This window comes from Rhipicephalus microplus, chromosome 9 (assembly GCF_043290135.1).
Source record: "Rhipicephalus microplus isolate Deutch F79 chromosome 9, USDA_Rmic, whole genome shotgun sequence".
Classification (NCBI taxonomy): domain Eukaryota; kingdom Metazoa; phylum Arthropoda; class Arachnida; order Ixodida; family Ixodidae; genus Rhipicephalus; species Rhipicephalus microplus.
The window spans coordinates 106,920,352-107,208,709 of NC_134708.1; the positions used below are offsets into that span (position 1 = coordinate 106,920,352).

Below are 288,358 nucleotides of genomic sequence, written 5' to 3' on the forward strand. Positions count from 1 at the left end.
TGTTGTATGTGGATGTAAAATATGAAAATGCACTCTTTGACCAGCCCTAGCCATATCTTTGCAAGTACTAATCAGCAGATGAATTACAGCTTTGTATGAGAACTGTTTGTGTTAGCATCACAAAATTTACATTGAAACCATAAACAAAACAAGGATCGCATCTCTCGCTAGGGGCGCCGTATTTCATTTTGGTTATGCCAGGTCTTACTCCAAAGGAGGGAACTGCTAGCTTTAGTTCGTATAACATTTCAGTTATTTGATAGCAAAATCATTAGACCTTGCGGCAATAATGCAACCTTTTCTTCCTCGCAACTGCATCTTGGTTATTCGTCACAATCCGAATGGCAATGGCGCATGAAGTCTGGTGGGGTTTTGAAAACAAATACTTTTGTTGCTATTAGTGCCGCATGCACGTTTTTTTGTGTACCTTTTGTTGTGTTCATGCTGCAACTAAATTTATCAATATACAATATTAACAAGTCTGCATTGCCAAATGCATTTAATACATGGTTTCAGCTAAACAACTATACAAGGTCTTCAGATTGAAGCTTTCTGCACTGACGTTATGATGACTTCAAATCTCTCTCCGCTTTCTCCTTTAGCCACAAGGCCTTCTTTTCACTGAAAAAGTTGGAAAAGATAAGTATCTCAACACACATTCAACACTGCAATCAACACTGCAAGTCATCATCGATTGACTGTGCAAGATCAGAGGGTCAAAAAAAGTACAAAAGAAAGGTTACACTAGTGAGTGTGCTCGTGTAGCGACCAATGCGCATCCTTGCCTGTGCACAAGAAACACTTCTCAACACGAAAGACCCATGAAGTGGCTGTGCTGTGAGCTCACAAGTTAAGCTAAGTTTTTACGGTGGACCTATGTTCTAATATAACACATGAAGTGACAAAGCATATCAACTGTTGCTTGCATCTATTTTCCAAAACGGCAAATCAGCTCAAACGGCCAACATTTTTTATTATACTTCATACATAGCAGACATATTCAACAACTACAAACAGCGAAAAAACTTGACTTCTTGAGGATGGTGATTCAGGGGTCCTAGACATTATGTGCACCTTGAGTGTCTTTATGAAACAAAGAAAGGGCAAAGGCCAAATCATCTTTGCAGCACGTTATCTTAACTGATTATTTTCATAATTTTATGCAACTCGATCAACTTTCACGATCACACTTACCTAAAGAAAGCTACGTAATCTCAATAAACCTCACTGTATTTGATAGCAAGCAAACACGCTACTTGGAAATTTCACTTTTTGCATTTTGGAAGAACAGCGCGCACAAAGTTCACACTGATACCACCAAACATAGCCCTCTGGGTCCTACCTGTACTCCTGCATCCAGTAGTCATGCTGCCAGTACCTAAATTCCTTCACCGTCACCCCCAATGCCTTGGTGCCTACTGTCAGCGCTGATCCTGATGCAAGTCTGTGGAAACAAAACGACTGAACTGTTAAACAGTGTTGTTGCTGTCGAAGACCTGCATGCCTCAAAAATCACAAATTTGCAGCCCTGTGACTGGCCGCCTACTGTCCAATCTATTGGGTGAAACATGGCCACCATGACAGCATCGATTCGAAACCCAACCGTGGCGGCCACATTTTCGGTGGAGGTGAAAACGCTCGAGTCCAGTGTACTGAGCTTTAGGTGCCCGTTGAAAAAACACCAGGTGGTCAAAATTTACAGCGTCCTTCACTTTGGCACACCTCAAAATAATATCATGGTTTTGGAATATTGCGCCCCAACAGTTATTATTTTGACAGTATAAATTGCAACACCAATCGATATTGTACATATATCAAATAAATATACCATGTTATGAATTGTTGACAGAGCTTTAGAAGCCTCAGTGAATCTCTAATAGCACACTATTTGTTTGCTGCACTATGAAGAGGTGAATTTTTCAATTTTCATAACCAATATGCGGACCCAAAAGGCTCTTACCATTATGATCATGTTCCTTCTAATGTCCTATTCGATAACATCACCTTGTGTGCTATATGCTATGCGTGTGAGCAATAGCATGCAAAGGCTGCCGACGACAGAGGTGCACCATCTGCGCCAATTTGGTACAATTCCACATTTTTGAGCCAAGCTGTGCCAAAACCATGAAATTTGCTGAAATTACGCCACAATGCACCAAAATACCCGACCAGCCTCGAAGTTTTCTCAGTTGTGCTAATTTCAGCGAGCAATGGCAGCCACATTGGCTATCTGCTTGTAGCTTGCGTCATTAATCAATCCAAGTCTGCAGGCCCTGCACCCTAAACCATGGTGCAAGAAATATTCCGATTAGGTATCGCGTGTGGCACTAGCCACACGCGATTGACCACATAAAGTAACAAAGTTGCGCGTCATTGGTTCGCTTACTGCTGTGGATACCTATTGGTGAGGCGACGCAACTTGAAAACAAGAAAGCGTTGTGTAACCACCAACACTTCGCGAAAAATGTGACCTTCCTAGTCGGCAAACGTGTCTATGGCATGTTAGCAACTAAAGCTGAAAGCGTATGCCGCATTTCCCATGCGCAAACAGAGATTCAACGTGCTGCGATAATGAGCGTTGCCGGCGACCACGTTGTTTGCCACAGCAACGGCACATAAAACATTTTTCTGTATTGAAGTTTCGTCGTCCCAACGATGAATATCCGATGTCGTCGACGGCCCAACAAGCGCGCACTGTTGCTACTTTATCTGGTCGAACACACCTTTGAAGCAAGACAAGAAGTTGTGCCAACTTTTTCCAACTTGTGCAGAACGCAGCTTAATCCAGCTTCGCCGCAGTACATTAGTGTTTTGCGGAAAAATTCGTTTCCATTTTGAAGGGGCTGTTAGCACTAATCACGGGACACAGCACATTTTGTTCAACTACTAATGGGTCTATACAGGGCATAATTGTGAGTACTAGTAGAACCGATGATGTCTGAAAATGTTACTGGCAATTATTTGGAGCAGTGTATGACATTTTTGAGGCCCTAAAAAAAACTGTGAGCCTGTTTTTACTTTTTCGCCACACTTACGAATCTCTGAATTTCAAGCTCGCCAGCTTGGCAGTTCCACATTTGAATTTGCAGAGTCAGAAACGGCAAATGCAAATGAGGATATTATTACTATTTGCTCAGTGAGGTGGTTCATAATACTAATTTTATTGAAAAAGCCCTTCTCTTATTCACACTGCACAATTTAGGGCAAGTTGAATGATTGTACATATTTTTTTTCTACATGTAACACTTATTTTTTATACTGCTCCAAATTTGAATTTTTGTGCTCCAGAAGAAAAATTTTGCTGCTTCTAAAACTGCTCCGAATTCTATTTTGCCTGTTGCACCCCTGCTGACGAACACAAGTGAAGCAGAGAGGGAACGTGCCGGCCGGCTCGATCGGGCGAAGGAGGATGGAAAGGTACTGGCAAGGGGGGAGTGGACTACATCATTTAGGAGGAACTGCAAAATTTGATCAAATAAGCGCAGTTGCGCACAAGCTGTGTCGATGAACATCATCAGCTGATGGCTCATGCCCCAGTACGCACTGTGTTTTCACCCCTAATATTGCGTTGAAGGGATAGAGCGAACTAAAGCTGCTTTTTCTCGCTGCTGCAGCCATGTTCCCTTACATTGTAGAGTTATGCCAGACTGAATCTTGAGAGAGCCCTGCAACACTTTTTGAAGTATCCATGGAATTGATTCACTAAAGGAGCTTATTGCATCACGAATTCACCGTTGCAAAAATTTTTGGAATCCACCCAGTAAGAGCGGAGTTTCTAAGCTACGTCGTATGCTACGATTGCATTTTCTTTTCTCTCGTCCCGACGAAAGTGCTGGAAACTAAGCAAGGAAGGATGGCGCAGCGACAGAAGATACATCATGCTCGCCTCGCGACCTTGAGCACTTTTTCTCGCTTTTTTTTTTTTTTTTTGAGTACGCAGCTTTTCAGTACAATAGTGTACAGTCGCAGCCTCCCGCAGCAACTTAAGTGACAACCAAGCGCGCCCTGCTGAAATCAGTCAATGGCTGTGATGAGTGATTTTTGAGCCTGTATCGTGTCATTCCTGAAGAAAGGATGAAGCAATGTATAGCCCACTTTGATCATTTATTGTGAATTCCAGGCAGTGCGCTACGCTATAATATTTGGCTCACCGTTTTCTCGGGAGCATCGACTAGCTGTCGCCAGCATTTTCTGACCATGCTCAAAAAGTGTTGTAGGATCTCTTTGAAAAAGTTAGCTGCTAGCCTTACTTTTAGATCATTCTATCTGGCCGCATTCGCTGCTTCATCCCTGCAGCGAAAATGTGGCATTATTTAAAGTGAAGCTTTCTATGCATGATTCGCGAGTGCATACAATGCACTGCAGGAAACGCAATTCACGTATTAGAACTGTTCATGCCTCTGTGCACATATGTATAACAATGGCGCACCACATATGTATCGTAGAACACTACAGTTTACATTGCTATTGCCAAGGTGTGAGAACTATGGCAATTGCAATGCTATGCAACCTAGAGAAACTGTATATATCTGCACTTTATTATGCAGAATGTCTGCAACAAACTCTGGTTTGACAATCAGGTAATCTTCCTGTACAGCACTCACTAAAATTATCAGTACAGCAAGCTGTTTCTCATGAGAGCCTTTGTACTATAGAACATTGGAACTTTTTTTATTCATTTAATTTATTGACCCCAAGGGCCCAAGAGTGGGTGTTACGTAGGGGGAAATACATTACATAGTACAGTGTAATAAGGAAGAAACAGGCATGACAAAAAAAAGCAATAACAAGCAAACATAATGTAAAAAAGGTGAACACAGTTCAATACTAATAGTAAAAGGTCACGTAGTGTATAATAAATGCATTTAAAAAAGATACCTAAAAATATCTGTTAAATAAATTCTTTATCAAACGCATTCTATTTTCATTGGTTATGTTCTATATTTTGTAATTATGCAATATTATACCATGATGATGCACATCTGTTCATACTTTTTTGCATATTACTGTACTAGATTCAATTTGTAGTTCCTTATTAAATGCTTCATTCATGAAATTATTTTTTACGAACTGAGAAACTTCAGCTATAGATATTTTATTCTGATGCAGAGTATTATGTTTGTAATTTAGTTATGAATGCATTTTTTTTGTTATTGGTTTCCAACTGTTTTACTAGGTCTGCCAGTCTATTTCGTAATGGGCCTCCATAATTCATGTACGGAGGATTCTGGTGCGGTCCCCACACCCACTTCTGCATGTGCTTTTGTTTGCAATCCTGCTTCACAGAATTCAAACATAAGCTTCTAAAAAAAAACACACCAGGAAGGACGACAAGTGCCCACAAAATAAATAAATACAGTTGAGCCCTTTTATGAGAGCTACGAATCAGTTGGACATAAAAGACAGAAGCAATGATTGGCGAACTCACTCATATATACATATAGAGAGAGCTGCGAGTCTGAGTCCAAGAGAGTCCACTTGAGCAAAATTTTGCCAGTCTAAGTTCAAGTGAATATTGCCGAGGAACAGTTTCGCGAATCTGAGTGACTTCACTTCTTTGAAATTTTTGGTGAGGCTGAGCCCTAAGCAATAATAATAATAATAATAATAATTTCTTCTGAGTCTGAGTTACCTCAGTTTATATTGCCAACCGGTGGACACAAGTGTGCTGACATTCACACAGAAGTTTATCAGAAAATGAGAATGCTATGAAAGACACTTTACGCAAGGCCCAGTGCATGTCTTTTATTAAAAGGATCAAGTGTATCAATAAACCAGTACGCGAACTAGTAAGAATACATGTGAGAGCTTCCCGTGTCTAGAAAAAATGACCGCACAACAAACACAACTCACCCAAGTAAGCTCCCAAGCCCAGCGCCCACGAGTGAGCCACGAACGCCCATGTTGAGTTTGAAGAAGAAGCCCGACAGTGCTGGACGAAAAAATGGCAAAAAAAACTCATGAATTACAAACACGACGAGATTCACAGCTGGGCCTGCGTGAACACTAGGGTGACTATTAAGGCATTCGCAAACACTCCAAATCGAATTCAAAGGTTAACAAAATTTGAAATTGTTTAAAGTGATTGTATAGGTGCATTCTATCACATGTAACCCACCTAAATGGCTTCATTGCATCGTAGGCTCCCCTAAACATGCGAGTCAAACAGTAATAGCACATTGCGTGGCATGAAATTTACAATTAGGTTTAAAAGTCAGCTGGATGTTGCTCGTTCTTTCTTTGACAAGTGATTCCATAAGCACAAACCTTACAATTGTTGGCTTCATAGTATGATGAGCAGAAGGGGTTGTGATCTGCCTTTCATTTTAGTGTCTCTCTCTACCTCCCCATTGGCTGATTTGAGCATTGCGAACTGCATTGCCACCGCGGCCCCTGCTGGTGACCTGCAGCATTTTACGACTAATGTTTTAAAAGTGCTGTATGGCCTCTTAAACCCTTTAGCGTCGCATGCTCTATTATCTGATGCGTTATTCCAAGGTCGCATGTTCGATCCCTGCCCACAGTAAGTTATCTTTTTGTCCACTTTTCTTCACATTTATATCACGATTACTTCTAATAAATTCCCCTGTACTTTCTTTGGCATGATTGTCTGTTAGATCTTATTATTATTGTGTCTAACAAAGGAGAATGAGCCCTTAAATGTACACTTCTTTTTTTCATGCTAGATGACCACACTTGTCCATGTTGAGACTTTTGTGTCTTGGCTTTCATTTTATAACCATTTTTCATTGTATTGCCATGTATTGAAGCAACCTTCAATATTTTTTCATCTGCATGATTAGTGAAATAAAGGAACCCAACAGAATGGTACCATTTTATTCAGAAAAAATGTTCTACAAAATGAGCCAAAAAGATTTTTTCAGTAATTTTGGCACAACTTTTTTCTTTCTTTCAGTTGTGAAAGAGTTGATGGTAACTACTACTACTAAGATGTCAGCTGAACCTGGTTGTAGTTTACTCTGCTGCACTCTGCTGTCTTCTTATCAGTTAGTATTACTACTGTTACTTCTTGTTCACTCGCACACCATGTGCTTTGTAACTTCTTTTTGAGTTTTTTTTGTTATTCCCTGACTTTTTGGCCTCTAAGCTAGAAGAGGCAACATGCAATGATTCAACACATTTTGCTTCAGTGATGATTGTTGTCAGTACCTTTCTTTGGCCATTTCAATTCATATAAACTACTTCAGAACACGTTTCCAGCTGATAGCAAAACACATTTCTTTGTACACTTTTGGATATTCGTTAAAATATCACTAAAAATGATGTACAATGGTGACGGCTGGGGGTGGTTGGTATGTTATGTTGATTGCTATAGCGCAAACTGAAGACCATAACTCAGAGACAAACTCATACAAGCACTAACTTCCAACTGAGTTTATTCTGCAGACTGCGAAAATATATAGTAGGTGACAAAAGACATGGTACAAAAGGTGAGCAATGCAAAAAAGTTGAGAAATGCAAAGAAAATGTCACTTGGCACAAGCACGAAGTGGTAGTTTTTAATTTTGTTGTTTTTCTTTGGTTTCTGTTATTTGAATTTATTGCATTGCTCTACTTTACATTGCTCATCCTTTGTCACATGCTTTTGTCGTCCATATACGAGGTCTGTTAGAAAAGTATCTGACCTTACTTTTTTTGCGAGCACCTGGTGGATTTGAAACAAGCACGCTTGCATCAGCCAAACTTGAACCTTCCTGCGCATGTGTGAATTTTTTCTCGCCTGCCAACAGTGTCAGTCGCTGAGACGCAGTGTTTGAATGAAGTAGTGCACAGTGCTTATCGGTTTTTCATTATAAAGAAAACGACGGAGCGCCTGGAGCAGTGCTACTGCCTCAAATTTTGTCAGAGGCTGGGCGATAGCCAACTGGAAACCACTGGGAAGATCAAGATGGCTTTCGGTGAGGACGCTACGAGCTGCACACAGGATAAGGAGTGGCACAACCACTTTAAAGACAGCCGCACATCGGCGGAGAGCGAGCCACGCTTGGGTCAGCCATCAACATGCCAAAATGACCAGGTCATTGCCAAAGTGAACTCTGTGGTGATGCGGGACCGCCGTGTGACTACCCGAGAAATTGTGGAAGAGGTGGGCATCAGCACTTTGTCTGCACATTTCATTATGACAGAAGATTTAGCCATGAGGAGAGCTGTGGCAAAATTCGTTCTGAAACTGCTCACGGTGGAGCAAAAGCACCTTTGTGTTGAAGTCTCACAGGACATTCTGGATTTCACAAGCAGTGACCCTAACTTCGTGAACATCATTATCACTGGTGACGAGTCTTGGGTGTACGAGCATGACGCGAAAACCAAATCCCAGTCGTCACAATGGAAGCAATCCATGTTACGAAGGCCAACCAAGTGCGCAGCAATGTCAGAGTGATGATGAATGCTTTATTTGACTCCCGTAGTGTCTTTTTTTGTGTTTTGTCTGAAGGCCTGTACATACTTTCCGTTTTATTTTTGTTGTTTGCCAATTTGTAAACTTAATAAATGTATACCCACTCAGCTAAATCCCTCTATGAGGGTTACAGTATTGATAAATAATTAAATAATAAATAAATTGTAGACCATGAGTACACTCCACATGGACAAACAATCACCAAAAAGCACTACAGGAATGTCTTCCGTCGCCTGCGTGATGCTGTGCGGCGCAAGAGACCCGAGTTATGGTCAACAGAAAACTGGCACATCCATCACGACAAAGCTCCTGCACATTCCTCACACTTGGTTCAGACTTTTTCGCTGAGAAGTCTGACTCTTGTAGTTCAACAGGCTCCTTTCTCTTTTAAGACGGCCCCCTGCGACTTCTGGCTGTTTTCCAAACTCAAGAGGACATTGAAAGGAGAGCAATTTTAGACAAGGCAGGACATTAATGGCTGCAACGACTGCTGAGTTAAACTCCATTCCCAAAGAGGCCTCAGAATTCTTCCAACAATGGCAGCACCGCTGAGAGAAGTGTGTGGAGTTCCAAGGGGACTACTATGAAGGCGATTACGTTTCCAACGCTCTAATTATGCTAGTTTTTTTTTTCTTCTATCGAAGGGCGGATACTTTTCTAACAGGCCCTGTATTTTTATGTTCTGTGCAACGAACCTAGTAGGAAGGTATCATTCATCCTCGTGTCTCCACGTCCTAGTCCTGAGTTTGCACAGTAGCAATCATCATATTTTACAAGCTTAGAATAAATTAAGAACAATTAATTTACATTTTTATTTTGAAGCCTAACATTACTGAAAATCCTGCAGGAAACCTTTCACCACTAAAGTGGTTTGCCTATAAGGAACAACAGAGCATCATTGCAGAAAAAAAACAATCTAGATAACTTTGAGAGCCTCCGATACTTCCCTTAATTATGAAGTGCAAGCTTTTTAAATCCTATTGCTGTGTGTGCCTATTTTATTTTTGATGAAATTAGGTTTCACCAACAAAACTGTCATATATATGTTAATATACACATAAATGTCTTGTGCTAAATAAACATTGAAATCGCTGCTTAGCAGAGACCGCACTGCAATGCTTGAGAAACTTCTGGATTACTTTAGACTATTCTAATTAGTCTGCATACGTGACCTATGCATAAAAGACGATACATTCTGCTGATGATCAGATTACTGATGAATGACGTTTGAGCGTCTTGCTTGTTTACACTTTGAGTATACATCCTTAGCTGGGTACTAGTTTGCCCAATAAAGAGTTTCATCTTTACTGGCTGCATTTTTTTTCATCGTCACAACTATGTGATACTATTCAATCAAAGCACTTGTAAGGATAGAATTCTTGCTCGAGTCTTATGACCACTAAAAAAATACATCAATGTCACAAAGGGACATGTGACACACTAATGTGCTGATCAATTCACACTACTAATAGAACTAGCTAATTAACAAGAACTGGCACAGTGAAGTGTTAAAATGCTACTACTATATTAAAGTGAACTGCGGTTACTATAGCTTCCTGTACAAATGCAGTGAAAAGCAATCCTGCTTACCTCCTGCGGCAACATTCTCGGCGATGCCAAACTTATTTCTGTACGTAAATCCTGCCACAGCAACGGTCCTACGAAAAGAAAAAAAAAGAAAGAAATTAACTACAAGGAGCGAAGCATGCAGGGATGGGTGTCTCAGGTACAGTAACAGTGTCAGCTATTTCTTGAGCTAACTGGCAACTACATTGCCGCAGTCCATCGCCGCAGTTGCTTCTGCTCATGAAACAACACTGGAAAGTTGTAAAAGTATGTTCCTGGTGAGCTTTTGTACTATGTTTTCAAGCAGCCAACAATGTAGCAGTTATTCCTTGACATTGGTGAAGGGCGATAGAATCACCAAATAACGATGAAATACACATGCTTCCCTGCACCCACCTACACGCTCCTGGGAACACTGCTCACCTGAGCCCGTCAACGCTTCTGACCCGTGGTGGCAGTGGCGTCGTCGGCACTTCGAGCGTCGCCAATAGCCAAACTACCACACCATATACCCAAAGTCCACAATTGTTGGCTGACTTAAGCATCTTGCCTGACATTGTTACCATGGCTGCTGCAGGTATCACATGCCTCCCTGCAAGCACACAAGCTATCGCACTGGAATTAAGTTGCATGTTCGGAGAAAAAATAAAGAGAAAGAGCTCAAGGTCATGCCATGTGCAGACAAAGGAACGCACCTTCTTTCCCTTCTGTCATTCCCCTCCCCGCATAGATTTTAGCACACTCGCTGGTGCAAGTAGAGAGAGAAAGCGCTTGAACCGTGACGCAAATCCCTGTAACTCAGCTTGAACTTGACGGATTCAAAAAATTTCTGTGGCTGCCGACTTCATAGACAACCGACTCTTTTGATGAATCAATTAGATCATTACTTGAAAAAGTGCTGCAAGGTCTCTTTAATGACTACCACACAATGATGTCTGGAGTCACATTTCACTAACATGTAGATCGCTGAAAAGGCCGTCATCCTCCAGCCAAGTTTCCAGGCACCTCTGAGAAATTGTAAAAACATTGTATCTTGGAGCTCCCTCTGTAAGGAAGAAATGAAAACGAACATGAAAATGTAAAGTATTCTTCAGCATCACATGTAATCTCATTGCCATTCAATTTTCCTTAATACTGGCACAGTGCCACTGCAGCATTATTGCAGTGTGTGCATTGTAAAAGTGTATCTTCAACCATCAGGCAGTGCTACATCTGAGCACACACGACCTATTTCAATATCCCCAAACTTAATTTGTAATCAAATGAATTTTACATAAGTACGAGTCTAACATTGATATCTTCAAACAAAAGAATTATTCTGATACGCATTCCTCATTAAACTTCAATACAAATGTATTATCAAACAGCCCACAAGGAACAGTCCAAATACTACATCTAAACGAAGAAACTAAAATGATTTCCTTTTTTCCTGCACCTTGGCATGCATCCACAAGTGATTTTTAACAAAGCACAAAAGGTTGTTCTTAAGGACTATACTCTGGCTGCAGAAGCGATGGAACTAAGAAGATACCTTCTTGAGTGCATATTGTTGCGCATAGCTAGTGGGTGTCAATGAAGGCATGTAAAAGAAGGACGCACAAACTGCTTTTTTTTGGCAGATGTGTTGTTCTTTAATACATCTATGCACTCACAAACTATGCTTAACAGCCAAAAGCACTTTCTGCTCCTGGAGATCTTACAAATGCTTCACACACAAACAGTAGATGCCTGTTAGCACCGCAACATATCGGCAGCACCGGGTACTGGCCCGCTTAAAGAATCCATAATACTATTGCGATTGAAGAATAAAAAAATAAAGGCAAGAAAGCTTTTTTGCACACTGCAAAAATTGGTGCAACACTTTCGGTGCTGGGATTGTTAGATGCACTGTGTAGTGCGCACTGATGTGTACGAGTTTCACTTCTGATGACAGCTGCATAACAAGACAGGTTTTTTTTGTAGCTCCCAAACTGGCACTTCTGTGCACCTCACATTCTATTAGTATTTTATGGGGCAGCCCTTCAGCATACTTCTTTTTTGAAGAAAGCAGTGCACACTTTCACAAAGCAAACCACACTGTCTGAACACATAGGACTCTTCACTGTACATCACAAGTGCAATGAAAATAAACCATGCCATCAATGTCCAACAAGCTTCGCAGTGCAGAAAAGCTGCCCTGCAGGGCTTTAAAGCTTGTCTCGATTATGCCATAGTACTGTAGAGATTTTCACAGTGGCAGGGAGTGTGACAGCTCCGATGGCTTTGGGAGAATTTCGTGCAGAAGAAAACACGAAATTCCGGTGAAGGAAAAGTGCATAGCTGTGCAGAAGCGAGCACTTTTGCAGAAGCGAGCAAAAAAAAAAACACTCTTTCATTATGTTACTGAAAAGCGCCAAAGCACTGTTTGCAGTTAGTGAGTCAGTAGAACTTTACTTTTCAGCTGAGGTATTAAAGCAGTACCAATACAAAATTTTGAATGTAAGATAACTAGTAATATGAATTTGCGTGGACACACACACATCATCTCTAAAACATTTATAGATAATATAGCCTAGAACTAGGGGTGTGCGAATATTCGAAAGTTTCGAATATTCGTCGAATATTAAATTCGCACTATTCGTATTCGATTCGAAAAAAGTGTATTCGAAAAGTTCGAATATTCGAATCACTTCGAATATTCGACAATATCGAATATTTGATTGGATTATCATGCGGAAAATAACTCTTCTTTAATATTTCTACTGGGATCAGAGATATTAAAACGTTGCCCAGAGGGGCAATAAGCGTCACAAGTGCACGGAGGCACTATGTCGGCCAGCGACGTTTAACAATCAGTAGCAAAGTTGACGTTCGTGTAAACGTATTGCACGCTTTTCGTATGCCGCCGTAACGTGCTGCACTACCAGACGTTCACTATGCGGGACCTCGTGTGCAGGAACGAAGCTTAACCGTTGTTGCGTTGTCTCATCAAACCATCGCTTGATAACGCACGACAGTGCACGCGCGTGCTAAAGCAGAAACTTCGTCACCGTCGGCAAACGCTTCGGTTAGAAAACATAATAAGTGACAAAAAGAGTTCTAGTGGTAATTTGTACCATGACGTCGCATTTATTTCCTTTTTTGAGGAAGTTCCGCATGTGAGCACTCGCACAGTTATACAGCATGCTCGAAAGTGGTTAGTCCCAACTCGGGATTTTATTTCTAAGTTATGTCGTATTTCCGGCAAGTATGCGTTAAATAACTTGGACTGCATTCTAAACATATTGAATGTTTACAACACTTAAACACTTAAAACGCCGACGGGTACGACTAGTCCTCTTGTTAACCATCTAAAACAGCACCCAACCGCGATGAAGGTGTACCGGATGACTGCAGCAGGTGCGCCAGAGAAAGACCAGTCAATGATATTTGATTTTGTGCACCGTACTGACCCTTTGTCGGAAAAGAAAACTCAAGCACTCAATGCCAAGGTGGCTGCCATGGTAGCGCTTGATTTGCAACCATATAGTTTTGTTGAAGACCGCGGATTTAAGGAACTCATGGCAGAGGCTGTGCCTAACTATCGCCTACCGTCGCGCACCATGCTTTCACGTACCCTTGTTCCGCGCTTGTTTGATGACACACGGAAGAAAGTGAAGGACGAGCTCAGCAGTGCTTTTGAAGGGGGAACATCTGCAGAGACCTTTACCAGCGACATGTGGACATCACGCGCCAACGAGAGTTATGTGAGCTTCACTTGCCACCTTCTCACACAAGATTTAGGATAAAGCGGTTCACGCTTAACACTCACCACATGGTTGTTAGCCACTCCGCCAAAAACATTGTGCAAATGCTTGTCGAGATGTGCGCAGAATGGGAAATACCGGATGGCTGCCGCAAATACATCGTCACAGACAACAGACGCAACATTCGTGCCGCGGTCAGAAGGCTCCCGTGGACTGAGCGTGTGTGTTTCGCCCACACCCTGCAGCTAGCAATTCACGATGCAATCTCCAACACATCGTCAATTGACCATCTGTGCAAGAAAGCGAGGCACATCGTGGGCCACTATAAGCATAGCTCGTCTGCGCAAAAGAGATTATATGAGTACCAGAAGAAGATCGGCAAGGATCCACTTCGTCTGGTGCAAGATGTAGATACGAGGTGGAACAGCCAATACCTAATGATGTCCCGCCTCTTGGACTTGAAGGAGGCTGTCTCTGTTGAGCTGGCAACGTCAAGTAGCAGCATTGATGGTCTCTGATCAGCAGAATGGAAAGAGGCTCTTGAATATCTGGACGCACTGAGGCCCTTATATGATGCAACTGTGATAACTAGTGCGGACAAATACCCATCACTTTCCACTCAGATACCATGCTAAGTTCCCTCAGCAACTTTAGCGGCACAACAGGCTTTCATAAGGAACTGGCAAGGTCTCTCAATACCAGATTACCTTTATATACTGAGGACAAAGAAGCATGCTTGGCTATGTTTTTGGACCCACGCTTCAAGTCAACGGTATTCAGAAACAACAAACAAAAGTTGGTGTGGCTGAAACATTTGGTGCTTCAGGATGTTGTCCTATGCCCTGCTGTGAAAGTCGTGCAGCCAGCAGCAAAAGCGCAGGAGCCACAACAGTGTGTGTAGCCATCCTCTGATGTTTGGAGTACATTTGATAATCTTGCAAATAGTCAAGTAGCAAGTACACCACTGTCTACTTCAGAATGGGAAATTAAAGCGTATTCTGAAGAAGCCCTACTGAAGAAAGACAGTGACCCATGTGACTGGTGGCGGACTGTGGGCACCTTCATATACCCCAGTCTGGCAAAGCTTTGCCCCAAGTACTTGCCCATACCAGCTACTTCAGTTCGAAGCGAGCATGCCTTTTCAGTGGCAGTGGAGGTTTTTTCTGTTCGGAGGGAGCGCCTCCTGCCTGATCATGTGGAGCAACTCATATTCCTCCATGATAACGTGTAGTCATTATGTTTCATGATAACAGCTAGTCATTACTTGCATTGTGTTCCATATAACAGTGTATGTTGTGTTAACAGACAGGCTGTTGTGTATTTTTTTAGATAAATACATCTTCTTAAATTATTGTTACTGTAGAGGCATTTGTCCTTTGATATTCGATTCAATATTCGAACATGAATATTCATATTCGATTCATATTCGAAAAATTTCGTATTCACACACCCCTACAACATATTTAACACCAATCTTAAGGGGGCAAACTGGTCTTTGGAACCAAAAAGTGACAAAAAAATTTATTTTTTAAAAGTGGGAAATTTCGTTCCTGCTAGTATTTTTCAGCTTCTCTGCAAATTTTCACACACGAGAAAGTGGTAATTTTTTTGTAATGTCATTCTAACTGTCCAGATTCTTGGTGCTGTTACCGTGCAGAACCTGCAAAAAAATGAGGAACAGACTTCAAGGCTTCTTTATGATTTGCCGGCAGCTGTGTTAGGAACTCTGCTATGAATTTATGAGGACCGTTATGAGAATTGCAAAACATGTCCACCATGATTGCTGCTTTTTGAAAAAACTGCGTGTTTTCAGTTTTATCCATTTTTCTCAGAGAAGTAAATTTACGACTGTTATAGGCCTCAATATCTCTGCAGCTAAGGCAGGTTAATTCTTTTTGCAATGGAAACCTGTACGTGCATAGAATGCAAGTATGGGAACCGAATTTAGAGCACAAGCCTTTTTAATTATTACTAATGAAAATTGTAACACAAGTCCAAGTGCTTTTGAATATATATAGTTCATTTTACTGTAAAATAATCAAGAAAAGCCTAAAAACAAAAAAACTCTTGCATGCTTTCAATCTATTGTCATTAGTCTATGTTGGCATATCTTAAATATCACTTTAAATTAAGCACTTGTTTTTCTATGGCGGCCTTAAATATTAAAAAATGAACTTAAGTTATCTCAAGAACAAGATGATCGAGTTACAGGAAAACTAATTCAATATTTGAAATCAGAAGAAAAAACTGCATAATCCTGTGCAGTTTGATCAAGATCACTGAAGAAATAAAAAAAAAATTCGGCAGATCCCACGTACCTGGGAATCAATGTTATGCGAAGCATGTGGAGAGAAGGTGACCGTGTTGATTTTTTTTTTTTATTGAGCGACATGTCATGAAAGGACGCTATATATATGTACAAATTTTGCACGCATGGGCATATTTTGAAGAGTTGCAGATGTTTATATAACCAGTTATTTGCACATGCCAAACGATGTCAATTGGAACGTGCATGTTAGCAACACGAGAAGCTGATATGAAGTGCTGATACTCGCAAAGATGCTGGACCTGAACACTGCTACATAAATCACATGAAACCTAACCACAATCGAGGTTAACCCAAAGTAACGGCTGTATCAAATCAGTACATATGTTATGTTTATAAAATTAGGTAGGCAGCACTGGGAACGCTATTGACGTTTCACGAAGATTAGCATCCGTTTGAAAAGTAGTTCCAAGACCTGGGGTAGCTCTCTGGTATCTGGTAGAATGTTTGACTGCCAAGCAGAAGGCTTGGGTTCGATTCCTGCTGGGACCCTGAAATTTATTATTTGCATTTGTCGGAGGTTAACGCTGCCTATGTCAGGTTTTTCTTAACACTGACATTTATTCTATGCCTTCATTGGGTCGACGCTACCGATATTGGGTATTGTCTAAAGCTCACGCATAAAAATTGTCTGTGCATGTTCTCATCTTTCCTGGGTAGATACTAAGTGTCAATCACCCGTAGCACATACCCGCATACCAAAGGCACATACCCGCGCGTGGTTTGTTTGACGACATGCGGGACGGCATTGTGACATAATTCTTGTCTTGACCAGCGCGTCATATTCATCAAACCATCTCACCCTCCCATGCTAATTTTGGTTCTCGCCAAGTTAAGGGGGTGACCACGGAAGCACCCAAATGTAAGCGGCTAGATAGATAGATAGGCTCAATGTCACCAAAGTTTGCTAGAAAATGCTTCGCATTTAAAATGTCTAACATCTGTCTGCCCCCTTAACGTTCACGCCATGCAATTGCATGTGAAATGGACCACCTAGCAACATTAGCTTGGTTTCAATACTAACTAACAATCACCAACAATACGAGTTTATGTAGGCTGCCATGCTCCTTGTGTATGCTCTCTTGTGAGTGCAGTGCCGCGTGCACTGAAAGCACGTCACTGTATTGTGCGCACACATGGCCAGCTGCAATTACACGAAAACCCCACAGGGTCCCACCTCTCTCAGCGTTCTCTGAAACCTAAACTGTGCCTGGGTGCTAGAAAAATGCCTTCAAATATTTAATCCTTTTGCTACCAGTATGAAAGAAGAAAAACAAGCCATAATTACTGAAAAAAAATTTTGCACAAAATTTGTTGACTTTTTTCTGAATGAGACACTACCACTCTTTCAATTCAAAGGGGTTCCCTTATATCACTGATCGCGTAAAGAAAAATAACTCTAGACGGCTTCACCACATGGAAAGACTACAAGAAATGGCAATATAATGCAAACCGAGACACAGATGGCCAAACATGGAATAGTGTGGCCATCTAGTGCCAGGAAAGACGAGTACAATGGGTACTGTCTTCATTTGTTCTGTGTGGGACCAATTTTGTTGATGACAAGCACAGTTGTGATCAATCATTTTGCAACGAAATCTCATGACTATAATCATCAGAGGTAGCAAGAGGGCTCACTGTCATGCACTCAAGCAGACGAAGTTTGCAGATGTTATAACTGAGTCGTTAAGTACTTATTGCAACAACAAAAAAAAACAGTGCAAATTTTGTGTTAGTACGCTTTATGATGAGTGGCTACTACAAGGTTAAAGGGCCAGTAAACAACCCCAAGGTCCAAATGATCCTATGAAGCACGAACAATTCAAGTGCCCGAGAGAAGACATTGCAACAGAAGGCGACAAAAGCTCTGTTGAAATTCCTACGCGACACGGACTTGAACAAGCGGCTGTAACAGCAATGTCACACACTGCCAAAGACAAGACTGGACTATGACTGAGTGTGCACGCGTGTGCTGCCGAATGTGCTGTGTTGATCTCTCTTCCCTCTCTGCTCTCTATCTTTCATCTCCCCCATCCCCCTCCCATGAGTAGGGTAGCGAACTGGCTGCCTACAGGCTGGTTAACCTCCCAGCCGTTCTTTTCCTCCTATTTTCCTTCCTTCCTTCCAAGGTTCAAAAATTGTAATCAAGAGAAATACGCGCACTTTTACTTTGCAAACATGCTGCTGCAAGAATTTTGTGAATAGACGCTATATTAAGGCAGTTACAGAAGTTATGACATCGGTATTAGCTGGTTTCAAATTTTCTTGAGGTCTCGCCATTCTACTTCCTCACATGAAAGGGGACGCGTAGCCTGTCAACGTGACTCCACCCACTTAGGCAACGTAACACCACAGTGCCAGTGCCGATGCTTCTCTGCTGCCTAGTCGTTCGATTTGCAGCTGACAACGAAGCAACGCTGTTTCCCTATGTTGCTCATGTCGAGGGAAAATCATGCACGCACAGGCACTATGCTGAGCTGTAGATGAGCGAGGAATGTGTGCAAGACAACTGCATGGCGAAAACACAGAGGCCATGCAATCAACTTAACTAGGCAAATTTATGACCCTCTTGGTGTCACCTGTGCAACGTATCTGCATACCATCATGTAAGTCAGCACTGCACAGCAAGACACTAGGCGTACTCTTGCCGATGACGTCAGTTTCATATTGAACGTTCTGTACGAAATCGCAAATGACGCAGAATCCTAGTTCATTACACGGCTAAGGGTTTCTGCTAAAACTGGATGGAATCGAAACGAACCCACACAAACCAGTTTCTGTGCTTTGCAGCAGCATATAACAATTTCCGGGAATCATGGTGACTTCAATGTAGCACTTTGGTGTGAGTGGCACAGCTGTACTTACCCGTAGTCTAGAAGCACATTTTGTTGGGATGGTCAGTTCATGTATAGGCTACAAAAACATGGCTGTTCTTGCAGGCCAAATAACAAGGGAATGGGTCAAGGGGTTGCACTCCTCTAGACCTCTTCCTTCCTTATTTCGGCATGTGAAAGGAGCCATATTTTTGCGCCTCTTGTTTCAACATCTTGACTGCACAATAAAGACAAGGACAGAAGGAGGTAAGACGACACCCGCAGTACATTTTGCGCCTTGTGTGTGGACATCTACCAACCTGGCAGAGAATGCAACCAAAGGTGTACCCACCATTGCTTGTTTAGGGTTGAGAAAAGTGCTTCCTTGGTTCTTGCGAATGTAATTGGCCCTGGCTGTTCTGGCGTAGTTCCATCCGCCGGCAAGGGCCCCACAGACCCCGCTGAATAGAGATGCGTTCTGCACCAGCATTAGCTCAGGTCCGAGACCGCGACTGTAAAGAATGAGTGAACCGTCAATCGCTTTCTCTTTAATACATAGTGTGCACGTGCGTCACGCAGCGCCGATTCGTCACTTCTGAAATGCGCCACCGATATGCCCGGGTACCTACTACTGACTCTGTGGCCGACCGCTACCGTGTTGTTTCCTCGTGCATGCGCCGGTTCAGTTTTGCCTAACGATGCAAGTTTGAGCAATTATCAGCTGCTGGTGAGACAAGTTGATATTGTCACGGGTCGTGACGTGGCCGAAAACAGGAGACTTTATGTTGGGATTCAACTGTTTATTTGGGCAAACCTGTGCCCGGTAAACGGAAAGTTCGATTACAGCAGCAGTCTTGCACAGATAGCAGTGAACGGAGCGTCGGCCGTCGATCAACTACTGACAAGCGGCGAAGTGCGTCGGCATTTATACTCTTGCCGTCGAATGTTTTAGCGTTATCGCTGACAGTGGCGTAGGTTCCAGAATAATCTGTACAGTTCGCAGAGTAGGCGTAATCTTATCAAAATGATCTACTACAGTCCGGAAGCTTCTTAAAAACTATAGGCGGTACATGACATCGCCGACAGCAAGGGCTACCATCGGAGTACGGGCTTCTACAAGACAAGGCGCGGAAGACCAAGGCCATGACCGCAACTACAACGACAATGACAACCGCAGCGTCCCAGCCCACGATGGTCATGCATCAACCCAGGGAACCACCAATTTTCCATGGGTCATCGTTCGAAGACCCAGAGTCCTGGCTAGAAACATACGACCGTGTGGCCGCCCTCAACCACTGGGACCATGACGAAAAGCTGCGTCGTGTGTTCTTCTATTTGGAAGACACCGCAAGGACCTGGCTCGAAAATCGGGAGTCCACGCTCCAAACCTGGGATGTTTTCTGCAGCACATTCCTGCAAACATTCGCGAGCGCCGCTCGCAAAGAGAGGGCCGCCGCTTTATTAGAGACCCGAGTTCAGCTACCAAATGAAAATGTCGCCATTTTCACAGAAGAAATGACCCGCCTACTCCGTCACGCTGACCCAGACATGCCTGAGGAGAAAAAAGTTTGTTTCCTCATGCGAGGGGTCAAACAGGAGCTCTTCGCGGGACTGATGAGAAATCCACCGAACACCGTCCAAGAATTTGTAGCTGAAGCGACCACTATCGAAAAGACCCTGGACATGCGCACCCGACAGTATAATCGTCGCCTGACACCAGAATGCGCTGCTGCTTAAGCCAGCAACTCTGAAGACCTGCGTGAAACGATCCGAGCGATCATGCGGGAAGAGCTGCGCAAGCTGTTGCCTTCGGCGCAGCCTCAAGTGGATTCGATCGCCGACATTGTGCGAGAAGAAGTTCGGCAATCGCTTCGAATTCCTCAAGCACTGCTGCCCGAGCCGGAAGCTATGAGCTACGCCGCTGCAGTGCGCCACAACGCTCCTCCCCGTCCACGCCAAAACGCCGCCCCATCGCACTTCCTTCGACAGACGCCACCGCCGCCACCACCCCCACCGTCGTCATACCGTTCGCCAGCGGCCCAGCGCAGTGCGCCGAGGAAGACTGTCGTCTGGCGCACCTCTGACCACCGCCCGCTCTGCTACCACTGCGGCGAGGCCGGACACACATACCGCCATTGCCAGTACCGACAGATGGGACTGCATGGCTTAGCCGTCAATGCACCGCGTCCACAGCCAGGAGAACGTCGCATCGCCGACTACCTGACAGGAACTGAGTGGACACCACGAAGCCCTTCGCGTTCGCCGTCGCCCAGCCGCCGCACGTCACCGCACCACCGGCAGTACTCTGGCCCAACACGGGGCCGGTCTCTTAGCCCGTATCCGGGAAACTAAGGGCAGCAACCGATGGAGGTGCGGTTGCTGTGCGACGAACTACCGAAGATCCTCCTCCGACGACGCCGCCGCCACGAAGCTTTCCGAACACAATGCCAACCAGGCAAAGCCCTGACGGCGATACCTCACTTACCGAAGGTGACCTGACGACGCAACATGGAAGCAGCGGAACAAGCCGACGCAGCCGTGACCCGACGCCACGCCCTAACTGTAATGCAAGACGGCGAACTAGCGACCTCGATGTTCTTATCGACGGCCACAGTGTGACCACTCTCGTCGATACTGGAGCCGACTACTCTGTCATCAGTGGGTCGTTCGCCGCGAAGTTAAAGAAAGTTAGGACAGCTTGGAAAGGCCCTGAAATCCGCACAGCCAGAGGCCATCTCTTAATGCCTGCAGGAATCTGTACAGCGAGAGTCACCATTAACGGCCGTATTTATCCTACAGACTTCGTAGTCCTACAGCGTTGCTCGAGAGATGTCATCCTTGGCATGGACTTCTTATGCCTCCATGGTGCTGTCATCAACCTAAAAACAAAGTCCATAGTGTTATCCACACAAGAAGCACTACCGCCACGCACGCCGTCAGGAAACCATGCCTTGAATGTGCTGGAAGAACAAGTCACCATTCCGCCTCGCTCAAGCGTCATTATTTCAGTCAGCGCTCCTAAATCACCTGACTTGGAAGGCGTCGTTGAAGGCAGTCAGCATCTGTTGGTCACCCAAAATATTTGCGTCGCAAGAAGAATCGCAGAGCTGCGGGGAGGCAAAGCAACGCTTATGCTCACGAATTTCAGCAATGAGTACAAAGGAACAACGGTCGCATACATCAAAGAAATTGTCGAAGCCACCAGCGCTTTCGCCCTCGCCGATTCTGCGGAACCTGCTCAGAGGAACCAAGCCCCTCCCATAGCTTTCGATGTCAATCCCAGACTTCCGAACCATAAGCAAGAACAGCTCAAGGCCCTGCTCCTGCAATACAAAGATTGCTTTTCGTCGTCATCGAAAATTCGGCAAACCCCAATCGCGAAACATCGAATCGTAACCGAAGAAAATGCCAGACCACTCCGTCAGAGTCTGTACAGGGTTTCGACGCGAGAACGTGAGGCCATGAAGAGACAAGTTGATGAAATGCTGCGGGATGACATTATCCAGCCGTTCAAGAGTCCATGGGCATCCCCCGTGGTGTTAGTGAAGAAAAAAGATGGAACCCTACGTTTCTGCGTCGATTATCGCCGCCTGAACAAAATCACAAGAAAGGACGTGTATCCTCTCCCACGAATAGACGACGCACTTGATCGGCTCCATAACGCCAAGTACTTTTCATCAGACCTCGTGACTGGCTATTGGCAAATCAAAGTCGACGAAAGAGACCGAGAGAAGACGGCGTTTATAACACCGGACGGCCTCTTCGAGTTTAAGGTACTCAATACTCAATACTACTCAATACTCAGCGCAAACCGCGCCTGCAGTTTTCGAGAAGCTTCCGGACTGTAGTAGATCATTTCGATAAGATCACGCCTACTCTGTGAACTGTACAGATTATTCTGGAACCTACGCCACTGCCAGCGATAACGCTAGAACATTCGACGGCAAGAGTATAAATGCCGACGCGCTTCGCCGCTTGTCAGTAGTTGATCGACGGCCGACGCTCCGTTCACTGCTATCTGTGCAAGACTGCTGCTGTAATCGAACTTTCCGTATACCGGGCAAAGGTTCGCAGAAATAAACAGCTAAATCCCAACATAAAGTCTCCTGTCTTCGGCCACGTGACGACCCCGTGACAATATAGCAGTCCACGAAGAGGGAGCAGAGCGTCAGGGTGTTCTGTTTGCCTAAAGTTATTACCTAAAATTGAAAACGCACATTGTGATTTTTCGAAAAGCACCGGCATGTTTGGCTGGCGAAGATTAACAAATGCGACTTGAAGAACCGGTGGTATTGGCGTCTTCAGGTGTAACTTCATTACGGGTAAGTGCTTTATCCATGCACGTACCTGCAAACAGAGATAGGTACTGTATATATAAACTTGTCCGCAACCGCTGCGTGCACAATCAGCGTGTCAGGGAGGCGGTTAAAATTTTGAAGGCGATCATGGGAATTCGGGTATTGCATTCAAACAAATTGTAAAATGGATGTGAAATGCTATTTGTTCACTCACAATTTGAAGTATAGCCGTTCGGTTTGAGTTGAGTGGTCAGGTTTTTTAAAAATTGATCGATTGATTCCCTAAAACGGTCTCCATCATCAGCAACAGATGACGAGCCCTCAACAAACCATGCTGCAGCACGCAAACTGCTGTAGGTACCCAGTGATGTACCCAGGCATGGCGGGAGATGGCGACAACGGCAGAAGTGACGTCACATGAACACTATGTATAGGGTACCAAACTTTGTTGAACACAGTTTGTGTGACCACATTGCTCAGGTAGCATATGTAGGACACTATCTGAAATATTAAATGAAGCATAGAGAACTGTGAAAGTTGCATCGTGATAACGGGTTCAATGTGAGCATTCACGTTAGCGTGAAACAAGAAACAATTGAGTGCAGAGTGATTGCTTGTGAAATTTGTTGTAATTTTACTTTTAATAAACACACAAGAATTTTCTTTTGTAATTTAGTTTATATTGTTTTCATGCATCCTTTTGAGTAGCAATCACTGCTTGTATAAGCATACGGTCATCACAGACCTGTAGGCAAAAATTGTTCCCAAGACGAAAGAGGGGGGGGGGGGGGCACTTGCAGAAGGTCTTCACTATTTCTGAAAAATAACTGTTTATTTTTGGTAAAACAACAAACAACTCCCTCAATCAGAATTCTGGGGGGGGGGGGGGGGTCTCCTGGCTACAGGTTTGGGTCTAAAGTTTTGATGGAATCAGGTAGAAAAAGCCGAACACGCGCATTTCATCTTGTGTTTGACACCAAGGTAACACAGGTTACAATACAATACAAGCTGCCATTAATGTATGTATTATGAACAAAAAAATTTTAAATATGATGCAGTTAACTGGCATCAGATAAAGCGCAACTCACTCAAACAGGAATCTCAGAGAAATGAAACACTTGTGATAAACTTAGCCACTAAAAGGCACCTTGTTAACAAAAATGATTCAGGCATGGTGTGCACTTAAACAGAACTTTGACCGCAAGTACCACCTACTCTAATGGCCAGCGCAAATGACAAGTAAAGCTGTGCATTTCCATCAAAGGCCCACCCAAGCTTGACGCTAGAAGAATGCGAGCCCACCCGGCCCGACATACAAAAACAAAAGCCCAAGCCTGGCACCATTCCGGCTCGACATTTGCATGGTTTGTTGTGAAGACATAATAAAGTTTTTCGATAATCAATAATGTGGCATTTTAGTCAACATATCAAATGGAAACATAAGCAAACGACACATCACAGGCACTATACAGACTGATTACAAGTTTTCGTTTAAAAATAATAAACTTTTCAATGATTTGGGCTTCAGTGCAGTGCAACGCCATTACATCGCACACCCCACCAAACTGAAATCCGTTTAATAGTTACACTGGTAGGTAGAAGGGCCAACATCTTTTTCGCAAGCATAGCAAGCCTATATTTAGACATCTTGATCTTTCAACAAAAGTTTAGCACCTCAGATGCAGGACCGGACAATGGTTTCGTGGTTAGATAATCACAAAGCTTACATAGTGTGCTCATTGCTATGAGCAAGAAAGCAATACAGGTCACCTTCAAAGAAAATTACACCTTCAAAGAAAATTACGACCAAGGTGTCAAATGGCTGCACAACGAAGAAGCAAATCGAATTTATTTGGCAGTTTTGAAAAAGTTAATGGTCAAATTAAGGATATAGAAGTTATAGCAGCAAGAATTTTGCAAGGACAAAACTAGTAATCTCCAAGCGGAAAGAAAATGCTATGTAGTGATTAGAATCTTGCAGTCACGCTCATACCAGTGCTCTGTTCACATCACCAGGAATAATAGAGGTAATAAAGCCCTTGGTGCCTGCTCTGTGAGGAACATTTGAAATATTAGTATCAACGAGGTTCGTAGCAAATCTGTAGATAGATTGAAACAGGTGTTGCTGTTACAGCCGTATTTATGATTACACATCAGTTGAATGTGTGCGTGGTTCTTCCGAATGGAAGCAAACCAAAGGGCTATTGGAAAATCTTCACGCATTGCACAAAAGAGGCTTCAGTACCAGAAGCCTAGGACATGTAAGTCATCTGTTTGTTACTTCACCACAGTAACGTCAAAACACTTGTATAGTCCTTGGTAAGCTCAACTCAAATGTTCCCCAGCATATCCTGAAATGATTTCATTGATGCCATCGCCGCGCCTCTGGGTTCTCTTGCCGAGATGCTACCAGTACATGCCAACATATTTGAGCGTACCAATGTATTATTTCCTCAACAGCACCCAGCATTTTGTGGCTGGCATCAGTCGAACTGGCCCAGGTCACGCTGTGGCACTTTATAGTTAAGTTTGCTGATGACTGTACAACTTTCAAGCAAATGATCGTTGATCACTAATGTGTCCTCTGCTTCAATAAAATACTGTTCCATATAACTCGCTCTTTAGCACTTTGAATTTTGTTTAAATGGCGTCTGCTTGTCTCGCCTGTTTAGTTTTAAACAATTGGCTTGTAGAAGCAGAATACCAAGTGGGCATTTCTTGGTATTCTTGGTACCAAGTGGGAATACCAAGTGGGCATACTAAAGGAGGTAATGTTAATGCGAAGCTTAAAGATGGCAAGAATAACAAGCAACAATAAGCAGTCCTTAGATTTACGGTTGTCAGCCCTAGTAAGCCTCTACATTTTTCTTAGTACTTAGATGACTCGTGACACGGGAAAAGGTCTAGTACTTTGTAGCACTGATTGAAGATTGATAATCTTACAAGGAAACGTATAAGTGCGGATATTTACGATGTTTACTTGCGATGGCAATGGCTGACACACTGGTGGGCTGGGACCAGTCTTTATCCACTTCGTAGTCTTTTCTTCCAAGCATAGACCCTCTACCGCTTCATGCCCCAATCCCACAACTGCCTTGTGGCACTACTTGGCGGCATTAAAGCGGCGACCCGGCGCTCGTCACGAAAGCGGAGTGTTGGGCGACATATAGGGCTTCAGTCTTACGACGTGCACAACAGTAGATGGTGGTGGCGTTGAGTGCGCTTCATCAACGACTCGCTGTATCTCGTAGGTGAAGTTAGTGACCTTGCGTAGAACTTTGTATGGTCCGTCATAGCGAAATAAGAGCTTTGCTGAGAGGCCGATGTGACGACAGGGAGTCCACAAGAGCACTAGTGAACCTGGTGCATACGAAACTTCGCGGTGGTGACGATCGTACCGATCTTTCTGAAAGGCTTGAGAAAGTGTGAGTCGTTCTCGGGCAATCTGTCATGCTGCGTCAGCTTGTTCTATGGCACCGCAGACGTATGTGACAGGGGAGCTTGACCCAGCGGGAAGGAGTGTATTGAGAGGCAGAGAGGATTAACGTCCATAAAAAAGGTAGAACGGGGAATAGCCTACGGTGTTATGTCTGGATGAGTTGTAAGCAAATGTGACATAGGTTAACGTTGCGTCTCAGTCGCGGTGGTCTGGAGAAACATACATTGACAACATGTCGGTGATAGTGCGATTCAGACGCTCTGTAAGTCCATTAGTTTATGGATGGTATGCCGTTGTGAACTTGTGGTTCGTGGAACAAGAACATACAAGATCCTGGACAATGCGAGATAAAAAGTATCAGCCTTGGTCAGTAATGAGCTGTCGAGGAGCACCGTGATGCGAAATGATGTCGTGCAGTAGAAAGTCGGCGACATGGGTAGCGCAGGTGGCTGGGAGAGCGCGGGTGATTGCGTGACGTGTCGCGTAGTCGGTCGCCATGGCAACCCATTTGTTCCCGGATGCAGAAGCGGGAAATGGCCCGAGAAGGTCGAGCCCTACGGCAGAATGGTTCAACAGAGATCTCAATAGGGTGAAGGAGGCCAGCTGGAAGCGATGTTGGTCATTTTCGACGTTGACAAAGGCCGCAGCTGACGACATACTTTTATACAGAGCGATATAGACGTGGCCAGAAAAAAGGGCGCCGGATGCGATCATAAGTGCGGGTGACTCCCAGGTGACCAGCGGCAGGTTGATCGTGAAGCTGTCGGAGAACATCTACACGCAAATGGGAAGGCACCACGAGAAGGCGATTAGGACCATTAGGGCGCATGTTGGGGCGGTAGAGAAACCCCTTCATAAAGGAAATACAAGTTCAGAGAAGTGGGTGGAGTAGCGTAACTCAGGCCTTCTATGATGGGAAGTAAATCAGGGTCGCGGCGTTGCTCAGAAGCGATATCATGAAAGTCTGATATTGATAAGACGCAAGCCTCAGTAGCTCTCTCTGTGGCGTTTGGCGGATCCACTGGATACCGTGACAGGCAGTCGGCATCCTGATGGAGTTGACCAGATTTATACACGACCGAGTAGGTGTATTCTTAGAGGCGAAGAGACTAACGACCGAGACGTCCCGTGGGATGCTTGAGCGACGAAAGCCAGCAGAGCGCATATTGATCGGTTACAACAGTAAAACTGCGGCCGAACAGGTACGGGCGAAATTTAGTGACAGCCCAAACAAGAGCAAGACACTCTCTTTCGATGATGGAATAGTTCCTCTCGGCAGGGGACAAAAGGTGGCTGGTGTAGGCGATGCAGTCACGTCCATACTGACGCTGAGCTAAAACAGCACCAGTTCCGTGGCCACTTGCATCAGTACGAACTTCTGTCGGTGCAGTTTAATCAAAGTGGGCTAATATTGGCGTGGTCGTGAGGGCTGCAATGAGCGCCGAAAATGCAGCACGTTGAGGCGAATTCCAAGTAAATGGGACGTCTTTTTTAAGAAGCTCGGTGAGAGGCCGCACAATATCGGCAAAATTCCGGATCAAGCGGCGTAAATATGAGCACAAACCAAGGAAGGTCCGGACATCCTTAGCAGAAGAGTGTACGGGAAATTGAGTCACTGCGCGAATTTTGTCCGGGTCGGGCTGTACCCCAGATGCGTTAATGAGGTGACCAAGTACAGTTATTTCGCGACAGCCGAAACGGCATTTGGAGAAGTTCAGCTGGAGACCAGCGTTGCAGAATACTTGGAGAATACTGGACAGTCGCTCAAGATGGCTCGCGAACGTCGGTGAAAAAACAATTATATCATCCAAGTAGCACAAGCAAGTAGACCATTTGAAGCCGGGCAGAAGGGAATCTATCATGCGCTCAAAGGTAGCCGGCGCATTGCAAAGCCCAAATGGCATTACTTTAAATTGATATAACCCATCGGGGGTTACAAATGCTGTTTTTTCTCAGTCTCACGGGTCAATAGCGATCTGCCAATAAGCAGATCGAAGGTCAATGGACGAGAAAAACTTCGCGCCATGAAGGCAGTCAAGGGCGTCATCTATTCTTGGTAAGGGATAAACGTCCTTTTTAGTGACCTTGTTGAAATGTCTATAATCGACGCAAAACCGCCATGTGTTGTCCTTCTTCTTGACAAGCATGACTGGGGATGCCCACGAACTAAATGAGTGTTCGACGACGCCTTTGGCGAGCATTTTCTCGACCTCTTTCTGGATGACAGAGAGTTCGGCAGCGGAGACGCGTTAAGGGCGGCGATGAATTGGGTTGGCATCGCCGGTGTTGATGTGATGGGTCACAACTGATGTCTGGCCTAAAGGGCGGTTGTCTAGATCGAATATGTTCGCATAGGATGTCAAGAGACGGTGGAGGTCTTGTGCTTCGGAGGGCGAAAGATCTGGCGCTATCATTTTGGCAATGTAAATGCTTGAGAGGTGAGGCGCAGTGAGCAAGTTGACGTGAGGAGTAGGTTGCTCAGCTGATAGTTCATAGATATAACACTCTTTCAACGATGACACGACGCCTAGTTTAATACCAACAGGCAGCACGTGCGCAGAGAAACCAAAGTTCAAAAGAGACAAATAGGTCTGGTTGTGGCGTACTCTCACGATGGTGTGCGGAACACCAATGGAATGCTTTAGCACGTCCGTAATGGGTGAAACGACATATTCACCATCGCTCACAGGCGGATCACACACGAGCTGCACGTAAGTCGCGGCTTGAGGCGGAAGATGCAGGAACTCGGTGGCACAAAGGCGACTTTGAGCATCAGGGGCAACAGCGGCGTCAAAAGGTAGTTCCAACTGAAGAAGGCCCGTCGAGCAGTAGGTAAGAGCGGAGTGTGCAGAGAGAAAGTCGAGACCGAGAACCACGTCATGTGGGCACTGCTCAAGCACGGTGAACAATACGACGGTCTGACGGCCAGCAATACACACGCGAGAGGTGCACATGCCGAGAGCGGTATATGTGCTCCCATCGGCAAGCATTACTGCACCCTAAAGAGGAGGCGTGATCACTTTTTGCAGTTTAATACAGAGAACAGCGCTCATGACTGAAATTTGTGCGCCAGTGTCTATGAGGGCTGTAACGGTTACGTCATCCACCAAAAGGTCCAAAATATTGTGGCGTGTAGGAATCGTCAACAGAGGATTTGCAGATTTGGTCGTTAATGCAGCATCACCTCTGGGAGCTGCATGGTCTAGTTTCCTGAGGTTGAGGACCCAGGTCGAGCAGGGGACTTGGATCGAGGAGTCATCGGCGGGAGAGACCGGTGGCCTTGGGGTGATGGTGGCCGGCTGAACCTCCGGCCCTGAACGTTAGTAGCAGTAGGCTGGGCATCACGCCGAGTATAAAACCAACGAGAGTTGTCTTCAAAGCGGCGCCATGTCCCAGTGTTCCCGGATGAATTGGACGTCCAACTATTGCGACAGTAGCGCGCAATGTGTCCGGCGCGAGAGCAGTGAAAGCAGATCGGTCGATTATCCGGTGTCCTCCATTCAGCAGGGTTCCGGTAGTGGGAAAGGTAGTGTGAAGGGTACACCGGGATCTGGTTAACCGAAGCTGAACTCTCGGTAGTGCGAACAGCGCAAACAGGTGCGATGCCGAGATTTGCTATTTCTTGGCGAACGATGGCTTGGATGAGGAAGGGAGACGGTGGATGCGCTATCTTGAGGACCGTTGGAAGCGATGGCTGCAGGAGCCATTGCTTCGAGTTCGCGGTGAATAATCCGGGTGACATTTTCGGATGATGTAGCTTGCGTGAACCTGGGGCAGCCTTCGCAGGTCGAAGTGGCTGCAGTATTAGGCAGGCGCGCAAACTGGTGGGTTATACGACGGTTCTTGGCGTGCTCGAAGCGCTGACATTCCTTCACCACCGCGTCGACGGTGGCACAATCTTTAACGATCAACAGGTTAAAGGCATCGTCGGTAATTCCTTTTAATATGTAGGCAATTTTGTCAGTTTCGTTCATGTTCTTGTCCACCTTTCGACAGAGGCCCAATACCTCCTGTATATAAGGTACGTACGATTCCGTCGATGTCTGCACGCAACCTTCCAAGACTTTCCTCACAGCCTGCTGCCACCCAAATGGCCTGCTGAACAACTCGACAAGCTTCATTTTGCAAATGTCCCAGCTGGTCAACTCTGACTCATGCATCTCATACCAGGTGAGTGCCGTATCCCGCAAGTAAAATACAACGTTGGCCAGCATCAACGTGGGGTCCCACCTATAGTATTCGCTCACGCGCTCGTACAATGCGACCCAATCTTCAACATTCACGTTGTCCTTGTCTGTGCCCGAGAAGGTTCCGGGGTCTCGTGGAGGCAGGAGTATCAGAGGAGGCAGCTGCTGCTGCTCTTGTGGGTAGGCCTGTCGAGCCATTGCAGGAAAATGAAGGTGGCGACCACTCTGAAGTTCCGTGTCGGTTTGCCGGGAGAGCCAGGTAAACCTACCCCACACCTCTACCAATAATCTTACAAGGAAACGTATAATTGCGGATATTTACGATGTTTACTTGCGATGGCAATGGCTGACACACTGGCGGGCTGAGACTTATCCACTTCGTAGTCTTTTTTTCCGAGCATAGACCCTCTACCGCTTCATGCCCCAATCTCACTACTGCCTTGTGGCAATATGTGGGGTTTAACGTCTCAAAACCACCATATGATTATGAGAGACGACGGAATGGAGGGCTCCGTAAATTTCGACCACCCGGGGCTCTTTAACGTGCACTCAAATTTGTTGCACTGAATAGGTGCTTAGCTTTCATCGATGTACTACTTGAAGTTACTTAGAGGCCCGAGGGCACACTGTCATCTCCAGACTACGTCATACTCCCGTACTGCGTTACTACGAGCTTGTCACACCGTTTCGACCGGGACCGATCCTTGATCTAGATTGAATTTCTCTGTCGCGATTGGCTCGTTTAACGCTAACTGAGGGAAGGGGCGAGAAATTAGACACCTATCTGACTTGATCGCGATTGAAAGTACACAGTGTAAAACCAGAGCTGATAGAGCACCAAGAATTTGTGCCAGCTAGTTCGTGGTATTGGTGTGTACGAAACACACTACTGCAGTGGACCCACTGTCGACATTCCATCGGTCTCTCACACTCGGTGATTTTTCGGCCCGAGTTTAAACAGGAAGACAACCGTTTCAATGTATATGAAACTTACCTGAGATCGAACATAATCTTTACACGGTCCATGCCAGTTTCGTTCGCCATAATTCTGCTTTCTCGAAAATCCTCCGGCCGAAACATCTCGCTCCGGAGGCCCTCAGGGGCGCGGCTAATTTTCGATTCATCTTGAAGTTGCATCGCGATTGCTTGATACGTCGGGTCGACTGCTCAACCGCGAAACTCACAATCGGTGAGCACAACTCCAGCCTAGCGTCGGCCCTACGGTAATGCTGACCACGGAGCAATCCAAGCGGCTCCCGTATAGTACACCAAGAACAGCTTCACGTCAAGACATTCCGTAGTAGTTTCGTGTGGAATTCATACGAACTTCGGCATGACTTCTCCGGCGCAAAAACTCGTGTTCGCAGGCGGCCGTCTGAATAGATTAGCTCTGGTGGGTTTGTTATTATTTTCACGTCTCATTCCTTCTCAGAGTTCATTTCGGTTTGCTCGAAAGTTTGTAGGCGCAGTAGGTACTTTCACTAGACGTCACGTCAATGATGCTATATATGCATGTATTACTTGCGACGACTGTGAAGCTATTCGTTTGTGTCAGCGTGATTGATAGGTGTTGTGTGGCCGAACGCCGAGCCTGGCCGAGCACGCTGAACCGAAATTACACCGAAAGCGTAACTAAAATGTTTACAACAACATGTAAAGTAGAGGTGTAGAAGGAGTACCAAATGTAGCAGCATACACAAATGTCACTTTCAATATAATACCACGAGTATGATGCATGCCAGATGAAAAAGTTGAAAAAAAATAATATACATTCAAGCGCGTGATTGGCGACTGGTATGGGTTCGTGCATGTGTTTGTACGTATGTGATGGGCGTCAAAGAAACTATCAAAGCGTTCACTAATTCATAATTGAGTACTTGGAAAAAAAATAAACATTTAGTTTTCCAAACAAAGCAATTAAAAACGCGGTTGAAGTGAGCTCTTTAGCACGTTGCAAAGCACGGTGCTGGTTGGCTAGTAGCGCCACTCAACAGGCGAAGCACAAAGCGAGCGTTGAACGCAAGTAGCTGTTGTTGGCTCGTGCGCGACTGGCGGTTTCCCCCCTCCGGTGGTAGGGTGGCTAGAATGGGGAGGTGTGATGAGCGGGGCGCCTTTCGCTTGGCGGAGAGGGTCCTTCGGCGCGCCGATGCCGCTAGGGGCGCTGATGGCAGCGGCGCGGGTAGTGAGCGGCGCACTTCGCTGGGTTTGCTTCAGTCGCGCCATAATTTTTTTCGTTAGCAGTCGCACTGTCTTACAAGTATGTCGTCGATCGGTGATTGCGTTGAGTCTCTCTGAAATGTCCGAAGATGTCAACGACAAAAAAGAAGACGCAACGTTGGTGCTTTGTGCCTGGCTGCAACACTGGATATTATAATTCTTCAGGAGAGAAAGTTTCCCTTTTCCGAGCTCCCACGTGTAGTGTGCTGTTCGACAAATGGATTCGTGCTATTCCAAGAGCGGACAAACAGCTTGACGAGAACTCCGCAGTGTGCGAGAAGCACTTCGACCCAAGGTATGTACAAAAAATAGAAGGCACGGTGTTCGCACACCCGAGCAAGAGACCAATTTTGCTTACTTGCGTTCCACGTGTCACATGCTGCATTGCAACATAACCAATTGGCTGTCCTTTTCTCTTTTCTTTTTCACAGATTTGTCGTGCGTACGTTCAAACATAGGATTAATGGTGAAGATGTATACATGCCGCGCGCTGTGCCGACCTTAACAAATGACGCCGTGCCGACGATTTTTCCTAATTTGCCTAAATACTTGACGAAAGCTCTGCCCAAGGAGAGAAAGAGACGGAAAAGCGTGGCTGAAAGTGCTGTTTCGAGTAAAAGAATTAGTGTGAACCACGACAATGTCGAAGAAGGCTCAGCGATTGACCATGACGTGATCGTTTCAGAACAGAACGTCATGTTGACCGAACAGCTGCATTCCTTAAGTGCTATGCTTCACCGTCCTAGCGAGTTGTGGTCGATGCAGAAGTTCGAGCAAACGAATGCATTATGCTACCAGACCGCTAAATTGGACAGAGATTTAACACCTCCTGTTATTCACAACAAGATAGTGTTGTTTGAAGCTGAGGAAGGAGCAGCTGCTCAGTGCAGCATCTTTCTGAACGGGTTCCTATTCAAAAAAAGTGGCTGTCAGACAGTGAGCCAAGCACAGGATCTTCTCAAGTATGCAGACACATTGACACCCTGCGTAGGAATTGGGACAATGGAAGAGTTCCAACCACTGAATTTGGAAAGCAAGGCGAAGCTATCTCAAAATCGTGTCTTCTCCCTTTCTTGCGATGGTTCCTCATCGATTTCGCTACAAGGTATTATGAGATATCGCAGTTGCGCAAACCCTGCCTAAAATATTTTATTTGAGCCTGTAGATACCTGTCCCTGCTTTGGTTAGACTTATCCACCGATTATGGTACACTTTACAGATGGCTCATCTGGACGTTGTACTGCCTGCAGAAAATGCAGAAACCTTCTGAAGGCTCGTCTGCTCCGTCTAAAAAAAAAAAAGACTAAGCGGCCACTTGCAAGAACAGCTGCACAACGACTGAAATGGGCTGTTCGTACGTTGAAGAAAAAGAAAATGAAGCTGCTTACCTTGCAGGATGCCCTGAAGAAGATGCGAGAAAAGACTTCACAAATCATTGCATCTGTGTTAGAGGAAAAGGTACACTGTCCCATTAAGTTGTTATAGATTCATTACTAATAGCTTCTTAATTATTTCAGCTGAAACTTCTTCCAAAAAAGCAACGGGCTGCGGTGCAGGCTTGTTTTGACGCTGCCAAACGAAGGTCCTTGCGCGGATATAACTACAATAAAGAATGGCTCCTTGAGTGCATCATCCTCAGAATGAAAAGTGCACGACTGTATGAGCATCTTAGAGCACACAGAATTCTTGTCCTGCCAAGCCGTGCTTGCCTTCAAAAATACATCAAGGTATGTGATTGCATATGGTGTGCAGTATAGAGATGGTTCCTAATGTTTTTATCTACAGGGATTCGCTGCTGCTTATGGGTTTAATACCAAACTCCTGAGCTGTCTGAAGAAAAAAGTTAAAGACATGGATGAAATGGAGAGGCATGGGGGCATAGTAGTGGATGAAATGAAACTCTCTGCTCATCTGGACTTGCAGTCGTCCAGCAATATTGAAGGCTTTGTCGACCTCGGCAAGTTTACCGATGCCAATGAAAGACACCGCAAAGCTGACCATGGGCTTGTCATAATGTTCCAACCATTTGTGGGGAAATGGACACAAATCATTGGTAATATATTTTTTGCACTGTTAAGGCACATATGCCGAAGCGTTTTGTAATGCTCTATTTCTCTTCAGGTGTGTTTTCATCCAGCGGGAACGTAAAAGCCAGGCTGTTGACAAAACTTTTGGTAGAAGCTACAATTTTGTGTGAGCAAGCCGGCCTCTACGTGGATTACATTTGCTGTGATGGTGCGCCCTGGAACAGATCTATGTGGAACATCCTGGGGATACGCGCCACCCTCAATGACATTCAGTGCAGAGTTGTTCATCCGTGCAACAAACACCGATTTTTGTACTTTATATCGGACTTCCCTCACCTCATGAAGTGCGTGAGAAACACAATGATGAAGCAGGGCTTCAACACCCACAACGGAAGGGCAAGTTGGCTCTAATATTTCTGTGGAATTTTTATGCATAATGCGTACTTCTCAATGCTAATTTGAATCCTTAACAGTTCCTGATGCAATGTGGAAATTTTACAGGCCCACTGGGATCATGTGTCAACCATGTGGAAACTTGACAGCAGTGCCATCACCTTGAAAGTGGCACCAAAGCTGACTCGATCACATATCTTTCCAAATGGATTCGAGAAAATGCGTGTGGACTTAACATTTCATGTTTTCAGTGCCCAAGTGACTCGGTGCTTAGATTTTTACAAAGATCAGATCGAGGAGCAATACACAAATGTTGAGCCAACAAGACTCGTTATTGGTCTCATGGCGGAACTAATCGAGGTGATGACATCCAGGTTTCCAGCAGAAGCTTTACGGTAAGAGTGAAATATTTACCCTGTCGATAATTAGTCCAGACAAAGTTTCTACGCTTCATACATAAACATTATTTCAGGCTTCACAGCCGAAAGGAAGCTGTGCTTGACCAGGCACTAAAGTTCCTCGATTTGTGGGAAGCTCACGCAAGAGGACTTGGCTTTCTAAGCAAAAGTACCGCAGTGGGTTTGCGTGTGACGTTGAAAAGTACGAAGCACCTCCTGGAGTACCTGTGTGAGGAAGTACATTTCAAGTATCTCATGACGGCTCGCCTAAGCCAAGACTGCCTTGAGCGCTGTTTCGGAATCGTGCGGCAGGCAGGTGGTGGCAATGATCACCCAACCCCTGCACAGTTTGTTGTTATCACGAGGTATTTTATTATCAAATTTTACGCCTTATGTTGCATGTCGTATAAACTTGTTACGCATCTGATTATGTTTGACTGCTGTTGTGAGTAAAATATGCATTGTTTATTTATAGATGCCTCAGCTTCTATAGCCTGGCAAAGAGTCCGAAGAGTGGCAATGTAGCTGACGGAGTGGTGGAATCTCTTCTCTCTCTGGAAGAAATGCTGCACGAGGTGGAAGATCACAACGAAGACAACGAAAGACTTTCATCTGACGTGCTAGAAGTGTCTGTAGATCATGCGTCATACACTGTTGAGCGAAGTGACGCCCGCCTTGTGTATTATGTCGCAGGTTATGTCGCAAGAAAGCGTGTACTTCGTAGTAATTGTGATGATTGCAAGAACGCCTGCCTTGCTTCTAAAGAAAATGTGCCAGGAAATCTCCCAGCCCAGGCAAGCAAGCTGTGGGATCTCGGAGGACTTTTGTATCCGTCGAATTCCTTCTATAACCTGATATTATCCCTTGAGAACAAAATCACTCGCTTCTTGAGCACATCACGTCTTCATGCCAAATCGGCCGTTGAGATGATGAAGGGGATAGGCGAGACGCAACAAATTGGTTGCGCAAAGCATGCTGCTTTTTTGACGAAAAGTGTGGTGCGATTTTATTGCCTCACTCGTGTCCACTTTTTTTTGAAAGGGATGAACCAAAAGGAAGACGAAAAGAAAGGGCGGAGAGTAAAGCCATGCGTACTCTAGTGGCAGTGCATGAATGGCATGCGTGGAAATAAAGTTGTGTTTTTGTGAAAAAGTGTCTGCTAAATTTATGCTGCTGGGAACAATTCTCAAGTCACACGCTTAGCGGTATAGGTAAATTTTGGCGCTCTTAATGCGTGACTCATCTGAGTTAATGTATACATTAACTCAGATGAGTTTTAGCTGCCTATAGGCAGCTAAAACTGCTTCGTTTTTCTGCGGCGAGCAGCGCGCTGCGGCGAGCAGCGCGCGCTCATTCGTACATCGCCTGCGAAAGGCTACCCGCGCCGGTGCGTGCAGCGCCCCAAGCGGCATCGGCGCGCCTTGGGGACCGGTTTCTGCGGCCGCTTTTCACACCTCATATTCTAGCCACCCTACCGGTGGCTTTTCTGCGTATTCGCCATTTTGATCAATGCTGTGGCGTTTACCTTTCTTTAGAGGTTAAAGGCGTTGCACGTCCAAAAGCTACAAGACGAGTCCCGCGCAAGAAGGAACCGGCACCAAGGTGAGGCATACCGCGACCCAGGAGCCGAGGCGGCGGTGGCGTAGGAGACGTTTACATAGGCACTGATCGTCGAGCTGGTCCGATGCGGGGCTGTGTACTTTGCGCGGTCTATTATGTTTGTCTCAACCGTGGCCCGTCGTCATCTTCAGTGCTTTAAGGAGGAGCTCAGCCCGCCAGCGGCACAACGATGAGCATCGAGTACCTGCGCGAGTACGGAGACCTCATGGAGCCGGGCGACTACGACGGCACCGCCATGCCTGGCCCCCCGCCACCGGCCCGGGATGAGCGTCAGAGGGACCGCGACAGGTGAATACTTTTCAAAATTACAATCTGCACAAACGTGCGGCACTTCTGAACCGCCGATCTGTGATGTTGTGCTTGGTTGATTCACAGGGGCCGAAGGGGCGAACGCAACCGAGGTCGGGAATACCGCGGTCGAGACCGGGAGCGCGACCGCATGCTGGAGCGGGAGCGGATGTTGGAGCGTGAGCGCATGCTCGAACGCGAGCGTTTGATGGACCGCGAGCGTCTGGTGGACCGGGAGCGTCTGATGGAACGTGAGCGCCTGTTGGATCGCAACTTCTACGATCGTCGTGACTACGATACGGTGAGTAGAGCCTCTCATTCAGCCAGCGTGCCTAGAAACGTGGAAAAGACCATTTGCACAATTGAACTTTCCTGCGAGGCAGTTGGCGCATGGCAAACAGTGGGTTCAAGTGAATTTTGCATGCGCTGTGGCGCGGCAACTGTAAACTCGGGTCTCGCTCGCATAAGTGCGCATAAGAGACAAACCCCAGCAGATGAAACTGGGATGTTGTCTCCTCTAGAACTCTATATGTGCCGCCTTTAGTTAGGCGAGTATGCAACGTAGGGGGCGCACTTGCGGGTTACGAAATAAAGCCCCTAGATCTAGAAAGTAGCGACACTCTCCTCCGCGCGCGCGTTTTCCTCCTCAATTCTCCTCGGATTTCTCCCCTCTCCCGGCCGGCGCGGTGCGCACGGCACGCTGAACCCTCCACTGGCTCGCTGCAGCCGCATTAGATTCAATGCGCGCGCTTGTTTAATCGGCTCCTTGAAGCATTATACGAGAATATGTCCCTTAAGAAAGAGTCGTGACGAAAGTAGGCTTCCCATAGAACATTATGGCAGACATATTTTTCAAGACGATTCGATAAATACGAGCGGAAGCGCTTCGAAAAAATGAGCATACCAGCTGGCGGCTTAGCGGTTTACCTCTCCGTCGCCGCTTCGGCTGTCTGTAACGCGGATGTGTATTAAGCGCATGTAATGTAGGCAGCACATTGTATAGACGAGAACTTGATAAGTGCTGCAGTGTCGCTTTGTAAAATTCATGTTGTGTTGGCGAAAAGCAAGCATAGAAGTCACAGTGCGTGCCTGGCTTCCGTCACGATGAAACGACGAGATATTGCATTCCATTAACTTTGGGACTTACCTCAGTCTGTTAAAAAAAAAAGCAAAACCCACCGCTCAGATGGAAGCTTCTAAGACTATGTTACGCTATAATTAACTCACAGAATTCAGGATGTAAAGTTTATCAGAAGAGAGCCATTACGAAAAGCGCGTACGTGGCTCTTTCTTTATATGAGCATACACGCATAATACATACATATACCAGATACGTAACTTTGCTTCCGTGCGTATGGCTATTTACTTTACGGCTGCTGCCAAGATATCATTGAGCGGTTGTTAATTGACTTATTAAGACGAAAGCCTTAGCTGCCTCATCAAACGCGGAACACACACACACGCACCGGCGCGAATACATAGACAAACGCACGCACACACGTCCGCACAAGCACATACACACGCGCGAATACAGACGTACAGAAACGCGCGAACACACAGGCGCACACATGCACACACATAAACGCACACCCGCACACACACACACATGCGTAGGAATTACACACATTAATTTACAAATTACACACATTAAGAAAACTAACGCACGCGCTAAAACACAAGAAAACTATCTCAGGGCACAGAGAATTACAAAAAAAGCTCAGCGACTCATTCAGACCCAGCTATATCCATATTTATATGTGCTCGCTATTAAACTGAACGGAGAGTCCAGCGATGCAAAGAGCATTAATATCTTCGTACGACTTTATCTAGAGATTTAACGAAATCGGTAACACTAACCTCGCAAAGAACGACGTGTTTAGAAGGGGCGAAGTCCTTTCTCCCGATGTTGTGGATCCACTGCTTTCTGCGCACGGCATTCCTGTTCCTATCTCCTCGGGGGATATAAAATAATCTTACTCCTTTCTCTGACCTGCTGCTGCACTGATACGCGCAACAGCCAGGCATTGCCACGAAAAACGAAGCTCACAATTCTACGCAAAAAAAAAAACAAAAAAAAACACGTTCAGAGCGGCAGGGCTGGCGTGGCGCCTGGAGGGTTCATGGCGTGCGTGATTGACGAAAAGCGCGCGAAGTTTGCTTGCGCGCGCTTTTCGTGACGTCAGGGTCATCTGACTGGGCGGTATCGCCCGCCGCAGCCATTCAGCGCTTGGGATGCGCGGGCTCCGCGAAAGAGGGGGTGAAAAAAGAGGAGGTTGCCGGCGCGCCGAGAGAGTGCCGGCGTGGATAAAGGAGCGTCGCTACTTTCCAACATCTAGGGGCTTTATTACGAAAAGATTCTGGTAAAGTCGAGGAATCGTCTTGGAATTTTGTATAAAAAGCCAGGCTGGGGGGGGGGGGGGGGCATGGGAATTTACTAATGACATTTTTTGGGACCATCACGAAAATAATCGTTTTTTGTAATGAAGGCGTATAAGATGATGCTAATTTTTCTGCAGCCAAAGTAAACGGCTAAGCAGATGCATAAAAAAGAATGGGCAGGACATGACTGTTGCTTTTACAGATAACACAGAATATCTCAGTTCCAAGGCACGAGAATACTCACGCTGATAAATTATTGCTTGTCTGATTTGGCCATCTGGTTTAGCCAAAACACTGGCGAGTATCGGCTCATTAGGCCGAGTCAATCTTATTGAGTGCTGATGCAATAGCAGGCATCCTCAGTTCTACACTCAGTTCATGCAAATGCTTAATTTCTTTCTTCATTTTTTATTTTTTTACCACTTGATAGCTTGTTTCCATTACACTGTCTTTTTTTCCACGGAGGCTTGCACCGGTTAGAGGATATGCCTAGAGTAGTTAGTCATGGAAGGCCCAGAGAAGTTCGGTAATTCGGAAAAGGTAATTGGTGGTGATGATGATGATGATTAAAGGCCTCCCCTTTGAATCGGGGAGACGGCATGCGCCATCTAGCCTACCTTAATAGTTCGAGTTTAAATTCTGTCCCTCAACTCGGATGTCTTTTTAATTTTGCCCAGCCGCTACTCTTGGCTGGGATGTTATTTTATCGACTTCTCTGCTTTTCCTCCACCAATACTCTAGCCGCTGCTTAGTAATACCTACTGCTGACCAGTTAATGCTTCCATCAACCGCGAAGCCCAGCGCCTCAGGAAGTGTGACCTTCCCCCCATTTCTATCCGGCTGAATCTTTTGGCATTCCATGACTATGTGGTCGATTGTTTCTTTATTTATGCCACATCCAACACATGTCTCATCCTGTGACGAATATTTGCTCCTGTAAGTTAGAGTTCTCAAGCAGCCAGCCCGCGCCTCAAAGAGCAACGCACTACCTTTATTGTTGTCATAAAAGTTCTCTTTCCGGATCTCTTGTTTGCTTGCCTTGTAGATTCCCAGCGATTCCTTCTTTTCCATCCTCTCTTTCCACATGAGCGTCTCTGTTTCCCTCACTTGCTTTTTAACTGGCCCCCTTTGCTTATTTGCCCCGGTCAAGTTATATTTAGTCGCCAGCTTTCGCGTCCTCTTCCGCCATTGGGTGTCCACACTTTTCAGGTACAGGTATCTGTGCACTCTGGCTGCCCAGTTCTTCTCATCTAAATGTCTAAGTCGCTCCTCAAACCGTATTTTACTTTGTGCTTCCCTCGCCTCAAATGAAGCCCAACCCATATCGCCTTGTACAGCCTCGTTTGTAGTCTTACTGTGAGCTCCCAGAGCTAACCTGCCGACTGCCTTTTGGTTAACCTCCAGCCCCGACAGGATATCTGACTTTAAACATAATACGGCGTTAGAGAACGTGAGCGCCGGCACCATTACCCCTTTCGAGATGCCTCGTACTACCTCGTACTTATTGTGTCCCCAAAGTGCTCTATGTTTCATTACTGCTGCATTTCGTCTCCCTTTCAGTTTGAGGTGTTCTTCATGAGCATTCAGGTAGCCTTTTCCTTCATTAAGCCAGATCCCCAAGTATTTGTACTTATTTACTAATGGTATGGCTTCCTGTTGTATCCTTATTGGTGCTACATGAGCTTCCTCGTTGAACACCATGACTCCGGACACCTTGTTCAGCGCCATCTGGGTGCACCCTGCATTTAAACCATCTGGTCTCTCTTATTTTCTCCTCACCTGATTCCACAGTCACCGGTTGGCCGCGAGATGGCAGCTCGCGATGTGGCAGCTCGAGATGTGGACTACCGTGGCCTGGACGAGCCACCAGACCGATACCCCCGGAGGAGAGAATACGACGACATAGACCGCGACCGGCCGAGGCGCCGCGATCGTGACCGGGACCGGCCCTACCGTGACCACTCGTGGGACCGGGACCGCGGACGGGACCGAGACCGCGACAGGGATCGAGACCGGGACCGCAGTCGGGACCGTGATCGCATGTTGGATCGCCGCGATGAGATTCCAAACAGCACCATTATGGTTCGGGGCATGCCGGTGGACACAACGGACGCCGATGTGAGTGCTGCATCCCCGTGCGCTCTGCATGCTTGACTTCAGGTACAACACCCGTTGAGCTGGATATGACTCTGGCAAGATTGAGCTTTAGCACTGCTAAGGCAGTTCTTTTGAAGGTAAGGGTAAAGTGAGGGATAGAGAACAATAGCGGGAGCATTTCAACCAACAATTTGTCGAAAACTAACAGCTATTCTGTATTTTACTGAATTGGTTAAATCGTTCTTCCTAGTGCAGCCATACTTGCAAGCAATTCTATCTCTCCCAACAAGCAGCGCCCTTAATGATCAGGTGCTTTTCATTTGCTTTTGATTACCCAAAAAGGTTCAGACTGTTTCACTCATGATGACAATGATGTAGTTTAAAAGCATGCGCTATGCTTTTGAGGTGTATTAAAGTGGGGGTATCATAGTTGGTAATGATTATGAGGCCTCAGTGGCTGCTATTGCTAGGGTACGCTGCATATTCAGTCGCAGCTCGGCATCGAAAGCAGCTCCTGAATTATGTGCAGTTCAGCCACTAGGGGATCTAGCTAATACAAACTGTATGCCCCCTTTGAAGCTTTGCAACTTCGGCAGCTTCGCATGTGTAGCTGTGAAAGGCCCCTGCGATGTAGTTAGTTATGCATTTGCAAAGTATCTTTTCAACATGTCTAGTATGCTGCACAGGTGTAGGTAAACAAGGTTGCATTCGCAAAACTGTGAGTATCTTTTTTCTTCACGGCACAAGGGCACGTTCCGAAAGCCACGCATGGTAGACAGTGATGCGTGGGTAATTACGTCACTAACGTTACGAATGTGTTGCAAATTTCGTTTCTGCAGCACAAGCGACGTCAGTTGGAGTCGGAGTTTGGATGCTTCCTATGCAGATTTCAGCAAGATCGTGAATGGAGTAAACATTCAAAGACCATTGTCTGAAAAATGTAAATGGTGCACACAATTTCTGTGGTCAGTGACGAGTCTTGAGAGAGCAGCAAAGGCATCTGTGCGAAAAGTGGGCTTAGCCCTGTTGCATCGCTTTCAAGACAGAATGCTATTAACATCCGGTATATGCAAGCTTCATTGTCATCCGCGCTTTCCGAGTATAGTAGACTCGCAATGATTCATACTTTCGGTTAATTCAAGCAAAATTCAATTTTTTGGTTGGCGTTTTATTTTTTCAATGTATTTAAAAGCTTCTTAATTCAAACTCCATCATCTGGATAATTAATAATTTTTGCAGGTCTATACCAGAAAATAGCAGCTGCTTTCCCACTGCTATTTAAAAATTTTTGTGCTTATATAATCCTAACAGTCTAAATACAAAAAATAAGCACCTGATGCCTTCAAGGAAAAAAAAGCTTTGCACGAAAACAAATGTTTGAAACAAAGCACATGCATGGTAAACCGTGATGCTTCTCAACTGGTGTGCTTTGTGCTGAGGGCACATATCTACAGCCAAGAAGCAGTTGGTAATTCACGATTTCTTTAAAAGGTTTGATCAGCAGTAAATGGACAGTAAACTTGTGGACTTAACTCCTCTGTTTTCTGTTCACTGCATCCACAAAGGGCTTAAAAAACACTTTAAAAATTTTAAATGTGATAAAATCAATACCTAATCATAATGTGTGATGTCACGTTACCCAGAGTCTTCTATTTGAAAACTTCTAATAATTGTTACTTCTTGATAATTCAAACAGAATTCAGAGGTCCCTTCGAAGTTGAATTAATGAGAGTTGACTGTAGTGGGGCACTTTCAACCCATGTGGTCTATTGAAGCACTCAACATTGTGTTTTACTTCATTAAAAAAAAAAAAAACAAAAAAAAACTTGACATTTGATGTATGCTTGTGTAGCTTAATGAACTTGTATGAGTGTACATGTTTAAGCGGGATTGAAAAATGGGGATTAAGTTCCATGAAATGAAAATGAGTAACAGCTGATTGTAATTCTTTCGCTTCCCAAATCCTCATTTCCTCTACTTCGCACTTCAGGGCTTCATGCTGCTTATTTTCATCACTGTTGTAGATCCCCTCACAATTATTTATGAGTGTAGAAATTTGGGATCACTTATGCCTCTTAATTTAAGTTCATGTGTGTTCCTGCATTTCGCCCCTGTCAAAATGTGACTGCGAATTGAACGCGTGACCTCAAGCTTGGCGATGTTAACACTTCGCCTTCTAAGCTTTGATGATGGGTATTGCTAGGCATAAAAAGAATCTAATATGTAGGGGGGAGGGGTGTCTTTTTTTGCATTTTGGCAATTGAATGTTTTAACGAGCATGGTAAGCAATGGTGCCAGTTTTTCTATTGTGTGAAGATGTGAAGTGCAAAAGTACAGTCGTGTTGGGAAATATAAGCTAAAACTATTGAGAGGACCTGTGCGCAAAGCCTTATTTCTCTGTTCTGAAATAAACGTGCAAATGATGTGCTGCACTCATTTGGGAAGTACGTTTTGTCGCAAATAAGCAGCAACACACGTGAATACATTTTGTTATATTATGAATAAGTGCTTACTAAAGAATGGGACTGAATCCCAATAAAGAAGGGTCTAAAGCAGGTAGACACAATCTCTCTGATACTATTCACCGTGTGTTTAAAGAAGGTTTTTAGGACCCTAGATTGGAAAGAGTTAGTAATAAGAGTTAATGGAGAGTATCTTAGTAACCTGTGATCCGCTGATGACATTGCCTTGACGAGTAACTCTGGGGACGAATTGCAACTCTTGATAACGGAAATAAACCTGGAAAGCACAAAAGGAGGCCTCAAATTAATATGCACAAAACTTAAGTAATGCGGAACAGTCTCTGCAGAAAACAGCACTTCGCGATGAGTCTACTTAGGACAGGTAGTAAACGCGGAGCCAAACCATGAGAGTGAAATAACTAGAAGATTAAGGATGGGGTAGATCACATTTGACAACCATTCTCAAATCTTGAATGGTAATCTGCAACTAACCTTCAAGAGGAACGTATATAACAACAGCATCTTGCCGGTACTTAGCTACTGGGCAGAAACCTGGAGACTTAAAAAGAGGGTTGAGATTAAATTGAGGACGATATAGCGAGCAATGGAAAAAATAATGGTAGGTGTAACCTTAAGAGACAAAAAGAGAGTAGAGTGGATCTGGGAACAAACTGGGGTTAAGGATATCATAGTTGAAATCAAGAAGAAATGGACATGGGCCGGGTATATAGCACTTAGGCAGGATAACCACTGGTCATTAAGGGTAGCTGACTGGATTCCCAGAGAAGGCAAGCAGATTAGGGGGAGACAGAAAGTTAGGTGGGCAGATGAGATTAGGAAGTTTGCAGGTGTAAAGTGGCAGCAGCTAGCACAAGACTGGGTTAACAGGTTAATCATAGGAGAGGCCTTCGTTCTCCAGTGGACGTGGTCAGGCTGATGATGATGAGAATGTACGGTGGGCGGGGGTATGTTATGAATTTCGACTTTGTATGACACAGTGGGGACGACTCTGGAGGGTGTAAGGCTATTGCACAATTTAGCTTTGTGATTGAAAAAGTTCAGCATTAAACGAATGTTGTTGTCTCACAAGAACTGTAAAACTGGGTGACATCTTCACGTTGGCTGCTCCAAACTTGCCCAAAAAAGCCTTTCTGGCTGCTTTAAGCCTGCTGCGAAAGGCACATTTTGCATGCTCCTAGGACTGCTCCCAAACACATGTACCCTGTACCACCCCTGACTATGCCATAATTCTTCCTTTTACCGGTTGGCAAAGTGCCCACTGCGTCCGTAAGGCAACATGTGCACTTCTGCACTTTGTTGATGCTAGTTCTGATTATGACGATTCATTATGGCTGAATGCTTTGTTATGGGTAAAGCTTGAATTCGCCCACTAGTAGCGCAACTCATATACATTGTAGACCACTCATAACATAACCGTTTATAGTGCAGGAGGTATTTACAATGCGGTCTTTTTTGACTCCTGTTACCCTCCCATAGAACCCCATTTACCACTTATTGTGCAGTCCGCCAAGTTGAAAGACCGGTTGTAATATATATAATGCGATTGCCAGAAAGTCTTTGTGACAAATGCGGTGTGCGCTGGGTGCACCACCGGGGAGTGAGGGATGAGGTCATTACGGAGGCCACGTGGAGTGAATGAATGAAGGGAGGACGGAAGAAAGGTAAAGAAAGATCCCGTCCAATGCGTGGGCTCACCGCCTTTGCATCGACGCCGACGGGGCTACAGTGTACGCGTTGCTAGCGTGGCTCAGGTCGCGCGCAGCTGAACAGGGCACGTGCAGTCCCGTCTTTATCAACTGCTCTTAAGTTTCCTTTCAAGAAGAGAGTTGTCATTATCAAGCTTGCTACAGATAACGCGTTTGCCACCTCGTCTGTAAATTTTAAAACTTGTACGTTTTATCACGCGAGCTTTTGCCTTTGCTGCCAGTGAGTGGTCTTACGTAAGCTTGGCGGGTTTTTGTCTTTTTTGATCTCCCGGCTGCAAACGCAAACTTCGTATCGCGTATGCTGTTCTTGGTTCAGTGCTTGAGTGCGATCTTTTTGATGCCCGATCTTCATGTCTTGGACAAACTTTCCGCAACAACATACCGAATGGCAGGCTAGGGCTAATCGGTGTTGGATGCATTTCATTCGTGGTCGTGTGCTATTTATAAGCTGTGGTTTGGTACGGAATCTATGAACTTTGTGGTGGCTGACTTGACAGTAAGGAATACTTATCGTTAATGAAAACGAGGGTGGCACGTGTGACGCTGGAGTGGTGATTTGCAATTGGATTGCCACGCCTCGAAATCGAGTGTACACCCGTGAAATCGAACGATTGCCTTACAGCGCGTGAAAATTCGGATGCAATTCGACATAGTTTCTGTGTAATGCGAATAATCGAGGTAGTCCGAGAAGTAGTCCACGAATTTCTGCGATGGTGCTTTCTTTTGATAAAACCCCCGTCCCTCCCTTTCGTGTTCATTCCGTTGGCAAATCGTATCTTTGGACTTTACATTTAAACATTTGGAAATTTATATGCTTGTAAGCACCATTCATGGCATGCTTTGGCTTTCGGACACCCGAGGCTGAACTCTAAACACATTTTGCGCTAGTGTGGCCCTTGCAAAAGGTTGTTTTGATTCAGTGCGGATATTCATGACTCCCATGACTTGCGTTATAAGCAGTCTAAACCGTATTTTCATGCCAAGAGGATTCCACACATATTCCAAGCAATATTACTTGTGCTAATGGCGCTCCTCGTGATACTTAACATTAAAGTAGTGTTTTTTGTTTTGTTTTTTTTAAATAATTTCAAGCATAGTCGTAGCTTTGTGGTGAAACACCTGCCAGGAAGCCTGAGTTCGATTCCCACTTAAAAGGAACATTTTGTTATTGTTTACTTATTTTCGCCCGTTATGATTTTTCACTCACAGGCAACACTGATTTTTCACTTGCAAACAGTGACATTGACGCCGGTATTTCTGCGAAATGAGCTCCTTAACTCTATCGTGTTAAAATCGCAACTTGAACAGCCACAGGTGCGGCAGTGTGAGAGGCCATTTGCTGCTGCATTCTGAACTCGTCACTGTCCACAGTGCATATACCAAGTGTTGATCTGTCTTCTTGTCTGTGGTGTGCATGATTAAAGGGTACTACACTCAGTTGATATGTGCAATTTGGAGGTAAATTTGTGTTTACCTACAAAATGGCAGCTCTTTGGATTTTATGTACGGGTTGCGGCCAGATTTGGTGCATTTCCCACCAGCAGGCAATGCTTGGGAGAGTCTTGTCACTTGAGCATTCACAACCTGAATATTGCGTCACGTGTGACGGAAAGAGTCAGGTGTGTGTCGTATGATTCAATGTGAGATTAAAAGAGCAATGCTCCCGAGAAAGCTTGTTCTGTAGCACTTATAACACCACATTAGGGAGATTTCGACTACAGTGTGTGATGTACGTGACATCGATGTGCGACACTCTAATAATTTTTAAGGATGATAGTCTTTCTTGGGATACTTAAACGTACAAATTTCGGTCTGCCTGTTGAATGGTTCATTTGAGCCCCTTGTTCAATGCCCACGCATCTTGGTCTGGTGGTTGCATTCATACTTGTTAGCATTTTCAATCAAAAAGCAAATATTATGTGTATTTGAGGCGCAACATCAATACTTTAGTGTTAGGCAGTGTGTCTTTTTATTTATAAAGTGCATAGATACGTAATTCTAAAGACTGAAGTGTTTATTATGCTGCGCTGACAATGCGACACTATGAATGAAAAAGCGGCAGTTTCCTACGCTTTGCTAAAACAGTCAAGGGCTTTGACTAAAAAGAACCCAGTGCTGCCACCTACCAATGTCACTGCGTTCTAAAAAACTTTTGTTTCTTCACATTGCTGCCAGGTGGCGCCTTATCTCACAGGATCTATGATAATACTTGGGGTAGTTCTCTACTGTTTGAGGCCAGGACGGGAGTATTGCGAACCAAGACATATCGGGCCAAATACGAAGGGGTAGACACAGTATGCAGTGCGCGTGGAGAGGAAGAAAAACTGCCGAACACTTGATAATGTTCTGTAAAGGGCTTCACCCTATAGTTCAGGATGATGGCACAGAGTTTTTCAAAGCACTGGGGTTTAGGGACAGGGAGGGCAAAATAGACTTTAAGCGGGTAGACCTAACTAGAAGGAGGTTATCTGATTGGTGGCTAAAGTCAAGGCACGAGTGAAAATTGAACCCTTCACTGCAAAGTACCCGTCCAACTTTACTATTTAAAGGAAAAAAAAAAGATACATCTAGTGGTTAGTTCACTAAGTATTGCGGCTAGGTGGTGTTAGCCGCCGCCCGATCTAAAGGGGGTACAGCCACATCCATCCTTTTCCCAAACAAAAGACTCGTGTTTCGACGTCCTTTGCAGTGAAGCACAGAGATAAGCGGCCAATTTTTAGATACAATGTGGAATCTATCTTATGATATTGCTAGCACTAAGAAAGGTACCAAGTCCTTGCATTTTACGGCTGTTTTAACTCCGAAAGGTTTGCCTGTGACTGTTGTTACCATGTCTTCCATAATCATCGTTTACATTCATGTCATAATCAGAGTACTGAGGAAGCAACTAGGGCATTTAATTTTACAGATATATGAATTACAAAATGCATAATGCTTTTTTGACATAGCAAGAACATTGCTTGCCAATTATTTTGTTAGAGACAGCATTGGGACAATAAAAGTTATGCTGCGGCCTCTAGGATCAGGTCGCTGTGTGATCGTAGACGCACTAGTAATGGCATCATCTGAGCAGACTTGGTGCCCTGCCGCAGTAGCCTAGTGGCTAAGGTACTCTGCTGTTGACCCGCAGGTCGCGTGATTGAATGCCGGCTGCATTTTCGAGGGAAGCGAAAATGTTGTTGGCCCGTGTGCTCAGATTTGGGTGCATGTTGAAGAACCCCAGGCGGTCAAAATTTCTGGAGCTCTCCACTACGGCTTCTATCAATCATATGGTGGTTTTGGGACGTTAAACCCCACATATCAAATCAATCAAATCATGAGCAGATTTAGTAGCCGCAGCACATCAAGTTCTTTTGCATAATACGGATGCTCTGAAATAGTCTATGATACCACGGAGAGGGAAATTTGGCTAAGCATGGAAAGCAAATCTGTAATTTAAATATCTCGGCCTTGGAAATAAAGTTTCTCTCTGGAATAGTCTACAACAGTGGTTCTCGGCCATGAATGTGTCGGGGTCCCCTTGCAGCGAAGGGGAGGGAGGGGTGGTACGTAGGTAAATGAACACAACTGGAGCGTGAAACGGGTGTCTCTTGTTGCTACCAAAAACATTAAACAAATGTGCCACATCACTTCACTTTGAACAGTTCATCAACACGTGGCGCAGTCACGCTTAAAGAAAAATTTGGGTGAGGGTTTCGCGGATCATAAAAATGGCTTCGTGGACCCCCATTTGAGAACCACTGGTCTACAATAAGGTCTCTAAGCTTAAAGAAGCATTGGTATCTAAAATAAGAACAGCGCAGTTTTTCCGTGGAACGTTATCTTGGGTAAAAGCTGCACAAATATCTCATTTCTTGTAAGCATGGGTTGTGGGCTTAATAGGTGGGGTAAATATTGAGCAGTATGTATTGCAGTTTTGAATATGTAAAGAAAAAAACAGTAATGCAGTACATATAAAGTGAGTCATGTCTCTCCCATTAGCATTTCTTGCTGTGTGGCAAACTAATTCTTGTAATACGACGAGTAAATCTGTAAAGTAGGGCTCCAAAATTTTTCTTCGTTAATTAACACTTCTATCATTAGTTACTAACATTCAGGGAGGCTATTGTATTGTCCTTATATGGCCATGAGGGTAGATGAGCTCTCATTGGCCATGGCCGATGGACAACCTGTGCTAATCCATTCTTTTGTGTCTGCAGCTGCGAAATGAAGTGGTTCGCTACGGCCTTGAGCCGAAGGACATCAGACTTATGAAGCGCAAGGACACAGGTGGGCATCCTTCTTTATTTTCATTCATTTTTTGTCTGGAGTGCTACACAATAGTTTTTGTGACCATTTCTTCATCTATGTTTATGTGTTTGAAATCTCTGCATTGTTTTTCTGTAGCATGTTGTTCTGTTGTTTGTATCCTAAACTCACATTGCTTCATAGGTATTTATACATTTATACCTTTATAATGGTTTTGTATATTCGCTTGTACATGGGTAAAAATGATTAATGTGCACCTGATGGTTTGTTAGTGTGATGTTGTTTTTATGATGCATTTTTTTATTTTCCTTAGGCAGAGCTTGGCTTTTGTAGCAAATGATTCTTGAAATGCACGTTTCTGGTTTCAGAGATCATGTTCAAACAAATGTTGACTGACACCAGTGTGGAAGTGCCCTCCAGGGCTCACAGTTTGGTGCAGTTACCGTAATTACTCGAATCTAACGCGCACCTTTTTTCCGGTTAAACGAGCTCATAAATCGCATGCGCGTTAGAATCGAGTACGAACAAAAAAATTACGGTCAATCTATTGCCATTGGCAAATCCAAAATGGCCGCCCCCTACGTGCGTCGACATGGCACGTCGGCCATATCTGCCTATGTGTTTTCATGTGCGGCACTTCGTACGTGTGCTGAGGAGTTCGTCATCTAGTAGTGCATTAGCATTGACGGCGTGGAAGGGCCGACTCCAAATACTCGAGTGCACCACGATGCCGCTTTTAAAAGAAAAGTCATCGCGTGTGCAGAAACGGACGGAAATCGGGCCTCATCGCGGTCGATCGGAGTTCCCGAAACGTGCGTGCGGGACCGGCGGAAACAAAAGCAGAAGATTGTCGACAGCAAAGCTTCATGCAAAGGCTTCAGTGGACCACAGCAGGGTCGGTTTCCGCAAATTAAAGAGCTGCTCGGCGAGTATGTGCTTGAGCAGCGAGCGGCACAGCGGCCCATGACGACAGAACTGCTCCAAGTGTGGGCTATGCAATTAGTCTTAGAAAAAGGTCTAATGCGGAGCCAGTTTAAAGCGAGCAGGTGCTGGCTAACTAACTTTATGAAGAGGAAAGGCTTTTCCCTCCGAAGGGGAACATGCATATGCGAAAACTTTTGCGGAGGAGTACGATGAAAAGCTTCACAGTTTTCAGAGGTTCGTCCTAAACTTGCGGCGCAACAACGGCTACCTGCTTGGGCAAATCGGGAATGCCGATCAGACGCCTCTTTACTTCGATATGCCTGGTACCACAACCGTCGAGAAGAGAGCGAAGCAAGTTCGCGTGCTGACATCGGTCCACGGTAAAACTACAGTGACGACAATGCTGTGTTACACGTCAGATGGGCACAAGCTTCACCCGTACCTCATATTTAAATGGAAGACGCTCCCGAAAGGAGTCGGTTTTTTTTTTTTTTTTTTTTTCCGAGTGGTGTGATCGTGCGGGCCAGCGAGAAAAATGGGTGCACGTTGCAATCGATGTCTTACGTTTTTTTTTTTTTTTTTTCGCGGTGGAAATCGGGTGCGCGTTACAATCGAGGGCGCGGTAGAATCGAGTAAATACGGTAAACCTCGAATTCAGCAAAGTCTCTAATCGCGGAAGTGCACTGTAGCGTAGAGCCCACTGTTTGACGCGCAGTAGTGATCGCATGCTCTCTGTACTGGTTTCGAGGAGGATAGGACTCTGGTTTTGCCCTTAACCACTGTTGAAAAGGCACGGCTGTGCTTCAATGACCACTTTCTGTATGTTGCACAAGGCGGGAGTTTTAAAAATGTGATTGCTAGCATTTTACTTATGGCAACAAGAGCAGCTGCAATCAATTGCCTTCTTTTCCTTTGCAGTAGCAGTAAAACTTCATTACGTTATGGTCACTTCATTACAGTGGGCCTAGAACTCATCATCATGCTGGTGTTAAAACTACATTGCCCTTTATGCTGAGGGAGTTATAAAATGGGTTGTTATAGTATTGTGAAAATAATCTTTATTGCAGTTTGTTATAACGAGGTTCAACTCCAACAATGCTTTGCATTGTGTGCCTAAAATTGTTGTTCAGAGGTACAGGTCGAACAGGTACAGGCAAGAAATCCAGCCTGCAAAGACTCAATGTGTTTTGTCTTTGTTCCCCAATTAGAAACATCCTTGATAGCCTGAACTGGTCCAGTTCAACTTTTTTTTTTCCTCTCTCTCTAGAAACCCTTTAGTAGTCTAAGCAAGTCTGTGACCCCTCATGTACTATAGTATCCATTTCCACTTTTTGTGCTTCTCGAGGTTGACTGGCAGTGACTCTGAGACGACCAAGATGGAATGCCTTTCTCTTTCTAGTTCCCGCATCAGATGTGTTGTTGCTGTGTTTCTGCTTGCTGCTACTTTGTCACTCCGGACATGGCATACCGCTTTTGGAAAGTAAAATAAAATGGGAAGGCATTTTTCCCTCACAACCTTTCCGGAGGGGACTGCGATGTGACTGACTGAATTTTATTTGCAGTCCAGTTTTGTTTTGTACTGAAAGTGCACAAATACAGTTAGATCCCTTTATTAGAGGCATGCTCCAGGCATCGATTCTTGTCTTTTATTTGAGATGTCTTTTATAAGCAGGGGACCTTGTATACATTTTCCTATCTCCCATATTTTACTATAGGCACACTGGTGTCTCTCATACCCGTTTGTCTCTTATATCAGAGTCAGTTTAAAGGGGTTTGACTGTATTTGAACCAAGTGCATAAGTGGATAGGGTAATGGAGTTGGCTTCAAGGCATACACAGCGAAAAAAAATTTTATTTGCACCGTGAAAAGAGCTTTTAACATGGAATCTAGCAGTCTGCATGTGGCTGCAATGCAAGTTGTATCATTATCTCCACAACTGTGCTGGTTTCTGTATTGCATTCTTTCAAGCAGTGTAACTGTTTCTTCCTATAAGGATTCGCTGTATGCCTCGCTGTGTGCCTCAATTCACTGTGTGACTCATTTTACCTTGTCTGCCGCTGCAAATTACATTTAGACGTACGCAGGGCCGTAACTTGATAGCTGCAGCTAGATTACATAACTGCTGATGTGTCTTGAAATTGGAGTTCTTCAATGAACACTTAGTGGGAAGGAAGGCCGCATCTAGACCGCAAAGGCATTTTTTCAAATGAACTTTCCAAAATCAAAAGGGCATTTTCAAAACTTATAAGCTCACGAATTAGCCCAGCAGTATATATCACCCTTTTTCACCTTTTCTTTTTTGCATGCAAGAATAAGAACAATAAAAAAAATTCGAAAATGTTTCGCTGCATTATTGTCTCTTTTTTTTTCTTTTTGTGACATGTTTCATTATTCACTTGACTACCAACTGGCATTCATGTGTTTAGTTGTATAAATAAATTTGCCGATTAGTTTCATGAGCTAGCTGTAAAAGCTGTCTTGCCCTTTTCTTGTATACGTGGTGGATCCAACTATCTGTTTATTCGTATCAGTGGAATGCACTGTCAATTCTAAAAGTTATAGTAGCTGGGCATAATAAGCCTTTATATAAGTATAAACAAACTTGGGTAAAATTGTGCCATTTGCACACTCATCATGTTAACCCATTCACTACCAGCCGAGATTTTGGGTTCTTTGCATCAGGGTGGCATTGCATATTGACGTCTATTCGTGCTAGTTTGTCTGTTACTGCATGAAGTACATGGTTATATTTGACGCTCATACCCACTCTCTATAGACCGCCCTTGTGCCAAGATGCTGGTGCACATTACAGTGGGCATGTAACCAGAATATTTTTAGAAGCTTAGTATAGCTAGTATAACTGGAACATAAATGGCCATGCAGTTAAAAATAATAATCATATGACAGTAAAAAAATGCTTGCGTGATGCATTGATGGTCCATAAAATGCATCACATGTTGGGTCTTTCTGTGTCACTCTCAGGAATGATTGAAAACACAATGTTAAATTTTCGCTTTAATGGCAGGTTGCACCGTGCAGTGCTGACAAATTGAAACAACATTTCAGGGCTAAGTAATGCATGTGCATTTGTTTCCAGCGCCTTAACTTAATGTCATAGCTTCTGGTTGAGACTCGAACGCCCACACCATCACGACCATTGGGTTTAGGTACCAGACTCTTAGCAAGATGACAGTTATCTTGAAGTTATTGTGTCTTAACAGTGCATGTAGGGTATATGCCGTGAAAATTAGTGAATGGGTCAACATAACAGAATACGTACGCCAGATGCCATCAAGTGTCATCCTGTGTTTCTATGAACAAATTGTACACTTGCCTTCCTTTTTTTAGCGGCATGATAAGGCTGGCATGTGAGAGTGACATTCGTGAGCAGCACACAGTTTGTTTGGATAAGAAAAGGCATGCAGCGAAAAAAAAGCATGCACAACTAGGCGTTTCACAATGCAGCCCATCATTGGAAACCAATGTTATATATGCAAAGCTTCGATCAGTTCAACCTGTGCTTCATGGCCGAGCTAGTTGCGGCTATTTGTGCCAATTGTGCACTGGTATGGGATAAGCGTAGCGCATTCTATGCAAGAAATCTGCACTGGCTGAAGCGGACGACAGCACCTAGTGAAATGTACAGCAAAGCTCGGCACCTGCTGAGCTTAGGATTAGCGGAACCAACACGGTCGTGTGATACCTTGTGTGCCAAACTCTAGTTTTTCTAGGGTCACACATACTAAGACCAAGTATTTAGTTCACCTCTGTGTACGTCCATGCTACTTTTATTTCTCGAGTGTGCAATGTTTTAGCTAGCTGGGAAGAAATATGTCAATAGAAAGAAAACCTGTGGGCTGGTTCGCAAATGGCTAACAAACCCGTGATGAAAGCGACGGACAAGCTGGACAGAAAAAGCCGAGCATCCAAGAGCTGCTGCATCGCGCGCAGCTCACTTAAGAACTCTCGTGCCAAGCCTTGCCATCACTCCCGTCAGCGGCACGTGCCGATGGTCATGACGATCGCACTAGCTTCCCGTACGAGCGGAGGATGGACAATGGACTCGGGCGTGGTACCAGCCGACGAAGCACGCACTTTGTCGTTGTTGTGGTGTTCGCCGCAGTGGTGGGGTGGTGTGACGGTGCTTCTCTCACTCACTCACTGTTTTAGCCTCTCTTTTTTTTTTTTCTTTGTTTTAACCACCGAGTGTACTAATGGTTCGCTCCCTTGGCTTCTGTGACCACCCCTTTGTAGGTGCCTCCAGGGGGTTTGCATTTGTGGAGTTTCGCTATCTCTCCGAAGCGGTTCGGTGGAAGGAACTGACAAAGGTGTTGTCCCCTCGTTGCGCCGCTTCGGCCACTTGCCAAGAGTGGCCCCCACCGGCCTTTTCTTCGTTCCCACCACCTCTTCCTCCTTCCTTCAGCAAAGAGCACTCCGTTCCCGGTTTCTCTGTGTCGGTGCCGGGAACAGGATTTCTTTCTGAAAATGCGCGCGCGCGTGCTTGCAGCTTCGACTGTGCCAGTGAAAAGTGCTAGGCTGTGCCTGCCAGGCAGATGTCTTGCAGAGATGCCGACGTGGCGAGGCCCCCCCTCCCCTGGGGACTGTTTTACAGACTTGTGCTGTTCTGTTGTACGAATGCTGCGATTTGAATTGGCTAAGAAGATCAAAGGACCAAAAAGTTCCTTCATTGCTATGCTATAATTTATTTCCGTTCAATGCATCTCAGCGGAAAGTTGATAGAACGGCTGGCTAATATGTACAGGTGCTCCGATAGCAAAACCGAGCACGCGAGCTGTGGCCAAACTATGTGAATGTGAATGCCAGCGCGCTCCATCAGAGAAGCAGTGCCTAATTTTTACACGGAGATGTGCCGCATAATTTTTCTGTGGAAAAGCTTTACTTCTGGAGCACATGCCTGTTATGCTCCTTGTGCGAACGTAAACTAATAGAGCATGCTAACAGTGTCTGAAGACTGTTTTTATACATTTTTATCAACTGAGAAGGGACTTCGGCAGCAACAGTTGCATTAGGCCACACTCTCTTATCTGTCAGTCAGTGCCTTGCACTGATGAACTGTCGTTGAAAATGCATATAGGCATAAGCATTGTATGTGCAGGCGAGCAGCTTGCTTCCTTCTGAATACGTTTCATTGAAACTGCACAGAGGGCAGTGTTTGTCTGATTCAGCTATACTTCTGTGAAAACATTGGTTTAACATTCCAAGGCTCGCACCTGCAAGGCCACATGCAAGACATCTGCGGCACAGGTCACATTCAGAACCAGTTTGGAGCCAGCAGGCAGCTACTTTGCGTTGCATGAAACTTATTATTGATAGCTCAACCAGTAACGAAGTGCTGATCGTTCAGCAATGCCAGCAGTCCTTGACAGACAATACATTTGCACTGATCGCTAAGATTTGGTGGACATCAGTGAGCATTTAGGAGTCAGGCTCAATTTCGCTCTCAGTGGGCCTGCAATCAATGCATTAGAACTTTTTATTCAAAATCTCCTTTGGAAAACACTTTTTAACCTTAAGTTACACGTTATTTTTGAAACCGATAAGAATTTCAAGCGAATGAGCTCATAGCTTTGAAGAAGTTATTCTCACCCTTTTTGTGCATGAGTGCAGTGTTAGCACTCACTGTTTACACATGCTGGCAAGTGGAGTTCATCAGCACAACAATCTGCACCGTCTTAAGAAATGCGAAGACTCTGAAGAAAAAAAAAAAAAACCTGTACATGGCACCAGTGTAAACTGCGAGAACATTGAAGGCCCACCTAGTTATGCTAATTACTTTATGTTTTCGTTATTCATAAATTGACTAATTACTGTTTATATTGATTAGCTTTGTATGTCAGCATAGCAACAGTCAGCCAGTACTTTAGGTCACCTCAGATTGCCAATGTTAGAATGGATATTAGTGTGGACAGGAAAAGTTGGCACAGCTGGGTACATGTTTTATTTAGGCACCTCGAACTTGCGCTATCTGCGAGTTTGCTGCACGAGACTGGCAACGGCAAATAAAAAGTGTTAGGCACGCCAACTGGGCAGCATTCCTGGCACAGTCGAATGGCTACCGAATGATGCATCAAGGCCAGATCAAGCTTCTATTGTCCCAGTGCGAGATTTTCGCACATCTTATGTTGAATATGTGGTTGAGGCTACTTGCTATTGCAGCTGTGTTTTTTTTTACTCTACAGATGAGCCAGGTGAAAGCTTTTCCAAGTAAAAAAAAGTTGGGTGAGTGGGTAGTTGGGTGTCTGTTGGTTTCAGAGAGACTCTTGAAAGGCCTTTGGATGCATCAGGTCGGAGCCTGCCTGCCAAATGCAGTGTCTGTAGTTGAAGAAAGGCACACTGGCCGGAGCCTTCCTTGCCGCCTTGCTGCCATATGTTCACACTATGCCAACATGCTCGTTGTAGCATTTCTCTAGGCAGAAAACTGTATTTTTACAGCTGCTAAGACGTGCTGTTGTTGTACACTCATGCGGAAATCATTGGGTTTTTGTCATTTTGTTCTGAACAGCAGCTTAAACTGGGAAAGAAGCCATGTAGCAAATTCAAATGATTACTGGAAATGCGAAAGCTGTTTCACATTCTGCATTTTTACTCCGCTACCATTTTTGTTCACATTGTCACTGCCATTTAATATTCACTTCTGAGGAGTAATGCTTACGTTGTTTTTTAATTTTTCATTAAGAACCCTAGGAGTGCTTTGAACACTGTAAGATCATTGCGAGGGGGTAGTTACGGCTGTGCTCTCTGTAAAAATGAGAGCAAAATGTTTTTCATATACACAAAGGAGAGAGTGCTTTTGAATTTGCTTAATTAGGTTTATCATCACTTAAATCATGTTGGAAATGTCATGGGTGTACCTGTGAGGTCATAGCATCACAATTGTGATAATTACATTTGTTTCGGCTCCTTTTTGGCTGCTTTGAAAGGGTGTTGGTACAATGGATATTCGTGGGATGTGCTTAAGTATTCGGACTAAGTGGTCTCCTTGGCAACACTGCAAAACAGCCATGGGTATAACTAACAGATCATTTTAAACAAGTTGCGCAGTAACCTTGCTTGTATGAGCCAATTAGCATGAAAGAGTTTTTATTCACTCTGAGTCGGTTGTCATGGACCTGTTAGCACGGGTCAGTATGAGGCAGTTTACCATGAGCCCATTTCTGTGAATGAGTTGGCATGAACTAGATTTTACCTGGAGTCAACATGAACATGTTAGTATGAACTGGTTTGCTGAAACGGTATGAACCAGTTTGGCAGTTATCAGGAGCCAATCAATTTTTACCAGGAGCCGGTAGGCACACGTTAGTATGAGCCAGTTAGTATGAACCAGTTTATCATGAGTCAGTATGAGTCTGCCATGAGACAATATGAACCTGTTTGCATAAGCCAGTTTACGATGAATCATTCAATATGAGTCTGCCATTAACCACTTAGTGTGAACTACTTTTTTATGAATCAGTACGAGCTTGTTTGCCATCAGCCATTTAGTATGAACCGGTTTGCATGAGCCACTTTACCATGAGTCATTTAATATGAGTCTGCCATTAGCCAGTTAGTATGAAGCAGTTTTTCATGAGTCCATGAGCCAGATAGTATGAACCGGTGTGCATGAGCCAGTTCACTAAACCTGTTGCAGTGCATCATTCTACACCTACTGTGTCTCATTCAGTTAGTACCAGTAAAAGAACTAACCTGTAATTCGTGGCATGATCTAGCTACTGTAGAGAGAGATAAAAGAAAGAAAAATGTTAACCAGTGGCAGACTCCGGTTTGCTACCATCTGCTTAGGAAAGGGGTGTGAAAGAGAAAAAGAGTTGGTAACAGTAGGGAAAAAAAATGTGGTTACTGGAGCACTATCCGAGCTTTATAGGAAGCAACATTGCCCGCAAACAGTCACAGTTTGTCTCCAAGTTCGGTTGCTTGCAGGAACCTCAAAAACGCCCTACGAGCAGCTCGTGATGCAGACCGGGTATGCCAGGGCCCCAGGATTTTGTTCTCTGTCAGGGGGTGGTGGTCCCCTGACACTCTACTGAAGATAACTGATTAACAGATCTTGGTGCGAGGGGGGTTCGGATCAGGCAGCACTTGATTATCAAGCTCCACTCATGGCGAAGTTTATCAACATTTCTGTTGGGAATCTTAGTTGTAGCAGACATCTTCTAGGGGATAAGTATCATTGTAATGAAAATCGCGTCATTCGTAAATGGAGGCCATTGGTACTATGAGGCTTTCTGAGCAGAGGACACTTTTTTCCTACACTCGCACTTGAGGAGACCTGAATATAAAGTCTTGGGTTTCACTAATATACTGAACGCAGAAACTCCTTCAATAGCCAGAATGTGCAAAATTGTTCGATGCAAGTATTTTCGTGAAGTGTACAACTGCGGCAGGTGTTTTTCTTTATTCACCCATTGCAGAATGTGAAACGGTCTTGTGGATAATTTGCGATCAGTTTCTTCAACGCCAACATGTATTCTACAGGGCGGGAAAAAATCCTGGGTGTTTCATTGAAGATGACTGAAGTTTCTTGAAGACTGGAGCCAGTGAAGAGTGACTACATTTTATCTTGTGGTGCGTAGGGTGTGGCAGTGACTGTTATTTATTCATAGTACCTCTGAATAAATATGACATCATTCACTGATTGCACCGGTTTGGTTGTGATGCAACTTACTGGTCTCAGCTACTAAAAAAATTTGTTTTCTTATATTTAAGTGCATTTTAAAGTGTACTGCATAATTATGTCATTGGCATAATAATGGCATGCAAGGCCCCCGAGTTCGTTTAGCAGTACATGCTTTAAGTGCACGAATTTCCTTCGGCAGGAGCAGACTTTCCTGCATCCTTGCACTGAGCTGTATCTGCTTCCTTGCACTGAGCTGTATCAAAGCAGTTTGGTGAATTACATTATGAATTGGACTGAGACTGATCCATATGTCTTCTTCACATTGGTGATGGCCCTTCCTAAGGGTTAAACGGCCATCATGAGGCCATTTATAGCTTTTAACCACTCATGCTTGGATAGTGCATTTTTCAAATATGACGTCATCTCCACTAGCCACAGTCCTCAAGAAAACAGTCTTCTCTGTACAAAGCGTGCGCTATTATGGACTTTTTGTACGAATTGCTGTGCAAGCCTTAGCTGTGCCTAGTCTCATTTGAAGGTCAAATGCTACTGGCCGCATAGTGCGAGAAGAACAAGTTTGCTTGAACACTAGTTCCTGAAGTAGCACATATATCAGATTTTTAATCTCAATGCTTGTACATCTTAAACCCTAATTACTGTTCTGGCAAACATCCTGTTTAATGAGAAGCGTTAGGAATATATACCTTTTTTATAACATATTTTTAGATATGGCTCACTTATCAGATGCAACTTTGTTATAAGGAAGTTTGAGTGTAGTGGATTTATCACAGACCACTTCACGACAAGGCTTTACGGAGAGGCCGACTTGCGTGTGGCCCGGATGAAAACGACATGTTTTCATACGCGTCTCTTTCTGTACTGTAAATGTCTGCCAACTCGTTCAGATTACTGCTTATTGCGCAACGAGCTGTTCCCAAATCCACAATGAGGGATGCCATGTTAGCCGTGATCCGCAGTGGCAACTACAGGAATGCGTTTCTGATGTACCCTCAGCATGGTGTTAGAACACCTCTACAAGGTAAAGATTCTGAGCCAAGTGTGCATTGCATGATTGACCGTAAAAAACAAATGCCCTGTGATGTAGGCATTGACTTGTGCTGTAGTGTGTCTAGTGTGAGGTGTGAAATTGGCCAAATATGGCTGCACTTTGAAAAGTACGCCAGAAATGCATTTCTCGTGGTTGTGGTTTACTAGATATCGAGATGGCATCCATGAGTGACAGCCTCGCTGGCATTGTTTCCTTGCAATGCCGGAGCTGTCTTGTAATGTGCTGGAATCGTTGTTCAGCTTGCTAAGCAACATCCAAGAGCTTTATGTTAGCCACGCCTACTTGCTATGGCCACACCAGCTCATGCCTAACAGTTGCGGTAAGCCAAGTTGCTTTGAGATGCTTACCTTATACTGATGAAACTAATAGCTCTAGGTTGTGATAGACGAGCTCTTGGATTTATGGGTAAAGTGTGGAAGCCAGTGAAATTATGTATCAGGTGATTTCAAATTTTGTTGCCTCTGGCCTTTATTGAAAAAGTAAGTTTGCACTAAGTGTATGAGTAGAAAAGTCAATTCCTTTTTTAATGCCAAAATTTAATTGCATTAGTTTCTTGGTCTCTCAAAGCAACACCTAAGGCTTCAATTTGTTGCTGGTGTGGCAGTATTGTTGAAATGCAGTGCACCTGCATTTTGGCTTGTTAGCAGCCTTAGCGAGGCTTGTCTCACAATAGACGAAACAGGGCAGCATGTGTGAGGCTTGTGCACATGACTTTCAAATACATGCTCGACGAAGGTTGAACAAAACCACGCTTTGATTTTGAGCAATGGCGGACTAGGAAGGCAATGATGGCAGTGCTAGTGTTGCAGAAGGCTTCGATTGCTTGTTGTTGCATGCGGGGAAAACAAAAGAGAATGCTCTCCATAAAAAGAAAACAAAAAATCTGCGTGCTGGACTGATCCAAGACGAGTGAGGCGCCAACCTTTCCTACAAGGGGTCCCCCCTCTGACCGGGTGTTCGGTCCACCGCGGCGGCGGCAGCTACTGTTGGGAGTGAAAATGGATGGATAGACGGGACCGTGTGACCCTTCGTGACCTTTGCCAGCTGACCTTTGGCGGTGTCCCGCTCTGTTCTTCCTTGCAGGGTGTCATTCAGCTGGGTGACATTCGTTGCACTCTGCACTACAGCATCCCCAAGGAAGGCTTTGGCAGCTTGGACCGGGGCGGGATGATGGCCCGCACGGACTGGAACTGCAGCAAGGTCAGACTTAACCATTCAATAAATTGTTCAGTTCAATTAAAAAGTCAGTTCGCACAAGCCTACTGAGGTGCTTACAGACTGTTGTTAGAGCTCTTTGAAATAATTTCTGGCTGTTGAATGCTATGGCATTGAACAGGAAAGTATACATTGAAGCTTTACTGAAAAACAAGTTACATCATTTTACAAATTCCTTTATAGTCAGTTACAGCCTAAGAATAAATGTAAGCTCCGCCACAGTGGGGGCCGTCCCACCCAAGCATAATTTCGATAAATATCCCAGTAATTGCAATCACTTATTTACAAGATGTCAGTCAAGACCTTTTACATATTTCAGGCATACGACTTGGCCGTAGAGGCACGGGTTCAATTCGATAGTTTTCGTTTGAAAAACTTTACTTCTTGGCAAGTTTCATCAAAAATTCTGGCTTCTCTGCTCAGCCAAGTGCAACCTTTTATAAAAAAAAAACGACAAACCTTTAGTTTATAATATGTGTAGTATTTGCATAATCAGCGAAGTGCTTATGGCATGAACGGAAATGGCCAATCATTGCTCTGTTGCACTGGTGAATGACAGGCAGGCGGCAGTACTGGGGACGGAGTGCATATTTATTCTTAGGTTGTAATTGACTAATAGTATTTCCTAAGGTGACAAGGAGCCTCTCTGGAGCTGTGGCAGACTGCTGCTTCTGTGCTGTGCCTGAAAGTGTAATAATGACGTGCTTTTTTCTTTTTTCAGTGTGGGGTGAATAACTTCAGGCGCCGAGACAGCTGCTTCAAATGCAGTGCCAGCAGAGAAGGTGAGTCGTAGTTTGCGGTAGTGGCTGTTAGTATTGCTTGTTAAGACTGAATGATTGGTGCAATCAATTGGTCATAATTAAACATAACTGCATTGTCACAGCAGAAAGATGAGGTACACACACCTCTCAGCTGTGTTGAGATTTGTGCTACGTCATGTAAACCATTCATTATGTTTTGTGTTTCCACATTTGATATATTATGTATAATAATTTTAATTGTAGAACCTGAACGAAATCCTTACACAGTTCTTCAATGCTGTTGACACTGAAAATTGACAACATTGTAGATGAAATATTGACTTGCTTATTTTGCATGATAGCCATTGATCTGTAAGGGCATGTTTACCTTGATATGAATTTTGCAGATGCTGAAGCGTCAGGCACGGGTGACGGCTACGATGAGATCAGCTCTGTGCCCACCAACAGTAAGTGGAGTGCTCATTCAACAGCTCTCTGTTTTGGCAAGCTGTGCTTCAGTAGCTGCTCCAATTACCGTATTTACTCTCATAATCCTCGCACTTTTTTTTACCAGAAAACCGATGCAAAGTTGGGGGGTGCGAGAAGTACACGGAGAAAACTTTCCACGAAAACGCAGAAAGCGAAAAAGAAAACGGAGTGGCCGCAAATCGGGATTCTCACATTAGAAACTTACAGCAAGCTTTAAGAAGTACTAATTAGAACTTACCTCAACAATAAAAGCAGAGGTTCAACACAAGGCAAGATTTATTTGTGACACAAAAAGTGGAAGCAAATAGTCCAGAATTAGAATAACATACGCGAAGCTTGTGGGCATTGCGGGCGTAGCAGTAGCGGTCGGCGCTCAACAGGAGCCCTCAAAAAGTAAGCGTAGGACGTCAGTATTGGGCTGATGGCTATTTGACAGAATCGTCTGCAGTTTCCTTTTGAAGAAATAAAGTTTCCCATCAATCCCAGTTTCGGGCACACAGCAGGCCTAACGCGTCTTGGTGGCTTTCAGCTGCCATCACCAGTAGCAAACACTAAACTCGAAGGCTCCGAAGGGCCTACTGGCGGCCCTGTTGCCGTTGTTTAGCGCATGATCTATCACTTGCAACTTGAAGCAGCTGTGTGGCTTCAGTATCGCCCCATAACGTGCCAAGATTACCGACACAACATACAAAATACGCCGCAAGGCGCACTGGCCACTTCGGCTTGGCTTCGCTTGGATTGAATCTCCGTGCAATAGTACGCTTGATGCTTAAGAGATGGCGTGCGCTATCATCAGTGATGATAGCGCACGCAATGATGGTTGCCCAGAGTGACCTGCTGATAAGAATCACCGAGCTCGAAACTGCGTTGGCGATAGAGCAAGAGGAAACGAGGGCTATGGGAGAAAGGCTGAAGTCCACCGAGGAAGCACTAGCCAAGGTGAACAGAGGAGCGGCCTATGGAGAGAACAGTAGGAAACTGGCAACCAGAACGGCGGAGAAGGAAGAGCAAGCAAGTTTGGAAAAAACAGGTTCAGCAGGTTCAATTGTCGCAAGGCCCAGCTTCAGCGAAGTAGTGGTGGGGCTGGGAGGGGACAAAGCAGCCGGCGTCACAGGTGCAAGTAACCCCCAGGTGCAGGACGCTCCAGCTGAAAAGTCACAGCATGTGATAATCGCCGGGGACTCGAATTTAAATCGACGCACACAAGCCATCAAAGAGAGTGTAAGAGGTGACAAGAGGGATGCAGTAGGGACGTTCCCAGGACGCAAGCTGGAAGCAGTCATGAGGCAAGCGAGCGCAAAACTCAAAACTACAGCTGATAGACGAAACTTCGTGATGATTTCAGGTGGTTTAAACGATGTCTTAAATAAAGATACAGCAGGACTTGCAACCACACTGGCAAAAGGCGTCGATGACATGCGCACCACTTCTCAGCTACAGGTAGTGCATGATACGGGAGGTACCGGTGCGTGATAGCAACCTGCAAAAAGTGGTTGTCAACGCAAACCAAGAGATATGGCGGATGAGTCGAGAGAAAGGCTTTGAGGTGGTGGAAATAAACAGAGAGGTGCATAGGTGGGGTGGTTTTCAACGAGACAGAATTCACTTCGATGGGCGGCTAGGTCATGAGGTGGGTTGGCGACTTGCAGGACGCGCAGTAGCTTTTTTGGGCGGCAAGCGGGCCTTTCGGGGTGCAGGATAGCTAGTAATGAGGAAAACAACGAGGGAGACTCTTTGACATGTGGTATGGACAGATACGATTCCAAAATGGCACTAGTACCCAAGATAGGTAGAGTCCGGGACAGAAATAGACGTAGCCACGAGCGCTGAGCCAATTCAGACATAGGATATATTAACATGCAGGGTGGTAGCAACAGGCTGAAGTGGGAAGAGATAGAACAGCTAAGGGAGGAGAGGCAGATGGTATACGGTTTTGTAGAAACACATCTCAGGGACATGGACCAACCTCCTAACAATCCGGACTACGCGTGGGAATATTGTAATAGAACAGAAGGCAGCAGAAAAAGGGGTGGTATTGGGGCATTCATTCATAAAAGTACAGACTGGCAAAGGGTCCAGCAGGAGTGCAAGGAACATTTATGGCTAAAAGGGAAAGTGGCAGGGCAAATGACACTCCTTGGTTTCGTGTACTTGTGGACGGGAGCAAAGGCCAGAGAGGAAAACCAGGCAATGGTAGAGTGTATATCAAATGACATTCAGGAGTTCGGAAGAGAGTGCAAGATAATTATAACAGGAGATATGAATGCGCACATAGAAGATGTAGATGGGTATACCGACCCGACAGGCAAAATGATGATATGTGTGAAAGGCTTGATTTGATCTTTTGCAACAGTACTGAGAAGTGTGAAGGGCAAATAAAATGGGAGGTAGGAAGGCTGCAGTCGGCAATAGATTATGCACTGATGTCACATAGGATGTATGATAAGCTCAGGGGAATGCACATAGATGAAGGTGGCTCCAGAAGTCTGGGTAGTGGTCACAAATGTATCAAGCTAAGTTTTGGAAGAGCAGTGAAAGTGGGAAGGAGACAAGATGAGTAACTACAGGAAAATTTTTATTCAGAAAGGCAAATTGAAATAACCACTAAACAAATTGAGAAAGTAATCACTCAGGATAATAATAAAACAGTGTGGACATACACAAATCTAATTAGACTGTTTGAGCTAGAGCTTGCCAAGGAACGTCACAAGTCATCCCGGAAAAGAAGACACAAACCCAAAAGTTGGTGGGATGAAGAAGTTAAGAGAGCCATAGCAAAACGTCGGGAAGCCTCTAGGGAACACAGACATGCTAAGCAGCGGGGTGAATGGACAAATGATGTTGAAAGAAAATGGGAAATCTTTCTAAGCTGTAGAAGGGATGCATCTCTTTTGATCAATGAAAAGATTAGAAGAAAGGGAGCTCAGTGGCTGGCAGAAGTACATAAAAACGATAGAAAGGCATGTGTGAATTTTTTGAACCATCAAAACTCGCTAAGAAATGAGACGAGCCTAGAGCAGTGATTTACAACTACAGCGCAAGGTGCTAGGCTAAAAGGGGACGAAGCTATTGAATATATAAGAACAAGGGTGACAAAAAATTTCAACAAAGAAGTAGTTTGAGCACCATAATAGACAAGGATGAATCAAGTGGCGCAATGGCTCCATTTTCACAACAAGAGTGAGAAAGGGCTGAGAAAAGGGTTCCTAGTAGTACATCAACAGGCCCAGATGGCATTCCAATTATGCTACAAAAGACATTGGGTCCGAAGTCTAAGCAGGCTTTGAGAGAGGCAGTGAGCAAAATAATAATCAATGGTGAAGTTCCCGATGGATGAAAACTTAGCAGGATGAGCATGATCTATAAAGGAAAGGGGGACAAAGCTGACATAAACTACCGTCTTATAACAGTGACATCAGTGGTATACAGGCTGGCGATGCAGATTATAAAGGAAAGACTGCAGGCATGGATAGAGGATGGGGTGCTGGGGGAACTGCAGAATGGGTTTCGGAAACACGGGAGGTTGGAAAACAATCTGTTCTCACTGACGCAGTGCATCGAAATAGTAGAAAATGAACACAGGTCCCTGTGGCTAGCATTTTTGGATATCAAGGGAGCGTACGACAGCGTGGTTCAAGAGGAATTGGAGGAAATACTGGACACACTAGGCGTGGAAGATGTAGTCACTAATCTTTTAAAGGATATCTATAAAGGTAACAAGGTAATTATAAAGTGGGAAAAACAGGTATCCAAGCCTGCACAGGTGAAATGGGGGGCTTAGGCAGGGGTGTCCACTGTCACCCTTATTATTCATGATGTACCTACAAGGATTAGAGGCCAAATTAGAGGGAAGTGGACTGGGCTTCAACCTGTCTTTTGTCAAACAAGGAAAACTCATTGAACAGGCACTACCAGCATTGATGTACGCAGATGATATAGTGCTAATGGCCGACAACAAGGAAGATTTGCAGAGATTGGTGGACATCTGCGGTAATGAGGGAGATAGGTTAGATTTCAGATTCAGTAAGGAAAAATCGGCGGTCATGATTTTTATTGACAATGAAGGTAGTGAGCTTAGAATACAGGAGGTCACGCTAGAGATACCAGATAAATACAAACATCTGGGCGTATGGATAAGCAATGGGGCCGTGTATCTAAGGGAATACGAAATATACGTGTCGACTAAAGGTAACAGGAATGCAGCGGTAATAAAAAAACAGGGCACTGTGGATTTACAATAGGTATGATGTTGTGAGAGGAATATGGAAAAGGGGTCATGGTTCCTGGCTTGACGTTTGGCAATGCGGGCTTGTGCATGAGATCAGAAGTTCAAGCAAGATTAGAAATTAAGCAACGTGGAATAGGTAGGCTTGCTTTAGGAGCTCACGGGAATACACCAAATCAGGGAGTATAAGGTCATATGGGATGGACATCATTTGAGGGCAGGGAAGCTAGCAGCAAGATAAAATTTGAGAAGCGATTGAGAGAAATGGGGGAGGAGCATTGGGCTAGGAAGGTATTCAGCTACTTGTACATGAAGAATGTCGATACAAAATGGCGGAAGCGAACCAGAAAATTGACTGGTAAATACTTGGAAAACAGTAGGGGGCCAAACCAAAAAGAATTATCGGTTAAGAAAAAGGTGAAGGAAACTGAGACTGATATGTGGAGAATTGGCATGATTAAGAAGTCTACACTAGAAATCTAACAAACTTTTAAGCAGGAAATTGCCAAGGAAAGGATCTATGATAATACTCGGGGTAGTTCTCTACTGTTCGAGGCCAGGACGGGAGTACTGCGAACCAAGTCATATCGGGCCAAATACGAAGGGGTAGACACGGTATGCAGTGCGTGTGGAGAGGAAGAAGAAACTGCCGAACACTTGATAATGTTCTGTAATGGGCTTCACCCTATAGTTCAGGATGATGGCGCAGAGTTTTTCAAAGCACTGATGTTTAGGGACAGTGAGGGCAAAATAAACTTTAAGGGGGTAGAATTAACTAGAAGGAGGTTATCTGATTGGTGGCTAAAGTCAAGGCACGAGTGAAAATTAAAGCCTTCACTGCAAAGTACGAATCCCCAACCTCACTATTTAAGGAAAAAAAAAATCTAGTTTTTGGTTCATTAAGTATTACGGCTTGGTGGCGCTAGCCACCGCCCGATCGAAATGGTACAGCCATATCTATCCATCCATCCAGTGGTTGGAACGAGCAGACTACATTATTGCGGCAGTTTTCGGAGGTGCGATAATTACTCGAGGAAAAAAAACTATCGTATTTTTCTTGGGCGATGGGGGGGGGGGGGGGGTGCGAGAATTGTGCGAGTGCGAGGATTACGCGAGTAAATACGGTAAAAAAGTGCATCTTCATATCTTGGCCATGGCGTTTTGCACCTCAGCAGGGATGAAATGCAGGAACACCTGCGCTCATGAGTCAAGCTGTACTGTAGAGAAAACCAGGTTGCCAGAGTCAAATAAAAGTCCTCCTTTGTGGCTTGCTTCATAATTCGGCTGTGGTTTTCGTATGAAAAACACCAGTAGTTAAAAACACTGAGCACTGCTGCTGTTATGCTTTTAGCATCATGGCAACATTCTGGGGCATGAAGAGTGCTCGTTTTACAAACGGCTTGCACTGAGGTCATTGAATTCACCATATTGAAGGGCCACATTGGTGATATTCTCAGTTTTCTTTGTGTTGATGACACCGAACTTTGTGAATATTTGCCAGGAAATTAAAATTGCATCGTTAAATTAGGAACTTCATAAAATTGTGGTTTTGTTAGATGGAAGTTCAGCTGTATACTCATTATGAGCAGCTGAGTTATTCATTGAGTTATGTGGGCGTGTAAACAGACGATTTCATATCACAGATAATTGTTAGTTAAACGTGGATGTAACGAAATTGACAAATTCTCGGAAAAACTTGTTATAAAGAGGATTTTGTTATATGCAAGCTCGGTATGAAAATTCGGAAAATAAACGCACAAATTAAACAAAAGGGGAACTGAAGGCAGAGCTAATTAAAACACTTATTTAGCGGTAAAAATCTGCGTTATTGTTGCTATAGCAATTATATGAAAACGTTCGGCAGGCTTTTACCGTCACTGCCATGTTCTGTAACAAGTCCCCATTGATAACATGTCCCTGCGCATCGTAACTTTTACGAGTGGGTAAAAGCGCACTAGCGCTGCTGAAGCAGAGATCAGTTGAGCCGGCCCATTTCTATCACCTGGAGGGAGCATACGATAACATTCCCCCACGTCTTAGAACTGTCAACGAATGCTCAAACAGAACGGAACACCCGTCTTGAACAAGCACGAAAAAACGTCAGGCCTGTGTAGAAAACGTAGCACTGTCACAGCGAAAGCTAGAAAAGCAGTCTTTTTGAGAGCCTTCTTTAAACACTCGTTGGGTAACTGCTGCAATCAAACTTGCTTGATGCCCACTACGGCATTAATAATAAAAATTTTAAGGTAGTAGGCCGGCATTCGCTATGCTATTCTTCGTCATTCTTTTGAGAAGCTTGGTATCCGCTAAACAATTACTAGGAATTTTGTGGCTGACGACGATGAGCAATTATGCCTGAAGTGGGCATGCACCACAGTTAATAGCTGAACAAAAACAAGCTTTTGTGATGGGTTGGAGCATTGCACGACCTACTCGTTATGCTATTCGCATTGTGTGACGACTGCTTGCTCTTGCGTTGTTTTAAAACGCTTTATAGGTCATGTTAACGCTATTGCTATGCCAACATCAAGCCTGCCTAAGGCAAGTTTGCCGACAAGTCCCAAGCACCGGCGTGGCTCAGTAGTAGAATAGGGGGCTGGCACCCAGCGGACCTGGGTTTGAGTCCCACTGTGTCATTGGTACTAGGTTTTTTTGCTTTCACGTGATGTGGTTACGGACACCAACGGCGGCGGACAATTACGGTGCTGCACGAGACCCGAGCTGTAAAAATGCTGGAGGGGTGCGGTCGCTCGAGTAGCAACGGTGAACTTTGATTTTAAAGCCGCGATTGCTAGCGCGCGTGCTATTTGGGCAAGTATCAGTTCGCTTTCAATGGGAAGAGACTTTGTAAAAAAAGCGCTTCTCAGTGGAGCGGTCGTATTTGCTCACACTAGCGTTTTGTAGGAGTTCCACAATATCGGATCCAAAACAGTTGCCTGCCAGCCTTATTTCAAATATCATTACAAGTTGTTGCTATCGCATTCATCGCACTGCATTCAACGCGCCATTGTGTTGTTGCCAAAGCTAATTACAACGGCGGCAATTCTGTGAACTCATGGCGTGACGCAAGATAAAGGCGTGTGATGAGTTAACCTCCGAAGATCCGTCGTCACAGTGGTCTCAGAGAGTTTCCATCAGCGCCTAATCTGACATCCCGTCGGTAAGGACGACATGGTGGACTGCATTAAAAAAAAAAAAAAAAGCCCAATGTCGTAGTGGGCCACACCGTGAACGCGCAGTGAAACCGTGCACGTGCGCACAGCATTGAAAATGAAGAGCTAACAACATGCATACCGCGTAAAACTACATGTTCGGTAAAGCACTCCCTAATATACAGCGCGGCTCCACATATGTGCCGCTGACTGAAAGCGTGGCGCTGCCAATGCAAAAGTTTTTTTTTTTTTTTTTTTTTGTTGAACGAAGGGCGACTGCGGCGGCAAGAACGGTGACAACGCCGGCTCATGGGGCACAGGCCTGCCTCGCGCACCTCCGCGCGCAATAACGATCGCTCGCTTATGCCTGGGAGTTTCCAAGGCCATGAGCGTGCAGTCTCTGCCGTCGCCACAGCTTTTTGAAGGCGGGGCACCTGCGGGAGATGCATGCTCATGCCAAAATCATAAAATCGGAGGCTAAATTCCTAGATTGACCGTGGGGAAAATTCGTTATATTGAGGATGTCTCCCGCTGTTACTTTGTTACATAGATGTTGCAAATACATCTGCTCCTATGGAGTTAAAAGGGACACTAAAGTCAAACAACAATTTACATCTGAAACAATTTACATCTAAAAAGACAATATTATCAACAACAGTGCCCTACTTACCGAGAAATTAAAGTAAATGCACAGGAGCACAAGCACCGCAGTAGGACACTTTAAAAATGATCCCGACGACATCAGACGGACTACCTACAATTAATCACTAGTAATCGATCTAACTTCACTAACTAAAGGATGTTCCTTGTATTAAGAGACGCAATAAAATGCTGCTTGTTCGTTTCTGTTTGATTAATGGAAACAAGAATCGCCAGAAGTTACTGCGTGGAATGGTGCGAGTGGTTCAAAAATTCGATTTTCGCGTGGTTACACAGGCCAGGTGGTGTCATCTAGCGAGGCGTAGTTCAAACAAAAGCGTCTACGATCTGGAAGCCAATGTCGGAAAATTGATTAATGGCCGTTGTTGCTGCTGTGGCTTCTGCTGCTTTCAGTCAGCTGCTACTAGCGCAGTAAAGCCGGGGAACGTTGTGCATGGCAACAGGCACGTGAGACGGACCGGTTGGTCCGCTTCTTGACGTGGGTAGTTTGAAGTGCGCTAACTTGATGCGGAGCACTAAAACGTGATTTTATTTTAAAGTAGTCCCTTTCTTCACACAAAAGTAACACCACGAGGTTTCTGGACCACCATTTCAACAATCAACGTTGACTTAATAGTTGACTTTAGTATCCCTTTAAGGCAGGGATTAGAAAAATATTGTTTTAATTGAGGAATTCGTTATAAAGAATTTTGTTAAAGGGACTTGAACTATATAAGTTCTTTGTAACCATAAATCCTGTATGCGGTCTGAGCTGTACTGTGAAACCCTGTTAATACGTAGGTAGCTGCCAGGTACGGCGGCATAATTACGCACTAAACATACTATGCATTAACCACCAGCTACAAATTTGCATCTCCTGTCATGTGCTGTCGTCGCCAACGAAGGCATAAATTAATTGCAGCAGGAAATAAAGCCTAAAGTGCCCACTGCGAAGCCATTTCTTTTCTTTTTGCCAAAGTGCAGGAAAGATTCTGTCTCCCTCACAAAACCATCCGATAGCACGTGGTGGCTAAGCCAAGAAGCATTTCGCAATTTGTGTGGGGTCCGAGATACGCAGCATGGCACAGTGACAGAACGGACATAATCGGCTGTCCGGGATACAGTTTCGTTACACAGTTGTTCGGCGTAAGCAAAAACAGACGCAGTTTATGCGGTACGGTCACAAAAGGCCAAATCGTTTACTGCATGACGTTGCATGCATTGCTCTGCGCACTCTGCACACACCGTGACTGTCAATCTAGTTGCTGTAGAATACACCCATTCCGCTTCAGGCCATATGCACAGATGGGGTGAGTAGTCTCGTGGATTAACGCAGCGTCGACGAGCTTTCTGCAAGTGATGCGCTCTTCGTGATGCTCTAGAAGTCCTGGCAGCAGAAGGAGGTGCGTTTGGGCTGTCGCTGAATAAAAATGTGCAGTATGGCTACAACAGTGCTACACTTGCTGTACCGTGCGTGTGTTGGCACAATGCAACCAGGTTTTTAGGTGCTCGTGAGCCGCAACGCTAAAATTTGCTACCGCGAGCTGTTTCCATTTCTGTAAAGTGGTGCGCGGTTGAGCCTTGTCTTGCACAATGAAGAGGCAGCGATAGGTGGCCCAGCGCACTCAGATAGTCGCTTGCTAAAAACGTGCATTATGCAGTAAATGTGGCGCTACGCAACACGTGTGCCTGACCAGATAGCCGGGATGCTTACTTTGATAGGGCTTTTCATGGGCAATAAGTCATACTGGCGTGTTTGTCGGTGGCCGCCACCTTGCCTTCGTTTTTTTTTTTCTTGATTACCTGCATATTCATCGCTGCAGTCACACGAACGTCTGAATAACCGATCGGCTGATATCCTCACTTATCAACAGGACGGAAAACCGTTTGCAGCACATTGTGGCGTCTGCAAGTTTATGCGCGCAGTACAATTTTCTTGCGCAAAATTTTATTGTGGTACTCAGTTAGGTACGTACCAACAAGCAGTCCGCAAATGCATCAGTCTTTATCAGACTCGGTCAGGGATTTGTGGCAACTATGTTTTCATCGTTAGTACTCCTAAAGTGGGTATGGACTTACGAGGTTTGACTACATGGTTGCTGGTGTAATTCTGAAATGCAGATCGATCTGGAATTGATTTTGTCTGTTGCAGCTCTTCTTCTGCGGAACCTGGATGTACTTACGACAGAGGAGCGCGTCCTGGCTGTGCTAGGCCAGACGACCAACGTCCCTATTAAGAGCCTCAAAGTGGCGCGTGACGCCGCCACAGGTGTGTCACGTGGCTTCTGCTATGTCGAGCTGCACACCGTCGCAGAGGCTGCGCAGCTGGACGATCTGTTGCTCAACCTGGGTGGCCAGTTCTACATTGACGGTCGACAGGGTGAGTGATCCGTGTGCGTTTTTACGTGTCGCTTACTGTGAGCGCTAACCTAGCTTGCTTGAAAGACTTTGTAGGAGCTGCTCTTTTGCCTTAGTGCCTGGTGTGGCGTGCACGATCAGCTACATTCAGAGGAAACCCCTCGTTCAGTCGCATTTTCAGCATCCATGTCGCTTCAATGTTTACATTCAGTGCGCATATGCTGCTCTTTTAAGGAACCCTCTACTGTTTCATGTCATCGGTCATTGGAATGATCCACCACACCATGTTGTGTCTGCAATGAACCACAATGCGCTTTACAAGGGCTGCGGTTTGCTCTGCATCATTTAATAATTATATGGCTCTTTATGTTTAGGTCTGGCACCTTGTAAAAATATTTTATGCTTGTACTGTAGATAAATGTTCTTTTGAAGCTTCAACTTTAATAACAGTGGGCTAATTTTTTTTCATTTTTTTATATTGTATAACTTTTAATACCTGGTTTGGTTCAGCTGTACAATTGCTGACAAATGAGGGAACAGCTTTCTATTCTTACTCCTAGGGTAAACTTTGGTGGCTGCTGTAGAGCTCTCGTTATGCTTCCACGCTGAATTGCCGATTCCGTACGTTGTCTCTTTGTAAGAATGAGTCAATTCTCTTTATCTAATAAGTGATCTTCAATTCGTAATACAGTGCTCGTGGCCTACGCACGCAAGCCAAGGACCACTTCCAGGTAAAATCTTTGCTTTTTACGCTTCTTATTTTGTGGGCACAATACCTAAGGTAGTCAAATGTGCAATCGTTAGCATGCATTGTGGCAGCCAACATTGCGGAAACTCATCACTTCTTTAAAAATTTTGTCAACGTCAATAATGGGTGATGATGGTACAAAAGTATGAGCCTGGGATAAATACAGTGTTGTAATTTGATTATGCCTTTAAAAGGAGGGATATTTTGTCGTAGTCACTATCACAAAAGAAATTTTTTAGCCTGCGCATAGATCGATTTTTGGGAAAAGTTCTTTTTCTTTTCTTGCTTACTTCACATAATTTTGTTTTAAAAAGTTGCATCTCTTCTTGCCTTATCTGATTTTCTTTCTGTTTAGATTGTGTTACGTGTTATGGTACTTTCATTGCTGCTCACAGGTGTGGCTAACTTTTTTTCTTTTTTCAGTGCGGTAACAGCCAATGTTGCGAGTGTTGCATTGGCTGCAGCACAGTGGACAAACCAGGTGAGTTGAAAATACAAAGTTTTCATTGCATATTTTGATGCAACTGCAGTAATGTTTCGTAAATATATGCAGTAGAATGCCGTTACAGTGAGTGGTAATGGGCAGTTTTTTTGTTAATTTTATTCACGTAATCCTCATTACAACAAAGTTGCATCTTACAAGGAAATAAGTTTGTTATATCTGGAAATTTATTATAAAGGTTATTCCAAACACTGTATCTATTGTAAAACTATATTTCATTCACTTTATTATGACCCATGTTTTGTTATATTTGTGTTCGTTATACTTAGGTCTGAGTGTAATTAAAGTTTTAAAAATGCACAATCAAAAGCCTATTGTTAAGATGTGAAAGTGCTGCATTGCTCATTCTAGTATGCTGGATGTTTGAGCATAACCTGATTATCGAAAGATTGTGCTTTTCTAATGTTGGGCCGCATTTGAAATAACAAAGTGGGAGCAATGAAAGAAATTTTATATGCCAGTTTGCATCTTTGTTGCATAGTACTTCAAAAAGAACAAACAATTCTTGGCAGTTGTTACTGCATAGTTTTTGCTTTGAAATCTCGCTCTACAAAGTAGATAGGCGGTGACTTTGTGAAAGTGTTGATTCTAGCAGGTGAGTGTACACTGTGGAGTGCTAATTGGCCGTCTTACGTTTTCAGCCGGCGACTCCTGGCAGTGCAACTACTACTCAGCAGGTAAGACATTGCTTTACATTTGAATGCTGAGGTTGATAATACGTGTTTATTGGCGCTAAAGTAACATGTTACCAGAGGGCGCAAAACAACATTGAGGTTGGCCCATGGCTGTTACGACCAAACTGAGACTACGGAACGGGAATGTGTATGCAAAATAATCGCAATGCATGAATAATGTAAATGTAGAAATAGGACGCCGGCTGTTTCTTGGCCAAGACTTGGCCCTCAGTTCACGGCTTTGACAGCAGATGTGGAAAAAGTTCTTGAACCGGAGATTGTGGGCTCACACCAAACTTGTCTGCAGATTGTCTTCAGCTTTGATTTCCCCTTCAATATTTTCACATTTCAACTCGGACGCAGTTCACTTTGTAACATCTCTAGTCTGTAGCTTTACTTGGCCATCCCGGCTTTACGTGGATGCGAGTTTTCGCTGGTGAATTCCGGCCCTCTGCAACGTTCATTCACTTCACCAAATAAGGCATTCAGCAGTTCCACGAGTCGTACAGACAGGTGCGTGGGCGGTAGTACTGAAGTGACATTTACTTTTCGAAGGAATCGGATTTTCATAAAGGTACACAAATACACGGTAAGAAACTGCGCGAGCAAAACCATTGACAAGTTGAGCTTGTGTGCATTTTCTTGCTGTGTCCTTGTGTAGAATTGACACAGGTTCAGTTTGTCTTGTAAGTATGAGCCATCTTGCCTTTTTGAGGCATTTGCTTCTAAATGTTTTTTTCTCCTCTGTTAATATCTTCTAAACCATAAGGAATACACTGGCCACATCACCATAAGTAACTACGGTACGCTCTTTTCAACAATCTTTAATAATTGTTTTTCTGGGACTGTTTAGATACCGTATTTACTTGCGTAATGAACCCACCTTTTTCTTTTTTTCAAAAAGTTGATGCCAATTAGGGGGAAGGTTCATTACACAGGAGAAAGAAGTCGAGATTTATAACTGCAAAAATTTCGCATGATGGAATTAAAGATCTCTCCGTCTTACCACTGCTGGACTTCAATTAAGTGGCAGGACTTTGGTGCCTCTATTCGAGAACTATGCAACATATTTTTTTTCGTAACCCGTACATGCACTATCTGCACAGCCGCATCGCATGTCCCAGGACATCAACCGCACGCGAGCAGAAGGTGAAAGAGCGTATCGGTAAAGTTCTTTTGCCCTCCGTGTGCATGCAGCACGGCTGTGCAGATAGCGCGTGTGCTGGCCTACGTGCACGGATCGATGCTGAAACTGTCATCCAGCTGCTCGGTTCCCATGCTCCAGCGTATGGTCGATCAATATTAAATTTAAAACTGGCCATGTCGCTAGTTTATCGGCCGATCGTGAACAAAAACGCAGCGTCGGTTGATGGGGCCAAGATGCGCTTTGTTTTTGCTTTGTTTTCACGCCACTGTACTTGCGTGGCACTACAAACTGAAGGTTTCTTTTGCGTTTGAAAGATGGAGCTCTGTCGCAAAGAGGGCGATTCTTAAATGTGGATCGACAACGTCTGCACTCGCACTGTTTGCAACTCTTTAGCATGGTTATTAAACTATGTTCTGACTGATTATTGCATAAGTATTCTGTGATATGATGGTGTGATTTAATGTTGTTTCGATCGTCAACGGCACTGGCTATCACCCAGAAATAAGGTGCATGGATACAACAAAAAACATTTTTTATTTATTTTTCATTATGCGAGTGGGTTCATTACGTGAGTAAATACAGTAACTAGGAAGTAGGGGTGAGAAAATATTCAAACTTTCAAATATCTTAAAGTAGTGTTTCCTGTTCAATTCAATTTCCGATCCGGCTCTAGGTATTCAAATCTAATTACAGTCAGTGTTCGACTTTTCGTACTCTCTGGAGAATGTGAAATCCAGATGAAAACCAGATGTAAATGCTTTGTGTTGCCATACATGAACTCGTAAATGGCGGATGCAGTCTTCCAACAGGAAGTGCGAACATGCATATTGCCAAACAGTATTTTTTTTTCCTTTTTTTAAGCTTTCTGATAAGTAATTAACGTAAAAAAGATTAGTTAGTCTCTGACAGTGCTCAACATTCTGTATACTGATCATGTCAAAAGAGCACAAATGTATCTGTTTCATTGACGTTTAACCAAGTGAGTGCTTCAAGGTGGTAAAATTGGCAACTGTGCAGTTATTTAATAATAAAATAAATCACAACAGGAAAAATCTGAATATATTTAACTTTCTGCTGTTAAAAAGTATGATTTGCTTGCGTGTTGCATCTAAAGCCAAGTGCTCTATTATGAATTGCATGTATATTTTATAAATATTGTGCACAGAAGGGAAACGTACTTTTTAACCTCTTATCCTGTGTTGTTTTTTTAGAATAGTTCTGTCTAAAAAGCGGATTTCTTTTTCAAGTTGAATTAAATATTTTGCTTCTAAACAAGGATGCTCTGATGGCCAAAAAAATTTGTGTATGCTATTAAAGGGACTGTCTACCGTCCTTTATTGATCTCCCGTTTTGTGTCACAATAAAAAGCGTACCATGTGAAGTGTCTAAACTTGTAGCGTTTTCTCAGGAAACACGTAGAAATTTTCAAAACAGAACTTTTCCGTCCCTGTTTTGTCTCCATTGGTGGGATGAATGTCCACAGCACTGGTCGGTGCCGGTGAAAGTTAAAAACTGAAAGGTTTTTGCAGGCTTCGTCAAGTTTTGTTTATTAATAAAATAAATACCTTAGTGGTCGTCCTTAACACGCACACGTTTTTGTTTTCATGAGTGGCGGGGATGCTTTGCTCGCATTTTTTCGCAGTTTACAGGCAGGCATGCAGGCAAGCAAACGCACCACCGAAAGACTGTTTGATGAACGCGTGAGAAAAAAAAGAAATAAATTAGGCTCTGATGCAACCTAAAGCAGCGTTAAGTGCATAAAATACAATTTACAGTTATACGTGTTTGTTTTTAAGCAAACTAAATCTTCCTGCAAGGATTTCTTGTCCTACCCATAAACTATCAAGATTGACAACATTCGCTGTTGGGTGACACTAGTGGTTACTCTTTATCGACTTCGAACATCAAGCTAAAATTTTAATTTCTTTTTTCTGGCACGAAAGCCTGGTTGTTGCTGTCGATGTGATGAACAATCTTTTCATTTGTGCCACAATCGGAAAAATTTTTCCCAGCGGTAGACAGTCCCTTCGAGTCAAATTAGTATAACGGAGTTGATGGTCCTGTGGCCTATAAATGTATCCACAATTAGTGAAATGCCATGGGCAAGAAGTTAAATATAACATCTTGAGTGATCAAAGTGAACTTCAATATCTGCGAAATTAGCACCTAAAGAGATGTACTATGACGAAAGGCTTCTTTTTCATCCCGATGCATGAGTGATTCAACGCACTGCCTTCGCTGGACAACATCTTCTAAACACAAGTTGCAAAGAAAAATTGTGAAATGGTGGTTAATAAAAGTGTAAAATTGCCAAGCAAATGCTACTATTTGTGAATGGGAAGCTGACACACTTTTTTTCAATGGTGAGTTTTCTCTGCCATAAGAATTTCCTGCATGCACAGACGACTGTGAGTACCGTATTTACTCGCGTAATTCTCGCACCCCCTACATTGCCCAGCAAAAATACGACTTTTTTTTTTTCTCGAGTAATTATCACACCCCCGAAAATTGCTGCAATAATGTCGTCTGCTCGTTCCAGCCGTTGATGATGATAGTGCACGCCATCTGGCGCCATCTCTTAAGCATCAAGCGTACTATTATTGCAGGAAGATTCAATCCAAGCCAAAGCGCTTGGTGCGCGTTGCGGCGTGTTATGTATGCTGTGTCGGATAATCTTGTGACGTTACGTGGCGATACTGAAGCTACACGGCTGTTTTCAAATTGAAAGTGATTGATCATGCACTAAACAACGGCAACAGGGCCGCCAATAGGCCCTACGGAGTCGACGAGTTTTGTGTTCGCTACTGGTGACGGCAGCTGAAAGCCACCAAGACGCGTTGGGCCTGCCCTGTGCTTAAGACTGGGATTGATGGTAAACTTTATTTCTTCAGAAGGAAACTGTGGACGATTCTGTTAAATAGCCATCAGCCCAATACTGACATCCTACGCTTATCTTTTGAGGGCTCTTGTTGAGCGACGAACGCTACGCTCGCAAAGCCCACAAGCTTTGCGTATGGTATTTTAATTCTCGACTATTTGATTGCACTTTTTATGTCTGAAATAAATCTTGCCTTGTGTTGAACCACTGCTTTTATTGTTTAGGAAAATTTTAATTAGTACTTCTCAAAGCTTGCTGTTAGTTGCTAGTGTGAGAATCCCGATTTGCGGCCATTTCGTTTTCTTGTTTGCTCTGTACATTTTCGTGGAAAGTTTTCTCCGCGTAATTCTCGCACCCCCCAACTTTGCATCTGTTTTCCACCAAAAAAAGTGTGAGGATTATGCGAGTAAATACGGTAAGTGCAACGCTCAGCAAATGCTGATATTTTATTTTTGTATTAAAGTCAATTTTTGATAGCGCACTTCTTACCAGCATCGGCACTTTCTTGACGTCGGGCTACAGTACTAATCCTGGCGACTTCACGCTGCAGTCTTGCTAGTTGTGGTGACGACAGGTACTGAAACTTTCCAAGATGGCCGCTAGTGTGTCACCAACAGAGCTGCGGATACGGTGCGGGCACAGAAACATGTTGTACTTTGTGTGAGCATATCACGAGAAGTTCTTATAATGTTGTGATGCCAGGGTGCACTAGGAAGAAAAACTAGCTTTTAAATACATACTTTAATTACTTCTTCACAGTGCGCTCGTACTTTACACTACATTTTCAAGGCTCATGATGGCTTTGTTTTTCATTAGACGTGAGAAAAAATGAGAAATGAAGTTTTTGTGTTGGCAATTCTTACGAACTTGCTTGGAAAAGATCCAGTCTTGTAAAAAGCGCTCAGGAGAAGGTATTATCTGAAGTGGGACGAGCCATCCTTGTCCAAATTGTTCAATGGGTTAAAAATGATTTTCTCCCCCTTTCCCTTTTTTTGTGTCCAGTGGACTTTCGAATACAAACATTAAATGTTTGGTAGCTGTTGTAGAAAACGCCGTGATTTTTTGTTTATTTTTTGTTAAAATGATTTGCATTTGAGTTTGTTTGTATGGCTTCACTGCTAGAAATGCTACAAAACAAATGGAACAAGTGGACTTGGTGATGCTGTGCAGCAGCTTTTCTAGTCCCGCTTGTTTGAGCAGTTTCTTGAAGTGACGTTTGTCGTGTATGGTGTTTTGAATGTAGACCTAGCTGTGAACATGGGTGTGCAGGCCTCAGTGAATGTGGCGGCTGCACCAGTGACGTACGGCCCCCATCCCCCCGAAAGTGGCGTCGCGTCTGCTGCTACTACAGCAGGCCAGGTAATCCCCTCGCCCCTTTCTCTCCCTCCCCACCCTGCCTCCCCATACCCATGCAACATGCTGAGACAACACCTGTAGATTTGTAATGAGCTAAATGCATGAGCAGAGGCACGGAACATGCTCAGCAAGAGAAAGTGGGCCCCTTTCTTGCAGCGGTGAATCACTTTACAACCATAGAGTTTCCTATTAATACGATATAGGGAACTTTGGCGCTAGTGTCTATGAGAGCTGTAATGCGCAGCACTTCAGCGAGCATGGCAATGTTGGGTAGTACACAGATTTGTCTAATTTTCGTACTTTCAGCTCCAGTTGACTTTGCATGGTTTGTGGCTGCTTTGTCACGTAGTGAAAATCGGCAGATGTATAGCAGTTGCCTCTCACTACTTTAACCTTTTGTACTTACTGTTTCGAATCTGCTCACAAAGCTTATAACCGTCCGCTCTTTCATTAGAAACAAAATTGAAACATGGCAATAATTGAAGCCACAAGTGCATTAGATGCCTGCAAGCACAAAGACAAGGCAAATCTGTGTACTACTCATCATTCCCATTGTCGCTCAACGATCGCAGCGCCAGAGTCCCCCTCAAGTTAATTTTAGGAAACTCTATAAATGCAACCATCTCAGCTCCCAGATGTCCGTAATATGAAAATGTCACTGTGCCAAGAGCATACCTAGTTGGAATTTGTTTTTTTGTTTTTTCGGAGCAGCTGCTCACTTCTCTTCATATAGATTTGTGCACGTGCTTGTATGGGTGTGCCTACATACCCACAAAAAGGGGCAAAATTTTTGATGTTGGGGTGGAACCACGAAAATCGCTTCCCTGGCGGCTTTTCCAACATTGTGTGGGGGCAGAATAACTGAAAGAATTCAGCAATACGTTGAAGGAATGTAACACAGTAATTCATGAATATGCATGCTTGCTAACGCAACAAAAAAACAATCATTTCTTTAAACAGCATCACAGGGGGCCTGCAAATACAGTTTTCTACAGTTGCCTTCAGTATAGCCGGTAAAACACGGGTGTAGTTGATTTTGTGCGCCTGCTTGTGATCGAAATACAGTCGTATCTCAAGCTCACAGAATTGCATGTGCATGCAGTTGTCTTATAGAACTGCACTTTGGCTTCACGAAATGCTTGCACCAACAGTGTTCGTAGGGGGCTACGTGGGAGAGGGCACTTAGCCGCTTCCGTCCGTATCCATGTTGAAGAAGTCTAGATGGCTCATTCCTTCCTCTCCCTTTTTCGGGGAGACTCCTCTCCGACGTCCAGAAAGCACTTAGCCTCCTTGATGGCCTTTTTGTCTTTTGACTCGAGAGCTGTGACTGATGCCGCTCAAACGAGTCGGGACTCCTGCGCGCAATGACCTCTGTGTGCGACTCGCGTCACAGGGTCGGAGTGCAGAGGCTCGAGAGGTTGGTTTGAGCCATTATTGCTTTATCGTGCGTTGTTGCTCGTGCGGAATTTTATGCCACTTTGTATCTGTGTACAATTACAGTAGACTCTGCATAAACAGAAATATCTTCAGCAATAATTCGCCCAAATGGAACAACTGCCACTGATATGTTTGATTTCATTACTGAATGCTGGACCCCTGTTCATCTCTCAGTTAAACGAAACTGCTGTTGAACGGAACACATTGTCCATGTCTTCTCAACTTCCGTTTAATTGGCGTCTACTGTATTGATGCATATGTTGGTGTACTGACTAGGCATGGGCGAATAATTGAGTGCTTCAAACAGTAAAACAAGTATTACAGCATTTATATTCACTTTAACAAAAATTCAAATTATTGGAAATGAACTAATAAACATGTAATCCACCGCGTCCAAACCCCCCCCCCCCCTTTCTTGTGCCCTGGAAATGTAGTTTCTCTGCAGCATAAAGCTGCTGTGCTGTAAAACTGCCTATCCTGTGGAAATCCACAATGTCACAAAGCCATACTTCAAAGTTAAATGTACATACTACCTGCTTTTCAAATGAGTATTTTTATGTTTAAAAGTGTCTTATACGGGCATATGTGTGTGAAGTATAGAAAATTTCAAAATTTTACATATACTTTCGCTGAACTGCGAACGAATAAATAAAAACATTTGCAAAACCCAGCACATTTCTCAAAACTATTAAAGCTAGTCTGGTCGTGACGAAAATGCTCGCTTCTATTTATAATATGAGATCCATATACAATAGTCCAACATAATCCTGTCTGGTTGGGGCAGACACAGTGGAATAAAGAAATTCCACAGTACAGATAAGTTATAATGCAACCATTTATAGAATTGGACCTGCTATAATGCTGTGTTTCCTTTGCCCTCCTGTGTACCGTATTTACTCGCGTAATTCTGGCACTCGCATAATTCTTGCACCCCGCACATCGCCCAACAAACATAGACTTCTTTTTTTCCTCGAGTAATTATCGCACCCCCGAAAACTACCGAAATAATGTCGTCTGCTCGTTCCAGCCACTGGATAAATGGATGGATATGGCTGCAGCCTTTAGATCGGGCGGTGGCTAGCGCCACCAAGCTGTAACACTTAATGAACCAAAAACTAGATTTATTTTTTTTCCCCCTTAAATAGTGAGGTTGAGGATTCGTACTTCGTAGTGACGGGTTTAATTTTCACTCGTGCCTTGGCTTTAGCCACCAATCAGATAACCTCCTTCTAGTTAATTCTACCCGCTTAAAGTCTATTTTGTCCTCCCTGTCCCTAAACCCTAGTGCTTTGAAAAACTTTGCGCCATCATCCTGAACAATAGGGTGAAGCCCTTTACAGAACATTAAGTGTTCGGCAGTTTCTTCTTCCTCTCCACACGCACTGCATACCGCGTCTACCCTTTCGTATTTGGCTCGATATGTCTTGGTTCGCAATACTCCCGACCTGGCCTCAAACAGTAGAGAACTACCCTAGTATTGTCATAGATCCTTTCCTTCGCAATTTCCTGCTTAAAAGTTCGATAGATCTCTAGTGCGGACTTCTTAATCATGCCAACTCTCCACATATCGGTCTCAGCTTCCTTCACCTTCTTCTTAACCGATAATTCTTTTTGCTTTGGCCCCCTGCTGTTTTCCAAGTATTTACCAGTCAATTTTCTGGTTCGCTTCCTCCATTTTGTGTCGGCATTCTTCATGTACACTGATGATAGCGCGTGCCATCTGGCACCATCTCTTAAGGGGAGATGCGAGTCGAAAAATCGCGTTTTTAGCGAAATTTCTCGTATTTCTGATTTTTATTGCATTGTAATCTTCAAACCTCCTTCTTTCATCTGTGAAAATTTCAAAACTAAATTCGAACTGCAAAATGCAAAAAAATGTGTATGAAGGCATCGCGGTGGCTCAAAATTTCGTGAATTTGCGCCGATATTGGCCATCTTTGACTGCGCGCTGCTCTCCGTCGCAGTGCCGCCCGCCATCGCGATCGGTTGGGAAAGTTGCGTCCGGCCTTCTTCTTACAGCTCCGACGACCGCCAGTTTCGTACGTGGGCAAAAAAAATAAAAAACGAGGCCTTTTTATCACGTGGTTTGAGCGGTTTGAAACGCGCGGCACCCTAAGCCGCATCGCCATTGGCTACCGAGTCATAGTCAGCTGTGTTGGTGGCGGCCATCGGCATTTGGTTCGTCTGCTTTTCTGCGCGTCTACGCATATTTCCGCGATGACAAGCCCGAAAAAGTGCAACGTGAGACCGCAGAAGTTTCGAACGAAGCACAAGTTCAAGGGAAGGCGGCGTAAAGCGCCTCGAACGACGGCGACAAACGAGAACGCGCCTACGTGTGCTAGGCCTGACGGCGGCATCGACGAGTGCGCGAGCGACAGTGGCTGCGATGAAGGGATTGACGCTGCGCTTTCTTTCGTCAGTGCTTCGGAAAAGAAGCTCGGCTTCTTCGAAAAAGACGAAAGACAGCGCGATGAGGTTTGTGCAACGACAGTTTTGTGCGACACCCTCTTGCTGATGGCACTTGTGGCAGGTGCGGCATGCCCTGCTTGCGGTATTCAAAAACTTGTCGTTCGGGAGCCGGCAGAAAAGCGCAAGGGACTTTCGTCGCTCCTCGAACTTCATTGCGAAAACAGCGAATGCTCAGCGACTGTTCTTTCGTGCTCCTATACGTCACTGCTTGTTACGGCGGACGGCAGCAGCCAAGTGAGCCAACGGTACGACAGTGGGAGCTCCCGAGATAGTTTCGCTGTAAATGTGAAGGCGGTGGTGGCTGCACGCGCTGTCGGCATTGGGCATGAGCAATTGTCGAGATTTTGCTCCATTATTGGACTCCCAAAGCCAATGCACCACTGAGGATTTTTTTCAATAGCAAGGAAGGTGCACACCGCTGCCATGGCAGCTGTGAGTGAAAACTTGCGCCGATCCAGAGAGTTGACGAAAGAAGTAGCAGGCGAAACTGATGTGGCTGTTATGTTCGACGGCACTTGGCAGAAGAGGGGCCACAAAAGCCACAACGGGATTGGCGCAGTTATCTCCTTAGATACTGGCCTCTGCTTAGACTTCGAGGTCATATCAAATTACTGCCTGACATGCAGTAGGCACAAGGATATGGGCCCAGACGAGGAAGTGTGGCAGGCATTCCATGGCCCAGTCTGTGAAAAAAATGCAGACTGTTCCTCCCATGCCATGGAAACGGAGGCTGCAATGCGCATTTGGCAGAGAACATTGACTTATGGCACCCCACTGCATTTCATGACATTCTTGAGTGACGGTGACAGCAAAGCATATAGTGCAGTTGCAGAGTCAAAAGTCTATGGTGCTGTAAATATAGAAAAAGAAGACTGCACTAATCATGTGGCCAAGAGACTTGGCACTGTGCTACGGAAGCTGCATGTGCCATTACCACGAGAGCAGAAAATGATAGAGCCAGCCATTCAGAAGCTTCAAACATACTATCAGATTGCCATAACAAGCAACAGGGGGAGTGTACGGGATATGTACACTGCAGTATGGGCTTCGTACTTCCACTCATGCTTTACTGACAATGCTGGCAGCCACAAGTTTTGCCCTGCAGGAACAGAGTCGTGGTGCAAACATCAACGCGCTGAAGCACTTGGTGAACCTGCACCACGCCACACACCTCTCCTGACAAAAGCACGGGGATTGGCTGTTTTGCCCATTTATAAGCGGCTAACGAATGAGAAGCTCCTTGCTCGATGCATCAAAGGGAAAACCCAGAACGCATCGGAATCCCTGAACAGCAAAATTTGGCTACTTTGCCCCAAGACTAAGTTTGTCTCCCGAACGGTTGTTGAGACTGCCGCAGCTACGGCAATCCTGTGGTTCAACAAGGGTCATGCCACTTTCGAGCACATCCTGGAAGAGCTCAACATACTGCCATCTAGAGATCTAGTTACTTTCAGTGATTCCCGCGATGCTAGGTGCATCAAGAGAATGTCCGAGCGTCTGACAGCAGAAGCAAGGGCCCACCGTCGTCGTGGAGTGAAAAGGGCACGGCTAGAAGAGAGTGCTCGCAAGGACCGTGAGGGCACAACCTATGCTGCAGGACAGTTCTAGTAACTTGCAGTGCTTTTCAAAGTTCTGTTGAACATTATGGCCAAAGATTATGCATTTCTAACAACTCTGTGATAAAAAAAAAGGTTTCAAACTTTCAAATGCGTTTTTCTCCTTTTGCAGTTTTGTGTGATCTGTGCTTCTTATACACGCTAGCTCGTATACTTAGAATTCTCATACCTCTATGAAATTTTGCACATAGCATGATGAAGGCCCATAGAGTGCAAGTATCTATTCAGATTGTCAGTGCTGCTTGATTATGTTTTTCAAAAATTACATAACATTGAAAGCCCTTGGCAACTAAAGCCATAGTAAATTTTTCTATTTTATTATGGTATTTCACCTTTTTACACACAAAATTTATATAGTTTTTTGCACTCTACAGTTCCAAAGGATCATAGTCAGCTATATCTGCATGCTTTATCTCAAATTTTTATAGATCAGAATTGTTGCATAACAATGGCCATAATTTTGCAGTATCTGACCTGCAGAAAGAAAACCAAGCAATCTACATGAAAATAAATGACATATTTGAAAAGAGGAGAAAAAAGTCTATTAGCATGCCAATTTGTGTTAAATTCAGACTCTTATTAAAGAAAATCGTTTTTCGAGTAGCATCTCCCCTTAAGCATCAAGCGTACTATTATTGCACGGAGAATCAATTCAAGCCAAGCCAAAGTGGCAAGTGCGCGTTGCGGCATGTTTTGTATGTTGTGTCGGTAATCTTGTCACGTTGTGGGGAGATACTGAAGCTACACGGCTGCTTTCAAGTTGAAAGTGATAGATCATGATCTAAACAACGGCAACAGGGCCGCCGGTAGGCCTTTCAGAGTTTCGTGTTCGCTACTAGTGACAGCAGCTGAAAGCCACCAAGACACGTTGGGCCTGCAGTGTGCCTAAAACTGAGATTGATGGTAAACTTTATTTCTTCTGAAGGAAACTGCAGATGGTTCTGTTAAATAGTTATCAGCCCAATACTGACGTCCTAAGATTGCCTTTTTAGGGCTCCTGTTCAGCAACGAATGCTACTGCCACGCCCGCAACGCCCACAAGCTTTGCCTATGATATTCTAACTCTCGACTATTTGCTTGCACTTTTTGTGTCTGAAATAAATCTTGCCTTGTGTTGAACCCGTGTTTTTATTGTTGAGGTGAGTTTTAATTAGTACTTCTCAAAGCTTGCCGTTAGTTGCTGGTGTGAGAATCCCAATTTGCGGCCACTTCTTTTTTTTTTTTTGCTCTGTACGTTTTCGTAGAAAGTTTTCCCCGCGTAATTCTCGCACCCTCCAACTTTTCATCGATTTTCCGCCAAAAAAAAAATGTGAGGATTTTGCGAGTAAATACGGTTACTGTGTTTCTATGCATACTAATAGCATAGCACCCAAAGATGAAAGACTGGTTACACTGTGGCTGCCAGGCAAATTCCACTGTTATGTGAAGTAGCAAGCGCGCTTTGCATCAAAAATGCATTGACCAGAGGGAGTGCAGCGATGGCAGGGCAGAGGAATAGACATGGAGCAAATGAACACAAAACCGAGGGATTAAAAAAAAGTGTTTACAGCGGCAGCATGCATAGTGGGGGAACAGCGGAATTGTCGAAGCAAAGAAGAAAGCTTTGTGCCCGCTTTCTCACTAGGCTTTGATCATCTGTTGACTGGGCATATTCCATTCTGCGGGGAGGGCGAGCCTCCAACCGCATCAGGGGTGCATTATTGTTGCACACCTGCCAACTCTCCCGAATTGTCTGGGAGACTCGAATTTCGACCTAACCTTCCGATTGCAGGAATGATATCTGGAAGCTCCCAAAAAGTGGCCACTACAGCTGAGAGAGAGACGAAACTTCATTCATAAAAAAGAAAAAAAAAACATCCGGCGAGTTTTTCAGGGATCTGGGCAGATTATCCCCGCCTACGTATCGGCCACGAGCCCTTGAGATCTGGTGGCAGCCTCTGCCACTGCACGGCCCACAGTTAGTCTGTTTTTGAGAGCATGGCTAAGCTGTGCACTCTCCCAGCGCGTTCGGTTCGAGGCTGCATTCCAGTCTGGAGCCCCACCTCTGCCACACTCTCATAGCATGTGTTCCAGGGTTGCCCTGGCCTTGCAAAACTTGCAGCGCGACGCATAAAGCTCTGGGTAGCAGAGATTCATGGTCACCGGGTTTGGAAACGTCCTGGTCTGCAGCTGTCGCCACGTGACCGCCTGCTTTTTGTTCAGTTTTTGGTGTGGTGGCAGAAATTGGCACCTGGCCAATCTGTAATGCTGGGTAATATCTTTAAAACTGGTGAAGCGATCCTCCAACTCCCATTGCTCACCCGACGTCACGGCCGAGGCGGCAGTGGTGATGGTGGTGGTCACTGCGAGCACGATAGCCACTTCTGCTGTTTCCAGGTGTTTTTGCGTACTATGACGCTAGTCTTGCAAGCGTTCTGGTGATCTATTACAGCGGCCGCGAAGCTGCTCCTGTGCACATACCTGGCCGCGTCCACGAACACTGCCTCTCTGCATTTTCTAATACCTCCTCTGTATGTCCTGTGCTCTTTTTTCCCGGCTACACCTGTGGTATTCAGGGTGCATGTTCTTCGTCAAAGGAAGGATGACCAGCCTATTCCTTACGTTGCTTGGTATGTGGAGTTTGACACTGTGTTGAGCGTGGCATCTGATTCCTAAACTGTGTAGTATATGTCTGCCCGTTGAGATTTTGTAAAGGCGCTCGTACTGCGCTATGGTCTCTGCCTCTATGAATTCCTCCAATGTGTTGTGCTGACCCAGATCGAGTAGTTTACTCGTGCTCGTGTTCGTTAGCCCTATCGCCTGTTTGTACGCCTTCCTGATTAAGCTCTCCATCTTTGTCTTTTCCGCTACCTGCTACTTGCGGTGGGATGCTACGTATGTTATTTGGCTCATTACGAAGGCTTAAACTAGCCTTATCAAGTTGCCTTCTTTCATTCCGCTGTGTCAGTTTCCTATGCGTTTTAGTAGTCGGGTGGTCTGAGCTACCGCGCCTTCTAGTCTCCTGACGGTCCCCCCATTGTGGCCATTCGCCGTGATGTGTAAGCCGAGGACGCGTATAATATCTACCCTTGGCACGGGTTGACACAGTTGAGGCTTCTTTTTTTTTTAAATCACGCATGTGCGTCAGCATTTCCTGCTGCGACCATTGCAGTGCTGCGGAAGAGCACTCGCCGCTACACTGTGACTTAGCTGTAACTATACCGTAGAATAGTGATAAGTATATACTGCGCATCTTGGCGGAGGCCAGTGGCCACGGGACGTGCTTGCCACTGTACCTAAAGAAGGCGAGGGTAAGGTACGCTAGGCATTTTGTACTCTAGTCTAGGCTTACGCCGCCAGCCTAGGTGCCAGTTGTGTTGGTTGCATGTTTCCCTGAGTTCAGTTTTGAACGCCAGTGGCAGTGTCGAAAGCAAATATGTAGTACTTGCAAGTGTTTCTCGACTCGTGCCCAGCTGAGTTTCCGTGCTTTGTGTTTTCGCGAAAAGGGGACAAGTACGGATTTTGTACCAGGTGCGGCTGTGATGCAAGCTCTTCGCACAGCAGCGAGGCAGACTTTGGCGCTCATCGCTTCATAACAAAATCTAAACTACGTTTGTGCTGTAGGAGGGCAGGGCAACACTGGAAGTTTCTTCCCAAAGAGCTGCAAAGATGGTGACATTTGCCCGGAATGCGTAGTTACGAGATTTTTTGTAAAGCACAACTTGCCACTAAGCGTTGGCGATCACGCAGGACCGTTGTTTTGGAAAGTGTTCTTAAAGTCTGAGGACATGAAGCGGTAGTGGTGCAGACGTGCAAAACTCCTCCATCGTCAGGGAAATGGTTGCAGATGTCGAACACACAGTGGTGGATGCTCTGGAACACAGAGATTTCGCAATTGCAGTGGACGAAAGCAATGGCAGCGGCTCTCAAATGTGTTAGTAATATCCAATATGCTATCTCCCCCCTCCTTTCGCTGCGGTCTACCGAATTATCATGCTGCTAGGTTGGCAGGTATGTCGTCATTTAAGAGAAATAAATAGTCGTGTTGTTGTAGAGTGCAAGTATCGTGTTTGCGAATGACTCCTCAGTCTAGGTGGCGCTCCACAAATCGCAATCTTTGTGGCTTTATTGCCCACGGTCTGACCAGCTCAGCAGGCGCATGGGCTCAGAGTAAAAAAAAGCTTGTGAGCTCGGCAACCTTGTGCAAGATTAGTTAACATGGCTGATCTCCAAGGTGCAAACAGTTTTTTGGGCTTCATAGCTTGAGTATGATCCCTTCGACGCCCACTCACTATGTTTCGGCAAGCTTTCCTTGAGACTCTGGCGGCTTTAGCCCATTCAAAAGCCACCTATGGCAAACTATCTATAAATGCAACAAATCGACACAGCATAATTTCAAGGCACTCGATACTTTATCGCAACAAAAATTATTTTGTGACAAAGTTATGTGTTTTATACCAGTTAATCCAAATTAAGCTTTTAATAAATGTCTGTTCATCCTGAGGACTATCATGTTGGGTTCTTGCATATGTAGCATCCAGTCTCAGGCTGAATATATTGAGCCACTTGGCGTCGGGATTTGTTGAGGTTGAGAAGAGCTAAAATATGTTTTAGGGCTGCTCCAGGGAAGTGCCATGTCGAACAACTCGTTGACTATGGCAGTGATTTCAGTAAAGTGATGATATGCAGCAGTATGGTGAAAACTGAAAAAGGAAGAAGAGTTTATTAGGCAGCAGGTAACATTTTATCTAAGCATCATTATATCTTGCACCTTTTAGCCTCTAGTCGACAGAACTAGCAAGAACAGGGTATCTACACTGCTTTGTACAAAGAATCTGAAGGGTTAAATACTAAGTAGGCCAGACTGTACATTATTCAACCTAGTCAATACGAAATTATTAGTGCAAATCACTATATATGCTTCAAGCTGCGAGCTTAGTATTCACCCATGCCTAGTACTGATGTATTAACAAAGTCCGTCAGTCAAAGAACTCGTCTCTGCTCCCACTGGCCCAATACCCACCGGGGTTGCTACTCCAACGCGAACCATGGGAGAGGCAACCAGCTCTAAATAAAAGGTTCACGGCAGTTGTGCTGGTGAGTGACTTCCACTCTGCTAGTGCACAGTGTGACCTAAAGAAAGCACAGTTTTGCACACGTGGATCTGCGTGTCTTTGTAATGCCCTCTGTATTTGAGGAAGGAGCACCAGAGGCGTAAGTGAGACGAGACGGGGGGACGACAAGGGCAAAAGGACAGGACGCGTCCTTGCGTCCCTTCGTCAGTGCACGTCATATCTTGAGCGTTATCTTTTTTCTTCGAATGTGTGGCTTATTTTCAGTACAATTGTGTAGGCATACATAGGAAGATAATGGCATTCAATGGCGGCCAAAGCAACTGTGCAGCTGAGGCTGCTCAAATGAGCAAATAGTCATGAACTTTGGGTTTAGGCTGCAGTCATTCTGCTGCATGTCATTATTTGTCGAAAGAAAAGATTTTGATTCCTAGCTAACTTTGAGCATTGTAATATCCAGGCCGTGTGCTGTGATGTATAATAACAATATCGGGGGCCTTACGACCCAAAACTACAATATGATGATGAGATATGGTGTAGCTGAGTGTTTCGGAAATTTCGACCATCTAGTGTTCTCTTAATGTGTGCTGACATCGCACAGCGCATGGGCCTCTAGCGTTTCATCTCCATCGACATGCGACTGCACGCTCTGCTAGTTTTGCTTGAGTGTTCTCAGGAGCCTTGACTGCAGATTGGCAGTGTTTCTTGACCATGCTCGGAAATAATTGCAGGACCTGTTTAAAGCATTTCTTACCTTACAGAGAGGCGCAGTGTATCAGTTGGATTTCTCAAGGCATGTGCGAATGCACCGACTCGCATATGCTTCACACATCACCACACAATCCATAACTGCAATCTCTGCACTTTAGTGCTAAAAAACGGCCCCTACCGGTTTCACGCATTGTTGCAATACCTGTGCAAATGTTGCTGACATACATTGCAGGCATCATAAGTTCATCAGGGCTTAATGCTCAAGATTGTGGATGTCATTTTTACGAGCATGCTTCTGTTGCTAGCGGCATAAAGATGATAGACGCGCTGAATTGCAGACGAAAAAAACGCCAGGCCTGCGCGTAAGGTGCAGCACAATCACAGCGAAAGCTAGAAGAGCGGCCTTTCAGAGCCTTTCTAAACACTCAATGGGTAACTACTGCAAGCACACTTACTTGATACCCACTAGGGCATTATTAATAAAATTTTGTGGTAGAAGGCCAGCATTCGCTATGCTATTTTTCGTCATTTATCTGAGAAGTGTGGTATCCGCTAAACACTTGCAAGGAAATTTATGCCAATTGTTCATGTAGTGGCTGACGATGATGAGGAATTATGCCTACGTCGGTATGTGCCACAGTTAATAGGTTAACAAGAATAAGCTTTTGTAGCATTGGACGACCCGCTCGTTACGCTATTCGCACTGCACGGCGACAGGTTGTTCTTTTGCTGTTTTAAAATGCTTTATAAGTCATATTAGTGCAATTGCTTTTCCGACATCAACCCTGCCAGAAAGTCCCAATCACTGGCGTAGTTCAGTGGTTAAATACTGGGCTGGCACCCAGCGGACCAGGGTTTGAGCCCCACTGTGTCATTAAAGCTAAGTTTTTTTTTCTAATTTCGTGCGATGTGGTTACGGACACCGGCGGCAGCAGCGGTGGGCAACTATGGTGGCGCGTGATCCGAGTTGTGATCTCATAACAGCTTTTGCTGTAAAAAGAGACACGGAAGGCACAAGTAGGACACACACAAGCGCAAACTAACAACTGTTTATTTGACGGAAACATAAAACTATACAGGGTGAAAGGGAAAAAAAGAAAAGTGTGAACCTGCGCATTACCCACTACAAGAGAGCAATCGTCTGCGTAACATCATCAAATTTGCCCTTGTACTATCTCAAATTTCCCTGTAAAAAAAAAATTCATTGTCAGACCAATGTATATATGGCGCTCCAACACACTTGTCTTCGCCAAGGATAAAGATGAGCCAACCCACCTTCTTATTGAAGCTGCACTGGTGACCCTTGTGACAGAGTTCTTCAATCATACGAGTTGCGAAAGTTTCCTTCGGCCCCATCAAAATCCGAACGTGCCATGGGCCGAAATCTTGATGCGAAATCGGGGTCTGCCGATTTTCGCATCATTAATATGTTTACCAAAACTAAACTGATAGGTGCTTGTCCAGTGTTGCATGCAGCGTTGAGCAGCTTGAGGAAAGCACATGCAGGCAGCAGCACCATGGTGATATAGTGTTTTGTATCACTGCTCCCAGACCGCGTGACAATCCGCGAGCCCCTGCAAAATCAGCCACAGGCATGGCTGGGTTTCAGAACGCAGGTATAATTGAAAAACTTGGCCTTGCAGACGATTATGTTTGTAGGGCCTCTTTCTCATTTCTTGGCAAGTGACTGCTCATTCTTAAATTAACACGCACGTGTTGGGATCAAGGATGACTTAGTGTTTTTTTTTACGTCTGTGGTGTAATGCCTCAGCGCGGTGTGAATACCTGTTTTGATAAATTCAGTAGTTGGGTGTTAGCCTGAGGAAACAGTGGATGTCAAACAGTGGCACAATTATAAAGCATTGTAACAAATTGCTAAAAAGACCAGCTGGGTTGACTTAGCCTTGAGAGGACCAACTTAATCGTCAATAAAAATATTTCTGGAAGAGAATACAGTAGGTAAATGTTTATTTAGACTTAACCACTTTATTTAGCAGTTAGAATTTAACTTTCAATCCCCTTGTTTCAGTGCCTCGGTTTTAATACGGCACATTACATGCTAATATGTTTTGGCATAAAGTACCCCTGATTGCCTGTGTGTGTGGTAGCCCACATTGGTGCTCATGGCATTTTACTGCAAGACACAACGCGAAGGGTTTCTATTTTCACCTAGCATAGCCGAAAGGGTCCCTCCGCAGGTGCTACCGCTCGTAATGTTAAGCGCTGCCAAACAGCAACCCTTCTTTGAAGCATTTCAAGGAGTGCTGAACCTCTGCATGGTTCCTTTCTTACCCATCCCCTCAGCTTCCTACATTGCATCATGATAATCGAGCCGACTCAGACCACCACAGGGAAAAACCTCACCTATGTTCCGCCAGTCAACCCAGTCCTGTGCTTGCTGCTGCCACATTACAGCTGCAAGCTGCTTAATCTCATCTGCCTGCCTAATTTGTCTCCTCCTTGTTCATTTGCTTTCTCTTGCTGTCTAATCAGTGTCTCTTAAAGAAGCCCTGCAACACTTTTTCAAGTACCGTATTTTCCGGTTTATAGGTCGCACCCTTGTATAAGTCGCACTCCCCTCAAAATAGCAGTTTTTCTGAAAAAAACGTATATAAGTCGCACCGGTGCATAAGTCGCACCGGTGTAGAAGACGCACTTGCTCATCCGACCACCGACATTTAAGTATCTCGTCGTGACAATGCATTGCAAAAATGCATGCTTGCGACGGCCAACGCTTTTGCACGTTTCTAGCTATCGGCAGTCACGCGTGCGAGCGCTTTTAAACACACATAAAAACAATACTTTCAGAAGTACCTTTATTATTCCGATAGCTTGGTGACGTTTATTCAAAGCCATCGAAGTCGTCTTCCTCCGAGTCGCTCACGAACAATGCAGCTACTTCTGGTTGCAGTACTGCTGGCACATCACTGTCGTCCTCCGACTCGCTCGAATCGGATTCTTCAACGTCGCCATCGGCCGCGCAGGGGATCAAACCGGCCTTGCGAAAGCCCGCCACAATGGTCTTCGCAGAAATTGACTCCCAAGCGTCACTCACCCATTTCGCCACTTCGCCGAACTCCGCGCGTCTCATGCGCCCCGTTTTTGTAAAGCTGTGTTCTCCCTCCGACATCCACGTTTCCCACGAACGTCGCAGAACTGCCTTGAAGCTGCGGTTGACAGAAATGTCAAGCGGCTGAAGCATCTTCGTCATGCCGCCGGGAATAATCACTGGCATACAGTTCTTTGAACTGATCTTTTTCTTGACAATATCGGTGATGTGTGCCCGCATACTGTCCATTACCAGCATTCCTGGCTTCACGTGGAAGAATCCGTCTGGTCGACGGGAAAAACAGCGGTCAAGCCACACACTCATCATTCCCTCGTCCATCCAACCTTTTTCGTTCGCCTGAATCACCACTGTAGGAGGGAAATTATCCTTCGGCAAGGTTTTCCGCTTAAATATTAGCATGGGAGGCAGCTTTGTGCCGTCCGCGCAGCAGGCGAGCACAACGGTGAAGTGGGACTTCTCGTGGCCTGTAGTCCTCACCGTGACAGTTTTCTGGCCTTTTTCGGCGATGCTTCTCCCAAGCGGGATGTCGAATGTCAGCGGCACTTCATCCATGTTAACGATGTGGCTCGCGCTGACATTCTTCTTCGCAACTTCCTCCCTCACGAATGAGCTGAAGTTGTCCAGTTGCGCCTGAAAGTCGTCGGGCAGCTTCTGGCACACTGTCGTCCGGGCTCTCATAACCAGCTGATTCCGTCGCATAAAGCGGAAACACCACGACGGACCACCATTGAATCCCGTAACATTGCTCTCCGCTGCCAGAGCCTTCGCCTTCAGGCGCAGCTGCACTGTTGACAGCCCTCTTCCTTCGGCTCGTTGTTGCAGTACCCACGTGCGCAGGCTACGCTCGAGGTCCGGCCAGCGCGCCTTCTTGCCGCGGTTGGCCTTCTTTGTCGACTTCATCGTCCGGAGGACGCTGTGGGCCTTGCGCCAGTCACGGATTATTTTTTCACTGACGTCGAATTGCCTCCCTGCTTCTCTGTTCCCGTGGTTTTCGGCAAATTCAACAGCGCGCAGCTTGAACTTGGCGTCATAGCTTCGCCGACTTTGCTTTCCAAGCGGCGCCATGGTTCGCGAGGTTCTACGGCGCTACCGGCTCTATGCTACGACGCACAACACAACACACGAGACGCGCGCAGCTACAGCGACACAGCGAGTGCAAGGAAGACGTTATGGCGGACGGAAGTGACGGTAAAGGAAGTGGCTCTGAAATTCAAACTTACTTTTCATAATTTAAAAAATACCTCCACATTTTCTCCCCTCTGATTATTTTTTTGTGCAAAACTACATAGCTGCGTTACCTTTAGGGTGTTAACTTACCGTTAATCTTACTTTCTTTTTAAATGTGGTTTCTGTGCATCGCAGAAGGCCGCGGAGGAAGGAAAAAGGTAGCGGTGAAGCGCCGTAGACGCCATTTTGATGGATGGATGGATGGATGTGGCTGTACCCTTTAGATTGGGCGGCGGCTAGCGCCACCTAGCCGTAATACTTAGTGAACTAATCATTACATTTATCTCTTTTTTTTCTTTAAATAATGAAGTTGAGGATTCGTAATTCACAGTGAAGGGTTTAATTTTCCCTCGTGCCTTGACTTTAGCCACCAATCAGATAACCTCTGCTTGACGTAAACAGCGCCACCCAAGCCGTGGCATCCAACTCGATTTTGAATGTATATAAGTCGCATCGTTGTATAAGACGCACCCACGAAAAATTCTGAAAAAAACCGCGACTTATACACCGAAAAATACGGTAGTCCTGGAATAGATTCACTAAAGAAGCTTATTACTTCACGAGTGCCTAAAAATTTTTAGAATCCATTCCTTACGAGCAGAGTTGCAGGAATTTGCTGGACACTGCAATTGCATTCTCTCTTATTTCATTCCGATGAAAGCACTGGAAGCTAAGCAGGGAGGGATGGCACGAGGAAAGTAAAATGTCATGGGTGCCTCTAACCATGAGCACTTATTATCTTTTTTCTCTTCAAATACACAGCTTTTCGGTGCGATGACGCGCACACACATGGACAATTCGCGGCCTCCTGCGGCGATCCTTGTAACGACAGAGCGCGCCATGCTCAAATCAGCCAGTGGCTGCTACATTGGCTGTGACGAGTGATTTTTGAACTTCTTCCGTAGTTTGTCAAGAGAGGAGAAAGCAATTTTAGGGGCGAAGCTCCTTAGGGCGTGGGCTGTGCGTCCCCTGTATGTAGCCACCTCTAGTTTAGTTCTTGCAGTGTTCACTAGATGGCGGTACCGTCCCCTGTATGTAGCCACCTCTAGTTTAGTTCTTGCAGTGTTCACTAGATGGCGGTACCGTCTCCGGTTTGTAGCCACCTCTCGTTTAGTTCTTGTAGTGTTTACTAGATGGTGGTACTTGTAGCTGATGATGAAAAGATGCAAGATGTTATAAACTAGAAAGCGGTACTTGTAGTTGATGAAAGACGCGAGATCTTATAAAATAGGAATGATGTCACATATGGTGCGTGTCATTGGTTGAAGGCAATCGTTCAATTTAGTGCGGCGACGTACGCTAGGGGGAGCGATGTAATAAAATCGAGTGGGCAAAATGTACAGAGGATTCATGGTTTACCAGGTTTACCTCCGGAGCTTCGCCCACTCATCATCATTCACTTCGTGGATATGGCGGCACTTTTAACTGACATTGAGAATTTATTGTGAATTCTAGGCTATGAGCCACGCTATAATATTTGGCTCGCGGGTTCTCGGGAGCCTCTACTACCAATCGTCAGCGTTTTCTGACCATGCTCAAAAAGTGTTGCAGGTCCCCCTAATGTATTGACAGATATCTTGTCCGCGTGCGATATGCCCTGCCCATGTCCATTTCTTTTTCTTGGTTTCGACTGAGATGTCCTTTGCACCCATTTGTTCCTCGAGCCACTCTGCTTTCTTCTTGTCTTTCAGGATTACACCTTAGTGAAATCATGATGTCTCACAACTATCCCTCAAGAGGAAGTTATATAACAGCGGCGTCTTACTGGTACTTACCTACAAAGCAGAAGCCTGGAGTCTCGCAAAAAGGGCTCAACTTAAAGGACAATGCAGCAAGCAATGGAGAGGAAAGCGATAGGTGTAACCTACTTGTTAGAGTAACTAAATCACTAGACGGAAAACTAGCTTGTTGATTGAGTGCATTCTGGGACGAAAGGCATGTAGACGATGAGACCCAGCTGATTACACACGACACCTCGTAAGTGTCCAATTTTCCTGCATGTTGTCTATGCCTTTCACCTTTCAGGGCCTGGCTTCCTGTGAACGATGCACTCTTGCAGTCTTCAGATAACGCTCTTGCAGATAACGCTGCTGTGGTGACAAGTACAAGGTGTACGAGAATGATTTTCTATAAAGCTTCCAGAAATAATAGGTAGCACATTTAGGCCTGCATTGAACATCATTGCATTGGGTATAGACACCAAAGGTGCCTTCTGCAACTACTCACTTGTGTCGGCCATGAGGCATTAGCCCCTCCTTGTGAGGTGAGGCTGTGTCCAATGCAGGGTCTGGCTTTAAACGCTGACTTTAAATCTTCCTGTGGCCACTGCTATTGATAACTTGACATGTATGTTTCAGTTCCAAAGGTCATCTCTCTTGATAGAGAAACCAGGTTTTTTTTTTTTTTTAGCCACCAGGCTCATTGTAATGTAGCACAGAATGGCCATGTGACTACTGCTTTATACATAGCACTGCCTACAGTAAATGTGTCTTCACATAAATATGTCGGATCTGTGGCAGTTTAAAAGAACATTGCCTGTCAAACAAGCTGCCAAATAGACTTAGTTATACCGATTGTACATCGCTGTCTTAATTGTCGGTGATGCTAGCAGCTGGGGCAATGTGGTACCTCTCACGCACATCAGAGTGCTCGCTGTGCCTTTGATCTTATTACAAGTGGGTTGGTGTTGTAAACCAACATTCTCGTAAAATGAGTCGTACGAATACCAACGTGCCATTTGCTGCACATACGCATGACCGTGCTCACGTGCTGTTTTACAACTACGTTTAAATAGCCAACATCTTCATCGATCAGCAACCTATGGCGGGCAGTCTGGCTCCGAGCTTGCAGAGCTTTTTGATTCGTTCCCATTCGCATCTGACGAGCTTCAATAGTGCTCAGCATGACCATCTTATCATTACTAATCATGCAAAATAATAGAGTTAGTGTGCATTTAAACACCAATGCCGAGAGAGCGCGCACTGCGTGGCACTAATTAGTTTTCTGGCCCCGCCATGGTGGTCTAGTGGCTAAGGTACTCGGCTGCTGACCCGCAGGTCGCGGGATCGAATGCCGGCTGTGGCGGCTGCATTTCCGATGGAGGCGGAAATCTTGTAGACCCGTGTGCTCAGATTTGGGTGCACGTTAAAGAATCACAGGTAGTCGAAATTTAAATAACTCAAGAACAGTGCTATATACATGGTCGCTAAAACAGAGATGGCAAAACATCATTCCTTGAATTTTATAGGAATTGAGTGTGCCTTGTTCGCCAGCTAGCGCGAGGGCTGGCCCCGCGTGGAGCAAGCAGCGGGAACCGCCAATAATCGGCAACATGGCTTTGCCGCCAGGTCTTGTTGTCTGGTGCAAGCCACGCATTGGTCCTCTCTCTCTCTCTCTCTCTCTCTCTCTCTCTGTGCAGAGACACATGTCCGAACAACACTTTGTGGTGTCGCGGCCTGGGGTCACTAAGAGTGGACAAGCTTCTATAACACAGCAAAATGAATTGCGCTTTATTTTAAAACACCCGCGTGTGCGCGTGCGTGCGTGTGCGTGCGTGTGTGTGTGTGTGTAAGACAAAAACAGCACTTCCAGTGTTGCTAGACTACACATTGAGACTGAAACTAGCGACACAACACACTGGCACACGAATGCTAGCACTGGATAACGCTTGCAAGAAAGCAGCGGAGTACTATTTCAGAGGCCCTGACATTGCAGTGAGGTTCACACATGCACACATCCGCTGTCACTGTACATGCTCATCAACGAAGAAAAAATAGCGCCAATGCTCAACATTGTTATGCGAGGACGACGAAGCCAAGCTGTAGCCATGCAGCAATTATGTAACCAAAACTCCAACTTCGTTCCTTGAACAAGTTTTTAGGGGCGAAGCTCCTCTTTGTATAACCTTGTCATGCATCACGCGTAACCAAAAGAAAAAGAGACGAGAAAGAATGCAGTATCTCTCGGACACTATAATAGACAGACGGCGCTGTATCATAGAAGTACATATACAAACTGCAGTTGGGAAGGGATATTTTAGATGGCACTGTACCGCTACTCTCCAATATGCTGCCGCGCGTGCTGTGCCTGGGCACGCGGAGAACGAGTTTCCTCTGTCTCCTGGATCGTCGTGGTATGTGGTGGATCGTTGGTGGGACATGGACGGAGCAGAGCGGCGGGCACGTTGAAGACGTTCGCACTCGGATTCTTTGGCTCGCGTCTTGTCGGTGTTCCCCGCACGCCGTCTGCATTCTCGAATGCGATCGGACGCATGCACGGACAGTTGCACAAACGGACGCTTTGCCCCACTTGTCATCATTCACTCCGTGGATATGCTGTGATTCTTTTTGTTGTATTTCACAATAGTATAATATGGAAATCTGGAACTCTAATATTAAAAAAAATATGCCATGTTATATGCGGGTTTTTACAGTACTTCTTCATGAGCATTCCTTCGTTAAATTTATTATTGCATTTCCTGCAGTAAGTGGCTAATAGTGTGCTTAACATTGATCTCTCAAAGACTGCATTTCAACCTGCTGTAACGTTACATACATGCAGTGAATATTTTCTGCGCAACTTCTTGGCACCCTGTGCAATATCACCAGTATTTTGTGTTTTTATGATTGATGCAATCCGTTTCACCACAATATAGTGTAGCAAGTTAAATTTTAGTATTTCATACATCACATGTTGTAACTACTACAGAGGAGGGAACGACCCACATCCTAAGGAGCATCGCCCCTAAAGGCTCGCTGTGCTAGCGGTACTTGGCCAGGTTGTGGCCCCTAAAATCGCTCTGGCACTGATGCGGTCTTAGAAGCTTCGCCCATTCGCACCAGCATTCAGTAACAATCGCTGCAAGGAGTGTGAAGATGTGGAGATTTTGGGTTTGAAGACTAATAATTTACCCTGTTATATCAGTTTACATGGCAATCTTACTGGATTAAATTTAGGTTTCAAGTGCATGTAATCCTATGGGGTGATATCCTTAAACCCTTGAGGAGAGAACTATTCGCATTCTTGTATTCTACACCACTCTTATCTTTCACAACTCTCTGACCACCATAAAGCCTTCGTAAAGCATTGCAGTTGTGGAGCTGGTGTGCTGCTGTGCAGCGTGACATTGTAAAACAGGCCTAATTATGTTAAATTTGCATTGTGGTGTCATAAAAGGACTTGTAAAACTTGGAGGTTGTCCTAAACTTACTGGATAAATTGGTCAAGTGAACTTCGTTATAAGGAGGTTTATTTATAAAATTTACCATAACAACTGTTAAGGTCTTACTTCCCGAAAGCATATGGTGATGATAGGTGTCATAGTGGAGGGCTCTGGAAATATTTACCACCTGAGAATATTTAGCGCGTGCCTGAATGAAAGCACACAAGGCTCTAGCATTTTGTTGCCGTAGAAATGGGGCCGTGTCAAGCTGGATTCGATTGTGTGACCTCTAGGCCAGTAGTCAAGCTAAAGTGAGGTTTGCCCACATTAGTGTGCAGTGCTATCGAGCAGGAGTCAGCAACTTTTTGTAGTTGAGGGATTGTTGTATCAAGCCAGCATGGCAAGGTGGGTCTTTGCTGGCAAAGCGTAAAAAGTTTGACCATAGTTTGCAAAACTGGAGTAGAAATCATGTTAATTTCCAGCACGTATGTCACAAAGTTGCTATGAAACAGGTTGCTTGCAAAAATCCCAATTTAGGTTGGAAAAGTAGAGCCTTACGAATAGCAAAATTTTGGGTGAGAAGGAAATTTTAATGCTGAAGTGTGAGTGTGAATTGAATCCAACATTTCTTGAATATTCTTCAAATATGTCAAAGTAAATTGCAGAAGAAAAAAAGTTGGAAAAGATTCCTAAGCAGATTCTCATGAGATAGGCGACATGAAAGTGTTTCATGCTGGGATAGGCGACATGAAAGTGTTTCATGCTGGGTTTATGAAGCGCTGGCAGGGTGGTGTGTCATAGTTGCCTTGTCAAGAATGAAGCAATACAGAAACCAAACTGCATTTATATGCGTGATTTCGTGCAAGTAAGGTGTTGCCAACACTTTATACAGGAAAGGCAAAAACTGTATTTCCTCAGCCGCTCCTTCTCTTTCAGCCTCTGTGGAAGCCGAACTGATGTGGCCAACAAGGGTGCATGCACTCCCTTCGAGTAGGGAGTTTCAAAGCTGCCTCTTAGATGTCAGTATATAAAAATATCTGAAATTTCGGATGCTAGAACTCTTTGGCATTCGGTTTTTCGTCTTCCTGCCCAAATTTCAAGTATGGCACTATTGAACTCTCACATGTGCCCCATTTATGATCTCCATGTTGGAACGAGCATTTTCTAGAGTCGATTCGATTGTAGTGTAGCCTAAAAGGCAGCTTTGCCGCAGTATGAGAGTGTGACGAGGTGAAGCATACTGAAAATATTAAAGGGGCGCTGTTACATTTTTTGAGCATGGTCAGAAAACGCTGCCGATCGGTAGTAGAGGCTCTTGACAGCACGCGAGCCAAATATTATAGTGCAGGAAGCGGCCTGGAATTCCCAATAAATTATTAAAGTCAGCTAAAAATTGCTTTCTGTTCTATTGACAAATCACGCAATATGCCCAAAAATCACACGTTGCAAGCCCATCTATCAGTCATTGGCTGATTTGAACATGGCACACTCACTCGCTACAGATATCGCCGTGGGACGCCGCTACTTGCCCACGCATGCGATCATACTGAAAAAGACGCGCATTCGAAGAAAAAAAAAAGAAGGGCTCGAGGTGAAGAGGCGCACGTTTTTGTTTGCCCCTCCCATCCTTCCCTGCTTAGCTTCTAGCGCTTTCGTCGGGACGAGAGAAGATAAAATGCATTTGCAGCATGTGGCAAACTTTTGTAACTCCACTCGCATTGAACAGATTATTAAAATTTTTGAGGTGTTGAATTCGTGAGGGAATAAGCTCTTGGTGAATTCATTCCATGGTTACTTGAAAAGTGTTTCAAGGCCCCTTGAAGGGCCTCAAACGTAGACTGTATTTGTCTTTGAGAAGTTCGAATGGCAAAATTTCCAGTGCGAATTGAATCAAATATCAAACCTTGTTAAAAAATATTCAAAATTTTGAATATTCGCGCACCTCTAGAAAACGTTTCAATAGGAAGTGGCTAGGGTGGGCTCACGTTGTGCTGGGACCAGCATAATGATGCCAAGTGGGCTGTATTGGACCCGCAGGCCGCAGATTGCTGACCCCTACTATAGAGTGCCAAACCCACATATTTCGTGTAACCTTTTACTACTGCCTCTCTCGCTGGAATTGCAATGTGACCATGCTCCTTGTGCAGACCGTGTCGAGCCTGGGCACGGTGGTCGTGGACGGGGTGAGCTACCCCCGCTATCCTGTTCCCGACGTCTCTACCTACCGGTACGACGAGAAGTCTGGCTACTACTATGACCCCTCGACGGGCCTGTACTACGATGCCAACTCGCATTACTACTACAACTCGGAGGCCCAGCAGTACATGTACTGGAACAACGAGAAGCAGACCTACTTGCCAGCACCCACGTCGACGGCCACTGCCGCGGGTGCCAATGCCAACGACCAGGCTGCAGGTGATTGTACGTTCTTTTCTTATTAGCTTGTGTGCCCGTGTACATGGTTGAATTTTTCTCACCATTGGAACTAGTGATCACAACAAAAATGCAACAGGCGTCAAGCTTTGGCTGAATTCAACCTCCTTTTGCTCAGTTTGTATTCATTCTAAGAGACTCACACCAAATTTGGAAACTCAAAGCTTTTGTTGTTTGATAGTTCTACACATGGGGCCACTTCTGACTGATAATTAGGGATGAGTGCTGCGTATAAAATATTTTAATTTAGTTTTAAAGTAAGGTTGTGTGCTCATCTGAGTATTCAGGCGCAATGAACATAGTTTGACGTAGACAGAGGCCCCCTCGTGACATTGCAGGAAGCAGGCAAGTATGATCGGCGTCGGAAAACATTTGCGGGACACCCACAATACTCTGTTTGGCACCCGGGGAAGACTATTGTTCGTCACCCCCTTGCTCTGCCGTCGGGCTGGTGCCAAGGTGGTTTTGGCTGCTTATACCTGGAGCGCTTTTCTTTTTTCTTGATGGGGACACGCTCAAAGCACCCACATTGTTTCATTCTTCACCACCCTGAAACTTTTCTGAAACTTGGTATGCTAAGTCTCAGGTTCTCTGTAGTCAATGCACTTGATTTTCACCTGTCAGAAACTACATAGGTCTTAGAGTAGATGCCATCAAGATCCCCAACGTCATGGCAATCCGTGCAAAAAGAAAATCTGGGTGTCATTGCCACTCACATTGCCTTTCTACAGGGAAAGCTGTTACGATGTCATAACAAAAGTGCCTCACCGCCACCGGTGTCCGTAAGCATTATCACTCACAATAATAACAAAAACCACACGAGAAAAAATATCCAGGATGAAGTGTGTTCAAATCTTGGTCTTCTCTGTGACAGCCCAGTGTTCTACCACAGAGCCATGCCGGTGCTCAAAACTCTGCGTACAAAAACCCTATACAAGTGTTGGGTAGGAAAGCAACAGTGTTTTAGATGGGTAATATAGCATGGTGGAAGATAATAACAACAATTAGGCATCACAAAATGCAATTAGTGTAACCAGATGTCACACAGTATGAATGAACTGCATTACGAGTGGGTCATTAAATGCTTCCAACCCATTACATGGGGCTCGGCCACAATTCGTCGTTGTCAGGCACCGAATCGATTGATGGAGAAGCGGTACCCTGCAAGCGTGCTGTAGTAGCCCCAAGAGAGAATGGGTTCTATCTTTTGCTATGACTGTGCTGCACTTTCCGCGCAAGCCTGGCATTTTTTGCGCTTCCTCGCTGACCAAGCATTTTCTTGCAAAGAGCGCAGTGTTTTTGATATTGTGAAAGAGTCGCTTACTATTATGAGAGAGATCATTTTTGTCTTACGTGTCCCTTTAACTTGCTGTGTGCAGTTTATGTTAGGACTGCATATTGTTAGGGACATATTGTCACTTGGGTTGACTCCACTGCCATGTCTGGTTTGACAGTCAACCTTAGACTACCGGGATGAAAGAATAATTTTGTTCGTTCCGTATTGTGATTGCAGGCTGTTTTGTGCGCTTACTTAGCATGTGCATGTGCTTATGGAGTCTATTCACTTGTAGTCAGTAATTTCGATTTATTTTATTCAATAACGCAGTGTGTCACATTGCATAAAATGTGTTTGAGTACACCGTAAATATCATAATGCAGTGGGATAGCTATAAAGAGGCATCAAAAGGCTTCAACTTCCTTACCACGAAGGGTCCAGTGGTTTGTAGAGAATTGGAAAATTGATGCCTTCATCAATTATCCATCTCTGAACTATACCTGGAGCTAATAAGTGTAGCCAAGTCCTGTGAGAAGCTGGGCATGAATTTCTTTTCGTTTGGTGCACTCATTGTTCAGGTTATTATTTGTAAACATGCAGCTTGGTCCCTACTCAAACATTCCAAAGTGAGATTCACTATGGTAGATAAGTTGAATAGCAACTCCTATTGTACAATAGCAATATGAGTTCTTCTGCACTACCATGCTATCGTGCTTGGTGCCAAAAAATGTCTACATGCTATGCAAACGTAAATTTAAGAGGTTTTTCATGAATATGCAGCGAGTTTCAATAACAAATACTTGTATATGCCTGCTACAGTTTGTGTTCATAAAATGTCAGTGGCACCTGTACATCGCCATATTTGTCCCTGTGACTTGCAACATTTATGTGGGTAACTAGAAGCCCATGTTTGTCATCAAGTTTAAGTGGATTTTAACGCTACATTATTAAAGAACTTGCTTTGCAGAAATTTCAGTGTTGGTGTCTTTGGTTATGAGCAAATGCAGCATTGGCCATGGGCAATGATTTGGAGTAGATGCTATAAAGGTAGGAGCCAGAGGGCATTTGAACTTGAACCTTCCTTGCGGCACAGTGTAGATCTGCACCGAGAAGCGAAGGCACGCTAGCAATTGGGAAGGCGATGGCGTATGTGCACGCACTCACATAAAATATCCACGCGCATGTGAATACCAATATAGCCGTTGCATTCAACTCTCTAGAGCAATACTTAAGAGGCCCCTAATTTTTTTTTCATGCTCCAACACACGAAAGTGTTCTTTGCAAGTTTAGGGCTGATGTGCAAGGTACATGAGGTAGACTTTAGATCTGAAAAAAAAAAAAAAAAAATTTTGCTTAAGGGGGCAGACTGGTCTTAGACATTTTTTGTTTATTTCTTCAGTGATCTTGATAAAACTGCACAGGGTTATACAGTTTTTCTGCTGATTTCAAATATGTAATTAGTTTTCCTGTAACTCACTTTGTTGCTGAGATAACTTAAGTTCACTCCCTATTGTTTAAGGCCACCATAGAAAAAAAGTGCTTAATTAAAAGTAATATTTAGGACATGCCAACATAGACTAACAACTATAGAGTGAAAGTATGGAAGAGGTTTTTGTTTTTAGACCTTTATTGGTTATTTTGCAGCAAAATGAACTATACATTTTCAAAAGCAGTTGGCATTGTGTTACAATTTTGATTAGTAATTAATTAAACAGGCATGTGCTCTAAATTTTGCTCCCATACTTGCATTCTACACACATACAGGTTTCCACTGCAAATAGAAATATTGCTGTACCTGCCCTAGCTGCAGAGATATTGAGGCCTCAAAATTGAATAGTCACAAATTTACTTTTTTGAGAAAAATGGAAAAAACTGAAAACACACAGTTTCTTCAAAAAGCAACGATCATGGTGCGCATGTTTAGCAATCCTCACGAAGGCGCTCATAAATTTGTAGTAGAGCTTTAGAGAAAGGGGCTGGCAAATTATAAAGAAGCCTCAAAGTCGGTTCCTCATTTTTTTTGCAGGTTCTGCATGTTAACAGCACCAAGAATCTGGACAGTTAAAATGACATTACAAAAAAATTACTACTTCTTGGTGCGTGAAAATTTGCAGAGAGATAGAAAAATACTTGCAAAAACCAAATATGTCAATTTTAAAAAATGAATATTTTTGTCACTTTTTGGTCCCAAAGAGCAGTCTGCCCCCTTAAGTTTGCTTAAGCACTTTGTAAACGGTGCATTTTCTGTCCTTTCCTCAGCTTCATTGTATCTTGGCTCTTGTTGGTGTGATCACACCGAGTTAAAAACAGTGTCACTTTTCTTGTATTTTTGTGCGGTCACATTCCTTCAAATGCTTAGTACGCTGCATCTGAAAAGTTTGTCTCTCTGTTTTCAGCTGCCAATGCAGCGGGTGCTGCTGCAGCCGGTGAAGCGGCCGATGCCAATGACAAGAACAAGGGGAAAGCCAAAGACAAAGAGGACAAGGTCAAGATAGCCAAGAAAATAGCCAAGGCAAGTGGCACGCGCTCCTCAATAGATCTCTGCTCACTCGTGGCACTGCCTATTGCGGCCAACATGTCCTCACTTCATTTAATAATGCTGATTCACAAAATTGGACACTGTTGTCATCATTGTCCTTGGTTATTACAGTCGAACTCTGCTACAACGAACGCCACTTCAACGAAATTTCTGCTACAACGAAAAATTCACGATTCCTCGTCAGCAGTCCATAGGAGTCAATGCATAAAAATTGTCGCCACAACGAACACTTTTTCTTTGATTGTCTCACTTTAACAAAATTTTACAATGCAATTCCAGGCTCAGATACCGTAATTACTCGAATCTAATGCGCACCTTTTTTCCGGTTAAGCGAGTTTATAAATCGCAAGCGCGTTAAATCGAGTACCAAAAAAAAAAAAAAATGAATACGGTCATTCTGTTGCCATCGGCACTTCCAAAATGGCAGCCCCCTACGTGTGTCGGCATGGCGCGTCGGCCATTTCTGCCTATGTGTTTCCCATGTGCGGCACTTCGTACGTGTGCTGAGGAGTTCGTCATCTTGTAGTGCATTAGCATCGATGGCATAGAAGGGCCACGACTCGACGAGTGCACCACAATGCCGCTTTTAAAAGAAAAGTCATAGCGTGGGTCGAAACGGGCAGAAATCGAGCCGCATCGTGATCGTTCGGAGTTCCCGAAACGTGCGTGCGGGACTGGCGGAAACAAAAGCAGAATATTGTCGACAGCAAAGATTCACGCAAAGGCTTCAGTGGACCACAGCAGGGTCGGTTTCCACAAATTGAAGAGCTGCTCGGCGAGTATGTCATTAAGCAGTGAGCGGCACAGTGGCCCGTGACGACAGAACTGCTCCAAGTGCAGGCTATGCAGTTAGCCTTAGAAAAAGGGCTAATGCGAAGCAAGTTTAAAGCGAGCAGGTGCTGGCTAACTAACTTTATGAAGAGGAAAGGCTTTTCCCTCTATAGGCGAACGGGCATATGCCGAAAGTTGCCGGAGGAGTACGAAGAAAAGCTTCACAGTCTTCAGAGGTTCGTCCTAAACTTGGGGCACAACGACGGCTACCTGCTTGGGAAAATCGGGAATGCCGATCAGACACCTCTTTAATTCGACAGGCCTGGCACCACAACCGTCGAGGAGAGGGGGCAAAGCAAGTTCGCGTGCTGACATCGGGCCACGGTAAAACTAGAGTGACAGCAATGCTCCGTTGCACGTCAGATGGGCACAAGCTTCCCCCGTACCTCATATTTAATTGGAAGACGCTCCCGAAAGGAGTCGTTTTCCCGAGTGGTGTCATCGTGCGGGCCGAGAAAAATGGGTGCGCGTTGCAATTGATGTCTCAGATTTTTTTCCGTCGTGGAAACCGGGCGCGCGTTACAATCGAGGGTGCGGTAGAATCGAGTAAATACGGTACTTATTGCTATATGCAGTAAACCCAATCTTTAACATTTTGATGCATTCTCAGAGCCTGAAAATGGGTCAACGAAGTCTAAAACAACGCGTTGGCTCCACCAGAAACTGCCACAATACTGCCGCTCTTCAGCAAGCGTGGGTGCCGCCAGTGCTCGATAGCGATGGCAGTGAGACTGCCCTGGCCCTGCTTTTACCACTGGCTTGCTTTTGAGCCGCAGACGATCTGAAGCTGAAGCTCAGTCGCTCAGTTAATGGTTTCTTTCATGCAGCTGCTCAGGGCAACCGTGGAACGATGCTTTTTCCGATTCCGATGCTGATCATTATGTTCGCGCTTGGCCAGTGCGGCAATTAATCTGAGCGGCTGTTCGTCCGCATTATCAACAAAATCAGCTAGCCGCGAGTGACAGATGATAAGAATGGTATAGAATAATGCAGAAGTCGCCTCTCCACTATACCCTGCCTCCGTCTCGGCGTTGTTGAATACTTTTGATGGCGTACAGGTCCTGGTATTAACTTGTTAATGCAACTGTGGGTCGTTTACGAAGGCGGTTTTAGGGATTGTTTCAGCATGCTTTTTACCACGGCCTCGCTATGCGTGGTTGAGAATGACGTTGTGACGCTGCTGGGAAAGAATAGGAAGCAGCGGGCATTTTTTGAATTTTGAGAATAAACATTCCTTTGTTTTGATAGCTCCGATCAGCTATACTTTTTCGATTTCACTACAACGAAATTTTTGCTTCTACAATATTTTTTCTGTGCCCCATCAGTTTTGTTGTAGCGTGGTTCAACTGTACACCTTTAGGGTGCTCCAATTAAGGCGCTGCATAAGAGAAGACCAGTAACTATAATCTTATACGTTGAAGAACACCAGGTGGCTGAAAACAGGGAGGATATTTTTTTATTATTATTGCCGTGTTCTCATGGCCTAGCATCTCACGTGGCAAACCACCCGTCTTGAACAAGCGTGAAACAATGTGGGGAAACCAACTTTACACGTGAATGCAAACACGCATTTAGATAGGTGCTTTCACGGCTTAGCACCCCTCCACAGCAGTGAAACCACCTTTGCAGGGTTACCTGCAGGCTAATACAGTTAAACCTAAATATAATGGAATTGATGAAATCCTACAAAAATGCGTTATAAAATGGATTTCGTTATATGCAGGTTCGGCACAAAAATTTAGAAAATAAACGTATAAATGGAACAAAAGGGGTACTGAAGGCAGAGCTAACCCAAAACACTTACTTTACAGTAAAAAAAAAACTGGAGTATTATTGTGATAGCAATTATATGGACACACTCGGCAGGTTTTTGCCATCGCCGCCATGTTCCTTAACAAGTCCAGATTGATAACATGCCCCCGCGCATAGTAACTTTCACAAGTGGGTAAAAGCGCAAAAGCGCTCACAGAGAACAAATGAGTCTGCCCATCCCTATCGCCCAGAAAGTGCATAAAATAACATCTCCCATGTGTTAACACTGCTGTCGAATGTTCAAAGTAAACCACCCGTCTTGAACAAGCGTGAAACAACGCGGGGAGGGGGGATCACTTGAGTAGCAATAATGAACTTGAATTTTAAGGGTGGTCGCGGTTCTGGCGCGCTAGCTATCTCGGCGAGTACCAGGCGACGGGATGGTGTGAAAAAAGCGCTTCACCCTGGAGCGGCCGTATTTGCTCACACCAGCGTCACCGTGGTCTCTGAGAGTTTCCATCAGCGCCTTATCTGACAACCCCTAGGCGGTAACCACACGGTTTTCCGAAATTAAATAAAGTCAGAGTTTCGCTGCAAGGGCGAAGCAATGACAACTTGGAATGTAACACTGATAACGGCAAGCAGATCGAAGCATGCAGCCCGCTGCTCAAGCACAAATGACGCGCAAAAGCAACATACACTGGACGAGAGTGAACGACGTTTACCGCTTAACACTTAACGCGCTGTTTAAGAAAAAAAAAACGAGGCACGAAATGTAATCACAGCTACGCGGCTCCTGTCAATATAAGTGTGAACTAACAATATAACAATATAAGTGCGAACTAACAAATACCCCATTTGTTACTTCACTGTGTTTGAAAAGCGCACTCTTTTTGCAAACGGCGCCTGTCTATCCAGCAAAGTGAGCTTTGTGTGCCTTGCAACTAAACCCAATCATTCCGGCCAAGGTCGAAGGCACGCGGTTGTCCCCCTCCGCCGGGCAAAGTAGCATGGGTGATAAGCGCGTGCTGGCGCATCGTAACAAGCTGGGCGCCGAGTGCGAGGGGCTTTTTTTTTTTTAATTTTAATATATATATATATATATATATATATGTTATGAGACCACGTCCGGTACGGCAGCAACCAGGTTATTTTTTTAATCCAGACGCACGAGCCAGCGAGCCAGCCTGCGTGACATACGATGATGATCACTGCAATGGTTTGGTCATACAGATGAAGATGAAGTACGTAGTCAGCGCTCACACTATTTTCCCCCCTTCGCGAAAGAGGGCAGCAAGTTAGAAAGGGTTGGGACGCCGAATATATCGTTTCAGTCGAGAGACGTGGGCGATCTCGGTGTGGCGGCGACGGCGATCAGGAGCCGCGTTGACAGGAGCAACGCGATAGTTGACTTCAGATGTTCGTTCCAGGACGGTGTATGGACCGAGATATTGGTGAAGGAATTTTTCGCAGAGCCCAGGTACACGAACAGGTGTCCACAAAAGGACTTCGTCGCCTGGGCGGAACACAACAACTCGACGCTTCGCATCAATGTCGATTTTTCTCTTGTCCTGAATGGTAGCAGTGTTGGCGCGGGCGATTTCACGGCAGCGGGCGACGCGAGCGGCGAACTCTTCCGGGAGAGATGAAGATGGATTGGAAGATGTGGACAAAAAGGTGGTGTCCAGAACAAAAGTCGGTACACGGCCATACACGAGAAAAAAAGGGCTGAAATTTGTCGTACGCTGTATGGCAGTATTATATGTGAACGTGACGAAAGGAAGTATTGTGTCCCAGTTTTTGAGATCCGGTTGCACGTACATAGAGATCATGTCCGACAAAGTTCGGTGAAAACGCTCAGTCAGACCATTAGTTTCTGGGTTATACGCTGATGTGGTCTTGTGGATGGTGTTAGAGGCCTGTAAGACTTCAGCAAGGACATATGAAAGAAATGTCTTGCCACGGTCACTAAGGAGCACACGCGGTGCGCCATGTCGTAAAATAATGGCGCGAAGGAAAAAATCGGCTACTTCAGAGGTAGCACCAGATGAAAGAGCTGCCGTCTCCGCGTAGCGAGTAAGGTGGTCTACGGCAGTAACAATCCAACGGTGACCGGCTGGCGTAAGCGGAAGAGGTCCGTATAAGTCTATGCCGACAAATTCAAAGGGAGTGGACGGGCACGGCAGTGGTTGCAATGGCCCCGCGGGAAGAGGCGTGGTACATTTTCGGTGCTGGCATGACGCGCAGGAAGCGACGTACTTGGCGACAGAAGTGGAGAGGCCAGGCCAAAAGCAGCGAGTCTTGAGGCGGTCGTAGGTCTTGTGGAACCCTAAGTGGCCAGCTGTCGCATCGTCATGAAACGCTTGTAAAACTTCCAGACGAAGTGAGCGAGGAATGACGGGAACCCATTGGTTACCCAGAGGATGGTAAATTTGCCGACATAATGTTCCCTCTTGAAGCTTGAAACGGGCAAGTTGTTGTCTTAGGCGGCTGTTTGGAGCACGCGATAAGCCAGTGAGCCGATCGATGATTGTGCGGCAGTAGGTATCGGCATGTTGGAGCGAAGCGAGATCTGTGGACGAAAGAAGGTCCGCCGAGGCAACTAACTGCTTCGAAGCAGCAGCCGTCTGTTTGGTCACTTCGGTGGGCGGTGATGAACAGATGGAAGGTGATACTTCGTCGCTTTGCAAGAGCGGGCAACGTGACAAAGCGTCGGCATCTTGGTGCTCTCGACCCGACCTATATGTGACGCTGCAGTCATACTCTTGCAATCGTAGTACCCAACGGGCAAGGCGTCCCGACAAATTTTTGAGAGATGATAACCAACACAGAGCATGATGGTCAGTCACTATTGTGAAATGCCGGCCATATAAATAAGGGCGAAACTTTTGTACGGACCACACGATGGCGAGACATTCTTGCTCAGTGATGCTGTAGTTTCGCTCAGCAGGTGACAGAGTACGGCTCGCGTAGGCCACGACTTGTTCTTCGGAAGCATGGTTCCGCTGAAGAAGGACAGCACCGATGCCAAGTCCACTTGCGTCAGTGTGTAGCACAGTAGGTGCTGTAGGGTCGAAATGGCAAAGCACTGGCCGTGATGTGAGGCATTGCTTGAGGGTGTGAAAAGCGGCTTCGCAGTCATCCGACCAGACAAAGGGTGCGCTCGTGGTCAGAAGTTTGTGCAGAGAAGCCGCAATAGTAGCGAAATCACGTACAAAGCGGCGGAAATACGACGCCAAGCTAAGGAAGCTGCGGAGGTCTTTCTGTGTGGATGGTGTAGGAAAGTGCAGTACCGCGGCAACCTTGTCGGGATCGGGCTCACCGCCATGTTTACTGACGACGTGACCTAATACCTTGATGCTGTGACTGGCAAACCGACACTTCTTAGTGTTGAGCTGGAGACCGGCCTTAGCTAAACACGTGAGGACTTCATCTAGCCGTTCCAGTTGCTGTGAGAAGCTGGACGAAAAGATGACAATGTCGTCCAGGTAGCAAAGGCAGGTCTTCCATTTTAATCCCCGCAGTACCGTGTCTATCATCCGTTCGAATGTGGCTGGGGCATTGCACAGGCCAAAAGGCATCACATTGAATTCAAAGAGACCATCTGGCGTAGCAAAAGCAGTCTTCTCTTTATCAGGCTCGTGCATTGGAATCTGCCAATAACCGGAGCGCAGCTCGAAACTTGAAAAGTACTCGGCACCTTGTAAAGTATCAAGAGCGTCGTCAATGCGAGGCATTGGGTAGACATCCTTACGAGTGATTTTGTTGAGTGATCTGTAATCAATGCAAAACCGTACCGAGCCATCCTTTTTTTTTCACTAGTACGACAGGAGAAGACCATGCGCTTGTCGAAGGCCTGATGACGTTGCGCGCGAGCATGTCGTTGACTTGTTCTTCTATAAGCTTGCGTTCAGAAGCCGACACACGGTAAGGGCGGCGGCGAATCACACGGGATCCGTCGGTGTCGATACGATGGGCGGTCACTGTTGTTTGACCCAGACCTTCGGAACAAACGTCAAAGCAAGTTTTATGATTCATTAATAACGCTAGCTAGGCATCAGTTTGCGTTGGGTTGAGATGTTCACATAAAGTGGCCTTGAGAGCAGAAAATGCATCTTCCGCTGGCATACACTTGGAGAATGACGAAGCAGATGAACCAGTGACGACGCAAAGTGCTGCCTCTTCGGTAATGCTGGCAACAGTGGTTCCCTCTGGCAAAAGAAGTGGTTCTGGCGTCGTGTTGCAGGCTGTGATGCTTGCATAACCACGGGAGAACTGCACTAAACAAGATGCGATGGTGATCCCTCGAAAAATGCAGCGCTGGCAAGGAACACCCACAGCGTCACCATCTAGAATGTCTCGTGACTTGATCGTAAGGACACGTTCTTGACCGGGAGGCAGGAGGAAATCCGCAGTTGTCACAAGGTTGGGCGACGAAAGGTCGGCAGCAGAAGAAAGCTCAGTGTCCGTAATACGAATGAGGGGCTGACCACACGAAATTACAGCAGACGCCACTGACAAGAAGTCCCAGCCTAAGATTATCTCATGAGCGCACGAAGACGGCACAGCCAATTGTATGTGATGACGGATTCCATCGATGAGAACACGAGCAGTGCACAAACCGGTCGGGCAAATTGGACTGTCATTAGCGCCGCATAACATGGGACCGGCATAAGGAGTTCGCACTTTACGCAGACGAAAACACAATTCACGATCAATTACCGAAATTGCGGCTCCAGTGTCTATAAGGGCGTCAACAAAAACACCTTCCACACAAACAGGTAGTAAATTAGCTGGACGAGACGGAGGAGTTGTAACGTTCCGACAACAAGCAGTTTCCCCTCCAAAAACTGCACCTTCTAGTTTTCCGAATCCAGAGAGATCGGCGCGGGACGCAGGGGTGATGACGTACGCCGAAACGGTGACGGAGAACAGCGGCGAGACGAACGAGGAGGATGAGGCGCATGAGACCGTGGAGGGGAGGGCGACTGGCGGGAGGTGGATGAATACGGTGCGGGATCGTATTCATCGGGTCTCAGGGCAAAGTCTCTCTCGTAAGCTGGGTAACCACGTCGTTCATCCTGCTGACGGCGGCGGCAGAAACGGGATATATGACCCCTTATGCCACAGTAGAAGCAGATGGGGCGCGGAGGACGCCATGTAGAATAGTCGCGTGGCCTTGGCACTTGCGTTGTCATCGCAGCCACATGGTCGCATCCGATGTCCGCAGGCACGGTTGGAATTGGTGCAGGGGCCCGCGATGCAACTTCTGCGTACGAAGGCACTGGGAAGCGCGCACAGGAGACGGGGCATGTTCAGCGCTTGTCATTGATGCCAGTTCGTCCTTGATTATCTCTCGCAGGTTGGGAGGAGGTGTGCGGACAGTCACAATGGTTGGGTTGCCTGGAATAAGGCCGTGAAGTTCTTCTCTGACAATTGTGCGGATAAGGGCCCGCAATTCATGCTCTTTGGTAAAGCGAGCGTCGCAAGAGGCATGTGGAAGACGCGTGGAATGAAGCACGTCCAGCCGTTGGCATGTAGTGATGACGTCCCGGGCGGTAGTCGGATTCTGGATCACGAGAGCATTGAAAGCCACAGAGTTGATACCCTTCAGTAGATGACGGATGCGATCGGCCTCCGTCATGTCATTTTGTGCTCGGCGACAGAGAGCCAGAATATCTTCAATGTAGGACGTATACGATTCGTCGTCCCCCTGGATGCGGGTTGCGAGCTTCTGTTTTGCTACTACAGAACATCCTGCAGGCGTGCCAAATACCTGACGGAGATGCCCCATGAAGGCCGACCAATTGGAGAAGTCGCTCTCGTGGTTGTAATACCAGGTTTTAGCGACGCCATCGAGGTAAAAAGGAACAAAGCACAGTTTGTGCGCCCCGTCCCAATAATTACAAACGCTGGTTCGATCATAACTGTCGAGCCATTCTTCGACGTCTTCGTTGCGAAGGCCGGAAAATACCGGAGGGTCTCGATGAGAGGTACTCACGGTGTAGTGAAGCCTAGGTGGCTGAGAAGGAGCGGTTGCAGCAGCGGGCGCGTTGGGTTCTGCCATCGCTGTTGCTTGAGGGCACAACCATCGACCATACCGGAGCTCCAGAGGTGACGGGTAGAGCAGGAGGACGTGGGAACCAAAGCACGCTCCACCACTTATGAGACCACGTCCGGTACGGCAGCAACCAGGTTATTTTTTTAATCCAGACACACGAGCCAGCCTGCGTGACATACGATGATGATCACTGCAATGGTTTGGTCATACAGAGGAAGATGAAGTACGTAGTCAGCGCTCACAATATATATATATATACTTACAGTGAATGACAGCTGCGGCGCCGGTAAACAACTAGCCGAGACTGTTTATATAATTGCTATATCGCAATAAAAAAAAAAGCAAAGCTGAATGTCGTCAGGGGCCATACTATGTGCGTGCTGTGAAACTATGCACGCGCGCACGGCGACGAAAATAAGAGCGAATGACACGGATACCTCGGAAAACTATTCGGTTAATTTTACTATTTTTTTTATTTCGGTTTAAGGTGTGGGGGCGGGGCACACGTGCGCCCATGGCAATGAGAGTGCGGGTGGAGGCAACGCCGGCTCGGCTCGTTGCGTGCAGGCCCGCATCGCGCTCGCTCATGCGCGCCGTTCGTCAGTGGCAGGGCAGCCGCGGAAGGTGCATGCTTGTACCAAAATGACAAAATGCGGACCAAATTCCTAGATTGTCCGTGAGGAAAATTCGTTATATTAGATTGTCTCCCGCTGTTATTTTGTTACATAGAGGTCGCAAATACATGTGCTTCTATGGAGCAACAGCGAGGAATATAAAAACTCTGTTATATGGAGGTTCATTATAGGCAGGTTTAACTGTATACATTTATTCATTCATTTCAAATACACTAATAACCGTTGGAATATTCGAGGCATTCATATATTCTCACAAGCCTATGCATTAGACAATGACACAGACCGCATCTTTCATGCACATTGGTCATGTACGGAAGCAGTGAGACATCTGTTGTAGCATTTTGGCAGCCCCTCCTCTATTTTATCAATGCCAGCCAGATGCGCCCAATCCAGCTGTCCACCACCCTCTCCACTAGCCCTTTTCTGCTCTCGCCCATTGTCTAGCCTTCGTACGTGCATTGCGGTCATGGGGAAAAGTGCCCCCCATGCAGTGCTTCATGACGAGAATAATAAAAAGTACTTTTTTTTGTTCAGTTTTGTACAGATCAGTGGCGCAGCGTCTTGTATTCCTCGTTATCGCAACGTTGGCCGTCACACCGGCTCTGAAAGTGATTCGGTGTTCTGAGATAGCGTGCCGTCGTTTGTGGCGTTATGCATGCCACCAATGGAGATGCGTCATGGTGACACCGCTGCATAAGTAATGCTGTGAGGTGGTGGTGGCACCGCTTCCAGCCACAAAAAAGGAGCACGAAAGAACAAATCTGACAGACGTATGGTATGTGAGAGGGACCCACGTCTTTCGTGTCTCCGAGGAAAAGCACTCGGAAGCACGTGTAATGCAGGCAGCCCTGCTCCTCATGTGCCGTCGCATCACGACCATTCTCTGAACTAGGGTGGACGGTTGGCTCCCATTGATGAGTGTGCATTTGCACTGGCATTGAATGAAATAAAGGAGGCGTTGATTTGGGCATTGCCTGCTGTGCATGTAATGAGTAAAATGAACTTTGAATTACCGTAATTACTCGGATCTAACGCGCACCTTTTTTCCGGTTAAGCGAGTTCATAAATCGCATGCGCGTTAGAATCGAGTACGAAAAAAAAAAATACGTTCAATCTGTTGCCATCGGCAAATCCAAAATGGCCGCCCCCTACGTGCGTCGGCATGGCGCGTCAGCCATTTCTGCCTATGTGTTTCCCATGTGCGGCACTTCGTACGTGTGCTGAGAAGTTCGTCATCTAGTAGTGCATTAGCATCGACGGCGTGGAAGGACCGACTCCAAAAACTAGTGCACCACGATGCCGCTTTTAAAAGAAAAGCCATCGCGTGTGCGGAAACGGACGGAAATCGGGCCGCATCGCGGTCGTTCGGAGTTCCCGAAACGTGCGTGCGGGATCGGCGGAAACAAACGCAGAAGATTGTCGACAGCAAAGCTTCACGCAAAGGCTTCAGTGGACCACAGCAGGGTCGGTTTCCGCAAATTAAAGAGCTGCTCGGCGAGTTGTTGCTTGAGCGGCAGAGCGGCTCGTGACGACAGAACTGCTCCAAGTGCGGGCTATGCAATTAGTCTTAGAAAAAGGTCTAATGTGGAGCCAGTTTAAAGCGAGCAGGTGCTGGCTAACTAACTTTATGAAAAGGAAAGGCTTTTCCCTCCGAAGGGGAACATGCATATGCGAAAAGTTTTGCGGAGGAGTACGATGAAAAGCTTCACAGTTTTCAGAGGTTCGTCCTAAACTTGCGGCGCAACAACGGCTACCTGCTTGGGCAAATCGGGAATGCCGATCAGACGCCTCTTTACTTCGACATGCCTGGCACCACAACCGTCGAGAAGAAGGGGGCGAAGCAAGTTCGCGTGCTGACATTGGTCCACGGTAAAACTACAGTGACGGCAATGCTCTGTTACACGTCAGATGGGCACAAGCTTCGCCCGTACCTCATATTAAATGGAAGACGCTCCCGAAAGGAGTCGTTTTTTCGAGTGGTGTGATCGTGCGGGCCAGCGAGAAAAATGGGTGCGCGTTGTATCGATGTCTTACGTTTTTTTTTTTTTTTTTTTTTCGCGGTGGAAATAGGGTGCGCGTTACAATCGAGGGCGCGGTAGAATCGAGTAAATACGGTAGCAGGCAAGCACGAGAATCTACGGGCATCATGCTACACTGTGCAGGCTGAGGCCAGAGAAGCCACCTTTGTACTTGTTATCATGAAATAAGTAATACTATGCATTGTGGCAGGTAATTTTGCAAGTTAGGTCCATGGAGTTCCAACAGTGAACAGAAATGAATGATTGAGTGATACACCAGAAACAAGCATTAACATGCACTCATGTGAGCAATCAGGCTGTTGATTATGTGAATCTATTTATGCTCCAGAACACATTTACTTCCATGCAGTGATAACAAAATCAAACTCAAAGGGTAGTCAGGGATTTGAAATTGTTAAGTAAACTTTTTTCACTTGCAACTCCACGAGCATCGTTTGCAGATTGCCCAAGAGCTCCAGTGCAGTTTCCGAATTCTCATCTGTTGAGAAATACTACTCTTTCATCGTTTTGCATCTGTAGTAAATTCGGTTTCGTTCTGCCACGCATTGTGATCACACTAGGCTGAATTACAGCCCCCAGCAATAAAAACTGGGGGCTGTGATTGACCCTTGTAGATACTGACATGTTTGAATTATTGGGAGTTTTTCCCCATTGCAATACACAGGGTTGTGCCAGGACCGTTTGTTGGGTTATATTAAACATATTTGATAGGACCGAGTTCAAATATAATGAGCTCTTCTTGTAGTTTCAAGCTTGAAAGAGACGAGTCCCCCTGTCGAAACTTCAGCTCCAATAACACCTGTTAACCAATTTTTCATCTCTTGACCCGTAATTGCAGGACATGGAACGTTGGGCCAAGACGCTCAACCAGAAGAAGGAGAACGCCAAGCAGGGCCTGGTGGCCTCCGCACAAAGCTTGGCTGACGAGCGGCAATCGGCGGCGGCCGATGCGGGCTTTGCCATTCTCGAGAAGCACCAGACCGTCACTGTGGACCGCATCGCCTTCGGTGGAAGCCTGCTGCAGCCCTCTGTGCCCGATAGCCCCTTGGTTGCCGGTGAGACAAGACTTTTTTTGGCGCCACTGTTCACAAGAACCATGTGTTGCAAGCATTCGTAAACCTAATGAGACCAGCATTCTGGGCTAGTTGGTAATTCATTGCTGTTATTGTCTGATTTTCCGAACTTGGCGAGGACTTCAAGATAGAAAAATCCAACAGATCATAAAATGGTTAAAACATGAAAATGAAGTTTATTTGGATAAGAGCAGCTTAAATAAAATCCGCGACTATGCCCTGCTTAATAGTGTGCATGGGGACAGGCATGTTTGGTTGTAGCACATGGGCAATAGGTGCCATCGACCGCTGCGGGCAGCACAGTTCGTGGCTCCATGGCACTGAGCACACAAAAACGTGAGGCCAGTCACAAAAAGATGCACGCAGTGTCTTGTCTGTTTGGTGGGATTTAACGACACAGTCTAGGGTTCTTTAGCGTGCACTGACATTGCACAGTATGCGAGCCTCCAGCGTTTCGTCTCCATCGAAACACTACCGTTGTGGCAGCGATTGAATTCGCATGTTTTTGGTCGGTAGCTGAGCACTGTAACTATGGTGGCTAGAAATGTTTGTAGCCCTTGTACCGTAACCACGGGGTACTACTTGGCAACGCAGCAGCAGGAAACATGTGACACGCACGACAGCTCAAAAATACTTAGCACATCACCGATACGACCATGTGGAGAATGACAACTGGAAAAACAAACAAAAAAAGCAAAACGAGAAAGCCTTATTATGATGAAGATATGACTGACTGAAAAAGAAAAGTTGCGTCCCCAAAACAGTTTTGCCAGTCAAGGAAGGTCTAACACAGCCTCCGAAACTGGAAAATTGTGCATGTTTCAAATCTTGGAGGCAACACAGCTAGTTACTGCAAGCCAAACTTGACCAAGCCAACGTGAAATTCAACATGGTGACCTTCAAACTCGAGCAGCATGGCTCAACACAAGTGATTTAGTCTGGAAAACTAAACTTTTGGGCATAAATTTATCTAATATGGGTTGCCAAAATGAATGAGAGAGCCTTGATGGTTCACGTATGAAGTCGGAACTATCCAACAAGTCTGTAAAATATGTAAGTGGCTGTTCTTCAGTATGATTGTGCAACAAAAAAGAGAAATATGTGAATCGCCCCGCCACGGTGGTCTAGTGGCTAAGGTACTCGGCTGCTGACCCGCAGGGCGCGGGTTCGAATCCCGGCTGCGGCGGCTGCATTTCCGATGGAGGCGGAAATGTTGTAGGCCCGTGTGCTCAGATTTGGGTGCGCGTTATAGAACCCCAGGTGGTCGAAATTTCCGGAGCCCTCCACTACGGCGTCTCTCATAATCATATGGTGGTTTTGAGACGTTAAACCCCACATATCAATCAGAAATATGTGAATCACACAGAAGAGTAATAATAACATTTTTTGGGGTTAAATGTCCCAAGAATGCAATATTAGGCAATATTATAATGAACAATCCAGGTGGTATACGAATAACTATTCATTGGGGCTAATTTGTGCCTGAAAAAAATAAAGGAAAATGTAGCAGCATATCTCGTAGGAGAGCGGAAAAACGAATGAATACTTCCAAGAAGTCCTCGAGCAGTGCGCCACTTCTTTTTCATGATATTCCATACTGAGGAAACATGCACCGTCATAGTATTTTCTTGTTTCATCATGAGACCGCTCGTCTCTTGGAAGGCATACGAACTCGCGCGCGTAGTTTGAATACCGCGTCTGTCTTACGTCAATATGATCATGAGGTACTCATCCCAAACAATTTTCTAAACTACTTTATATGAGAAATAACAGTGTGCCCCATGTTTGAATAAAGGCAGTACTTAATGATGTAAGTTACTCAGGTGGCAGGATTGTTCAGATGCTTGACACAATTTTTCTCTTATATCCTGTTTGAAACAAACGCTACATAAATTGCTGGCGTCATCTTTCTGAGTGCTTAGCATTTGAGGGGCCAGGCTTTGTCATGTGTGGCCACCATCTCACGTTGCAAGGTCACGCAGCGGTCTATGCAGGCTGAAGACGAAGCTAACAATTCTCAAAATCAGCACAAGATCAACTAACAAGGTCTAAAATAACATAAACCACAAGAAATAATTATGATGCTTCACCTAAAATTGCGAATAACACTTCTAAAAATTTACATTCAGCTGATATTTGCTGTGCAAAAGAGAGTGCTACTGCCATGGAAGTGCTTGGTTGCTGTAACATTGGCTAGTGAGCAATTCCCAAGAAAATGGCTTGGTTGCCTATGTTACATACTTTTTCAGGTTTCGTGCTAGTGGAGTTGTAATCTTCAAAAAAAAAAATTTAGATTACACTGATCAAAGAATTGGTGCCGGACTGGAGTAGAACATGACTTTCGGCTCTCTCCGCGACACAGCCGGTGTGACTAGCGCAAGGGAGACGCTGGTGCCCGAGTACGGGGGTGGCTCGGATTCGGACTCCGAGGCAGAGTCGAACGACGAGAGCCACCTGCTGGACTGGACCAAGCTGGCGTGCCTGCTCTGCAAGCGGCAGTTCCCCTCCCGTGAAGTCCTCTCCAAGCACGTCCAGCTCTCGGGACTCCACAAGGTGAGAGATTGAGGTGCCCTCCGGCAGTATCCTCACCGTGCTCTTTAAGCAGAGATGCTACACGGGAAAGGAAAAATGCGTCCATCTTTAGCCATTGAACTTTAATGGTTATGAGCCATTTCTCCACATTAACAGTAGAATTGTCTACCTTAAGTTCATAATAATGACATAATTAATGTGAGGTTTCAAATGAGATAACATCAAGTTTTAAATTAGTACTATATGGGAAAAATTCATCCTAATCTCGCCATCAGAAGTACTGAAAACATAATGTCTAAGCTCAAGAAGTTGCTTTGAATATGTATCTTGAAAAAAAAAAACGTGTTTTAAACATAGAAATGAAAGCTCATCTACGTGGCAGGGATGCTCTTTTGAAAATGAATTTTTCCATTATACAAAGCTTGTGAAGCATGGTTGTATTGAGGCTCTGGTGGGCTCCTCATGCAAGCAGCCAGGGGACCATTTCCATGGGACTCTGGACTGTGATCTCTTTTGAGGTCATGTTGAAGTGTAAAGCAGCGCATGGAGACAGGGCACAAAAGGAACTCCTTTTGTTCCTTTTGTGGCCTGTCTCCATGCGCTGATGAATCTTGCTGATGTGAATTCGAAGGCAAGACGCAAAATATTATCATCATCCTGAATTCGTATGAACGAAAAGCAAGTTAAAGCTGATATTGAAGAATAGCAAGAACTTTATTGGCAACCACTTCTTGCTGAAAAAAGTCCATCATGTTTTTTTTTTTAACTTTCCTGCCTTCACCATCTCTCAATAAAGTGCCACAGTTTCCTCGCTCATGATGCTGGCGCGGTGCTTTTATACTTGATATCAAAAGGAGCGAAAGCGACCAAACTCATATGAAGTTGACTCACTTCGCTGCTTAAGAGGGCAGAGCGGTCTTGGGACATTTTTTGTTTATTTATTCAGTGATCTTGATTAAACTGCACAGGATTATGCAGTTTTTTCTGCGGATTTCAAATATTTATTTAGTTTTCCTGTAACTCATCTTGTTCCTGAGATAACTTAAGTTCACCCCCTAAATTTTTAAGGCTGCCATAGAAAAAAAAAGTGCTGAATTAAAACTGATATTTAAGATGTGCCAACATAGACTAATGACTATAGAGTGAAAGTATGCAAGAGTTTTTTTGTTGTTTTTAGGCCTTCCTGGGTATTTTACAGCAAAATGAACTAACCATTTCCGAAAACAGTTGGAATTCTACTACAATTTTGATGAGTAATTATTTAAAAAGGCTTGTGCTCTGAATTCTGCTCCCATACTTGCATTCTGCACACATACAGATTTCCATTGCAAAAAGAATTATTGTTGTACCTGCCCTAGCTGCCGAGAAATTGAGGCCTCAAAATTGAACAGTCGTAAATTTACTTTTTTGGGGAAAAATATAAAAAACTGAAAACACACAGCTTCTTCAAAAACCGACAATCATGGTGTGCAGGTCTTGCAATACTCATAAAGGTGCTCATAAATTCGTAGCAGAGCTTCTAACACAGGTGGGGGCCAATTACAAAGAAGTCTCGAAGTCGGCTCTCCCCATTTTTTTTTTTTTTTTTTTTTTCGCAACTTCTGCATGTTAACAGCACCATGAATCTGGACAGTTAGAATGACATTACAGAAAAATTGCCCTCTTCTTGGTGTGTGAACATTTGCACAGAGATAGAAAAATACTTGCAGAAACCAAATATGTCAATTCTAAAAAATGAATTTGTCACGTTTTGGTCCCAAAGACCAGTCTGCCCCCTTAAGTGGCCGAATAGCCACGCCGCGGAGTCGAAACGAAAAAAGTCTGTCCTGAAGAAATCAAGTGAAAATGCCAGTGCAGCCAGAAAACCATGTCCGCGCCCGTCGAAAACATTCACATTCATTCTGCTCATGGTACACGCCACTGCCACCGCTGCAATCATTGCTTGAGAATTCATTCAATCTTCCCCGTTTCCTGAGCATTGAAGTTCATACTGAGTTCTATTCATGCATGCAAAGCACTTAAAAAAAAACGGTTTACACCTTTACAAACGTTGTTTTGGAAGATACGCCAGCAGAAACAACACGAGTGGACGAAGCGGCGGCGATGAATTCAGCCGGCAGCGCAAAAGTGAGACACGCTAAGGAGGGAGGACTTTCTGCTGCTGCACCTTCTCCTATTTATAGTGTTTGCAGCCATCATAATCCAAACCAGGCTCTCGATCAACACGTCCTTGTCAAGGCCGTGAGTTTTGACAGGCTGCACGGGTAGTTCGCGATAGCGTCAATGCGATCCATCGCACCCGCCGACGCCTTGGCCGCCATGTTGAATTAGTGGCTGGTTGTTTAAATCCCGTGGTTTGAGAGCTAGAGCAGCAGGTCTAGCCAAAGTCGTGGAGCAAAAACGCGATATGCTATCGCGTGGCGAGAAAATTGGTCTTGGACCAATTTTTTTTTTGCATCAGCCTCACAACATGTTTCCCTGGCCACTAAAGCAAGGAAAATTCCGGCTAGTTTTGCCGCATTCATTCCCTTTCAGGCTGAGAGTGAACGGACATTCCTCTCACAGACAAGCCGAGTTGTGCAGCAGGGGTGCAGCGATCAATCGCACGTTCGTATTATCCACGATGGCTGGGGAAACCGTTCATATAAACGCCGAATCACGGCATATTTTATATAATGCAGCTCATCCAAAACAACCTTAAAGTTTGTATCGTCGATATTCTACTGCATTGGCTGATGACAAGGTTGGGACGGGCTTCTTGTCTTGTGTGACCTCTGCTGATGTGCTGCTGTTTTTCTGATTGCAGCAAAACCTGGAAGCCCTGCGATTGTCGAAAGGTTCTGGTGGTGCAGAGGGTCAGGTATGTCTTCTGCAGTTCTTTGCTTTTTAATGGAGCTGTATTCTGAGATAATCACTTTTAAACATATCAATGTGACTGCTTTTGATGTGCACAATGGACTACATGGTAGTATGCAGACGAGTAGTCTCCTAAATTGAGAGGTGCCATATTCTATGTATCACAAAGCTCATCAGATGCTGCATGTGATCGTCTCATAATACAAATGCTGTATTTGATTGCTCAAGCAGTCATGTTAAAATTCTCAGAAGTCACAATGTGTGTTGAGGGCCTTATGCAGGAGCACAGTTATTGACATCAGTTTCCGTTACTCTGAGTAGCCATTGAGAGATTAGTTGTGCTTATCTAGGAAAGGTAAAGATGGCGCCCATGGCCACTGGATAAAAAAAGATGGTCTACCTTTTTGCGTCGCGTCGTCAATGGGTGAATGATTCTTGACTGAGTTGACAGTTGCAGCTGTTTTTTTTTTTCTTTTTTTGGGGGTGTTATTACTACACAGTCATCAAAGATGACAACACTTCGTGTTACAACGTGGTCACCTCAAGATTTATACATGTCTATGTGCTTGTTCAGTGCTTTCTCTTGCTCGCCCCACTCCCTGTGATCATTTGTGAGGGTGGCTTGCCTCGTGTTTTTTGTGCATGAGTATGGCTCTCCGGTGCACGTGTGTGGCAGATGTTCTTTTTTTTTTTTTTTTTCAAATGGCCATGGCAGGTTAACGCCCGCGCAGATCAGGCAAATTCGAAACATCAGGGGGGCCTTTTTTGGGGCCGACAGTTTTCACAGATAAACTGGGGAGACAAATTCCTTTTCTCTAGCTGTCGCTGTGGTGCGTGCTATGCGCTGAACAACTTACTTAGAATGTTCGCGAAACCAAGAAGGATGCAAACGTCAGACGACTGAAGGTGGGACTCGGCGAAGAAGTTATGTGTTTCGAGTGCTTCAAGGGAGTTGTGTAGCGCGATCAGTCGATCTTGAAGACTGGAGTGATGACGTCGTTGCTGCACTGTTAGAAAGACTGTCGCCGGGACGACAATCTGCGCTGTAGTTGGTTTTAGTGTTTCCTGGTCGAGAAATAATTGAAAAGCGTTGAGAGAATTGTGGATACACTGTTGAAGTTTTTGCTCAGTTGATAAAGAATGAGATTGCATTTCTAGCATGATAAGTTTGTTCCCGTAGATTTGAATAATCTGTAAATGATTTCGTGAGTTGTAATTCATAGCTGCTAAGTGAGCATGTTTGTGAAATGCTTATTACGGCCATAACTGAGAAAACTACAAAATGCTCTATTCACGAGCTGATTAGTCACTGTTGCCTGTACCAATGCGTGTGGAAGCTCTTCTTCGGGAACAAGCTCTGGTGCCAGAGCGGGCGCGAGCTGCACTAGGCCAGAGACGCCGCATCATCTTCATTTTTATCCAATGGCTATGGCGCTGCATTCTGCAGCCATCGCAGGAGCTCGGCTTGGAGCCGGAACCATTGCCAGCACATGCAGTTTTGCGAAATGTGCGACGGCTGGGGTATTTGAAACCATATACAGTCGATCCCGGATATATCGAACTCGAAGGGGATCGCTAAATAGTTTGATATATCGAGAATGCGAAATACAAAATAAATATGCATATTTAAGGCCTAAATTGAACTTCAAGCCTCTGAAATCGTTACAAGAGCTAAGATAACGATTCGCTCAAAAACAAGGTGCTAACTGCAAGTTACCGCACTTTAGTCCATAAATTTGTCTTGCTTCTTGAGCGCTGTTAAGTTTCAGTCATCCTTAATATCATTGAAGCTTTTCAAACAAGGGAACTTAGCTTCTTCGGCCACAATGTCGGTTGACGAAGAATGCCGATGCAAGCTGTGTAGCGTGGCAAAAGCTTGGTTGGCGGCCGCAGTGAAGGCGTTGGTACATTCATAACCGCACGGCTACACTTCAGCGGCACCGGCAATGGCAGCGAAAATCTCAGTATCAATGCAGTCAGAAACAGCAACAGTGTCACCTGTACCGATCAAGTCGCTGCTGCCCAAGATGGTGCCCGGAAATGCTGAAAAGTCACAGATTTCACTGAGACACCGTACGTCGTTGTTAGCGGTCATGACGCACCTGAAGTCATCACCTGGCCCGCAAGGCCCCGCCGCGGTGGTCTAGTGGCTAAGGTACTCGGCTGCTGACCCGCAGGTCGCGGGTTCGAATCCCGGCTGCGGCGGCTGCATTTCCGATGGAGGCGGAAATGTTGTAGGCCCGTGTGCTCAGATTTGGGTGCACGTTAAAGAACCCCAGGTGGTCAAAATTTCCGGAGCCCTCCACTACGGCGTCTCTCATAATCATATGTGGTTTTGGGACGTTAAACCCCACATATCAATCAATCCTGGCCCGCAAGGAACGTTTACAACACAGTGTTTTACTTGACGTCGCTCCAAGCGCCAGTCATAATTTTTATTGCTACGTGCGGGTCAACGTTCAGTTAAACTCTCGAATGAGGATTTATCAGGAACGAGGTGAGAAGTGCACAAAAACCACAAGGCGCAAAAGACACAACGCCGAATTCGTCCGAGTTCTCACCATCGACATGATGGCAATATCGTTGTCACTATGGCTTTGTAGCTGGCAGCCGCTGCTTTTAGCGGCTTTAATGCGAAAAGATAAAAAAAGTGTAGCCTTCGAGACTTGTTTTGAAACCGAAAACACTAAATATATGTGACAAGGTAGCACATCTCGAAGGCCATGCTTTTCAGGCTTGCATACCATTATGTGCTAACAAAAAGGAAGGGAATGCGAACCACATGCGAACATTGCACTGAGATCGCCGAGTCACTTCCCGTTCTCACTTCGGTGCCCTCGGCAGTCGGTCTTTTGGAAAACATTATGTCCGCCCGCTAAGACTTGCACATCGCGAATCAAACGTACAGATGTAGCAAGTGCCACGCAACGAACCAGATCAGCGCGATCAAATAACACCCATTTTTTCATCACCTGCGCGGGAAAAAAGATCGGAACTTGTTAGAACACGGTCTAAAATTTTTCAATATTCAATTCAATATTTGCTAGGAAAAATGCATTTTCTGGGCTTCGGCGCGATGCAGCGTTCGATATAGCGGATGTCCCGCTGTGCAGGAGTTCGATACAGTCGAGCCCGCTTACAACAAACCTGAGCGTGACGCGACATCCGTTCACTGTATCCCGAAGTTCGTAGTAAGTGAAACACAGCTTTTAAAAATGTTGTGAGTGAAAACACAAACTTTCTTGCCCCAAAGAGTCCGTGATGCATGTGTTTCGAAGAACAGAATCGATAAGGGCGGTCTCAAGTTCATTTAAAACAGCAGGGTGCCCGCTCGCCGAGGCCCGTGGCATAAGCTGCATGAGGCACTGGCTCCGAAGTTTCGTCGTTATCGCAATCCGATGCCTCCAGATCGCTCTCGCCACATACTTCATTCACTATGTCCTAATCCGTGCACGATTCCGCAGTGTCGGCATCATCGTCGGCCGTAATTAAACCATCGCAACAGATGTACCACCCGCTCTCCCAGGTCGGAGTTGACGACGCGCTGCCACAAATCGCCGCAGCAGTAATCCTGTTCGGGCTCGGCATCGGGCCCGACGTTGACGAAGTCAGCCTCGCAAGAACAGTTTCGCGCGCATGTAGCCGTTACCGCCGCCCACGAAATATTCACCATCTCAACAGCTGAATACCGGGACGCCCGAAGCGCCAAGTTGGCTGCCAGGTGGTCAACAGCTATGAGCAAGCGCTCCGCAACGCGGCACCTAACGCGCTGATTATGCTTAGCCAAGCGGTCACACTTTCGACGTTTTCTTGAGCAGCACGAAAAAGCGTGCTAGTCCTGTCGTCGGCCATCATGATCACACACGCACACCAAGAGCGAGCAAAATGCGCACACGCGACACACATGCCAGAGCGCGAGGAACAGCTCTGGGCCCGTTTCCTGTCATAAAACGAAACTCATTCGAGCCAGCGTGGTGGGCGTCGCGGAGCGGTGGAGACGGGCGAAGGAGTTGTGATCAAGAGAGGTGAGCAGACTTGCGAGAGAAGGGCAAGGAGTTGCGATAAAGAGAGGGGAGGATGCGGTGGAAGGGCGACCTTGAAAACGAAAACACACGGGAAGGAGGCAGGTTGGGTAGCTTGCTTGAAAGGTCCGGGAAACTTGCACATAGAAAAACTTGGAAAGAGTTCATGACCGCCTGAATCGGTGCGCGCGGCAGTGTTCAAAGAATCGGCGGCCGTGGTCGAAAAATCGTTTCGTTGCGCCTGTGGGTTTGCGTGGCATCAAGAACTTCGATATTTCGTGATTCGTTCTACGCAACTTAACAGGCGTCTTTGCGCTCCCGCACACGCGCGGGAGGCATGCTGGGTCGAGTGCGAAGTGAGTGAGAACAAGTCCTAAACACGACACGAACCGCAAATTAGAGCCGGTGGGGTAGCGTGCGCGCGTGCACTAGACGCAGACTATTGGATACATTTGGTGGCCGACGATGTTGGCAAATGGTCTGGTCACTTCAGGCAGGCGACGCCAACGACAGTACCACCTATCAAAACAGGGTAGATGGCCGATCGGTCTTCGAAAGATCGATGGCAGTGTGAAAACACGGGCCTCGTCTGTCGATGCGGGGTGCTCAGAGTAGCAGGTAGCAGGGGAACAAACGACGGAGGGGTGCGTAACAAAAAGCGGTCGGGTAGAACGGTAACTAGAGGGGCGCGGAAGCAGGTCGGCGTTTAACAATAAGAATGTATGGGCACCTCGCCGATGCCTGATCGGTGGTCGAAATTGGTTTCCCGGGAAGTCGGCAGACCGCTGACTCCGTTCGCTGTAACCGATCAACGGGGCTCCGAGACGTTCGTTGTAAGTGCGATTTTGTGCCATTGAACCAATGTATATTTTCACGGTCATGCGGATATTGTTCGATTTAAACAAAAGTTCGTTTTAAGTGGGGCCGTTATGTGTGGGCTCGACTGCATATGGGTGCACCGGTTTCATACTTTTGCACGGGCAGTTCAAGGGGATTTTTCAACTGTTCGATATAGCCAATAATTTGATATATCTGAGTTTGATATATCCAGGATCGACTGTAATGCCTTCGAGTGATGTTGCGTTAATTCAAGCTAGGAGAGACCTCCGAATTTTGTTTGAATTGTCAAGAAGTTTGAATTATCAGAAGTTTTCAGATAAAGGACTCTGGGTGAGGTCACATCATACATATGATTAGGCATTGATTTTATCACTTTTAAAGATATTTTTTGGTGTTTTTAAACCCTAGCTGCATGCAATGAACAGAAAGCAGAGGTGTAAGGTCCACAAGTTTATTAACCGTTTACTGCTGATCAGACCTTTTTAAATGATCAGGATTGCCAACTGCTTCACTGCTATAGGTAGGTAGGTGCCTTGAGCACAAAGCTCTCTACACCAGTTGAGAAGCATCACAGATTACCATGTGTGTGCTTCGTTCCAAACATTTGTTTACTAGAAAAGCCTTTTTTCTTGAAGGCCTGAGGTGCTTATTGTTCATTTTTAGACTGTTATGTTACATAACCACGCAAAGCTTTAAGCAGTAGTGGGAAAGCAGTAGATATTTTCTGGTACGGAACTGCAAAAAGTATGAATTAAGAGACTTTTAAATACATTGAAAGAATAGAGGGCTAACCAAAAAAATTAAATTTTGTTAAGTATGAATTATCAGAGTTTGATATATCGCGAGTCTACTGTATCTGTTTTAATGGAGACTGTGGCAGAGGGGTGAATTTGCGTTTTGAAAAGCTGCGATTTGAAAGACGTTTTGTGGAAGGGGCCAAATTGTCAATCCACACGTTCTGGAGCATTAAGCTGCTAGAAAATTCATGCAGATTTTTAAACAACACTTTGTGATCATCTATGAACTATGATGATAAGTTTTTCATGAGTTGTGAAGCTTTCTTCTTTCTCGATAAAATGTATGAATCTTTTTTGTAACTTTGGGCTAAAAATGGGTGGCTGGCAACCAAATTGTGCTCGGAACCGCACAGCAAACTGTTGCACACATTGGTTGTATACTTCAGTTTATCTACACCTACAGCATCACAAGAGTCAAAGCACAAACACATCAAGAAACATTTGCACTGTCGAAAAAGCTGTGAGAAGCTTTGCTGGCCATTTATTTTCTGGCAAATTTCTGTATTACCTACTTTCAGTTATTGTTCACATTTCGTCACTCGCAGCACTCCGATATTGATGTTTTCTTTATCCTAAGAAGAGGTTTCTTGCTGTTAAGTTTGGCTAATCAGGCAGCAAGGGTGTCATCAACATTGCACAGATAATGCAACAAGCTTTTGTCCACATGACTCTCTTTTATGTTTGTACGTTTCTTATAATGTGACTGAACAGCAACTAGGCCAGGCAGTTGCTAGGCCATAGCATGCGACTACAAGGCGTGAACGCTCGCTGCCTAGAATCGCGATTTGTCCCATTTTGCATGGTCCCATTCTTCCAGCCTATTGTCTGTTGATTAACAGTGGCAAAGTGCTGAAGAGTGCTAGGTGCACAGGAGCGTTGAAGTGCCATGTTGCTGCAGGCATACCGAGACAGGGCCCGAGAACGGCGGTTAAAGTACGGCCAGCCCGAACCTCCGGCTGCTGGCACCTTGCGGGACAAGACGGCCAGGGCAGCACCAGCTATTCAGTGAGTGTCTGTTTGGATGAGTTTGCATTTGGAGGCACTTAGTAGTTGCAAAAAGTGGACTGTCTGTGTGAAGTCAAATGTATTTGCTCCGAGTTGCGTTGGCTATTTGTCATTCTTTAGAGTAGTCGGAGCTAATTAAAAGTAATAATACTTATGCATATATCTCACAGTTGCTGTGAGAGCGGCACTAAAATTATTTTCGGTTGTGGTTGTGCCATGTGTGATGCTGTACGGAAGTGATGTCCTGCAAGGAGTGAATTAAACAACGAAGACATCGAAACAGGTGTCAGATCAATGGTGGTGGTACCAATAGTCCCCATACATTTAATGGTTTTCTTGTATGGCCCACGGTTGTAGGTTTGATGGCGTCCGCCTCTGCCCATCACTGTCTAGGGTGCTCGGCTGCTGACCTGAAGGTCGTGGGATCGAATCCCGGCCAATGCCATCAAATTTCGACGGAGGCAAAATGGTGGAAGACAGTGTACTGTGGGATGTCAGTGCACGTTACAGAACACCAAATGGTCAAAATGTTCGGAGCCCTCTGCTACGGCGTCACTAGTGATCATAGGGTGGTTTTGGGGGCATAAAACACCACATATTGTTATTGATGTAGTCTTAGATATCTTAGTTTATTTTCTAGTCTAGTGACATTAAAGCACTGTTTTGTTTAAAATCATCTAGTTATTTAAAACTAACTAAAAGAACAAGGATGGCCTGGATCCCGTTCGGCAAGCATTCTCGAATCATGAAAGATAATCTGCCACTAACCCTCAAGAGCAAGGTATATAACAGCTGCATCTTGTTAATAGTTACCTACGGAGCAGAAACCTTGGAGGCTTCAGCTTAAATTGAGGACGACGCAGCAAGCGATGGAAATGAAAATGATAGGTGTAACCTTAAGAGACATGAAGAGAGCAGAGTTTGTCAAGGAACAAACCGTCATTAAAAATATTATAGTTGAAATCAAGAAGATGAAATGGAAAACGGGCCGCGCATGTAGCACATAGGCAGGAATATTGCTGGTCATTAAGGGTAACTGACTGGATTCTCAGGGAAGGCAAACACACGAAGGGGAGACAGAAAGTTAAGTGGGCAGATAAGATTAGGAAGTTTGCGGGTATAACATAGCAGCAGGAAGCACAAAACCGGGTTGATTGGTGGATCGTGGGAGGGAGAGGCCTTTGACCTGCAGTGGACGTAGTCAGGCTGATGATGACGATGTTTTTAAAGTTAATTGATCTAAAGGATAATTTGATTTACCCGCATTGGATGTAGTAGGTAGGTTAGACTGTATTTTGGAAGTTGAAAAGAAAGTTGAAATTGTGGATGTCGCCAGCATTTCAAGGTTTTAAATGCAGATGATTTTCCTGAAACCTCGTTCAACGATTTGCTTGCCAAAGTATCGAGGTGTAGATGCACGCGGTTTAATAACAATTGCATTCATCGGTTTCATTGCTCACAAATGATCTCCCGTGTGGCTGTTCCCATCAGGAGCTACGAGGAGCCCACCAAGCAAGGCATTGGTGAGGACAACATCGGCAACAAAATGCTTAAGGCTATGGGCTGGTCGGAGGGACAGGGGCTTGGAAAGACCAACGCTGGCACCACTAACATTGTTGAGGTATGTTCTCTCCCAAGCCGTTCGGGCCGCCGCGTTGCTTTTGTCAGCTGTGATGGTGCTTTTAATTGGGACATAACTGACACAGGAAAACCTCCTCCTTGCTGCCTGATAATGTGCATTTATCTCGCTGAAGATTAGCAGGTGTGTAATGAGACTTCTGCGAGGAAAATGTCACTCTTTGTTTTTGTTTGAGCACGGGCACATCTGGCTGCCGAACATTTTCAGCTATGCTGAGTTCTTCAGATAAGCTTAACGTGTTTAGCCACCATCAGCAGGTCAATGGAATGGTTATTCCATGAATCTTTAGGCAATGGAGAAAAGGTACTATGATAATTCAGGTTGTTGCGTACTCCTACTGCACAGAGCAGAGAAAGCAAAATAGCACTTTGTAGTTTTCTATTTGGTGTGTTGTAGGCTCCTTATGTGCTTGATGTTATTCGTTGAGCAAGTTTTCTGCTCAAGGCCATAAAAGTTGCCAACTTAAGTAAAAAGAAATTAGTGACAAAAAAAAATGAAGGCAACAGGCAGGAACACAAAGCTAGCCAATGCACCCTATAAAAACTATATCACATGCAGAAGCCATTAATCTGTCTGGGAACTGTTGGTACCACTACTATTGATTTTATTCTTGTTTTGATTCCTTATTCATTTGATTAGTATTTGATACTTGCAAGGCCGTACTTTATGAATGACCTCACAAATGTATCAGCCACTGCACACCCGAAAGGACAAGTTGAGTGCCAATCAAGTCGTAAATGTGAGACATGTGCACCAGCATGATTCCTTTGACAGCCAGTAGTTAGCCAGCATAAGCCAGAGTATATTGACTTCACAGAGACGATGCGCTTTTTGCAAGAGTGCTTCCTAATGCAAACTCATTATAACAGACTGTCACTGCATGGCTGGCATTGGTCTGGCTGCATTAGCCAGCTTGTTGGCAGCCAGTGAGAGGTTCCGGCTGGCTGTACTTCGCTCTCAGCCTCTTTCCTGGTATGTCTTCAAAAACGCAGCATAACACGACATCGGGTAGTGGTTGGCATTTTTTGATCAGTGGACAACAGGCCTGAAGTATGGGGCCATGCAAACGAGGACTAACAATTCTTGGCAGTGACCACTCGTTTCGCGTAGTCCTGTGCTGTTGGCGTTGAGTTACACTAGGTGGGAAGTGTTACTGTAAAATCTGGCCAGAAGAACAGATCTTGCCTCTTTGGTTTCTCCTAGCAACCTTGGCAATAGTCTTGATGCCTAATTAGTCGTAACAGAAATTTCTTCAGGAATGAATAGAAAACATTAAAAATTTAAAAAGAAGTGCGGCCAACAATTTAGGCCTGGCCACGACCAGTAAGACGTCACAGTAATCGAAAGTCCAACATAGAATATGCCAGAAAATAACTTTATTCACTCCACGAGTTCTCAATGAACAGAGATTCTCAAAACATTTCAGCATGTGCCCATGGGTGGAACTGATACTGTACCTGCAAAGTCTCCTAATGCAAACGGGAGACTCCCATTTTGAGTATAATCTTTGACTGTATGGCGATGTATGGCAACGGCCATAAATCTCATAAAAAGCAATGCTATCGCCAGACTTGAATAACTAGGCACACAACTTTCAAAATTTTCCTGTTGCTTGAGGACACTTATGTCACTTTCACTGTAGTAGACTGGTGCATGCAAAAAAACTAATTGAGAGGGGCCTTTGTGTGGGGGACACAGATTTGGTCTTGGTCTGAATTACACACATCATGGCAGCCTTGTCAAACAGTCAATTGATGCACCAGGTTGTCACTGTGGCCACAGTAGACTAGTGCACTTTGTGGTGTACACAACAGTACACCACAAATTGATGTGTATTCCTCGTTGTCACTGTGGCCCTGAGAAACTGTACATTGACATTTACACCAAATTTTTTTATCTCGCATCGCAACTGTGTCAGCTCCCACCTCCTCCCTTCATGACTACGAATCTCGCAAATTTCGAGGTCGCCAGGTTGGCAGGTGTTAGATGTGATATGTGAGGCGGTCTTGGAGGCAGGTGATGGCAATTTTGGAGCAAAATGGAAAGCCATTTCCATGCAATTCTATGCTGAGCAGCACTTGCTTCACCCACTGAGTATTCTGCCTTGCAGGTCCAGCGAAGAGTGGCCAGTGCAGGACTGGGTGTCAGAGGGGCCACGTACGGAGCGACGGCCGGAAACACTTACAAGGAATCTGTGAAGAAGGCCATGGCCGCACGGTACAATGAGCTGAGCTAATTGGCTGTGCTAGACATTTGTGTATTATATGTGTATGTAGAAATCTGGGTCCGCACACAACCGGGCCCAAGGTGCCAATAAAAGCAAGGGGTCCAAAACTTGCTTGTCAGTCATTTCTTTTGCCTGCTCACAACAGCAGGTTCTTGTGAAGGAAAGGCAAAGTGGATACCATATTTTCTCGCTTATAAGCTGCAAAACTGCCCAGAAAGGTTTCTTAAAATTTTGAGCTAAAGTGAACAGATGTAAATTTTGGCCTGCAAATGTGGCTTCAAGGCAGTGCTTCACAGCTATGCCAGGAAGCTGACTTTGCAGCAGTAATTTGTCTTTGAGGGCGCTGGTCACGTGCGAGAAAATATTGTGCCACATCATTCAGCAAAACACAGTCACATGGCTGGGGAAATGAAAACCGTTGAACAAAATGTCATCTTAAGGTGCCATATAAAATAGCGCATTTACCATATTTAATATATGCATAATTTCTTAAGGGTATTTTTTAGGCTTGTGCAAATAGTGAATTTTACGTTCTAAACTTATAATGATTTTGGTTGTATAATTTTGAATCGAATTTGAACAGTATTTATGACACATAAAGAAATAGGGACATTTTTGTAATGACCTAAATAACCTGATCAATATTTAAAAAAAAAAGCTAAATAAAGCCTCCGTGAAAATGACTTTTTTTTCGTTCAAAGGAAGTTTAAACAAGTTTGAGTATTAGCAGGATTTGAATTTCGTTGGATGCAAGTGATAACCTGTTAAATATGTAACATACATTCATTCATAATTCATTCTACTTGGAGCATATAAACCTGGCATAAACAGCTATTAAGCTTTAGAAAGTTATGAATCGATTTCAGGGTAATATGTTCGCTTTAAGAGGCCCTGCAACACTTTTTCAAGTAGCCATGAAATGGATTCACTAAATAAGCTTATTGCCTCGCGAATTTACCGCGTAAAAATTTTTATAGAATCTGTCCGTTCAAATGAAGTTACAAAGATCTGTTGCACGCTACAATTGCATTTTCTCTTTTCTAGTCCCGACGAAAGCGCTGGAAGCTAAGCAGAGAGTGATGGCACGAGGAAAGAAAATGCGTCACGCGTGCCTCGTGACTCTGAGCACTTCTTTTTCTTCGAATACTCAGATTTTCAGTGGGATCTCGCGCGCACGGGTGGACAAGGCGTGGCATCCCGTGGCGGCTCCTGTAACGACCAAGAGGGCCATGCTCAAGCCAGTCTTTAGCTGATATAATGGCTGTGACACGCGATTTTCAAGCTTGTGTCATTTGTCGAGAGAAGAAAAAGCAAGTTTTAGCCAACTGAGAATTTATTGTGGATTGCAGGCCGTGCGCTGTGCTGTAATATTAGGCTCGCATGTTCTCGGTGGCGTCGATTACCAATCGGCAGCGTTTTCTTACCACGCTCGAAAAGTGTTGCATGGCCCGTTTAAATTTGAAGTAGGGCTTCGCGGCAGAACGGATTTCCCTTAGGTGTTTTCATGGCTTGGCACTGCTGCCCTGAAGTGAAACCATCTTTACAAGGGTTACATGTGGACTAATATGCATCTATTCGTTCATTGCAAATACTTTGAAATTTGGCAATAATTCAACATCGAAGCGAATTCGAATACTCTACTATTCATTGGAATATTCCCACAAGCCTTGTATTTATCTGTGCTGTTTTCAAAAATTGCAAAAATGTGGACAATGATTCTTAAATATGGAATTTTTCTCCTGCAGTAGTGCTCCAACATGGGATGACTTCATGGAATGCCTCACGAAAAATGCCTGAGACCAGATCTGTCTAGGTGTCTTAAGCTACCCTGAAAAGGCATTAACGTAGTTGTGATAAGCGAGTACATAATGTAAGTGTTATTTAAGAATGTCGCACACAGTTCTCCTAAGCGGGCTGTGGGTTTTAGGTGACTGACAGACGCAGGGGTGAGGTTCACCCGAGGCACCACTTCATGTTAGCGTCTCGGGCACACAAGCAAGTTTTTCTGGTCTGCTACTCTGACGCAGGAGAACAGATGAATAATTTTTTGCTCTGCTCCTCGGCTGGTGTTGAATGCAAAATTGTTTTGGAGTGGCCATCACATGGTCGTCTCACTTTTCTCTGTTTATTATTGTTACTGAGGCTACAGTTCCGTATGTATGCTTATGCACACACGCACACAAAACAAAGCTTAGGCATACCTAACGTTACTTAGTTTGAAAGCTGAGCCGGAAGGGCTGGTCATGTGGCGATCACGAGAACTGGTGGCACTGTTGTCTGATTTTGCTCCAGTGGTTGGCACACGCTGTGATTTGCGGCGGCGCCATGCCGGCGGTTACTGCAAAAGGTGCGCTATGTTCATTCTTCATTTCTAGGACTGTTATTGGTACTGCATAGTTTTTTGTACGAAAGCGCATTTGTCATGTATGAAGCGCAGCAAGAAGGAGTAGATTTATCTACAGTAATGTACGCTGACTTGCTTTGCACCGGGCTCCAACTGTGGCGACCACAATGACGACTCTCCTTCACGCAACTCGTTTGTTTTGTTTTCTTTGTAAACGTGGTTCCACTTTTACAGGGGCCAAGGTAAAAGCTGGTATAAATTGCTTAACAAGCTCATATTTATAGCCTTAGGCCTCTTCCACGCTGCAATAGTAGACAAGTACACGGACGATTCCTAGGGAATTTCCTGCCTGTTTGTCTTCTCGTCCACAGTGTGCGCGCCAAAATGTTTCCAAGAATGTCCTCACACTAACTCGCCCAACTTTCCATGCTACTACATTATTTTCCTGTCTACCCTATTTTTGAGCAAATCAAAATTATCATTTTATTCCATTAGTCTTATTACATGCGGCAGCATTTGGCACATATGGTGGAGGTGCTGCCGCTGAATAAATATATTGTGTGACAATTGCAGAACAGTTACAAACGCAACAGTTGCAAAGCTTTGAGGACGCTTAAGCTTCGCCTTCAGCGGTAGAACTTGATAGCAAAGTTGGAGTTAGTCAAGGTAACCATTAGCGGCGTGTTGTGTCTAGCGCAATTAATGCGGCTGATGCAGAGCGCGGTGCCAGCTCCCGACTCGTCAACTAACAAAGCTGATCGGTTCCGCGAAGGCGAACGCGGGAGCCCTGCGCACGGAAAATAAAGGAGACTCCTTCATGCACACGATTCATGAGCGGAGCCGTCAAGGTCGCCGCCGTTTGGGACTAAAAGGGAAGGCTTACTCGGAAGAGCGTCTGGCAAGAAGCAGGCCAGGCACCGCCGTCTGAGTTTAAGTCATTGTTGGCTTCACGTGTGTTGAGAATGCCGCGGGTACGCAACCACTGGGCTGACCATGGTTGCGGCACGGAGACGGGCATATTCTCCCCTGCTATACGTCATTACAGAGTGTTGTTAGGATGGCGGGGCGCCTCGCTGTCCCATGCACACCTGGTAAGCGCACTGAATCCAACGGTGTACTCACCGCTCTTAAGGAGGCTTCTATGAAGCAAGATTTAATGAGAGAGCTGACTGGGCTCGAGCGTGAGAATGTCTACAGACGGAGGTCGGCCTGGTATAAGAGAGAGTGTGACACATGGAGAACCTATCCTCTGTCGTGTTGTACTTCATAATGTGATATTTACCAATGCGGTGCCTTGTGTGAAGACCCTTAGTTCAACCGAGGGTTGAAAAAAGGATGTTTGAATCTGAATTGGGGGAGCGGAGGTTCAGGCTTGGGCTCGGGCAGATGCCTGAGGCTGCAAGAAAGCGTCTCTTTACTGGACTGCGGCTCTTCCTTCGCGCTGCCACTGTGCACTCAAGTCATGGAAGGGACCCATTCCGAACCTCAAACACCTTCCCTCCTTAGTGTAGTAGCTAGTTGAGGAAGAGGAAACTAACTGTTGGGCTCTGTGCGAATCACGTTCTCAATTTTTAGCCTAGCGTTGATCTCGGTGCATACCTTAACCTTGCAGTGAGAGAACAAACGACTGTGGGTGCGGCACTGGCCGTTTCAAATTACCGTAGAATGCCTACTGCAAGCGAAATTGTTTGGTGCCAACTATGTCATAATTGTTCCTTTTGCGAATCTGCTAATGGCCCATTGCATATGCGGAAGGCAGCACGCAAACATACCTCTTTGAGCACCCTGTAATGGGTAGTCCTTTCAAATGCCCACTTGTAACGCATTTCAAGCGTTTTTACACCGGATGAGATTCTGTGATTCTAACATGTAAAATTGCAGTGCGTTAAGAAGATTCTTTCTACTACATGAAGAGAAAAAGTGCAAATATAAGACCTTGGTTTTTTTTTTTTTGGTCAGACACAATATTTATAAGAATTAGAACTACGTGACGTTCATATTGTTTTGTTTGTTTCGTTTTTTTCAAATCAATTGATTGGCAGTTCTATTGATGAATACCTGATTTCCACGCAGACAGCCTGGGTTCAAATCTCACTGGTACTGAAGTTTTTTTATTGTTTATTTTATTGGCAACTTTCTTGATTTTATGGTGATGGATACCACATGTTTTTTTTGCGCATAACCGAAGATGCCAACACTAACGTCACAATTTCTGCAAAATGAGCTCATTAATGCTTATTGCATTCAAATAATATACAGGGCATAACTATGAATATAAGTGAAGAGACAGTCGTTACTCCAACAAAGTATTTGATACCATGATCAAGCCACACACTGAAAGGTAGTTGCTACCTAAACCCAGGAGGGGGACTGAACAAGCAAAACAAGTAAAGACCATGTTATTATAGTCGAGGCTTCAAATCCTCCATGGTGAAGTAAATCATTTGCATGCAATGATGTGTTCTCGATTTGGGTGTAAACCAAATAATCTCCTACGCGACAAAGCTCCAAAGAAATTCAAGGCTATTCAAAAGGTGGAGCAATCTTTCATTATGTGTGGGGTTTAACGTCCGAAAACCACCATATGATTATGAGAGACAGCGTAGAAGAGGGCTCCGAAAATTTCGACCACCAGGGGTTCTTTAACGTGCACCCAAATTTGAGCACAGAGGCCTACAGCATTTTCGCCGCTATCGAAAATGCAGCCGCCACAGCCGGGATTTGATCACACTACCTGCGGGTCAGCGCCGAGTACCTTAGCCATTAGACCACAGCGACGAGTCGGGAGCAAACTTTCAATCGCAAAAATAGAAATATCACGGCCGAACGCAAAAGCTATGGCCTTTGTACAGTGGGAGTCGATGATATGCGAACCACGAATGAGGAAGGCTAATATTGTCGCGTGTGAAAAAGATGGACTTTGGATAAGGAATACCGCGTAGTCGCAGAGGCGCAGGTCAGTGACGCGATACACAACTAACAACTAAAAAGCCTTGGTGAGCACGCGCTGTCCCAAAAACGACTTCTTCCTTTGTTTCTCCCCCTGGATGCGGGCTCGTGCTCGCCGCAGTTCATGGCCAGGTAGCATTATTCTCCCACTTAAAAAAAATAGGGCATCGCCCCGATGCTTGCGTATATGGTAGAGAATTAGCGGAAGTAAACCAAACATGCACACTGTGGGCACACTGAAGAAGAAAGAAGAACAACAAAAGAACAAGGCCGAGGCACTGTCGCACTAGCACATGAAGTACGGCTTGAGCTGTACAACGTGAAGGATCTCTGGGTAATGCTTTTGCCGCTGGGGCGACACGGTTCTGTCTGGGACCACCTCATAGTTCACGTCACTCACGCGACGCAGTACTTTGTAGGGTCCAAAGTAGCGACTCGGGAGCTTTTTGGACAATCCTTGGCGGCGAACCGTAGTCCATGCCCAAACTAGGTCTCCTGGGTGGTATTCGACCTGCCGATGATGAAGATTGTAGCGGCGTGCATCTGCAGTTTGTTGTTGCGTGATATGCAAGCTGTCGAGCTTCTTCGGCATACTGAGCAAGCTGCTCAGCGTCAGGTGTGAGCGAACCGTCGTAATCATGTGGTAACATAGCATCTAGCCTGGTCTGGACTTCACGCCCCGTAGACGAGACAGAACGGTGTGAATCGTGTCATTTCTTGAATGGCAGTGTTATACGCGAATGTTATTTATGGGAGGACCTGATCCCACGTGTCATGCTGAACGTCCACATACATGGATAACATATTGGCGATGGTCTTGTTAAGTTGTTCCGTCAGGCCGTTAGTCTGCTGATGATACGTCATCGTCTTGCGATGGCTCGTGAAGCTTAGTTTGAATACATCGCCAATGAGCTGAGCCGTGAAAGCTGTTTCGCGATCAGTGATCACGGAAGACGGGGCGCCGTGGTGAAGAACGATCTGGTCGGTGAAAAACTGGGCAACATCGGAAGCTGTAGCTCGTTGCAGGGCTCCTGTCTCGACGTATCTTGTTAGATAATCAGTCGCTACAACTATCAACTTTTTACCGGCAGATAATACAGGGAATTGCCCCAGTAAATCCATTCCTATTTCATCGACCGGCGCCCTTGGTGGCGTGATTGGTTGCAGCAGGCTTGCAGTAGGGGAGATTTGCGGCATTGACATTCACGGCAGCTTTTCACATATCGCTTGACGTACGTAGCAAGTTTCGGCCAGTAGTACGCCTGTTGAACTCTGGCGAGAGTTCGTGAAGAACCTAGATGACCGGATGTGGGTTCAGTGTGGCACGCTAGAAGAATGTCGTCTCGCATGTCAAAAGGGACCACCAGCAGGTAAGCTTTCCCATTGCCCTTCAAGTTTGTTTTATACAAGTCACCGTTCCATAGGCGGAACGAAGAGAGATTGCGGGAAATGTGTCGAGGTACGGGTGTGTAGCGTCCTTCTAGTTAGCCAATGGTCGCACGAATCTCGATATCATTCTATTGTCGTGCGATCAAGTCGGGATCACAAACTCCAGTAGGTGCACGGGACAAGGAATCAGCATCTTCGTTCTTGCGGCCTGATTTATAGACAATGGTAAGGTCAAATTCTTGCAAAGGAAGACTGCATCGTGCCAGACGCCCAGGCGGGTCTCGTCAATTGGCCAACCGGCACAATAAGTGATGATCAGTCACTACTTTGAAGTGACGACCGTAGGAGTAAGGCCTGAATTTCATGGTGGCCCACAATACTGCTAGGCACTCTTTCTCCGAGGTGGAATAGTTCATCTCGGCGCGAGACAGGGTACGGCGTAAGCTGTCACGCGCTCGGTGCCTTCTTGATGTTGGACAAGCAAGGCACCGAGACCTACATTGCAGAGGTACTGGGACCTCTACCAGTTGTCGCGTGTGAAAACGAGGGACTTCGGGTAAGGAATACCGCGTTGTCGCAGAGACTCAGTTCAGTGACGCGACACAACTAAAAAGCCTCGGCGAGAGCTAGCGCTGTCCTAAAAACGACTTCCTCGTTTGTTTCTCCTGGATGCGGGCTCGTGCTCACCGCAGTTCATGGCCAGGTGGCATTATGTTGCTTTGAAGTCAGCACAACGTTACGATGTGGGCTTAAATTGTGCTGTACGTGGCTTCCATTTCATAGTTATTATATTTCTATGTGTTATTTACCTTCGTCGTCTATTCTCGTTTCGTGATACCAAATTTGGTATACGAGGAGCTAGCGAAACTAAAGCCCCTAGATCATCGCAAAGTAGCGACGTACGCGGTTAACCGCGCGCCTCTTCTCTCTCTCTCCCGACCTCTCTGAGGCCTCCGCCGCGTCGGCATTGGCCAACTGCGGTCACATGGGACCACGGGCAGATTTCTTTTGTTTACCATCGCCCCAGACTGCCATCTTTGCTCTGGGGTGCGGGAGCGTGGACGTGCTGGCGCGCAGCGCCTGTGCTGTTACCTGTGTTTCATGGATGCGTGCTTGCCATTCAACTTGCGTTGTGTTCAGAGATACTTAGTGCACAAAGCGAACCTCAGTGTCGGTTGCCATGGGCAGCTGCTGCGCCTTCGGATGCCGCAACAATTCATGCGCAGGCACAAAGTTGTTTACGATTCCACCCTGCCAGTGCAACAAGTTGCGAAAAAAGGCTTGGATGCACCGAATCGGGATATTGGGAAATATTTGCTAATAAGTGGCATACTTCCAGCTTTTGTATTGAATCATGAACGGCATGACGTGTCTTATTCTTTTCAGCTTCATCACGGCAAGTGAACGCAATACGGGTGTCAGGTCGCATTGTGCTCTAACCTGGTGGCAGACTAAAAGTAATGTTCTCAGCAGGAGTTTAGCATGAGCTAGCGTGAGCGAAATGATGTCGCAGTTTTAGCTTATCAAACGAAGTTCAAGAAACTTGACTGTATTTAGCGGGTAAATCGAAGTCTCCACTCTCCAACTAGCATAATACCGCCAACACCTATTGTCCATGTGTTTCTTGCACTCCGAAAACATTTGGTACCCTTCGTGGAGCCTTATGTGCTCCTCATTAATGACAGTCATCTGGCTAGATGGCGTTTCCCTTCGTGATAATTAGGCACTCGCCCCTTTCCCACCCAAAATGTCTTTTTTAAGCTAATAGCACACATGCAACTTACGACTTGCTACTACCGCGCGCCTGGCGATAAAGGAAAAGACACGTGAGATTGCGAGATTGATGGCTGTTTTGTGTTGGGATAGAAACACGCCCCAAAATACGCTTTTTGTTTTGCAAGATTGTTAGAGCCCACACGAAAAAGCGAATGCAGAGATTTCGTGAAAAAAAAAAAGCGAGTGAGTGAGCCAGATGCCCGTCATTGTTTTGTGAGGAAAAGATGGCCCTAGTACGCCTGTTGTCTTGCAGTATACAGTACCATACATGAAGAGACTTGTGGAGCGGCATTAGTTATACTATACTTAAGAATCCTTCCGGGCAACCCCGCCGCGGTGGTCTAGTGGCTAAGGTACTCGGCTGCTGACCCGCAAGTCGCGGGATCAAATCCCGGCTGTGGCGGCTGCATTTCCGATGAAGGAGAAAAATGTTGTAGGCCCGTGTACTCAGATTTGGGTGTACGTTAAAGAACCCCAGGTGGTCAAAATTTCCGGAGCCCTCCACTACGGCGTCTTTCATAATCAAATAGTGGTTTTGGGACGTTAAAGCCCACATATCAATCAAATCCTTCGGGGCAGGTATAACTCCAGTGCACCATCACCTCGCGAGGATGACGTGGACAATGTATGAGTTTCAGAAGGCCTCTCGCAGAGTAGAACGTTAACCAAATTCCTACATCATAGGTGCTCTTTTTTTTTTGCAATCAGTCGCTGCAAGACCGGCCGATACGAAATAGGCAGAGGTTGCGTAATTGATTGCATACTGTATGCGGCATGCAGCGGTGTCGTGAACCAGCGTTACGCTCATGTATATAGCTTTAAGATTAGTTATCAAAACAGCAAAAAGTGCAGCTAATAAATTTGCATAACTTATTGGAGAGAAATAGTGTGCTCTACAGAAGATACATGGACACTCTATTGGTGCTCTTTTGTGTATTTATTTCATTGCTGTGAATTTCACAAATTCTGTCGGCGAAGACGATTGTGTGGCGCTATATAAAAGCGTCAACATCTCTCTCTCTAACCTCGCCGCGAGGAACAGCGTGATGGACCGGCGCGGTAGGCCGCCGTATAGTGGATAATGTGCTCGGGGGTAGCGCAAAATCCCACTGCTGCGTCGCTATAGTTCTTACGACCGCCGTTTGGCCCACCTTCTTCCGCTGGCGGAAATACGGAGCTTTGAAACTGAGTTAATTCTAGCATGGTGCTTCTGGTAAAGTTGGGCATACCTTTCTAAACTTGAAATTTCATCCTAGGATCTTACTTTTTAAAAACGATAGTCTTTCTTGGAGACCTTCGACGCCAAAGTTTTGGTCTGTCTGTGCATTTGTCTGTTTGTCCGCGGTAATGATATCCCAACGACACTACACGATATTCCAAACGGGCCATCCGCAGCGCCCACCCTCAAGTTTCAGCGTTTATACTTGTGCGATTGTCAATTAAAAAGCAATTATTGCGCATAACTGAGGCACCACAAGAGCACGTCGATGTTTTGTGTTTTTTTTATACTAGAGAAGGCAACACACTTGTAATTCTAACGACTGTAGCGTTTATCACGCTGCGCTGACAGTGCAACGCGATGCTCAAAAAGGCAAGTGTTCCCAACGCTTTGCTAAGACGACATGGTGGTGGCACCAGCCTGTCGCTTTACGTTCTACACCTTATCGGCTCCGAGATAGGCGCGCATCTTTCTCCGTGGTCGCACACGCCTTTCTTCGTTATCGGAGATAACTACCAGATAGCGCTCGTGTCCAACGTGCCTCGATGCGCTCGTTGGCCTTCGTTGTGCGGATCGAGACTCTCTAACGCAGCGCTTCCAAAATACAATTCACCGATTTGCTCGCGCAGAACTTCAAATGAACATTTTGTTCACTCTCTACAGAAGCAGGACTATGGTCTTTCAAATACATTTGCAGATAAACAAGTAGACACGGGGCCATTTTTTTTTGTCGCGATAAGTAACGAAGGGCCCATTTATTACGGCCGGAAACCTTGTTTCCTGAGGTGGCGACTGTCGTAGTTTCAGAGAGGTCAGACCCACAGGCATTTCCTTGTGGGCATGGCTGGCGCGTGAGCACTCAAAACAGAGACGCGCTCGCGCCACATGAGACACCGCCTGCTCGTAACTCCCACATTTCCAACTGCGGAAGGCGGCCTGCCAAAGGGGCATAAAGGTAGAGGGCTGTCGGCAAAGCGTTTGTCTGTATCCGGTCTTTTGTGTTTACTTAGGGTTCCATGTTTTCGGAGTTTATTTTTCTTTAAATTCAGAGGGTGTTCATCGGAGTTTATTTTCTATGAATAAATTCGCAATGGATTGGAGTTTGTCTAATGAATGCCCTATTATCTGAAATACGTTGTTTAATTTTGCATTATTAGTTGTTTGCGATGTGGTCCTAATAATTATTTTCAACAAAATTGCCTTGAATTGTTGCTTATAATCTTGCTGTTATATTCTTTCATTGCTCACTCGCGGATTATTTACCCTGTTAATAAGGCTGTTCATGTGCAGTGCTGTATAATTGCCGAAGTGTATACGGTTACCGTCGAAGAAAACGCAAACAGCGGAGCGCGTGGCGTAACCTTCCAGTCATCACCGTTGACAGGATGCGCACATTCGGTTTCGCAAGAATGTGGGACTCCTTTTTTCACAATGCAATATTTTTCTTTGCGTTCTAGCTCTGATGTGGTGCTCATAGTGGACGGTGTCTGCGTGCCAGACGCTTTTGGACTTTTCACTCTTAGTTTTCTTTATTTTTGTTGCCTCCATTTTGAATATGAGCACTAGAACAAAGGTGATCGAAAATATCGGACTCTATAGGGTAATCGCGCAGTGCTACCAGACCGCGTGTGTGAAGCGGACCTGTTCATGGTGATGCCTACACGGTACACCTTCTGTAATGCTTGCGGCACGCATTCCGCTGTTCTTGTTTTATTTGACGACGATTGCACTTTGGAGGGGGGGTGGGGCGGAGCTAGTCGGGCTATAGTGGTTCTATAGTCGAGCTGCTTCTCAGCTTTTCTTTCAGCCTGCTTCATCTTGATGAAGAACAAAGAATAAATTATTATTATTTCGAAATTTTTAACAAAATATGTGACCATGAATATGTGCGGGCCCAATAATTGTACATGTCTGGAATGTTTTGACAGCAGAAACATGTATACACACAAGCACAAATACGTGAATACAAAACACCTCCGTTTGTTCGTGTTACACCTTAAAGCTTGTTTGTATAGACGCAAGCGTACGTTACGATGTTACTGCCACTGATGGAGATCCTTTTATTGATGATTGACAGCTTTGAAAGTGCCGTATTAAAATCGGAGGTTACCGGATAAATTCGAATTGCCAAAAATTTTACCACTGAGTGTTTATGGTATATATTTTATGAATGCGAAAACACATATCTCTAATTATAACTACGTTGGTGTCATAGTCACGAGGTGGCCAGTTTCGCGTGCAGCTGGGCGATGTGCAGAAAACATCAAGATAAGCAACGCACATTGGTCGCATGTAATAAGTTGCATGTCTATACTTGTGTGCTTAAGTGATCTCGCCGTTTTTACTGCCCAGATTAGGCTTGAACGCACCTTGAATCGTCACTTCCTCGATCAGAACTTCCGGTCTGACGGGACAGAGTGGCCGTGTCTTCTGCGCGCTCAGTCTCGATGCCACGATTAAAATTTGATGATGAATACCACAAATTACGTGCCACTTCCGTGGTTTTTTTGGTGGCCGCCTACAAAGCAACTAGCAACCTAAGAGGATACGGCAGTTCTTTTCTACTAACCGGTTCTCCGCTCGCCTAATCAACTTCCTCACCACGTGAAGAAGGGGATTGATGTGGGGTTTAACGTCCGAAAACCACCATATGTGAATGAGAGACGCCGAAGTGGAAGGCTCCAAAAATTTCGACCTCCAGCGGTTTTTTCAACGTGCACCCAAATCAGAGCACACATCATTTTCGCCTCTGATCAAAATGCAGCAACCTCAGCCGGGATTTGATCCCGCGATCGTGTGGGAAAGGGGAGCTGAAAAATAATGTCGGTCGACCAAAATAGTTGCTTATTGGGCTAGTTGGTTCATTTCAACACATGTAACAGCGCGTAAAACTGGAATGGACGACACGGACAGAGTCTAAAGAGCGCTGACTTTCAACTGTTTTATTCCGCTGAGGATACATAGGCAGAGCCAGCGGGTAAACCAAATAAATAAATCCGAAGGAAAAAATTTGGCAGATCCCACGTACCTTGGGAATCAATGTTTTGCGAAGCATGCAGAGAGAAGGTAACCATGTCGTAATTTGTTTATTGACCGTCACGTTATGAAATCGCGCTAAATATATGTACAAGATTGATATGTTGGGTTTACCGTCCCAAAACCACCATATGATTAAGAGAGACGCCGTAGTGGAGGGCTCCGGAAATTTGGACCACCTGGGTTTCTTTAACGTGCACCCAAATCTGAGCACACGGGCCTACAACATTTCCGCCTCTATCGGAAATGACGCCGCCGTATCCCGTGACCTGCAGGTCAGCAGCCAAGTACCTTAACCACTGACCACCGCGGCGGGGCAAAATATATCTACAAATGCTGTACACATGTTGAACGGTTGTGATGTTTATATAACCATATGTTTGTACTTGCGCAACGATGCCAACAGGAACACGAGCATTAGCAACACCAGAAGCGATGATAGGGGCTCGCTAGGATGGTAGCCCTGGACATTGCTACATAAATCAGCTTCAGCACGAGGCACAGGCTTGCTACAATTGACGACAACCCGACGAGGCGGCTGTATCGTAGGAATACATATGTAATGTTTATACAATTGGATAGCCAGAACTGCTACTACAATTGCCGTTTCACGAACATTAGAATCTATCTGAAAAGTTGTTCCTGGCGTGGCTTTGTGGTAGAATGATTGATTGGCACGCGGAATGTCGGCGTTGGTTTTCTGCTGGGACCCTCGCACTTATTCTTTGCATTCGTCGGATCCACGCTGTCGACGTCAGGTTTTTTTCTTTATTAGCTCATGCGTTAAAATTACCCATGTGGGTTCTCGTCGTTCCTTGGTAGATATACGTGTCAATCACCTGTGGCACAAACCGGCATACCAGCGGCACATACCCGCCCGTGGGTATGTGCCACTGTTTGGCAGGAGGACCGCAGCCGTATTGCAGTACGCAAAGAAATGCTTGGCATTTAAAAAGCAATCAGCGAGTAATGCGCTGGGTGATACCGACAAGTCTTCATCACCAAGTTTTTAAAAAACCTTAGGTCCTTGGTCAATGTACATACACTTCATGAAGTCAACGCAAACGATGGCATGCTGACACATCCCTCTCCCGCACGAGCAACTCTACCATTTCAACTATAGTAGCGACTTTTAGTTTGTACATATACTACCTTACGTTACCCTGCTACCAGATTCCGTGCGCTCCGTCTGGTTGAACGTTTGGTTGACACGCGCTGGTTGACAGTTGGCATTCGCGCTGTCCGGTTGTTTTTCGTTACCGCGTGCATACCGGCGTCCCAACAAACAATCAAGCGATAAATTGTCACAGCCCGCCACGGTGGTCTACGTAGTGCCGGGAATAGTTTGACTGCTTCGGCGTATAGCCTCGTAGGGCATGGGCGTAGGGTCAATTTATATATGCTATCTTAACCTAAATGTAGCATCATCATCATCATCATCAGCCTGACTACGTCCACTGCAGGACAAAGGCCTCTCCCATGTTCCGCCAGTTAACCCGGTCCTGTGCTTGCTGCTTCCAATTTATACCCGCAAACTTCTTAATCTCATCTGCCCACCTAACCTTCTGTCTCCCCCTAACCCGCTTCCCTTCTCTGGGAATCCAGTCAGTTACCCTTAATGACCAGCGGTTATCCTGTCTACGCGCTACATGCCCTGCCCATGTCCATTTCTTCTTCTTGATTTCAGCTATGATATCCTTAACCCCCGTTTGTTCCCTAATCCACTCTGCTCTCTTCTTGTCTCTTAAGGTTACACCTACCATTTTTCTTTCCATTGCTCGCTGCGTCGTCCTCAATTTAAGCTGAACCCTCTTTGTAAGTCTCCAGGTTTCTGCTCCGTAGCTAAGTACCGGCAAGATACAGCTGTTATATACCTTCCTCTTGAGGGATAGTGGCAATCTACCTGTCATAATTTGAGAGTGCTTGCCGAATGTGCTCCACCCCATTCTTATTCTTCTAGTTACTTCAATCTCGTGGTTCGGCTCTGCGGTTATTACCTGCCCTAAGTAGACATAGTCTTTTACAACTTCAAGTGCACTATTACCTATCTCGAAGCGCTGCTCTTTGCCGAGGTTGTTGTACATTACTTTCGTTTTCTGCAGATTAATTTTAAGACCCACTTTTCTGCTCTCCTTGCCTAACTCCGTAATCATGAGTTGCAATTCGTCCCCCGAGTTACTCAGCAATGCAATGTCATCGGCGAAGCGCAGGTTACTAAGGTATTCTCCATTGACTCTTATCCCTAACTGTTCCCATTCTAGGCTTCTGAAAACCTCCTGTAAGCACGCGGTAAACAGCATTGGGGAAATTGTGTCCCCCTGCCTTACACCCTTCTTGATTGGTATTCTGTTGCTTTCTCTATGAAGCACTATGGTAGCAGTTGATCCCCTGTAGATTTCTTCCAGAATGTTTATATATACTTCATCTACGCCCTGATTCCGCAGTGTTTGCATGACGGCTGATATTTCTACTGAATCAAACGCCTTCTCGTAATCTATGAAGGCTATGTATAGTGGTTGGTTATACTCTGAGCATTTCTCTATTACCTGATTGATAGTATGAATGTGGTCAATTGTTGAGTAGCCTGTTCGAAATCCTGCTTGTTCCTTTGGTTGATTGAATTCTAATGTTTTCTTTACTCTGTTAGCAATTACCTTTGTAAATAGCTTGTATACTACAGAGAGCAAGCTGATCGGCCTGTAATTCTTCAAGTCCTTGTCATCTCCTTTCTTATGTATTAAGATGATGTTAGCGTTCTTCCAAGACTCTGGTACTCTTCCCGCCAGGAGACACCTCGTAAACAGGGTGGCTAGTTTTTCTAACACAATCTGTCCTCCATCTTTCAGCAGATCTGATGTTACCTGATCCTCACCAGCAGCTTTGCCCCTTTGCATGCTCTCCAAAGCTTTTCTGACTTCTTCTATCATTACTGGTGGGGTGTAATCTGTGGTACTGCTAGTTCTTATAGTATTAAGGTCGTGGTTGTCTCGGCTACTGTACAGATCCCTGTAAAACTCCTCCGCTATCTTAACTATCCTATCCATATTGGTAGTTATTTTGCCTTCTTTGTCCCTTAGTGCATACATCCGACTTTTGCCTATCCCAAGTTTCCTCTTCAATGCTTTGACACTTCCTCCGTTTTTCAGAGCGTGTTCAATTCTCTCCATGTTATACCTTCTTACATCGCATACTTTACGTCTATTAATCAACTTCGAAAGCTCTGCCAGTTCTATTTTGTCTGTTGTACTTGACACTTTCATGATTTGACGCTTCTTAATTAGGTTCTTCGTTTCCTGTGAAAGCTTGCCAGTGTCCTGTCTAACTACCCTGCCTCCAACTTCTACTGCACACTCCATAATGATACTCGTCAGATTATCATTCATTGTATCTACGCTAAGGTTGGTTTCCTCACTGAGAGCCGAGTACCTGTTCTGCAGTGACACTCTGAATTCCTGTGCTTTCCCTCTCAGTGCTAGCTGATTGATTGGCTTCTTGCGTATCAAGTTCTGTCGTTCCTTCTTCAAGTCTAGGCGAATTCGAAGAAGGAACGACAGAACTTGATACGCAAGAAGCCAATCAATCAGCTAGCACTGAGAGGGAAATGTAGCATATACAGTTCTATACGTACTCCGGCGTGCTTAGAAGCGTCATCTTTGACGCCCGACAGAAACAGCGGAAGGTCTCAAAGACGCGTGGGGCTATAGTTGGTATGACATGACAATTGTTATAGCACGAGAACAGAACGACGTCTTGTTCGGGTGCTTTTGTCGTGGTTCTGTGCTCGCGCTATCGTCACGTGCCGAAGATGCCGTACGGTTGCTATGCGCCGGATGGTACGTGGAAGGAGCGGCCAGCTCGGGTCTCAGGTGGCACGGACGTCGAGGGTTTCAAGTATCCAGGAAGCGCGTGATCTACTCGGGGGACATTCGACGCTCGACTCGCATCGCGGTATGCGAGTCGTACGACGCGAACAGGATGTTCCCCAGTCATGTAGCGTTAGGGCTAGAGTAAACCAGTTTTGTTATTCAACTGTACAACGCATGACTACGGATGAGCCTATTGGCTAAGGCACTCGGCCGCTAACCGCCAGGTGGCGGGATCTAATCCCAGCCGCGGCAGTCGCATTTTCGATGGAGGCGAAAATGATTCAGGCCCGTGTGCTTCGATTCAGGTGCACGTTATAAAGAACCCCAGATGGTCGAAATTTGCAAAACTCGCAAAGACGCCTCTCATAATCGCACCACGGGTTTGGGACGTTAAATTCCAAGAATAATTATTATAAGTTGTCACAGTCTACAACGATACAAAGTGCATTTGTACCCCAAGGTAACGCTGCATGCGAGATTGACGGGAACCTGACTGGTGTAAGATTTTCGTTAGAAATGTCTATTGTCCTAAAAAAGAAATTATTACACCCTGCTTGTGCTTCAATAGATGTGACTGGGTCGACGCGTGTATGAACCAAGCTTTTCGAAGAGCACAATCGATCAAACAATCACTGTTTACTTATATATCACGAGTACATGCTGTCACGCTGCATGTGTAGTTAAAGGAACCATAAAGGCAAAAACTGTTTTCCTGGTGTTAGTAAACCGTCGTGTCGAAATGCGACGTTAGCCACGCCTGTAGCAAAAAGGCGCCTGGTAAATTAGGAAACATTAAAGAAGAAAATGCGCGTGGTGACGCCATGAGTTGATATACAGACTCTGTATGTTAACTATGGGCGACGCTACCTGGAAATTCCATTACCAAACGTGAAAGAGTCACATATTTTGACAGCGTCCTACATACTTCCTGTTCGGTAAAAAACGAAGTTCATTGACCTCTGATCGAGGATGTTCCAAACTAAAAAAAGGGGTGGGGGGGGCGGGTAGAAAATTTCGTTGTGCCGATCGACTGGTATACTATAAAATCCGTCACTTCACGTGAGGGAATTCCGGCACCATATTTAAAAATAAATCTTTCAGCTTCATTATTTTCTTGATAATGACTTCCGACGGTGAAAGTAAGAAGATTAGAGTACTCAAAATACGATTGATCAACCTAAGGAAATTCATTGTTTCATTTTTTTTTGTGTGTCCCTTAAGTCGTTACCCGCTCCTCTATTTGTACATCGCTTTTCGCAAGCTTTTTTATTATTATTTTATCCTGTACTCGGTATTTTTTATAAATGGTTCGCTCTTACGTCTGCATGCTCTTGTCTAATCAATTGAGAGTCGGCGTCCGTGTCGCACGTGTGTTTCCGGGTGTGCGCAGCCACGTCAACTGGCGCCGCTGCGCAGTGTCACAGCGTGCTCGCAGCGGGAAGTGGTGGACGGCGGTGCTTTGCATATGCTTCTTTGCTGGCTCATTCGCCGTCACTCGCCTCTGCCACGCGCTGATCACTTCTGTTTGTGATTCCTTTACGGGCGAAGCTCCTTAAGGCCTGGGTCGGTCGTCACCTGTATGTATGCGTGTATGTAGTATAACAACCTTACAGCATATCCACGGAGTGAATGATGAGTGAAGCGAAGTCTCGGAGGGTTCTATCGGCAAACCGTGAATCATCCGCTGACTGCGTCCGTCCGTCGTATGTCTGTCTCTTTGACGCATGGGCGGTCGCACGAATGGACGCACGGGACGGTCGCATGGACGGACCGAAGCAACAACGAACGGACGGACGGAAGAACTGACAGACGCTTCGCCCCACTCATCATCATTCACTTTGTAAATATGCTGTGGGTTTTTTTTTTTTGACTCTTTTTACAGATGCTCGCACAATACCAGCCAAACGTAAACAATAGGCTAATTTACCCAAGACATATGGGCGCCACCATCTTGTACGGGCAGGTTGATGTTTTATTGTTTTTGTATATTGTGATGTGAATTAATAAGGTTATGGAACATCATATGCATCGACTCAATCGTTTTCGTGCGTATGCGTCTACCGCAGCACTGCCGGCTTATATGTTAAAGATGCCCACCACAAAGGTTAGCAACAGCCCAACATGGCGGCACTGAAACCCCTCCGATCGGTAAACCGGACGCTCGTCTGGCGGACTTCGCTCCTTTTCGTTCATGTCTTTCTCCACATGGCCAGGCGCTTTCTTCTTCGGCGAGCGCCGTAATGCCCCGTCACATAGAACAGATGTCTGCGGTGCTCGACTGCCGGCCCGAAGGTCATTTGTTCGATTCCAGCGGCGGCGGTCGCGTACATGATTCGAGGCGAAATGCGGGAGGACGTGCACTGCGCTGTCGGATCACGTTAAGGAACACCAGATCTTCAAAATTTCCGGAGCCCTCCACTACGGCACACCTTGTAAGCATACCGTGGTTCTGGCCTTGAGTCGACTAACTCAGACTAGAATTGTCAGTCTGAGTCGAGCTATATTCTGTGAAACTTTTGGTTGAGTTCTTCTATCTGTTCTGTGCAGTGGTCCAGGGCGAAAGGAGCCTTCCTCGGGTGAAATGAGGGAGGGGGTAGCTGCCCTTTGGTCGTCCCGTTCTTGACTCCTATGATAAAAGCAATAAACGTCACTGAAATGATGCCTGACTGACCAAAGTTCGTAATAAGTTTGCTATAACTGATGATTCGCCATTTCATAGTTCGTTATAAAAAGGTTGAACACATATCTTCGAAAAAAAAAAAGAGAGACTGGGTGATCCCACTTTCAAATGAAGTCGCACTTTCAAGCTTTCAAAATCGATAAAGATGGTCGCAAGAGTTTATAGGTGTTGCTGAAGGTGCTTGAATTGTAGAAATAAACTTCCGAGTGCGTTTTTCGCGATTTTTTTTTGTTTTCTTCTCATTCCAGCGTATCACACGTATCCGAATTAGTACACGCGACATTGAAATGAAATATACTCCATAAATTTCGCACCGTTGCTTTCCACATTCAAGGACCGTCCTCATCAGCAAACTTTCCTCTATACAAAAGCGCCATATTTCGCAGAAAACGTGGTGGTGTCAATGCTGCCTTGGATTCGTTCTCGATTGCCGCCATTCGAGGCTGTGAAAAAAAAAAAAAAGAGCGGTGTTCGAAACGGGAAAAAGATGGTTGATTGGTCTCAACTGTTATGTATATCACAAAAAAAATAAATGAAATACATCGAAGTAGCCCTGAAATAAACGACCCCCTACTCTCCCCGGCCTCTACCCCTCCCCCCCCCCCAAAAAAAAAAAATCCACATTACAAAAAACTTTCCTCCGAATAGCTCATCTACAAGCCCTGTTGAATTTATTCCATGCCAGCCAAGCTCTCATTATTTAAGAGCGGTATTCAGTGAACTGCTGGCAACCCCCAAAACTCACTCGCAGGAGGAGTCCTAACTCCCAACCACGTAAAAAAAGAAAACAACAACAACAAAAAAACTATTGTACTCCAACCCATCTCCAACCCGTCTTGTACGAGCGGTCGCTGCGGGAATCGCCCTTCCCAGTCTCGAGCCGCTGCGCTTTTCTTGTTTCGCAGTGCGTGAAACGGACACTAATGCCCCCGGCTGCAATATCCTGCAATTACCTGCTTCCTGTGTCGAACCGCGAGTGGGAAACGCGTTGCCGCGGTCATCGTGTCAATGCTCCCCTCAGTTTCACACAATGCACACCCTCTACAGTACATGGCTTCGAGCCACATGCCGTCACTTTAGAGTTCACGCAAGATAAGCGTGTTACGCGTGCTTAGATGGAGCACACTAGACCACCGCGGCGGGGCTGAGAGAACCCAGACCTAAGCGTCTAGATAGATAGATGTACAATTGTACAGAGGAAGAGCAAGCTACAGATACGTTGGTAGACGCCAAAAGTGCTTGCAGTACGCAAAGAAATGCTTTGCATTTAACACTGTGCTGCATCTTTGCGCAATGGGATGCAGGTTCCGCAAACAGTTAGTCCAGGGAACGCCACTGAGCAGGTGTGCAACGAAGTCGCGACTCTGCTCCTTCGAGCTGTTCCGCCAACGAATTATCGAACACTGAGGCTCACCTGTTGCATGCTCCGCAGACGTGGAAGTGTGGCAGCTTGGGCTAATTGGTAAGGCAGGACGATAGTTATCGCGCGAAAACAAAACGACGACACAGAGACACAGTGTCCTTCGTCTCCATCTTGTCTCTGTGTCGTCGTTTTGTTCTCGCGCTATAACTATCGGCAGACGTGGAGTCGAATACAACAGACTAGCTGTAAGAAGTTAAGGAGAATAAGTGTCGATATGACGCGTAGCTGTCAGTGGCGAGCTAGTTCGGGGCCGTAACCTCCCTACGGCACATTTTCATGTTTTAACATTTCGAGTGATGCTTAAAATATACTCCTGCAAAGCAGTGTATAGAGGAGTGAAAAAAAAAAATACGCCTTCATACGCCATAGTTAGCCGTTCCACACAGAACCCCCTAAAAATTGCCTGAGTTACGACCCTGGGCTGGTTGGCTGTGCATAATCTGCAGAACAGTAGCGTGAAATTTAAGAAGCATGAACGAACAAGCACTGTCGCGTCCCACAACACTGAGGCTGTATTGTGTGTGTTATATATATGATACTATATATGGGTTTACACGTCACAAAACCACCACATGAAAGACGCCGTAGTAGAGGGCTACTAGGAAAGAGAGAGGGTGATGAATGGTCTCTTGCCATTTGTCTCAATACGGCTGTCTTAGTTTTATGACAATCTTCTGAGGAAGCTTCGTGGGGTGATTACAATTGGAACACTTAAGAACATTGGTTTTTCAGCTGTCCGCAGAATGGGATTCAGCGCAGCGAGAACACAGTCGCTTGTGTTCGCATGCTACTTACGTCACCGAGCTTCATGCAGTTGTGACACTGCAGTGGCTTCGGCAAAAAATGTCTTACAGGATGACAGAATTGGCCCACCTCTTTACGTACGATGGCAGAGAGACACCTTTTAAATCTATTCTCTAGCAGCGTAAAGTGCCCAAACGAGCAACCTTGGCGATGACGCTGGCTTTGTTAGCTGGCTTGACCAGGCCATACAAGTCGGAGCTGGGAATGGCAGCGTCAACGTTGTATATGATGCTGGTGACGATGTTGGAGCCCACCAGGATGTAGAAACGAACATTCCATCCAGCTTTTTAACATTGATTGCGTGATATGCCGGAAGCATGTGTAACACCAATCACCATGACGTTTTTGCGCGGGTTCACTCTGACGTCGATGATTTCATTTGGTACCAGTCCCTCGAGCAGCGCCGAAACGGATTGCCCGTTGAGGCGCTTAGCCGTTGGGCTCATCAGAAGAGAAAACGATGACGTTTTTTTTTTTTTTATACGGCCTTTGAGATCCGTGTACTTAGAGTTAGGTACACGTTAAGGAACCCCGGCAGGTAGTCGAAACTCCAGGAGCCCTCCACTCTCAATATGATAGTTCTGAAACATCTAGCGCTGACATTTATTGTCAATTATTATCTTAGTCGATTGTGGCAGCTGCACGCAGCTAGTTCCTGCAACGGCACCTGTTTATCCTTACCTCAGTGCGATCGGTGAGAACTGCAAACGCGCGCTCGCTCCGAGACGGCGGTCCAGCGACGTTTATGGCGAGGAGAGGGAATCGAGTTATCACATGAACGCCTCCGTGTTTACTGCGTCACGATAAACAGCCATGCCTTATCGGCAAAAGAATGCGGCCACCGACAAGTGCATGGCGACGCTATCAGTACCGTGGAAACGTTCTCGTGAGAAACATTAAAACAATGCATGAATAAATTACTTCGGAACATACATAGCCCATTTTGCGATAATATAGGCTCATTATTGGACTAAGACAGTATTGTTTTATTTCTGAATTTCGCCCGAGACCTCTAACACTGCTTCCCCGGCGATATCATGGATCGCGAACTACTTTCTTTTTTTCATATTTTGGTTGCCTTGATTCAGTGAGCGTTCCAGATAGTTGCCATCTCATGTCAAACGCTCCTCCATACAGTCAATTTTGACAGAAAAAAAATGATGCGTGCCCTGGCAGATGAGGCGATATCACGGCGAACTCGCATGTTAACTTGAAGGCTGAGCGTCTTCTATTTTTTTTTCATTTTCCGGCTAATCAAACATAATATCGTAGCAACATCGAGTGGCGTTTTTTGATTTGGCAGGTGAATTATCCACTAAGAAAAGCTTATTTTTACGGGTACTTTCAATGAATCTGTAGATAAAAATTGGCAGATACCACGTGCGGTGGGAATCGATGATATGCGAAGCATGAATGAGAAATGTTGCTATGTCACTTTACCATCAGCACAAACTTACGAGTTGGAGGTAAATGATGCCATACATGACTTCCGTGTCATGATTATCATGTTTGTATGTGTCGTTTACCTTCTTCATTTATCCACGTCACGTGATACCAAATTTAGTATATGTGGAGCTAGCGAAACCACCGCGAGCACGCTATGAGCGTGGTATGTTGTCATGTTCTTACATGACACGCGTGTCTGGATTATCATGTTTGCACCAGTCATATATTTCGTCATCCATTCACGTCACGTAACACCAAATTTGGTATATGTGGAGCTAGCAAAACGGCCGCAAGTACATCATGAAGGGCCCAATATACTCCAATGTAGAGTTGACGCGCGCGCACGCTGGCTACAGCGACGCTACGTTAGCAAAACGCGAGCACTCTATAGTCTGACGCCAGGGGCGACCAGAGTCCATCGGCGCGGCCCAACGGCAACCAGCGCGAAATGCGACATGCTGCATTTCGCACCGATGCCATGGAGTAACATTACTCTATGCCGATGCGCTACCCAGACAACACTGCGTCTCCTTCTTTTTGTGACGGAGGGACGCCGGACGCACTGAAACGCGCATGCGTAAAAGCAACGCCCCGCGGCGCGCGCCTTCGAGTAAACAGCAAGACCAGCACCTCGCGTGGCAACGCCGGCGTGACGCGACGAAATGAACGCCGGCGAGCACGCGCACCGCGTCATGTGGGAATGTATTGGTGCCTTGACCGTGACATGTAGTCATGTTCTCACATGACACGCGTCTCATGATTATTATGTTTGCACCAGCCACATACCTTCGTCAGCCATTGCCGTCACGTAATACCAAGTTTGGCATATGTCAGGCTAGCGGAACGGCCGCCAGCGCATCATGAGTGTGGCATGTAATCATGTTGTTACATGACACGCATGTCATGATTCTTATGTTTGCAGCACTCACGTACCTCCGTCATCAATTCACGTACCGTAATACCAAATTTGATATATGTGACGCTTGCGAAACGGCCGCCAGCGCATAATGAGTGTGGCATGTAATCATATTGTTACATGACACGCATGTCATGATTTTCATGTTATGGTCTGTCGCTAGTGTTTGCCATGCAATCATGTCATACCATACCAGTTTTGCAACATGCCATGTGAACGAAACCACCACAAGAGCTGCTGGACCATGAAATGTAAATCATGACATTCATGACATACATGCCATGATTTTCATGTTATGACTTGTCAAATATGTTCTTCATACAGTCATGTTATGTCATACCAAGTTTGGTATCGATACCGCTATTGAAACGGCCAGGAGAGCTAAAAGTCGTAGGCGGCTAGATTAGATAGATGGATGGATAGATAGTTAGATAGATATATAGATACGCCCAATGTCGCCGAAGTTTGCTAAGAAATGCTTCGCATTTAATAAATCGTCAAGAACGCTAGGAATACAAAGAACAGGCAATAAGTGTTGGGATCGGCGACTTGTTAACACGAAGCACGTGCATTAAAGGACGGTAATGGGCACCATGCAAAGAAAGACAGGACACTTGAAGCGAGGGCGCGTTGCCAGAGCTAAATCGCGGAAGCCATGACGCTTGCAGGCGTCCACACTCAAACACCTTGTTTCAAAAGGGACGCTCGTCACATCCATCCATTGGTGCCGCGAAGGAACAGACGGAGGCAAAGCAGGCGACGCGCGTTCTCCGCTTGCCCAACTGCGACACGGCGGGTGATCCGAGGGCACGTTTCCACCTAAATTCGAAAAAAAAAAGAAAAAAAAAGAAACGCGCACACGTTTTGAACTTTCGCAGGGCGAAAGTTCACAGGTAAACTACGCCAGCTCTACGGTTTACAGAGCTTCGATAAAATCCTTGAGAAATCATTCGCACTGTTTTATTGGTGCACCGTCCCCATAAGAAAACGACGCTGGGGCCGCCGGGCGACGCACGTCCATTTTCAACTTGACTTGTCAATAAACAAAGCGCACTTCACCAGAGGGCAATTTTCTGTGCACTCTTTCACTGTTCACACAAACAAGCACACGCAATCCCCACAATGTGAAGAAGAAAAAAGGCTATGTGTCACGCCCAAACAGCGAACAGTCCCTACCAGAGGGCGCTCGCTGCCACACTTTTCCGCAGTGTGTTATCGTGTGTCCTATAAGGAGTCCTGGCAAGTCATTGTCTTTCACCACTTCCCTACCACTGTCAATCAGTGTCACACAGGAGTTAACAGTGATGCATTTTGATTGTCAGCACAACACGCGAGTCCCAGGTATAGTGGCACTGTTCTATCACACGGTTCATCTTTGGCATGGTGTCTTTTTTTCCCTTGTCGTTTGTTCAGGTGTAGTGGCGCGTGTCGTTGGGCATCTTCTCGTTGATGCAGAAGTGCAGGCAGAGCATCCAGAGCGAGTAGAAGATGAAGTCCTCGAACTGGTACGTGTCCAGGAAGAGGCTCCGGTAGCCGCAGAAGAACAGGCTGTAGACGCACTCGGTTGCGCTGTCGAACAGGTCCACGATGCGCGACGACTTCATGTCGTCCGGGTCGTCCTTGTCGGACGACGAGTCGCACGACATCTCGCAGCACGACATCACCGCATCCTCCTCCTCTTCCGCGCACTCGGTCGCAGCCTGCGCGACAACAAAAGAACAATCCAAGTTGTAATTGCAGCGGTAATTCAATCATTATCGATGGTCTACTACCTCATATGGTTCGTTATAGACGATTGTCTTCACGTTCTGAACACCTTAGTGTTGAGACAGCACTAATGATTGTGACATATGGTGTTTGGTAGCGCAAAGGCCATTTGAAGGCCAAAACAGCGCCAGGTCATAAGACAGATGACGTGAACAAGGACTGTGATAAGTGGATGCATAAGGGCCTTGAGGGTCAGCACACTATAGGTGCGTAGAGCACGTAAGTAATAATAATCACGAGGGTGACACTAAGGACGTGCCTTTCAGCCAGAGTAACAACTGTAGTTTGCAGCGACCCGTTCGAAGCTATCAGTATGATGCGATTTTTTAAACGCGATCTGCCGTACAAAACTTTTTTGCAAATTCGTTTTCCAGTTTCTATTTTTTATTATCTTTTACTTGAAGGCAGATCGGCCGCCAGCGTATTTTGGAAATATATAAGCGCGAAATTCCTTCCGCCATGTAGACATACTGAGGAAATTGTGCGGACGCCCTTGCACATAGGTGCACGGTTCGGTTGTAAGGCCGTCGTGATGTGATACAACCGAGCTCAAGGATCCGCCGCCCCTGGCTACAGTGACCTTCGTGGCGCTCCAGTTTCGAGCTGGCACAACTGGGCACGCAACGGGTCGCCGCGTCGGCTGCACACAGCGATCCCACGCGGATTTCCTGCTTTCGCGCTCTGTTGTACATATATACACAATGTGTCCGTATAAATTCCGTTACATATACCAGTGCCGCGCTGTGGAAGGCAGGTGAACTTCTTGCAGTAGATGTGTTTGCACCAAGTGACACTGCCACCTGTAATGTGATTTTTTTTTCGCTTTTAGGCTGAGTAATGAATAAAGATGTCTTGTGCCTTAAATAAAAAAAAAAAAAAAGCGGCGGCCGCTTCACGGGCACTGAAGAAGCAGCGATATAATATAATGGCGTCAGGCTAACGCATTTCAATGTTTTGCAATTATTAGGCACGTCTTTTATCGCTGCTCTTTATCAGTAGCGTAGCCAGGGGTGGCACACCGGGCTATGCCACTACGAAGGTCGTTCGTGTGTCGTGTGTCACACTGCGCGTCACTGCAGCGCTGTCACCCTAGACACGTGCGCACAATGACAACGCAGCCTGGGGGCGGCCCTTCTATAGCTGCCTGGTGACGGCTGCGCTTCTCGCATTGTTCTACTTCTCGTAGCCTCCTGGCTGACTCATTCGTGAAGAGATGTTTAGCGCGGCGGCGGAAAAGAAAAAAAATGGGTGACGGGGCTTGTAATTTGCGGGTGTGTAACACTTGCCCCGGCTATCCTTTATGTCCATGCAAAAAAAGAGAAAAAAAGGTGAAGCAACAGAATGGCGACAACACAGGCCGCATGTCGCCGCGTAGTATGCAGAAAGTAGTAGAATTATCATTTGCGATATAGTTGGTCATGATTCGCGCTTCCAAGACAAACTTTTCGGGGTACACTGAACTTATTGGTCGTGTACTCTTTGCCCTTGTTTACTTCATGCCAAAAAAGTCTTTTTAAAAAAATCATTTCGCTCGTTCGTACGGCGGCGTCTGATCGCAACGTACATCGGCTTACATAATTGAACCGGCTTACGTAAGTGAGTCCAGCGGCGCTTTTTTCGACATTTGCACAATTTTCGGTTTTAAATGCCACCGGCGATGAACCTAATGTTCTTTTATAACAATCTCTTAATAAACGTGCATTGACTGTGTATGCATCTATGTTAATAAATGCGCGATATATAGCTTACATTTTTTTAATCCACAGTGACGTACTCGGTTATTGTAGGTCGATAATGTTTCAGTGCATGGCAGAGCGAGAATTTGTTTTACTGCTCAAAACATACGGACTCGGGGGCACAGCAGGAAGTTTATTTTTTTCAGGTCGGTGGGGGGTAGTTTTTAATATTTATCACCCAGAAGCTGTTGTGATGCAATTGCTTCGAGTTTAAACCGCCTATAGAACTGTCATGACGACGATTTGACAGCGTCCACGCTATATAGCGCTCGGGGAAGACCACCAAGACGGGCAATATTAAATATAGACACGCGAGATGTATGCAGCCTTCGCGCCGCAGCAGCTGTTTCCACGCTGCTTTTCCTCGCCTCACGGTGACAAATTCATCCCCGCGACCGGTATTTTTCGACATCCGCGTTGGGCGACAGTCACCGCGACAGCCGTCACGTTCATCAAGCATTCGGCAGGCGCGCTGATTTCGCCGACGTTCAGGCGGTTGAGCAATCTCTGTGCTGGCGGCGGGAACGGGGCAAGTTCCTTCTTAAATACGAGAAAGTTTCGCGCACCTAAACGTTTTGTGCAAGCTCAGACACGACTGGCAGCTTCCAAAGCACTCACTTGAATCCTTCAGCGTGCTGTACACTCTGACACCCAGAAAAAAAAAAAAAGCAAAAAGCAGCACAAGCGAACAGGGACAGCCCGCTACTTGCTGAGCACGTCACTAAAGCTATAGGGATCCGTGATCAAAAGGTCTCACAGACGTTTGGGAATTTCCAGAAAATTTCGCTATATCGGCACACTTCAATAAACGAGACGTACCACCAGGAATGCGAACGCGAAAAAAGCACTCAAAACAAAAAAAGAAAAGAAGCACGAAATGCGCAGTAATGTTACTGCGCCGTGTTGTAACTGATTTAGAAAAAAAATTGTGAGCGACACCTAACCAAGGAAAGGAATTATTCGCAATGCCGTGCGCGTGTGAGCTGATTATTGCGCAAAATATTTGTCGCGCAAAATGTGTGCGCGAAGCGAAGGTCATCGTTCTAGCTCTTATCGTAACTGCTTAACGTCCTTGAAGTACATTACTCAAAGTCAAAAGCAACAGGAAAAAGCGAAAACGCCACCTAAATAACAAACAACAAAATATCTTTAAAGTCCGTCATTTCTTAAATAGCCCTGAATTGTATAGCCAACAAGGCCGAGGAGATGCATCAGACCTTTCGCAAAACTTTTTGCTGGGCCAGCTGGTGCATGTTATAAGAAAATTAGACCATCGCCAACCATCGAAGAAGATCAGGCGAAAGGAAAGAGCGTCAACGCGCGGCGAACTTTATTCCTGCAAAACCGCCGCAATATATCCGCCATGCCACACATGCGCAATAACCTTACGCACAATTTTAGCACAAGAGAACTTTTTTTTTGTTCCGTTTGCAAAATCGCTACGCAATACGCGCACGAAAAACCGGCGCAATCACGAATATATATTATAGAAACAAACCCGGCGCCTAGCACAAAGATCGCAGGAATTCCTTAAGCAGCATTGCGATTGTGGCCCAATAATAAACGGGCAATTGCGACACGAATTCTTCAGAAACCGTGATTGCACGACGGTAAACTTCAACGGTAGAACGAAAATACAGGCAGGAGTTCACGAGAATGCTGCAGCATAAAACGACATGATTATCAGGGACGCCGTAGCGAAGGGGTGTTTTGACCACCCGAGGTTCTTTACCACGCACTCAACCTATGCTCTGAGCGTTTCGCCTCCAACGAAATGCGGTCGCCGCGGCAGAGATTCGAACCCGCGGCCAGCAGCCGATCACCGTAATCACTAGACCACCATGGCGCTGCTACAAAGGCTACAGACGCAACATTACAGCAAACGCGCAAGTTCTGTCGCCTAGTTCGTTGACATTTCGTAGCGCTTCCACAAGTCTTCGCAATAATTTAAACTTTAAATCACAATAATCAATCACAAATCGCAATAATTTACACTTTGTTCACTGCTCGAAAAGGACTATCAGTTCCCTTTATGATTCTCACTCGGTGGTGACGTCACGCAACGCGATTTCGCGGCTGACGAATATTTCTCGCTCGCTTCGTTAGCACGGCAGCTTGCGAGCGTGTCGCGCGGATGCTGCTGCCCCGCGCAGTCGACGCCACCGATGAGTCATCGCTTGCAGCGGAGGCAAGGCAAAGCCGGTCTGGCCGCACCTCTCCGCTGCGTCAGCTGTCGCCTCTCCCTAAAGATTCGTGTACGAGGGGCTTTCAGAGGACCACTCAGGCATTCCGAGTGACAGTTCCTCAGTTCGACACCAGTATGTCCGTGTCTCTAAGTATCCCAGTCCTTAATTTCAGCGTTTTCTTAGCGTACGAAGGAAACGCAAGCCGCTCAAACACATGCGGCCGGCCGAATGTTTACATGAACTTACATACTTGTCGAGCTGCACTAGATATCAGTAGGGTGGCCAGAAATATCCTTTCGGAAGTGTTATACGCCGCTAGTAAAAAAGCAGAAACCCTTCACCCAGAAAAAAAAAAAATACCTCAGTCATTTTTCTGCTTAAATGAAGACCTCGGGTCCGGTAAATGTAATACCAATAAACTTATTCATTCATATGGAAAAGAGTAGTAGAGGGTAGTATTAAGAGTTCAGAAAATTTCGGGTTTGGGGGGGGGGGGGTTGTCATTTCAAAACAGCCGCCCCCACCCCCACCTCCGTCCTGGCTATACGTCTGTGGTCGATAGCTGGATCAGGCTTTTGCGCCTCACTGAGTCAACATTCCAGTACAGAACAGGGTGTCGACTTTGATGCAAGATAGACTGTCACTCTGTTTGCACCAGGAGGTAGAAAAAAATCACTGAACTCCCGTGGACGCACTAGTGGCCGTTAATGAACTATCTCTCAGGCTGCACCTGTCTCACGGTGTCGTGGTTACGAGGTACACGTACGCGCTGCATACAGGCTGCAATGCAGTTTCTCTCTACAGATGGCGTTCTTTTCTTTTTCTTTTATACATTGCAAGAGGAGTGACCGCGTAAAACAACAACGGCGCGTGTTCCTAGAGGTAACATGAGATCACAGTCACTGTCACTCAGCACTTCTGAGCCGGTCAACAGGCGGTGCGACAGTTTGCTTCAAACGAAAAGAAAAAATGAAAACGTTCGTTGCTGCACAGAAATATTGCAGCGGTGACACAAAATAAATCGAAGAATCGCAAGGGGAAAGTTCACCGGTAAACAGCCCTCGACGAGAAACTTAGAGACGCTGAAGAGGCAAACTCTCGCAATTTAACATTTTTTTCCGGGTTGTTCACGTTCTGCTAGAGTATATGTTCATGGTAACTTAAGCAAATACGTGTAAGATACTAAGGCGTTTCTCATTTTCTTTCATTCTTTCTTGCTTGCCTTTTTCTTGTTTGGTTTTGATTGTATCAGTTGTGTATGCTCGATCGTTTGATATAAAGTCAACTTTCTTGTCAGTCTATCAATAAAAAGAAGAAATGGTGGAGTGTGATCTAATGTTGGAGATAGTTACAGCGCGAGAACAGAATGACGACAAAGAGACAAGAACGACACGAAGGACACGAGCGCTCGTGTTTTTTGTGTCCTTCTTGTCTCTTTGTCGTCATTCTGTTCTCGCGCTATAACTATCGTCATGTCATACCAACTAGCCCAAGCTGCCACACTCCCCTTGCTGGTTCGCATCACCTCGTGGTTCCGTTTAGCGGAAGACGGTGTAATTCCTTCTTTTTTTTTTTTTTAATTCTCAGCGGACGTGAAATCTGAAACAAGGTCTTCGAAGTGAGCAAGTTACTGCACGATCGTATACTTGACGTTTCGAGAATTTTGCTCGAAGAAGGTAAGAGTGGGAGAGACGAGAGTACGCGACGCGACTTGCTGTCCGCAGTGATCGCATTGCGACAAGCGTGCAGAGTGCAATTGTTCGCGCGCCTCCTTGGGCACAAAGGCCACCCACAATCGCCCTCTTTCATTGCGAGCTTTAGTGGCGCGACCCCTCGTGCCACCACGTCCACTCCGGAAAATAAAATAAAATGAAACAAAAAGGCCCGACGATTTCCCGGCGTCGTCACTATTTTTTTTTTAATTCCACTGCGCACGCTGAGCAGCTTTCGGGTCACTTCACCCCGTTTCGTTTTTAAGGAACATTAAAGTGGAACAATGAATCAGCTTGGATTTGATAAACTGCACTTTCAGAACTCTTATTTCATCAATTTCACCATCATACGTTTATAATCAGAGTAGTAAATGAATGCGAAGGTTACATTTTTAAATTTCGCGCCGAAATATCCGCTCGTTGCGGGGCGGATTGCAAATCGTATTTTGGCGATACAGGGGCTACTGAATTCTCCGAAACTTGTTAGATTGGGCTAATGTTCCAGTCAGAGGACAATGTGCTTTATTTTTACTGGTTAGCAACAACACAACACCTAGTAGAAGCCGGCAAGATTTGTGACGTCAGGGCGTCTGGTGCGGGGATTTTAAGGTGGAGTCGCCACCCACTTTTTATTTTGTTTTGCTGCCATTTTCTCATTTACTAATTGCTTTCCCCGACCAAGCGCGGTTATTTCGGAATCTAGAAAGGGTACTATAAGTAATATTTTTTTTCTCTTCAATGTCCCTTCAACCGCCTTTTCTTCCATGTACCTCTCTCATCACCACTTGCAGAGGAGTCGACGGCGTTGCCAGCCCGTCGGCATCGGTCGATCTAGGCGCGTTCAGACTCCCTACAAAGAACTCCGAACGGCAAACACGGAGACCGGTTCAACCGTGTCGCAGCGAGAAAAAAAGAAAGGTGGGAATGTCTCGACGACGCCAACACGGGAAACTGTCGAACGTGAAAACAGAAAAAAATATCTCGTCTCGATCGCCTGGCGGTACCATACACACGAACGTCACAGCATCGCTGCAATCCAGTCATCTGCTGCGAGCGTTGGCAAAGCAAGCAGCAGCAGGCCTGCCATTCCTTTTAGTTCTGTTTCTAGAACGCCTCGCCTAACTGATCCGCTACGCAGATGTCGCCCGCACGTCGGCCTCGCGGAGCGCGCGCTGAGCGAGAGAGCGTCTGCGTTTGCCGGCGCGCACGTACTGCGTCGTGATCGACCTTCTCCCGCGGCACGCCGGTGCTTCGGGTTGACACCGTGAGCACGGCAGATACCATATCCTTGACTTACACTCGCATTTCTTGTAGCCGAAGTAGATCAAGAGTTGCTAAGTACCGGGGGTCTCGCCTTCCCTATCATCCATGGTGTTGTATTAGTGTATATTAAATCTCCCGACAACGCATGCGCACTCACCGTGTCATGCTGCTGCGGCTTCTCTTCACACTCCGGTGCTTCGCATGTACTGCACACGCCTGCTTCTGGTGCCATGGCGCTTCGGCGTTGGGGCGTCTCTGCCCCGAGCGGAGGCGGCGGCGGCGTAGCGAGCGCTACGACGGGAACGAGTCCGCTTCAACGACGGGGCGCCGTGTCTCTCCGAAAGTGTGTGCGCTCGGCACGGACGTCCACAACGAAGTGGGAGGGCGACTCCTCAAACGCGAGGGCCCAGCCGGCTTTCTCCCTTACGTAACGCGGCCGTGACAGCGGACTGCTGCGTGTCTGACGAGGTACTCAGCCAGGCCAACGTTGGCACAGCGTAGGTGTTCCGTGGCGGTGGGGAGGAAGGGACCACCGGCTCGCCGCGACGTCCTCTCTAGGCCGTTCTCTCTTCCTTCCCTACTTGTTTCGTTTGTTTATGTTCTGCGTTTCATCCTTGCGGGGCCGGTTTCCTCTCTCCATTTCCTTCAGAGGGCGCGGTTGTATGCTGGTCAGACGAGCAGCTAGACAAGCGCTGCAGTTGCCACGGTCGCGTTGTGGAGGATTGACGGCCCGGGGGAGCGGAGGGTGTATAGCGGTTTTACGGAGCGTGTGTGTTTCCAATTATGCTCGCGGCAGCAGCGGAAGTTTAGCCCACAAGTTGTGGTCAAAGCGGTCAAAGTTCACGGTCACGGTGTGGTTCCCCGTCAGCTGCAACACCGACACAAAACACCAATGTCGGCTGCGTCGTGTATGAGGTACATAACAATTGTCGGGGTTTTACGTCCCAAAAGCGCTATATGATTATTAGAGCGGCGGATATTTCGACCAGCTGGTGCTTTAACGTGAACCTAAACCTGAGTACACGGGCGTCTAGAATTACACCCCCATACAGAAGCGACCGGAATTCGATACCTTGACCTTACAATCAGCAGTCCCACCTTGGCGAGTGCGTAGGCGGTATACGAAAACTTACATCCGTGAATGGGGTGTAATGTCGGCGCACGTCACCGACATCCATGAGAGTGGCGTATCATTTCGAGTTCGCTGCCGTTAGCGAATTTCGTCGGTCCTGCTTGGAGCGATCTTTAGGTCTCAATATTGCGCATTTCCTGGGCACATTCAAAGGTGCGAAGTGAAAAGGCATTCCGTGTTAGCAAATTTCTCATTCAACCTTTTAAAACTGGCATTCACATAGTCTGCTGACGTTTTCGAGGTGCACTCTACATGTAAATACATCTCACGTAAGGGTAGATGTTACCACTCGTCATTATGGGCTCTGCGAAAGTTGGCGTTTGATGCTCGGAAGTGTAACACACACACTGTCGCGAACGACTGGGCTTCTCGCCGATGTGCCCCTTCGTCAAGGGGAGGGGCCTTTGTATTGGGAAGACTTCCGGCAACTAGCTATGCTCGTTAACGGCGCCGGCGTGTCTTCCCTGTACCTGAACCGAAAGGGGGCACGCAGTTGTTCGGGAAAAATGACCGCAGGGGGGGGGGGGGGGGGCGTACGCCCAGAAGAGATTTTGACTGCTTCGGCAGTTGACGTTGCATTAGCGAAGAAGGTTGCCATCGGTGCCGCGAGTCACGCGTAGGCAGCGAGTAAGGCTGCAAGAGCGGGCACTTTCGTCGTATACTAAGCTGGCGAGACCATCAGCGGCACCCCGTCAACTCCCACTAACCGCCTGGACTGGTCCGACCAGCTGGACTGCTCCTTATGGAACTTTTTATTGTGATTTCTTTCAACCGCTATTTTATTATTTCCAGATATTTAGTTTAGTGCGCTGCGTCGCACGTTGAAACTAAAAGCACGAGCATGATCTTTCTGCAATTATTTGTATCTCCTTTAGTTCAATCATGCTCAGTTATTGTATTGACATTACGCGATGTGTCTACTTGTACCTGTTGTAGTGTTCAGAGCATACCTTGTTTCGCAGGTGTTCTTTTCATCGCGCGTATTTGCGTTTTTCCTCTTAATCTATTTTTGATAACTCCTACCTTTGCACTCATGTTAATTAAATGCTTGTTTGTGTTTAATCAAATGTCCGTGTCTGTTCTATGAGTGCGTCAGTCAGACCCAAACATCACCACACATGCAACGGGTCAACCGGCCTGCAATTAAGTTTGAAATGTACCACTTGCAGGCCTTTCAGACGTCGCAGGCCGAAGCGTAAAAGAAGCCTGCGAGCCGGCTCACGCCGCTGTTACATCGATGGGGCCTCACAAAACATGTGTTGCACAGATTGAAACCTCTTGAGTTCTGCTTCTTGGACTCTTGACAAATTTTCGCTCTGTCATGTTAGAGTACGTCTTACTCTAAATTGCCAAACGTTAGTTCGAAATACAGAAATGAGCGAAGAGTTGCATGGAATATCCAGCTTCGGACCTTTTAGAGAAGAAGTCACCTCATCCATGCAGGCGCATATTGCTGCTTTCCAACAGTCAAGCTCGTGACACCCCGAATTGTTCACCTTATTAGATGCGAAGCGTCTCATGGCCGAGCTTAATCCGATGTGTGGTGTGACCACCATCGGAGAGTGGCGGTACAGCGCCATCTAGAATATCCTCACTCAACGGCAGTTTGTATACTTGTATGTGACCGCGCCATCTGTTATACTGTTCAGGTGATACTGCCGGTTACGCCTGACGTGGGACAAGGTTAGACTAAGAGGAGCTTCGCTGCTAAAATTACACCATCTTCCGCGAAATGGAACAATGTGTAGATGCGAAGAGGTGGGCGCTAACGCTTATATATTGGCAGTGGCGTTGACGCTGGCGCTCACCGTGGCGTTGCACAGGAGAGAATTCTGGGAAGGCGAAAAGCACGCAGAGATGGAGTGTTTCCTACTGGAACATACCAATCGCTGCTAATGGGCACTCAGAGACAGAAGAATCCGATTGGACGCAGAGACAGTTCGCTTTTAGTTAAATCACACGCTACGAATTTGTATAGCCACGCACAAGAGAAATCTCCCACCGGCGGTACCTAAGCAATCTGTCGTACGTTACTTGATTAAACTCAGTTTGAAAGGTCCGCCTCAGAGGCGAGCCGAATGCCGGGTGGTGGTCGCTAGAACTAGTGGTGGGTGGCGGTCGCGAGAACTAGTGGCGCTGCAGTTCGATTTTGCTCCCGGGGCGTGCGTATTGTGATCGCCAGCGGCGATGGCAAGCGGTTACCTTAGTGGTCCGTCGTACGTTACTAGAATAAACTCAGTTTGAAAGGTCCGCCGCAGAGGCGGGCTGGATTCCGGGTGGCGGTTGCGAGAACTAGTGGCACTGAAGTCCGATTTTGCTCTCGTGCTGCGCGTGTTGTGATCGGTGGCGGCGATGGCAAGCGGTTACCACGAATTGTGCGCTGTATTCACACGTCAATTCTCGGATTGTTCTTGGAACTGTGAAGTTTCTTGCACAAAAACGCATTTCTTATTCGGAATTCGACACTGATGTGAATGCACGACGATATCAGCGCTGGAGAACCATCGTTGAGCTGGCGCGCGAGGTTAGGCTTAGGCGTCATGGGATAGCCCGCTGAAGGGCGCTCATTGAAGGGCGTGATTTGGAACGTGGGTTTATCTTTCAGACGCTTAATCTTTCAGGAGAACTTAGTGGCTTGCGTTCATTTCATCGAGCAGACTACGTTGAACATTTTTTAAAGATGAAAGCCTTAGAGGCCTGATCATACTAAAAAAAGTGGACACTTGGTAAATTCCAAAGTGTGCTCGGTGAAAGCCTGTGGCCATCCGACTGACTGTTGTTGTGTATCGGGTGCTTCAGCACGTGGCTGCATGTGCGAAGAGGTGATAGATAAAGCGGACAAGGTGGACTGTACTGTACATAACATTTATGCTGTGCATACCATTTATCTACAGCATAAGCAGGGGCGTTACATATTTGGCACTGAGGCCGACAGCTTATGGGGCTCGCCCCGAGGTGCCACGATCACGCGGAATTTCTTCAGTCACTCTCTCGTCTTCGCGCAGCTTGGTTCTTTTATTTCCACTGGTGATTGCTTGCATCAGCCAGTAGTTCAAACCATCCCATCAGAAACCGCCGTTGGTCGCTGGCTGGAATCGGACCCGTGGGTGAGGGGGCTTGCGACACGTTGCGTGAGGGTTTGCCGTTGGTTACACGTCAGGCGCACCGCAAGAGTTGCCAAAGACTGCATGAGACTGCCACCTTGGTTGACGGCCGTTGCGTCTGAAAGCTCGCTGGAATGGATGCTGGTTGCATCAGCCGGTTCGTAGATGTTGACGCCAGTCGCATCTGATGTTCTACCAGATTGAATACTTCGCCGAAGCAATGCAGTTTGGGTTGGAGGCCGAGGCATTCCACTGTGTCATGTCTTTTTAGTTTCTCTTTACATTATCTCAGCAATCACGTGATTGCCGCGAGAGTGTAAGGGGGAGAGGCCACAGCTGTGGTGGCGCCACTGTTGCTAAGCGCCGCTGTGCCATGACGTGATTGCCGAGAGAGTGTGAGGAGGAGAGGCCACAGCTGACACCGTTCCAGGGCACGGACGGAGTGACGCAAGTGCGAGACATTAAAGGCTTTCACCTTAATAGACTGCCGGCGGCGCCAAAAGATTATCTCGTGATGACACCACCACATGATGGCGTCATCACGTAACGTCACGTAATGTGACATCGTAACTTCGACTTGGTCAAAGGCGGACCAATTTTGGAGGCAGTGCAAAATAAGACGAGATGCAAAAAGTTTGCGATGTCATCAGTACCGGATCCCGTGCAAAACCCCGTCAGGTGAAGGAAGCTTCCGGAGGGTGGCGGGGCAGGATCAGTGGATCGGCAGAGAAAAAAAAAGAAGGATTTCGCCTTCAAGTGGCTTCAGGTGAATTCATGCGACTTTTAAGGAGACACGAATTTGAAAAAAAAACAATGAAGTTGCTTCGATTGATAAAGTGTTCTCTGGAAAGTGAAATGTCAATGTCATCATAACTTAATTATTAGAGGAAGAAATCAAGGTCAAAGTGCTAATATTAAATTTCTGCCGAAATCTACTTACATGACGTCACAAATTTCAAAGTGTATTTGTCGTATTTTACCGATATTGAGACGACGAAATGTCTACAAACTTGGGATGTCAAGTCTTAGGCCCTATAAACAGACATTGTGCTTCATTTATACCTATTAGGAGCCACGTATACATTAGTGAACACCGTCAAAATTTATGACGTCACGCTATTTGGTGCTGGAATTTCAAGGTGGCTTCGTCACCCGAATTTTATTTTTGCCATTTTGGGTGCAGCGCCTCTAGTTTTGTCACTTGCAAAGCGCCTTCTCGCGGTGAGCAGAGCGATTTTGGATTTGCGAAAGGATAATTTTCCCAATAACAAGTTAATCGTTTTTCTATTTAGTGCTCCTTTAAAGAGGTACATTTGCAACGCGGTCACACCGCGTTGCAAATGTACCTCTTTCACACCGTCGCAGCACAAACCACTCCATAGTTTCTGACGCGAGACTCTGCGAAAACAAGCCTAATAAATAAGAAATCAACTTAAATACTTTTTATTGCCCCGCCGCGGTGGTCTAGTGGCTAAGGTACTCGGCTGCTGACCCGCAGGGCGCGGGTTCGAATCCCGGCTGCGGCGGCTGCATTTCCGATGGAGGCGGAAATGTTGAAGGCCCGTGTGTTCAGATTTGGGCGCACGTTAAAGAACCCCAGGTGGTCTAAATTTCCGGAGCCCTCCACTACGGCGTCTCTCATAATCATATAGTGGTTTTGGGACGTTAAACCCCACATATCAATCAATCAAATACTTTTTATTCTTCTCTTATTCATAATAATCTAGAAGTCTTGCAAAGAGAGCACATGGATACAGCGCGCGCACACAAAGCCTTTGTGCTTGGCGAAGGACCTTTCTGCGAAGCTGGTTCATTTCACTGAAAAGAGGCCAGTCGTTCGTGCGCTGAGCTCTGTGGACTTGGCTTTCGCCACACTCGCGCACATTGCATACTGCCCTATCGTTCGTCTTATCTTAATGTTTCGCGCTCGCGGACAACTATGTGGACACCGTGCCTGTAGGCAAACCTTGACTGGGGAAATGAGACGTCATTCTAGATAGGACGCGCTATCACTAATTCGGTATTTCGCAATCTGTATTGTTTAACATCATAAAATAAAAGGGGATGTTGGACCTTATAAGTAAGAAACGCTTAGCTGACTCACTGTAAACCTAATCCGGTTGTGCTTAGTTGTCAGTATTTGTGTGCTGAATTACCTTTAAAAAAGCATGTAGTAATTATTTAATACGAAATGCTCATTTTCCATCAAATAAAAACTCGGCAGATCCCACGTACCAGGGAACCGACGTTATGCGAAGCATGTAGGGGGAGAGTGTTCCTGTTGCAATTTTTTTTATTGAGAGACACGTCATGAAACGACGCTAAATATACGTACAAATAGTGCACAGACATATGTTGACGTGTTGCAGATGTTTATATAACCAGTTGTTCGCACTTGCGCAACGATGCCAACTGCAACATGCGTATTAGCAACACCAGAAGCTGTTATGAAGCGTTGATGCTCGCGAAGATAGTGGCCTGGACATTGTTACATAAATCAACTTCAGCGCATATCAACTAACCGCAACTGACGTTAACCCAACGTGATGGTTTTATCAAAGGAATACATGTGTAATGTTTATAAAGTTGGGTAGGCAGCACTACAACCACTATTGACGTTTCACGAAGATTAGCGTATGTTTGAAAAGTAGTTCCTAAATATGGCATAGCTCTGTGGTAAAATGCTGCATTGCAACGCAGAATGCTTGGGCTCGATTCCAGCTAGGACCCTGACATTTATTCTTTGCATTCGTCGGGTCGACGCTACCGATATCGGGTATTTCTTAACGCTCGCGCATTGGAATTGTCCACGTGTGTTCTCGTCGTTCCTGGGTAGATGCTAAGCGTCCATCACCTGTGGCACATACCCACACACCATTGGCACATACCCACCCATTGGTATGTGCCACTGTCTGGCGGGAAGTGTTTGACGACGTACGCGACGGGATTGTGACATTATTCATGTCTTGACCAGCGCGTCATATTCGTCAAGCCATCTTACCCTCCCATGCTAATTTTAGTTCACGCCAAGTCAAGGGCGTGACCACGAGGGCACCCAAACGTAAGCGGCTATAGATAGATAAATACGCTCAATATCGCTGAAGTTCCCCAAGAAATACTTCGCATTTAAAACCAGATCGATTGATATGTGGGGTTTAACGTCCCAAAACCACCATATGATTATAAGAGATGCCGTAGTGGAGGGCTCCGGAAATTTCGACCACCTGGGGTTCTTTAACGTGCACCCAAAATCTGAGCACACGGGCCTACAACATTTCCGCCTCCATCGGAAATGCAGCCGCCGCAGCCGCGATTCCATCCCGCGACCTGCGGATCAGCAGTCGAGTACCTTAGCCACTAGACCACCACGGCTGATGCTGATGCTGATGACCTCTGATGGATGGCGCTTACCCACAAAGGGGGATGGGCCAAGAACAGGGCGGCAGGATACTTAAATGAAACTAAACTGAAAATGAAGCTAATCTAAAAAAGAAGCTTAAAATAATACTACCAAAAAACAAAAATGTGTGCTGAGCAAGCGGTCAAACCATCTTTTGTTTTTGAAAGACATAACTACGAATTATAAACTAAAGATCTGAAAAGGTAGTGGTTCCCTAGCATGGTAATATTTTAGTTGCATTGATGTAATCAAACACAGCGGAGCATACATCCCTGTGGCAGTAACCAAATGAAGTTCCGCCAAATAATAAAATTACTGGTAAATTTACTTGTATTCCTAGCTTTTGTAATGGGGCTACTAAAAATCTTTTTCTCTGATAAGAATAACGATGACAGAATAAAAGGAAATGTTCAATTGTTTCAATTTCGTTGCACCAAATGCATAGCGGTGACGCCTTGAGCTGAGCTTTATTAAGGTAATAATTTAGTTGTGGAACTGCACAGCGCAATCTGGTATAAGTGACCTCTAACTGGCGAGATACACACCACTGTTTATTCCAGCAATAGCTCAAATGCTCGAAATCTTTGAATTTATCCAAATTACCTTTTCCCCATTGCAGGCAAGCATTTCGGAACCTTAGCGCGGTTACGTAAGCCGTATCTGGCAAAACTGGGATGGTGGGCCCACCCAGGGATACTGCTGCTAAAGAGTCCGCCATTTCGTTCAAATATAATCCGCGGTGGCCTGGTACCCATAGCAAATGCAGTTTCTTTACGTTTTTCGGCGGGGCGCATTTAAAACCAGGGCCCAACAACTTCATCTTTACTTTTTAGGCGTATGCATACATTTACTGAAGAAAGTCTATGATAATGTGTATTATTATAGATATTTTCGACAAAGTAATGTAATCAGGTAAATTGAGGTGGGTTAATGATGTAAAAACTGGCTAGTTTGAATGCTGTCGGCAATAAAATTTTTTACAATTCGAAAATATCCTGCTTTTTTGCGCCGATATTGTGGGATTTCGATTAAGATAATATGGCGTGAATGGTCGGTTAGTCTTTACGTGATGAAATATCCTGTGATGGTATATGTAGTTGGCTTTCAGCGTAGCGTGTCTAATTAATGAGTTATGAATTCTCACATGTTGAAGCCTATACGCCTGTACTTTTCGAAATGCTTGAGGACTTCTTTACTTAAATATTTGTTTGTGGTTTTTGCGAATACGTTGCACCACGGTACAAGTAAGCACTCTGACAGTCATGAACGGAAGACGGTGTAATGCGAAAAATTTTTATGCCAAAGAGGAGTCAGATCCCTTATTTTTTTAAACATACCTTGATTTTACTAAAATCGGCTGAAATTTTTTTTGCGTGTGTATTCCAAAACATGTCACAATTAAACCAGATGCCCAAAGATTTATGAGCATCTTGTTCCTCTATTTGCAGATCTAGAAATAATATTGTGAAACTAAAATTCATCTGTTGGTATTTGGTGCAAAGATAATAGATTTATTTCATTCATATATATTTTTCCTATCAGCCGTTGGATCACCGCGAACACCGCAAATTTAGCTGATTATTTATTGAAGCCTGATACGTTTTCATTGACTTCTCCATGCACAATTTTTTGTCATCAGCCAACCTGCTTATACCTTAAGGATTTCGTAGTAAAGAAAAATCAATAATGTCTTGATTAAATAACAAAGAAGAGTATAGAACAGTGTGGATGCCTTGAAATTTTTCACTTTGAAAATTTTCAATGCTATTAAATTGCAAAATTAGAAAAAATAATATTTAATAACCATTAGGTTTTTTTCATTACGTCGCAGGTAGATCATATAAACAATGCAGTTGAGGACCTGGAAAGACAACGCTGCAACATTATCCTCGCTGAAGATTGCATAAAAAATAATACAATATATTTGGTTAAGAATAGCACCCATTATAAAAACAACAGCATGATAATGAATTTGAGAGATGAACAGAATATATACAGTGTATATTGTAATAGAGCTAAAGAACCACAAATAAACAGCATGGCTGACCTTTTTGTTATAGAAATCAGCGTAACGCAAAAGTAAAACGCGTCTTCACAGAGGTGGTCGAGGGGTTACCGTGCATCGTTTCACCACAAGGGCGAAAGAAATAACGCTATAGCAAGAAAGTGCAATGGCACGCAAATAACGGCAGCCAGCTTGAAACTTGGAACGCGCTTCTCTAGAAGAAGAAAAAAACGCACGAAAAGGATATACACAGGAGGAACGCGTACTAACCACAGTCACAGCTGCTCAAACACAAAAAGAACGCACGAAACACACACGTATACACAGTGACATAATCAGTGTAAACAGTGGAAGTGCCTCAGACAGGCTGGCCGACGTTTTGATAGGAGGACCTATCTTTGTCAAAGGCGGGCCTATCTTTGTTCCCATGTTGATTTTGGACACGTATACACATGACGAGTGCGAACTAACGCTCGCAGTTGTGACTTTGTGTGCGAACAGCGTGCTCCTTTCGCAAACTCGGTCACTGCAGTGAGCCAAGTGTCGTTCGCGCTCTCTGCACTTCAGCGCAAATTCGAGGTGACAGCCCAAGACGTTAAAACCGCCCCCATCACCAGGTAAGTGGGTGCGCACGAGGGACCAGGCACCTTCGGGCATTGCAAGGCCCGGAACGATGATCTTAAAGGCACGCGCTTTTCGCCGTTTCGCTATTATGATAACAAGAACACGTAGAAGTACCACCAAGCTCTGAGTATACCAACAGTGGCTCTAAATAGTGTATTGGCCAATTTCACAAGGATGCTGGCATTCCCCCCCCCCCCCCCCCCCCCCCCCCGCAGTGCCGTCCAGCATCTGCGGTGTTTCGCCGCTCTGTTGGTGTGTGGGAATCTGCGGAGTGTATGCAGCCATGACCCTAGTGTGCTGCAGTTTTCACTGAACAAGTGGCGCTGCACCGCGGCGCGCTGCGCTGCTAATCAGTCGCGACTGCGAGTGGCTGCGTAGACGGAAAACAAAAGAAAATTGGTTGATCCCACGCACAGTTGGAATCGATGATATAAGACGCACGCATGAGGAAGGGTGATATGTCGCTTGAAAATCAGCACAACGTCATGAGGCGCATGAGTGTAGTGCACAGTAAACACATGCAGAAATGTTATGCGTACTCAGGTATTTAGATAAGCTGCAAGTATGTTGTTTATAGTCGCGTAGCAACGGCACCACTAACGCTTGGAATACCAGCACCAACAGTGGTAGGCATGTAAATTGTGCCGTACATTACTTCCATGTCATAATTATCATGTTTGCGCCTGGTATTTGTGTTCGTCGTCAATTCACCCCACGTAATATTAAAGTTGGTATATGTGAAGCTAGCGAAACAACCCCGAGAGCGTAATGAGTGTAGCATGTGGTCACGATTTACATGAACCCCATGTCATGATTACCATGTTCGGACGTATGATTTACCTTCGTTGTCTACTCACGTAATGTAATATCCAATTTGCTCTCTTACAGTCAGCTGAAACCACGTAACAATATGAAGTTAGCAAAACGACCGTGAGAGCGCCATGAGGTTATGGCGTGTAGTCAGGAGTCACGACTTACATGACTTGCATGTCTTAATTTCCACGTTAGGACCTGTCACTTATGTTCGCCATGCAGTCATGTAATACCATATCAGTTTTGAGATATGTCATGTGGATTAAACCACCGCAAGAGCAGCAACACCATGACATGTAAATCACGACATTCACGACATACATGTCAAATAATTTTCATGTTGTGACTAGTCACTAATGCTCGTCCTACAGTCATGTTATGCCATACCAATTTTGGTATAGATCCCATCGTCGAAACAGCCGGGTGAGCTAAATGTCGTAGATAGATAGATAGATAGATAGATAGATAGATAGATAGATAGATAGATAGATAGATAGATAGATAGATAGATAGATAGATAGATAGATACGCTCACAGTCACCAAAGATCGCGAATACATGCTTCGCATTTAATAGCAGTTCGAAGGCATCAGGCGAATTCGCGGTCACACAAGAGTGTTGTGCGTATTGCTGTGATAACATCTGCAGCAACGCCGCCAGTAAGCTGCCGGTCAGCTGCAAAGTAGAAAGCTCACGAGTACGAGCGATGGAAACGTTAGATTAAGGATGGCGTAATGTGCGAGATAAGCGGACGCTTCTCATTTTATTTAGCGCTTACTATTATTGCGAATTAGGGCTCGATCAGCGCCGCCAGTAGTGTCCGTGCGCGCCGCGACATCGTCCTTACGCCGTATATAGCGCCGCCATACCAGCTGTCTATAGGGCCACAACCTTTGTTCAATAGGTGTCGCTATTCTTCACGGTACATGGACAAAACAAAGCAATGCTTCGCGAGTGTGCAAGGCGCTATTAAATAATCCCTAAGCTGCCAGGTATATATGGCTTAAACAGAAAGCAGCAGCGGTGACCCACGCGACGTTCCCGCAGTGTTGCCGACGATAGACATGTAAGGTCAGTGAAGGATCTCAATGCATTCTTTAGGCAGCCCGTGTAAATGGGTAATTGATTAGTATATTTTGATATAGCTGGCCTTGTGGGGTTCGTGAAGTATGCACTGGCGTTAACTTTTCGAACAACTCTCGAAGTAAGAAGCGAAACGTAAATAGAGATGAATGATACGTACGTACGCCACCTTTCAGCTGCACTTCAAGTGTTCAAAATGTCTCTCGGGTTCCTTTGCCATAGTTATTTAAGTTTAACATAACTCTACGATCTAAAGCAGATCATCTAATTCGGCTCAGAATGTTACAATACAAAGTTCATGGAACGAAAGAAGCTAGAACACCGATGCTTGTGTTGATTCGTGTCGTAGTCATAGTCAGAAGCTTGTCTCTGATTGTTGTGCAAGATAACAAACGGATGTACGACGAATGAGCTCAAACTTCCACGCAGCGGCAACACAAAGATAAAATTAAAATAAAAGTCTTGCTTACCTGGAAGCATGGCATAGCGTAGGTTCACTTTGGCGCTAGCAGCCATCACTGGCAATACGTCGAAAGTGCACCCGTTTTTGGTAACATTGTTCATAATAACAATATGCGGGGTTTAATGTTCCGAAACCACCATATGATTATGAGAGACGCCGTAGTGGAGGGCTCCGTCGATTTCGACCACCTGGGGTTCTTTAACGCACACCCAAGCCTGAACACACGATGCTTACAGCATTTTCGCCTCCATCGAAAATGCAGGCGCAGCAGCCGGGATTTGACTCCGCGACCTGCGGGTCAGTACCAGAGTGCTTTAGCCACTAGACTACTGCGACTGGGCTCGGTAACATTTTTGTGGTTTTTTTAACACGAAAGTGTTTTATGTCGTGGTCCAGCAAGATTTTAGTGATGTATTTCCGTCACGAAGTGACATCAAAAATACGCACGACCAGAAGATAGAAAGTTTCGTCAACGGGATTCAAACCTATGATCCCAAGGATTAGTACGTATGATCCTTAGGTCCGCGACAACAGATGCCAGCCATGCTACCCACAGCGCCACGAGCTCATACGTTGCATGCTTTAAAAAACGCGCCGTTTATATTGCCGCGTGCATAGCTGCATTTAGCGGCGAGATAGTGATGACAACGAAGAACGCGGATTTGCTCGAGAGGCGCAGCGCAGCAGAGTGAAGAAGAGGACAATCTTAGCGGCCTTCTCTGAGAGCGTCTCTACAAGTCCCACTGTCCGTGTTTTTAAATAAACCCCCTGTAATTTATAACCCGCGACACTGGTGGAGGAGCTGGGTACTACCACCTCATGATCAGCACCCCTGTGAGAAGTCCCGAGTCCAACCCTACGAGACAGCCACGCGTGGAGACGCCTGTGCACCGCTCAAGCCGTCGCCTTCAAGGTCTTGAACCAGAATTTGGCCTTTTAAAGGGAGCAACACTTCCGACAACCACCCCTTCTCGAGAAATGGCAAGGAGTCCTGCACAGGTGACGGTCCAGAATATGCGCATTCCTGAACCATTTCATGGCCGGCCGAACGAAGATGCGCAAGACTGGCTTGAGCAGTTCGAACGGGTAGCTAAATCGAACTACTGGAGTCTCGATGGAAAGCTCTTCCACGTATGCTTCGCCCTTGAAGACGGCGCGAAGACGTGGTTTATAAACCGGGAGGCAACATTGACGACATGGGAGGAGTTTTGTCGTCGGTTTATTGACACCTTCGGTAACACGGACCGACGCGAAAATGCACAACGCCTTCTTGAAGGACGCACCCAACAGCTGCATGAAAGCGTCGCCATGTTTGCTGAGGATATGGTGCGCTTGTGCCACCGCGCGGACCCCAACAAGCCCGAGGCTCGAAAGCTAAGCCATCTCATGAGGGGCGTCAAAGAGCAGCTATTTTTTGGTCTTGTGCGTAATCCACCGACAACAGTGGACGAGTTCACCAGGGAGGCCACCGCAATAGAGCGTGCGCTACAGCAACGGTACCGACAGTCTGATCGCCCGGCCACCGGCGCAGCTGCAGGCGCCACCGCACTTACCGAAAACAACGAGTTTTCTCTACGCCACCTGATTAGACAGATCGTGCGTGAGGAGATCGCGAAGGAGAACGCAAAATACACATTGCAGTCACAGGCGCCCCCGCAGCAGGAGTCCACGGTAGCCTCCGTCGCTGAAGTCGTTCGCCATGAACTTCGACAAGCGTTTGCCTCTCCTCAGCAATATTCCCCTCCACCGCACCGTCCAAACTCGTGTACCTATGCAGATGCTGTGCGTCGTCCATTGGCTCCAGAAGTATCATACCAGCCGAACGGATACAGCTATGCAGACGCTGTTCGTCGACCCACGCCCATGCCAGCGCCGCAGTACCTCGAACCGTATCCTGTGGCAGCCTGGGCTCTGCAGGATTCTGTCAGGCGACCCTATATGCGGAAGACCGACATATGGCGCACTGCGGATCGTCGACCACTCTGCTACAACTGTGGAGAGCCAGGGCACATTTACCGTTTTTGCCCACATCGCCGAGCTGAATACCGCGGTAGTGAACCTACAGCTACGCGCCGACAGTTCGACGAACGCCGTGCCCCCATCGACGACGACCAGGCTGGCAGGCGGGAAGGCTCTTCTACCTTCCGGACGCGGTCACCATCACCGGCTCGCTTTGGTTCACCAAGCCGCCGTAGTATTGCTGACGCCGTCAGAGGTTGGTCTCCCAGCCCACGGCGGGGAAACTGAAAGCAGCGACCTCTGGGGGGAAGGTTGCAAGCCGTCGAATTGCCGAAAATCCCCCACTGCTGCCGAAACACGTGAGAGACGACGATGAAGACTTCGCCGAGAAAACTGTGACTGCCGACCTCGCTGTGACGATTCACGGCGTTTAAGTGACGGCCTTAGTCGATACGGGTGCAGACTTCTCCATAATGAGTGAACGATTGGCAGACGAACTCAAGTAAGTCAGGATGGAATGGGCGGGCCCTTATATCCGAAGTGCTTGAGGCCAGATAATGACTCCCACGGGAAAATGTACAGCAAGACTCACTATTGAGAATGTGGCTTTTGTAGCCACATTTCTGATCCTACCGGAGTGCTGCAAACTTATGATGCTGGGGATGGACTTCTTAAGAGAGTACGGTGCTGTGGTCAACATACGCGACGGTGTGATCACATTCGCCGCTGACAAGTCCGTGACCACTGATCCAGACCAAGAACCCTGGGTGTTACGTGTGGTCGACGACGACGTCTGCGTGCCACCACTGTCATGTAGTCTTGTTTCCGTGTGTTGCGCCGTGCACTGTAATGAAGACGCCATAGCCGAACGCATCACTGACCTTCTTTTTCACCAAGGCATCGCCATCGCTCGCGGTATCGTCAGCTTGGTGGATGGGCGCGCAGACGTGCTTCTGACCAACTTCACGAATGAGCGCCGGCACATCGGTAAAGGCACGGCTGTGGCGTACCTCGAAGAGCTCGACTACTCTCACGACTGTCTTCTAATGCAAGGGGAAGCCACAGCTCAATCACCTCCACATACACCACCAGTTGATATCAGTCCGAGTCTAACACCGACTGAAAGATGTCGTCTTATGGAGCTCGACCAGTTCAAGGACTGCTTCTCATCGACATCACGAGTAGGTCGAACGCCTCTGACTAAGCATCGCATAATTACGGAAGACACAGCAAGACCGATCCGACAGAACCCATATCGCGTCGCTCAGAAAGAACGTGAGGTAATCCAGCAGCAAGTCAAGAAGATGCTAGAGGATGACGTTATCCAACCATCAAAGAGTCCTTGGGCATCGCCAGTGGTACTCGTGAAAAAGAAAGACGGCAGCTTGCGTTTCAGCATCGATTATCGTAAGCTGAACCATGTTACAAAAAAAGATGTTTATCCATTATCACGGATCGATGACTCTTTGGACAGGCTACGGCATGCGCGCTACTTCTCGTCAATGGACCTTAAAAGTGGATACTGGCAAATAGAAGTAGATGAGCGCGACCGAGAAAAAAACCACCTTCGTGACGCCAGACGGGCTTTATGAATTCAAAGTCCTCCCTTTCGGTCTATGCTCAGCCCCAGCCACGTTTCAGAGACTAATGAATACCATTCTGTCCGGCCTGAAATGGAAAACATGCCTTGTGTACCTCGACAACGTGATCGTTTTTTCGGCCACGTTTGAAGAGCATCTAAAGCGGCTACTGTCAGTCCTTCAAGCCATAAGGTCCGCTGGACTCACACTCAAACCGGAAAAATGCCACTTCGGCTTCGAAGAACTCCAGTTCCTGGGACACGTGATCAGTCGCGAAGGTGTGAAGCCTGACCCAGATAAAACAGCAGCCGTCGCAAAGTTCGCAAGGCCTGTTGACAAGAAAGCGGTCAGGTGTTTTCTGGGTCTCTGCGCCTACTACCGGCGATTTATAGCAGGCTTCGCACACATCGCCTCTCCACTAACCCGCCTTACAAAGGAAGACATCGCATTTGTATGGGGTGAAGAGCAAGAAGCTTCATTCAACGAGCTGCGACAGCGTCTACAAACTCCACCTGTCCTCGCTCATTTCGACGAGAATGCACCAACAGCCATCCATACAGACGCCAGCAATGTGGGCCTAGGTGCTGTTTTTGTCCAATGCCAAGATGGTGTGGAGAGAGTGGTTGCCTACGCTAGCAGAACGTTGACACGCGCCGAGTCCAACTACTCAACAACGGAGAAGGAGTGTCTGGCCGTTGTTTGGGCAGTTGCGAAGTTCCGCCCGTACTTATATGTCCGCGCTTTCCAAGTAGTAAGCGACCATCACTCTCTTTGTTGGTTGACCAACATGAAAGACTCTTCTGGACGTTTAGCACGATGGAGCTTACGGCTCCAAGAGTACGACATGACCGTAGTTTACAAGTATGGAAAGCAACACTTAGACGCCGACTGTTTGTCAAGGTCACCGATTGAATCACCGGCTATAGAGGATGATGATTTCCCAGGTTTTTTAGGAGTTGTTGATGCAGCTATCATTTCTCGGCAACAACAAGATGATCGGGAGCTCAACTCGCTTATAGAATTCTTGAACGGACGAGCCGCCAATGCACCAAGTGTGTTTTCGAAGAACTTATCGTCATTCTGTTTACGGGACGGAATTCTGTACAAAAAGAACTTTTCATCAACAGGTAGAAGCTATCTGCTGGTAGTTCCTGGAGCTCTACGCAGCGAAATTTTACAAGCCTGCCATGACGAAGCCACTGCGGGCCACCTCGGTTTCACACGAACACTGACACGCATCAAAGAAAAATATTACTGGCCAAGAATCGCAGCAGAGGTTAAACATTACGTCCGAACATGCACTGACTGTCAGCGGTGCAAGGTACCACCTGTCAAACCCGCTGGGCTATTACATCCTGTGCCCGTGCCAGAAACCCCGTTTTCTCAAATCGGAATGAATCTGCTGGGCCCATTCCCAACATCTGACAGCGGCAACAAATAGGTTATAGTGGCGACGGACTACCTCACCCGATACGCGGAGACCAAGGCAATCGCGAGTGGCACTGCAGCTGAAGTGGCCCAGTTCTTCATTGAGAACATTGTTATGAGACATGGTGCTCCAGCTGTCGTCATAACAGACAAAGGTACCGCGTTTACAGCTGAGCTTTTGCGCACTGTGCTTACGCTCAGTGGCACAGCGCATAGGAAGACGACAGCTTACCACCCACAAACGAATGGGCTTACAGAAAGACTTAACAAGACAATCGCTGATATGCTTTGCATGTACGTCGACGTAGAACACAAGAATTGGGACCGAATACTGCCGTACATCACATTCGCGTATAATACGGTGCGCCAGGAAACAACAAAAATTACGCCGTTTGCACTAATTCATGGCAGAGAAGTTACGACAATGCTTGACGCCATGTTGCCTTACGATTGCAATGACTCAGAGACAGACGCCGCAGACTTCACTGAGCGCGCCGAAGAAGCAAGGCAGCTTGCCCGCGTCAGAATAATGAACCAGCAGCAACTTGACCCCCAACGGTACAACCTTCGCCATTCGCCATCGATTCGTCATTTACCAACCAGGAGATAGAGTCTGGGTTTGGTTTCCTGTACGACGATGAGGCCTCTCAGAGAAACTTCTACGCCGATACTTCGGACCCTACAAGGTTCTGCGCCGTCTTAGCGACGTGACGTACGAAGTCGTGCCCGACGCCTCCTCCTGTTCCAAACGTCGCCAGCATCTGCCTGAGACAGTGCACGTGGTCCGCATGAAACTTTACCACTCTCAGTGATGTAAACACTCGATGGCCGCATCTCTACCTGTTGAGCGTCGGGACGACGCTCACTCTGGCGGGAGGGTAATGCCGCGTGCATAGCTGCATTTAGCGGCGAGATAGCGACGACAACGAAGAACGCGGATTTGCTCGAGAGGCGCAGCGCAGCAGAGTGAAGAAAACGACAATCTTAGCGGCCTTCTCTGAGAGCGTCTCTACAAGTCCCACTGTCCGTGTTTTTAAATAAACCCCCTGTAATTTATAACCCGCGACAATATCTACCACTCTCCTCTCCCAGAGTTATCCGTAAAGTGCAGTAATGTTTCATGGCCGTTGTATACGTCATTAGTTCCTTGAACGTGTAGTTTCTCAGTGTCTGTACCATTCGGCTCGTTTCCAAGATCTCGCTCGCTGGATTCCGTGCCGACCGGTTGTGCCCTCGCGATCTCCGACGACAGTGCAGCTCTGGCCGACTGGGTTGGTCTTACGCCATCTCCTGTCGCCGACAAGAGCTCTCGACAGTGGTGCCCCGTCCTCGGACTCCTGCGACCGTGTCCATCTTTCCTGTCTTCTCCTCCCAGTCCCTGCGCCTCGTTCTCTCCTACGTACGTCTCTCTCTCTGTCTCTTTACCTTTTAATACTATCCTTTTATTCCGTTCTCTACCCCGATCCCTCGTGAGCTACTGTTGAGGTGTCCTCCCCCTGAGAGACAGCTACGGTGCTCATTTTGCTTTTCTTTTAAAATCACTCCCCCCCCCCTCCCCGTTTCCAAATCGGAGAAGTGCTATTTCGTCAAGGAACTCCAATATGCCGTGAGTAGGGCACCTTAGAGAAAGTTTGGCGATCAATCGGTCACGCCCTTCAAACTGACACATCGTTTACTCTGGTTCTTTTGTCGCCCTTATACTAGAGCTACCACTGAGTAGTATTGAAAATTGGGCAAGTTGGTAACCACAAGCATCTATGACCACAAGGGTTGGTTTACTCATTAAAGATAAGTAAAATTGTTTCTCTCTTTAATCATTAAAGATCGACGTTCATCATCAAAATGGAGATGTATGACTAAGCAGCAACGTGGATGCATCCAAGTTGAGCAGTACTATCGGTATAAGATACCAACAAACATTGCGCAAACTCTTTTATATTATTAAAGAGTAATTGTTGAACTACTTCTTTAAGGGCGCATTTATTTTCATGTTTTACTGATTCCTATGATGGAGGGATGAACTGTTTTCCCTTTTGCCTAAAGAAGCGTCCCGACGAGCGCACGTGTTCAGGTAACGACACGGCTTTAACAATTGCGGGTCGATTATTCATGACACTCAGGCTACCGTCGCAAAAAAGAAAAAAAATGGCAGCATATTCACGGAGTGAATGATGGAGAGTGGAGCGAAGCATACGTCCGTCCATTCGTTTTTGCTTCCGTCCGTCCATGCGTCCGTCTGTGTGACCGTCCGTGCGTCCATTCGCCCGTCCGCGCGTGCGTCTGTTTGTGCGTCCGTACCTGCGTTTAATTATTTCAATATTTATTAATTGAGGCATCAATTACGTAGCAGCGAGCCTTGACCCCCCCCCCCCCCCCCCAAACTTTTCCAGGGAGTTCTAGGCTATTATATCTTATGCTGTCATCTCTTCCAGGAAACAAATGACCTTACTGGCTTGAAAGCACTCAGAACTCGTTTGTGAAGAGAATGTGTCGAACAGCACCCATTTGAACGGTGATTACGTGAGATATTGGCGTAAAAGACATTGAAATATTGGTCGAATAAACTAATTCTAGGCTCGCAGACTCATTCGGACTCACTCAGGCTCAGATCGAGCCGTGAGTCTGAGTGAGTCTGGTTGAATAAAACTTCCGTGATGGTGAGTTCGAGTGAGTCCGGCTCAGCAAAATGTTGCTGAGCCGATGTTCGAGTCAGTACAAAGCTCAAAATAGTTTTCATAAGTGAGTCTGAGTGAGCTGCATAAGTTTTGCCTACCTTTGCGCACGTGCGAAAAAATGACTATAAATATCTGCAACTCTTCAACATGCGTGCAACACACACACACACACACATATATATATATATATATATATATATATATATATATATATATATATATATATATATATATATATAACGCTATGATGACTGGAGACGTGGCCTGGCTCATACGCCATGTTTATTCCATTCTCACTTCTTTTTCATCGGCTTCTACCAACCATCGCTTCATACATCACACGATTCCCCCTCCCCCCGAAAGAAGGCATGGATTACGAACAATAAAAAGTAAACGAGTGGTTAAAAGTCACAAATGTCAAAATTCACAATTGGTTCTATGCTCCAGGGGAGTTCCGTAAACTTTCAAAGACTTCAGGGGAAAGTGCAGCAGCCCGATTAACGCAGGAGTTCTGGTGGGCGAGGCTGGTGGTTGCGTCCTGGATAACACAAAAATGCTTTGGACGTAGCGATAGGAGTAATCACAGCTGGCATTCTTGTGAAGAATGAACGAGGTTCGAACATCTTGCAGAATCGACAGTCCCGATATTGTAGGCATCGAAGGCCTCGTCGTGGGTGCTACACAGGCCGTGCAGGCAGCTTGCGTGGGCGTTGATCGAGCTTGATTGGGCGCTGCCTGTGTTCCTGCCGAGTACAAGGGGTGCCTTTGAGGCTTTTGGAGATGTTTCGATAGCGATGTCACAGATGTTTTGATCGAAGGCGCATTTTCAATCACTGGTGGAGAATGTATCCACGACGATGGGCCTTTTCGCAATGTTCTTTGAGCCTTAAGAGTGGTTTCGATGAAGTTTTCTTTCGTCGCTGACAATGCTGAAGTATACGTTGACGTTGTAGTTTCTTGGTTTCGTCGACTTGCTTGTGGTGTGACATTGATCGTGGTGTGCCCGGATTCTTACCAAGCCCTCCGCAGGCTTCTACGACGCCAACAAATGCAGCTGTTTCTGGCGCAAGACAATGTGGGGAGTTTCGCGCACTTGAATCTTCTTTATTCATAAACCACTCATTGTTGGTCGTTGCCTGAAGGGTACTTGTGTCATCAGAAGTCGTACTTGCGCTTTTGTTTTCAGTGTTGGCAGTGAGGTTGTGCACTGGATTGACGTCGCTTCGATATTGGGATTGATGAACACTAGACGCTTCTGTAAAATACTTTTCTTCACAAGATGCTGATTGTGAATGCTTCTGTCGTGTGACGTATGAAGCGATGGTTGGTAGAAGCCGATGAAGAAGAAGTGAGAATATATATATATATATATATATATATATATATATATATATATATATATATATATATATATATATATATATAGCATAATTTTATGACGTGTAACTCAATAAAAAATTAGAACACAATCACTTTCCCTCCACATGCTTCGCATAACGTTGATTCCCAAGGCGCGTGGGAAATACCGAATTATTTCTTCTAGTTTTACTGTGCCATCTGCTAGTATTTTACAGCGTTGTATCTGTGACGGAAATACGTCAGTGGAGCCATGGTGTACCTCGGCACAAAACACTCCCATTTTAAAAATGTTCAACAGATATATAACATATTTGAATGAAATTAAGGAAACTTATAGGCATATGGTGATATTTAGAAATCTTAAAGGCATAGGGTGAATGATTACTGAATGAGATCTCACTGGCGGATGCTGAGAATTTGCCGTAATTAATAAAAAATTCAGCAGATCTCACGTATCTTCGAAATCAATGTTATCCAAAGCATTCATGGGATTGTTACTGTGTTGTAATTTTTCATAGAGCAAAACGTTACGACATGACGCTGAAGATATGCACGAATGTTGCACACACAGACATAGGTTGAACAGTCGCATACATGTTGTATAATAGCAGTCAATTGTTTATAGTTGCGTAACAACGCCAACAGCGACATGGATATTGACAACACCAGAAGCGGTAAGCTGATATATAGTGCTGGTGCTTGCGGTGATGGTAGCCCTGAGCACAGCGACATAAGTCAACTTCAGCCGATGGCTCTTACAATCAACCAGTCGGCTCTTCCACGAGCTATTCGCTTGTGGAATGATTTGCCAGATGATCTTGCGTCAGAACAAGAACACACAAAGCTCTATCATACTCTTAAAAGTACTTATGCACCTAAAACTGCTCTATCGCATCTTCGTAATCATCAGTGTTTATAGGACCGTTGCCGATGTTTTGCACTATTGCTAGGTTGTAGTTACTGTCATAATATTTTTTTTTGTATTTCACCTTCACATACTGTAACTCACTTTCCTAGTATGTATTTTGCTCACATGTTCATAACTTGAACTGCATTTTCTATTATATTCAATATTTGCCTATGTATGTGTTGTTATATATGTATATATATTTTTCTAACATATTATCTGTACCGCCCCCCCCCCCCCCCTTACACAATGCCCCTCGAGGGCTCTGTAAGGTACTGTAAATAAATAAAAATAAATGAATAATGACTGCTGTATCACGTAGGAACACAAATGTAATGTTCATAAAATTAGATAGCCCAGCACAACCAACACAATTGACGTTGCATGAGTGTATCAGTTTGTCTCAAAAGCAGTTCCGAGACCCGGCGTGGCTCTGCGGTAGAATGCTTGATTGCCACGCAGAATACTAAGTTCGATTCCTGCTCGTACGCTGACATTTATTCTTTGCAATTGTCGGGTCAACGCTGTCGATGCCAGCATTTTCTTAATGATCTTGCGTTAAAATTACGAATATACGTCTCGCCGTTCTGGATAGATATAAACCGTCACTCACCTCATGCTCTGGCGGTGCCCGGCGTTACGGGTTGAAGACGTTACATTGTCCAAGTGGGATGCTGCGCTACGCAGACCAAATTTAAGGACACAACTATGGACAGTCCAACGAGCCCATGACGTGACGGAGAGGTTAGGCCTATATGCCGCGACGTGGGAGGAACCCGTTACGTTCTATAGTACACGCCTCGACGGACTTCAAGGGCCAGTAAACAGCCCTAAGGTCCTAAAACCCTGAGGTACAAAAATTGTTAGCAAGAGAAATGTGTGCACTCTGGTTCGTGAACATGTTGCTTCAAGAATTTTGCGAATACGCGCTACATTAAGAAAGTTACATGGTTTGGAACACCGCTTTCAACTGGTTTCAAATTTTTTGTGCTGCCTCGCCACCCTTCTCTCTCCCAGGGATGGGAAGGTGCAGCCCGTCGTCGTTACTGGTTTAGACCAATCGAGGTGCTGCCTGCTATGTCAAGTCGCTGATCAGCGATTTTGCGTCACTGCGGGTGAATGTTTCATACCATACCACCTGTGGTAGATATATACCCGCATGCATGTGGCCTTTGGCAAATACCAGCTCGTGGTAGTATACGAGTACGTACGTACCACACGTCTGGTCTGTCAGAAAAGGTTTGACGATCTACGCGACGGGATTGTGACATTATTCATGTCATGACCAGCGAGTCATATTCAAGAAGCCGTCTTGCCCTCCCATACAAATTTGGTTTACCCCAAGTTAAGGGGTGATCTCGAGAGCACCGAGACGTAGCTATGCGGCTATATATATATATATATATATATATATATATATATATATATATATATATATATATATATATATATATATATATATATATATATATTGTTACCACATGTGTAATTTAGGTATGTGCACCTGTGTAGCGGGGAACATGGTGGTGGCAGAAGAAGAGGACGTTCAGTTGGCGGCAAGAGCTTGCTGCTGCGCGTTCACTGCTGTATACCGTCAAGTCGACCGTTACGTCGGCTCTAAATAAACCCCTCTCGTAGACGTAACAGAGTGGTGGAGGTGCGAGGTACGGCACGTCGACGTACCACGGAGCCACAGCTGTTCGAAGTTCGCCGGAGCCGTCGTCTTGCCGGTCTGCCGCCGACAACAGTCGTCATGGCCCAGAGCGAAGGTCAGGAATCAACCGCCTCGACTTCGCACAGGTCTACGCTGACTACACCTAGGCATCACTACATGGAACCCCGCCCGTTTGCGGGAATGGCAGGAGAAGATGTGGACGCGTGGCTAACGCACTACAAAAGAGTGAGCCGGTACAACCACTGGAACTCTGTCGATCAGCTGGAAAACGTCGCGCTGTTTCTCACAGACACTGCCCTGATGTGGTATGAAAACCACGAAGAGTCCTTGACACCATGGGCTCTTTTTGCTCAAGAACTGAAGAAATGTTTTGGTGACTCCGACTCAAAAAAGAAAAGCGCGGAGCGGACTCTTGCTGGAAGAGCCCAGACTCCTGGAGAAACCTGCACTGCTTATATAGAGGACGTTCTTAAGCTTTGCAAGATTATAAACCCACAGATGTCTGAAGAAGACAGGGTCGGACACCTCTTGAAAGGCATAGCGGAAGACGTCTACAATTTTCTGATAGGCAGGGATGACGTCACCTCTGCCTCCGACGTCCAACATCACTGCCGCACGTTTGAAAAATTGAAGACTCGCCGCATCGCCCCGAAATTTGGTAGGCTGCCAAATGTGACAAAGGTCGCCAGCGTCGACGTGAGCCCGCCCACTGACCTTGCGGCTACTATTCGGGCAATTGTGCATGAAGAGCTGCGGCGACAAGGTGGTAGGGTTAACGAAACCATTCCGCATCCACCTACCAATCCACCCTACCACACGGCGGCACCATCAGCTCCTTTGCCACCATTGGTATGTGAGGCAGACATCAGCGAAACTGGAAATCCGAGGCCACGTCGTGACTCATTCGCGGCCGACCAGCGATATGGCCAACGCCTTCGGCACGGCCCCGCCACACAGAGGTAGGCAGGCCCCGCTCAGCAAGCTCGTCACCGACCCTTCACAGCTGAGCGGTCTCAGCATTGGTTCGGCGAGCGTCCTCTACCAGTCTGCTACAACTGTGGCTTCGAAGGACACATTGCCAGGTATTGCAACTACCGGCAGCCACCAAGGTACGACCGATCACCGAGATTTAACCGTTCTGGCGTTACCCGAGCACCGACATTCCCGGGAAGCGCGCCCTACGAGATCCCAGGACCGCTACGAAACCAATCTCCGGCCTCTGACCGCAGTGTGACACCACCACCTGCCCCTCGTGCCAACCGATCACCGTCTCCTCGGCGCCGCCACTTCTCGGCTCCTACGGAAAACTAGCCGGCGCGGCCGTTGGAGGTGAGGTCACCGGACAGTCTTCGATTTCAACAGATATACCTCCGTTAGCTTCCATGTTTAGAATAAGGTTCGAGTGCTTATCGATGGTGTACCAACAATGGCGTTGGTGGACACAGGTGCAACCGTGTCAGTAATGAGTTTAGTTTTCACCCGCCTTCTTGGACGAAAGGTCATGTTTCGTTGGGACCGTCCTGATACGTTTCGTGGAGTGAGCGGAGAGGTGTTACAACCTGTTGGTGTCTGCACTGTGACTGTTAGTTTGGCGTGCCAGAACTTTGTCGCAGAGTTTGCTGTTCTCCCTCATACTACGCATTACGTCATTCTGGGACTCGAATTCTTGAAGCTATGTGGTGCTACTGTCAATTGCCGCACAGGACAAATTGCAGTAGATTACGATATCCCAGTTGCGTTTATGGAAAACTCGCCCTCTCAAGAAAGTGCTCTTTGCGTGTCTGTGGACACAACTGTGCCGCCGTTGTCTGCAAAATGTGTCCCTGTTGTCTGTTCACCTGCAAGCGAGAAAACATTCGACGCAACTGTGGAGCCCGTGCATCTCAGTTGCATAAAGAAGACAGTCTTAATACCCTACTGCACGCTATCGGTTGCGCAAGGGCATACTGGTTTATGGGTGATTAACTGCTCTAATGAACCTACAGTGCTGACGGAGTGTCTGAAACTTGCAGAGATTCGTGAACACCAAGTATTCTCGCTTGCCACCCTTGCAGAAAGCAATGATTCCCCGGCTAAGACCCGTTGTGATAATCTGCACGCCAGGGACACCACCATTATGGCTATGATTGATAAGTCACTCAGCACCAAGGAACGTAATGAACGGAAGTATTCTGCGCAAGCATGCCGGTATTTTTGATTTCGCTCAGCATGATTCGCCGTCATTCCCTGCTTCTCGTATAAAGCACCGAATCGACACGACATCTCACAGACCTCTCCGACAAAAACCATATCGTGTATCGCCTTCAGAACGCGCAGTGATCAATGAACAGGTTTGCGAGATGCTCAAGCAAAATGCAATTCAAGAATCATGTAGTCCGTGGGCCGCTCCAGTAATTCTAGTGAAGAAGAAGGATGGGACATGGCGATTTTGTGTTGACTACCACCGTCTCAACGCCATCACTAAAAAAGACGTATATCCACTTCCGCGGATTGATGATGCTATCGACTGTCTATCGTCGGCCTCTTACTTTTCGTTTGTGGATCTGAGGTCAGGCTACTGGCAGATTCCAATGCACGAGGAAGACAAGGAGAAAACGGCATTTGTTACAACAGATGGACTATTTATATTCAATGTGATGCCGTTTGGACTCTGGAACGCGCACGCAACTTTTGAGCGATTTATGAACATTCTGCGTGGATTGAAGTGGGAAGTGTGTATGTGTTACTTGGACGACGTTGTAATTTTTGGGCGCACATTTTGTGAGCACAACACACGCCTTGGCCTCGTACTGGACTGCCTAAGCAAAGCACGCTTGGTGCTCAATTCGAAGAAATGTCGTTTTGGAGAGCGCCAAACACTCGTCCTTGGACACTTAGTAAACGAAGAAGGCATACGACCGGATCCCGCCAAGACGGCCGCAGTGGAGGCATTTAAGCAACCAAACTCAGTGAAAGAACAGTGCAGCTTTTTAGGGCTTTGTTCATACTTTCGCCGATTCATTCCTGGCTTTGCCAATATCGCATACCCGCTCACGTGTCTGCTTCAGAAAGGTGCGCAGTTTGACTGGACCCCGGAATGCGAGTCTGCTTTTTCGGAGTTGAAGTTTCTTTTGACGTCTCATCCGATTCTTCGACACTTCAATCCTCTCGCTCCCACTGAGATTCACACAGACGCCAGTGGTATTGGTGTAGGTGCTGTCCTGGTTCAACGCTTGGATAATCAAGAACACGTCATAGCGTATGCAAGTCGCTCGCTCAGCAAGTCCGAGCGTAACTACACCGTCACAGAGCAAGAATGCCTTGCAGTAGTCTTCGCAGTGCAGCGCTTCCGGTCCTACCTGTACGGACGCCCCTTTACCGTCGTGACAGACCATCATTCTCTCTGCTGGTTGGTCAACCTGCGTGACCCATCTGGTCGGCTGGCGCGCTGGGCACTTCGTCTACAAGAATATGACTTCACGGTTTCCTATAAAAGCGGCCGACGTCACGCTGATGCAGATTGTCTTTCGCGACTACCGCTTCCAACGATTAAATGTGACGCGGACACCTTCGATACCTACATTGCATCACTCGACCACCCATTTCCCGATAACAAGACCTTTAAGGATGAGCAACAAAGGGACAGCACCGTACAACAGCTTCTTGCTACCAAACCAAAATCATCGCCTACGCGCTTCTGCATCCGAGACGGGCTAGTGTACAAAAAGAGCTACACCAACACCGGCTCACGATATCTTCTGGTTGTTCCGAAGAGTCTTCGCGTTTATGTTTTGCAGACTATGCATGATGACCCAACATCCGGTCATCTAGGCACAGCGAAAACTCTGTGCCGTCTTCAAGAAAGATTCTACTGGCCCAAAATGCGCCAGACGACGGAACAATACGTGTCTAGCTGTAACGAGTGTCAACGTCATAAGCGCCCAACAAGTGCTCCTTCAGGTCGATTACATCCGGTGCCGCCCCCTAGAGCTCCATTCGAGCAAGTCGGGATTGACCTCCTTGGACCCTTTCCCCGGTATTCTGATGGAAATCGCTGGATAGTCGTTTGCACCGACCATTTAACACGGTACTGCGAGACAGCTGCCATACCATCGGCAACTGCAGCCGATGTGTCTTCCTTCATGCTACGTTTTGTAATTCTTCGACATGGACCTCCCAAAACTGTAATCAGTGACCGTGGCCGACAATTCACAGCAGACGTGATGGAAGAGATGCTACGTGTCTGTGCTTCAAGGTTTCGGCACTCTACGCCATATCATCCCCAAACGAACGGTCTAACTGAACGAACGAACAGAACTCTCTCGAACATGCTGTCTATGTATGTTGCATCAGATCACAAAAACTGGGACAGTATTCTACCCTTTATCACATATGCATTCAACACCGCTCAGCATGAAACTACCGGCTACAGTCCTTTCTTTCCTCTATATGCTCGACAACCTCGTCATACCCTGAATACCATCTTCCCGCATTTGGACCACCATGATCCCTACATATCCGAGATCATCTGTCGGGCCGAAGAAGCTAGACGCCTTGCTTATTTGCGCACTCTTGCTTCGCAAGACCGATCGAAGGCACATTTTGACCGCCAACGCCGACATGTGACGTACAATCGCGGCGACCTAGTGCTGCTGTGGACACCAACAAGAAAACGCGGTTTCAGCGAGAAACTGCTAGCGCACTATGCGGGACCTTAGCTTGTTGTAGACCGTATCAGTGATTTAGTTTACCACATAGCGCGTCTCCATTCAAACGGCCGACGGTCTGCAAAAACTGAACTTGTCCATGTTGCACGTTTGAAGCGCTTTATTCCTCAAGAGACTGTTTGACTCGCCCAGTGGGCTTCGTCTGCGCGGAGGGAAATGTTACCACATGTGTAATTTAGGTATGTGCACCTGTGTAGCGGGGAACATGGTGGTGGCAGAAGAAGAGGACGTTCGTTTGGTGGCAAGAGCTTGCTGCTGCGCGTTCGCTGCTGTATACCGTCGGTCGAGTCGACCGTTACGTCGGCTCTGAACAAACCCCTCTCGTAGACGTAACAATATATATATATATATATATATATATATATATATATATATATATATATATATATATATATATATATATATATATATATATATATATATATATATATATATATATATATATATATATAGAGAGAGAGAGAGAGAGAGAGAGAGGGAGAGAGAAAGAAGATAGATAGATAGATAGATAGCCGCTAAAAGTGCCTGCATTACGCGAAGACATGCTTCGCATTCAAAACCAGTTCATACAGTTGATGTTGCAGAAAAAAAGCAGGAACACGAGCATCGATGCATCAGTATATTTACCATAAATGTGAATGGCACACAGGGCCGTCGTCTTTCTCCAGTTTGAGCCTGCTTCGTCGCGCTTTTTCGCCGTAAAAGTTCACCGTGAAATTTCACGCTTTTGCACACAGTTATTTCAGGTGTGTTTGGCGATGGTTATTCCAGTTATCTTGCCTGCATACGTTTACTGACAGCCGTCGGCATAAATTACTCTTCCCAAGGCGACAAGATGTCGCAAATGCTTCGTTATATGAAGCGGCCAAAGGGAAGTATCTTTGCGCAACACGCGGGTCATTCATGCAAAGCGCGAAATGAGTTTTTAACATCAACGGATGGCTCTGACATACTAATGTGCTTCTAGCCTCATAACCATTTTTTAAAAGTTTTGGCTCGAAAGAGTACAACAACATTGCACCATGACCAGAATGAAGACGTAAGTGTCGTTTGTTTTAAGTGGCATTCGCTGCACGTTTAGGCCTGCAGAAGCGTTGACTATTGCGATGTACACCTCGTGGTAATTGGTATTTCGAAGGCCACTTAATATTTGGTGCCACGTATCAGCGTTCGGAAGGTGGAGGGAAAAAAAAAAGCGAGAATTATGCAAGGGCGGCCTTGCGGACTAGGCTTGTATTAAGGTCCCTGTTACTGGCTGATATTTAAATAAACGCAGAAGCAAATGCTCTCGTCGTCGGCACACGCTCAAAAAAAAAAAAAAAAACAACTCGCCCAGTTTTTAATGCTTTTAACTTTCACCGATGTTCCGATGGAATGGAATGGAATGAAAAAAACTTTCTTTCAGTCCTGCAGGACGCGCTTAGCGCGTAGCGGGCGTCTCCCACGTAGGGACCGATGCTTTCAAATATTTTCGAGGAAAAAAGAACAAAAAACGAAACGCTGTGGTTCATTTTTTTTTTCGCAGTGCGAAATCACTGAATGTTTTTCGCATCTCTATTCAATAATATTATTATATGTGGTCTTACGGGCAAAAAAGCGTGATACGATTGAGGCACGCTGTAGTGGAGGCTCCGGGAATTTCGGTTACCTGGTGTTCTATCGTATTGTACACGGGCCTCTACCATTAATTTGGCCTCCATCGAAATGCGACCTTTGATGCCGGGATTGAACCGGTGAGCTTCGGGCCAACAGTTGAGGACCGCAAACGATATAGGACCATCTTTTTGATGCATTGAAGAGTTGTTGCCTGATACGCGTATTCAAAGAAAAAAAGAAGTGCTCAGTTTGCACTAGCGGTGCAAGGCAGGAACCAACAGCAGAATTAGTCACATGAGTTGTGTTTACGTGATTTTCTATAGCGTAACAATGAATGCTGGATTAAAGAATGAAATCATTATCACCGCAAGGCCGAATCAATTAATGCGGTGCAAACAAATTAGAATGATGTATAAAGTATGCCGAGCAGCGTGTGGCTGTACAGGGGGTGGAAAGGGGCACTAGACTCCCCCGAATCCCCGTAACCTCGGTGCAACAAGGGTTTGCACCCTATAGATAAATCTCTGCCGACGCTCATGTCAAACAGCTAACTCCTTAGAGGTCCGATCTGACGTAACTAAACAAAGTATTGGCGTTTGTGAACAGTCGATTGAGCGAAGGGTTTCAACGAAGGAGCTCGTTTCACTGAAATTCCGGCGTCTGCGTCGGCATCGTTGGTTGTGAGCGAAATGTCGTCGTGCGCGTGATGGAAAAATCGAGAAAGATACAAATAAAAGGAATAAAATGAATAATGCAGTGTAAGAGTTTCTTTTTCGTTACCATGCTGCGGTTCGTAACTTCTTAAGCACGACGCTCATAGAGGACGTCAGCGTAACCGTATGCGACCTCAGAATAGTTTGGTTATCTAGCGATCTCTGAAATGCACTTTAATCGAGACACACGGGCGCTCTTCAATTTTGTTACCGTCTCATCGAGAATGGGGAATCACGAAGTACTCGCTTCTTCCTCCCCACATTCTCTGTTTCAGATACGGCATGTAAGGAAGTGTACTTCTGCTCCGCTAATGTAGTCTGCTGTTTGCCGGGCCTTTCTCGCTGTTAGTGGACTGCTAACGAGTAGCGTGATCCACCCAGTGTGAATCATACCCCTTTTTGACGATGGGTCTCGATTGTACGCCCAACCATGACGACAGGAGACGCCGGCAGGTCCAGCGCCTAATGCAAAAACACCAACGTGTTTAGATTTACACGCACTTCACATATCACTCTATATAGATGACCAAACTATTCTGAATTCACCCAGTGCTTCCTCCGACGTACTTCCTAATCATATCACGGTTTTAATTTATAAAAACGCATCGCTTAAATATACTGCAGCCAGCAATTATCGTAATAGTCAGACGCCTGAACTGCACCGCAGCTGGCACGAGTCAAAAGCGAAAGATCATGCACTGCTCGCGCTGGGCCCGTTAAAGCTCGACCGGCTCTGCACAAGAGAAAGCGGCGCGGTTAGCTGTTGCTGTTTGCGGAGAGACCGTAAACGGCGCTCTACGATGACGTCATCAATGGCGCCACCGCCACCACGCAAGTGTTGCGTCGGCGCTGTGTGCGATGAGCGGATTAGAAAAGAACGAGATCAGCAGCCATGCTGCGTGAGCGATGACTTCACAGCAGTATATATGGTAACCTCTCTCGATGTTGCCAAAAACAAACTACGCAAACACGATCGCAAAAGTTGACGAGTAAGTGTGGCATGACTCTGTTAGTGAATACGCACATTTTCGATTAGTCGCGTAAGGAAGCGCTGTCGTTCCCGGAATTTCAAGGTGTTTAGTCGCGGCTCATTTCTTACCGCAGTATACACATGATGCGGTGTGCTTGTGATGGTGGCGCTGTTAATCTTGCTTTGACGTAAGTTGTGACTTATAGAGTGACAACAGTGGATCATGTATAGCAATATGGACTGGTAAGGCCTGAAGGCGCCTATGTATGCGCTCTTCGGTCAACACAAAAGGCAACTTTGTTTTGCCTGTCCACCTGTTTTTTTCTATCCGCGGTTTGCCTAAGAAGATAGGACTAGTGGAAACGATCTACGGTATCCTTCCCTCCAACAGAAGAACTCAATCCACTGTATCCAGGTTAATGAAAACAGCTTTGGTGTTATAAGCGTGAATGGCATAGATGATACAGCGTGAGTCGCGTCTAGCCCACATTTGCCATATTCTAGCAACGGTGCACATCAATATGTAGGACAATTTATTTGCGCCTAAACATTGGGTGGACACGTGCCTTGAGAAAAAAAACATTGCTTGTGACGCCATTTGTAGAGCGACATACTTTAGCGTGGTTCTCAAATGGAGAACCATGGAAACCAGGGGGTGTTCAGCAAAGAACCATTTGAGTTCATTTTAGTTCACTTTATTTAGACAAAACATTGCCTTGGTTGAAGCGACTAAGGGATGACTGTATCTGCCTGACGAGGGTCTCTCCACCCATGCTTTTAAATAAAATCTACGTATTTCACGCTGCGCTGCTGTGTTGTGCCCCCTTACCCGCCCCTCCTTACCCATTTTCTTTCTCTCATGGCAAGGGGTCACTCATATATTTCATCGGTGTACAAGGGTCCCCAAAAAATCATGACTGAGAAACATCAAGCCTAAAGTGAACGAGAGTGCTTGGGGCCGTATTTTCCCCACACAAAAAGGATTGTCATCGGGCTTGCTTGAATTTCCTTTCTCGAAAAGAGTGTGTCACTGCATTATTGTGAGTAGCATCATGCCAAGCTGACAACCGCACATAGTTTGTAACCCTTACTTTCCGGCGGTGCAGCGATAAGCAAAGTATGCGATATAGGGGTTGTTGCTTTGCGGCTAAAGGACATTACAAATTATTTTTTTTACATGAAAATGTTCTATGCTGGGGTCTACCCCGGCTCCGATTACGTACTTCTGTCACTGAAGTGGCGCTGAAAAATAAATACCAAGAGATCGCAAGAAAAAAAAATCAAAACAAAAGGAAAACATTTATCACATGGAACCGAACCAGCAACCTCTAGATTCTCAGCGCGCGACGCTATAGCCACTACACCACGTAACGTACGTTACCGGGAATGCTAACGGCAAGCCATACGCCATACACCCTTTGGAAATCCTCACAGCTTCGAAAGTTAAGCGCGTTTTTGTTATCAGTGGCAAGATGGGGCCACGGACTCGCGCTGGGCGCGCTCTCAAAGTCGTCGCCTTCACGAAGCGCTGTCTCTATGGGGCGTAGTCTCTTCTGCGCGCGTGCTTATCCGACTCGGGATTCGGGAGAGGACGAAGGTCACCTCGCACGCTGCCGCGACCGCGTTTATACGAAAGGAGCGCGCTGCTGACATACGACGCAGGACGAATTGTGTCAGTTCTTCGTGCTTGTCCTCTGTGTACTTGTGCACTCGTTTCGTGCGTCTTTTTTTCTGTTTGAACAGCGTGGCTGTTATATGTTTATGGTGTGGCCAAAAATTTCCATATTTTACCTAACAATAAAGAATGTTTGAACAGAGCGTTTTAAGCGTCTATGACAGTTGCTTGTCTGCGCTCGTCCTCTGCATCCTAATTTATCGCGTGCTTAAAAAAAAGCGTAGATTGCCACTCTGAATCCTCCTTTCCTCCTTTCGTGTTTTCTGTTCATGGCTGAAATGATGGCCGTTCCCGCCCCTTTTCCCCCTCTCCTCTCCTTCTAAGTGAAGCTACAAAAGAAGCTTGCGCGATGGAATAAACGTCTTTTTCTGCCCTAGTCTCCGATTGTCTGCGTCGGCTTGCCGGGGCTGAGGAGGAGGAGGAGGAGGAAGATTGAAAGAGGAAAGACAGGAAGGTTAGCCAGTTCTCAGACCGGCTGGCTACCCTGTGCTAGGGAAGGGGGTGAGGGGAATAAAATATGAAAGAAAAGAGACGTTGAAGAAGAGAAAAAGAAGAAGGCCGACAGTTTGATCCACGACACTGCTTACAGCCTGTCTCTAAGACCACTTGCCCGCAAGAAGCGCAATAACACTCTCAATGACTTGTGTGCCAAAGACGGTCTCGGCCAGTGTCCTAATACCCTTTCTTCCGGCAATTGATGATTGTCTAGTCTATCTAAAACATTCGACAGTTCTTTTCTTGGCGCACTGAAGCGAGGGCACTCGCAGAGAAGATGGGAGAATGTCTCCGCGCAGCCACAGTTCTCGTATGTCGGGCTGCTGGCCATTCTGATTCGAAACGAGCAAGCATTTGTAAAGGCCACCCCAATCCACAGAAGGCACAAGAGTGTCTCCTCAGCTAGCTCTGGTTATTCGTGATGGAAGACGGAGCGGAAGGTGTGGGTTTAATTTACGAAGGCGGACGTTGGTGAATGCCGGTGAATTCCACCGAGCGAGTGTCAGTTCTCGTGCAAGTGATCGAAGCCTTGTAGCGGTGTTCGTTCTTGATAATATAGCTACACAAAGGGCATCATCATGAGCAGATCAGGCTGCTTTATCTGCATGGTCGTTTCCATCGATGCTGCAGTGGCCCGGTATCCATTGATACTCTATGTCATGTTGTTTCTCTATAGCCCGGCGATGAAGCAGTCTTATTTCAGCGACTAGCTGTTCATTTGACCCTTGACGATATGGCGAGGCAACGCCCCGGAGAGCTGCTTTGGAGTCGGAGAAGATTGACCATGTCTGCTGCGGTTTTTCAACTAGGAACTCCAGGAAGGCACGAATGGCGGCGAGTTCTGCCGCCATTGATGATGTCAGATGCGATGTCCGGAACTTTATCAGGACGGATTTCTCCAGAATTGCCACTGCGCCTGTTAAGCTTGCTGAAGTAACCAACCCATCCGTGTAAATTTGAATGCGTCCACTGTGTTTCTCATGCAGAAACAGTAATGTTGTTTGTTTTGGGACTAAGTGTGACAATTTTTTCTGATTTTGATTCCGGGATGGTTGTCACGGCTTCCAGTGGATGTGGACACCACAATGGTATCGACGGTCTTGCTGCGTGCGTGATGTTCGCGGGAATCACCTTGCGATGTGGAGCAATAATAGTGCAGAACGCAGAGCGTGGCCTGGAAGTTGGAAGGGAGGCGAGGTGATGTGATTGAATCCGGGTGGCATGTCTTATATGCGTTCTTAAAGCATCGACACGAATGTAGGTTGTGATAGGGCGTTCATGAGCGATTGCGACAGTCACTGCTGAGGATGCGCATCGCGGAAGCCCGAGGCATAATCTCAGTGCTTGAGCTTGTATTGACTGGAGGACGCGTAGGTTTGTTATTCGGGCCTTGTGGAGCACAGGTAAGCTGAAGCGCATTAAGCCGAAAAAAAAAGTGCAATATACAGTTGAAGCATGGCTCGTACCGATGCACCCCATAATTTTCTCGCAAGAAACCTTAGAACGTGGGTGATCATGGTGAGTTTCTTTTTCATGTGAGCGATGTGAGGGCTCCACGTCAAGTCACGATCTATTATTGCTCCCAGGAAATGTTGAGTTTGCTGATAGCTGATCGTGTGTCCATTAATTTTGATTACGTATGGGGTGATTGTCTTGCGCTTAAGCGCAACCAGTGAGCATTTCTCAGATGACAGCTCCAGTCCTCGTCCTTGAAGGTAGTTTGACGTCAGTGTGGCCGCTTTCTGAAGCCTGGCTCGAACTTGTAGGCGCTAGAGCCCTGATGCCCAGATGCAGATGTCGTCTGCCCAGATGCAGATGTCGTCTCGTTGAAGTCCTGACGTGCACGCAGCACGTCAGGATTTCAACGAGGCCGATGAGCGCAAGGTTGAAAAGTATGGGGCTTAGGACCCCACCTTGAGGTACACCACGACAAGTATAATGGTGCTTTGTTGCACAATCTTGTGTCTGAACAAAGAAGCGCCTGTCCTTCAAATAACTGTAGATCCATTGGTAGACGCGGCCCCCAATCCAATGTTGTCCAAAGCGTCGAGGATGAGTTAATGCAATACATTGTCGTATGCACTCGTAACATCTAAAAACAAATGCCCGCAGCTTCCCTCGGGGGAACACTGAGGAGGATGCGGAGCATATAATTGGTTAACGGGGTGTTAAAGTGCGACTTACTTGGGTCGATGGCTAAATTGGTTAACGTGGTTGTGAAATGGGGCGTTAAATTGCGACTTACTTGGGTCGATGGCTAAATTGGTTAACGTGGTTGTAGGAGGGGGTGTTAAATGAGTGAACACGTACACACGTATGCGGAAGGGCGGCGCTGGTCGAAGGGACGTCGATCATTGTGTTTGTGGATTCGTTGGAATTCATTTCACCGCGACCTTGGACGTCGACGCGCCGTACAAACCAACCGACGAGCGGCAAGTGAGCGAGCGAGCGCCGACCTTGAGTATATATACAGCGCGACGGCGCATGCACTGTCAGCTGTCGAATGTTCGAGAAGGGGGAGAAGCGCAACGGCGCATGCGCGCGCGTCAGCTGCCGATGTTCTCGAAGCGCGACGGCGCATGCGCGCGCGTCAGCTGCCGATGTTCTCGAAGCGTGACGGCGCATGCGCGCTACATTATACAGCTAGCGAATGTTCGTGAAGAGGAGAAGCGCACGCGGTGTGTAGAGGAGGAAGGGCGCACAGATGGTGGAGGAGTGAAGCGCGCGCGGTGTGTAGAGGAGGAAGGGATGCACAGATGGTGGAAGAGTATTAGATGCTCCGCATCTAAAACAGCGCCTCCGATAATCTCTTTTGGCTTTTATGCTGTTGTACAGATGTGACAAGATCAACAGCATTGTCTATATGTGGAAGACCGTCCACGTCGAAAGCCAGTCAAAGCATCGGGGTATATATTGCTAAGTTCCAGGTACCACTCTTGGTGAGTCCGAACCATTCTCTCCATCACCTTTCCAAAAGTAGCTGGGAAGCGCGATGGGGCGATAGGAGGTCATTTCCAGAGGCGATTTGCCTGGTTTGAGCAGGGGCACAAGACGGCTGCACTTCCACGAAGGCGGAACCAAACCGTTGCTCCACGAGCCATTGTATACAGCTAGAAAGGCACGCCGAGCTGTTTGTCCTAGGTTAGCACGGGCCATGTAAGTGACTCGAACGGGTCCAGGAGATGACGATTGCTTGCATGCTGCCAATGCTGTCTGAAGCTTCGCTAGAGAAAACATAATGTCCATCCGAGTGTCCCTGGACATCGGCACGTTTTGTAGGTTACTCGCGGTGATCCCGTACCCCTTGTTGGCAACACTGGCTCAGAAGTCTTCTGCTACATCGATTTCACGTTGGCTTTGGCGGAAAGCAAAGCATTAGAACGGGCGATGTTGTTGTGGCAATGTTCGCAGGCCACGGATTTTTCTCCATATTTGCGAAAGAGGTTTGTGGGGATCGAGCGACTCGCATAATGAGTTCCATCGTAGCGACTGTAGTTCATTTATTCGACGCTGAATCTTCTTGCTTCTTTTGTGGATGTCTCGCCTCCCTGAAGTCGTAGATGGATTTAGTGCGCCTATAACGTCGTTTGGCGCGGCGACGGATTGCTCGAAGTCACTCCAACTCCACTTCACATTCAAAAAATTTTTGACAGTTCCACAATTAAACGTTGCCTCTTGGATAGCGGCTTTCATTATACATTCTACAAGCTTTCAAGATAATTTTCTTGGTTTCCCTCGCACCGCTTCTCTGTGGATGACCTGTACTTTGACCCATCGATCCGTGAAGAGGAAGTGATCTGCGACTTGCTTAGCCCCTTGATCTTGATATAGGTGGGGATGAGATCACTTCCATGAGATTTATTTTCCGCAAACCACTGCACCTTGGTACTTAGGCTACTTAACACAAAAATTAGGTCGAGACAGCTGCTATATGTCAGACCTCTTGAAAACGCTGGAGTGGCGTCATGTAAACAGTATAGATATAACACCTGCCCATTAGTCCTCGTCATCTGGTATGTAAGGACGGACGTTGATGTTCCATGACTTAGTTCAATAGTTACATAGCTGGCTGAGCCGCCAGCTATGTAACTGTGGTGACAAAGATGGGATTTTGTTACCCACGGCACCTCACAGATGACGAAAGTTACAGAGCAAGATAGCACTACTAGTATCGGCGTTGTCTAGCGAAATGGTTGTGATGCTAGTCGGCAGGGTAGCCCCGCATGGACAGAATTCACTGAATTATGAGGATGTCGTTCAGAGCTTGAATGAATACTACGATCCTGAAAATCACGAGATAACGGAAAGTTACAAGTTCTTCAATCGCCCACAACTTCCTGGTGAAAACATTAGCGCGTTTCTCGTTGCTATTCACCGAATAGTAGACAACTGCAATTTCAACAATTCTCTTGACCGCATGCTTCGGGATCACATTGTGGGTGGTGTACACTCCGTGGTACTGAGGAAACAGATGCTGGCGGAAAAGGATTTAACGCTAGAAGATGCCGAAGCAGTGGCACTGTCTGTCGAAGCAGCTGAAAATGGTGCCGAAAGCATGCTCCTCGCTGAAGCTACGCGTGTCCGAGGCCAACACTTTTAAAGCTCCTCCTAGTCGTGACGCGGTGCAGCATTGTGTAGATGCGGAAGTGGCGAACTCGACAGGAACAGCTGTCGTTGATAAGAGTGAGATGTTTTTACTGTGGACGTCATGGGCATCTTGCAAAGATGTGCCGCAGCACCACCAGTAAGGGCCGCGTCGAAACAGGTGCAATGGAGGGAAGATATTTGACTATTGAAGAAGCCGTAACTGAAGGAGACAATAATAAAGAGACGCATATATAGACCTTAATTTCTGCCCGAAAAACCCCCTTGAGCCACCCATAAGGCGCAATTGTCCTGAAAGGGTGTACAACTTACAATGGAAGTATAAATACTGGATCACCTGTCTGCGTTATTTTCCGAAACGTGTTTGACTAGCATCGCGAACAGTGGCCAGCGCTTAAACCTTCACATGTGGAGTTGTCATATATGTTGGACCACTCCCAGTGATGGGGGAATCGCAACTCTGAGTGCAATACGAAGTCTCCGTTAACTGCCGTCTTATTGTGCTCGACTGCTCTGGACCTAATCTGTGTGGGCGTGACGGGATTTAATTGCTCCACAACTCCTAACATTGTCGACGATTACCACGACGTCTTCTCCAAGGATCATGGCCTAACCAAGGGATCTCCAGCCACATTGCAGCTGAAAGAGGGAGCCATGCTGAAATCACTGTAAGTTTTATACCTTACGCTCTAAGGGGCAGGGTGTCACGAAAGCTCGACCGGCTGGTAGCTATCGGCGTAATTTCACCAGTGCAACATTTTGAATGGGCCACGCCCATCGTGCCGGTACTTAAGAAAGACAGAACTGTCAGAATTCATGGTGACTGAAGGCCACCCCAAATGCAGCCTGTACAGTTGAGCAGTGCCATTTCCCAGTGGTTGAAGACATGTTTGCATCTCAAGGGGAGTATTTTAGCATTTTTGATTTCTATAATCAAGTCCCTTTTGGTGAAGCTGCAAGAAAGCTATGCATCACGAACACGCACAGAGGCTTGTTTTATTATAGCAGGTCTGCCTTTGGAATATCGTCTGCTCCAGCTGTTTTTCAAAGAAATATGAATGCAATACTGTCAGGTTTGCTAGGCATCCAGGCATAACATGATGATGTACTGGTTTCGGAGACTCGTGGTGATGGGAGTGAACGCCTGAATTGTGTGTTGCAACGGTTCCGTGAGCACGGAGTTAAGCTAAGGTAAGATAAATGCAGTTTTTGACTGCATTCTCTCACATATCTTGGCCATCGGATAGACAGAGAGTGCCTTCATTCCACAGAGAAAAAAATGGAAGTTATCAGTCAGACACCTCACCCACAGAACGTCGCGGAGCTGCGTTCTTCTTTTGAAATGCTGACGCTCTATGCCGAATTTCTGCCAGATATGTCCACTCTGCTTTCTCCGCTCAATAAACTTTTGGAGAAGCGAACAGTATGACAGGGTGGGCGGCATTAAGAAGCTGCTTTTGAGAAGACAAAATACAGCCTTATGCAAGCTTAGGCCCTTGTTAATTTTGACCAATCAAAAGAGTTGAAGCTCGAAGGTGATGCTTCCGTGTATGGCATAGGCGTGGCACACGATTAATGGCATGCCACACGATTAACAGCCCGCCCAAGCCCATAGAGTTCTAGTCCCGTACACTGACAGCCGTCGAGAAAAATTACTCCCAGCTGGAAATAGAGGCCCTGAGTTTGTTGTTTGGCGTCACTACGTATTGTGATTACCTTCTAAGTCACCTATTCATTCTCGGGACGGACCACCAGCCCCTCTTGAGCTTGCTCCAGTCTGACCACCCCACACCACCCCTGGCGTCAGCACGTATCCAGTGCTGGGTGCTGTACTTAGGCGGCTACCACTACAAGCTGCAATACACGCCAGGAAAACAGTTGCTCAACTCGGACGCCCTGAGCAGGCTGCCGCTGCGGCCTACAGAGGCTGATGACGTGGGTGAACCACTGATGTATGTCCTTGCTCTGGGAAATTTTTACGATGATGTTATCACAACACGGGAGTTACAGCAGCTATCGGTCGCAGACACCACACTAGCGGCGGTAAAAAGCTACAAATTGCAGGGCTGGCCCAAAAGTGCAAAACAGCTTGAGGAAACGATGTGGCCGTTTTTCGACCGTAAACTATTGAACTGTCCGTAAGTCATGGGCTACTTTATTGGGGTCATCATGTAGTGATACCAGAAAAAAGTGCGAAACCAACCTTTAAAATTATTACACGAGACCCACCAAGACTCGTCAGCAATGAAAGCACTGGCAAGGTCAAAATTTTGGTTGCCCCGAATAGACCACAATATTGAAGCACTTTCAGCTTGCTGCACCAAATGTGTTCAAAACATGCCAATGCCGGCAGCGTCACCACCAGTGAACTGATCGAAAACGAATGAGAAATGGTGGCGGATACACGTCAATTTTGCAGGACCCGTAACAGGAAAAATGATTCTAGTGGCAGCAGATGCCCATACCAAGTGGATAGAAACCATGCCAGTAAAACATGCCACAACAGCAAGCACAATCAGCTGTCTGCGCGCCATGCTCAGCCTATTCGGCGTACCGCGAACCTTTGTGTCGGAGAATGAGACACAGTTGTCTAGCCAGGATATTGCTACGTTCACGGCAAAGAACAACATAATGCATCTGTAGACAGCGCCTTTTCACCCACAGTCTAATGAAGCGTCAGAACGCACGATGCATACAATAAAACACGGAATTCAGAAGTTGAGGGAGGGTAACTTGGGATCCCGAATTGTGACCGCTAAAACCCCTCAATCTTTAGTCAGACGCCACATTGACCAAGTGCGCCCACGAAAAGAAGCGCAGTCTGCGACATCGCCAGATTCTGCATCCTTATCAGAGTCTAATCGGTCCATGGTGCCTAAATGATCACTGGGACCCTCCACTACAAGCTATACCATGCTGCCCCCTGAAGCGACTTGTAGCGCAAGCCCCCACGACCATCCGGTGACCATAGCACAGGACAGTCCTACACAAGCGGCGACCCCAAGCGTGGAACCAGTGCTTCGGCGTTCTACCAGGCCAAGAAAGCCCGTACAACGGTTTCATTTTTAAGAAGAGAGAATTGTTGCGAACGGCAAGCTGCGACTCAACGCCTCCTTTCTGTCCCTCTTGTTTTCTGTTCCCGGCTAAAGCGGTAGCCGTTCCAGCCACTTCTCCCCTCTTCTCTCCTACTAGGTGAAGCTACAAAAGAAGCTTGCGCCATGAAATAAACGTCTTTTTCTGCCCTATTCTCCGATTGTCTGCGTCTGCTTGCCGGGGCTGAGTCGCCAGCTATCGAACAGCAGGCAACGGCCATCTGCCATGTATAATTCTCGGGCCAGGCATACCGAGAGCTGAGTGCATTGACGATTGCCACCCATATGTCAGCGTCCTTCTGGAAGCCGCGGGACTTCGCTACTTCTGAAAAAAGGGGTATGGTGAGGCGCGCAGCTGGACCTCGGAGTTCAACGGCGCCAAGTGGTCGAACTATTGGGACAGTTGCGGGAGGGCACACAAGAGCTCTGCGCGGCCCTCCGATGCAGTGCCTATTGAGCGAGAAATCACGTCCACGCAGTGTGCGGCGGGTGTAGCACTCACAGAAGGAGGACCCAGAGCCAGTGGAGCGTGGACGGCGTCCCTTGGCAGCTCAGATAAAGGTAGAGTGGATGTTGCGCGATCCACACATAGGGAAGTGTGAACCACGTTCCCAGAAATTAAAGCCAGTGCTCATTGTAGGTGCAAAGTAGCACGCCGCTGGTCAACTAGTTCTCCGGGACCATCGTGGAGGTCTGGACGCCATCCGATGGTGGTGGGATAGATACTTGTGGCGGTGACTTGCGGGTTGCAATAACGAGGAAGCCTGGCAGCGTTCCTCTGGAAAGCGCGTTACCTCTAGCTAGTGGCTGGGGTTCGCCAAGGCTTTTCGGCGACTGCGCCATTGTGAGAAAAATGAGAAAAATAAGACACAACACCCGATCACTGGGCTGGCTGTTCTTATTTTGAATTCGTTTATATATATATATATATATATATATATATATATATATATATATATATATATATATATATATATATATATATATATATATATATATATATATATATATATATATATATACTGGAGCATAGTGGCACTGGCTCTGTGCCAGCGTGCAAGAAGACGTTGACGTCCGTGTGGCTCGTGCTTGTCGGGTTCCTGCCTGAACCAGCTTGTTGTGGCGCTAACGCTTAACCAATCATAACAAGTGTTTATAGTAAACTCCCTCGTTGCATTTGGTAGAAACGTGCTGGTTAACGTCCTGGAGCTCCACAGCCGTAAGCTACCATCTCATTCCGCAGTGACCGTGTGCGTCGATCCCCCATAAGTCTCTTTCTGGTTTACTTCGTCTGCGTGACCCACCAGTTTACAACGGCACTGAAGATCATGATGTTGAGGACTGGCTGGTAGAGTACGAGCGTGCCAGTGCGATTAACAAGTGGGATGACTCTGCGAAGCTGACTCACGTCATCTTCTACCTGATAGATTTGGCCAACCTATGACTCACCAACCACGAAGCCGACATCCCCACCTGGTCAGTTTTCAAAGAGATCGTGACCTCGTTTTTCGGTCGTCCAGCTATGCGCAAGCTTCGCGCTGAACTTAGCCTGAGGAAACGATTTCAGCGAAATGGTGAGAGCTTCACGAGCCATATGTATATATTGAGGATGTGATCGGCTTCTTCAGGCAAGTGGATGCGAGGATGACGGAGGCTGACAGAATAAAGCATATATTGAAAGGCATTGATAACGACGCTTTTAATATGCTTGTGGCCAAAGACTTGCTGAGCTGTGCAAGCAGCGAATTTTTACACGTCGCGTTAGTACGCAAGCAGCGGATATTTCAGCTTTGGAGTGCAAAAGCAGTGGCCTCGACTACACCATAATGATGCTTTAAATTCAACAGCACATCCGGGAGGAAGTTGCTCGATAGCTCTCTCTTTTGGCCACCATCAGCTAGATCCCCATATTACTGGATCACTTTCTTCGCCATGCTATTCAGACGCAAGTTGCCGATGCTCTCCCTTCACCCACGTCCCCAATATTATTTACTGCACCGCTGACTTATGCAGAAGCCGTCCGCCGACTTGCTGCCCAACCGCCGCTCCCTTCATACAGTCCAGCCACCAACTACTACAGGTCACCAGTTTCAGTTTATCCGGTAAATCGACCCTTCTCGCCACCTCGAGCACCTGTAAACTCTTGGCGTACTCCGGATAACTGGCCCGTCTGCTACAACTGCAGTATTCCAGGGCATGTCGTGCGCTACTGTCGTCACCGTAGATTCTATTTTAATGGTGCTCAGCATTCCGGCACCATACCTCGGCAATCAGAATCGCATGTGACACCTGATGCACATGACCCCCGCTGACGTCGACCAGACTTCAGCCGACGTCGATATCCTTCACACCGTCTTCGGTCTTCTTCCCCCATGCTTCGCCGTTCCAACCACGCACAAGAGAAAAATTAACAGTCGCATTTCCTGAGGCAAGAGCTGCGCCACCGACGAAATTTACAAGGCCTCATCTTTCGCCCCCTAACGAGATTGCCGTGTTTGTGTATGGTTTCGCCACAACTGCTCTTGTCGACACAGGTGCCGCTATTCGTGTAATCAGTGAAGTGTTATGCTGCAAACTGACCAATGTGACGACTCCACTGGTTGGCATTTCTTTACGCACAGCGAGTTCGCAGCACGTCCAGCCTTCTGCCACATGCACTGCTCCTGTTGTGATTCAAGGAGTGCTTTGCATCGTTGAATTTGTCGTCCTTCCACATGCGTCTCATGAAATCATTTTTCTCCGCTAATCATGCGGTTGTCGATTGCACTCATGCACAACTCGTTTTGTTTCCATTCAGCACGACATTCATAGATGTCCTTTGCTCACCCAAAAAGGTGATCGTCGCCGCTGACGTCGTCATCTCTGCTTTTTCGGTCGCCGTGGTGTTGTCTATTTTGTGCAACTCGGTCTCTGATTCAACTGCCCTCTTTATGCCGTCGCCAGAATGCGCTCGTCGCCGGAACTTTGTCGTCCCGTTTGCCGTCATGACGCTTGCCGATGGTTCCAGTGCCGTGTACGCGTGCAATCCGTTCCCTTGTCCCGCTACCTCATGGCATGGTGAATGTATTGGGCGTCTTGACGCTTTTGATGACATCTTTCCTTTCGATGGCCCTTTCGATACGACGCCGATGTCCATGGATGCTGTTACGGCTGCCACCACGCCCTCACTACCTGACAAAGACGTTTTGTTGCGCAGCGTAGACACCGCGCTTACGCAAGACCAGCGCAATCAGCTCGTTAAACTACTTGACCGTTTCCGCGCCTCCTTCGACCACGGACAACCTCCCTTGGGACGCACGTCAGTTGTTGCTCACCATATCGACACTGGTCCTCATAATCCGCTTCGTACGCGCCCCTAACGCGTCTCGCACGCTGAGTGTGATGTCATCAGAGTGGGCACGGCGGACCAGCTGCGGGCATGTGGCCTCACAAGCCATTTCTCTGCTTAATGCAGGTGCTCGTTTTTGGTTTGACCGGAGCGACGTATCATCCAAACTTCTGTTCTACCGGATCTACAAGCTGTCAAAACGTGCCTGTTCCTTCCACGTGGTTTCTTAACACGGGATCACCGACGGAGGCTTATCAAGGAACCTTTCTTCTCATGCCAGCCTTGGTCACACCCACGTCAACCCCAGCGCCACCTGCACGTCATGTGACATCGGTCGACAACTCTATAAAAGGACGACTGAAACTGCACACCTTCAGTGGGCACGGCGGACCAGCTGCGGGCATGTGGCCTCACAAGCCATTTCTCTGCTTAATGCAGGTTAGTTATTACTCTGCTTCGTTCAAGAGCGATTACCGCTGCCTTTTGGTCTTGCCGTGCCCACGGCGTTGTGCTAGTATCGCTTACGAAATGTACTGTGCATGCTTGCTTCTATTGTGCGGTGATGTTGAGACAAATCCAGGTCCCGACATAGAAAAAATGCTGCAAGAACTACTGGTAGGACAAACCAAATTGGTTAAAGATGTGGCGGCTCTTAGAACACAGCAAAATAACATGGAAAAGATTTTCGCTGATTGGGGCCGTCGGTTCACTGAATTAGAAAAACGTGCTGCTCGTGTAGATGATCTTGAACGGACCGTAAAATCTCTAGAATCCAAAATTGTGGACTTAGAAGACAGGAGTAGGCGTTCTAATCTGTTGATCTTCGGTCTTCAAGAGGAAGCCGGTGAAACGGAAACTGAGCTTAAGCAAAAAGTTGTTGCCGATATGTTTTCCGAGAAATTAAATGTAAATTGTAGTTCGATTGGAAGAATCCATCGTCTAGGGAAGCCGGGTAAACAAAGACCAGTTATCATTTTTTTTCAAAACTTTAATGAAAAACGTGATGTTCTAAAAAACGCCTACAAGCTAAAAGGGACAAGCTTTTCCGTACAAAACGATTACTCGCGTGAAACACTCAGAAAACGTAAATTGCTATGGGACAGTGCGAAAGCAGAAAAAAAAGATGGCAAGAAAGTCGCTTTGATAGACGAGAAACTGCGAGTCGATAACGATTACTTTATATGGAGCGATCCCACTAACAGCAGGGTTAAAATTCATAACTATCGTAGCACTTCAAAAAAGGACTGACTTCCTCCACCTCGTGATTTCCGAATTTTGAACATTAATGCACGAAGTGTTCTTAATAAAACTGATAAGCTTGAAGCGGTTATTCTTGGGCATAACCCACACGTGGTCGTCATCACGGAAACTTGGTTGCATGACGAAATAGATGATACGGACGTTTTTCCCTCTGATTACCGTGCTTTCCGTCGCGATAGGCATACAAGGGGTGGTGGTGTTGCTGTCTTGGTGAGGCAAGATATCACCGCAGTTCTCCTACGTCAGACAGCTAATCTTGAAACGCTTTCTTTAAAAATTTTATGCCGTAATACATCTTTTCTATTATTTGCTGTTTATCGAGCCCCTGATTCCCCTCCGCTATTTCTTCAAGATCTGCATGAACACATGGCATCTTTTGTACACAATAAAATTTTTTTAATAGGTGATTTCAATCTACCGGGCATTGACTGGATTCGCGGTACATATAGCGCTGATGTGAGCGTAAACAATGAACATTTGCGTGACATTATTTTGATGCATAACTTACAGCAAGTGGTTACTGAGCCTACACGAATTAGCGCTGCTTCTGCTTCAATACTTGACCTCATATTTATTAGCCAGACTTTTCAAGAGTTTTCTGTTTCTGTTGAACAAGGCATTTCTGATCACGAACTTGTGGCTTTTTCCTGTACCATCGATCTTCCCAAGTCTACTAGTTGTAAAACTGTTTCTGTAAAGGATTATTCACGTGCCAATGATGAGAGCGTACTAGATTACCTTGATGATAGTCTGAGTGCTTTTGGGGGACATGACGCTGCTAAACTTTGGGACGAATTTAAGAATATTTGTATGCACTGTATCGACAACTTTATTCCAAGCAGAACTAAAAAAAACATCCAAACCTACTCCCTGGATGACGCGTGAGATAGTGCATGCGAAGAGAAAAGTCAAACGTCTGAGACGACGGGGTATTTCTCGTGACGAAATCGTACCATGCCAAGCTAAATTAAACGAGGCTGTTAGGGCAGCTAAACTTCGTTACTTTCAATTCACCCTGCCTAACTTCATCCGAACTGCTCCCAGCAAGTTTTGGAGCTTTCTCAGCAAAAAAAGTAAACCAGTTGACCATATTATGCACGAGGGCAATCCTGTCGTCGCTAAACAAGAGATCGCTGTTCACTTCAATGCTTATTTTAATAGTATATTTTCAAACTCGCCTGTTCCCCGTTGCCTGAATCACACATTGGTGAAGGATGACTTTAGTTTTGTTTCTTTGCCTGGCGTCTTTTCTATGCTGTTGAATATAAAAACAAAATCATCACCCGGGCCTGACAACTTACCAAACGTGTTTCTTCACAGATACGCCGAAATGCTATCGCGTTTTCTTGTTATCTTTCGTGCATCACTATCTTCAGCAGTGCTTCCGAACGACTGGCTATCTGCTCGTGTCATTCCTATCCTAAAGAAAGGCGATCCATCATTAGTTCAAAACTACCGCCCCATATCACTAACCTCCTCTTGTTGTAAACTTTTAGAACACATTATTGCTAACGAAATCACTAGGTTTCTTGATGATCGAGCTATTTTAACTCCTATGCAGCATGGATTTAGGAAGGGCCTCTCAACTGTAACCCAATTAACTACTGTAATTCAGTCTCGCTAGCGTTGTCGACAAATCAGGACAAACTGACATCATATTTCTGGATTTTAGGAAGGCGTTTGATCTCGTGTCACACGCGAAACTAATCGAAAAACTTGTTCATCTGGACGTTCCCTCATACCTAGTAAATTGGATTTCTGCTTACCTCACTAACCGTAGGCAATTTGTTGCAATTGATAATTGCTGTTCGAGTGACCTTGCTGTTACTTCTGGAGTTCCCCAAGGAAGTGTTCTTGGACCTTTATTGTTTAATATATACATTAATGACATAGTTGACTCTATTACTGAACCTGTACAGATAAAATTATTCGCTGATGACTGCTTACTCTTTAATGAAATTACCTGCCAGCAAAACCAAATCACCCTAAACTCTAACCTTCAAAAAATTTTAACATGGTGCGAACGCTGGGACATGCAGCTTAATATTGATAAAACAGTATTTATGAAAATCACCAAAAAAATTAATAAACTTTCGTTTACGTATAATCTTGCATCCATGCCTCTTACAGAGGTTGATGAATATAAGTACCTGGGTGTCATCATAACTAATAATCTCAGTTGGAACTCCCACATCTCTCACCTTTGCGACTCAGCCTTCAAAAAACTCTGCTACCTCAGACACAAATTAAAACATGCTCCTCCCGAGACCCGTCTAACCGCTTATACCTCTCTTGTCCGTCCTAAGCTTGAATATGCAGCTATCGTATGGGATCCTTACACTAAAACTAACATCGATGCGCTAGAAAGGATCCAACGTAAAGCAGTAAGATTCATCTTCTCCAAATATCGCACCAGTGACTCTCCAAGTGACCTAATGGCCCAACACAACATTCAGTCCTTGCAACTAAGAAGAAAAATTCACAGGCTTAAATTTCTATTCTTACTGTATAAAAATAAATTGTCTCTTTCTCCTGAACCTTACATAAAGCCTCTCACTGCTCGCCGAACAAGACATCGCCACTCTGCCACATTAACGCCTTACAATACCAGAACCAACATATTTAAGTATTCCTTTTTTCCTCGAACAGTAGCCGACTGGAACAGCCTACCTCTTAGTACACTCAGCAACACCGACTCTATCGCATCCATTTCATCTTAGATCTAGCCGTTCCTCTTTCAATACAGCGATCCAGTATTTTACTAACTCCTTTGTACATTGATTAGATAGTTCTGTATTGTTTATCTTCTCATATTGTATATTATTTTTCCTTTGTATCACATTTCTTTTAGTGCTCATTTACTTGTTAGTAGATTCACTTTGTTGTTGCTTTGTATAGATCCTACTTGTATATATTCTTGATATTTGCAGACTTTGTACTTTTGTTCGTACTTTTCCCCTCCTGCCTGGGCCTATTAAGGCCTGCAGTATTCCTAAATAAATAAATAAAAAAAATCACTCAACACGTCGATGAGATCCTGCAATGTGGTGTCATTTAACACTCACACAGTCCTTGGGCTTCACCAGTGGTCCTCGTGTGAAAAAAAGAATGGCTCCATTAGGTTTTGCGTGGGTTATCGGTGGCTAAGCAAGATCACACACAAGGATGTTTATCCCATGCCACGCATTGAAGACGCCTTGAATTGCCTTCAAGCTGCAGAGTTTTTCTCTTCATTGGACCTGCGCTCTGGATATTGGAAAGTGCCAATGAGCGAATCGGACCGTCCAAAAACAGCGTTTGAGACTCCTGACGGCTTATATGAATTTGTTGTAATGCCATTCGTTCTTTGCAATGCACCAGGCGAATTTTGAGCGTTTTGAGCGTTTATTGAGCGTAATTGGGTGGGTTACATTTATTTATTTATTTACAGTACTTTACAGAGCCCTCGAGAGGCATTGTGTAAGGGGGGGGGGGGCGGTACAGATAATATGTTAGAAAAATATATATACATATATATCTACACATACATAGGCAAATATTGAATATAATAGAAAATGCAGTTCAACTTATGAACACGTAAGCAAAATACACACTAGAAAAGCGAGTTACAGTATGTGAAGGTGAAATAAAAAAAAATACTATGACAGTAACTACAACCTAGCAATAGTGCAAAAACATCGGTTACAGTCCTATAAACACTGCTGATTATGAAGATGCAATAGAGCAGTTTTTGGTGCATAAGTATTTTTTAAGAGTATGATAGAACTTTGTGTGGTCTTGTTCTGACGCAAGATCATCTGGCAAATCATTCCACAAACTAATAGCTCGTGAAAGAGCCGACTGGTTAAAAGCGTTAGTATTGCCGTACATGCGTGATATGCTAAAGGTGTTATGTAGTCTGCTCGAAGTTCGATGTGCTAGATTAAGGTGAACAGATGGCATCATGCTGGTGTGGATGAGTTTATGAAATAGTGATAAAAGTGAGATGTCGCGGCGAATTTTCAGTGGCTCGAGTGCAAGGCTATGTTTAATCTGTGTTACGCTGGAAGGGTAGCTGTGATTACGCGCTATGAATCGACTAGCTCTGTTCTGTATAGATTCTAACTTATCTATGAGGTATTGTTGATATGGTGACCAAATGGAGGATGCGAATTCCAGTTGAGGACGGATTAGAACAAGATAAGCCAGTTTGCGCACATCGGAGGGAGCACTGTATAGATTTCGGCGCAGAAAACCTAATGATCTTGATGTGTCGGCACAGATAAAAGTGATATGTGTGGACCACGAAAGTGTAAAAGTTAAGTTTATGCCTAGGTATTTGTAATAATCAGTGCGTTATACAGTGCTATTATCAATTATGTATAGGCAATGAAAGTTATCACGTTTGCGACTAAAGGTGATTAGTTTACATTTGGAAACATTAGGTGTCATCTGCCATGTTTTGCACCAATCAATTATACGCTCGAGGTCTTTTTGAAGAGTTAGATGATCGCTATTGTTGCGGATGGGACGATAAATAATGCTGTCATCGACAAATATACGCATACATGAGGATAAGTTGTCAGGCAGGTCGTTAATGTAGATGAGGAAAAGTAAGGGACCAAGAACACTGCCCTGTGGCACACCAGAGGAAACGTAACAAAGTGATGAAGAGTGATTGTTGGCGATAGCGAATTGTTGGTGGATAGTTAGGAAGTTTCTGAGCCATGTTAGCGTGAGTGAATGCAGGTTTAGTGATGACAGTTTTAATATCAAGCGACAATGAGCAACACGATCGAATGCCTTTGCAAAATCAAGAAATAAACAATCTGTCTGTAGATTACTGTTCATGTTAGAATGTAGGTCGGTGGTGAACTCAAAGAGTTGAGTCTCGCAACTACGACCCTTTCGGAACCCGTGCTGGTTAGAGAAAAAGAAATTGTTAGATTCTAGATACGCATAAATGTTAGAAGCTATGATATGCTCAATCATCTTGCAACATATGCACGTCAAGGAAATGGGGCGATAATTTCCAGGTGAACTTTTAGTACCACGTTTATGAACTGGCGCTACCTTCGCTATCTTCCAGTCAGAAGGCAACATTCCTGTAGTGAGCGACTGCCGAAAAATGTGAAACAGGATAGTGCCAGACACATAAATAGTGTTCTTTATTATTTTTGAATTGATATCGTCAATACCAGAAGATGACGACATCTTCAGATTTTCAATTATTTTAACTATGCCTTCAATTGTAATATCTATAGGTGACATGAATGAGTAATCGCGTTCAACAATTTCTGGAAGATGAGCATGCTCGCTTGTAAACACGGATGAAAAGAATGAATTAAAGACATGAGGACAATCAGTGTCGGCAAAAAGAGTCTTATTCGCATCTTGTAATGAAATGAAGTTATCGTCCCGATCAGGACTTATTACTTTCCAGAATTTCTTCGGATGAGATTTTAGGAATGAAGGCAAATCCTGGGAATAGCATTTATTTTTCGCAGTTGTAATTTTGTGGCAATATTTGTTTAGGTATTCCTTGTATCTATCCCAAGACGTGTGTAAACGCGAATTTTTTGCAGACCGATAAAGCCGCTTCTTTTTGTTTCTAAGTCTGCGCAAAGACTTGGTGAACCATGGATTAGTTTTATCATTCGTAATCGTTATCAACGGCACGTGTTTTTCTATTAGGGCTGAAATCTCATTCTTGAAAAGAACCCAGTTTTCCTCAACTGAGCGACTCTAAAAAGAAGGCAGTAGCACATTGTCAAGGAAAGACTCAAGTTTCCTGTTAACGGCTTTATAATCGGCTTTATTATAATCTCTCATTTGCTTTGATTCGGTTCCTGCAAAAGGTGGCAAGATAGAAAGATCAACTTACAGCAGTTTGTGGTCACTAAAGCCATTCAAATAGTTTATGTGGTCTATAGTTTCAAGTGCAGTTGTAAGAACGAGGTCAAGTGTATTTTAACCGCGAGTGGAGTGAGTGACAACCTGAGCCAAATCAAAGTCAAAAGTTAAGCTAATGAAGTCAGTTGAGTACTTACAAGAAGATGACAGCTGCTCCCAGTCAATAAATGGTAGATTAAAGTCACCGAATAGATAAACAATGCGAGACCCACAGATTTCGATGGCAGAATTAATGCTGCTGCGCAACTCTTCTAAGAAAAAATGATGACAATCGGGAGGACGATAACAGCTGCCGAGCAAGATCCTTGTGGAATGAATTGTGCAAACTACCCATATAATTTCAATCTTATCATGGCAAGCGACAACATAAGACGTGATGGTTTTTTTAACAGCTATAAGAACACCACCACCCCTTCTGTCTGGACGATCGCTTCGATAGACGTTGTATCTGTTAGCATGCGTAAAGATCTCATTGTCATTGATGTCAGCGTTAAGCCATGTCTCAGTGAAGACAATAATATCAGAAAGGCTATCATCGATATAAGATGAGACTATTTCACGTTTGGATAAGATGCTTCTAATATTAGTGAATGATACTGTTAGTGATAGAGGAGTGCAAGGCTTATGCAGCTCCGGCTTCCTAAACGTTTGTACGTTTCCTTTTAGCTATCTGCTTGAGCGTATAACTGACTTAGTGACGGCGTCATAGACGTAAATAACGTTTTCGATGCGCAGCTTGTCCACTACGAGCCTAAATGGTTTATTTTGAGTTCTGGCAAATTCTATCAGCTTTCTGCGGGTCTGTCGCGTTGCCAATGAAAAGTCTTCGCGTATTGAAAACGTAGTGCCTTTCAGATTTCGGGCACGCGACAAGATTTGGTCCTTATCTCTGAAAAAGGTAAGTTTGGAAATGATTGGTCGACACTTTTCTTTATCATGTTTGCCCAGTCTATGAACCCTTTCAAACTGAGTACCAGTGAGTGTAAGCTGCAATTTTTCAGAACAAAACTTAATAATTTTTTGTTCAGAAGCTGCCCAATCCTCATTAGCATTGTCTTCCAAACCGAAAAAAAAAGTAGGTTGGATCGACGCATCCTATTTTCCGCTTCATCACATCGTGATGATATTGATGTAAGCTGATCCGTAAATCCCCGCAACGTGTCGGCAGGTGTGGCCTTAGAACTCATACCTGCTGAAGACTGTGCCTCTTCAAGTGATACCACTTTTGTACTTAGGCGTTTAATCTCATGTACAGTTGACTCCAGCTTTTCAGACATATCGTGAAGAGCTGGTTCGGTACTGTCCTTAGCCGCAATTCCGGTGGCCAGAACCTTTTCCAACGCATCGACCTTTAGCCTTAGTTGCTTCATTTCGTCGAGGACTGTATTATGTTGCGTTACCAAAGCAGCGTATTCATCTTTGAGTTCCCGTACAGTTTCCAGTGCCTGGGCGAATGCGTCCGCCTCCGCCTTCGACATAGGCCCTGGATTTAACTCAACGTCACCCGCAAGCAACAACAAAAGGTCGGACCAAGTACAACATGCAAAAGACAGACAAAATGACACCCGTTTCATCAGATCACTACACTCTCCCAAATATATATATATAGGGAGAGGTGTACAGAAAGAGGTCCCTTAGTGTAAACACTGCAATCGGACCTCTTGTTATAAAATACACAAAGAAAAAATAAAAACAGGAGCAGGATCGCGTAAAAGAAGCGTGAATATGCGTACAAAATAATAAAAGAGGCATTATGGTATATAATAACATAGAGAACACTTGACATTGGAATGCACAGAAAAGTGAATTAAAAAAGTGAAGCTAATACAGTGAAAACGGCGCAATCGCTAGGAATATACACTAGTAAATATTTCAGAAGATAAAGAAAGTAATGAAAATGGATAAAGAAGACACTAAAATGTTTGACAAAAAAAAGGCAACGACAGTAACTGTTGAAAGGATGATGGCCAGTGTCCTTAGGGGACTTAAATGGCACATCTGCCTTTGCAATTTGGATGACATATTTGTTTTCTCTGCAAACTGCGAAACTCGTCTTTCCCGTCTGGAACAAGTTCTCCAGTGCCTCACGGCAGCCGGGTTGCAATTGAACTTCAAGAAATGCCAGTTTGGTGCTCGCGAACTCAAAGTTCTCGGCCACGTCGTCTCAAAAGAAGGAATATCGCCAGACCCTGTCAACCTGCGTGCCATTGCCGAGTACCCTAAGCCTAATAATACCCTAAAGGAGCTCCGTAGTTTCGTAGACTTGTGCTCATATTTTCGGCGTTTCATCCGTAATTTTGCCTCTGTTATCGCCCCCTGACTCAGCTTCTTTCCAGTAGCGTGAACCTCTCGGGCTGTAATCCCCATTGCGATGAAGCATTCACGGTGCTGCGCCGGCTACTTACGTCTCCCCCAGTTCTCCACCACTTCGATTCCTATGCACTTACTGAAATTCACACGGATGCTAGTGGTGTCGGCCTCGGTGCCATCCTCGCTCAACGCAAGGATGGCTGTGATGAGTACGTTGTCGCCTATGCCAGCCATACCTTAACGAAGGCAGAGTCCAACTATTCCGTCACGGAAAATGAGTGCTTGGCTATCATTTGGGCAATGAGAAAATTTCGCGCTTACCTTTACGAACGCCAATTTGATGTTGTCACAGATCACCGTGCCTTATGCTGGCTAGCGTCCATGAAAGACCCTACTGGCCACCTCGCTCGTTGGGCTTTACGCCTTCAAAAATACGACATACGTGTTGTTTATCGCTCAGGACGCAGAAGTTCAGACGCCGATGCCCTATCCCACTCTCCGCTGCCTCCTGACCTTGCCTGCATCTGCGATTCGTCATCGTCGAGCATCACCAACATGCCATCCGAGCAGCGCAACGATCCCTGGAACAATTCTCTGCTCGACAACCTCTCTCACATTTCGTCAGAAACGACTTCACGCTCCCTCTCTCGTCAAGCAAGACACTTTGCTGTCCGTGAAGGCTTGTTGTATAGCGCAATTACGTGACGGACGGCCGTAGGTGGCTCCTTGTCATCCCTTGTCATTTGCGTTCGGACATCTGTGCTGCCTTTCACGATGACTCTCAGTGGGGCCACACTGGAGTATGCAAGACTTACTCTCGCCTTCGTCTAAGATACTACTGGCGCGGCATGTATCGGCACGTTAGCCAGCACGTTCGGTCATGCGCCTCATGTAAACACCGCAAGACGCCTTCTCATGGCACTGATGGCCCTTTGCAACCCTTAAACTGCCCAGCGAGACCATTCGACCACGTCGGAATTGATAGTTATGATTCTCTACGCAACACTCTTCGAGGCAACCGGTGGATTATCGTCGCCGTCGATCATTTGACACACTATACGCTGAAACATCTGCGCTGCCTGCTACCACTGCGAAAGACGTTACTTCCTTTCTTCTTCACTATCCGATTGTGTCATATGGTGCACCTCGTAAATTACTGAGTGGCAATGGACGCGTGTTTCTCTCGAAAGCCGTCGACGAGCTGCTCAAGGAATGTTGCATTGTCCATCGGAAAGCCTCGGCATACCATCCTTAAACCAATGGCGTGACAGAACGCTTTAATCGTACCCTTGGAGATATGCTTGCCTTGTACGCCTCTGACGACCACACTAATTGGGACCAAGTGCTCCCTTTTGTGACGTGCGCGTACAACTCTGCGCCACAAACAACCACCGGCTTCTCTCCTTTCTTCCTCGTGTACGGACGCTAACCATCATGCTCCATGGACACCATTCTCCCTTACAGGCCTGATGTTTCCGAAGCGACGCCTGTTTCCGAAGCAGCTGCTTATGCCGAAGAGTGTCGTCAACTCGCTCGCTCGTTTACCGCGCAAGACCAATGGCGCCAGAAAACTGACCACGATTCCTCTGCGTCTACTGTACACTATAACCCAGGAATGCTGGTTTGGCTCTGGGTCCCGTCTACCCCTCCCGGTCTTTCCCCGAAGCTTTCGTCGAAATACCATGGCCCCTACCGTGTGGTGCGAGAAACATCTCCCGTCAACTATGAAGTTGAGCCTATTGATCCCCCTTCGGACCAACGCTGCCGTGGGCGTGAAACAGTTCATGTATCACGCCTCAAAAAACCATACTGTGAAACATCTGCGCTGCCTGCTACCACTGCGAAAGACGTTACTTCCTTTCTTCTTCACTATCCGATTGTGTCATATGGTGCACCTCGTAAATTACTGAGTGACAATGGACGCGTGTTTCTCTCGAAAGCCGTCGACGAGCTGCTCAAGGAATGTTGCATTGTCCATCGGAAAGCCTCGGCATACCATCCTTAAACCAATGGCGTGACAGAACGCTTTAATCGTACCCTTGGAGATATGCTTGCCTTGTACGCCTCTGACGACCACACTAATTGGGACCAAGTGCTCCCTTTTGTGACGTGCGCGTACAACTCTGCGCCACAAACAACCACCGGCTTCTCTCCTTTCTTCCTCGTGTACGGACGCTAACCATCATGCTCCATGGACACCATTCTCCCTTACAGGCCTGATGTTTCCGAAGCGACGCCTGTTTCCGAAGCAGCTGCTTATGCCGAAGAGTGTCGTCAACTCGCTCGCTCGTTTACCGCGCAAGACCAATGGCGCCAGAAAACTGACCACGATTCCTCTGCGTCTACTGTACACTATAACCCAGGAATGCTGGTTTGGCTCTGGGTCCCGTCTACCCCTCCCGGTCTTTCCCCGAAGCTTTCGTCGAAATACCATGGCCCCTACCGTGTGGTGCGAGAAACATCTCCCGTCAACTATGAAGTTGAGCCTATTGATCCCCCTTCGGACCAACGCTGCCGTGGGCGTGAAACAGTTCATGTATCACGCCTCAAAAAACCATACTGTGAAACATCTGCGCTGCCTGCTACCACTGCGAAAGACGTTACTTCCTTTCTTCTTCACTATCCGATTGTGTCATATGGTGCACCTCGTAAATTACTGAGTGACAATGGACGTGTGTTTCTCTCGAAAGCCGTCGACGAGCTGCTCAAGGAATGATGTCATTTTATTAGGTCGCCAGGTTGGCTTCTTTCTCTCTCTATATATAAAGTTAGAGAAAGAGAAAAGTTGTTTGGAAGCCAGCGCTGATCACTCGTGCGTCGTGGTTGTTTTTACCTACAAAGATTGCTCAGTGTCGGTATGAAACGTTTCCGAGAGATGCGTGCATTGCTTCATGCCTTCACGATACGCAGCGAAAACAGTTTCACACAACTCATTGTTAGCTTCAGATAGTTTGAAGGTTCTTGGGGCTTGGCGTTGGCACGGCTTGGAGATTTCACAAAAAGATGCATACGAATTATTACATAAAATGTAATTTTTATCACGGCAATTGAATGCGCATCAACAAGGCACCCGGCCGCAATTTGCTGCTTTTAAATGCGAATCATTTTTAAGTCGAGGCATGTGAGGCGTCTGTGGGTGTTCACTCTCATTCCCTCTCCCATGAAAACAGTTGCGGGCGCGTGCGCTTATCTTCACCCCTGGATACCGGAGCAGGTGGTGCGGGCGAAGTAGCGCAGAGTGAGTTGGGAGGAGGAGCGCGCTCTGGCATGTGAGGGCGCTCGCATCGCGAAAGCTCGGCGGAGCTCCCACGTGTATGGAGAGAGGGTAGGTGCAGTGCTAGGCTGCTCCTTCTCTCACCGTTTGTGCTCTCTCCTCCCTGCATCCCACTCTCCCGTACGCTCACTCGTACATATATATATAAATGGAGTGAAGCCCGCGCCTCACTCGACCGTTCCTAGCTGATGATTGTGTAAAAAAATAGTTACGGCACAAATCCTCGCCTCGTCATTAATTTACCCCATCAAAATTACTACGCTGTGATCACTCAGCGCAAGAAATGCATTCGCATTTCTACACGATTCCCCTCGGTGAGGAGGCGGCAATTTTTCCTGATGAGCTCAACATGGCATAACTTTTTTTTTGCCTAGTGTCCTTAGTACCTCGACACAGCTCAAAATTTTTCCAATAACTGACGCCACTTGTCTGTCGTCTTTTTAACAAATATAAAGAGATGAACTGATAGGTAGAGTAAGCATTTTGTGTAACACGGGAAAGCAGCTGTTTATCACGTGTGTATCCGGATGATCGTTCGTAACATGGACAGAGGCGTGCATGTCGGTGCACTCTTTTCGATTATTTATTTTGGTTTTTCCTGTTTTTTTCTCAAGGTGGAAGCCTTACGTCATCCATCTTCGTCATCCATTCACGTACTGTAATACCAAATTTGGTATAGGTGAAGCTGGCGAAGCGGCCACGAGTGTATCATAAGTGTGGCATGTCATGTTGTTACATGACACGCACGTCATGATTATCATGTTTGGATGTGTCATTTACTTGTGTTGTCTGTTCGCGTCGCGTAATACCCAGTTGGGTACATGTGCAGCTAGCAAAGTGGCCGTGAGCACATCATGAGGGCAGCATGTGGTCATGTTATTACATGACACGCATTTCTTGTTTATCATGTTTGCACCAGTATTATGCCTTCGTCATCCATTCACGTCCCGCAATAATGAATTTGGTATAAGTGAAGATAGCGAAACGGCCGCCAGCGCATCATGAGCGTGTCATGTAGTCATGTTGTTACATAACACGCATGTCATGATTTTCATGTTAGGGTCTGTCGCTTGTGTTCACCATGGAATAATGGCATACCATACCAGATTTGCAGCATGCCATGTGAACGAAACCACCACAAGAGCTGCAGGACCATGAAATGTAAATCATGACATTCATGACATATATGTCATAATTTTCATGTTATGACTAGTGAAATATGTTCTTCGCAAGGTAATGTTATGCCATACCAAGTTTGGTATCGATACCATTATGAAAACGGCCCGGAGAGCTAAATGTCTTCGGCGGCTACATAGATAGATAGATAGATAGATAGATAGATAGATAGATAGATAGATAGATAGATAGATAGATAGATAGATAGATAGATAGATAGATAGATAGATACGCTCAACGTTGCCGAAGTTTGCTAAGAAATGCTTCGCATATAACACACAAGATCCCCGCTCCAAAGCTTCCAAACGTGTTACCTGCGTCATGAGTCACTGCAGTATAGTGTTGGAATGACATATCAACCTTGCCCATATTACCTCAACGTTGGCTAATAGTGGCCGAAATATCAGGCATGGAGCAGACGCCCGCTGCTTTGGCGCGGAGAAAGCGCACTGGTCCGGCACGGCAACGCCGTGGCGCGAGAGTTCACCGCGAAAAGCCCTCACTATTCCCTAGTAGTATTCGCTTGGTACTTTGGACACGCCACGTATTCTAAGTCACTCTCTTATTGGTTCGTAGTTTGCATATTATAAGTTAGATTCCTTTTTACGCCATGAAACATTACGCATGGCTTAGGAACGGTGTCAGAATTTCTGAAAAAAAATCAAAGAGGCGCTCATGTTTCTAATCAAAAACCGGAGACACGAACGTTGATCTCAACGGTGAAGTAATCTGTTCAATGTTTGCTTATTGTATTAGTTGCAAACATTAATTGCTAGGTTGTATCGCGGACGCTTTAGTTTAATTGTGTAGTGTATGTTGTGCCTTGTCTTTTGTGTGTTATTGTGCCTGTTATACAGACGCTTGTCTCTTAGGTTTGTAGCGTCCCATGAAAGAATAAACTTTTTCTAAACAGGCACGTTGCATCTATTGTATCGTTATACCATTGTATCATGATATCGCATTGTGTTCTTGTGTACATATATGCCAACATTGTCATGTATATTAGAGCAAATGTCTTCACTGTAACGTAGTGATGTTAGTCGTGAAATATAGATGTGCCGAGGTGTATATGCCCTGTTACTGGAATGGTATGAAGCCTTTGTGTTCTGTACATGCTGTAAATAATTTTTTTCTAAACAAGCACGTTGTGGGTGATGCCCACGGGACGGCTCGTTGCTCTCCCATAGTAGAGTACCAGGTGCTCTAAATCGTTAACAACTTTTTCCAAACAGCCACGTATGCATCTGCCCTGCTAATTGGGACGGCTTTAAGCTCTCCCATAGCAGAGTTCAAAGTACTCTATTTCGATACCCACTCCCCCCCCCCCCCCCAAGCCCGCCTTCCGAACACAGGATAGCCTAGTGCTCTTCCATAGTAGAGTACCAAGTACTCTGAATCGTTCACTTGTTTGTTTTTAAGTGTGAATACACTTTATAAGCGACCCCAAACCATCCACCGCCGTCGGCGGCGTCCGCAGTCTTCTCTCTATCTTTAAAAGAAAGAGGACTTGGCGGGCCGCAGCGCGACGCTCTACCGAATAGGTAGTGGTTAGAAGATGAGAAAAGGCACCTAATTTCTGCAACCCTGTCGGGAGCATGGCGCAGTGCCTGTACCGAATAAGCCACGGACGCGACGCTGATATCGGTGTCAGTAACGCGCCTTATACCCCCTCCCCCTTCGCTCGCTCCTCCGCTCTCCTCGCTCGCTGCAGCTGCGCGCGCACCCCTCTATCTCGCGCGCCCGCCTTCTCTCTCAGTCTCCCGTCGAGAGGGGGTCGTGCGATGGATGTCCCGGAGGCAACGCTACCATCAACAACGATTGCAGTACAACCGAATGCCAGCACTGCACCCGTCGTTGGAGGTGACGGTACCGCGGTGGTTTCGCCGACGTTGGAAGACAAGGCGGCGCTGCGAAGGGCTCGTGAGACCGAACGTAAGCGGGCGAAGCGTGCAGCGGATGCCGAACTGCGTGCTCGCGAGGCCGAGTGCAAGCGGGCGAAGCGTGCAGCGGATGCCGAACTGCGCGCTCGCGAGGCCGAGGACAAGCGGGTGAAGCGTGCAGAGGATGCCGAACTTCGCGCTCGCGAGGCCGAGGGCAAGCGGGCGAAGCGTGCAGCGGATGGTGAACTACGCGCTCGCGAGGCCGAGATGAGGCGTCAGCATCGAGCCGCGAACGCGGCCCAAGAAGCGGAACGACAACGCAAGCGTCAGGCGGAGAAGGGCCATGAAGGCCGGCGTCAAGACGCCGCTCGCAATCGTCAACGGCGAGTGGACGTTCCCGAAGCCGTTCGAGCCAGTGAACGTGCCACGCGGGAGAGGGTGCGAGCCCTGGACTTTGCTCGTCCGGACGCGTCGTGAAGTGTAAATAAATAATACTTCGTATATAATGTTTCTGTGTACAAATGCTTCATGATAAACAACACTTAAATTCATTAATTACACTTTAATCATCATCATCAGTAATAAAACTCCCAAGCATTTCCCCGAGGGTGAACATGGTTAAGTGCGAATGCACGGGGTGATGCTATGAGGGGGAGTAAAGTTAAAATCCGTTCGCATTCGCCAGTGAGTTAACGTGAACTCCCCCGTGTGATCAAATTGCGATTCCCAGGAACCGTTACACCATAAAGGCACCATAGTGTGATTCATAAATATAATAGTGCGAATTAATTAATACCCCTCATAGCATCACCCCGTGCATTCGCACTTAACCATGTTCACCCTCGGGAAATGCTTGGGATTTTTTTTAACAAGCACGCCTTCCGGGACTAATTAAGCTGATTCACTTTCTCAGGGACGGCTTAATGCTCGCCCATAGTAGAGTATGAAGTACTCTAAATTGTTAAGCATACTGTTTTCAACACAACTTTGAATGCATCCATTTTTTAGCGAGCTTCGGTGACTTTGAGCGTATCTATCTATCTATCTATCTATCTATCTATCTATCTATCTATCTATCTATCTATCTATCTATCTATCTATCTATCTATCTATCTATCTATCTATCTATCTATCTATCTATCTATCTATCTATCTATCTATCTATCTATCTATCTATCTATCTATCTATCTATCTATCTATCTATCTATCTATCTATCTATCTATCTATCTATCTATCTATCTATCTATCTATCTATCTATCTATCTATCTATCTATCTGCCTACGACTTGTAGCTCTCCTGGCCATTTCGATAATTGTATCAATACCAAACTTAGTATGGCATAACATGACCTTACAAAGAACATATTTCACTAGTCATAACATGAAAATTATGGCTGTATGCCATGAATGTCATGATTTACATTTTATGGTCCTGTAGCTGTTGCGGTGGTTTTGTTCACATGTCATGTTGCAAAACTGGTATGGTATGGCATGATTGCATGGCGAACACAAGCAACAGACCCTAACATGAAAATCACGACATGCGTGTCGCGTGTCATGTAACACCATGACTACATGCCACTCTCATGATGCGCTCGCGGCCGTTTCACTGGCGTCACATATACCAAATTTAGTATAACAGTGCATGAATGGATGATAAACGTATACGACTGGTGCAAACGTGATAATCATGAGATGCGTGTCATGTAACAACATGACGACATGCCACACTGATGATAAGCTCGCGGCCATTTCACTAGCTTCACATATGCCAGATTTGGTATTACATGATGCCAATGGACGACGAAGGTGTGTGACTGGTGCAAACATGGTAATCATGAGATGCGTGTCATGCGAGAATATGACCACGTGCCACAGTCAAGGGGCCAATACATTTCGATGTTACGCGGTGCACGTGCTCGCCGGCGTTCATTTCGTCGCGTCAAGCCGGCGTGGCCACGCCAGGCACCAGTCCTGCCGTATACTCGCAGGAGCAAACTGCGCTGCGTTGCTTTGACGCATGCGCGTTTCAGCGAGTCCAGCGTCCCTCCGTCACGATAAGAGGGAGAAGCAGTGTTGTCTGGGTAACGCATCGGCGCGAAACGCAGCATGTCGCACCTGGCGTCAGACAATATAATAGAGAGTTTTAGTACTGCGGAATGGGGCTACGTACGCATCACGCAAGCGCCTTGCGTTACGTGGCGTCGTTTGCCACTAATCGGCTTCTAGTACGCCGTAGTATCCGCGTACGTAACGACCGTGAAGCTTGCTGCGCCATCTGGTAGATCAAAATAGAAGCACGAGTTGTGGACAGCCAATGTGAGCCAATCCAAGTGGTATAGCCAGATTATGGCCATATTTTAAGCCACAGAGCCGGTCGGTGCTTGCCTTCGATGCCGCCATTTTGCAAAACCAAGTCTCGCGCTGTCACGAACTTGTTCGAGAGCGGCGCGATCGCCTCATACGTACGCACGCACGCATCTCATGCGTGCGTACGTAGCGGCTGCGTACGTAATGCGATACGTGCGCGTTGCGGTCTGCGCATGCGCACTATGCAGAACGTGGCGTCCTTACGTACGCAACGCCGCCACGGACGCAGCGTACGCAGTACTAAAGCTTTATAATATAGTGCTCGCGTTTTGCTTACGTAGCTTGCTGTGCCCAGCGTGCACGTGCGTCAACGCTACATTGGAGTATATTGGGCCCTTCATGATGCGCTCGCGGCCGTTTTGCTAGCTCCACATATACCAAGTTTGGTGTTACGTGATGTCAATGGATGACAAAATATATGAATAGTGCAAACATGATAATCCAGACACGCCTGTCATGTAAGAACATGACAACATACCACGCTCATAGTGGGCTCGCGGCCATTTCGCTAACTCCACATATAGTAAATTTGGTATCACGTGACGTGAATAAATGACGAAGGTAATTGACACATTCAAACATGATAATCATGACGCAAAAGTCATGTACGGCATCATTTCCCTCCACCTCGTAACGTTGTGCTGATTTTAAAGTGACATAACATTTCTCATTCGTGCTTCGCATATGATCGAGTCCCACTGTACGTGGGATCTGCAAATGTTTCTATCTCTCTTTTCCCCCACCCCTATAAGGCACTGCGTCGTGTTGCCCACGAGGTAGACAGAAATCAGGTGCCTGTTTCTTCTTTTTTCAAGAACCACTCACCACCACCACTGTTGACTGTTCGCTGGTTTGGCGCCTGTCAAAAACATCCGTACATGTGTGCTCGAGATGCCACAGCGAAACGCCAATGCCGAGCCGAGAAAGCTGTTTGTTTTGTTCCCTCCATAGTATTTTGCAACCGTGCAAGCCAAGTACTAGAGCTGGAAACGCATACCGCCCTTTTCGTGACCCCCCCCCCCCCCCCCCCAAAAAAAAAAATAAAAAAATAAACGCTACTTGCGGCGAACGGCGCTATTGGCTGCACGGTGTAAAAAAGGAAAATATTATTCTTCGAACTCTCGGTTCTCAAGTGCGAAACGCCGTTATGGACGTTATGCCATGCATTCGAATTTCCTCACGATTCCTTTGGGGGAGGGGGGCATCTTTGAAGGAGAAACTGCTCGTCGTCGAAGTGTCACAATTCCTCCGGCACCCTGCAAATTTACGAATTTCTTGTGTAGAAGGTATTTCAGTGGACGCCCTTGTGGACACTGGAGCTGCCATTTCGATCCCTCAACGCGAACTATTTTATCGTTTACAAAAAGGGCAAACTCAGTATGTTGGTCTGGTGTTATGTGGTGCTAATGACAATCTGATTTACCCTATAGGAAAGTGCACTGTTTGTGTTCTGATCGACGGAATTCACCACCATACACAGCTTGTTGTGCTTTGCTCGTGTGCTCATCAATTAATATTAGGCTGGAACTTCCTTCCTATGAGCTGCTTCCGCTGTCATTTCGTGTGGTCCACCCGTTATTAGCATCACAAACACTGAGCATTCTATAGTGCTTATGATTTCTTGTCGTCTCACCTCTTCGCAGCTGCAAATTTATTACAGCCTGCAGCCCGGAAACACATTCTCACAATTAGGCCAAGAGATGCTATTGATGGTGACGAAGTGGTTGTCACGTGGACATGCCAGTCTTACCGCCTACAACACGACAACAGAGCCACAACTACAGCCAGAGGGTTCCTCTGTTGCTAGCCTTATCGACGCAGCACTGGTATGTGTCATCACTGTGCCTGTCTCCCTTATCAGTCGCTTAGTGTGCGCCGTCCGGAGGCTAATCGAATCCGCTCAAAGTCACTTAGAGTTCAGATCTGACTCCAACCCAAACTCATGACTTAGTGGCGATTTTGACAAAACACCAACATTGTTTTGACGTTTCTTTGTTTGGGTTAGGTCAAAATACGCTGGCCTCTCACCGCATCGACACAGACGCACCTCTTATCATTCGGCGTCACCCTTATCGTGTGTCGTCTTTAGAACTCAAGGTTATCGAGGAACAAGTCAATGACATGCTTGCTTGCAACGTTATCAGGCCTTCAGCAAGCCCTTGGTCTTGTCTTGTTGTCCTAGTTAAGAAAAAAAAAACAGATCAGCGCAATAATGCGTTGATTAGTGGTCACTATACAAAATTACCGGGAAGGATGTATATCCTATTCCTCGTATTGTCGATGCCCTTGACACATTACTGTGTGCTTTTAAAGCCTCAACTTGCTGTCTGTCGATTTCCAGATCCCTACGAATGAGTCTGATGAATAGAAGACAGAATTTGCTACTCCTGACTCTGATGATATTTTGGAATTCAATGTCATGCCTTTTGGGCTATGCAATCGCCCAGCCACATTGAAGCGAACGATCAGTATACGGTATTGCGGAGCCTAAAATGGAAGACCTATCTTCGTTACCTGGACGACATCATCATCTTTTGATCTAGCTGCAGCGTCTGCACCCGCAACGCAAAACATGCAACGTCTAGACGAAGTACTCACATGTCTACTCAGAACTGGTCTCCAGCTCAATACCAAGAATTGTCAGTTTGCGAGCCGTAGCATCAAATTGTTAAGCACGTTGTGAGCAAGATTGGCATTGAACCTGATCTCGACAAGCTGGCTGCTGTGTTGCACTTTACTTACCACGCTAAAAGACCTTCGCAGCTTCCTCAGCTTGGCATCTTACTTCCACCTCTTTGTCCGTTCGCCACTACAGCAGCTCCTCTTCACAAACTCCAGACCACAAGTGCATCATTTGTTTAGACAGATGACTGTAAAGTTGCTTTCCAGACCCAGAAGCGATGCCTTACTTCAGGGCCAGTTCATCGCCATTAATTTTGATCTCACAGCACCTACTACCTTACACACTGGCGCAAGTGGGCATGGAGTAGGCGCTGTCCTTCTGCGGCATGACCAAGCTTTGTAAGATCAAGCCGTGGCTTACGCGAGCCGTGCTCTCTTTCCAGCGTAACGTAATTGCAGCGTTTATAACGAGAAGGTATTGCTATCATGTGGTTTGTGCAATAGTTTCGTCCATATTTGTACGGATGCCATTTTACGATCGTGATGGATCATTATACGCTCTGCTGGTTCTCCTCTTTGAAGAACTTGTCAGGACGCCTCGGCCGTTGGGTGCTCCGACTGCAGAATTATAAATACAGTGTCACATACCAGTCAGTTCGAAAACACCAAGATGCCGACGCTTTGTCATGCTGTCCGCTGTTGCAAAATAACGATGACGCATCTACCTTGTCCCTTGCCTGTGCGGTAAGGGACAACGCAGGCGAACAGTCCTAGTCATGTCGTGTTCACTGCACCGGATGACTTTTTTCAGTCCGCAGACCTCGCATCGCTCCAATGTGCGGACACATACTGCCGTACGACCATCGATCGGCTCACTGGCTTATCCCGTGCTCCCAACAGCCGCTTACGATGACAACTCATGCGTTTCGATCGTCCCGATGAAGCGCTACTTCGGCAAATTGACCACCCTCTCAGTAGCCGATGAGTCCCTGTCATACCTCGCTCGCTTCGACTCCAAGTTAGGAAAGCTTTCATCATGATCCGACGGTGGGCCCCTTAGGTTTTCGCAATACCTAAGAACGCATCAACACTCGCTGCTTCTGACGTGGCCTCTCCACTAGTGTTTCCAAGTACGTTGCTTCCTGTTTGTAATGTCAGCACCTAAAACGTTTGAAATCTCTTCCTGCCGGTCCTCTAGAACCCTCTCCCATGCCCGTCCGCTCCCTTCGAGTTTGTCGGCGTAGACTTACACGGACCCCTTTCGCTTACACCCGCTGGTCACCCCTGGATTGTTACTTCCGTGGACCATCTTACTCGCTAAGCTGCGACGGCAGCTCTTCCGTCTGGCGCTGCCTCCGACGTGGCTGAATTCGTCCTGCGAGCCATTATCTTGTGCAAATGACCCCACGTGTTCTACTGAGTAACCATGGCAAGACATTTCTTTCTGATGTCCTCGCTGAAGCTGTACAGGCCCCTGACACCGTCCATGAGACGACCTCAGTATATCATCAGCAGACGAGTGGTCTCAGCGAGCGTTTTCATAGAACTTAGCCAGACATAATCTCTATGAATGTTCAGCCTGTTCACAACAACTGAGGCACAATACTACCTTTCGCCACGTTTGCCTACATCACTGCCATTCAACGCATTACAATTTACACCAATTTTTTTTCTTGTGTTCTGGACTTGTGTTCTGGATCTTTTGTTCTGGACACCAGCTTCTTCTCCATGCCCTCTGTCCCATCTGCGTTCCCTCCGGAAAAGTTCGCTGCTCGTGTTGGCCGCTGCCGTGCAGTCGCCCACGCCAACACTTCCACTTCTCAGGCCAAGCGGAAAGTTCGTTGTGATGCGACACGTGCAGTTGTGTCATTCTACCCAGGCGAAAAAGTACTCCCCCGGACACCTGGTCGAATACCCAAGCTCTGTGAAATATTTGTTCACAGGATACCTCAGTCGTTACACTGTACTTGAATCAACATTGGCCGTGAATTATCGGGTGGCTCTTGCTCGGCTTCTGACAGCTGATGTAATCGGGAGTCCACCCACAAAACCGGAGCCAGCCAAAGTCTCGGAGAGCTGTCGAGGAGAGGAGCCCGGAGCTTTTGTTTACAGTAACTTTTGTTTACATTATATACTGGTGGCGTTATTACATGATGGATGGTAACATTACGGAAGCCCTCAATGGAAGCTTGATGGGAGCTTGTCGGGAGCGTCTCAACGCTTGCGGTTGGTGCCCTGAACTTCCCATAATTCCCTGCAGAAAAAAACAATGGAGGCCAAGACAGTCTAATGAGGATGCCGTTTTCATCTCAACCCCCAAAATGAAAAGGTGAAACACTGCAGTGTTTCACCTTTCATCATGACCCGATGGCAGTGTTTCACCTTTCATTATGAAACACTGCAGTGGTTGGAAAGGAGGCATGCCTCCTTTTCCAACCCAGGAAAGAGAAAAGAGGCACGCACAGTTAGGCCCATGGTGAGGGAGAAAACATTGCACAATACGCAATGCGCACGGCACTGCACAGCGCGAAGACGTTGGGTCCTACGTGCCATTCAGCGCTGTAGTCACACTGATGAGTGTGCGGCGTTGGGCAGGCCAAGTTTTGTGGAAAACGGCGGTATGAAGGCACCACTAAGAACGTGGGAAATGCACCCGAACATGGATCCCATACGCTTGGCTAATTGCCCGCCGACCTTTGACGAACGTAACCGCACATAGACGACCACCCTTTCTAAGCAGTATTGACTGCATACGGCCCTTCTTAGGCGGTCAGTCGGTCGGGCATGTTCAAAGGGTTCTACGAAGGAAGACGACTGCGCTGGAGAATTCGAAGACCGACTTTCGTGTTGTCGCCGTTCTTGTCGCATCTCTGGGAGCGCTGGCCAGGTAGGGAGCACTGTAGGCTCAGCCGCAAAGCCTCACGTGTTCAAGCGGCGCCAAGTCTGGGAAGCCGATCATAACACCGCGGTCGTCGCGGGACCGAGATCGCCCATGTGTCTCGCCTGAAGCCGGCGCTTCCTTACTAAACCCTTACTAAACGGACGTCTTCAGGACCAATTTAGTGAAGCGTGGCAATAGCGTGAGCGCTGACTGTGTAGTTTTTTTTGTTTTATTCAAAGGTACACATACAAGTTACTTCATGTATGAAGTCCAGTAGAGAATGGTGGTGTGGTCCACATAGCCAGCGGTCAAAGACTGGTGGTCGGCCAGGCCTGAGACCTGTTGCATGGAGGTGGCGGCAACGACTTAATTGTAGATCAGTGCAGGTCCACAGTAAGCGTGAGGTAGTTACATCTTGGATTGGGGCGTCTCCAAATGGGCATAATGTTCCATACGGGCCTCGGCACTCTTGCACCGAAAGAGTGGTCACGGATGGGGTAAGGGTGGTGGTAGTCGTTAAAAGAGGAAAAACACCTAATTTCTGCTGTCCGGTAGGGCGCACGGCGCAGTTACCTGCGCCGTGCGCCCTACCGGACAACCCCAACACAAAGCCTCCACAACATAACCTCCTCTCGGCGGGTTAAACCACCAGGGAGGTCTGATTCACAAGGAGGTATAAGAATTCGTGTGGCACGTCGAATGCTTTCTTTTCCCGGAGCATCTGTTCTTGAGGGTCCTCAGGAAAATGCGGTAGCGAGTGCGGTGTAGTTGATCATCTTCACCTACGCATACAGATAATCGGGATCGCAATCCTCCAGCTCTCTCGCTGCGTGTTCGTGTTCTAGCTCGCGCGCCGGTGTTGTAAACAGCAATCGTTCTGTTGTACCGGACGTCTTCTCAAAAAGCATCAATTATAGAACGCACACAGATGAGGGTTCCAGTGTATAGATACTGAGAACGGGACACTCAGTTAGAAACTACAACTAAAGTGAATTTAGAACAAGTGGCAGAAGTTGATCAGGTGGTACTGATAACGATATACAAAGTAAAACATGAAGCAACGTGCAAAAACTGTTGAAATACAAAATGAAAGAATAGGAATACAATGAAATTAAAGGCGCAATGCGAAATACAATATACAAAGCAATATAGTGCAAAGTCAGACACAACACACAATAGAAGCAGCGCCTCTTGAAAAATGTCTGCAAAGTGACAGCGGTTTGCTCGCTTCCGCTTGACTAATTATGAAGAAGGCGACATTGAGCCCAACGAAAAATCCTACATTATTCGGACTGACACACCCTCTCCGTCATGGGAACTGAAACTATACATGCAGGGAAAATAAGAAGTACTTTAGAGGAAGTTGCATTCCAACACACCTTTTTGACGACCTTAGCGAGCTGAAACACACTTCCCTATATACGCTCGGTCTCAGGCATGGCACCCACTGGTGCCTCATCGATGAAATATCCCTATATACACTGTGGAAACGTACTTTGCTTGAGCCCTTCTTCTTTATCTTTTGTCTCTCAACGCTCATCAGCAGCTATTCCGCTGTGTAAAGCACCGGCGCACACTGCATGGCTCGCCCTCCCAAGTTTTTTTTTCTTCCATGTGATCACTCTGTATGTACAGGACCCTGCCGATCCTTTCTACGCCATTGATCGCATATGTACATAGTGCTCCTGCTGATTTCTTTCTTTTATTACTCTTCTAATCTTTCTAGATTTTTTTTTCGTTTAGCCGGCCCTAAGGTAGTTTACGTTCCTGCGTTTTTTTATTTCTAAATAATAATAAGGAGCAATTCACGATAAGGCAGAATTGTGCTTGAAGCCGAGCCCGCTGTTTCACCCACCAGAACGCAGCTCCGCCATTGCGCACGGCCTGTGTGGAAATAGCAGAGCAGATTCTCGCGGCTACCTTGTTGGCATGCAACTGAAGTGGCGCGGACTGGTTTGGTTGCGGCATTGCACGGGCTAACGCGGAGACGTAGGCCGAGTGTATGCAAAGATCGGGCGCACGTGCATTACGTATGGAGTTAATGCCCTGCTATCGCGACGGTCACGCATGTTTGTTTCAAACGATCGGAGGGGCTCTTCAGGGAAGTGCACGTAAATTACGGCGGCGCCACTTAAAACGCGAAGTCGTGATGGAGCGGCCGTCAAACGGGCAAGTTCAGAAAAAAAATGAAAAAAAGAAACTCGCGCTCATTTGCGTACGCCTATGCGTCAGTTTAAAGAGACGCGCGCACGTGAACTTGTCACTCGAACATCGGTAACGTAGAGCCGACACGATCGCGGGGGGCAATATAATTCAAACAGATAAGCTGATAGCAGACTCGCAATGTCCGGAAAACGACACTATCAGTTTCCGCAGCTAGCAAACTCCAGCAGTCCACATATGGCACTAACCAAACGAGATACTTGACCGAACAGCGAAATAAAAGACGGAACACACAAAAATACTCACACAGAGAGCGTTCAAATGCGAACTATTTTATTTCTTCGAAAGCAAAGCATATTTACGGCATGCACCAGAGCAAAGAAAATGTGACTGAAATCTTGAAATAGTAATTCTATTTTGTGCTGTTTAGTTTTTCTTCAACATCAACTAAATCTCCAATTTAAAGCTTCCGTTTTAACATACAAATGGCAAACGCTCGACAGTGACTGGTGTTGCAATGCCGTTGTGGTGTTTCTGAAGACCGAAGCAATGCTTTCCCACTTGAGCGGCGTGGTAGATCCCCTACACCACATCACAGCGATAATGGCTAAGCGATACCTGGCACCGATGACCTTGACCGGCTGCAATTGCTGATCGGTTGGGGCCTAGTAGCAGAAGGAACCGTGCATATATGGTGGCCAGACCACGCAATTGAGTTCTTTTTTATGTTATCTTATCTAAAATAACATTTAAACAGACATCGTAATGTTAAACCGCTGCAGTTCAATTCATAATATCACGTTCATTCGATTCACCCAAGTACTATGCCTGAACTGGTTCGTGGTGGTGCCATCTGGGTGCAAGGAACGTTTCGGTTTTCTCAAAAGCAACGAGATCTTACAAGAAACTCTCATGAAAAGCATCCACACAACGACTGAGAACATTGTACGGACAACAATAGCAAATTTTGCCGCAAGCACGAACAAGAACTTTATCACGTTGGACGCCAAAATGAATGGATTTGCAGTGCAGCTTCGTAGAACACGTCATAACCTACGTCACTGAAGAGCACCCCAACAGTTCGCCGATTGACGTTCATCCTGACAGGAAGCAGGCATGAGCAAAAGGCCGAAGTACTTCTCGCTCAGTTTCACGCATGCTCGGGAGTGCCAGCGGGGAACTGAACCAAGATGGCGGTCCCTAGCCACATTACAACACGCCCTCAACTCTCCGCATCTGGCAGTGCAACTGTCGTTCCTACCATCTGTCACGGGTCCCGTTAATTAGGGAGGCGATCGCCGGGCTAATTCCAAGGGCCGAAGTATCGGCCCCCCTGACCCGCACCACGAAAGCGTGGACAATTTAGAAGTGGTCCTTTTTGGCGCGCCAGCGGACGCCGGCTGTGGCCCAAAGAACAAGTCAGAGCCGAGAGTTGATAACCAAAACAAAATTATATTCTCAGTAATGGCAGATAAAAAAAAAACAATACACACGTATGCACACTCCACAATAGTTGCATACAATATGTCACCAACCAAACAACGTACTACACAGTACAATCAGCCACACTCGAGACAACGAACACAGACACAATACGCACTACAATGCAGTCGTATGCATTGAACAACCAAGACACTTAAAGACTAAAGAGATAGAAAACCTATTCAGTCCAAAGTTCTTGGAACAAAAGTCCGGATGATACTCTTCCGAGAATCACTCACTCAAAGTCGAACGTTGTTGTCGTTCCGCTGCCCCCGAAGTTTCTCTTCCAGGAAACCTCTGTCGTTCCGCTGCCTCGAAGTATCTCTTCCAGGAAACCTCACCGAAGTTTCTCTTCCAGGAAACGCCACGTCTTCAATAGTCCACTCTCCAAGCTTCAAACTTCTTCGCCGCAAAAACGTCGGCTTCACACACGCAGCTGTTGCCACGCGTCTTCGCTCGATAGCGGTAAACACACACTCTTGCCTGTAGCTCGAGTCGTCACCCCTCAGGTGAAATCATCTTTTTCTCCTGCTTTGTCTCTACGGACAAAACCTTCGCCGACTACACGGCGGTATACCCTACGCGCTCTGGCGATAACTTCCGTCTTCTTTTGATCTCCCATCCCCGCTGCTCGGTTTAATACCTTCCGCGGGCCATTCCAGAAAATTCTCATCATTTCATCGGCGCGACGCGCAGCGAAGGCCGGGGGAAAGTGCGAGACGGTACGAGGGCCGTCAGCGACGGATGACTCAACCCGACATCACCACGCCCCTTTCCATCTAGACATTTCGAGAGCTTGCTCGGCCGCCGATGTGGGGTGAGGAGGTTCGTCGGCGAACCTACGCTTCCGAGGGGAGAGAGTCGCGCGCCCGGGGAGTCTTTAGATGTTTGTTTTCTTTTTTTTTATCGTTGACCTCGCGGCGCCACTCCGGCGTTTCGTCGCGAGAATTTGGCGGCGCGCCCTTTTTTTTTGAGCGCTCGTTTCGTGACACCATCCACGTTCGCTATCTTGCAAGAATTTCTTAAGCAGCGCCCACGCGACCTCATAGCATTGCAAGAAACAAATACACAGAATGTGCGGCTTCCAGGGTACAACGCATTCGTCCAATCAACGCGCACAGCTGTACTCCCAAGAAGTAATCTCATTGTGCAGCAAAAACAGAACCGGCCGACACACTTATTGAGCACACCTTGATAGAAGTCGTACCGGAAAGGAAATCGCAAAAGGACTCATCATTGCGAGTGTGTAGATCCCCCCTCCCCAAGACCAACTGACAGAATTCGACTTCGGGGTACGAGAACTGAAGAAACGTGCCGATGTGCACTAAATTCTTATATAGGAAGACATCAACGCCCATCACACGGCATGGGGCTACCATACCGCCACAAAGAAAGGCACCCGAGTACACGACACGGCTCCACAGCACAGACTGACTCTGGAAATTTTCCCTACAGGCAACAAGGGTAGGGAATAGTGCCGCCAGGGACGCAAACCCACATTCTACGTTCACTATAAATGCGTGCTGGGAAGACTGCAGCTGTCTCCCAGAAACCCCGGGAAGTGAATACCACATCGTCCAAGTAGCGGTAGATCACACTCGCAAGCCTAGGAGGATTTGCATGGCCCAAATAACGAAGTGGGGCTCATTCCGAGATGTTCTTAATGTTGATGACGTAGACGATGCGGTGAAGAAGGTCCTCGACACGGTGGTACGTCCCACCAAAAGAATACGACTGAATGAGGAAGCACCAGCCGTTGACCTACTCCATCTCTCGGAAGCTAGAAGATCTCTTTTCATTAAATGTAAGAGACAGAAGTTAGATAAAAGAAAGAAGTGTATGTTTAAAGGCTCGTTTGTTTTATTAGGTAGGATGTTAATGTGATCTAACAGTCAAATCTGGCATTGAAAGTATAGGGATAATATTAGACGTATTTGTAATGTATTTGTGAAGAAAGAAAAGTGAAAGAAAAGATAACTTTCCGTTGGCAGGGACCAAACCTGCGACCTTCGAATAACACATCCGATGCTCTACCAACTGAGCTACCACGGCAGAGTTTCTTCATTGAAAAATTATGGCCCATCTCCCCGAAGGGAACCCTGATGGAATGCGAAGCAGCAGCGGTGCGCACGGCGTTGACCCGGTTGAAGTGGGCGTCGACGCGGGGCCTGAAAAAATGGTTTGAAGCGAAATTCGGTGTGACGTTTACTCGAGTGAACGTGTTTGAAACGCAAAGACATGGAAGTTGAGTTAGATTTCATGTAAGTTTCATCGCAAATAAACGAGTCGAAAGAGTGAACGGATTCAGTGGCAGGTCCGAAGAAGCCGTACGGACGCAGCCTCCCATTGCGAATGGCTGGCAGGCCCCGTCCGTACGGCTGCTGCAGACGTGCAACTAAATCTCGGTTGTGTCTCCGCGCGGTCAAGCGTTGCGGGTGGTGGGGAGGGTGAAGCGAGAGAGAAGTGTGTAGCGAGCGGGCTGAGGGGCGAGCAGCTGCTGCACGTGAGGGGGTTGGTGCAGTTGTGACTTGACCTACTTGGCACCGCTCCAACACGCTCTGTGAGTGGGTTGGTGCAGACGTACGGGACAGCGTTACATAGGGTAGTCACAGAGCTGCTTCGCATCTAAAAACCTACTGATCGCGCTGCAACCCGTTCACCTCCAACGTTCACCTCCAATCTTCACCTCCAACGTAGTGCCGGTGCGAGATTTCTCCTGCCCGTTGTTGAACAACAAAAATTTGTAACGTGCACATGAACTACAAGTGAACAGCGGGTCTGTGCGTCCAGTCGCAGTCTTCTGTCTCTCAATGCTGGTTAGCAGTGATTGGCATGTTGCAGTAGGAAACACCGGGCCATCACTGCGTGTTTGCGCCTTCCCAGGTTTCTCCCCTGCGCAATGCCGCCGCCAGTGTAAGCGTTAGCGCTCGCTGCTTCGCACCTACAAGTGGTTTTCTTAAGCGGTATATGGTTTAATTCTTTGTCTTTGACACTTGCTCGTGTACATTTTTCAATGACATTTTCGTTTTGAACATGCGTCCCTGAAGTCCTGGTAGATCCCGGCATAAAACAATTTCATGTCAGAAAGTTGAACAATTTAGGGCCCTGGATGGCTTCCGATTTCGTTCACCGGTGCAGTTTTGACGCATTTGTACAAACCAAAGCGGTAGCGAGGAGCCCGCTCATTTCAACATTTGTCTTCTGTGAATGGGACAACTATTCAACTCTAATGGGGTACATAGTAGCGCAAACTTAGAAAACACAGATCGGAGCGAAATTGGTGATACGTCTGTTTCACTTTACCAAAATCACCTGCAGCTTTTGGACACGCGAGTGTGACAAGTGTTCACAGATTCTGATGCCCGCATGCGCAGAGAGAGTTGTAATCTGGTGGCCTCTTCTTTCGAATAAACGGTTAAAGTTTAGATGGCGCAATGAGCGGCGTCACCACATCGCACAGCGGCGCGTGCTCTAATCTCCCATGCGTACTTTGCCTCGCTTAGAGGAGGGGAGCGACACTCCCTCGCGCACCTTTATCTCGCGGTGGGGAGGAGGGGAGGATCCTACGTGTTGGCTGGCTTCGGGCTTTACCTGGAACGACTGTGTTGTAGTTACGGTGTGCACAAACATCACTGCAATCAATGCAGTCTCTGTTTGCGAAAAGCGCGCACTTTTCAGACACATCAAAGTCCCAACTGAGACGCTTCTTCGCGTGAATATGTACCTGCAAGTACGTTTCGTGCGTTATTCGTGCGTGAGAAACGAGGGGCACGTTTCGAGCTGCTTTCCATTCTGCGCGTGACCTTCCAATTTGTTGCTGTCACGTTTATTGCTTCGCCTTTGCAGCAAAGCTCTGACTTTTTTTCTCTAAATTGAGTTTTCGAAGTTTGCGCTGTTATGTACTCCATTGAAGTTAACAAACTTGCCCAAAAACAAGTCTTATTCAACCTTATTTTAATTATATTTTCTTCAGACCTGCACTATAAGAAGCACCTCAAAGCTTTGAGGACCTTCTTTCCTCTAGCTCAGCCTAAAAAATCACAGAATATCCACGGAGTAAATGATGATGAGTGGGGCGAAAAGTTCTTCAGTCCATCCATGCTTCCACTCGTCCGTGCGTCCATCCGTGCGTCCATCCATGCGTCTATCCGTGCGACGGTCTGTGCGTCTGTATGTCTGTCCATCTGTGCGTCTGTCCATCAAGTGAACACTCCAAGTACCGCCATCTTGCATCATTTCATCATATATTCAGATGAATGGATGGATGTATCCGGCTGTGCCCTTTAGATCGGATGGTGGCGCACAACGCCACCTAGCCATGAAGTCAAGTAGTATCACTATGTGTTTAAGGATTGAACTTCACTCGTGCCTTGATTGTAGCCACCAATCAGTTAGCCTTCTTCTGGTTATTTCTACCCATTTAAAGCCTACTTTGCCATCTCTGTCGCTAAACCGTTATGTTTTGAAAAATTCCGCGCCATTATCTTGGACTATAGAGTGGAGCTCTTTACAGAAGATCATCAAATGTTCAGCCGTTTCCTCCTCCTCTCCACACGCACTACACACCATGTCTGTGCCCTTGTATTTGGCTTGGTACATCTTGGTCCACGATACTCCCGTTCTGGCCTCGAACAGCAGAGAACTACCCCGAGAATTATTGTAGATCTTTTCTTTTTCATCATACACAAGTACCGTCATCTAGCGGACATTCCAAGGACTAAACGAGAGGTGGCTACTTACTACTACTACATACATCGGGGCGCACGAATTGCGGCTCAAGGAGATTTGTACCTAAGACAAGCTTTCTGATTCGGTGTTGGGCTGTCACGCAGTTAACCTGGGTTTGAATCCTAGTATGTCCTTGGCGTTTTTCACTTGAGTTTTTTTTTTATTTCGTGCGATAGTGGTTACGAACACCGGCGGCGGCGGCAGTGCACAACTTTCGCTGTAACTTTCGCGCACAACTTTTGCTGGAACAGCTTTCGCTATAAAAAAAAAACAGAAGTATACGCAGCGCTTGAAACATATAAAAAGCCGTAACAGAAGTGTAGTTACACATAACAAGCAGAATTTTGAAATATACATGGAGTGACTCAAGCTTTTCTTCGCAATTCGCTAGCGAATCCACACCATCACACATTTTCGGGCCTAATTTATTCCAGTCTTCAAGTGTTTATTTATTTATTTATTTATTTATTGAAAAATCCTTACAGGCCCTTTACAGGGCATTGAGTAAGGGGGGTAATTGGTGAAGTTTTACAGATCACACAAAATAATTCACAAAGCGTATCACAAATAATTCACAAAGCGTATCAGCACAATGAAAGTATGACGCGGATCGTAATATAAGTTGAAGTCAACAGGCGATAACAAGAAAAAAGAAAAGGCGATTTCATAGTGCACACACGACAGTGGGAACTGAATACAGTCATTATAGCATATGAAGGCGACATCAACCAAAGATAGCGAGCTGGCTTTACCTCAAGGACGTGCCGTTATTTGGTTATAAGTTGCAGAACATACAATAGAAAAAGCACCAAAAAACGCAGAACATATGCCCATATACAGAAAACATTTCCAGTGTGCAACAAACATAATCGGGCACGAAATCCGACACGTGCAGAACAGTGGCAAGTCTATTGTGAGAAGAGAGTAAGCAGCAACTGACGGAAAGAATTATTGTCTGATACAGATGCGATGTTATCTTGAAGACCATTCCACAAACGTATGGCGCGAGGAAGAGCAGATGAGTTGAATGAATCAGTTGCCCCGTATAATCGCTTGAAACTGAAGTGATTATGCAACCTACGTGAAGTAATGGAAGGAACATCGAGGTGGAGTGGGAGGGGTCTGTTGGTGTACACGTATTTGTGAGAGAGGCAAAGAAGGGAAATGTCGCGACGAGTGCTCAGGGGTTGAAGAGAAAGATTGTTTTTAATTTGCGTTATGCTGCTGTGATAGTCATGATTGCGTGAAATGAAACGGGCCGCCCTATTCTGAATAGCCTCAAGCATGTTAATTAAGTAGTTGTGATAAGGGGACCAGATAGGAGCGGCAAATTCAAGCTGGGGACGGACAAAGGTTTGATAGGCTAGTTGACGGACGTGAGCGGGACAGCTATGTAAATTACGGCGTAGATATCCTAAGGACTTGGAGGCTTTCGCGCTAATGGTGGTGATGTGGTGAGACCAGGAGAGATTGGGTGTGAAATGGACACCAAGATACTTATAGGATGATGTCTGTGATAGTGCAGAATTATTGATAGTGTAGTGGAAAGTGTAAACGTTTTGTTTGCGCGTAAAGGAGATTTTTTTGACATTTTTCCGTGTTCAGGGACATTAACCATTTGTTACACCAGTCATTAATGCGGTGAAGGTCGCTTTGTAGAGTTAAGTGGTCGTCGGGGGATGATATAGGACGGTAAATTATGCAATCATCTGCGAAAATACGCATGCTGGAAGATATGTTATTTGGCAGATCATTTATATAGATTAAAAACAGTAGGGGGCCGAGGACGCACCCTTGTGGAACGCCAGAAGTTACGTGGGAAAGAGGGGAAGGGGAATTGTTAATTATAGTAAACTGCTGACGAAGTGAAAGAAAGTTGCGAATCCAAGATAGGGTAAGAGAGTCTAATCGGAGGGCAGATAATTTAGAAATCAGACGGCAATGGGCTACGCGATCGAAGGCTTTAGAAAAATCGAGGAAGATACAATCAGTCTGAAGGTTACTGTTCATATTGGAATGCAGCTCGGTTGTTAGTTCTAGCAGCTGTGTTTCGCAAGAAAAACCCTTTCTGAATCCGTGTTGGTTCAGAAAGAAGAAATTATTTGATTCTAAGTGTCGGAAAACATGGGAAGCGATTATGTGTTCAAGAAGTTTGCAGCATATACATGTAAGAGAAATTGGACGGTAACTTTCGGGTAAATGCTTATTACCGGTTTTAAACACAGGCACTATTTTACCAATTTTCCAGTCAGAAGGGAGTTGACCTGTCGCTAAAGATTGCCTGAAAAGGTGATACAAAATGTTAACAGAAACGGAGGCGGTGTTTTTGAGAATTTTAGAATTAATGTCATCGATGCCGGCTGAAGTGGAAAGCTTGAGGTTATTAACTAGTAGAGCAATACCCTCGGCAGTTATTTCTATAGGTTCCATGTATGCAATGTCAAGTTCGGGAACGTATGGTACGTCGGAATGGTCTTCCAGGGTGAAAACGGATGAAAAAAATGCGTTAAATGCTGATGAGCAATGACTATCTGAAAGAGGGACATGGTCGTCATCTAGCAAAGATATTTGTTGGCCATGTTGTTGAGGAGAAACAAGTGACCAGAACTTCTTGGAATTTGATTTCAAGAGGGAAGGTAGATCGACAGAATAATATTTAAGTTTAGCAGATTGTACTGACGCGCAGTAGCTTTTCATAAAATTCTTGTATGTCTGCCACGCGGAGGGCGTGTCATGGCGTTTAGCTGTGCGGTATAAACGTTTCTTTTTATTTCTGAGTCGCCTGAGAGATTTCGTAAACCATGGGTTTGTTTTATCGTTTTTCACTTTTACGAGGGGGACATACTGATTAGTTAGTGTACATAGTTTATCTCGGTACAGCACCCAGTTATCATTTACTGAACGACGGTCGAAAAGGGGTAGGAATGTGTCGTTGTAAAAAATTTCGAGTTCAGCATTAAATTGGCTGTAATTGGCCTTACTATAGTCGCGAATATTTTTGTGGTCGGTGCCGGAGAAAGGTAGCGGAATGTTAAGAGTTACTTGGAGGAGGCTGTGGTCGCTAAAACCATCTATGTTAAGAACGGTACCTACTGTTTCAGGAACTGTCGTAAGAATTAGGTCAAGGATGTTAGAGCCGCGCGTAGGTTGGTTTACTATTTGAGATAGGTTAAAATCTAACGCAAGGTTTATAAATTCCGTGGAATTGCGGCAAGAGGAAGACAATTGGATCCAATCTATTTCGGGAAAGTTAAAGTCGCCGAAAATGTAGATGGCGTCGGTGCGACATAAATTAGTGGCCTGGGTTATGCTACTGCGCAAGTCGTCTACAAATGAATGGGAACAATCAGGGGGCCGGTAGCAATTGCCGATAAGTAGTGTGGTGAACTTTGTAACACAGGCAACCCAGATCATTTCTAAATCAGAGTGAACATTGATAGCATATGATTGCACAGTCTTTCTTACTGCAAGAAGTACACCTCCGCCACGCTTATTTTTACGGTCATTTCGATATATGTGGAAGTTGTTGCGATCGGGAAAAATTTCGATATCGGAGATATCTGGGTTTAGCCACGTTTCAGTAAGGGCAAGTATGTCGCAGTCGCTGTCATCTAGAAATGAGCAGACTAAATCCCGTTTCGGCACCAGACTGCGGATATTAGTAGATGACAGCGATAGTGTAGGAATGGTATGAAGTGGTCGGTGCCGGAGAAGTGTTTTGACGAGAGAATGCTTTAAGACGTTAACTCGCGACACGTAGGATCGAACAACTTATGGGTGGGAGAATCACGGGGATACCCTTCTGCCTGGAGGCCGCTAGTAGAGTCCCGGATCAATGTTTGGCATATCATGGTACAGTTGATAAAAAAAAAAAAACTTTGAGCCTGGCTATTTTTCTGCGCGAGGCTAAACTTGGAAGGTTTGCCCTATTAATTAATGCGTCACGGATTGAGTCCTTTTGTACTCGGAGAAAAGAAAACTTGTAGCAAGGCGGTGAGATAGATCTTGATTTATTAGAGTTAGTCGATACGGGTCCCACATATGCCCGCGTACTCCATGGTGTGTCGAACAACCATAGGGTAAGCATAGAGCTTTACATCAGGAGAGACCTTTTTCAATTTACATCGTAACAATTGCAGCTTTCGCTGGACTGATCGACGAATGTTAGCAACATGCTCACGCCTACTTAAGTTATGCGTGATAGTAAGACGTAACTACTTCATGTTGATTGCTCGCCAAATTCCTGTACTCTACCGATTTTGTAAGTAAATTGCGATGGTGATTGATTTGTTGTGACATTCATGAAGACTGATTTATAGAGGTTAACATCCATGTCATACGTTACACACGAATTGTAAAATTCGTTCAACTATTTATTAATAAAAGTTGTTCATGGGCGCTCCTTGCACAACACAATAAGAAACAGTCGTCGTTGAAGAGGCGAACTTCATTCCGTGGATGCACATTAGCGGCAATATCATTGACATAAAACAAAAATAACAGGTGTCCTATAGCAGAGCCTTGGGGCACCCCGGGAGCGACAGACAGGCAAGGTGAGTATTCGTCGGCGGCGTCTCTCATAATCAATATGTGGTTTTGGGACGTTAAACCCCACAAATCAATCAGTATGCGTTGGCTGTTTTCACAAACTGGCGCCTGTTACACAAGTACGTCTCTATACATCGATAGGGCATACACTGAATGTGCTTTCATTTTTTGTATAAGGTTCACGTGATAGAGTTTATAAAACGCCTTAGTGAAGTCTAAGGCTATAACATCAACTTCTTTCTGGTTTATAGCATTCGCGAAATACTTTATGGTCATGAAGAGTTGTGTAACTGTTGATAAGCGTTTGCGAAAACCATGTTCTTTGGGATAACATAGACTGTCTACTGCGTTTGGGACCAAGCATTTGCTAATGACATGTTCAAGAAGCTTACATGCAGTGCCCGTTTTCGAGATAGGGTGGTAATTATTTACCTTTAGCTTGTATCCCACTTTGAAGATCTGAACTACGTGATATATCAACCACTGATCCGGTAAGGTTACGGTTTTAATATAGGCTGTAAGTTTTTCAAAAAATAGTGACGAATTCACAGCAAAGCTCTAGAAACAGATTGGGCATTTCATCGAGACTAGAATATTTCTTACATCTAGATGCAGCAGAAGTGCGACAATTGCTTCTTTGGAAATAATCATATCACTTGTACGTTCTTCGTTTACTTCGGCATCTCCAACAAGACATTCACTGTTGGAGGGAAAGAGAGTGACAAAGTAGTTGTTAAGTGGCTCAGTCATTCTTACTTACCCACTACTGATAGATGATATAATGGGTTTAACGAACCAGAAACACCATATGAATACGAGAAACGCTGTAGTGAAGGACTACGGAAATTTAGACCACCTGGGGTTCTTTAACGTGCACCCAAATCTGAGCACACGGGCCTACAGCATTTTCGCCTCCACCGAAAATACAGCCGCCGCAGCCGGGATTCGATCCCACGACCTGCGGTTCAGAAGCCGATTACCTTAGCCACTAGACCACCGCGGCAGGCCACTGGTCCACTACAAACTGCTCCAATGACTATTAAACTAAATATGTCTTTGATTTCGAAGAAGAGAAATACCTCCAAGTTGTTTAGAAGTGTGAACGATGTAATCAGCCAGCGTATATGCAAAGAAATGAAATCGTGCATTTTTCAACTGTTTTTGTGTTTCCGTGCTAAGCCCTGAAGTCGTTATACAGCTATCCAAGCAATCTTTTCGTGTTCACGTCGCAGTCGACACTTTGAATGAACAATATATATTGCGTGTTACCCATGGGTTGTGCTGCTCAACTCGTTTTACTTTTCTCGGAATTAAGCGCGGTAAGTCGACTGATACAAGAAACCTAAAATACTGCCACATTATGGCAACGCCTTTAACACGTGGAAGCATGTGAAAAGCTAGTTTTAGGGCATCCAAAATAGACGTATAATAGTACTCGTTCTGGGGGACACGTTCTCACAAGGTAATGCGCTGAGGCAGCGCCTCTTCTACCTCTGGTGGCTGTCGGATATCCTACTAGAAATAATTCACAAAGAAAACGCTTATTTAGTGACGTAACTGGTGAAGTCGGCAAGCAGAGGGAAAGGGTGTGAACCACGGGGAGGAGGGTTGCCGCAAAGGCACTCCTTTTTTACTTCGCATGCAAGCGGAATGTGTTCGTGCTCTCTCGTACGTCCTCAAGCCACTTGGGCAGCGCTGCCATTTGGTAAATTTCATTAACCAATTTTAAATGTTCGCGTGTGGTGAAGTGGACGAACTAAAGGTGTCCGCTTCCTCAATAAGACAAAACTCGATCAACGCAAGAAAAAAAAAGTTTTTTTTTCGCACGTGTCGTACTAAATACAGAAACATGCACGTAACGTTAAAAGTCAATCCGCAAAAGCGGCTTTATTTTACAATTGAAACATGCCTATAATGAGCAAGCAGTAATGCAAGAATATCCAAACTCATTCGAAAATTATAAACAGTCACGAACAGGGCACGTCATACGTGACTTAATCACGTCTTTTGTGACAGCTGACATATCCTCTTTGAGTTCTTGGGTACCGAACAAGACAGAAGGTCAGGGAAAGATATAGGCGTGAAGCAATGAGAAACCGTTGAACAGCGAATGCCACAAGAGAAATAGTTTAGGCTAGATTACTTGTTTTCGTGAAGGCATTGTCTTGAGGAAGAAATGCCCACTTTTCAAAACGTTGGCTCCAGTGACTGTCCAACTGTTTCTCTAAGCATCGACGATTTCATTACATGCAATTCATTAACAGTGTTAGAAGGAAAGGTCCAGAGTGTTTTAAACTGGCTATGTACATTTTTAGGAACAGAAAGGAGGCTATATTTATTGCTTGTATGAATTTTGTGTGCGCCGGCACCAATACCTTATGGTTGTTCTATGGCATAGTAAATAAATAATTGATTGATTGATCGTATATTGACTGTCATTATTGCTATTATTACTACTATTATTCAGCCATGTCCAATTTACAACGTCGTGTGACAATCAAACTGTGCTCGCAGGAAACACACACACACACACACACACACACACACACACACACACACACACACACGCACACACACACACACACACACACACACACACACACACACACACACACACACACACACACACACACACACACACACACACACACACACACACACACACACACAGAGAGAGAGAGAGAGAGAGAGAGAAAGAAAACAAAGAACAGCGTCAGCTTTAAGCCGGTAAAATAAGTGCCAACTTTCTTTATGCTTGCTTACTTGTTTTTACTTGAATTCGTGAAGTAGGTAATAGCAGCGCAGCCATTTTAACATGAAGTAGATACCAGAGAATATCTACTGTGATATCTCAAATCCTTCTCGCCAGTAGAAGGTCGGCTCAGCGATTCTTTTTCTTATTATGATTGTTATTTTCAAATTCGTCTTGGGAAAGGCAAGGCACGCCTGTGTGAGCTTCGAGCACGTGTAACATTGCCGTCGAACCGGATCTCCTGTTCGCATCTGGGCTCTTTCGTAACCTGAAGCGCCATGACATAAAATGGTGTACGGCGCCTCGCAACCACCTCAGTAGCAGTTGGTACGTTGCACTGCTAGTCGTCTTCATCATGCATTGCGTCGAGCAACAACGACAAAAATGAATGCAAGAAAAGATAAGGACGGAAGCCGGTAATTGTAGCTGTCCTTGCGGTATGGCTGCACTAGGAAATTGAACGTAACTTTGGACGCCCTGATATGCATTACCACGTAATTCTTGGTCTAATCGACTTCATTCTCTCACGAACGTAACAAAAACCTACTACTCCTTTGTATATACGAATAGTTCCTCGCTAGCAGCATCTGCGTACGCAACGCAATAAACACTGCCTACAGGTAGCAAAGTACAGATAGGAAGTCAATCGATCCGTCTTCTCGATGACGGACACCGTATACGTGGTTGTCGTGTGCAGCCACTAACGGCCTGGAATGGTTGGTTGGTTGGTTGTTCCTCAGAGTCGTGGCGCAACCCACCACGGGGGATCGGCCATGAAACGGACGGTGCCTCATCTGTGAGGTGGAGTTGTTTTACCAACCGGATTATTTAGATAACGATGTTTAAACAAAGAACCAATTGGTAAAAGATAGATTAGAAATAAAATAAACAGAGGTAATACAAAGAACGAACAAGCTAATATGGTTTGAAATAAAGTAGATTTATGGCTCAGCATAACAATCTAATCGTTTTGGCGCCTTTAGAAAATCGCATACGGCCTCGCAAACGTTCCTGTGGCTAAATCCTTTTTCAGTTGCTCCAAAGGAAAGGACCACCAGAAGGTATAAATTTAGAGCCAACCTACGGAGAGGTTCTTCTAACAGTCTCTTCCTTTGGTTTGTATATAACCTGCCTGTTAAGAGGAAATGGTCAAGGGATTCACTTTCGTTGCAGTTGAGGCATAGGGGAGACTGTGCCAGGCCAGACCTGTGTAGATAAAATTTCAGGGGGAGGGGGGGGGACTCGGCATCTTAGTCTCATAATTGATATCTCCGCTGTTCTAGAGGAGCACCATCAATTTTTCCAAGGGCACTTAAGATGGGAAAAATCCGATGTTGCCAAGCGAGATTTTTCAAACTGATCTAACATGACAAATGTTTTAAAGCATGCCATGACAATAAACGCTAGCGTCGGCAATATAGAAATTATGGGATAATTATGAGGCCACTGCAAGTGCATCTGCATATTCATTGAGGGTTAAACCCTGGCATCCACACCAAGCGAATGAGTCGTAAATGTCTTGGGGCAAGGTCGAAAAATACTTTTGAAGTATTGGATATATTAGGCGCAGTTAATGAACTACACACAGACAAGCAGTCTGAAAGATTAATAGCATCTGTTACTGATTGAGGTAGTTTTTGTAACGCTAAGAGAATTGCCAGTAATTCCGCTTGATAAATAGGTGTGAAATCATGTAAACGAATCCAAAAAGACCAATCCAACACTGAAGATGCAATTCCGGCTCGTGCCTTCTCTTCGCGAACAAAAGCATCAGTTGCTATTACAATCTTTATGTCTACTCTTGCCAGGTGGTCTTTCAAAATAGCATTTAGATATCTACTGGGAAGAGTTTTGCAATTATTAGGAAAAATTTTGTCAAATTCTATTTTCATTGTTTGAATAGGTGTTCTTAGTACCCGTACTTCACGAAGTTAACTTGTAATGTTTTCAAGAGCTTCTGTATGACGATGACTTGTGGACACTTTAATCTAGACCACTGTTGGCAAAAAAGGACGTCGGCTCAATAATTAAAACATTGTGACCTCCTATGTGGGAATGCGTATATTTTTAGGAAGGTAGGGACTGCTAGTACTTGGAACCAACCTAGCACGAAGAGAAGGCAGGCGCGCTTCCTTATATAAAATATTAATTGTGACAAATATAGGGAGCCCAAGACATATACGTAACGCTTCGCGTTCTAGTAGTACCAGTGGTCTAATTTTGTAAGCGGGTGCTTTAGAAAACAAGACACAGCCAAACTACAATATTGAGCAAATATACACAAATATATCATTACTAGCACATCACGACGTAAACCACAACGTTTATTGCTGAGTCTACGAAGCATCCCAAGCGCCTGTGCTCCTTAGGCTGCCATATTTTCTATATGCGGACTCCAATTTAGGTTTTCAGTATAAGTCACTCCTAAGTATTTAATCGATTTCACCTGCGGGATAAAGTCATGTCTGTAAAGCACGGAAATCTGCACTGGAACACTTATAGGAAAAACAATGACTGCACTTTTCCTGATGTTTAAATGATAGATTAATGTTGTTTAACCATGTGTCCAGAGCGTTCATATAAAACTGTAGCATCCGATATAATGTATGTATATCTGTAGCTGTAGCAAAAAATGCGATGTCGTCAGCGTATACATACACCTATACATCATGTTGTACTGAAATTGTGCACAATAAAATATTAAATAATAATGGTGAAAGTACCGAACCTTGGGAGAGACCTCTAGTTTGTTTATACTTTGAAGACGACATGCCAGATTGAGAGCAATAGAATTCTCTATCTTTTAGAAAGGAGTAAGCCCACGCCACGAAGTAAGTTGGTAACCCAATGTGCGTTAGCGAATTTATTACTTTAATGTGTTCCACACTGTCATAAGCTTTTGCAGTATCTAATGTGACTAAAGCGGAAACCTGTTTCTTAGAACGACCTAGTTGTATCCTGCTTTCCAGATCTACATGGGCGCACCAAATGGAGCAGCCACGACTGAATCCAATTTGGCATGGGCTTAAGATTGTATTTTCGTCCGACCAGTTGTCTATCCTAATGTGTAGAAGTCTTTCGATTAGTTTTACCAGATTAGATGTGAGTGAAATAGGCCTAATGTTATCCAAAGTAAACCCAGCTCCATGTTTCTTTAATAAAGGAATTATTTTCGCGATTCTCCACTCAGGTGGAATCCACAAATGTCTAATGGAGTTGTTAACTATTGCAAGTAAATCTTGAGGTGATACTTTATGGATTATTTTTATTACCGGTGCAGTTATTTCATCGGGGCTTGGAGCAGAATTGGGCAATATTTTCACTACTTGAGCTATTTCCGGCGCTGTAACCTCTTCAATGTAATCACTGTTAACAGGGTACGGCGAGTGGTAAAAGCTGGCAACCGTGAAGCGGCTTTCCAGCCTTTGAGCAATATTTTCCAGAAAAGTAGGCAACTCACTTCGATTCGAAACTATCTATTCGAGGTTTGTTGATGGTGGGATTACTTTTTTGGCTTTCAGGAAGTTGAAAAGTGATTTCTTGTGGCCAGGCTTTGAAACAAACTCGGAACGTTGGCTATCATAGTTATTCTTCGCAGCGGCAACTGTTCGCTTAAAAATTGCAGCCGCGCATTTGTAATCGCTCCAGTTTCTAGGGCACTGATTAAAGAGCAGTTTTCGCCACGCCGCTTTTCTTAGCCTGTAATGACGTGAACAATCAGAGTTCCACCAATCATTCAAAGGACGTTGTTTAGAGACCTGAACTGTGAATTTAGCTTTATTTAAAGATTGTTTTATAACATCCCTAAATTTGATAACATTTCGCTCTTTATTTACCTTGGTTCGTTTTGACAAAGCCACACGTAGTGTCTGTTCAAATGTATTGAAATTTATGTGAGCAGTGGGCTGCCTGATTATTAAAGTCACGGGACACACAAGCTCGAACAATATAGGAAAATGATCGCTATTTGTACCCAACTTTAAAGTAGACCATGTAGAAATACAGAGGCTATAGGACTACACAAAGTCAGATCAATCGCAGAATGAGACTGATTGCATACAAACGTGGGGTTCCCTGGTTAATGCATGTTAAATTGTTTTTAGCAACAATATCCCACAAGCGCTTTCTACTCATATGTGTTCTGAATCCCCACGAAGTGTGATGAGAATTGAAGTGTCCTACCATTAATATGTTTTTTCTGCAAGACGATGTTACGGTATCTAAAACACTAGAATTTTGAACACCTGACAGAAAATAAGCGTTTACTAACGAAAAGGGAAGGTGTCACGGAAGAGAGATATCTAATGTTAAAATTTCCCTTTCTAAATTCATCATTTGACCTGTAACTTTTGCCCGATGTGCAATTTTTGAAGACATGAACACTGCTAAACCACCTCCTCGAGAGGGGCGGTCTAAGCGAAATGTTCGGTAGTTTTTAAGATGAAAGGTTTTTTTCTTTAGAAAGCCAAGTTTCTTGAAACACTAACATCTGGGGAATGCTCATTACAAAGGCAAAATAAATCAGTAGTTGCGGAAAAAATTGACTGGCAATTCCAATGCATGATTTTTAATCCACCTATTTTGAGGATATGCCGGCTGCATTCACTGCCTCCTGCAATAAGTTATCTTTCAAAAAATCCTCTTTTGATGCTATTTCTTTCTGATATTTTTTACTTTTCCCTTTAGGACTCACTGGAGATTCATGTTTTCGAGGCGACGCCCGCCGTTTCATTTTTTTTGTGTCGAATTTCATTTGTGAGTCCTGCGAACCTGAATCGGAGCTCCAATCCAGATGTTCAATGGGGATTATTTTACGGCCGCAGTCTGACGGACCAGCTCTTGATGAATATAACTCTTCAACAGGCGTTGTTATCGGGTGGCTGGGTTTAGAAGGCCCTGTTTCTATAGATCCTGCATTCACCTCTTTAGCTGAAGAAAACATAGAGGCTGCATTTGGATGATTAACATTCATGAGGACTTGAGCGATTTTTGCATTTACATTTGCGTAAATGACTCCGCCAGCGTCACAAAAACGTCCTCCAATAGCTTCGTCATTGTTTTCTCAATGGTCGAGGCTATCACGTCTGAGAGTGACGAGTCCATGACATGGTTATTACGGATCGAAGCAACTGCGTACCCACGAGAGCGCTCTGCGATGGCAATTCGAGCTTTGCGTGTTGAACAACGTTTTTGCTCAATTGTTTCCATAATTTGAATCTCCTGAGCTCTCGCAGGGCATATGCCATCATCAGATGGGTGAGGGCCACCACAGAGACAGCAAGACCTTTCCTGAGCTGTGCATTCTTTAGAGTTGTGTTGTCCTGCACACATTTGACAACGTTCTACTGATCGGCAACCCTTTATGCTATGCCCAAAACGCCAGTATCTATGGCACTGCAGTGAACGAGGAGATAGCACTTCGACCCGATATATCAGTGGCCGCGCTTTGATCTCTCTTGGTCTAGCAGTTCAAACAAAAGTAACTATCACCGACTTTGTCGGGATCTTATTTTTGTCAGCACTACGTGAACAGCGAAGAACTGCCACCGCGCCTGCAGCAGAAAACATCTATAGAATTTCGGGCGGAGACAAGCTCAAGTCTACCCACGAACCAAACCTTTCACACAGACCAAGTGAGGAGGAACAAAAGGGCTCACCGGGTGAGCCCTTTTGTTCCTCCATGCACATGGTTTGCACATCGTTTGCCTCACCCGGTGAGCCCTCACCGGGCTCACTGGGTGAGGCAAACGATGTGCATTTTAGCAGATCTGATACGCAGGCCTGATCTGGGGAACAGCACAGAATACCTCCACGACCAAACTGTCGCACCTCGGTGATGAGTTGGAAATGATCGGTAACCTTCCGTAGCGCCTCCTGGATGCTTTGGGGGTTTTTCACGTGAATAGAAGTCCCATTTCTTGAGACCAGAGCCACCGCATTGCTACTGAGACCGCTGCGCAAGAAAAGATCAATGGGCAAATTATCATTAGTGAGGGATGCCAACTAGGCAGAGTTTGCCTGGCCGGGAGATGCGACAGACATCATTCAGCTGAACTCAAGTCAGCACCACCTTCAATGGCCGCACACGGCGGAAGGGTGCACCCAGACGCCGAAGACAGCTGAACAGGAACGCGAAAAGGCCTGAAGGAACAGAGCGACGACCCAACGTGAACGTCAATCAATTGGGTGGAGCGACGCCGGTAACTTCACTCGTCGCACGTCGAGGCTCGTGCGCTCAGGGAACGTCCTGAAACCTACAAGGATGGAAACGAACAAGGAAGCGGTGCTCCACGTCGAGTACCACCTGGGATTCCCGGTAATCGTCGTCCTCGTCTTCTTCGCACGTCATTTCATCACATTACATTGATTTTCGTCACTCTCTTCCAACTTGATGTTGGTCGTAATGAGCCCACCCCTGTTTTGCCAGATTGTCTCGTGCTGTCCACGTTTAAGGGTGCGTATTATTGGCCTGCCTTTCTTTTCTTTGGAATATGCGCGATTCGACTAATCTGGCAGGGTGAAACGAAGGCTAACACAAGAGTTCAGTTAAGGCGAACAGGTAACGTTATAGAAAATGTACTTGCAAGCTAATGATTATAAATACGGCGAGTGTTAGCAAGTGAAATGAAGGCTAGTTATGTCCACAAATAAGATATGACACGTTATGTGTTGAATTACCCCTATTATTGATGGTTGATGCTCTTAATGCTCTTTATTATTCTGTAATGATGTTGTATTGTAAATTCGAAGCATTTTAGATCTATCTATCTATCTATCTATCTATCTATCTATCTATCTATCTATCTATCTATCTATCTATCTATCTATCTATCTATCTATCTATCTATCTATCTATCTATCTATCTATCTATCTATCTATCTATCTATCTATCTATCTATCTATCTATCTATCTATCTATCTATCTATCTATCTATCTATCTATCTATCTATCTATCTATCTATCTATCTATCTATCTATCTATCTATCTATCTATCTATCTATCTATCTATCTATCTATCTATCTATCTATCTATCTATCTATCTATCTATCTATCTATCTATCTATCTATCTATCTATCTATCTATCTGTCTGTCTGTCTGTCTGTCTGTCTGTCTGTCTGTCTGTCTGTCTGTCTGTCTGTCTGTCTGTCTGTCTGTCTGTCTGTCTGTCTGTCTGTCTGTCTGTCTGTCTGTCTGTCTGTCTGTCTGTCTGTCTATCTATCTATCTATCTATCTATCTATCTATCTATCTATCTATCTATCTATCTATCTATCTATCTATCTATCTATCTATCTATCTATCTATCTATCTATCTATCTATCTATCTATCTATCTGTCTGTCTGTCTGTCTGTCTGTCTGTCTGTCTGTCTGTCTGTCTGTCTGTCTGTCTGTCTGTCTGTCTGTCTATCTGTCTATCTGTCTATCTATCTATCTATCTATCTATCTATCTATCTATCTATCTATCTATCTATCTATCTATCTATCTATCTATCTATCTATCTATCTATCTATCTGTCTATCTATCTATCTATCTATCTATCTGTCTATCTGTCTGTCTGTCTGTCTGTCTGTCTGTCTGTCTGTCTGTCTGTCTGTCTGTCTGTCTGTCTGTCTGTCTGTCTGTCTGTCTGTCTACGTGCTCTCGTTATCACCCCTTAAGTTAAGCTATACCAAAATTAGCATGGGAGGGTAAGATGGTTTGGCGATTAGGACTCACAGCAGACATGACAGGGATAATGTCACCATCCCGCCACGTACGCCGTCAAACTTTTGGACGGCGTACGTATGCGGGTTTGCGCGCAAATCCTTTGAGCACAAACCCGTATACCTCGGGCGGACTAACTGGTATGTGCCCCAGGTAAGCGGCTATTGCGCCACAACTGTTTGGCAGTTTATATCTACCCAGGAACCGGCACCGTTGACACAATGAACGCAAATAATAAATGTCAGGGTCCCAGCAGGAATCGAACCTCAGCAATCTGCCTGAGAATGAAATGTTCTAGATCAGAGCCACGCCAGACATAGAACTGTTTTCCAAAAAGACCATAATATTAGTGAAATGTTCACTGTGGTTGCAGTGCTGGATAGCAAATTTTACAAATCATTACATATCTGCTCCTGATCGCCGTCACGCCGGGTTAACGTCAAGTGTAGGTAAGTGCCATGTACTGGAGCTCGTTTATGCAGTAGTGTACATGACTACCCTCCGCGTTATCACAAGTGCTACATATCAGCTTTCCGCTTGTATTGTTGCTAACGTATCGCTAATATGCTTCTGATGTTGGCATGGTTATGTAACTGTGGACAAGGGGTTATATAAAAACATGAGCCTCTGCTCAAAATATGTCTGTGCGTGCGTCATTTGTGCATGTCTCTAGAGCCATTTCGTAATGTTTCGCTAAATAAAAAAGTTACAACGCAGTCGCTTTCCGCACAACTTCGATTCGTGAGTTACGTGGTATCTGCCGAATTTTCGTTCTCCTCCCTAGAAAAATGGCCATCGGGTGAGGTACCTTGCTTAATAATAATAAATAAATAAATAAATAAATAGATAAATAAATAAATAAATAAATAAATAAAGAAGGTTTATACGCTTCCTATGCAATGTGTATTGCTATCACGAGAGCAGGCGGTGATTTTATGTTTCGTTTTGCAACGCTTTCTGCCATTTTTCATCAACGAAATCGGCGTAAAAAGAAGAAAACATGGGCGAGCGAGGCTTACACGAAGGCGTGCAAGGCTTGAAACTGTGAAACTGAATTACTAATCTGGTGGCGTCTGGGTTGTTTTTAGGCCTTAGGTATGTGATGCATATTGATTGGTTTGTGGGGTTTAACGTCCCAAAACCGCCATATGATTATGAGAGACGCCGTAGTGGAGGGCTCCAGAAATTTCGACCACCTGGGGTTCTTTAACGTGCACCCAAATCTGAGCACACGGGCCTACAACATTCCCGCCTCCATCGGAAATGCAGCCGCCGCAGCCGGGATTCGAACCTGCGACCTGCGGGTCAGCAGCCGAGTACGTTAGCCACTAGACCACCACGGCGGGGCATGTGATGCATATTGTTTCTAGGATGCTTGTAGGTCATTGCTGGACATTTATATAGCTGAGGCAAGGTTGTTGCTCCGTCCATTCTCGGCTACGAGAGGTTCGAATGAAACCACTGACAGTCACAGACACGGCGCGGTTGTCGAAACTCTCCGTCTCTGTAGTCTTTTCTCGCTTTATGCACTCGAGTTTCACCAGAAAAACCGTTGAAGTTTGACGGAAGCCCACCTACTCGGGATGATACATGGTGAAGGTAACAAGCCCAAGGCACTACATCGACGAAAGTGAACTTTAAAACACACATACAAAAAAACGGCGTGTCGGCTCCCACACGTGGGCTTTGCCTACAAGTGATATGCAACTTGTGAAAAAGGCTCCCATGAGGGAGCCGAAACGTTGTTTTTTGTACGTGTAATTCTAAATTCACTTTGATAGGTTCAGTGCGTCGGCATTTCTGTGTTCACTACAGAAGCTGTTAGCAACACTCGGCACAGACCATGCCGCAGTGTTCCTGAAGCTTCGGAATTGTCTGAGATGATTCAGTGTAGAATAAATGCAGGACAACGACAGTCCCATTTTTTCGGCAAATTTTCGCAAGCCCCAGCGATAACACTGGAACCTTAGATGCCCCGCCCAGTTTACCGCTTGTCAGATTATCGACGGCCGACTCTTATTGCTAACCGTTGATTGATTGATTGATTGATTGATTGATATGTGAAATTTAACGTCCGAAAACCACCATAGGATTATGAGAGACGCCATAGTAGAGGGCTTCGGAAATTTTGACCACCTGGGGTTTAACGCGGCACCCAAATCTGACCACACTGGCCTACAGCATTTTTGCCTCCATTTTTGCTAACCACAGGGTAATTACCTTACTTGTTGAGTAATTTCGGGATTTTTTGCTCTCCGTAGGTCAATATAGAATGGTATTGCGATTTTTTTATAACGTAGTTTTTTTCTACATTTTTCTCGTCGTCAAACAGGTAAAAATTTTGACGATTTGATTCGCGCGACATTATCAATGGGTACTGTCTAAAAGAAATCCGAAAATGCTAATTGAATATAATTGAAACTCTCTCCATTCACCTGCCGTCGACACATGACAGAGACAGAATGCATTTTGTCTACTACCCTGCGCTATCAATGTTTTCTGTCATGCGTGTTTTTTTTTCTTCCTCCATCACATCTCATTGGTTCGTTCCTTGGAGGGGTGTGTAAATTTTCCGATGAAGGTTGGTTACAGTTATTAAGGCAGAGACCTTAAGCGCCTCATAAAACACAGAATGTTTTCATCGGAGGGAACACGAATGATGTGAAAAATCACCACGATGTAATGACGTGACCTCATGATGTCATGGGGACGTCACAGATTGCAAAAATACAAGACGCCGTGATGACATCGTAATGACGTAACTGGCGCTGTGGTGCTGAATGATGATGTCATCACTTGAAGTTGTCATTTGGCCATGCCTGAGTAGAATGCGGCTGAGCGTGAGGTGCAGAAAGCCGGCAAACTCCGATCACTGAGGCCACGCTAAACCACTCTCGGTGGAGAATCCGTTCGAAGGTATCAATACAATTGAATTAAAAGCTGAAAAGAACTATTGTCCTCCAGTCATTTTATGAGCGAATGCCTCAGGGACCATATGGGTTTTTCTGATGGCCGTATATGGATGAATCGATGGAAGAAGGCTCCTTTCATAACACCAGCTGTGTTTAAGCAAGATAAAGATTTTCGCAGGCATTACTGCGGCCTAATCTCGTCCAGTGAAGCTAAGGTTGTTATCACATAAAAAAAAAACTGTATTTGCACTACTTATTGCAGACTAACCTTAGTTGTCTTACTCTTTTTGTTTACTTCTGCCTACATCTCCACCTGCAATCCTGCAGTTGTGATTTACCTCCTTCACCACTGATCTGTTGATTTTCTCTATGCTGGCCCTAAATCCCTTGGTCTCATGTACGCTAGTGTATACCTTAAGGTATAGACAAGTGGTACTTTCACAAAGCCGCTTTTATTTCCATCGATGCTATGTAATACATAGTTGCCGCATTTATGAATTGTTGTTTAACACTACCTGTTACCACGTCGCTTACACTACGAGCTGTATACTTGTTGATGAGACTCCTAGTTGCTGTTTTCCAGCTATGACTCAATGAGCTTCATCGATTTACCAAGTCCCAGATCACTTGCCGGCGGCCCGCGGACACCTCGGCTCACAGGTGGCTACGTTACATGCACGTGATCTAAAAGTCTCGAGCCAGTCCGAGCGGCCCCGGGCCTATACTGCGCGCTTGATTCTGACTGCATCCTCTGTGGCGTGTGCTATGCCTGGCTATGGCGTCTGCTCCCTCCATAGCTGAAACACAGGCCACAACGCTGACTCATTTGCAACCTAAACAGCAGTTAGGTAGTGAATTATACCTATTTCTGTTGTGATGCAACTTACTGTAAGTGAACTACTCGAGCGCGTGCGCCTCGTAGACTGGCGTGGTCGTTCCACCGCTGTTCCTCCTAGCGAGTATAATGCGTGTTTACCCGACCTTCAGGAAAACGCACATGCTCGACGTGGCTCAGAACACCGATGACAAGAACTGGGTGCGCTAACAATGCAAAATCCAGAAACATGCGAGAAGCGGACAAAAAAGCAAAGAGAGAGCAAGAGCGCATTGAAAATTTCCCTTGTCTAACTTAAGATGACCGCACAGCATACGCACCACTCTGTCGTCTGCCAGCCGCCCGAAAGAAATTGTTCGGGCAATCCCGGGCCGCCCGCAGGCCGCCAGGCACGCGAAAAACGAACATTCGTCCGAGCGATCCCGGACCAGTGGGCGGAGCTTCCAGTTGGTCCCCGAGAAAAACGAATGATGTTGAAATCGCGGAAGTTGGTACCGAATTCCGCGCCACCGCACGTCTGCACGTCGTTATAGGAAGTATATATTTAGAGGTTTAATATTGTTAGTTATTTTGTGGCGTATGGTGAATTGTAGGGTAATGAAAAAAAGTTGCGCAGGACTAGGTAGGGTAATTTTGACGATGACTTGGGTAATTGCGAAAAAGTGGTTGGCAACACTAATTCAACCCCGACTTCAAAACGAGGGATGACGAAGATCGTAGGACGCTTCGCTGTTTCATCGAAGCGACTTGCGTTACTCCGTCAGGGAAGTCAACGAAATTGGGTGATTCCTGTAATTTTCTAATGAAATTCTGTAGTTTATTTACGTGGTTGGTCAATTACAGTGGCATAGTAATAATCGCAGTGAAGAAAGAGTAAATGCACCACCGAAAATGGCGCCTCTTTGTATAGGCTCTTTGTGTTCTGATTTACGCCATTGCGTGCATAGAAGTAAACGGTACCTTTATTAATGTCAATGCAGAGAATGTGCATCATTAGGAGCACAATTTTCACAGTGCAGCTTCTGTGGTATGGTGCACCATCTTGTGCGGTCGCTGACGAGTTAAGTGTTGGTTAGCATTGTACTATATTCATAACCAACGCTCTCTTTCAGATGTGTCCAGCGTGCGCAGAATTCCGCATCGGAAGCGTGGTAAAATGCGCCAGCTGGTAATGGATTATTGAGGAAGCGTGATGACACACATTACAGTAGGCTGATCATGGGTTGAGTAAAGTGAACGTGATGTGCTAAGAGTAACCGCGATTAATTTCTACGAAGTATAACCCGACTTGTTTCAGATTGTTTCGTTGTGCTTGTAAAGGGGCAGGAATTTAAAATACTTGTTTGTGCAGTTATTTTCTGGTTATTCTCACGATGATTTCAGGCTTTAGCCTAAAGTGTGTCGTTGAGCGACCCCTTGAGGGAGTCACCGCAGGCGAATGAAGTGCGACACTAGAACTCCGTGTCGAGCTTTTTGCAAGTTTACGATGTATTAATTGAACTTCATTTGTCTAGGCGTGTTGTATTGGTCACCGTGACCTCTGCACGTGTACGGTATGCCGGGCACTACACGCGAGTGGCATTTTCACCTTAGCGCCAAGGGCACCCGCCACGCCTGCGCTGACCTTATTTGCACGTGACGCGTCTGTTTGTCTCGTACAGGACGCACGTACCTCGGTTACTCGGTCACACTTACACAGGTGACTGGGGGCCTTCGTTTATAAAATGGCGGCCGCTACACTTGCTGCACACAGCTGATTCTTAATTCTAAGCGCACAGCTGGCTCGTGATCCCGATTAGAGGTGACCGGTACGCGCGTAAAGGTGACGTCAGCGTGTGTGTGCTGGCCATCGTGTGGTACACAGGCAGTTCTTGCGCGCTTTGCACCTGCATGCGCCCGGTCACGCAGCAGTTCCGCTAATTACTAACAAGACCCCGTGCGGCAGGTCTTACTCAAGGTGATCAAGCCTCCCAGTTGCGGGTACGCACGCACGCACGCACGCACACACACACACACACACACACGCACACACACACGCACACACACACGCACACGCACACACGCACACGCACACACACACACACGCACACACACACGCACACACGCACACACGCACACGCACACACGCACACACGCACACACACACGCACGCACACACACGCACACACACACACACGCACACACACACGCACGCACACACACGCACACACACACACACGCACACACACACGCACGCACACACACACGCACACACACACACGCACACACGCACACACACACACACACGCACACACGCACACACACACACAAACACACCCGCACACACGCACACACACACGCACACACACGCGCACACACACACACACGCACACACACACACACACGCACGCACACACACGCACGCGCACACACACACACACGCACACACACACACACACACACACGCACAACACACACACACGCGCGCACACACGCACACACACATACACACACACACGCGCGTTTTTATTGCATTGATCTGCAATGATGCCTATGCAATACGCGTCTGCATGTGTGATATACTTTGGATATGCATGATAATAGCGAACGCTTCTTTTGAGTAAACCAGAACACGGGAACATGTCACTGGCACTTGTACCAGTAAAGTAACAGTACTAGTGCTTGTTACGCTGTTACACATGATTGTTACAGAGGAGTGCAACAGCGTATAGGGTTCACGGATGGGTTTTGGCGCCGCCTGTATCGGGCTGTGAACGTTCCCGATTTGTATATTTCGGGGCTTCCGTGAATGTATACAAACGATAAAGCCTGGGTTGGTACATTCTCCGTGTTAATTGGCTTAGCTACGCGCGGAAAAGGACAGGAACTGGGGAGGGGCGAAGCATGTATAGAAAGGCTGCTTTCAGCTCCACTAACACAGAACCTGGAAATGGGGTTGGGAACATGCAGAGTTTTGAAAGAAATGTTTTTGATAAGCCCCCTCCCCCCCCCTTGCAGTGGTGCCATGTTGGAACAGGGCTAATATAGGGAAATGCGTGTCAGCTCAAATAACGTCGTTATAAAACTGCGTTGGAATGTAGCTTACTTACCTAAGGTGGTGCTTCTTTTCATTCCCCACAGTTTTCAGTTCCCATGCGGCATGCAGGAAAGGATGTTTCAGCTCCATTAACGTAGTCGGCTATTTGTTGGGCAGTTGCCTTATTTGTTGATTGTTGCCTTTTTCATCTTGAGTGGACCGCTGTCGAAAGGTGTTATCTGCCCAATTTTCATGGTGCACACCTGTTTTGCGATGTACCATAACTACATGACACACCGTGATGACATATTAGACTTGCGCCGACAAGTCGGAACCATAAGGTGCTTCGCACATTTTTTTTTCGAAGCGTAGCGCGGCATGAGCGTCTTCGTGCACCTTTCTTGTGGTGTCGTTCACTCGAGCTACCACATGATTCCGAAAGTAACCAGAGCTGATCTTTAAGCAGTGTAATCTGCGGTCACGCGATGGCAGTCTGTCTTACCAATGATGTTCCGTACTACGCCGATAAATTCCCTTTCTGAGAAATGAAAATTCCCTATTTAGGGGATTTTTCCCTGCAGAGGTTGACGAAATTCCCAGCAAAATTTCCTGCACAACAGTACTAATTTCCGGCTTCATCCACGCACACACATACTATACTTACACGTGTATCACGTACTGGCTACTTTTAAAATCATTACTAGCCTCTCCACTGCCGCACAACAAAAACATATTTTATTGTTTTATATATTGTGAGTACACTGCACATTGTGGGCTTCAAGTCAAATACCACAAGGGAACTAGAAATCCATCCTCGTAAATATAATGATATGTGGGATTTAACGTCCCAAAACCACCATATGATTATGAGAGACGCTGTAGTGGAGGGCTCCGGAAAGTTTGACCACCTGGGGTTCTTTAACGTGCACCCAAATCTGAGCACATGGGTCTACAGCAATGTCACCTCCATCAAAAAATGCAGCCACCACAGCTGGGATTCATCCCGTGACCTGTTGGTCAGCAACCGAATACCTTCCGCGTAAATATCAGAAACAAATCTTAAAGGATATGCTTGCGTGGTGCATGCGTCAGAACCGAATACAGCAGATGAAGGCGTGCTGTGGCCTCTAATTATCGTTCGTCATCGGAGAATTTAACCATTCCTGAAATTACCTGCAATACCACGAAGATTCCCCGTTTCCATTTGGCTCAATATGACAGGAGAAAATTTCCTAAAAAAGGGAAAATTCCCTGCACGCAACATCAATGTGTCCCACCAAGGTCGCCATGCATAGTGTAGGGACATACAGTTCTTCGCCGACCGCTGAACCACACGAAAGTTTAAATCTGTTTCCACCGCCAACAGCACTTTATAGATTTGATCACCTCCAATCGGGTTTTAATTTCCACGAGCATTTATCTCATAACACGTTCCGATCAATTTTTAGTCTCTCTGGCGTCTACATAATCTCAATTTCGCTCAGCGTGAGCTGAAAGATTGATGCATTCACTTTTACACGTTAATTAAGCTGTAAGGTGCTATGATAAGTGGCTGTCCTATATGCGAATTACTTCTTTCTGTCCCCATCATCATCCTTCATCCCTATTTTTTACCCCTTTCCTAATCCCATGTGTAAAGTAGCAGGCTAGAGTGAAGCTTGCAAATAAGTGCACAGCTGCATGTGTTGTATAATATTGTATTGCTTTGTATTGTATTGTATGGTTCGGATATTGTATTTTGACTTGTCTCATTTATTGTTCTTGTAATGCAGTTTATAAATTCGCCACGGTGATTTAGTGGCTAAGGTACTCGGCTGCTGACCCGCAGATTGGGGGAATCAAGTACGCGCTGTTTCTGATGGAGGCGAAAATGTGTCAGGTCTGCTTAGGTGAACGTTAAAGAACCCAAGGGGTTGAAATTTCCGGAACCTTCCACTACCGCGTCTCTCTTAACCATATTATGGTTTCGGGGCGTTAAACGTAAACAAGTATTATAAATGTAGATTAGCACAGTTTATTTGAGGCTCGCCATGCGACAGCGTGACAGATATTGCGTTTGTGCGTGGTCACTGGATCTTCAGGAAAGAGGCTTCGCGACTTCTTTTGAAATTTTTGAATGCTACAGATCTCGCATATGACTGGTGATAAGTTACAATTATGTTTGGGGTATGGTGTAGTGAGATAGAGTACTGGCACAATACTGCATGTGGAATAGCACAGAGGCCGCCGGCTTACGCAAGCTTACGTCACGCCACGTGCGATTTTTTTAAAGAGCCTGCCCTTGCTCAGGAAAAAACAAACAAACAAACAAACGAAATGACATTGATACTATTAGCAAAGACGCAACTGGGCGGGGCTATTGCCTGCAAATTATGCAAGGCTAGATCCGCCAGCTTCCTACAACACCCTAATCCTAATCCTATAATGGCCGGAGGGTCAACAGTGTACTGAAATAAATAAGGACGCATGCGTTCAATAGAGTGAAGCTTTCGGCTAGTTGGTTTTGCATAATGAAGGACGAACAGCGCGATGTTCTACACGTGGACATGAAAGAGAATACACAGACAAGCGCTGCTTAAGCTCTGAATTTTTATTTAACATGATAGGAGAATATGTACGGAAAACATTGAGAAAATATTAAAAAAAACAATTATAGGCGCTCGTCCACCCCCCATCAAAAAAAAAAAAAAAGAGACAATTCCGGGTTTATTTCCGCTGCATTTCAATCGAAAAGTGGATGTCCCTGCACGAAGTCGAACCTGGCACATCGTGCTAAGGAACAAATAATGCACAACGCCACCAAACTAGGCATGTGTTCAGAACGGCTGTGACGAGCACCGTGCAAGTTACCAAGCAAGCGTGGTCTGGTGGGATACGTTTATTTATATGCGTATCCATTTCGTTGTCAGTGGCATTTAGCAGGCGTGAGGTTGGAGAATCTTCTGGCTCATTGGCGTGGAATAGCAGCCGCAGTAAGCTCTGTATATGTTGGTTTTGTGCCCAAAGCTCTGGGAAAAAAGTGGGCATGCGCCGACATCAATTTTCCGCAGTAGTAGAAGAGTGCGTATAGAGAGAAATGAGAGAAAGGAAGAGATTTTCAAGTAAGGTTGGCTCTTTATGCAGAAGAATGTGAAGTACAGAGATGAGTGAGGCAAACATATTTGGAAGCATGCTCACGCGCAGACAGCACCACGCAGTCGAAAGGGCACGCACAATGCTGTCGTTTTGTTTGCAGTATGAAAGCTATTTCGCGGCGTTCTGGGCAGATGATCAGTTAGACCGGCGCTCCGACATCGTATTTATGCTCAGTGGGCGATCATACAGTCGCCTAAGTACTTTTCACCAGGTTAAGCTGAATTAGGTATATGAAAGAACAGATAGTTGATCGAGTTTATAAGGCCTCATGATGGTACTCGTCTTGAATATTTCATCTTCCTTCTGTATCCTGTGTGTTTTACACTTCGAGTACCATCATGGAAGCTAAAATATCTTCCGGAGGAGCAAATATTGTGAGTGGTCCAAATGTTTGGTCTGGCGATGGGGCCAATGCGTTCGAGCAGCCGCTTGGGCTACAACTGCATCTCATGCTCAGTGTTCGTGAGGTTGCTTATACTCCGCGTCAACTTTACCTGCGCGCGCGGGCACTATGATCACATAAAAAGAAACCGTCTATCGAAATCGCTCAACCGTCTTGAAAGTCGCTACGTAGGAAGCCTGACTCAGTGACGTTCCGCAAAATCCATCCACGTTTTTCATTCTGTTACAGCTTGAATTTATCTTCAATGACGACGCTAATTACACGCGGTTATGTACAGGTCAAATTTGAAGTTGTTTATGCGTCACACCTTTCCCATTGTTCTTGGTGGGACTTAAATTCCACCCGACACGTGTGCCGTTACTCGTGCGAACCGACGTCACACCGGAAATATCGACGAGCGTCGCGACGCTTTATGCGTCGTACGCAAGGTCGGTAGACGGAGCAGCGGGCCCGCGCGAGTTGCGCGTTAGTTATGTCAGCGGCGCAAGCTCGTTGTCACGACTTCCTTTTTCGATGTGCGCGGGAATCCTGTATACAATAAACGCATATCTCTCAAACGTCTACGCCGACTGCGCAACCGTGGCACCGATACTCCGGCCAATATCGCGCGCGGCGTTCTCCCTGCAACCGCGGGAACCCGCCGCAGACTGCGGCGTAGACGTCCTTCCGGCTATGCGTGTACACACGACGTTGCGGAATCACGTCGTCCTGCTTTCGTTGTTGCGCTGACGGCGTTCCTTCCGCCGTCGTCCTTGGCCCACGAGAGAGCGGCGGCCCGAGTGGCCGCCTTCCTCGTCGAGGCGGCGGCGAAGTTCGTTGGCCGGTCGCCGGCAGCCTCGGACGACTGCCCCCGACTCTCTGCTGCTGTTGATGCCGCCGCTCCCGCCGAGGTACGCGTCTCGCCGGACGCGCACTTTCGCCCCGCTTTCGCAGCCCTTTTGAAGGAAGGAAAAGCAAAGGGGCCGTGCCTGCGGGTCACGGCAAACGGAGGCCGATCAGCAGCGCTCTCTATAACGCAACAGAAACGCCGAGGTATACACACTGCCTCTGTTGGGCTCACATAATCTACGAAACGTTGCGACACGAGCAATAGAGGGGAGAACATACACGCGCACCTGCACGCGGCACGTGTTGCGTGTTCGTTATTTCCCCACAACCCACCGTGTCAGTGCAGCGGCGAAGGCACAGCGATGTTATGCTCGAGGACGCTGGTTCGACTGCCGGCGGCAGTGGCCGCATTTCAATGGTGGTGGACTGACACATACATGCCCGCGTACCGCATTTACACGAATGCAGTGCGAGATTCTTTCCAGGTTTCGCCTACACGAAATTGACGCTCACGTTACAATCGCTAAACGGCATACTATTTTCTTCTTCCGGGACGCACTGGAAGCACTGAAAGGTCACCCCTCGCGTTACGATCGCGGTCGCGTTACAATTGATTAACCATGGTACTTAGATATGGACGCACGCCCAAGAACCCTGGGTGGCGGTTGAAGTTTATGTAGGCCTGTGCGGCGTGCCTCCCAATTTATACAGTGGTTTGACGCGTAAACCGCAGCTATTATTGTATGAGTGTGGTGGGCGTTGGAAAATGGAACGATAGAGGCAGAGAAATAGATACGCGGCTTTAGGCATGCCTACCTTCAAGAGCTAGTTGTGAGATTCGCTAATTGCAAATAAATATTGTTGGTGCACAGATCATGCGGTGTCGACGGTATTACCATAGTTTTTCAATAGCTTTTCTGGTCACGCTACTTCAACGCCATGCTACGGAGGAGCTTGGTATGATGCGGAGAGCCGAGAGCTGCCATGCAGGGGCGCCACAGTCACCGTGACGCGTTCTCAGGGTGGACACCATTCTCAGGCTTGATTTATCACTGATTGCAGATGCGGGTTGTCAGATCACAAAGCTTGCACCTGTAAATTGTCATCAGAAGCTATTAAGGGGTGATGGTATTACGCTAATACGTGCTGAGAACACAGCAAACATTCAACTTTAGAGCGCACAGGAGGTACTTCCGCATATAGCTTAGCAAGGCTCTGATACAATCATTTGCTTACCTTCATGAAGGAAATTATGCAGATTCTTAACAGATTTTTCTATGACATATTTAATGTGCAAGCTATGTGACAGCACAATGCAAGTGCTGTAAAGAATGAGTTGAGAAAAAGAAGTGACGTGAGAAAACTTACCGCCATCTGACTCAAGTTCACATATATGCAATCAGCATAGAGACAGACCGCGGAACAACACCCTACTTGCTGCAACCTATGCAACAGACGCCATAGTTGCAAAGTGAAGGTGAACAAAATCCAAAAAGAAGAGTTCAATTACTGCGGTTATTTGGGCGCAACCAACAGCCACATGGTTGTGGATGTGTAGCGCTACCAATTGATTTGAGGCATGACATTTCCCACATTGTTGATGTGTGAAGACAGCCGTGTCCATACCTCTATATTTTTTCCCCTGTAACCCACTCCCCTCTGTAATGCCGAAAGGCGTTGAGAGTATAGTAAATAAATAAATAAATAAATAAATAAATAAATAAATAAATAAATAAATAAATAAATACAAATAAATAAATAAATTTTAGCACGCAAAATATACAGTATGTTGTGCACGCTAAAAGTTATATATGGATGCATACCAACTAGCCCGGCTGTCTGTTTTACTGCAATACTTGTCCATACCTGTTCACCAATAAAGCGACAACCTGGGATTCTTGTAGACAAGCCATATCGAGGACCTTATCCGAAGAGCACGCTTGAAATGTATAAACTGTCAGAGAGAGAAATAACACAAAATGCTCGTATGCTAAGCCGGCTGTTCTTATCTCGTCTTCGTCTTCCTTCCTTTGGCTCGCCGAGCATGCGCCCGTGGCCGAACACTGTTGTTTCTTTCTTATACTCGGCCGCGCGCGGAGGGTTACAGGGAGTTCCAAAAATGGACTCTGACGAGGAACACTGGCTGTGCCGCATTGTTCATCGCAGACCCACAGGAACTAGACCCTGAACAGTCATGGTAAGCGAACACGTCTCTGGCGGGTGGTATTGGTTGTGCCCGGGATGGAGGGGGGTCTCACTGGTGGACGGCCCGACCTGTCTTGCTGGTGTTAGGAATGAGATGTCGAGACATGCCACCTCGTCCATGACTGTGGCGACCTTGAGTAGCGTGGTCCTGGCTGGAGCCATCCAAGTCTCAGGAGAGACGAGTCCAGGAGCTAAAGTAGGTAAAAAGAAGCGTTTATGTACAGTATTCACATGTTTAGAGTAACTTGTAATAACATGAAATAGATGAAGCACACCCGAGCGTCTCTGTGCTCGCATTTTATACACTCTGTTTTCCCAAGATTCCCTGCGAGGCAACAAAATTGAGTCCAGGTCCTCTAATAGGACAGTCCTCCTTCACTCTGCCCCTGAACAGGCAGTCAAACCTCCTTTTAGGAAAGTGCAAGGGCACGCACACCTTGCAGCACAGTGAGGAGCAATACGGCACCACTGGCTCAGTTCAATGACCTAGAACTCCTCGCGTAGGCTCCTCTGGTTGGCAAGATTCCAGGTTGGCTTATCCGGCGCTACTAGCTCCTCGCAGGCTTCAAGCACAAGAATGCTCCAAGGCACGGCCGCTAGCCCAGGAATGTGGGAAACGTTCTTCCTGATCAAATCCAGATGCGAGGCCCATTGTCCGGTGTGACTCGAAGAGGAGGCGGCAGCTCAGGCTGTAATCGTCCCTCCGGGTAGTCAGGTGTGTCTAAAGGGTTCTTGGTCCGTGGGCCCAGCAGACTCGCCGCACCACCACTGTAGTTGAAGCAGCCTTAGAATGTCGCTCCAAACAGGACGACGATTTCCGGTAGAGATTGGTAAGGCCACGGCAGAACACTGGGTTGCTGAACAATCTGGTGGGTGACTTTGGCTGTTCATTGCGGCTGCAGCTCGTTTAGCTGACGATTCTGTTGCTGCTTTTGGGCCGCTGATCTGCATCCGCATCTGTGCGCAGGGGAGGCTAATACTTGTACATCGACGAATGTGTACAACTGTGGACAAGCTGCGGAGCTTGGTCGCGACTCGACGTAGCAGCGCCTACGTTGCTATCACCGCCGTTTCTCGTTCTGCGAAAGCTAGTGTTTAATCATGCGCAGTGCCAGGTCGCACCAAGAAAGAAGAAGCACCTCCTTCCACGATCAAGTCCATTCTCACGGAGACTTGCAGCCAGAAATCGGCCAGGACGACTGAAAACAAATATCCTTCGTGTTGTTTAAGCCTCGCTTCTTGCCAGTGAACCCTATGTCATTTTAAACACTAGGATGAACGTTGGTCCGTGGTGGCTCCGTTTTGAGTGCACACTCGTAAACGCCTCGATGGCTGCGCCCCACGTCAAAATCAATGAAGTCTACAGATGTCTCCTCGCTGCTATGGTTGCGCTGGTCGTCGTGCAGCTTATATGTTTGAGCCGATGATAATGTGATTCCTTGAATATATCTTCGCACCCTTCATAAAAAAAATGTGTGTTGCTCTAACGTTGCCCCTTTAGTATTTCGTTTCTTCACTTCCTTTGTGGGTCCTGGAAATAGCAAGGTTGCCATGCGCAAATCGCAATTTTGTGTAGTGTTCTGCCAAAGCATCAATGCACTGTTTTACATATTTTACTCAAGACCAAGGGTCCGTCTTTTCTTTTTAACAGCGAAGCCGTCTTAGCTAACCGTAATCCTTGTGGTGGATAAGTGGGTGGCTGTAAATATTTATCGGGGTTCTGAGAGGCATGCATCAGGCGACATCCACGTGGGTACCGCCAGGCCAAACCTGTCAGCCGCTCCACCCGCCTGCAGGACGACCGATCGTTAGTAGGACAGGAGCGATCTGCTGTGAGCCGCCTCTCACCTGGCCGAAACAGTATCGGAGTTAACGTACGTTGCCTTGCACTCCTAGAGCACCGTGTTACTAGAAAACTCCTGAAGTGGATATGTGCCATATTAATAGGACAATATCCACTACCGCCTACAGCAACTGCGAGTGTCAAACGAACTCGTTCTCGAATAATTGATATGTGGGGATTAACGGATCAAAACAACGATATGATTATGAGAGACGCTGTAGTGGAGGGCTCCGGAAATTTTGGCCACCTGGGGTTCTTTAACGTGCACCCAAATCTGAGCACACGGGCCTAGAACATTTCCACCTCCATTGGAAATGCAGCCGCCGCAGCCAGGATTCGATCCCACGACCTGCTGGTCAGCAGCCGAGTACTTTACTGTCTGTCTGTCTGTCTGTCTGTCTGTCTGTCTGTCTGTCTGTCTGTCTGTCTGTCTGTCTGTCTGTCTGTCTGTACTGTACTGTACTGTACTGTACTGTACTGTACTGTATTATACTGTACTGGGTAGGCCGGAGGGATGGACTGTCCTAGATCATCAAAGGCTTCGCGCCTAAAATTGCAAAAGGCTATGCCCGATTGGGTACGTCGCATGGAATCACTGCTGTACGTGAAAGAATTGTGGAAAACCTTTGCTGCAGAAAATTCAAACTGTGCAATTAACAAAGAAAGAAAAAGAGACGCATGGCTGTGTGGTAGAACACCTGCTTGCCACGCAAATGGTTCGCATTCAATCCTCACTTCGACCCGCAAATTTTTTTATTTATTTTATATGCATCTATCTCGATTTTTCGGCCACGGAAAGAATGGTGATTTTTTTCACAACCAACGACGTCCACTCTGACACATTTCTACGAAACGAGCTCTTTAACGCTATAGCGTCAGAAATAAACACCGAGAGAAACATGTAGATGGAAACAGACACACACAAAAGAAGAGAGACACGATGGAGAACAAAAAAGAAAGAGAAAAAGAAAGAGAAAAACAAAGAGAAGAAAGAGAAATAAAATTAAGAAGAGCGAGACTTACAAAGAAAGAGATACATGAAATATATACAAGCGAGAGAGAGAAGAAATAAAAGGGAAACAAGGGAGGCCACCCAGATGCGGTCTTGCTTCAGAGTTGGCACCATTGATGCGAAGCGGCCATTTTTTTTTCTTGCTCTTTGTAAAAGACTGCTGGACTGCCGTGAAAGATGTGGCTCCTGTTACGACTACGCACAATCTTTGCTGTATCAAAAATAAAGAGAACAGGCAAAAGAGTATCCTCTCGAGCGGCATTGATATTACTTTCATGTTTTCAGTGAATTGCATTAGCCCCCGACCCCGTCCTCCCCTGTCTCTTTTCGTTGCTTCATTCGGTAGCGCATTTTGTTAGGGGTCAGACCTATTCACACGAAATCATGGTGTCATCAGAGCATGCTAATGTGACGTCGTCATAAGTGACACGACTGTGATTACCGCCGAATTAAACACAAAACGATCTTCTGCACACTGCAGGGAATTCAGTAGGAAAGCGATATTTTTACCAGCGCATTTATGACAGGACGTATACATGGCATTCGTTGGACCACAGTAATGTGAAACATCTTGGAGCCTTTGTTATATGCACCGTAACGCAATATGTTGAACGTCGCAGGTATCATAAACTCGTAATTGGCTTGATTGAATCAATACTAACTATCCCGTCTATCGACATTTCTCCAAATTAACGTTTATTCTGGCATATAGCGTATGCGTAATTTCGTGCGATAAAGATCATAACAATGCCGTCACGGCGTGCCATCTCTTCCCCAATGGCCGAACAAGCATTTCGCACAACTTTGTTGTGGAGAGAGCCCGTCGGCCATGACCCAAGCGATCGTCTTTTCACAACGAGGAAACGCCGGCCTGAATTGTATACGATCAGATTTCAACATGCCTCGTGTTTCGGCACGGTGCGATCGCCGACGCAGAACGTGAGAAACCTTTTCCTCATTGTGCGTGAACTAGGAATGCGATGCGGAAAGGCGGCCGCGGGGGGCTCTTTCATAATAGAATGCGATTTGTTTTTACTGACGTGAAGACGAACTACTGACAAAGCTTTCCTGTGGGCTGTTATTGCGTCTGCTTGCTTCAACGAGGTTTTTATACAAATAATCATGTTCGTGCGGTAATAATGTTCCTTGAAAAAAAAAAAATATATATATATATATATATATATATATATATATATATATATATATATATAGAGAGAGAGAGAGAGAGAGAGAGAGATACTGACTGCACCAGTCTTTCCAACGGGCCAAACTTAATTGGAAAGAGATGAGACAAAACTTAGCGGTTGTCTTTATTTTATTTCCAACGATTTCGGCTGGTGGACCGGTCAACGTCAGGGTTTGCGAACGAGTGCCTCTTGTTCGCAAAACCTGACAAAGACCGGTCCATCAGTCGAAACCATGCGAAGAGAAGGATCGCGTAAACATATTTCATATGTAGCGACACCTCACGAAATGACGCTAAATATATGTACAAATGTTCCACGCACAGGCACATGTGAAAACGTCGCCGATGTTTATATAACGGTTTGTTTGCATCTGCGCAATTATACCAACAGAAACATGAGCATTAGCAACACCAGAAGAGATAAGCAGTTATGAGGCGCTGGTGCTCGCGAGGATGCTAGCCCTTGCGACCTTTGCCGCAGCGCCTGTGCCGGGTCCGGTCTGACTTCTGTCAGCCTCCGTGGCTCCAGGACTCATTACTGCGTTCTGCGCGGATGGCCGCCCGCGGCGTTGAATGACGAATAAGCGGCGGTTACGGAGAATTTCGCGGGGGACACCAAGCTACATGGAAACGTTGAGACTTGGTCTGGACATCGGCTCACCAAGTACCGGAAATATCGGGACTATTGTTCGCCCGTAATTAAAGTGTCTTCGGACGGCTCGCCCATCAATGTCCCTGAGGCTTGAGTTTGTACATTGTTACTTGCTCGGTTTTGTTTGGGAGAGGGTTTTCTACTGGTGCGGGCCATGGGAGCGGCCGTCGAAGATGACACACACCGACTGACAGAGAAATATGCCGCGTGGATAGTGGCGATTGGTTTGGTGCCCCGGTAGGGCGGAGTCGGGTCCTACAAAAAGGGACTGAGAGATACGATGGGAGGAGAGAGAGAGATACGATGCGAAGAGGGTCGGAGAGATATACGATGCGATGAGCTCGAGATGGTAGAGAGGCAAGGACGGTACGATGAGATATGAAAGTTAGGGATAGAAGGCGAGTGAATGGAGCGTTACGTAAGAGGGCCAAGATGGAAATCACTGAGAGGCACGACGTAGGCGACGATGACGAAGACGATGAAGACGCTGACGAATTGGACAATGACCCCAGGAAGAAGCCCTGAGCCCTGACTCGAACAACAAGCTCCGAGGCCCCCGTCAACATGGAAATTCTGTGAGACGAACTTCACCTCCCTTACTTAAACGAGCTTTGCGGGTAGGGTTGCGGCATATTGAGACACTGCGCGGTCTTATTCATTGAAAACTTTATCATTTGTGTCGTCGTGTGTTTATTCTGTATTAATATGTATTCTGTCACCGTTACTTCGCTTATGTATCCTGTTTCGCTTGTCGCGAGTATTTGCTGATATGTTACAATTTCGTGTAACAGAGATGTCGTTCACGGGCAATATGTGTGTACGCCATTTGTACTTGCTATTGAATTAAATGCGTCCATGATTAAGTAGAGATCGTGACGTCTCTTACTTCCCGGCCCCAGCACGAATCCTTGTATGTGGAAAGTGGTTGAGACACGTAGCCAAAAGAGAACCGGATAAAAAGGGGTTGAGTGGTCTTCCCTCTCTTTGACAATCGGTGGCGTAGCGAGGGACGTCTCACCCTGGACGCTGCTACCGACATCAACTTCAGCGCATGGCACGGAACTATACCACTGACGTTAACCCGACGTCACGGCTGTAGCATCGGAGTACATGTGTAATGTTCATAAAGTTGGATAGAAGGAGCCAGCCAGGTAACCACATTTCATGTTTCACGAACAATAGGATCTATATGAAAAGTAGTTCCGAGACCTGGCGTAGCTTTGTGGTAGAATGATTGACTGCCACGCAGAATGCTTGGGTTAGTTTCCAGACTAGACTGCGACACTATTCTTTGCATTCGTGATGATTATGAGGATGGTAGATTTTATTGGCGCAAGGGCGACTCATGTCAAAGAGCGCCAAATTTTCATTCGTCGGGTCAGCGCTGCCGAGGTCAGGTTAATCATAACACTCAAGCTTTAGAATTGCCCATGTGTAATCGCAACTCTAACTGAGCACTCGCCACCTAGTAACCACGCCTGGAAATGTCGCTAAAAGGGTCAACCTTGAAATGAGATATGTGACCCCGTTGCGCTTGCCGAGGCGCGGCCGCATATAGTTGCTTCATTTTCGCCATGCTGCATGCAAGCCGGAAAAAGAACAAAGCGATGTCCACAGACCCCTGCAGTGTGTCGCAAATTGTGGCATTGGGGGGGGGGGGACGGTAGCATATCGTTCTATCGCTTCCTAACGGCTGCAGACGAGGCGCGACGGAGAACGGCGCAAATCGAAAACTTGCGCATTGAAAAGAAGGTAGACGGACACCACGGTAGTTTGTAATAATCAAATTACTCGTGACGACCTAATTTTTCTCTGTGAGTACACCCATATTTATTTTTTGTGCAATCTTATCAGTATGCGGCCTTCTCTAAGCACGGAGTGTAGTTTAATTTATATAGGCAAACGCTTCAGGAAATTTCTTGCTTTCAGTGTGTGACTATTTTTCGCATATGCTTATTTTCTATGAAGTCGTAGTGCTACTCGTTCCTAAACTATGCTGCTTTAATCCTTCCTGCCGAACATTCTTTATTTCGCATGTGCGTATATACACGCGGTCAAACGCGCATGAAGGACACGCGTGCGTGTATGTATGTTCGTACGTATATACATGTTCGTGAATTCATAGCGTGAGTATAGTGCACGCGCATATATCTGCTTTGAATATCAACTGCTGCTAACACGATGAAGCGGAAGCACATGACATTGGTCAATAGAAACCTAAAAACATGAACCGGAAAAGGGAAAGAAACGAGCACTCATATTACAATCGAAACTACATTGTGCCTTATCTCATGATACGCTGGCCAAGGCGTGGCTCCGTTATGCAATCAAATGAACGGCATGCATTTTCAGCTTTTCACGGAACAACGGAAATCAGTGACATACATGCAATCGGCAGCCCGAGTCGCAGTGTAGTTACCTTGAAAAGTAATAGGGCCTTACCTGTAGCAGTGCAGGAACGCAGAGCAAAAGTGCTAGCACCTTTCAGAGAGACCCGCATACCTTCTACAAACAGCTTCAGGCTCGCTAGACAGGTTCTTCAACTCGAAGTAAATATGATGCCGTTCGCCGAAGAGGCTCGATGTTTGCGCGCACAGCGCAACTATTACCGCTGTTTCGCCAGTAAAATTTTTTATGCCGATAAGAATGAGGCAGTCCGTGGCCAGCACCGATTCGCCTTTGACGAAACATCCTGATCCGACACCACAATCAAGAAAATTCAGCACAGCGCCAAGCGAAACCATTGCGAAAGTTCCGCGTTGACCCTGTTAGACGCAGCCATCTTTGTGTTTTCGACCAGTGTTGCCAGCACATGGAGCGCTTTGTGAAGTTGTGAATTCTTGTCGTTTCGGGGTGGATACTAAGTGTCGATCACCTGTGGTACATACTCGTATACCAGTGGCACATACCCGCACGCGGGTATGTTTTTTCGTCTGGCGGGAAGTGTTTGACGACGTACGCGATAGGATCGTGACGTTATTCATGTCTTGACCAGTGCTTCATATTCTTCAAGCTATCTGGACCTCCAATAATAATTTTGGTGGACGACATGTTTAGGGGGTAATCGCCAGAGCACTCGGAGGTAAGCGAATAAATAGATAGATACACAGATAGACGCCTCAATGGCTTGCAGTACGCAAAGAAATGCATCACATCTCTTAGGACTCACTCGGAATCAGACTCACAAAAGTTTTCCTGAGCCGGACTCACTCGGAGTCCGGGTGAGTCAGCTCCTGAGCCCGTTAATCTAAAATTAGCCTTTTAGATTATGGTGTCAATCCTCTGCCCAACCAAACAACCAATAACTTACGTTATCAGTTTTGTTTTTGGCGCCTTTTCATATAGTACATTCAAATTTGAAACAGTTGGCGCGAGACACGAGACGTGAGCAAGCGCAGAGGGGGCGGGGGGAGGGGACAATGCCACTGCAGGATTTGCGAGTAGGTGCGACTATATGCTCCACATTTAAGAAACGACCGCTCGCACTGCACAATGGTTCACTGGGCACTAGATCTTGACGTCCAAGGTAGTGCCTATGGGATATTTCGCCAGTGCGTTGTTGAAAAAAAAAAGAACTTCTTTGATGGCATCACCAAAACGAACAACAACAATAGGTAAAAGCCCATTAGGCAATATGCCTCTAACACGCACACCCTTTGAGCGTGGGGCGGTAGACTTGATGGCACCATTGTCACCAAAATCGGAACGTGAACTGGTTTTCACGCACCACGTCTCTGTCGTCACCGAGGTCCAAGACGATCGTGCGATGCTGAAAGAGCAGTCATGAAGTGACAATGTTCGGTACGATATCCCTGCTCCGAATCCCTTCCGTAAGCAGAAGGCCACTGACGTGAAGTTGTCTGAAGAGTTGACAGACGGAGAGCGATCAGAAGTCCGGGTGTAGTTAAAAGGTTACCTTCAGAACATAGTTCGAAGGCTATGTGATAATGTCATAGATGATTATTTGAGCCCTGTAAAATTAGTGTTCCCCATGCTCAATTGAGTGTTCTGGAAATATTCGGTGTTTTAGTATACATGGACATTTATTCATGCTTCGTGTTGTGCGGTGGTTGTGCGGACAAACAAATGGACCCGAAGTGAGCAGAGCAGCGATCGAGGCTGTTCTTTGCTGGATGTCCGATCCGGAGAATTCTTGGACGTGCTCGGCATGCTGTTCTTTCTCTGGTATCCGGCTTGGTGGCAGTCTCAGGGACCAGGTGGTGCGCTGTTGATTTAGCTGCCGTCGCTGACAGCTGGGCGACAGGTCCAGGGTTCAGGCAAGATGCCGCGGTTCCCGCCGCCGTCCAGATTGGCTGCGAGTTCCAGTCTACTGTGGACTGACGTTCCGATTGCCGTTCCAGGTAGCTGGCGCTACCTTGTTGTGCTCCTGGTATGAGCGTTGTAGCTCGTGAGCTACCACTACCGTACTGCTCTGGCTGCCGACGACAGCCGTCCCACGACGCAAACCGACTCACGCTGAGGACACCAGTAAGTCAGAGGCGCGCCGTCCCAAGTGAGTGGCGACCAAGAAGCCCCGGGCAAGCATGGCGAGAAACTTCACATACAGACGTACATTTAGAAAGGACTGCACGCGTGGCAGCCTAACTTTATGTATGCGTTAATATAATTTGAATTTTCTGCTGTAAATATATTTTTGTTTGTGTGTATGCACTCTTGGATCGATTGAATTCTTTGGCTGGCGGTTCTGGACACAACACCTCCCCGAGGGAATTCGGGAGGAGATGCGAATGCGTTTCTTGCACCGAAAGTACACGGCGTAGTAACATGAATGTCGTAAATTAATGAGGAGACAGCTACTTGTACCGTAAACATTTATTGTACTCATTTATTTACGACTTGTACTGTAACTATTGAGCGCACATTTGGCGCCCAATGTGGGGCTGGCTGGCAGTTCTCCGAGAGTAACCTCGAGGACCTCTTGTGGCAGACCTAGTTTTTCCTCGCTAAACCCCACAACTCAATCAATTGTTTTTCTTCGCGAGTCTTTTCCCTTTTACTTGTTAGTGGTTGTGGTGTGTATCAAGGTCTTACTTGCGTGAGTATTGTTTTCCATAGACACCGACTCGATTCACCAAGCAGCCTCGAGGACTGATGTGAACGGGCCTGGAGTCGATGACGATGCGGGAGCTGATTACGCGGCAGCAGCCAACACTTGGCGGGACTGCTTCATCACCTCGGGATCCACCTGTGCTTCTTCTCGAGAACGTCAAGGCTTGACTCGCGAACATTCATGCACATTTTTTCTGGAAGCAGAAATTTTGGTAAAAAGCATTAAGTGTGGCGCTGCGTTCTTAAAATGGCAGTTTACAAGTTATGCATTAAATGAAGTTTCCTAGATTGGTGATAATGGTGTGCTCTTGGGTAATGTGTGTGTGTGCTCGTCCGTGTGTGTGTTTTGTCTACCATGCAGTTATTTTTCACAGTGCCCCGATGAAATGTAAAGTTCATTTTTTGTCCCTTACAAATGCAGTGTGCGGTTTTTATTCGGAGATAAAGTACAGAGTGCTATTTCTCACGTGTCATGTTATTGTGGCGTGTTATTTTTGAAGACAATATCTTCTTGGCTACTGCCCCACACATTCAGTGAGTGGCTGAGAGGCACGTTGTCAACTTGTGGTAGAACATATAGGCCGGTTCAGAAAGCCTGCAGTGGGGTGTAACATAGCGTCTCACTGTGGCACATCACTTCCGCTACTGTATTTTCATGAGCATAGCACACTCATTAGCACAAGCAAATATTCTTCTTGCACTTTGATGAGGAATTTCGGTTAGTGCTTGCTAAAAGAGGGAGAGACTTTCTTGGTTCGTTAGCTTAGTAATGCTGTCGACTCGCTCTTGAAGGCCATGACAGCGAGGTGCAACAAATCGTATCATATCATTGTATAAATGAAGCAGACACGCGTAATTATACTAATTACATCAGTAAGTTAGGCATGCACTTATCAAAATGTATTAAATAAACTCTACAAGCAAAGAAGACACATTAGCATTTATGTAACCACATGCTTGGATTTACCATTAAAGTGGTAAACAATATGAATGTAGTACATCAAGTAAGGTGCACATCAGGCATTCTGTAATTGTATACACAACAAACAATTGAGGCGTATAGTTAGCGAGCGATGTTTTAGCAGCAACATCACCCTCTATATATTCTACAACGACAGAACAATTTACCAGTTCCGATATCCTCGCTCTACGCTCCACTACCGTGAGCCTTGGAGTCCGGACAGGCCTATTATTCTAGCTCCAATGGGTAGAATGTAATAAGTTATCGCTCATGAAAATCGACATCAGATGGAAATACACAAATCAGCCCGTACGTGAGCACGCGTAGATTTGAGACTTGGAGTCCAGTTCATTGAACAAAATTATCTATAAGTTCAGAATAGGGCAAGCAGACATACAGTGAGCTCGCTTCGAAACGTTACGGAGTCAACATAGAACAATGGCTCGGGCATAATTTCACCCTTGATTTCGCTCTCGGCTGTTCAATGCCACTCGTGAACGCCTCCACCTAACCGGAACTTACCCTCACACCTAATCGTGAATGACATTAATGCGGCAGCGAGCTCGATGGTAGCCGTAATGCTTTGGGCACTCGATTCATTATAATCTTCTTATGCATAATCACCTTCAGCAACACAATCGGCGTTGGCGTAATAGCGGAAGCCAATGCATGCACATTACCACACGCGGAATGGAGTAGGCAAATAAGCACTGAGCACATTAGACTTTCCTTTTATCCGTAAATTCATCTGCACGTGCTACACGAACGAAAACACAAAAAAAGAAAATACAAATGTAAAAAAGTATTAGCCGAACAGTGTAGCACGGAGTTTTCATGCAAGATAATATTGTTGTAACGGGAGTCAGTCGTTTTGAACGAGTCTCAAGCGGTGCATGCCGCACACTTCAAGTGACAAAATTTTTTTGTTGAAGGAAAAAAAATCCAGTCGCTTGCCACCTAAAGATAAGTTTCAGCACCACCCTCGGCGGTCGCCATATTACCAAAACAGTATTTAGATACACATCCCATACGATCGCAGGCGCTGATTTACGTGATGTCACCAACTACCCCGTGTTTCAAGTGCCTGAATAAAAAGGCACGAAATTGTGCCTTCTTATTCAGGCACAATTTCGGGTCGCTAGTTTATCACTCAAAAACTTGAACTTCCTAGTACCATAGCTAAAAAATTGGCCACGTATATGTGCGCTTCGCCGCAAATGTCATCGCTAGAATAGAGTCTCCTGCCGGATCTTGTGCAAAAGCCAAGGCCACTTTCAGGTGGCAACACCCTATCGTTAGCAGAGGTTTTTTTTTGTTTATATCGTTCGATTGTTGGCGCAGAGTAAGAAACCCTAGGGTTTTTCGATTTACGTATCTATACATTTTGCAGTAAAGGAACACACCCCCTAGTACACATGCATGCATTGATGGTGCACCTCAGATGCGCATAATATTTCCTTTTTTATCGACAACGTTTACAAGTTTGAAGGTGACCACCGCTTCAAGAATCGTGTGACAGGCAAACAGACAGCAAGAAAAGAAGAAAGAAAGAAAGAAGGAAAGAAAGGAAAATCAAAGTTGCTGAGTTCAAGTATCCCAAGAAAGATTGTGGTCGCTAAAGGGCCACTCAACAGGTTTGACCATTTTGAGCTGACAAGCTCAATGGGGCGTTCGCGATCACGCCTGCCGAAATTTGGAGCTCTACGCGCCGCCTGAATGGGTCAAATTTCAAGATGAACGCTACTCCCGCTTCCTTTCGCGGGTGCGCGCCCAGAGAATGAGGACATAACGTGCTCGTATGAATGGCCCTACGTACACGGCAGTGCAGTGCCCTTGGTCCTCTACGTAGATGACTGTGCTCCGATGTTGCCAACAGAGGCACGTGATATGGCGAAAATTATTAAATGCGAAGCATTCTTTAGCGAACTTCGGTGACTTTGAGCGTATCTATCTATCTAGCCGCCTACAACATTTAGCTCTCATGGCCGTTTAAAAATTCGTATCAATACCAAACTTGGTATGGCATAAGATGACTGTATAAAGAACGTATTTGACTAGTCATAACATGAAATTATGATATGTATGTCTTGAATGTCGTGATTTACATTTCATGGTCCTGCAGCTTTTGCGGTGGTTTCGTTCACATGCCATGTTGCAAAACTGGCATGGTATGACATGATTGCATGGCGAACACAAGCTACAGACCCTAACAAGAAAATCATGACATGCGTGTCATGTAACAACATGACTACATGCTGCGCTCATATTGCGCTCACGGGCGTTTCGCTAGCGTCACATATACCAAATTGGGTATCATGGTACGTGAATGAATGACGAAGGTATGTGACTCGTGAAAACATGATAATCATGAGTTGCGTGTCATGTAACAACATGACTACATGCCACGCTCATGATGTGCTGGCGGCCGTTTCACTAGCCTCACTTTACCGAATTCGGTATTACGGGACGTGAATGAATGATGAAGGTATCCTACTCGTGTGAACATAATAAACATGAGATGCGTGTCATGTGAGAACATGACTACATGCCACAGTCAAAGCGCCAATACATTTCGACGTGACGTGGTGCACGTGCTCGCCGGCGTTCATTTCGTCGTGTCACGCCGGCGTTGCCACGTCAGGCGCCGGTCCTGCCATATACTCGCAGGCG

The 288,358-nt window shown here is 45.9% G+C and overlaps 3 protein-coding genes across 7 annotated transcripts; 1 reads left to right on the plus strand and 2 right to left on the minus strand.

Moving 5' to 3' along the window:
• Positions 1–482: 482 nt before the first annotated feature.
• On the minus strand, positions 483–32,285 carry 140up (RPII140-upstream gene protein). Its single transcript, XM_075874216.1, has 7 exons — positions 31,768–32,285; positions 19,202–19,361; positions 10,942–11,030; positions 10,010–10,077; positions 5,854–5,932; positions 1,343–1,444; positions 483–621 (listed from the first exon to the last, which is right to left on the minus strand). Exons 1-7 carry the CDS (start codon positions 31,908–31,910, stop codon positions 564–566), a joined length of 699 nt encoding a protein of 232 aa, XP_075730331.1. The 5' UTR covers positions 31,911–32,285; the 3' UTR covers positions 483–563.
• A 4,815-nt stretch (positions 32,286–37,100) lies between these two features.
• LOC119164657 (RNA-binding protein 5-A) lies at positions 37,101–136,790 on the plus strand. Of its 5 annotated transcripts, XM_075874223.1 has the most exons (22): positions 37,101–37,410; positions 37,560–37,716; positions 37,804–38,017; positions 41,887–42,213; positions 50,581–50,650; positions 55,809–55,882; positions 62,345–62,461; positions 63,198–63,258; positions 63,624–63,683; positions 73,874–74,101; positions 74,771–74,810; positions 75,251–75,308; positions 75,971–76,006; positions 81,298–81,387; positions 104,274–104,547; positions 108,232–108,347; positions 120,531–120,747; positions 123,128–123,318; positions 126,104–126,157; positions 132,711–132,817; positions 134,309–134,438; positions 136,567–136,790. In XM_075874223.1, the coding sequence occupies exons 2-22, from the start codon at positions 37,598–37,600 to the stop codon at positions 136,690–136,692; spliced, it is 2,709 nt and encodes a 902-aa protein (XP_075730338.1). In that variant the 5' UTR covers positions 37,101–37,410; positions 37,560–37,597; the 3' UTR covers positions 136,693–136,790. The 5 variants fall into 5 exon arrangements, with proteins under 5 accessions (XP_075730338.1, XP_037272773.1, XP_075730339.1 ...); XM_037416876.2 differs by lacking the exon at positions 37,101–37,410 and having other exon boundaries at positions 37,417–37,716; XM_075874224.1 differs by lacking the exon at positions 37,101–37,410 and having other exon boundaries at positions 37,417–37,716; positions 104,274–104,541.
• Positions 136,791–161,466: 24,676 nt separating this feature from the next.
• LOC119163100 (uncharacterized) lies at positions 161,467–169,652 on the minus strand. Its single transcript, XM_037415032.2, has 2 exons — positions 169,353–169,652; positions 161,467–162,231 (listed from the first exon to the last, which is right to left on the minus strand). The coding sequence occupies exons 1-2, from the start codon at positions 169,425–169,427 to the stop codon at positions 161,941–161,943; spliced, it is 366 nt and encodes a 121-aa protein (XP_037270929.2). The 5' UTR covers positions 169,428–169,652; the 3' UTR covers positions 161,467–161,940.
• Positions 169,653–288,358: the final 118,706 nt, after the last annotated feature.

What these genes read in the sequence shown, in the direction of transcription:
- 140up (XM_075874216.1), bottom strand. Translation starts at nt 31,910, where the DNA reads ATGCAACTTCAAGATGAATCGAAAATTAGCCGCGCCCCTGAGGGCCTC. An exon ending in CGAGAATGTTGCCGCAGGAG is followed by an intron (nt 5,933 to 10,009) that starts GTAAGCAGGATT and finishes TTTTTCGTCCAG; the next exon opens with CACTGTCGGGCTTCTTCTTC. An exon ending in TACTGGATGCAGGAGTACAG is followed by an intron (nt 622 to 1,342) that starts GTAGGACCCAGA and finishes CAACTTTTTCAG; the next exon opens with TGAAAAGAAGGCCTTGTGGC.
- LOC119164657 (XM_075874223.1), top strand. Translation starts at nt 37,598, where the DNA reads ATGAGCATCGAGTACCTGCGCGAGTACGGAGACCTCATGGAGCCGGGC. An exon ending in TGGACACAACGGACGCCGAT is followed by an intron (nt 42,214 to 50,580) that starts GTGAGTGCTGCA and finishes TTGTGTCTGCAG; the next exon opens with CTGCGAAATGAAGTGGTTCG. An exon ending in CGATAGCCCCTTGGTTGCCG is followed by an intron (nt 120,748 to 123,127) that starts GTGAGACAAGAC and finishes TCCGCGACACAG; the next exon opens with CCGGTGTGACTAGCGCAAGG.
- LOC119163100 (XM_037415032.2), bottom strand. Translation starts at nt 169,427, where the DNA reads ATGGCACCAGAAGCAGGCGTGTGCAGTACATGCGAAGCACCGGAGTGT. An exon ending in AGCCGCAGCAGCATGACACG is followed by an intron (nt 162,232 to 169,352) that starts GTGAGTGCGCAT and finishes GTTGTCGCGCAG; the next exon opens with GCTGCGACCGAGTGCGCGGA.